Raw genomic sequence first — 288,358 nt, forward strand, 5'->3', positions numbered from 1 at the left:
ACTTTGTGAGTGAGTTTGTGGCTGGGAGTCCCCATGGAGGGGAAAGGGAGGCATTGAATGACTGCACGTGATGCCACTCTGTCCCCAGTATTTCCTAAGGGCTTTTTAAATTAGTGCTCTGCCTATTGCTTCGTCTGGCATGTCCTTTCGTTTTGCTGGTTGTTCCCTCCCCTCCTGTGCTGGAAGAGGAGCACGTGGGGGCTTGTGCAGCCTGCAAGGCGTCTGCATGTAGCCAGCTGGGCTTTGGCCCCAAGCCTCTCTGGGACAAAGGGTCGGCTCCAAGGGCTCCTCAGACACGAGCCATAGGGCTCTTTCCTGCAGCGTGTGTTTTCTCTGCAGGCTGCCTAATAAAAACTGTTTCACAGCAAAGGCAGGCTGGTGGAGGGAAAGCTCTTAGGCGGGTGCTATCCCCGAGAGCACCGGCAGTCTTAGCAAAGCCTATTTATTGGTGCTTCTTTCTTTGAGGAGTAATAACTTCCAGATTTACTCCCTTTTTAACTGAGCATATTTCAAAGTGGGTGTAGAACTATTTAAATAGCTTCTGTGGAGGTGGGATGAGAAATTGCTCTTATTCCGTAGTCTGCAATCAGCACCAAACAAGCACTTTTCTCCACTGCACACACAAACAGGCAAGTATCTGCCAGCAGCCTCAGCACTTTAGATCTGATTTTCTGCCTGCTGGTGTAAGACACAAGGAATTCCACTAACATCAACAGAGTTTCAATAGTGTAGTTTTATTTTATTTTAAATACAGTTAAATCTCTATTTTTTTTACCCCGGGGACTTCTCAGTGACTGTGCTTCAAGAGATGAACCCCAGTGCATGGGTAGTGCAGACCTGCTGCAGCCCTTGCTGCCCAGCATAGCTGGGCCATAGCATGGTTCTGCACAGCCCTGTGACCCACTTCTTCCCAGACAGCCAAGCACATCCTGTTGCACCAGAGAGAGAGGAGCTTCCTTGGAGGAGGTGGAGGCTATGGGTGTTCTTGGGGTGCCCTCTTGGGACATCTGAAGTTGGGGCCTTTGTTTTGCCTGCTCACCTGTGGAAAGAGCCTCAAATCCGAGGGCTGGCAGAATAGACCCAGTGAAGGGTAAAGGTAAAGAATGCAAGGCTCCGAACTCCCTGCTTGGATGGAGCAGGAATGCTGAGAGGAGCAAAGAGTACGAAGGAGTCCCAGGCCTTCAGAGTTGCTAGAGTCAGAGGAGAACCAGCCTCCCTGGTGGCTTCCAGAGAGACCTCCTGCCCTACCAAGTGGAAGTGTAGCCACTCACCCCAAAAGTCCCCAGAAAAAGTTTGGGTCCTTGCTAAATCAGTTCTCTAGCTGGCAGTATGTGTATTTTCATGCATGACTTTTTTTCCTTTTGGTGCAAACATGGGTGGCAATCTGATTAGCTTATGATTCATGATTTGGCTAATGTCCCTACTTCCCCCGGTCCCCACCTGTTCAAATAACTACTACTGTAATGTAGGCTGTTAACTTGAAATAACTTTTCCAACCCCTTTGGTAAATGAGTTCTGGAAGCTGCTTTAAATCTCGTCCAGGAGCAGAAATTGTAATAATTTAACTTAAATGCTTTTAAAACCAAGTCAACCTGGTACAAAACTCTCTATGAGCATTTAGGAAGAAACAAGTTCACTTTGAGCTTTTCTTCATCAATTAATGCTGTCATCAGATATGCTGTTCTGGGAAAGCCTGGTTTCTAGCCCCTGCTGCTCAGCCCTGCCTCTTGCCAAAGACCATCCCCTCACCAGCTTTGCCACACAAAAATACTGCTTTTCACCTAGTCCTAACAGCAGGAGCCAGGTGAGCAAACCCTCCCATTCAAGGAGTCACAGCTGATCTGGAATATTGTGCTGGAGCAGAGTGAGGAGAGGCTGTTCCATGCAGTTTTACTGCCAGACCTCAACAGAGCAGAGGAAAGCCTGCACAAGCAGCCATGGTGGGTTGAGGTTGGTGACTTGAGCCAGTTCTGCTACGGTCACATCAGCGAGCTGGGCACTGCACCTTTGGTCATCTGGTCCTGTGCCCACCACTCACCACTGCAGTTAACCCAGCCCGGGTGGGTTACAGCAGTGGCTCCATGTGCCCTTTGCACCAGTTCAAACAGATCAATCAGGTTCAGAGCAACTTCCCAAAAGCCCTAAATTATGTAAGCAATACAGTGCAATCAAAAAAAAAAAGGAAAAAAGGAAATACTGGTATTGAACTCACTCACCAGAGGACTGATTTCTCGACTGGCACAAAAAGGTTTTGAAGCACATGTGTATTTCAGCCTCCATACTTATAACCCTTGGGAAGACCATTAGGCAAATTCTGACCTCATCCAGTCCTCGTCTTGCCATGAGTTCCTCTGCAGTTCACCTGCCTCGTTCCCTGCACAACCCTCAGCTGCTGGTTTGATACACTGTAGTGTGTTTAGCTCTCGCTTCCTCTGTTGCAATGGATGTCTAATCCGTCTCCTGTAAATTCACCGTTCTCTGGTGGCAGGTCAGCAGGTTGGGGTTTGCATGAGGCATCCCGTGCCATGGGCACGGTGCAGAGCCTCTAGGCCTTCCAAAACCTAGTTGATGACAGCAGGGAGAGGAGCAGTTGTGTGACCATGCTGCTGCAGTCAGCATCCAGATTTTGCACCAGGGGAGGTAGATGCTTTGCCTGTGGGTAAAAGCAGTAGGTTCACCATGAAGTGCCTCTCCATAGGTGGTGTGCTGATTTCACCCCTGGCAAACAGCATTAATATAATACATCAAAGCTGGCTGCACTAATAGCAAACCAAGGGAAAGGATTTGCTATACATGCTAGCTACTTTTCAAATGCAAATGTCTGTTTTAAATCAGATTAAGACAGAAGGAAGCCTAGAGAATGCCAATAATTAATACATGATAAAGGAATAAACATCCAGGGCATCAAAAGATAAAATGCAATCACAAAGATGAAAGTAATCCATCCTCTCCACGCAGCCTGCTCTGCTGCATGGAGTAAGTGGGTGTGAGTCCACATCCCCATTTCCATAGGTAGGTGGTGACTGTAAACCCAAAGCATCTGCTGAGGAAATAAGAAGACTCCTTAAGCTTAGCCAGAGAAGTGGAGAATCCTTGTGCTAGGCTGGGCTGACCTCAGCTCCCCAGGGTCCCCAGGTTCTGTGAGCCATGCTGCTGTGGAGAGGGAACCCTTAGCAGTCACTTCTATTCACTGTCATGACCTCAGTCCCTTCAGGGTGTGCACAACTGGCTTCTGTGGCGTTAAACCAGTGAGATAGGTGGTGTTTGGGATCCCCACTAAGCCTTGAGTGGTCCTCAGAAATATTTTGCCCTGGGTTCCTTTGTCCTTTTTCACACTTGAAAAGCATACCAACCTCTCCTCTCTCCTCTCAGTTCCCCAGACCTCCACATTGATTTACAGTTGGGGTTACAGCAGGACACATCTCCTCAACATTCAGTCTTAAAAGAAGAGAAATAGGAAACTTGAGGGAAAGTGGTAACAGAATCTAACCCCCTTTCATACTTTTTTCAATTCACATGGTGCTGGCATTGGACCCTGGCAGTGCCCTGTGCTTCCCTCTTCAACTGTTATTGGAACAGCAGCACTTACTCTGGCTTTGCTAAGCTCGCACAGGGCACCAGACTGTATCAGGCTTTGCATTTCAATGGTATCAGAGTTAAGCAGGCCCAACTGGCCCACAGTCCATACATTGAGTGAGCTTCACTGAAGGCAGATAGACATCACTGTTAATGTTTGGAAGCTGCTGTTTGGCAGTGAGCTCAGAGATGAGCTGCAACAGAGAAGTCCTGTGGCTGCTGGTTTCAGTGACTGGTCTGTGTACCAGTCCCTGGATTTGGAGAGTACTTATCTCATCAAGTGGTTCTTTATTTTCAGCCCTAGATACTAGAAAAGAAACAGGTGTCTTCCCAGACCTCTTAAGAGTTGTGTTGCTGACATAAATGTTTGCAAAGCCCCCAATACACAGGGCTTAAAAGTCAAATCATGAAACCACAGAATCGTAGAATCATAGAATCAACTGGGTTGGAAAAGACCTCTGAGATCATCAAGTCCAATCCTTGATCCAACACCGCCATGGTTACCAGACCATGCCACATCCAGTATCATCTTAAAAACCTCCAGAGACTGTGAATCCATCACCTCCCTGGGCAGCCCATTCCAATGTCTGATTACTTCCTCTGTAAAAAATTTCTTCCTAATATCCAACCTAAACCTCCCCTGGTAGAGCTTAAGATCGTGCCATCTTGGTTTGGGATGGAAGGGACCTTCAACAAATATCTAGTCCAAGCCCATGCCCAGGGGGGGCGGGTCACCTTGCACTAGATCAGGTTGCTCGAAAGCTCAAAGCCCCATCCAAACTGACCTTAAACATTTCCAGGGATGGAGCATCACAACTTCTCCGGGCAACTACTTCCATTATCTCACCACCCTCACAGTAAAGACTTTCTTCACAATATCTGTATTGGGTTTGTGTCGCAAGACTCTGGGAGCAGGGAGGCTATAGAGGTGGCTTCTCTGAGAAGCTGCTAGAAGCTCTCCCATGTCTGTCAGAGCCAATGCCAGACAACTCCAGGATGGACCTGCCACTAGCCAAGGCCAAGCCCATGAGCCTTTGTGATAACATATTTTTGAAGGGCAACAAAAAGTTATTGCACAGAAGTAACTACAGCCAGAGAAGAGAGGAGTGAGAATACATGAGAGAAACAGCCCTGCAGACACCAGGTCAGTAAAAAGAGGAGGGGAGGAGATGCTCCAGGTGCCGGAGCAGAGATTCTCCTGCAGCTTGTGGTGCAGACCATGTTCAGGCAGGTTGTACCCCTGCAGCCCATGGAGGTCCATGAGGGTGCAGAGATCTACCTACCTCCCTGAGGAGGAAGGAGTGCCAGAAAAAACGTGTGATGAACTGACCATAACTCCCAACTCCCATCTCCCTGCACTGCTGGGGGGAAAGAGGTAGAGAATGGGGAATAAAGTTAAGCCCAAGAAGTGTGGGGGGGAAGTTTTTTAAGAACTGGTTTACTTCTCATTATCCTGCCTGGATTTTGATTGGTAATAAATTCAACTAATTTTCCCCAAGTTGAGTCTGTTTTGCCCATGATAGTACTTGCTGAGTGATCTCTCCCTGTTCTTATTTCACAGAATCACAGAATCACAGAATATACCGAGTTGGAAAGGACCCACAAGGATCATCAAGTCCAACTCCTGGCCCTGCACAGGACCATCCCCAAGAGTCACACCAAGTGCCTGAGAGTATCATCCAAATGCTTCTTGAACTCTGTCAGGCTTGGTGCTGTGACCACTTCCCCGGGGAGCCTGTTCCAGTGCCCAACCACTGCCTGGATGAAGAACCCTTTTATAATATCCAACCTAAACCTCCCCTGACACAACTTCAGGCCCTTCCTTCAGGTCCTGTCACTGGTCACCACAGAGAAGAGATCGGTGTCTACCCCTTTTCTTTCCCTCATGAGGAAGTTGTAACTGCAATGAGGTTTCCCCTCAGTCTCCTCTTCTCCAGGCTGAACAGACCAAGTGCCCTCAGCTGCTCCTCATACAGCTTCCCCTCAAGTCCCTTCACCACCTCATTGTCCTCCTTTAAACACTCTCTAAGAGCTTAATATCTTTCTTATATTGTGATGACCAAAACTTCACACAATACTCAAGGTGAGGCTGCCCCAGTGCAGAGCAGAGCAGGTCAATCCCCTCCCTTGACTGGCTGGCAATGCTTTGCCTGATGCAACCCATGAGCCTTTTATTATATTTTCTCTCCCCTGTCTGAGGGAGGAGGAGAATCATAGGGCAGCTTTGGTGGGCACCCAGCAACCAGCCCGAGTCAAATCACCATATATCTAATCTAAATCTACCAATTTTTCAGTTTAAAATCATTACCCCTTGTTCTGTCACTATAGGCCCTGGTAAAAAGTCTCTGTCTTTCTTATGAAACTCCTTTAGGTACTGGAAGGCTGCTGAAAGGTCTCCCTGGAGCCTTCTCTTCTCCAGGCTGGACAGCCCAACTCTCTCATCCTGTCTTCAAAGGAGAGGTGCACCACCCCTCTGTTCATCTTCATGGCTCTCCTCTGTACTTTCTCCAACAGGTCCATGCCTTTCTGTTACTTGAGATCTCAGAGCTGGATGCAGTGCTCCATGTGAGGTCTTATAAGAGCAGGATAGAAAGGGAGCATCACCTCCTACATCACCTGATGGCCACACTTCTTATGTAGCCCAGGATATGATTTACTTGGCACACTTTCCCAGCTTGTAATCACTGCAAATAATTACATGCTGAAGAATAAGGATATTCTGGGGTCCTCTTTCACATTATGAACTTCATATGGACAAGACCCTCTCGCTGGGCCTTGGAAGCGAGAAAAATAAACTGAAGAAATCATGCGCTTCCCACAAACCTCTTTTATGTTTCTCTTTCTTTCTCATCTTCATTCAGACCCCATGTTGGGCTGAAAGCAGCCCCAGGCACGACCACAGTGTGGACAGATGGACAGTGTGAGCAGCTGGCCCTTCCCACCTGACACAGCAGGGATGGAGGTTACTGCCTCCATCACCCGCTGATAGATCTGTGCTTGCTGCCAGCAGAAGCAAAGGCAGTTCCAGTCATTTTGGGAGAAAAGCCCACTGTAGCCTAGAGTGGCCATGCCATCATGGAACTGGAGAATCATTTAGGTTGGAAAAGACCTCTAAGATCATCAAGTCCCACTGTTAACTGAGCACTGACAAGTTCACCACTAAACCATGTCCCTAAGTGCCACATCTACACGTGTTTCAAATACCACTTTCTTAGGTAGCCTGTTCCAATGCTTGACAGACCTTTCAGTGAAGAAATTTTTCCTAATATCCAATCTAAACCTCCCCTGGCACAACTTGAGGCTATTTCCTCTTGTCCTGTCACTTTTCACTTGGGAGAAGGTGGTTGTAGAGAGCGATACGGTTACCCCCGAGCCTTCTCTTCTCCAGGATGAACAGATCAAGTGACCTGAGCCGCTCCTTATAAGACTTGTGCTCCAGACCCTTCACCAGCTTCTTTGCCCTTCTCTGGACATGCTTCAGCACCTCAATGTCCTTCTTGTAATGAGCGGCCTAAAACTGAACCCAGGATTTGAGGTGCAGCCTCACCAGTGCAGAATACAGGGGGACAATCACTGCCCTGGTCCTGATGGTCACAGTATTTCTGATACAAGTCAAGATGCCATTGGACTTCTTGGCTACCTAGGCTGTCTCATTCTCAGTTGCTATCAAACATCATTCACCGTCCTTTCCCACTGGACAGCTTTCCAGCTACTCTGTCCCAAGCCTGGAGTATTGCATGGGGTTGTTGTGACCCAAGTGCATCACCACACTGCTGCAAGGGCCCATGCTTTCCTGCACTAGGGGTACATCACCATTATTATCTTACCTTAGAGCATCCTCCAGGTACCTCCTGGAGGTCCCTCCAGTGCAAATGGAAATCCTTACAGCACAGGCTGGGCCTTTCACAGCTGTGGAAGAAGCAGGTTCCCAAAGCTGAGGTCTCTCACTGACTGGGCTTTACGCTGAGCTCCATAAATTCAGCAATCATTGCTGGCATAAAAATCAGAGAATCACAGAATGATTGAGGTTGAAAAGGGTCTCTAGAGGGCATCTGGTCCAGGCCTCCCCCTCAAGCAGAGTCATCTATAGACGATAAAGTAAGAGAGATGCAGTCAGTGCCTGTGGTGGTTGGGCTCTTAACCACAGGTAATGACAAAAATTCAGCCAACCCTCACTGGCTGATACTCTTCCATCCAACTAGTGGGATCAATCAGAGGGACTGAACAACAACCAACAAATCCTTGCCCAGCCCTTCCTCACTGCAGAGGACCCTGGCAAGTATGCAGATCCAGATGTGATGCTACCATCTCTGCTCTCCAGGTTGCATGAAGAGGAGATGCCAGGGCCATCAGTAGCGCTGATGTAACAGCACGTTCCTGCCTTTCTCCCAGCAACTTTGTCCTGCAGAGGCCAGTGAAGCAGCCAGCAATGCCTGCAATCATCAGTTATCCTTTGGAAGACAAGCTGGACCAGCAGAGAGGACAGTCCTTTGGATTTCTGAGCAAGGAGAATATAGCCCCTGAACCAGTGGTTATTTAGGCTTGACCATACCCGTGTTGACAATATCAAAGCCTTCCAGCAGATTGCAGACATCAGCATGGACTCTGATCTTTGGCTGCTTCCCAGAGAAAATTATTAATCACTTTGACAAGCACTATCCTAAGCAAGTAAGCAAGTCTAAACAAGTAGTGCTCCAGCGTCGGGATTACAGGTAGTATTAAAGCTGTGAAAGGTCTGAATTTCCATCTTGGCCTCGGGACCCCAATGGTTTGATCTGAATAATGAATGTAATCACAGTGATCAAATATTGTAGAAATGCTTACCAGCCTAGGTCAAAGGGACGTCTGAGATGGAAATTACCCAGGGGTGGTGCTGAGGCAAACGCTGCTTCTAATACCTGCATATACTCACAGTTACAGGAACCAGGAGAGGTGTAGATGATTACCTACACCAAAAGGTGTAGGTGATTACCATGTGCTGGACTGCATTACGTGCAAACCTTTACCTGTGCATGTGTGGGAGAAAATGACCTTTTGAGATCTGCTGCCACTTTTCCCTTGATTTCAACAGGACTAAAATCGCACTTTGACAATTCCACCAAGGACTAAACTGCTGCAAGAAGCAGCCAACCCCACTCCCTGCTGGCCTTGCTGTTGAAGCCTATATGGCTTCACAAGACATTCTAGTCTTAAACACCAGCATTTATCAATTCTAATACTATTAAGAAAGTAGGGCTTTCTTTAGTGGGGAAAGAAACCAGCAGATTCTGGTGAATTTGGGGATCTAACTTCACAAGCAATGAACTTTTCCTCTTTTTCCTGTAATTTTCATGACTGGCGATAACGAGCTGAATTTCACAGCATTTTAAGTTCTGATTGGGCTTTCATCACAGGCAAAGGTGATATTTGCAGGTTGAAGTACAGCCTTTATTTACTTTAGTGACACATCTCCCAGCAGCTTCAACTAGGAAAGAGTTTTGTCCTTGCTGTCTTTCACTGGCAGGAGTTTTGTTCCCACAGTCAAGTCAATAACCTTCCCATTCACCTCTGTCCCCACAGCGTGTTTTGCGGCAGCATCCTTGCTTTGCTTCCCCTCATAAACAACCGTTTGTTTCAAGTTGATTTCTGCTCTAAACAATATTTCTTCTTGCAACTTAATTTTTATTTATTGCCTAAAATTCCAGATTAAATGCCATCTCCTAGCAACTGATATATTTTTGTCCCTAGTCTGCTAATTTTCAGTGTTTGGATATTGCTCTCCATTCATTTTGCTGTCTCAGACAGAAAACACTAGTTTCCAGATACCTAGTGGTATGTTCATTTGTTAAACTTCTAAACAGTTGAGTCAGCTAAACAGTTAACTTTATATCCACCCGTTAGTTGACTTGATAGATGTGCTCCAGAGATAACAAAAGAAGTACACAGTGTCATCTTCCTGTTCAGTGCATCTTTAGAAAAGAGTGACATGGGGCAGGATCTGCCTTGACAGGGGTGCCTCACCTGAGACGTTTTGTGATGGGGCTCCTTTTCCCACTGTGCACACCCTTGACATGTTAAAGAAACACTGAGAAATAAACTTACTACCTCTGCAGATGAACCATGTGTCCTCCCAACAAGCCATGGCAAAAGCCCACATTGGCTCTCAAGAGGAGGACAGGGCTGAGTTATGCCCACGGTGAACCTTATATGGACCTCACAATAAAAATGAGCCATTGTTTTGGCTATTCAGCTCAGATTCTGCAATGCGGCTTTTAAACACGTGTGTTGAGAGACACTTGCCGCTTTTATCTTTGTTGGTAGTATGGCAAGAGTTCAGCATACTTCAGAGAAGGGTTCATGCACCAGTCCAGGTATCTCATTGAAAGTTCTCAAAATTTTTAGGAACTTGTCTATGAACTTGGGTTCAAGAAGCATTAGTAAGTAGGCTTCATCTGTGTTTTATTAACTTTAGTAAATTACAGTCTCTATCTGACCTTCCTCTGATGGTCAACAGAGCGAAATGGCAGCTTTTAGGATGCCCTTCGGCGTAGCAGCTGCCTGTTTTAGACTGGGATGGAGAACCCCCAAGTAGAACCTATAAACCGACATTGCAGGTGTTTACTGCTGGTCACGTGGATCCACTGAAACAACAGGGCAAAATCCATCTTTAGACTCAGTTTCTTCTTGTGTCATTTTTCTATTCACGCAAACTTGACTTTAGCAATTTTTTCCTGTTTGCAATGGTTATAAATGGAATCTATGTGTAATAAAAGGTGCTGTCCACAAGCATAGAAGAACAACTGATAATTCATGACTTTTATTTCTGTAACTTCTCACTTCCAGAATATCTATTTGACAAACTGTGAGTCATATACATTGGCTTGGACGGATATACTTAGCTCTGATTTGTACAGTGAGAAGTAAATAATCAGTGAATTAAATGAAAATATTCTCTGTGAATTACTGCCTCCCCTCTCTCCCTTCCTCCCCCTTCCGTTCCTTCTGCTTTAACTCACCAGTGTTCAAAGCCATGATGCCATTGCCTGACAACCTGAAAACATGACAGCATTTCATTCAGGACCACTAGCAGATACAAAGATTGAAGCTGCCCATGACTTTCTGGAAAAACAACATGGTGTCAGGACTAGTTACAAAGCAATGGGGCATTTAATTTTACATCTCTGCTAAAAAACATACTTCCCGCCCCAGGCTTCAACTCTGCTGGCTCAGAGAGATGGACACTTGCAACATGCTTTAATATCACTTTGTTTTCCTGCAGAAGCCTCTGCAAGGTACTGGTCAAAGCTCTGCTTTTGATAGATGAGCCTCAAAGGGCAGATTTGCATCCTGCTAACTCTAAAATTCATAAAATATCTGTGCGAGGAAGGATGGATGTGTGCCAGTGGGCCCCTGACAGCTGAGTGCAACCATAGGTAGCTGTGATCACCCGATGAGAACATGAATTTTCTTGGATCTTGCTGAGCTGGTTGGGTCTTGCCTGCTACATGTGATGGTCTCATTAACACCTACTGACAGATGTTTTCCTCTCAGTTTGGCCAGAGGTGCCTGCTTGTCAATAAGCAATGCTGAGCAGAGACGTGTGTCAGCTTTTGGCAATTTTATGCAGTTTGGCTCCAGAAGGATTAAACTCTGCTGTAACACAAAGTAAGGCAACCTTGTGCAATTGTGTAGAGCAGTATTAGATTAAAAAAATCTTTGCACTGAGGCTTTGTAAAGTGGATATTTGTCAGTTTTCATAGAGCAGAAACAGCGAAGGCAGTAGATTGCTACTGTGCATCCTTTCTCCTCACTTACCTGTCACCCCAGACGGAGCACCGCTCACACAAAGAAGGCAAGAAGCTCTTCTCTAAAAAGCAAAGTCTGGGATGAGCTTATCCATGGTCTGACTTTTCCTAGTGCACAGCCTGCTCTCCTGCTATGGCACCTCCTGTCCCTTGCCTCAGCTCACCCTTGTTCACAGTTCCATGATGCTCGTCTCCTGCACTCAAGTATATCAAGCTGGATTCTTTTAGAAGGATGAGGAGCATTAAAATACAGGCTTTTTCTAGATGCAAACTGTACCACACTCTCTTAGAATGATACACAGGCATTTAATAATTCACATGAATGATTTCTCCCTGCACAAGAATCCAGGTCAGTCACTGACACACTGTATTGGGTTTGTGTGGCAAGGCACTACAGGGGTGGCTTCTGTGAGAAACTGCCAGAAGCTTTCCCTATGTCTGACAGAGCCAACATGAGCTGGCTCTGAGATGGACCCAGTGCTGGCCAAGGCCAAGCCCAAGAGCCACAGTGGTAGCATTTCTGGGATAACTTATTCAAGAAAGGGAAAAAATCCTGTTCAGTTCAGAATAAGAGCAGTGGAAGAGGACTGACACATAATATGTGTCACCTCTATAGACATTAAGGTCAGTGAGGAAGGAGGGGGAGGAGGTGCTCCAGGCATCAGAGCAGAGATTCCTCTGCAGCCTGTAGTGCAGCCCATGGTGAGGCAGCTGTGCCCCTGCAGCCCACGGAGGTCCACAGGGGAGCAGAGATCCACCTACAACCCCTGGAGGAGCCCTCACTGGAGCAGGTGGATGCCCAAAGAAGGCTGGGGCCGTATGTGAAACCTGTGCTGGAGCAGGCTCCTGTGAGGACCTACAGATCCATGGGAGAGGAGCCTATGCTGGAGAAGGTTTGATGGCAGGACTTGTGACCCCCTAAGGGATCCACACTGGAGGAGTGTGTGAAGAACTGCAGCCCGTGGGAAGCACTCATGTTGGAGAAGTTCATGGAGAACTGTCTCCCATAGGAGGGACGTCACATTGGAACAATGATGAGCCCCCCTCCTGAGGAGGAAGAAGCAGCAGAGACAATGTGTGATGAAATGACCACAACCCCCATTCCTCATCCCCCTTGATGGGTGCAAATGCTCCCAGAATATTTTTATTTAGCAGCACTGATGTAACTTAGGGTCCCTCCCCACAGACTGGTGCTATACCAGATGAGGCTTGTTCAGGAAAAAAAGAAGTGGGTAAAAAAAAGATAGCAAAGTGGGCCGTAAGAGGCAGGAATGAATGTGTAATGAAGAGGCAGAGGAGGAGACAAGGCTGTGGGGAATAGGAGATGCAGTGGTGGAAAGGCAAAAGGGAAAGCCAGCAAGGAGGCATAGGAATGGCAAATGATCTTTATAGCAGCAATTTGAATGGACATGTGCCAGGAAAGATTTAATTTGTCAGGGATAGAAGGAAGGATATTGTGGTAAGATGTGAGATGATGTGAAGTTTAGCCATGTGGATGGAGGGGAAGGCAGTCTTGGCTATGCTATGAAGGAAGAGTCTGGAAGGCTTCAGTGTGGCCTGGAAGTAACTGAGGGATGCCCTGTGGCCTCTGTTATGTACAAGGCCAGATTAGATGTTCTCAGTAGTCCCTCCTGAGTTTAGCATCTATAAATCTGTGAAATAGAAGCTTTAAACCATGATAAAGGGCTGAATCCTTGGAGCATCACATTGAAAGCCCGGAGCATCCTGAGATATTGATTTTAAGACTGGGATTTGGGAGTATAGGAAATCTATTTTTGGGGGGGGGTTATTATTTTTTTAAGGTTTGTTTCATCTACCTGGTTTTGCAGGCAGAGTATATAAAAAAATTCTAATAAAATATTTAAAGCCCTCTAAATATCCCTAAAAGATGCTTTTCCTAACTTGTGTTGCATAAACAAACAGGATACTGCTGGGATGTGATATACAGATGTCATCACTTCGATAGTTTCGTAGATTTCGCAACCAGAAGACACCACCATGGTCGTTTCCTCTGCCCTCCTGCATGATGCAGACCATGGAGTTTCGCCCAGCAATTCCCACACCGATACATGAGCTATATCATGTAGAAAGACATCCACACTTAATTTAAATATCTTTTGGGGTGATGGAGAACCTACCATATTCCATGTCAGCTCCTCCAGTGGTTAATTACAAGGCCATTAAGGAGAAAAATGTGCCTCACTTTCAACTTGATTTTTTTTTAGCTGCAGTCTTCCTGGTTTATATGCCTTTGTCTGCTAGGTTAAGTAATCTCTGATACTGTATTCCTCCCCCATGTATAGATACTTACAGATCAATTCATCTCTTATACTCCTCTTTGATAATATAAATGGACTGTGCTCCTTTGGGTCACTGTAAGATATGCTTTCAATCAGTCTTACAGCTCTTCTCCCAACCATCCTCAGTTTTACAACACAATTTTTAAGTGTTGACAGCTGAACTGGACTGGTTTTGTCTCATTAATGTCATGTATAGAGCTAATATGTTTCCCCTACGATTCAATATTCCCATTTATACATCCTAGGGTCATATTAGCCCCTTTAACAAGAGCATCACACGTGGAACTCGTATTCAATTGTTTATCTATTTTGACCTATTAGGTAAACAGCCAAGAACAGCTTCCTGAATATTCCCTCTATAAAAATTACCATGGGATCATTCTTCATTTGCAATTTCTCTTGGGAGACCAGTCATTTAACTGCCTCCTAATCCATTTTAAAACTGCCATATTGATTTTTACAGTGTTACCATTCGGAACAAAATGAATGGCAGAATGTAACACTCAGCATTGCTCTGATCTTCCTAAGTACCTATTTCCAAGGAGATGAGTGCCCACAGTTTCTGGTTGACTACATTGTAGCCCAGGCAGCTCTGTGCCTTGGCTGGCAGCGAATGATCGTGCAGCCCCCCCAGCTCTTGTTTCTGTTGGAGGTCTGCTGCTGCTTCAAGTCTCTGATGGGGAGCATAGGAAATTGAAGCAAAAGCATCAGCCATGAGCTCCAAAACATCTAGAGAGGGTAAAACCGATTTGCAGCTCATGCTTTCAGAGATGACAGAACTGTTACTCATGTGCTCAGATACCAATGCTTCTTGATGGCTTTCAGGGAATATTTTGAGACAATATCCTACCCTCAGGGGATCCCAAACTGGCCCGTGGAGAAGTATCAGTCTGAAAATCCCATATAAATACCCTGCTGCTAGTGCTTGAAACCACACTGCTTTTAGAATGGTTTTAATTTAACGCAGAGGGGTGTGCGACTGGTGACCCAAGAGAAATGCTGAGGGTGGTCCTTGGTCTGACGTTTGGTTAATATTCCAGACAATCTTGTTTTTCCTGTTGGTTGCCAAGTCCCTCATGGGATTAGCAGAACACCGTCCAAAAGGTCCATATTTTGGGATTAAGAGGCAGCTTGTTATGGGACTAATAACAGGGAGAAATAAGGGAAGCATGAAGAAAGCCTCATTTCCCCTGCCTAATACTGTACAACTCAGGAAAGGGCAGAAGGATATTGCCTCAGGGTAAAACAAGCAGTTGTTGTCTCCAGGTGGAATTAAGCAGTGGGAGCCCTGGTTCCTGTAATTTCTCGTGTTTCTGACAAAATTTTCCCTGCCAAGAACTGCCTAAACCAGTCTGAGTCTTGGACGTGAGGAACACGTACAAAACCAGTTAGCATAACAGTACCCTTCATGCTCTGAGATAAAACTTAAACAGAGGTAAAAATAACCCTGCAATGTCCCCAAAGTACTAAAATTTCTTGCTGTAATGACGACAGGCTTATCTGTCTTTCCTGCATATGGGAGTGTTTTCTTGTGCAAATGCTTGCAGCTGCACTTTTCATGTGGGGCAACTCTTGCAGCTAAATAAAATTGTTAAAATGAGTTAATCAGCTTAGTACAATGGTTCCCCATATTTTCCATAAAACAATTTGCCTCCCACATAGTCTGTGTCTCCGCCCATTTCACAGCACGGAGGAGAGTCAAAGCACCCCTCGGGCTGAGCATCCGGCGCTCAGCACCAACCACGCTCTCCCACTTCGCCTGGAAAGTGGCGGAGCAGAGTCTTCAAGCTGAGACTTATGATGTGACCTAAAGTGCTTCACTTCTCTGCAGTAAAACTCCCCAGCGTAGGAAAAGCAGTTTTCCTAATCTGCCTAGAGCTGTTGGTGGAGGCCAGAGGTGGCCATGTCAGCCTGCCCTCTGTAATGGATGGATGAAGCTCTCTCGGCTTCTGCCAGCTGGCTATAAAATGCTGCCTCTCTTCAACTCATAATTGGGCTCAATATGACTTTTGTTGTTTTAACCCTCATTCCAAGGCTTTCCTCCACCAAGCCCTAATACCCTGCTGGTACCTAGTAAAGACCAGATGAAAGCCTGGATGTCGGAGATGGGCTGACCCTGGCCCTGAAGGGCACCACCCATTTTGTGTTCTTCAGTCTCACTAACTGCTGCTGTTTGTCACTGTACAGCATGGGAATTGGGCTCTCGCTAAGCGTAGTGATTTTGGATGAGAAGGTGGGCCTGGACCCTTCTGTCACCCTGGGCTCTGGCTCTGCATCTGGACTGGCCACAGCAGGGGACATATTCCAGTTTCTCAGCTGATAGCCAGACGTACTGACTTAAATGAGTCTGGATTTACTCATAGCTGCAGAAGAGCAGGTTTTTACCTCGAAGAGCTAGAAAAAGAAGAGCTAAATTCACAGAATATGCCAAGTTGGAAGGGACCCACAAGGATCATCGAGTCCAGCTCCTGGCCCTCTCCCCAAGAGTCACACCAAGTGCCTGAGAGTATCGTCCAAACGCTTCTTGAACTTTGTCAGCCTTGGTTCTGTGACCACTTCCCTGGGGAGCCTGTTCAGTGCCCAGCCACCCTCTGGGTGAAGAACCTTTCTATAATATCCAACCTAAACCTCCCCTGACACAACTTCAGGCCCTTCCTTCAGGTCCTGTCACTGGTCACCACAGAGAAGAGATCAGTGTCTGCCCCTCCTCTTCCCCTCATGAGGAAGTTGTAACTGCAATGAGGTTTCCCCTCAGTCTCCTCTTCTCCAGGCTGAACAGACCAGATGCCCTCAGCTGCTCCTCATACGGCTTCCCCTCAAGGCCCTTCACCTTCTTCACTGCCCTCCTTTGGACATTGTTTAACAGCTTAATATCTTTCTTATATTGTGATTCCCAACACTGCACACAATATTCAAGGTGAGGCTGCACCAGTGCAGAGCAGAGCGGGACAATCCCCTCCCTTGACCTCGATGCTGCTTTGCCTGATGCCCCCCAGGATGCCCCCCTGATGCCCTCCAGGGCCTGGCAGCCAGGGCACTGCTGACTCATATTCAACTTGCCGTTGCTTTCCGGAGCTCTGCTCTCCATCCTCTTGCTCCCTGGTCTGTACCAATGATGAATGACGTGGGTTACACAAAAATTCTGGTATCCACCTTTCCTTTTTTTTCCAAATATGTCTTTTTGGCTTTTTGTTGTTTTGTCTTTCTAAAGAAACCGAACTGCTAGTGATTAATGACTCAAACATTTGACCACCTGCTGTTAGAGCCTGGACTACTGGTGCTAAAGGCTCAATCAGCAACAGTGAGCTTTGCTAACAATGTGCAGAGTGGCCACCCACGTGCTGAGGGCGTGCACACCTGCCACCTCAGGCTACAAGCTGGGTGTTGGAACAAGATAAGGAGAAAGGCAAATCCTGTCCTTACACAAATGACTCAGCTGTGATAACTCCCCTCCAGAGAAGAACCAGTTCAGTTCACACACATGGCCTGAAGATATTCATCTCTGCTGATGGGCCGTAATGGATCCACCTGTGCAGATGTAACAGGCAGCTATAACATCTTAGAAGACATCTTCAGACTCCTGAAACGTGCCATGATCCAATATCACATCATCCAGTGTAGAAATCCCCACCCCAAGGGAGGTACTGGGGGCATTCCCACCAAGCCTAAGCCACACTTGGACTTCACCAACACTTGGACTTCACCAACACTGCTTCATGTGGGTTGTTCTTCCTGTACCCCACGGGACTTTTCTTACCAGGTGGGGCTTCCGCCAACACCTCAATGGATCTGAACTGTGACCACCACTTTGACCAACAAACATGGAAATTGCAACAACCAAGTCTCAAATCCAGTGGGTTTCGTGGGTCCCTCCAGTGGCCGGGGGGTCCGCAGCCCTGCTCTGACTGCCTGTACCAGCACTGCAGCCTCACTCCAGTGCCACACTGGTGTCTGCTGGTATCTAATCCTGCCAGTGCTGACTCTCCAACAGCTCCAGTCAGGTCCTCCAGGCATGGGGGAGGTGAACCATGTGGGAAAGTGGCCATCTTGTCTCTGTCCTGTGGCCACGTGTGTTTTGTCCCAGTGGAAAAGGCCAGCTGCCATCTTGATTGGGTCTGGTAGGCGGGGCTTCTCCTCATCAGTTGGTTTAACCCAGTTTTATCAGTATTGTTATCAGCATTCTTCTTGGTAAAGAGTTATTTTTTTCACTTACATCTGGGTGTATTTGGTCTCCCTCTCTGTATTGGAGAAACCAGGCGCATTCAATCCGAGGGAGGAGACTTCTGTCCGAGGTCTCCGCCCCTCCAAATTGTCTCAAATCGAGACAATGAACATCCAGGGTTGCCCCATCCCAGATGCAGCATCCGGCACTTTCCCTTTTTGAACTTGAAATGTAAAGTGATGATAATTAACTCTTTGCTTCCCGTTCAAGTCTTACCTGCAGGAAATTGAACTAAGAGATTTTGGTAAACAACAGGTCTGTCCTCCTGCCCTCCCACAGAGTCAGGACTGCTGAGTGATGCTGATCAAAGCTGTTCTCCACCTCTTTAAGTAGTTGCTACTGCTTCAGTATCCCTCTTCCTAGAAAGCTTTTTCTGTTGTACAGTGTGCATCCTTCTTGCTGCCATTTCAGTCTCTCATTCCAACACTGATGTGGAGATGAGGTTAATCCCCATGCTACCCTAAAAGAAACCTGTAGCAATCTGTCCTCTGCTTTATCTCCTAAGACCAGTGCCCTGGTGCCATTTATTTTAAAGAAAACTTTTATTTGGCAGCGTGTTTTTCATGTGCAGTAATTCAGTGTATTTCCCATGCGATGCTAATAACAGTAGAAGGCAAGAAATCATGTCAGGTGCAGAAGTGACAAGGCAGTGATGTGAATGAGATGAAGGAGTGCACAAAAGAGGAAGAGACCTCAGACAAACCAACACTGGGATGATACGATACCTCACCCGTGAAAGTGTCACACCGGGCACTGAGACTCTGACAGATCAGTGCCTGGGTGCAGTGAGAGAGGAATGTCAGATAAGCATGATCTGTGGATGGCATCTTCTTGTCTCCCAAATAAGGTGTCTCTTTTGCACCAAAGGGTCTGGTCTGTTCAAATCAATCCGACTTGAAACACAATCTTCTCAGAAGACTTACAGTTCCTCTGTTGAGTTTCAAGGTTTAACAGTGACAGGTAAATGTAGTTCCAGTTTTACAGATAAGGAGGTGGGACATGAAGAGACAATGTGAGGGAACTTGTTCTTTCACATACACCAGATCAACGGTGGGACTGTGAACATCACTTGTGTTTCTAGGGTTGCACTTTATTCACTGAGATCTGTAATGCAAACCCCATACAAGCACACATGGAAACTCCTCCACAGCTTCAGTAACTATTTTCTCTGTCTCCAGGGAGGAATATTGCATCTGATTAAGGTGGCATATTGTTTATAATGGAAATAATCTTAGTGTGCAGCACACAGAGGTGTAATAATAGTATGGTGCCACTGTAACCCCTACGGAGACCCTGATGGTGAAAAGGGTATGTGACATAGCAACTTTTTCTTTTCTTGTATGATGGTTCTAATTTTCTTCAGCCTGAGAGGTAACGTGCACAGGTCTGATCAAAACCAGAGTTTTCCCTGCTAACATATTCTTCTCGCCGACAAAGTTTATGAAGTAGAAAGCTTTTTAAAGATATAAACAGAATTCAGTAAATTGCAGCCCCATCACAATAAAAAACATGATTTATGATTTTTTAAGATGACAATTTATCTTGACTTTGTCAGTTATAGCTCACACTATATAATTTTGTTCTGTTATTTTGTATTAAGTCCAGTATTTTGTGTTTGACCAAAACATGTCACCAGTCTCTGCCTTACAAATGCAAGAGCATTCAGAATTATGTCTGAAAAGAAAAAACCCACATATATGGAGAGCATAATATCATGCTGGAATTGCAGCACTTCAGCATTTTTCCAAAAACTACCTAATCCACTGACTTTTAAATCACTCACATGCCACAAATGCTAAGAATAAATGGGGGCAGGTGGGATGGAAGTGAAATGCCTTGCACCATAAACAGTCTAGTACCTGCTCCTTTGGCAGTTTGGTCCCCTTAGAGGATGCTTCACTGTTGACAAGGGCACTCCCTGAGTGTCACGAAATAAAGGCAGTGAAGGGTTCTTCCTCACCCTGTGCAATGTCTGCTTGCCATTACTAAATGCAGGGTAAATCAGGCAAGATCAGTAGAACTGGTCTGGATGTACACCCAACCCATGCCCAGCAGAGCAGAGCCCTTTGCTTGGTTAACAACTTCTGTAATATCTGTCTTGTGCTGCATTTAGGTAGCACCTGCACCCCATACTACAAACCACTGCATAGACCCAAGAACTGCAGCTGGGGAAGGAGACTTGAAGGTGGGCAAAAAGCTCTGCCCACCTTCAGGTGCTGGAAACTGCCCGAATGAGACTGGTTGGACTGTCAGGTGAGAGTTGTTGCTGGCAAAACCCTCTGTTTTTTTCCCCCTCCTGTTCATGAACTGGACCAATCCCTGACCTTGTTTAAATCAAACAAAGTGCTTTTACTGTATAATAAAAATTCCATGTTTTAATACATCGCCATGCACAAATGAAGTCAAACAATGCAGAGTACAAAATTGTCAAATATACAAAATGATAAAGCAGATACCCAAAGCTTCCAGAGATTCTGCCCAAAGATACCAAAAACTTTGATATTGATTTTAATTTTATTGTTTAAAAGAATTCCTCCCTCCCACCCGGGTTCTATTTTTCGTTGATTGTTGAAAACAGAAGGAATTAAAGACTAAATATAAAAACTGTAAGGTGGAATTAACAGTGATGGCCACTTCATATACTAAAAATTAGACTGCATGATAATTCCTGTTTTCGAAAAAAGCACTGCTGTGCAGGTGAACACCTTGGATGCCTAGGGAAATGCAGAGTACATCGAACAAAAAGGCACACTTTTGTTTCATGCCACCTCATTTGGCTCCATCATTAAAAAGTTCAGCCATAGATGTATTGGGAGTAACAGTGTGTCACTTCTTAAGCATTAGAGTGCTGGCATCTTCCTAGATTATCAACCAAGTTAACATTAAAAGGAGTTCACTGGCTTAGAATATTTCTTTAGTGAAAGTAAACCAGAACTGACTCCAAAGGCAGCAGCACCAGACACAACTTGCTGGCTTCAGGAGACTGTTTTGACCAGACAGCATAACCATGGGCTTGCAGTAAGCCTTCTGCATCCAGCTGTCCTGGATCAGGTTTCCCAGGACCTTGATCCCAGCATCACTTGCTCCCTGCAGCTCATGTCCATCATCAGTGGCCGATGCTGATGCACCAGCACAGCCTGGCATCTGATTCTGTCCATGGGCTGCTCATTTGAGGGCAACCTTTGGAGACAACTCAGGTGTGGCCGCAATTCCAGCTGTCAGTTACCTGCTTTCCTCAAGGTCACGTTCAAACCACCTTAAATTCAACTCTCCAAAACAGAGTACCCCAAATTTAGAGCCCCATTTGCTGGTTTACGATGCACAGAGCCAGGCAGGCACTCCTCACATCTTACTCCCACTTGTGAAAAAGAAATAATAATTGTGGGGTAGGTCCAGATAGCTGCAAAGCTGAAAACAAAGCCCAGCACATCCCAAAGCATGGCCCTGATACTTTCAGATTCTGCAATAACTCTGAGAAATTTAAAAATATGCCTCTTTAGCCTTGACAAGCAGCTCAGAGTCTTCTCGTCAGAGCATGCAGCCTCTGTGGAAATGCTGGTCATTCCCATTGCCAGAGCATTGTCCAGTTCTGCCAGGGAATGTCTCCTGCAATGGCTGCAAGAGAGTAGCGTGGAAAAGGACACCAGGCTGCACTTGCAGGTTAGCCCAGCATGGCCCCATTCCTCCCCTCCATCAGCAGTGTTGGAGTCAGGGCAGAAGGCTGAGACTGGGTCTCATGCTGAGGTGCTTTGCACAGGCTGGAAGCTCCTGTCCCTCTGTGTTTTCTCTACTGTCACTTAATCTCTTTTCTACCTTTCTCAAAAGAAGCACAGAGAAGGAGCCTCTTGAACACAAGGGATGCAGAAGTGCTAAGAGGACTTCCAACATTACTTTACCAAAGTCTGGTTCAGTAAGGAAAACCTCTCTCTAGATGTAAAACCTTGCTCTCAATATTGAAATAAAGTCAATCAACCAGTCAAGTCCCCTAAGCATCTGATGGGACAAATTGTTGGGTTTTTTCCTCCCCTGCACAGCTTCTAATTGCTTACAAGCTGTTTTGCTGCAATACCAATCTCCCTGCTTTAAAAAGAAAACCCCGTGTTTTGCTATTTAATTTAGTGACTTATGATATTTAAATAGATAAATTCAAGGCAAGTTACTTAACAGAAAGAATGTGATTAGAGATGTAACAGAAGCTACAGAGGATTTTTTCTTCTGAAAAACTATTTAGATATATTTGGAATTAGTATCAGAAAGGAGATTTCCATCTCATTCTCAGACTAAGCCTGGTTGTGTTATAATAATGCTGGCAATTCCACTCATGTGCAAGTTCAGCTTCTTCCCTGTCCAGCCGTATCCCAGCCATGCCGGTTACGGAACGCTCCCCTCCAGAGCCGCACAGTGTCTCAGCAGTGTGAGGACACTCATAAGCCATCACACACCGACGCCAGTGACTCTTCAGAATTTATTTGACAGGCAGCAAGCATGTACTGATGTTCTTTAAACAATAAATCTAGCCCAAACTCATTTTCTTAGGATTTCACACTGGATTAGAGCAAGAATCCCCAAAGATCTTTACCTTCTTAGCTATGGCTGTAGCTAGCTCATTCTTGTTTTAGCTTCTTGATGTTGATTCAATACCAATCTGCAGTAAGTATTGCTTTTATAGTTTCTCCTGTTTGTGTGAACTGTTTACTCTTCATACTGCACATCCCTGTTTGTGCTGTTCCCCACTGATTGGTAAAGAACTTGGAAGATGCTCCAGAGTTTCACATTTGCACCTATTGACAGCGGTTTTGTGAAACCGGCATCAGACACTGAGTAGTTCAGTGCTTATTTCTAAAGTACAACATTCAAATCAGTTGATGGTAATGGGGCCCAATCTTGCAAAAACCCACTGTTGGGAGCAGCTGTCATTACTCTGGGTAATCCCACTGATGTCATTTCACTTCCAGGGCTTTATTAACCAGCTCCAATGGGACTCGTCATGAGAGCAGAACAGTTTGCTGTGTTTGAAGCAAGGAACTTGTGTACCATGCTCAGCTGCACAGAGATACAATCGCCCTCTCGATCAGCACTGCAGCTTCTCTGCCAGTTGTTGAAGGCAGGAAAATCTGTTTCTTGCCAGCAAGATCCTACCTCCTTAAGAGGCAAACCCACAGATGTTATTGCTTGCTCAGACTACACATCCACATGGCCCCATCATTTGCATGCAGCATTTTATCCCAGGCTGCTATTAATGAAAGGCAACAGACTTTCTCAGTGTGTCCAAGGATTCTGTTGTCCTTTCTTGTCCAGTTCTTTTCCTTTAATTATGTGCAGCAGAACCTTAAAACTGTGAGGAGACCTACTCATGCTCGTACCAAATGTTAGCAAGCACAGCTCTTCATAAAAGCTGTTTAAATTAAGACCATTTTCTGAAAAAAACCCCAAAAACCTGATATAGGTTGCCCTGCCTTCTTGTAATATTGGAAACTTCAAGGTATTTTTAATTCATAAATTACATCTGATGATCTAGTCTAATCCTTGCATAACATATGCCTAATGACTTCATCCAGTAATTGCCGCACCGAGCCTGGATTTCAGTTTGAGGTAGAGCTTATTGACTTAGAAAAATACTTTGCATACATTTAAAGACTTTATGGGATGGAGAACATGCCAGATAACTAAGTTGTCTCCACGAGTAATTATCCTCCCTGTTGAGTATCTGCACTTAATTTCTAGCCTGAAATCAGTTTCCAACCAGTAGAGCACATCATTCCCTTTTCTTCTAAACAGAAGAGGTACCTGTCCTCAGACAGCACTTCCCTGCCCAGGTAGAAGACTGTGATTGCAGACAGAGATCAAGTCACCTCTTCAAATTGCCTCTGATAAATTAATAGCTTGAGCTTCATTAGTCTGACACTATAATAAGACCTGTTTTCCTGCCCTTGAATGACACTGGGAGCTATTGAAAATAATCTTTCCAAGTTGTCAATACCCTTTTTGAAAGACTGACAGTAACCAAATGAACTGGAATAGCATCACTATTGCCAGGTCCTATATCCCAGCTGGCAAGAACATCTCTGGGGCTGATGTTGAATGGATTACTTACTGCACCTTTGCAGCCACTGTATCATTCCAGATATACTCCCCATGTTTCTCAATTTGGAGGGGGTTTTATCAAGTTTTAATTGCTTTAATGATAATGCTATATCAACTTTTCCGTGACTTTGCCTAAGACTGATAGGAAGCTAATGAGCCTATAGTTTTCTGGATCAAACCTCTCATTCTTTTTGAATTATTGTGGTTTTGGTGTCATTTGAAGTTTCTTTTATGCTTTCTGGTTCTGAAGAGTCCTAGTCAAGTTTTCCTTCACTTTTGGATTCAGCTAATGATTCTACAAATTTAAAATTATGTTTGGATAGTTGCTGCTTAATATTACCCGTAATTACTGATGGAATAGGAGGAATTACATTTTAATGGGTAATTTGACTCCCTCCTTCTACTGCTTTCAAATACAAAACACGACTATTTGTTGGGTTTTCAATGTACTGTGAACAATCACTGTGCTGGGCCTGTCTAACATCAGACTTAGCTTTGCTATGATGGTATTTATTAGTATATGTGTAAAGCCTTTGGTCTAACCAACCCTAACCTATTTGCCACTGACTTCCCATACTTTTTTTTGCTTCCTTCATTAAACATCTACTTTTCTTCCTTGCTGATTTATCCTCATGAGCCTGCCTAATCACCCATACATTATGTTGGTGGCTTTTTATGCACTCCAGATTACTTTCCTGAATTTTAGTATAGGAGGTTGCAGGTAATGCTGGTAATAATTTCCCCTCACCCATCAATTTTAATTATACCAAAGGACTTTCTCTTTTTAAATTAAAATCTTATTGACCACAGCCTATATATACCAGGGTCAATTGCAGCACAGCCCTGCAGTGGGGCTGTTCAAGGAGACTCTGATGGCAGAGACGGCAACTGTTAAAGGGGACCAACGTGAAAGATTCAGGGTTTTACTTTGCTTTACTTTGAATAACACAGGTTTTGTGGCTTTGTGGCTGATGGAGGGAGGTTCATTTTGGCGATGACAAAAAAATCCACCCCAGTCCTGGATCCATGGCTGGCACTGATAGACACATCTGTGGAGACACTGATGGAGTAGCACCAATGTGAGTCCACTGGGGCCTGGCCTGGAGTCTTCTGAAAGTTAAGGGCAAAACCAAAACAGAATTGTATAACTTTTAATGGTTTCATTTCCTCAATAATGTTACATCTGTTGCCAAGCGACAACACTTACCCTTAAAGAACAGACAGGGAGGGATGAACTTACTGGTTGAGCATTATCACACATCTGGGCAAGCAAAATCAAAGAGCTTGTGGAGCTTTTTCAAACTCCCCTCCTTGAAGGCTGCATTTCCCTTAACAGAATAAACAGTGGGTGTTCAGGCACAGAAAGCCACACAGATAAAAAATCCAAGGAACAAAACAGTGCAAAGGATGCCTTCAGCTGCAGCGTGCTTTCTGGAGTGAGCAATTCCTTCAGGTTTCTGGTGGAGGACTTCTCATGGTGAAGCACTTGGAAAGGCTGCACTTCTGTCAGGGATTCATAGCGGGGTCTGATGCTGCAACTTTTCTGGACACAAAAAAAACCAGGCAAGTGTGGCGTCAGGGAGAGGAGGAGGCTGCAGGTCTGCACAGGGGAACAGTGTCCTGATGGCAGCACTGCCTTGTCTCAGAGATAATAACTAGTGATCAATGTAACAGCAGCATTGGCCTTTGTGAATTTATCTATCTCCACAGGGCTGATAATGGCTGCTTGATGAAAATAGCATTAGTCTCCCACTCTTTCGCACCGAACTAATGGCTCTGAACATATTTAAATTGACTTCCTTTGTCGGAATAACTTATTTGCTCCCTTTCATGTTGACTTGGTCTTTGGCACTCTCGACATAAATGATTTATTGACTGGAGATAAAGCATTCTTTCCCCTGAACTGTTCCTATGACCCAGGCAAAAGCGGATATGTCTGCTATTAATAAGGTGTTCAGCATAAAAAATGCAATAGACTTGATTGTCTGCACTCAATAGCTTTTCCGAGAACACAGTACCTGCCCCCATTCATAACAACAAAAATCTCTCCCACGTGTTTATTTATATTAAAAAGTTTTCAGAAGAATACGCTGGGATCCAGATAGTTGTTCAGGAGATGTAGAACAATTCCATAAATATCCCTGAGGAAGCATGGCCTACTTTGGGAGAATAACAGTGATGAAAAAAATCCAAACACAATGAATACTTAAATACAAGCCAAAAAGTACAGTTATTTCCTTATGGCTCTGGCAGACAGTTACACACGTGAGAAGTGTCACGGGGCTCGGGGGAACTATGCTTGCAGTTATCCACATGCATAGGCTGGCTGCAGGATGGAGACCTACACCAGCTTCAAAAAAGATTTGTCCGATAGGCACCTACAGCAGACTTCTCACCGAGTCTGGCTACTCAAGGATCTGGACTTGATTTTCACATTTCTCAGGGCCTATAACACTGCTTTTCTAGGTCACCATAGCTAAAATCCTGGGAAGCTTTTAAAACAAACTGTTTTAACAGGAGAAGTGCACACATCTAAATTCATGCCCATATACTGGAAGATGTTCAAAACTAACATTGATACAAAAAAAGCTTCTAGTGGCTCTCTGCCTAACGCAACTTCTTCTCATACGCCCTTTTAAGATAACACTCTCTGATAAACTCTTCTTTTATCATTCTAATTATTCTGGATTTTTTCACTGGGTAGTAAAATAAGAGAATTCCTACTGTGGAAGTAAAGCATTCTCCTTTTAATATAACATATCAATCAAAGTGTTTTATTTTTTAATTGCTGTACCAACATGAAATTGATGTCAGTTGCCAGAGTGCATTTTTAAAACCTGTAGCAGAAAGAGCTGTAAAATTCGCTGAAGCTTACAGTGGACCTGTGCCATGTGCAAGACAGGCTCTATTGGTATCAGATTCCAACCTGCAACCAAATGAAAAGTTCTAAAAAGTGCAAATGTCGCTGTTGGCAAAGATTCTCATGTGTTAAGGAGAATTTTTACACCAATTAATTTAAAATTGGGGACTAGGATTTTCAGAAAGAGAATGTAGAAGTTTACTGCTTTTTAATTCTTGGGAGCTCTATCTGGAAAGACCCAAACCATTAGAAATCACTATTGACTTCTGAAAATCCTGGTCATCAGTAAAAATAATTTTTTTTTGGACTGAATACTGTAGAAGTATCCAACATGCTGAATCTGAGATGGGTGGAGAGCTGAAACCTAAGCCCGTAACCATCTGAAAAAAATTAAACCCTGAAGATAATTATCTGTTTGTTGTACAGGCACCCTCAGTGGTTGACCTTCCATTCTCTAGCAATGAACTGCACAACAGTTTTTAAGAATTTTAACACAGGAGCTTCCTCCAGAAAGTTGCCTTTGATTTACTCTAGCTGCACACTCTCTCCATCACTGCATCTTCACACCAGTATTGTGTCTCACCCAATTTGGAATAAATGTTAACAGCAACTGTATAGTACCTGCCTATCAGGCTGGAGAGAGTGACAGTCTTTAAATAAAGCTACTTTTGATTTCAAAGAAAGAAGGAACAAATAGATAAGCCCCCTCAGTATGTTGATGACATCAGTTCATTATAAAGAGTATGTCACGAAGGTCCTGATGTGAGGGACAGACATTAATTCAACTGAGTCCCCATTGAAGAAACAGTACCACAGCCAGCTGTGATACAACCAGTGATGAGGCCAGCCATTCAGAGACTGAACAGAAAACAATGTTCAGATAGAATGTAACAGTCTTGAGCCTGCTACAGTATATTGAAAGGCTTATTGGAACCATTTGCTTATTCCCAGTTCCTACCAAAATACTGTTTTGGATAGAAAGTGGAAAACGTTAATGAAGAAGTCTGCCCTCTCCAAAGGGAGTGTCTTGCTCCTCAGAAGTATAATCTTACACTTTACCTTTTTCAGAGAGTTTGGTTTGGACTATGATTCCCCAGCCCTGCCCAAAACATAAATGGTGGCCAGCATAAAGAACCTGAATTCTTCCAGTTTATTCTGGCTTTACTGTAGACCAAACCCAGGGTCACACACATTTCTGAGAAAGGCTCTCTCCCTTGCCTCTCTCTCTCTGAGTAAGAAAACACATTGGCACACTAGAAATGAGAACCTTTGATATGTGGTGGATTAGAGGGAGAGCAGACACAGTGTCCTACAGCTCATTCAACCTACCCTGTTCTTGGCTACCTCTGTGACAGCTGTTCTCTAAGTCTTGATAAAAGAAGTCACATCTCTGCCACGTGCAAATCTATCTACACAATCTAATGTGAATTGGTGAAGGGATGATAGTAGTGGGCTTCAGTTTGGATGCAGTCTCAGCACAAATACTGAAACATATCCTCAGTATTTTAAAAAAAGACCATTATATATATATATATATATATGGACTGTGCTAGTTCTGTGAGGAAAGCACATATGAAGTGCTGATATTGTTTAACAGAATACCATTAGACTGCAAAACTAACACATACAAGACGTTTACATTCCTATCAGGGTGTAATATTGTGAACATATCCACTGAGATTGGAGAATTGCTGTAAGTTTTTCCTAAAACATCATGCCATCTGCATACATAATAAAAGAATCCAGTAGTTGCCATGCTAAAACAGGACTTCTAGTGAAGGGCATAGACAGTCCCCTAAAGGGAACTCAAAAGTTATGCACAGTGATGAAAACCGGAAGAAATTTTCCAGCTAAAGGTCTGTAAATGACCACTTTCAACAAATTAGCACTGGATATTTTGCACCACGTTTTTACTCCACAGCAAACCAGGTCTTCCCAGAATGCATCATCTGAGTCTGCTGATTTTACTTCAAGTTTGTCTTCAATCCTCCATGGTCATTTTCTGGCAGCGCCATTTATCGTGGTTTTTTCATGAAGGAAAGTTCACTTTCATATCAAGTGGCAGGACAGCAGCTTTAGAGGCTGGAAATGTTTATGGAGAGCTCTCTGCTGGGGCTGTAAGAAACAAAAGAGGAATTCAAAACCAGATAGTGAGTATAGAACATTATCATGTATTTCACCAAAAATTAAAAAAGTCAGGTTTGAGCTTAGTAAATGTACTCCTAGAATATATATTGTGACCCTAGTACTTTTTTTTAATCAACTTTACTCACCAAACAAAAAACTCAGTGCTTAATCAATTTTTTAGATAAATATAAAGTGCACACTAGCAACATTTGCATGATTTAACAAATCCTACTTGAATTTTATTGCCTCATGTGAAAGCACTGCTTACTCTTCCTGTAGTCCGAGTCCCAGAGAGCAGGCTCTTCTGTTTGGTTGGATTTGCATTAACTACTGAAGGCTTGATAGCCAAATGGTGGAAAGGCTCTGCCTAATGCCCAAGTAGGATTTAATATTCCCTGACTATTTCTGCTGGCCAGGATGGTGAGAATTGGCCATTGGTATGTACAAGATGTGAAAACAGCTCACCCACATCCTTCCTCCCTTCAGAACCCATAAGATAATGAGGGGGGTTGCATAGAGTTTCTTTTTTCTCTGCTAAAAGCAGTTCAGTACATTCAATGTTGGTGGCTGCTATTCTGTGCTGAAAGCCCTTGCAAAGGTGTAACATGATCACATCATAAAGGAAGAGAATGTGGAGGTTACTTGTAATTTCTCCTCCTCTTCACCCAAACTTTTCTTTGAGGAGTACAGCAAAAGGACAAGAGGCAATGGACATAAGATGCAACAAGAGAGATTCCAGTCAGATGCAAGGAAAAAAATCTTCCTCGTAAGAGTGGTTAAATTTTAGAACAAGTTACCTGACTAGGCTGTGGGACCTCCACCTATGGAGATATTTGCAACTCAACCAGATGAGGCCCTACACAACCTAACGTGGCCCTGCTCTGAGGACAGTTGACTGAAACCATCTCCTGAAGCCTCTCCCAACCTAAATATTTTTATGATTGTACATTTTTTTCTGATGGGGATTTGTGCTCCCCCTTCTGCCTCTCTGAACAGGAGACAAGTGCCCATGCAGGACTGCTCAGGCTGAAGCACATTCAGTTGTTTATTCACTCCGTAGCACGTAAATGCATGTAAACCCATCACAGGCTCAGGCCTCTGGGGCCAAGGAGCCATGCAGAGACAAGTTCACCATGCTATTTCATAGAATCATGGAATCATTTATGTTGGAAAAGACCTTCACAATTATCAAGTCCAACCCTTAACCCAGCACTGCCAAGTCCACCACTAAAATGTTCTGGGACGCAGCTTTGTTTCTTACACAGCCCTCGCCCATCACCAGTTTCATGGACCCCATCTTTGCCCAGGGCAGCGCTGGGATGGGACTCACCAGGGTGGGTTTTGCAACCTTTCCAGCGATATCCTGCTTTTTTTCTTGAAAGTATGTGTCTGTATGTGTGGGAAGAGCTGGTTTTTGGGACAGATTCCAAATTGTGAAGCTAATGGGATACTGATGCTGCCAAGGCAGCATTCACATCAGCTGAAACTCAGGCTGGCAGTGGATTTCTGCTTCTCACTCCTTCAAAATCATGCCTGGTGGGCTCTTCTCTGTGCAGTGTGGGCTGACTGGCTCTGCCAAGCTGTCACTTTGCCCATATTTGCTTCTCCCAGCCCCAAACTCTTGTAGCAATGGACATGAAGGTCTGATCAAGCAGGCAAAGGATGGGATGATAAATCAGTAGGTGTTGCATAAGACTAAAAAAACCCACCCACACCCTGCCATGAACACTTGACCCCTCAGTGTAAATATCCCCTATGAAATAGAGGAGCAATAACAACCAGTCTGCTGAGTTATTTCCCTCCTTATGTGGGCATATTTACCTGATTACAGTGCTATTCTTCATTTCTGTTTTTATAGCTGCTTTGCTTTTAACCTCCAGGTTCTCTACTGCCACCTTCCACATGAGATACCCATGTCAGTAGGTATCTGAGAAAGACTCACATTTGGGACCAAGCAACCGTTTAATTCCACGGAATAAAGCAAAGGTTTTGAGCCTTCAGCTAGTCTAGACAGATAACTGACTGTGTCCTTCACGACAGAAAAGAAAGCAATGGTGACATTAAGCAGGTTTGAAGGTAAAGGGAAAATCTGTGGGGAGGTTTTAAACTTGGAGAGAAGCAAACTGGTACCTCATCTCAAATTTGTTTGATTCCAGGTGAACTACAGGATGTCTCCTATCTGTGTAGCATCAACAGAGATCCGTCTCACAAAGGAGAAACAGGACTTTTTTTGAGCTTATCTGCTGCAAAGAAGGGAAAATTTGAAAAGCTTTCCCAAGCAATGGAAAATACCTTGCCTAGCCACAGAGTTGCAAGACTAAAATAAAATGGGTGAACTGGCTCATTATATCAGGTCAGGCCTCAGGATTGCACTCACGCTGAAATTCTCCAATCATCCACATTGTCTCAGCCATCAGCTTGTACTTGTACTTAAGTTTGAAATGAGTCAGCTGGCCCTTCAGATAGAAACTCGTGAATGAGGAGAAATGGGATGATCCCAACTTGAGCTCTGTCCACACTGCAGAGGGAACACAACCACTTTGAGCGATGCAGGACACGTAGCAGAGGTGTCTGGATACAACTGGCAACACTGAGCAAGGGAATAGTAGCAATTCTGTCAGGCTCTTTATTTAGGGAAAGCAAACTGAGGATTTAGTGGTCATCTATCTTGTTTCTACTCTTCTCACTTTGTCTTTTGAGGACAGCATTTTAGAAGCACTTATTCTTCCTCATTACCTATATAATTTTGGGTGCCCAGCTGGAGACTCCTCTGAGGACTCTGGTCTTCTAACAGTACATATTCAGTTCTTTCTGAAAGTAAGATCTTTATAAAAGGTATCACAAATGAGCAGTTGTCTTTGAAAACCTTGCCTGAGCTCTTGGAACAAAGACTGCCCTTTGCAGGGGGTTTGTACGCTTACCAGCACAACGGAGTACAAATCTAATCTCACATGACATTTTCAAGAAACTGCTGTAGAAAGACAGCAATAATTTCAAAGCCAGAGATGTATTTTAGTGTTTGAGTACCTGTACTGTGTGATTTTTGTCTAACTGAGAAAGGGACATATTTTACATTCATTTTAAACATATGTTAATTCAAGTCAACCTAGAGGTATTACCTATTTGTCACATTTTCATAATTGAGGGATTCCGTAAAGGAAACAAGCATCTATTATCTCTGCTAGGTTTATTCTCCTGAAACTAATTTTATAATATATTTCTAAAGTCAGCATATTTCAAACATGGGATTATAATGAAAAATGCCTACTTCCAAACATCCATCTACCAACTATTCCTTGGAGTCTGTGAAAAACTGCATTCACAGCTACATTTAGTAGTATTTTTCCTGTGTTAGAAAGGCCACAGGTATCTCATTTCATGTGTCTCATGTCACTTAAGACATTATAATATGCTGTACATTATTGCAGACTTGCTGCATCTTGCTATTTCCTAATTAGTGTTCACAGAATCATCAAGGGGTTGGGGTTGGAAGGGACCTTAAAGGTCATTTAGTTTCAAACCCCCTTCTGTGGGCAGGGAATTGGAATATTCCACTAGACCAGGTTACTCAGAGTGCCATCCAGCCAGGCCTTGAACACTTCCAGGGATGTGGCAGCCATAACTTTGGGCAATCTGTTCCAGTGTCTCAGCACCCTTACAGTATAGAACTTCTTCCTAATATGTGACCTAAACCTGCCCTTTACAGCTTAAGGCCATTCCCCTTTGTCCTGTCACTACATGACCCTGTGAAAAGTCCCTCTCCAGCATCACTGTAGGCCCCCTTTGAGGTATTGGAAGGTGTTATAAGGTCTTCCTGGAGCCTTCTCTTTTCCAGATTGAACAGCTTGGCTTCACAGGACAGGTGTTTCAGCCCTGTTTCAGCCAACTTAATGGCCCTCCTTTGGACTCATTCCAACAGGTCCAGGTCTTTCTTGTACTGGGGACTCCAGAGATGGACACAATACTCCAGGTCATGTCTTTGTCCAGCTGTGGGGCCCCCAACCGGTAGATACTGCTACCTTTGAAGAATTTTGTACACTGATAAAAGAAAATGCCTGGCAGCCCATTTGTAGATTTATCCTTTTCTTTATTGTGCATTGAATTATTACCACTGAGGTATGAGAGCATGAGGTGTCTCTCTCAGGCTTATGGAAGTTACTGTAAAAGCAAAATACCTGCTTGGGGAACTGATCCCAATCAGTCACCATGGTGATTAGCAGCAGCTGGGAAGTGCTGCCATGGGGCAGCCTTGTCAAGGCCATGAACCATTCACCCCAGGTCAGATGAGACTGAAACTGTACCAACGTTTGGTTTCACTCTATCACTAAACCTCCCCATTACTGTTCTGGGTGGAGAATAGCACCAGTTCTTTTAACCTGAAGGTAAATGCAGTTATTGCTGCACATCCTTATTACCCAACAAGGTCGCTGATAACCAGAGTCAACAATGCCAGAGATCCAAGGTTACCTCAAACTATTGCAGGCGTGTAGCTGGAGCCAGCACAGAGAAGCCTGCTCCATCCAGCTCCAGCCGCCTCCTCCCATCGGAGCAGCTCCGTCCTGTACAGGCACCAAGTCAGGCCTCAGGGCTGCACAGAGACAGTAAACTGCCTCCCCGCACGTGTCACAGCCCAGCAGCCCGTGTGTTAAGCAGCGACACATTAATCAGTGGACTGAACGCAACACCCAGCAGCCGAGAGAGAATACAGAGCTGTGGATGGTTTTTGATAAGACTGTCAATTTTGTTTTGATTCCCAACCAGTCATGTCTTGGTCTGACTTGCCTGATTTCCCCCTCATTATTAAGAACAGGTAGCTGATACAGTCTTGAAGTTTACTTAATGTTGTTTGTCAAATGCAGTTGTCAATACGGTGGAAAAATACCAAGGGGAAAAGGAAGGAAGTCTCTTCTTACTTTGATTTTTTAATTTGACTGCCAAGCAGGAAACCAAGATTTTGGTTTTGGAGTAGCTTGACAGAAAAGGTGGATCTATGAGCACAAGGCCTAGAGCATCAAACACAGTAATCCTAATCCCAAGCATTCCATACTCATTAATGAAGCCATGCAAAATAATTATAAAAGCTGAAAATACAGAGTCTTTAAAACAAACAGCAGCCGACACATGAACTGCTATTTCTGCAAGGATAAATTCAGGATTTCTTTTTCTTCTTCTGGACAACTTGCTCCCACAAGCAGGTACTCTTAATCCTCCTGGATATAGTTTTAATATCTGTTGATACCATCACCACAAATATGCTCCTGAATAAATATTCCTGTATGAGATCTAGGGGAGAGAGAATGACTTTACATGCAATAAACTCCTCAGTGTTATTTATGTATTGCTACCCTGCTCACTCTGAGCGGTCCCAGGTCCACACAAGGGCTTTGAGGTGGCAGCTGGCATTCAGCTTGTGCACAGCCTGCCTGGGCCTGGCACTGCCTGGCACTGCGGGAAAGCCATGATAAGTCATTGAGGATGTGGGTATGTGGAATCCTGGTTCGCCCACAGATTCACTGTCTGGATCAATGGCACATCTCAGGGAAGGCTTCAGGATGGCCTTCAAAAGACTTCTTAGCCAGGATGCTCAGAGCTTAAAGACAGATGATGAACATTCAACAAGGTCAGGCAAATCCTTTCCTCTGTATTCTGACTCAAGAGATAACTTACTTCCTGCCTATGATGCTGGGCTCTACAGCCTGCATCAGGCAATTCTGAGATGAAACATTTCTGGGAGAATGGATGTCATGGCAGATGCTCTCAGCAGGTAACCTTCTGAAAAGCCAATTAGTCAGAGGTTATCACAGCTGCTCTGTGGAACACAGTTGGTTCACACAGGATGGGTTGAAAATGTTGTTGTCCAAAATGTGTTTCACTAAGCTATTCAATGCCCTCAAATTGTCATATTAGCCAAGAGTCTCTTCACAAGTCACGCACAACCCCAGCTTCCCTACCAAAGCAAATCTCTCAGCAACTTTACTAAGTTAAACAAAATGAAGACACATTGATTCCATGTACAGATGATTGATGCAGAAATTTCAGTTCCTCGCCCCTTCCTTCAAAAATTAGACTTCTTGGTGGACAACTCTCTAAAGGGCTTGAGCTCACACTCTAGCCTTGTTCCAGAAAATGTCTTAAAAGGCTTTTACACCTTCTGAACTTGATTTTACAGTGCAATCTGGAAACCTCAGAATAAAAATCTGTCCCAAGAAATTATGTCCTTTTTATGCCTGTGCCTAACCACCATGTGAAAATTTCCCGAGTTAAGAAGTTTGATTCAAAAATCAGGAAAAATCCTAGGAGACACTCTTTCTTCTTTCAAAGTGGTTAATTCATGTCAACCCAAGACGCTTCATATATCCCACCACCCACCTGCTGATGCAGGCATTCAAAGAAAATAGAAAAACACTTTTGCATTCAACGGATGATAATGACTTCCTTGAACTAACAAGCAGTTAAAATATTTTGAAAAAGTGTGTGTAACTGCTTCCTTAGTGCTTACAGGTTCTTTCAAAGAATTCTCTTGATCTACTGCACACTTACCCTTCACTGTGAACAGTGAACTGGCTGTCCAGCAGCATCCTGCTCAAGAGACTTAAACTGTAGCAAGCAGAAAGATTTTAAAGAATGTAATGCTAAGGAGTCTGATAGTCTCAGCTGGTGCTGTCTGAAACTGAAAATGCATATGAGATTGCTGATTTTATGCCTTATCATGCATGTCTCTCACTGACTGCTTGTAATCAGTTCGTGGTCTCACAAGTCCTTGTGGGCTGCTCTGCAGGAAGTGAAAAAGGTTGTCACAGATGAATGGCATTCCACACGCTGTGGCTCTGTACAGCCATTTGCACTCCATTGTGAGTCTTTGCATATCTATTGCTTTCGTCTCCAGAGACTGGGGTTTAATATGAAGCACCAGGAACTGCACAAACTGAGTGAACTTAAAAAAGACACTGCCTTTAGTGGTATCTTCAGCATGCACATAAGGTACTTAACCACACAGTCCCCAGTGGCTCGCAGTGGTTTGGTGGCTGCTCTGATCATCACCCAGAACTTGTATTTGTATTTCTTCTGCAGATTCTGCAGGGTACTTTCAAGCCAACCCTATTCATAAATGTGCAGCAGCATTTGGGAATTAGTTCTGTGCATTATATCATCCTATTACTTGCTTTAGGATCCTCAGTCAAATATGCAATAAGTTAAGAAACGTACTCAGATGAAACCAAAGACTTCACTAGAAAAATCAAAGTATTAGAACAAAAGGGTTTGGAAACTCTCTGGAGCTACAACTCCCTTGCTGGTTATGCAGAGCTTATGCAGGATTAATAGGTGGAACAAACTATCCACCTTTAGGGAGATATTCATTGTGAGTTTCCTGAAACAAAAATTTCCATTCTGTGAATTGATTAACCAAGCGAAAAGGGAAATTATACCTACTAAAACCACCTAAAAGACTGCACATATGCACACACACACAGTTACCACAAAACAAAGCAAATACACACCATGAAGCCTACAAAACCAGTTCTCACCCCTTAATTTGTTGAACAAGCAACTTTATTTAATATGTTTTTGCAGGAATGAATCAATATGTACCCTTTACCTGTACTATCACATCATGTTATTGTTGTGTTTTCCCCAGGACCCTTACACTGTTCTGAGCACAAACAGACAGAATGCAGAGAAAGGGCATTCTGTCTGTAGCACTTGGTACTTGCTTTATTCTTGCAGTTCAGCATTTGCCCCACCACTTCATCTAATGAACAATGTCCAGCCTCCATCTGGAAAATAATTATGGCTATTCTCATGGACACAGTGTCTAACTATTTCACACAAAAAAAAGGCCTCAATTTCAAAATACATCAGTGAAAAGACACAGCCTTGTTTTACAGTTCCCAGTTAGGCACAAAGAGAGTTACAAGGCTGCACTGGTGCTGTTTGTCCAGCTCCTGTATCCCCAACAAGAGCTTCAAGCTGTCAGAGCCATATGGGGCACCTGAGTTAGGTGAAACCCTATGAAGGAAAGGGGGTTTGAGGAGGCTTCTGGAATACATACTCTAGGTCTGGAAGCTGGAGCTACAAGTGGGGTACAAGCAGGACCAGAAAAATGGCAAAGTGTGGTTTTTTTCATCTGTGCAGACTTTTCAACATGCTTCCAATGATGCCTTCTCCAAATCTGTCCGAAAGTCTGATTTTATCTGGAAATTGTCCCTTACTGGCTGTTGTCTGAAGGAGAAATTTCTGGATCATCAAAGTTACAATCCAGCATGGTCCTCCACAGCCACTGGGTTGTGCAGGAAAAAACCAGTCACCATTTTATCGTCATCAATCTGATTGCAACCAAGTCTTCCCAAGCACCCACAGAAAGGTCTACAGAAAAATTAGCATGGTGTGTACACCACTACTGTTTTAAAAATAAAATCAAATCAAAGGCCCCTGGTATAATTCTCCCAGCTGCAGGACCAAGCTCAGGGAGAGAGCTGCAGTGAGGGCAGGTCCCATCTGAGGCAGGGATCCTCTTCCACCCTGCAACTGATGCTGTGACAAGGGAGGCAGCAGAGAGGGCTCACCACTCTGCACATCAGGCTTCATGACTCTCTCTGGGCAGATGGAAAGTGAACTACAGAGATCAAAACAAGCTATGACATTTGAAGAGTCCCCTAGGTGATTATTAAGACTGTATCTGGATGTATACTCACCAGAGACCCTAAATACCAGTAATGCTGCCTCGTCAGAAGGGCTTGATAAACGAAGGATGGGCAGATTGCAACAAGTAAGTTCTTAAGTCAGGCATGAAGTCCAAGTACTGAAATTAAGTGGGCTGTATTGACCACAGAGCGAAGAAAACAAGTAATTAATGAAAACATGACAGGTACAAAACAAAGAATATCTAGCCAGTGTTCAGAATGAATGAGCTATTCAGTCATTCAGGGTTTTGGGGAGTTCCTGCTCGGCACAGAAACTCTCTGATGGGTTGCAAATTGTGCTTTACTTGATTTGCCCCTTTCCTCTCATTTTAATTTGGAGGCTATCCAAAGCACCTGCATATTCTTCTGTCTCATTTTGCATCACATACATGTTCCTGAAAATATGATTGCACAGAAATGTATACAAATGGTGACAGAGCACACCACGTGCTGAGGAGATGATGCTGTATACGGTTGCTGCCATCCCAAGCAAGATGTTGTGTAATGTTCCCCTTTGTCAAAACTAAGTGATATCAACCATGTCCTGTGGGGAAGTTTACAGAACCTGCTGGAGTGCTCCACATCTCTCTGGCTGCCTGTAAAACCAGTTTTCCTTCCAAAGGAAGCCCATGCCTGGAAGATGGTGCAGTCTCCATCCTCAACCTCATGAGCAGTCAGCAGCAGCCAGGCTGGGCATCCAGCACCCAGGGCTGGGACATGCTCTCAGGTGCTGTAGCAGGGGCATACCCAGTGTAAGTCAAGGATGGAACCAATGTACTTAGTGGCAGAAAATAATTCAATACCAGGTAGAAGTTGACCTTTAAAAGTCAGACAGAAGGGCATCACGTCACTTTAAAGAGAGGAGCTTTGGGCTAAATGTCATATCAAGGAAAAAGACTTTCATTCATCATTCAGATTCTTTGCTTGCAGAACACACCAGTATGGACTGATGGGTGCAAGGAAGTGAAATATGCAGCAGAGCAGCAACTCAGTGGTTAAGGTGAAGGCCTTATCTGTCATATCACAGACTCCTAGACTTCCCTTTGCTGTCTAGTTAAATAAATATGTAATTGTTCTGCACAAAGTAGAACAGCATAAAAAAAAGACACAGAACTTAGCTCCTTCCCACCCAGAAGCTCATCTTTAAGGTTAGAGATGTAAATAAATAAGCTTGTGTGGATTTCTGAGATGATTCTCAGACGATTCTTGAACTTCTGCAGATAACTTGATTAAAGCTAGCTGGGTACTTCCACACATATAATTGCAGACTGTAACCCCAGATAAATGCAAATCACAGAGAGAAGTGGCAAGGGAGAGTCCATCTCTGCCTGTGCTGAGCTATGAGAAGTAACTCCCTGTGCAGAGCATCAGCTCACTTGGCTCTGAAGTTTGTGTGGTGGCTGCAAAGACAAACTCATTTCACCCATCCCAGACAGACAACCAGCCTACACTGTTATCTAGGCTCCTTCAACAAGCAGTAGAGAAAGACAGGGCCCTTAGAAGAGTGACCCACCTACTTACTTGTCACATTGGATAAACGATTCTTTGGCAGCTTTCTTCACTGATTACCAAGAAAGATGAATGATGAGCTCAGAGTAGGTATCCAGCAATTAAATGGCAAACAAGAGGTGACAGGAATTGCAACTTCATGCTTAATTTGGTTGTTACAATTTCCAATTAGCATGTGAAATGTAGGTACCACAATGTTCAGGATTAGCATGTTTAATGCTTACATTTCTACTGATATAAAGAATGATATAGATTCTGGTAAGGGATAAGAGCCCTAAATTCCTTTGAGGCCTTGGATATTGGAATTTGACAAGGAAATTACACACCAAATAATCTTCTTAGAAATTCATACACATAACTGAGATAATGAGATGTTTCCTGCAAACAATCCACAAAGTAATGAAGTTTCGTAGAGGAATTATTTACTTAGCTCTATTGGTATCATTTTGTAGCTGGATAATTTATTGTGTCTATGCTGCCAAATTGTTTCGATTTGCCACTGATTTGCTTTTCATTTCCACTTGCAATATAGGAACAAATGGACATAACAGTCAAGAAATTCACATGGGTAAGTAAAATTTGAATAAACAAAAAATAATGGTTTGTTTATTATTAAACACCCTTGATATTTTATCTATGGTAGTAAATTAAGTTGGTAAGAATTTGTAACCGGAAAAGTTCTACCATTTTATCTCAGGCCAAAGAGTTATCACAATTCATGTGCAGACAAACTTCTGTGCCTCAAAAATAAGGGAAAAATATCTAATGGGATATGGTATTTCTCTTCCAGTGCCTGAAAAGTAAGGATCCCAATTAAATTTTTGCTGGAAGAAAGGAAGAAAAAGGAAAGAAGGAAGGAAGGAAGAAAGAAAGGGAGAGAGAGAGAGAAAGAAAGAAATAAAGAAAGAAAGAAGGAAAGAAAGAAAGAAAAGGAAAGAAAGAAAGAGAGAGAAAGAAAGAAAAAGAAAGAAAGAGAGAAAGAAAAAGAAAGAGAGGAAAAGAAAGAAAAAAAAAAGAAAGAAAGAATTCTGATACTGGAGCATTTTGTCTAGAAAGAAGATGGACAAGATTTTCAAAAACCCCTAAGTGATTTGCACACCAAAGTCTCATTAGAAGTCAACAAGACTTTGATTTCCGAGTTACTTGTGAAAATTTTCTCTGATGATTCCTACAAGTCTTTCAATATTTATCTTAAACAAGTGCTGACACATCATTCAAAAGCAGATCTGGAGTAGCAACAAGTTTTGGTAACCCCTCAAGACATTTTTAAAGCCTCACCCACAAGAGACACAAAACTTCTGGCATGTCCATATGTCTGGAATCTTCAGTCTGCATCGTGCATTTGTCTATTTAGGGTAATTAAGGGCATGCCTCTGTGAACACATTACTGTGAGGGAATGGGTGTCTGGATTTACAGCAGAACAGATGCTCTGCCGGAGCCGTCCGTGTGTGCCCTCACCCCGCCGTAAGCACAGGGCAGTTCGGCGCACGGTCACTGAAGAGGAGCATGCAATGCATGTCCAGCATTCACACTCCATCTTTCAGCTGCCTCACTGTTACCTGGCTCAGGTGGCCAAAGTGTCAGATTTGTTTCATAAGCCCAGCCACCATCACACACTGCCCAAGAACAAAAACAGACAGAACATCTTTCACTAAGCTATTTTTAATCTGTTCACTGTCACCTCCAACCCACCATTCAAGGATTTTGTATTGGTGCTCATCCCCGCTTAGGCTGCACCAGGCTGGGTGCATCATGAAGAAATGGATGCTGGCACTGGTTGACTAAGAGGTTAGCTAAGAGGATCCACGCCCTAGGCTCCTGGAGAGGGAGTATTTAAACATTGTACACATAAAATGCCTAAATGGAAAAAAAGGAAGCTATGTGGCAGAGACTGCAGAACTGAACAGTAGCCCTGACAGAAAAGCAGTGTGAGACATTCAGGAACAGCCACTTGGTTCGCCCTGATAATGAAGGGGTTTTCTCTGGAAAAGTCCCAGATTTCAGGACTGGCCCCGAAGGATATGGGCACCAGGAAGAGCTGTAAATGTGTTAAATATCAACTTCTTAATGACACTATCATTCAGCTTCTACTTTCCATTCTGAGATTACAAAGAGAAATGATCTCACCTCATCAGGGCGTAACTACAACATGCTGCTGCAGCTCAGGCCTCCCTGTTTTTTCTGGCTTTCTCTGGTTAGAGAATCCTATAAGATTACTGTATCTGTGGCCCTAATGGAGAATCCTGGAGATGTCTCTGTGATCACTGGGCACTCCCTACCAACATGAACTTTTGTCTCTAACCTCTTGGCCCAGATTCTAGATGAGAAATTCATTCTAATATCTCAGGAAATTACATCTTCTGATATAGCTGAAAGGTGTTTCTTCATTGCATAGGAATATTGTTCATTGCTATTACACAGACCTGAGCACTCCAGTGAGCACTTCTAAATCCACTGCTACAAATCCACCCCAGATTTTCATCTTGCAAATACTAATGGCTTTATGTAGAAAGTAAAAAAAAAAAGCTTTTAAAAAAAACCTTTTGCTTCTGGTTCAGTCTCAAGAATTTCACCAGTAAATAACCTGGTAAGACTTGTGAATCTGGTATATAAAAAAAGTGATCCAATAGTTCTACTCTTCTCCCCTGGAAAGCAAGTTTTAATTTGTGTTCTAGCCTCTTATGCTAAAGTGCAGAGTTTATGCAATGCTGGAATTGGGAATATGCCTACCTATGAAAACTCCACACGGCATTTTGGGTATCTGCTGGCGGAGTATGCACGTTCAGTGTCCCTTCAGGATGCCTAAGGGGAGTCGCTCTGTTCACTGCCAAACCAGCTTTCTCTTTACACTCTTCAGCAATGGAGAGATTCCCCTTCTGCCTGTGAGCTGAAGACCAAGGCTCTGCTTCCAGCATGCACACAATACTGGGAGCACAATTCTGTGTGATGAATCACACAGTGGTGGAGACGGTTCTCCAATTTTTCCTTCCCCTCTTCCACTGTCCTGCTGCTGGGCCAACTCTGCACAGTACAATGGACCTGTGAATTAAGCCCATGAGAAAAGCCAGATCAAAGCTTTAAACCAATTCCTTTCCCAGATCTGCTTCAGAGCTCCAACACAGCTAGAGTGATCCTGGCAGGGAGCAGCAGGAATGGCCATGGGGAGCAGCAGGAGTCTCTTCAGTCATCTCTGCAACTGAAGTATTCATAACGTGGAGTCCTAGCTTGTGTCTCCCCAAATGCTGACTGTGGTCTCTCAAAGAACATCGATGTTTAACTCGATTTAGAAAGGTAATAAAGAATGAAGCCAGCAGGCTGTGAATGGATAGACTGTGCTGTAGATAACAAGCACAGCTAATTCTGGTTTTAAATAACAATAGGGACAGCAGACCCACTGGCAACAACCAGAGCATTTCTTGAAATTATGCATTCTCTGACTTTTCTTTTGCTACTAGAGGGCCCAACTCTGCAAACTATTTTTAGTACCATTACTTTGTCAGTGCCCAGCCATGAATTGGGGTCCCACTGTGCTATTCAAACACTTAAATAAAGGCTGGTTTCTACCCAAAGACTCTGAAATCCAATTTGCAAAAATCCCATAGGTTTAAATGGCAGAAAGAACTACAGTAGCAGTACTTTGGTTTATTGTCTTTTATTACTTATTTTACTAAATATTATTTACTTAATTTGCAGGAATTGGAGTAGAATGATGAAAAAAATGTTTTCAGGCAAAAGACTGGAAGAACTCTGCAGTACTGCTAGTGAAATAACAAGCCCTTTTAATAAAAGAAATCGTTAGCATTGAACAGCCCAAAATGGCTTCTGCAGAGCCACAGCAGTATTGTATGCAAATATATAATTTAGTTGTTTTTATGCAACCTGGCTATTTTGTAATCAGAGAAGTAGGGATTAAACAAATGAGGCATATGCCATTTGTAAAGAAACTACATGGGAAAAATACGCACTGCAGTTATAGTCCTGATATTTAAATTTAGGTACTCGAAAAACATACTGTCAGCTAACAGCAAATTACTCAGTTTCATTAATGATACTGATTTGAAGTCAAAGTAGAACATACAGAAATTAAAGTCTGTATGTGTATATCTTAAAACAAATTTTAATGAACAGTGATTATCTTGCTTCTATGGGATGCAGTTCATCCAGGCGTGCTCCACAAATCAAGTGTACAATTGCACATTCATCTGCCCACGAACAAAGGAGCTCCCCATGTCTATCACTAGACAGCCATCATCTCTGCTGTGACAACGTGAGGTGCTCGGAAGCATGCACGACGCTTTAGAAACACTTTCGCACAATAAATGCAAAATATAGACAGGTTCAGTGCCTGCAATCAAGACAGGCAACATGCCTACAATAACTCTAGCTAAAATGTCACGAGAAACATACATATATATATGTGTGTGTATATATGTATCTCACACAAAATCTACCAGTCATGACTATATATATAAAATAACCACAAGTGATGATGACTAAATACCTACATTCTGCAAATCCAGCAACTCATCCATACCACCATGCTGAGATATCATTTGCAACGACCTTTAAAGAAGATGACCCCTATTCCCAGAGAGCAGACTGCCTGCAGGACAAGTGTCTAGGATATTAGCTCATGATTGAGTGGCTAATATCTTTACACAACTCCAGTTCAGATGATCTAACGAGAAAAACAGTTTTGAGACCATGTTTTTGCCCCGTTCCAAAATTCTGTTTCCAAAAGCTTTGTAGCAGCCTCTAAGAGGTTTTTGGAAAGCTTGGTAACCTTCCCCACTAAAGCCAAGGTGAAGACACAACCTTACGTGCTTCTCACAGCCAAAAGTACAATTGGATCTCTCCAAATGGTCTTTAAAACCTGTGGTAAGGATCTGGATCAAATCTGAAACCACACTGAGTCTTCTACCAAAGACCAGGGCAGAAGTACCACTGAAGGTGACAGCAGTTAATTGTTTGAAATATCTGTTCCCCATCACACAACATGAGCTACTTACACTATATAACACATGCAACCCAAAGTCTACCTACCACACATGGTATTTTTGGGCTGCTGTACCAGCAAAGGTCTTGCAAATGAAAGTGTGGCCCAGATTAATCAAACTATTTTTAGACACCTACTGCTGTTACCTATTTTATGTCTGCAGACTGTCTACGCAGTGCAGAGCCAGGCCCCTGCCTCTGGACACCAGCCACAAACCTGATTGCTCTCAGGAGATCCTTACTGCTGGCTACAGTGGGAATACCAAGAAACTTGGGAAGTACCTGCAGGTATATGGGACCTCAAAATTCGATTAGTAATGCAGAAGAGCAAGGTTTTCACTGAAAGCACAGTTGTGTTGGAAGGGACCCACAGGTCCAAGTGCCTGACCTGTCCAACCTCAGTTAACACATGAGAAAATGAACTGTGAGCTGTGCTGCATCTACAGAGCTGAGGGGAAAAACAAGCAATGAAACTATTTTAGTTAACCAAGGCTGAATGCATGAATCTGAATACACACAGGGAACAGATTTTTTTTGAGTAAGGCATTTTTACTTACTGATGTGTAATAACGCATTCTAAAAATGTTTTATAGGAGATATTGTGAGAGACACAATTAGTTTGGGAACTGTGCCTTTTGAAGACCATGACAACCACTAGAAAGGTGAAAAACAGTCTCCCTGGATCGTTTCTATGGAGGTTTCTGATAGTAGTTTGGCTGGTGCTCGTTTCTCTGCAGGCAGCAGAATTATTGACTTTGCTGGGAACAGCTAAGGCTCCTTGCTTAAATACCAACTTGTGATAAATCGCTGTTAACTCTAGTGCTGGCTACAAATTGTGTTAAAATTTTATTTTAGACTTTAAAGACCAGACAAAGGATTTAGAAGACTGGAATGGAAGTTGTGCCCTGTTGACTGGTTTCCCTGTTAATTCCATAGAGGTGCCTTGATTGTTGGACCTCCCCTTTCTCTAAATAAAAGTCCATGAAAGTCTGACACCAGCTATCTGCCAGCAGTTAAATGTCCTGCTGTGACTGCACAGCAAATCACCTCAGTCTATTCTGACTGGTGATGATGGAACTCCCTTCACCCAGAAGCACATCCATCCTAAATGGACATTAGCTCCCAAACCTCTTAGTTTTTTGACTTTATAATCTTGCCTCCCCATGCCACAGCACTTGCTTAATGTAAGAAAGGGACAAAACTAATGTACAGAACCGTATTTGTGCATATACATATACTAGAAATGAGGAATTAGCATCTTCTTCTCCAGCACTTCTTGTTTGGGGATCTACAAGCATCCCAAGTAACCCTGCTGCATCAGAGAATTGCCAGTAGCTGGTTTCTAGTGTCATCTGACATCCTTTCCTCATGTTACAGTTTTGGAACTGTCTGCAAACTTAATATGGAATGTGAAATCAAATTATGTAAACAGCCAGTCTCACTCTGGTAGAAACATTAAACTCGATTTAAAGGTAGTATATCTAAATTGGGGAAGATCCCATTTGTACCTTTACATAAAAGGCTTCTTTTTGAGGTTTATTCCCCAAAACAAAGGCCTTTTTAATGCTGATGCTTTGCCCCAATTTGAATCATCGATGGCCCAGATGAAAGGTCCAGAATCAGGACAAAACACCTCTGAAGACAACACCTGGGCCTATGGAAAAAACATTGTACTTGTACAATCACATCTGCCTCTTATTGACATCTATCTATCTAATTATCTATCTATCTATCTATCTGGATATTAGATTTTTATCTTGTCTCTCTGTGTTGGCACTGACTACTGCATACACCCACATTGTCAGCAGCTCCAAACAAAAATATTTTTAACTATTCCAGTTCATCCTTGGCATGTCACCATACATGCCAGATTTACCTCTAGAAGTCTGTATTTAAGTGTTTCTGTTTTGTCTCTCTTTATTCTGAGTAACATGTAGGAAATTTGCTCTTTGATTTCAAGGTCAGACTAAAATGGATTCACAGTGATACTTACCCAGGGATGATTTATTTAAAAACATACTGTCATCTCCATAACTAGCCCATGCAAGCTAAATGCTTTAAAAAAATACTTTGGTTATTACTAGTGCACCTGAAACCTACTGCCAGTTTTTGTAGGTTTTCTGCCATGTTTTTTCTCTTTAAATAGGCCGGTCTCTAAACAAAGCAAAAAGACATCACAGGCACCCACAGAATGGTAGGGAAAAAGGACTTCATTTCTGATTTGCAGAGATGCTCCTCCTTTAGCTTCAGGAGAAAGGAAGTGAAAAAAACAACCCCAGCTATAAAGGAGAACAAACACAGCTGTATACATATGGTAAAAAACAGACTGGTGACAACAGAGTTCCATCACTTAAATTATACCCAAAAACAAGCGAGTGGACAAATTAAGCAGATGTATTCTCTGTGTAGACATTAATGTTGGTATTACACCTCTACAAAATAACTTCCCATTACGTACTCCTTAAGCAACTATAAATTTGGCATCTGCGTCCCAATGGAAGGAATGGAAGGAATGAAGCAGCCAGTGATATGAATTGTAGTTAAAACTCTATTTAAAACAATTATATATTTATGCTAGCTGAAATTCTTTACTGTCCATAATCAGCTTTCAGCTCTAAAATCCAAGTCACCAGGATACATGCATAACTTACTTTACACTGTAAGACTGTGGCTGTAAAAGAATATTAAGGAGGAACCTTTGCCAAAGTAATACTAAATAATTCCCTTCTAGTTAAGATTAAACTTATGGCTAAGAGAGTAGAGGCTTGCTAATTCACATTAAGGATTGGGAGATCCACAGCAAATTTCTGAATTTTGCAACTAAGTGAGAAACACATTTAAAAAGCAAGTGCAATTTATGACAAAATGCACTTTGCTCATTTATTTTGACAACTGTTATTTAAATTATTTATGTCCTTCCATCATGTACTAGTAAATGTACTGTAGCCTGTTTTGTAAAAATAGTCATCGGTGAGATCAGAGTAACACAACATCCGCTATTACCCTTTGCTTGGAGGTGAGTAGAAACCAGCATTTTGTGCCTTGCAGGCACAAACAGGCTTTCAGAAAAGGGCGGTGATGGTGGTTCTTGGGTTTTGTTTTTTTGTTTAAGACAACGCTAAACCTACAGCAGCTACCACTGTTTCAAACGTTTGTATTGAAACACGTTGATAGAAGCAACCTTTAAGCACCTTATTTAAAGGCTTATTAATGTGGTACTAGGATTCCTGCCCTGGAAATTTCCATCAGTGCCCAGGAACAAGGTTCTAAACATGAAATCAGTCAGCAGGAGCTTTGCTTGAACAGGCTGATGAACGTTACTGAGTGCCTACTGCTTTGAATTGATGCATTTCTTTAAAGGAAGAGAAATTTTGCATTCTCCCTGTTTTTATTTCAAGTCTATCTAGAGGAACAAAGGAGGAAGCCACACCTTCCTCTCCTGAGTTGTGGTTTGAATTTACAAACTTGGATCGTGGGCACAAAATCGAGCTAAGCGCAAAGGAGGAAGGAGAAAAGTTAAAGCAGATTTGGCTCTAGTCATTCCTGGAATCAAGTTGTATCAAGACTATGAAACACTCAGGGTGTTGGCTGGAGTTGCATCACAGACAACCTACGCTTATGAACACCATGTACTCAGGAAACAAGGCAGTTGGGCATCCCATGAGGATTAGCGCAGCAGGCTTGCCAGTGCATGTGCTTCCATCCGTTCTAGCAAGGATTGCAACTCTGGAGAAGGAAGAAAAAAACCCAACGAACCCTGGTTTCCCATCTCCCCAGTAAAAGATTAACTATTGTGAAAGATGCTGGACTGACAGCCTGAATTAGGGATGTGAGGGGGTTGTGAGGGGTTTTGGCATCAGTAATTAAGCAAGATACATTACAGGAGATCTTTGGAAAGGAGCTGGAGAACTTCTTGAGACCCCTTTCCCCTGTTACTTACAAAAATCGGGTCAACTAGAGTCTGACCTTACAACTGCATTCACCCCACGTAATTGATACCTTAACTAATAATGCTTATTAGTTACCCTTAGTTACATGAGATACCTGAATTAATGATGGTGCTTTTCAATTAGAAGAGCGGTTATCCTTGGCATTTGGTGCCTCAGCAGACGCTACAAATCCAGGCCCTGCAGTATTATCTTCTCACTTAAACACACTCATGACCAAAGGTACTGAATATCCTTTCTGTGCAAGGTTAAAAAAATGGCCTTGGAAATGCTTATTGTGCAATCAAAGTTATTCTCTCCTGAACCTAATCATTAGCAAATGAGGTTTAACATGTGTTTGGGACTTTAAAATCCGCCCCCAGCCCACAGGTATGTGGCTCTATGTCTCAGTGGCTGCAGGGGAAGAGAGCTGACCTCTCTGCAGGACATAGGGAAATTTTCGGCTTCAGGAAAGCAACAAGTTTTAAAAAGCAGAGTCATTAAACTGTAATTTAGGGAAAGAGGGGGAGAGAAAAGGTGGGAAAAAAGATTTATGGATAATCTCACCAGTCATGTGCATTAGCTGCCTATATGCTGACTCACCCTTAGCTGTTTAAACGTGTCTCCTTGGACTTTTTCCTTTTTTTTTTTTTTTTTTTTTTTTTTTTTTTTTTTTTTTTTTTTTTTTTTTTTTTTTTTTTTTTTTTTTTTTTTTTTTTTTTAGTTTTGATTTTAGGTAGGTTTTTTTAGTGGTATAAACCTTTCTCTACTTAATATGGTAAGATGCAGTCAAAGGCACCCAGGCCTTTGTCTTGTTCATTTTCTTCTCCCACTTTTTTCTGTCTCTCTGGATCTATGGAAACTCAACCAGAGAGTTTCCTCTTGGATGTAACCTGTCTGAAGGGCACCCGCAGGCAGATGAAGCAAGTCATGCTGGATGCATTCCATCCAGCCTGGTTTTTTTGTGTGGAAAGCCACTTTCAGATACACAGCTTTCCAAGCAGGAGAGTTAAATTTAACAGACGGTGGATGGCTGTGGGAAAGCCTGTTGGAAACTAGTTGGATTTCCACATCAAACTGAGATCAGCCTCATGAATGTGCTGCTCAGGCGTGAACCACATTTCTGTGCCATTTACAACAAACCCCTCAACAGTTAATGTTCCCTTGTCTCTTCCTCTGCTCTCTTCAGATGTGCAAATAAGTGCAATTCACTGACTACCTTTTAGATAACATACACTCTGCCGGATGGGGTGAGACAGCCGGGGATCTCTCAGAGCTGTTTGCTTCCCCGGGTGGCACCCCTCCTGTAGGAGCAGCACATGTACAGAGACTGAGTCCTCTCAAAACAGGGTTGAAGGCAAAGCTGTTACTAGTGGGGACTATCAGATTAGTCTTGGGCCATGGACTGATATTTTTCTCCAGATTTAGCTGGAAACTCAAGTTTGTAGCCCTCTCAGAAGCATCTATCCTCTGGAGGCGTGGGTCTTGTATGATGCCTGGAATCCTGCTGACTACAGTCGGTCTTGACTTGGTTATGTCTCACCAGTCCCTTGCAACAAACACCAGCTCCCAGAGGCTGCAGCCACTTTCCAAATCCCTGCTTTGAACAATTGAACAACCACATCAACATTTCTGTTGTGTGTGTGCACGGAGAGGGAATTGCTTTTTTAGCTTCTGGCTGGATCTCATTAAGATCAGGGTGAGATCACACTACAGAGTCTCAGAAACAGCCCAGAGAAAAAACAAAAACGCTGTCAACTACCATTAGTTAACCTGGGATTGTAGTAGTAGTAGTTTTGTGCACATAATAGCAAATTATTAAACACACTTCAATTATAAAAACAAATAAACTCAAAGAAGCAAATCTTAAGGTCTGCAAAACCCAGTCTTAAAATTTTAGGTGCAGTTCCCTAGTTAAATTACAAAGCACTAAACCTAAAATTAACTTGTTCTGGGCAATCTTAAAATAGTAGATTGCTGGATCTAAGCTTTTGGATGTTCTCAGTTAACTGCTCCTGAAGAAATATAAAAGTGGTTTATTACATCTATAATTACGGCAAAACTTTGCCCTGTACTTTTCTCTCCTGGCTGGAGGAGACAAGTTTGGATGCACCATGTGAAACCGAGCAGGGAATATCAAAAGGACAAGAATCTTAGAAGTGTCTGAGCTATCAGAGGTCTTAAGATAAACTCCATAAAGCCTTATCCAGGACAGTGCAAGTTTGTCTCTTCTTCTGCAAGACCACTTATAAGTGCGTACAAACACACACACACATATGTACATATATATATGTACATATGTACATATATGCATTCTTATATGTACACCTATAATATATATATATTATATATTATATATATACAGATAAATAACCCTGCAGAAAAGGTTAAAAATAGAAGCACAGTTACTTTTCAAAGTATTCACTTTTTCCCATATTTCTACGTCACTTTGTCTATCAATAGTTTTGTTTTTGTATAAAATTTGAGACTGATCTTGATGATAGAAACGATAAAATACACTGCCTGAGAACACAGAATATTGACAATATTGTCAGTCTCGGCAGAAGATGAGAGCCAGACTCCCCTCCACAAAACCATAAGGCTGGGTGAAAAATCAATCTGAGAGATTGACCTGCTTTCTGATTTTTCAGTTGTTAGAGTTACATTTCCAAGCTGTTCTCTATAGACCATGAAGGGCCAAAAACTTCTTTTTTATTGCTTAATGAAAGCTGAAAACTCATAATTTCACATGACTTCAGAAGCAGTAGCTCATAGAGAAATAACAAATATTGTCACAGTCATGATAAACCATATGATTGGTCACAGTTTTAAGATTTTGAGGGTTGAAATGCTGCCTTCAGCAGCAAGTCATGCAGACAGACTTCTAAGCAAGTCATGAGATGTAAAAAAAATCTGTAAAATAATTTTTTCATAAGAGAAAAGACATAATATTGCTATTCTATAAAGAACTCCAATACAGCATGGATATTTTATAAACTTTTCTGCAGGGACTGCAGCAATCACAATTTATTTTTAAATTCACCTGCTTTAACCCAGTACATGTAGAAATATTTTCAGGTAGAAGATTTCTCTTGGAGGAAAGTAATGCATCTGATATCCCATGTTCTTCCATGGAATCAGATGTACTTCCTTGTTCTTGATTGCATTTGCTACTGTATTGCAACATTTTATAATTAAGTCAGTAAACTTAACAATATTTAAACTGCTGTTCTGATTAGAGAGCTTAAAATATGTGGAGAGTAGTGGGGTTACTTTCAAAAGCACTTGGCTTAATTTTTCTTCCACTGTAATAAATGACTGTTTCAGAGAAGTAACACAGCAATACCAGGTATTTAGAACTAAAAAAAATTAAACCCCTCCTACGATTCTATTGACCTCTAGAGCTTTTTATACTGTTTTCCAGACTACTGCTTTTCTTGAACTTTTTAAAATTTCCTCTCCTAAACTGAAAATTTGTACAAAATATTTGCAATAAGAGAAGAGAAAGAGCCTTCCCACAACTATGTAATGAAAAATTTACTAAAAATGTCAATACTTTTGAAAGATCAGCAGATGCTTGTATTCACAAAAATGACTTTTAGGTAAATACTAATGACTGGTCGGCTTTGGAAAAGTACCATGTTTCTCTTACAGACTTTTTTAATATTGAAAGCAAATTTTGAAATATTAAAAAGTAAAACAAAAACAAGTGAGACATGTAAAGACTTGTCTCTCAAACTGCTATCTAGAGAACAAATATTATGTTCATTTACCGCTAAGCTTGGATTAAATTGCTAGCAGTGAATCTGAAAGTAGAAAAATAAAACTAGAACTACTGTCCAAAAATTACCTTCTCATCTCAGAGAAAAAGCAAAAGGATTTCACTGCATATCCCCCAGTGTTTGCTCTGTTAAGCAAACTGAATTACAAAGAAATTCTAGAAAACATGAAAAATCTAATTATAAAAATGTTTTTGCTAAAACATATTTTACGATGATACAAAGGCCCTCTGTTTCCTGCAATGCAGCAGCTGCTTTACATTATTTTACACAAAAAACAATGCACTCAAACACCTCTTCTACAGACTGCAATTTTGGTGACAGCAAATGACTGAAAATAACTCAATACAGAAGTTCAGACTCATTCAGTATCCACAGCCTGTGCTAGGTCTGGCCAAAAAGGGCCTGTGATGTCTGAATCATACTGATCTCAACCTAAGAGAATCACAGAATCACAGTGTCACAGAATGGTTTCTGTTGGAAGGGAGCTTAAAGATCATCTCGTTCCCCACCATGGGCAGGGAACCTTCCACTTAGACCATCCAACCTGGCCTTGGACACTTCCAGGGATGGGACATCCACAACTTCTCTGGGCAACCTGTTCCAGTGCCTCACCACCCTCACAGTAAAGAACTTATTCCTAATAGAATCAAAATTATTCCTTGTTTTTCCAGAGAACAGAAATGAAGTTAGCCAAAACGTATGCTAAACCACATACCATTTCAAAACTTAAATACTCATTTGCTTTGCCTAGGGATTGTATAACTCATTTAATCAAAAACTCACCAGATAAGAAGAGCTTGATCTAAATATGAGGTTGCACATTTGCACAAAAATATACTTCTTGTAGTATCAAGATATTTTCCCTTTCCTCATTATCCTTTGGCAAAATGACACCAGGCAGCATTTTACAGACACTGCAGGTCAGGTTATAAACCATTTGCCAAACCCACTTGCAAAACTGCTCCCAGGATTTATTGTTTTCACCAGATGGTGTTAGGGTGGGATTGGTGGTGAGTACCAAACCTGACTATTTCTGTGCTAATTCTTTCTGAAAGACTTGCTGACAGCAACATGTGAAAAGCAGAGCTGTGAAGTTGTGCCTCCTGTGTGTGAACTGGGTTTTTCACAGCGTCAGTCAACTGTCTGGGAAAGATAGCCATCCCCCGTATGCTCCCCGTCTCCTTCCACCAGCCCCTTACAAACAGTTAAAAACAAGTCTTGACACCATCCAACTTTTTTTTTTGAATATACATTATTATGCCAAGTAATCTTGATTCTTTGGGCTTTGTGTTACATTTCAAAATAATACACAGCAACACTGGTCACAGGACAGTCAGCAGTGCATGCACTCTTTCATTTACAGTAGAATTGATACATAAAGATTTATCATGGGTTTTATTTCAAGGAGACCCAACAGAAAACACAACCAGCTTGTCAACACTCCGATGGACTTTGTGTGTAATTTTGAGGGGGTTTGTAAACAGAAGGTGACACAAGACAGAAATCTGATTTTAACTGAAATTACCTGGGACAGGCAAAAATAAACTCTTGACCTATCATGCTATTGTGCTAGACTAACTTTGGACAAAGATGAAGGCATACTGAGACTGTGAGTGATTTTGAGCTATTTCATCATGAGACCTTCCTTAAGTAGCAGGCATTCCTTCATCACACTTTCAGAAGGCATACTACTGAGTGCATTTGGACAAGTCTGAAAAAGGGACTTCTTTTACCCTTGCCAAACAGTTTTCTTGGAGAGCAGATATTCTCAGAAAAACATCTGGCCCTACTACTATTAACATCAATATTTAAATATTTATTAGCATACGATGTCTATGTGTCTTAATATCTTTGACAATAATGATCTTAAATATTGTGCAGATGCTTATTCATAACCCTTTTGACTCCTTTTCTCTTTTTTTATTAGTCTCCTCCTCTACACTGCAATTCAGTTCATCTGTTTTCAAACTTCAGTTAATCTGAAAACATACAAAACAAAACCTGCCTGCACTTGCTTGATACTATTTTGCAGTTAAGGTTAAAAACAATGAGAGGTCTTTCATTGTATGCACAACACCTTCAGTTGGACTGAACATGTCAGACTGCCTTCAAGCACTGGTTATGAATGCCAGGAAAGCTGGAACGTTGAGATTGCAGTTTTTGGGAAAGCTGCAGTACATTTGGGCTTATCTGGGTATGAACACGTATCAGCCAAAATGTGTTCTTTAAGCTTTTTGAAAGAAAAAGCTTGCAGAAAGAGGAGGTGAAAATTAGGTACCCAACCACCCTATTTTTGCATCTAAAAATGACCCAGAATTAACAAGGATGGATCACTCCCACATTCCACCTCATGGATGGCATCCATGCACCAGATTTGCAGCACTTCTAGCTATAGGCTTCTTAATCAGAAACTTCCATCTGACCATGGGAGCCAAATGCTGGCAGTTCAGCAAATGAGTTCCTGGTCTGCCAGTCTAGAGAATTACAAGGTTCAACTGTACCATGGGAAACAAGTGGATCCATTCATTCAACCTAACATTCAATGTACTCTGTCCACCCCTCCTTAGGAAACAAACTTGAGTCTCATGACCTGTTGTTTTAATGTCATTCCCATGAACTCCTGGAAAAGCCCACGGCTTGGACAGATGCACCCCCTGCTGGGTTAGGAACTGGCTGATGGCCGGGCCCAGAGAGTGGTGGTGAACGGTGCTGCATCCAGTTGTTGGCCGGTCAGTGGTGTCCCCCAGGGATCAGTGTTGGGCCCAGTTCTGTTTAATATCTTTATTGATGACCTGGACAAGGGGTTTGAATCTGCCATTTGCAAATTTGCAGATGACTTCAAGTTGGGGGGAGTGTCAATCTGCTGGAAGGCAGGAGGGCTCTGCAGAGGGACTTGGGTAGTCTGGATAGATGGGCCAAATCCAACGGGATGAGGTTCAACAAGACCAAGTGCCTGGTCCTCCACTTTGGCCACAACAACCCCATGCAGCGCTACAAGTTGGGGACAGAGTGGCTGGAGAGCGACCAGGCAGAGAGGAGTACTGATTGACAGCAGGCTGAACATGAGCCAGCAGTGTGCCCAGGTGGCCAAGAAGGCCAATGGCATCCTGGCCTGTATCAGGAATAGTGTGGTCAGCAGGACCAGGGCAATGATTCTTCCCCTTTGCTCAGCACTGGTGAGGCTGCACCTCGAGTACTGTGTCCAACTCTGGGTCCCTCAATTTAGGAAGGACATTGAGGTGCTGGAGCAGGTCCACAGAAGAGCAATGAGGCTGGTGAAGGGTCTCGAGCACAGGTCCTATGAGGAGAGGCTGAGGGAGCTGGAGTTGTCTAGCCTGGAGAAGAGGAGGCTCAGGGGAGACCTCATCACTCTCTACAACTCCCTGAAAGGAGGTTGTAGCCAGGTGGCGACGGTTTCTTCTCCCAGGAACCAGCAATAGGACAAGAGGGCATAGTCTTAAGCTGTGCCAGGGGAGGTTTAGGTTGGACATTAGGAAAAAGTTCTACACAGAAAGAGTGAATGGGCATTGGAATGGGCTGCCCAGGGAGGTGGCAGAGTCACTGTCTCTGGAGGTGTGTTAGAAAAGACTGGATGTGGCACTAAGTGCCATGGTCTAGTTGACAATGTGGTGTTGGGTCATAGGTTGGACTCGGTGATCTCAGAGGTCTTTTCCAACCTAGTTGATTCTGTGATTCTGTGAAATTCAGCAAAGGAAAGCTGCTTCCAGGAAGGAATAACGCCAGGCACCAGGACACAACTCAGCCAAATGTCAGCAAAGCAGCTTTGCAGAAAAGGCCCTGGAGGTCCTGGTGGACACAAGGCTGACCACGAGCCAGCAATGGGTCCTTGCAGCAAAGGTGGCCAGCAGCCTCCTAGGCTGCACTGGGCAGCACTGCCAGCAGGACAAGGGAGGTCATCCTCCCTTTTGCTCAGCACCAGTGGGACATCAAGATCAGGTGTGCTGCATCCAGTGCTGGGCTCCCCGGTACAAGAGAGACCTGGACTTAATGGAGCACTTCCAACAAAAGGCTACGAAAATGATTAAGTGACTGAACCTTTTGTCACACAAGGAGAGTCTGAAACCTGCACCTGTTCAGCTCTGGTGAAGAGGAGGCTTGAGGCAAGCTTGTGCCTGTGTGTAAAACATGTGATGGAAGAAGTAAAGAAGACGAAGCCAGGTTCTTTTAGGTGGTGCCCAGTCAAGAGGCAATGCGCATGAATATGACATAAGGGAAATTCCATTTAAACATAAGAAGAGATTTTTTTACTTTGTTGGTGTTTGAACACTGGAACAGGTTGCCTGAAGTGGTTATGTAGTCTGTATGCCTGGAGATATTCAAAATCTGACTGAGTACAGTCCTGAGCACCCTGCTCTAGAGGACCCTGTTTTGTGCAGGGGGCTTGGACTAAACAATGTCAAGAGGTCCCTTCCCACCTCAGATATTCTCTCCTGTAATTGGTTTTTCCAACAATGCAAGTTAATTTAAGATCTGTAGCTGTACTATACTTGAAAGCCTCTAATTTTATAAGTAAAACACTGTAATACTTTAGGAATAAAGCAGAAGTAAATTTAATGCTAACTCATCAGTACCCCTATCGTGCGCTTACGTTTGCACAGTTTCCTCAAATCCTTATTCTTTATGTATCACCCTTCAACTTCATCATCTAGAGCATGTAGGCATCCAATTCAACACCTTGTCCTCAATCTACAGATCTGAAATTGCTAACCAACGTTCTCAAAAAACTTCAGAAATAAAACTTGCAGACCTTATGAGATCCACAGGAGGCTTAGGACAAGACCTGAGAGAAAAGATGCCCATGAGTCAGTGTGTGAATGTGGAATACAGTGACCAGAACTACAGCCCAGACCCAGCCCCTGCAAAAGCTACACATACAAATTCCTCTCAGCCCTTACCACACAGAGATACTGGCAAATATCACAGTTAAATACTTTTTTTTTTGTATGTGTGTGTGTGTGTGTAGCTCCTCACTCTTCTGCAGCATTATGTCTGTGCGCTGCTCCATGACCACAGAGTTTCAAAACATTCTGCAATTATAAATACCAACGAAATCCCACCTTGACCAGTGCATTTAAACATCTTTTCATCTACATCATAACTGTGCTTTGGCTTAAATTATGAGTGAATGTTCGATAAATGAAAAATTGTTTTTGAGCCTTCACTTACTAATATTCAGGGAAAAGCATTTTTCATTTACAATTGCTTTTTTCTAATTCACTTGCTTTAAACAGCCAGCAAGGCATTTTGCATTTTTAATGTAAACTCTCAAAAATGCAGATCTTTACAACAGCACTGAAAGCAACTTTATAATTAAGTGCATCCCAAACTTAACACATATTTAAAAATTTGCCTTTATGTGAAATCATACTTGAACAGCAAAAGGATTGAATTCCTACTGATTCCAGAATTCAATAATCAGCTGAAAAACTAACTTTAAAAAAATAACCTTAGTCCTAGTATTTGTGGTTAAAATAAAGATTTTTACTCTACAAGTATAATGAATGTGGCTGAACAGCTGCTACAGCCACTGCTGGAGGAAAAGAAGCAATTTAATAAAGAATAAAGTGATAATTATCCAGCATCCTGATTCATTTTAAGATATGGCATCTTCAAACAACAGAACACACATACTACCTTTAATTGATAACTGAAAACATTTCCTTGGGCTAACTAAATATCTAGTTGACTGAATTTTCATTAAAAAAAAAAGTAATATGATCCCCTGGGGAAAATGTTCTTCAATTATAAACAGCCATGTTTCATTATATATTCTCCTCTCATACCTTCTTGAGAAGCCCACACTAAGCTCATGCCATAAATCTCTTCAGAAGCAGACAGTATTTACTATCATTCATACTTTTTCCAGATCAAGAATAAGTAAGAAGGCATTCTCCGCATCTGGGCAGCATTGCATACTATGTATTTCCAGAACTACTGAAGCTCAAATCTACCCTCAACGATTTTCCTCTAAAAATGGCCACATTTTGTACTTCACAGTGAACATAGTTGTTCTGCACTTTCTAAAAAGCTGGTAAAGGGAATGCTTTCAGGAGATAACCTTCCGTTATACCACTGGCTTGGGGAAGAGAAAGTTAGGCCAAAAGGAGAAGGTTATGGCAAATGAAGGGCTGGACTGAGTCCAGAGAAGAACAACAAAGCATCTGGAGCAAAATCTTATGAGGAGCAGCTGAGGGAGCTGAGGGTGTTTAGCCTGAAGTAAAGGGGGCTCAGAGGAGACCTCATTGCTCTCTACAACTACCTGAAAGGAGGCTGTAGCCAGGTGGGGGTCAGCCTCTTCTTCCAAGTAACAAGTGACAGGACAAGAGGAAAACAGTCTCAAGTTGCACCAGGGTAGGTTTAAATTGGATACTAGGAAAAGAGCTGTCAAACATTGGAACAGGCTGCCCAGGGCAGTGGTGGAGTCACCATCCCTGGAGGTATTTAAAAGATGTGTAGATGTGGCACTTAGGGACATGGTTTAGTGGTGAACTTGGCAGTGTTGGGTTAATGGTTGGACTTGACAATATTAAAGGTCTTTTCCAACCTAAACAATTCTATGATTCAATGGTTACCATTATTATTATTCCCCTCTGAGGAGTCCTCTGGAGCATCCTGTGATGCTCTGCTACTTGGGCTTTCTCTGTATGTAAAGCTGGTGTTGGGGTGTACTGAAAAGAGGGAACATGTGATCCTTCCATCACTGTGGAGATGAGAAGTAGCTAGATCCAGGTGTGGAGAGCAGTACTGGATTCCACAGTACGGATGTGCTATAGACACAATCAACATTATCAGTGAGCAGAGGAGTTCGTATCAATGGATCACATAGCAGTAAAGAAAGCAAAATGGTAAATAACAGACAACCCCTGTGTATTTCAAGCTACTTGTGGAGTTTTCAGATGTGCTTTTTGGCATGGACTTGATTTAAAAAAAAATCAGCTGAAATAAACCCAGTAATATTTGCAAATCATATATTCAAAGCATAAAACTATTTAAAATTTATCAGTTCTTCCCATACACTTTAATATTCAGATGCTTTAATCTCTTTTATGAAACCTTCTAGGACATCTCCTTATTTTCAATACCATGAGTATGGATATTTATTGAACATTTCCAGGCCACCATTCAATCCCCGTAGGAAAAGTTTTATCTAGCCAACAGCAGTTCTCTACAGAGCAGAACAGCCAAGAGGTCAATGGCTACCTTCCTTTCTTCAACAACGGAGAGGAACAGACATTTCTGGTGAGCAGCTCATCTCATCCCATCTGGAGGCAGACATTTAAACTAGGCAAGATGTAGGTCACATCATTAGGTCTACAGCTGGGAGAGAAGAGCCCAAACTTACTCTGTCAGATCCAAGCTCAAACATCCTTCCCTATGCCTTGGCCAAATAGCCCCTATTGGGTAAGAGCTTCAGAAACCATCTACTAGGAAATACAGGACACACAGGAAGAACTTAGGATGTCTCAGTCAGGGCTTTTAAGTGTAACACATCACTAACCATTTAACACAAAAACTATAATAAAGCTCAATCTCTTCAGCAAGTTTTTGTCAGAAACGTAGTGGCATTGGTGTAAACCTTACAGTCACTGATGCTTGTAACAGAAAATAAAAGTTATTTTTAAAAAGATCCTGGGACTACCAAATACCCTCCTGTCACCCATTTTGCATCAATCAACTGCACAGACATTGACTGAGGAAAAGAAGTGACAAACTTATGTCTCTGCAACACAAGAGCAGAACCTTTATGATACTTATAATGTCCTTCATTTGACAGAGGCACTGCTGCACTCAGACCTGCTTGTTGAGCCACCTGGGCCCACAGCAGCTCCTGCTCGGAGCACTGCAGGGTATTGCAGCAAGTCTGCTGCTGGCACAGGGGAGCATGGGGCTGCCTGTCCTCACCCTCCCTGCTCTAACAGGATCTACCACAGTCAGATCATGCTGCATATCCCTTCTTCAAAGGTTTTTCTGAGTGTGGGGAAGGAAGCTCTTAGTTCTGGACATTGCCATTAATTTATATGCCATAGGTGACTATTTTATTATTAATCTTCTGCACTTGTGCCCAGCATGTTCGATGGGTGAATTTTAAATAAATTACATTTTGCATACTCACTCCTTTTGTGATTTTATTATGCAAATAATGCTCCTCTTTTCACCTCTGAAACCATCCACATGCCACAATTTCAAAGTCAGACTAATTTATAAATATGCTGAGAAAGGCAGATCTTTTTAAAGGACTCAATACAATAAGAACTGATTTCTGTTACTTTGTAATCTGGAGGGTAAATGGGAGAGCCCATCGTTTTCACACAGTTTTTCTTTTTCAGAAAATAGGAGTTTAATTGTCATTTTTATCTTTGGTTATATTCTGTTCTCTCCAGATTTCTGCAGGTCATCTTAAATCTGGCCTGTTCAACTGGCTGTGGGTATTTTATGATTTTCTGAGACACAGACTGCAACTCTGAAAGCAAACACGACAATAATTTCTTGAGGTGGTTGGGGATGGATCAATTCCCAAGGTAAGGGGGGCCAGGCAGGGGAGCAGGAGAGAACAATGGGAAGGACAACCAGAGGGAGAGCTGGCAGCTTTCTGAACATTTGGATTGCTCTCCGGAGGTTGCCCTGGAAATCAGTGGAGTTTGCAGCAGGATGTATTGAAAAGATATTGAGCACATAATCCTCAGCTCCTTCATAAATGCTGATCCACAGGTGCTGATCAGCTGCTGCAGAGCAGGAGTGGTAGTAACAGATGTCACCAGTACAGAAACATGTTGGCTTTGTTAAACCTTGGGTTTTGCAGAGGCAGACACAGACTGGTCCTGCACGTTCTGCTCGTTTTTGATTCCCAGTGAGGTTTGGGTGCAGAGGGCCTCCCTTCACCACCCATTTTATCTGCTGGTTCAAAGAGCAGAACCAGCTTTCTCAATATTTGGGGCCATTTTGCCTAAACTGCAGGCATTTATTAAATGCTCTCAACATCAGCATACTGATCATTTATCACTCAGAGCACAGGTCAGTCATTCTTGGCTAGAAAATGATGAATATTGCTCAATGTTTTCTTGACCTTAGTCTCAAAGATTAAGTTAGTCAGCTCTCTTGGTGCACTGAACACAGTCTACTCTACTGGAGTTGATCCAGTTCCAACTCTACAAACTCTTGGAGGTCATTTTTCTGTTTTATTGATTTCATGTACTCTTTACATTTGAGCCTCTCTTTTCGGCCCAACTAGGAAAGCCAGTAGTCAACATTTCTGGTTAGAAGTCCTTTCTTAATTATTGTCTTGTTAATATTTTAGCTTATTTTCTCTAATGAGTGCCCTGTCACCTCTGTATTATGCAAGACTTCTTTGGTGCATCCAAACCAAGCGATAACTACCAACCCCAAAGACACCCACTCTAATGATGAATCCAACAGATCAGATAGATAGAGAAATAATTCAAAGGAATCATTAGCAATCTTAGCTTGCACAGAGTAAAGAAACACAATAAAAAAGGGTATTTGATCTGTTCACATTTAACATCAATTAAAGAGATAATGTAAAGTCGACAGATTTCAAATTTTAATTACCTTTAAATTTGCATAGTGGTTTACTAAATGCCTTTTTGTTTAAGTCTGTTTAATATGGTATTTAATTAAACCTCATTCTAGGTCGAAGTAATTTAATTTAAAAAACTTATTGCCTGTAGGTCCTACATAAACAGCATTGAGCACACCTTGTGCTTGGAGCTTGTATGATCACCAACAAAGTTGCTTCCTTGCTCAGGAACAAGCTGATTACCTATAAAGCTCAATTACTAGAAATGGGGAAATAGAGAAATACTTTGCCATGGGTAAATCCCAACACAAAATACAGATGTCCCATAGGAAAATGCTTCTGTACAGAGGGGTGGTTTAGGTGTAAGTGGGATCCTGCACGGAAGCCCGGCACACATCCTTTTCTGAGTGGGAACAGGAGTGAAGGGATACAGTATTTTAAATTATACTTCAAAGGATTTTAGTACTAAACACTGAAAAAATTCCAAACACATACATTCTTCTTCTCCAAGGTGCACCTAATACAAAGCTGGTAGCATTAGGATGTCTTTAGGTACCTGTACCTGGCCCAAAGGATGTCAAATCTGGTGCACAACAATCCACTCATCAGTTTAAAATGTAACAGTTCAAACAGTGCTCCACCAAGGATTTGGGTAATCTTGTACAGACTAAAAACATATTTAAGTCTTGGCAGTATTTCCCTCTTACGCTTACAATATTTTTCATTTCCAAATGGAAATTTATCTAAGCTCATGGCTATCTTGAGAAGTAGGGTCCATCAACTGTGGGTTGTAACCCTTCACAGATTCTCCTGGTCCTGCTTTGGCTCCATTCAAAATGCTGCCATGGAGACTATTTTTTGTTTCCTTGCTTTGATGATAATGGATTCGTATTTGCAACAGTAGACTCCGAAATGTCAGAAGACACTCAAGGACCCTCTGAGCAGAGCCCATCTTTACCCATCATTTCTTATTTGTTACTGAGCTATTGATCCTAACTCTGCCAGGGACACCTGCCTCTACTACCAGTCAGAAAAATCTCCAAAGACAATCAGATTTTCTCCCAAGAGGCTTCCACTTCTGGGCAGAGTTTGTTCAAAACACCCGTGAGGCTACTCCTTACTGTCATATTGAAAAATCTTAGAAGAAAACCAGAAAGACTTTCCTTTAGCATGATGTCTACAAAAAAATTGACAGATTTGTTTGGATTCTCGTTTACTTTAAGAGAGACCTACTGTCTTATTTTTCTCCCGTATCTATTTGTTGCAGTTACCTGCTCCTTTCTGACATAGTCAGCATGCAATCTTCTGCAGTCTTTGCAGTCCATATTCATAAAGCACCAAGTGCAGCGAGGTGCTGGACCACAAGGAGGGCTTCTGAAATGCTGTCTTAATACAAATAAGTGCAAAGAAATAACAACAGCATGTGGAAAGGATTAATTTCCCCCTCTGCTTTCACCAGTAAGAAAAAGAAGGCTCTAATATTCAGATAGAAAATAACCAGTGCATATTGCACACAGAACACATGTACCAGTTAATGTGCAAAGAAGGATTTCACAGGATGCCTCGTGATTGCTTTCACAAGGAATCAGTGTGCAGATCTGCAGAGAAGTTTCATACTTCTTGATGACACTGTAAAAGAGAGTCCAAGCTGAAGCACACTTAGGTACCCTCATGTCTGCATCCTTCAATTCGTTCTTGCATCCTTCAATGCAGTTCTCTTTACTGGGGGTGGAAACACAGGTATCCCAAAAGGCGACTCACTGGATTCATGCTCTTTGGTTCAAGATTGTTTAGAGCACATGTCAAGGATATTTTCATGAGCAGCATGCACTGTCACACAAACCATCTTTCTTCTCTATTTATTCTATACTAAAACTACATAAAATACATTAAAGAAAGGAAAATATGCACCTGATAAGGCAGACTAGGAAGTTTTGAGCATGATTGAGGCTTGATTTTCAGAGATGCAAAGCTACCAGAAGCTCTTTGCAGGTCTTGGCTCTCTCAAAAACCTTAAAGTATTTAATGCTGAACCTTTGATACCTGAGGGTACCTTGTAGAAACCAGGCTACCCCAGGGAACATGTGTACAAAAGCAGTCACTGTTTTTTGTAGACTATGTGGTCATGTGCAGCTGCTTATTTAAGGCAAGCTTTGAACTCTGAAGGAGATGCAGAGATAGAAGACCTTGCAACACTGGCAAATTATGTAAATATCACACACAAGGAAGCACCCTCAGTGATCTTGTTTGTGTTCTCTCTAAATTTCCATCATCATAGATTCTGACTAAACAAACACCGTTCATCTTGTGTAGTTATTTGGAGAGAGAACCCAGTGGGAACTGTACTTCTCTGAACCATGTCCTAGATCTTTTTAGCTTAAAACCTCCACCACCCACATCCCTGGACATTTCTACATTCACCTGCAAAAATTAACCCTTAATTCTGCTGTATGCTTCCAGATCCCAAGGCAATTGGTTACTAGGCAACCACCCCCTATTTTCCTCGGTTTGCTTTTAATTGAAGACTGCGCTAAATAAATAACATCACCAAAGAGAAAAGGTACTCTCTAATGGTGAATAGTCATTACTAAAGTCATAACGAGGGCTTTGGTATGAGGGGGATGGGTACAGGAAAGCACTTCCCTCCCTGAAATGTCCTCTTATCACCAGCAAACAATTGCTAAATATACAAGGAAGGACCTTTTGCCTATTTGTCTTCTAAGTGTGCAAAAAGAGGCCCACATGACGATGAGGTATGTGCTGTCTGGTGACCTGCCCTAGGGTTATCTCATTCCTCCTTCTGCCCACTTGCCCATCTCTCATCCCCACCACCTGACAGAGCCCTCCACAGGTGGAGGGAACCACTGAACTGCCCAGCCTTCTTCTGGGAAGAGATCTACACCTGTTTCTCCACAGACAGAACTTGCAGCTGATCCACCCTGTCTGCCTCAGGAACAGGATACAGAGGACCTTCGGGGAGCAAACCGAATTGACAGAGCTCCTGGTTTATAGGGGTAAGCAACTCTACTACTGGAGTGGTAGAGTTGGATCCAGCAGACCCAAAATGAGGTCAGTCCCACAGCAAGTGTTTTGGTATAGATTTTTGAGGAGGCCAAATCCAGCACACACCATTCCCACACTGGTACCCTACACATGCAGCAGGTTTGCCTGGAAACAGAGCTGGAATTTTTGCAGCAATTCCCAAAAGCTCAAATGCAAAAGGTGCCACTTTTCAAAAAGTACAGGTTCTTCTGCTTTTGGCAATACTGTCTCTCAGAGTAAGGTGGAAACATGGACTAGAAACGCTACAGTTCCATACTCCAAATGGAACATGAACAAGCTTGTGTGCAGGTAGAAGGTGAGAACATACTTGCATGATGCAAAGAATGCTAATGTGAACAATGAATGTTTCAGTACACAAATCCCCTAATGCTTTGGTAGTGATTAGTCTTTATAGTGGCCAACTCAGTATATGAGTTTTCCACACTGCTGCAAGAGTTCCAAGAGAGGAGTTAGGAACTTGCAAGAAGTTGCGGAGGATAAGCTGTAGCAGCCTGTACCAGATGACACTAAAAAGCTACAGAAGCATCTCAACAATGGAGCCATTCTACTAAATATTCCCACTGCTGTGTTAGGTGGAACATTGTGATGGGGATCTTGCTGCTGTCCTAGGCATGTCTATGGCAGTAGGTGCACAGCACTTGAAAACAGATGCTGACTAGACCCACTCCAAGCCTGGACTCACAGATGAATTTATGTAACATTCACAGCAAAGGAAACAAAAAATAGATGTTAGTTTCCTTATTTAATGACTGGACAATGAATGATGTAATTGATTTTTAAGAAGAGTGTTTAACCAGAGAAACAACTGACCTAAGTCTCAGGCAAAGGCGTAGTAGTATCAAACATTTTCATAAAGTGAGAGCTGTGGAGCAAGCTCTCTCCTTCTGTAGAAAGCTCTGCCTGGCTTCTCCACATAACTCTTCACTCCCTGGAAGCCAAATTCTTGTCCAAGCAAATTCAGCCAGGCTGCAGAGCTAGACGGCTCACTTCATCCCAACAAACTGAAAGCATTTAAATAAATGCCTTCATAAGTTTAGAACCTGATTACTTTATATTCACTGGAGGAAGAATACTGCCTCAAATTTGAACTGCCCTCTGGAAGCCTATCTGAATTGGTGGCTTAAAAGGGGTTTCTTGTCTCTCAACTCCAGGCATATAATGTAAGTTTGGTGGGAAAAACCCAGGCTGTACTATGTCACGGCCACACACTTCCAGTACCAAGGAAAGAAACACTTCTCCATTGTGTCTTGTTTGCTACTCTATGCAAAGAGAGATTTTCCTAAGTGATAAGAATGAAACATTTCACTCAAAATCTTAAAGAACACAGAATTAGTTTGTGATACCTGAAATAGCACTACTGATACACTTCCTTTATATCTCATTCTGACTCATGACATATATCTTCAAGATATCCCCTGCCAGACAGCCGATAAGACTTAGTCTAGGGCTCCAAATGACTAATTGGTAAGAATATATCTTAAAGAGAATGCTTTTAATTTTGTGTGTTTGACATCTTTATATACATTTTGTGAGATGATAAATACATTTTCACCAGGTTTCCATTGGTGCCATATGGTGGCTCACAAAAAGCTGAACAAATGAGGTGCAATGAGGCTCATTAAATAAAATAAAAAGGGAAGATCTATTAAAAGGACCTTTAGAACGTACAAGATGATGTTCAGGTGGAGAAGATACCCTCTGCCTTGCCACTCTGGTATTTCTGATAGATAGTCAGAAATGCCTCTGCCCCTGTTAGAGGAACCAGTGGACTTGTGAGGAGAAGCAGCCTCAGGAACATTTCAAATATGAACAGAAGGCAGAACAGAAATACCTTTCCCAAACACAGATGCAAGCCAAATGTCCTTAAAAGTGGAGAAACTGTGGGAGATGCCAGCTGATGGACATGGTAATACTGAATCAGGTAACGGCTTCTGATGGACAGATGACTCATAAGTCAAGGGCACCAGGCCAGAAGTCCAGCTGCAGCAGTAGGGTGAAAGAGCTACAGGCAACAAATGGGAAGAAGGTTCAGATGCTGCCTGTCCTCTCTCTCCTTGAAAGGGAAGGAGGGTCAGAATATGTCTTGATGTAACAGAACCACAGCCCCTGCCCACCCCCCCACACCTCCCCACTGAGTACTGTGGATCAGTATTAATGATTCACAAAGGGATCACCAGTCTCAGGGCAGCACTGAAAGCAGCAGGAACCGTTGCTTGAAGAGGTTCTTCAGGGTTGGTTTGCTCTCCATCAAACATGCAGCCACCTCACTGTCAGATTGCATGCATTTGGAGGACCGGGGAGAGAGAGAATGTCTACAAAACTCCATCAACCTCTGCCTTAACAGCTGTTTCCCAGTTCAGTCTGGCAGCATTATTGGGTGTCCTCTGGAAGCAGCCTCCCAGAACTGCAGCAGTCCCTTAAAATGTAACAAAATCCCTACCATCAGCTTGCAACACATGCAAACAACCAGATAGTGATGTGTACCTTCCATCAGGGTTATCTGAGCATTTATAGGAGCACAAAGGATGCTTTTGTGTGACCCCGGAAGTTAGAACATGGACACAAGCACCTCGGGTCTTGTCTGCACTAGGACCACTCTTGCTTGAGCTATGCTAGAGAAGAGCATCTCAAGCTAATTCTGCACTGAAAATCTATCCAGAGTGTTAGAGAAAGCCCCAGCTGGTACTACTGTGGGACACATCCACTGCTTAATTACTGTTAGAGCTGTGGTTCAGAAAGATGAGGTGCCTTATTACAGCTGCTGTAAGAACTAGCCTTCTTCTCCCCTGCTTTTCATGTGCAAGTGTGTGCTGCTTCTCTAACCTGGCTGGAGGACAAACCCAATGACAGCAACTCACCTGCTTTGGAATCGCTGGATTAAGAGCAGCAGTTTTAACTTTTTTTTTTTTTTTAATGGTAAGAATACTCAAGAAAATGGCCAAAATGGATCAGCAGATCAAAGGGAAGGACTCTGTTGTCACTTATTTCAAGGTAGTCTATCACACTGAACCTAACCCTACCATTATAATTATGATAGTAAAATTTGGTGCCAGCATGGCATTTAGCCTTTCTTCATGTCTTTACATTTCCAGTTCCCTCTAGTTTTAATAGATTTGCCAGTAACGACTATTGCATCTCTGACCTCTGGCCATTTCCTAAAGCCTGTGCCTTCACCTAAACCCATCATACTGCAAAAGTCCTCTGTAGGATTCCTGTTTTAGACATTAATGTCTAAAATAATGTCTTCAATAGAAGCAGCAGATGCACAAGGCAGAAATAAAGACATAGAGAGCAGGAAAGAGGGAGGACAGCACTGATTAAGTTTTTCTGTGTTACAGCTTGTTCTTCCAGAAAGGCTCGCTGTCAGCTGTTCCCTAGCACTCTGCATGTGTCTCTTCTGGCTGGAAAGCACTGCATTGTGTGTTAGATGCAGCACAATTTCTCCTGGCTATTGCTCACTAATTGCAGACCCACTTCAGGGTCATTCAGCCTCTGCTCAACAGGATGCTGCACTTCACCTTTATAAAAAACCCTTCCTGGGACACAGTACACAGCAGACCCTACAATGACAGACATGATATACTAATTAAGTTGCATCAGCTGTATATTTTCTCACATCCCATATAAAAGAATGGTGCACTCCTCTAAAACCTCTAAGGATACAGATAAAGCGTAACTAACCAGTGGGGGAAAAGAAAGGTCCCCATCTACTCTGGCAATATATCCTTAACAGGTCCTTTCACAAGGAAAACACTGTTAGGCTGGGAAATGAAAATAAGGCGTATTGGTTCAGCCTGACCATAAATGGGCAGATAACAAGGGATTAATGTATGAGACATTATCAAAATAGGGGAAAAAGATAATTTTTGTATTATTTTGTACTTATTTACACCTGTTCATATATCCAGAGGGAACCTGTGTAACTCTTTCTTTAAATTTCCCAAGCTGGAGTGACGTTTATAAGATTTCACTGCCTTAACTATATTTACCCTATTTTATGTTACCACAAAGAGGACTTAGAGCTGATAAAATATACTTCCAAAGAGCACATTAGTCTCCTTTTGGAATGATGAGCTGCCATTAAAACTGACAGGTATTTTCGATAATTTCCCATGGGAAACTATCCCCTGACTCCTCTAAAAGCTTTTCAGACCCCACTGCTGCTGCCATTCACAAGGCACAAGCAAAACACCCCGCTCCCGCTGTCCATTTCCAAGCACTCTTCAAAAACAAATGACAAATTCCCCAGCAAATTGCTACTGAATACAATTTGCCTGCCCTCCTTGATTTTGCTTATAAGGAAGAGTGTTTTGTTCATATTACTCTTCCTGCCAAAACCACATTATCACAAGTTAAAGGGGGAAATTACTTTGCGGGAGCCTTTAATTAAAAGAGGGTTGCATTTCATTGCCTTTTTTTCTCTGTGATAGACATTGCTATCCCTCCCCTCTCCTTTCTCCATCTTCCAAAAACCAATCCGGAACAGGTTGGCACGATGGTCTTTTACTGAATCTACATCACCACTGAAATTCACTCCTTTTATACACTGTCAGAATGCAGCATTGCACAATGCAATAAATAACTGTTTTATTCACTGAGGGCTTACCTGGCACTGGCTATCATACTGTTCTTTCTAGTACTGTGCAATAATAACAATTTTTTTACCAGTGTGTTTATTTAGCATTAAGAAATAATTGCAAGGAGCACAGTATCACAGTCTGGCTATTTTTTTTATTTATTTGTCCCATTAATTGTATCTGAATTGTTCAAATTTTAATGTGTTGTTGAGAGTAAAAATTATTAAGAGCATCTTTTTCTATATTGTTAACTTTTTTCTGAACTAGGAAACTAGTTTCTCATGCCTGTCATGAGTCTAAGCGAACTGCTATGTTCATTTTCTCTCAGAAGAGAGATAATGTTGTGTGACCGTGTGTTTTTTGAATGATTAGATTCTTTACCTCTGCTTCACTTCTATCTTCACTTCTATCTAGCTCATTGAAATATCACTCAGAAACCTGTACCAGACATATCAGTGCCATTTGTGATCAGATATCTTTCCAGGATTTGCTGCTTGGCAGACCACTGCAAGATTTTAAGACCTTCTGCAGTAATTTAATTTTTTTCCTTGAAAGAGATTTTTTTCCTCTAAATGTATTCCCTCTTCCTTTTGGGGCTGATACACATCTATGAAGCGTATCTGGCTTTCCTTGCTTAAAAACTCCTGGATCAGCAGAAGTGTGTGCAACTGTAGGTGTTAAGGGTTTCTCTGACAGCATGAGGCATTTGGATGGTACACTCCTAAGCTCATTTCAAAAGAAACTATGGGGGGTTTATTCTCACTGTTATACAGCACAAATTTATCACAAGTGGAATAAAAAGACAGTAAAAAACCCCATAAGCACATCCTTGTCAAGAAACCATTATCTAAATAGCCCCTGAGATGTGTCACAAGCACAAAACCACATTCTTTCCTCAGGAGATGCCTTTCAAAGCCAAGAGGTAAAAAAGGCATGATAAAATATAGAGTTCAGAAAAAGATGACCCAAGGTCTATACACTATAATTCAGCATGCATGAGCTCCAATCCAAAACATGGAAACACTGAGGAAACTTAAGGTAAATCACCCTAAGGAATGAAGTCACTGTGTAGGAGGTTATGTCCCTCAAACCTACAAGTAGATGCTTTCATTCAAGCATAAAGTAGTCATAACTCTCAACGTCATAATTCTCCTTAGAGGATTTTATGAGCTCTATCACAGATGCACTGACTTAAGCATTAGCAGATTTGGCTTATCTTTCCCCTATGTATTTGGGTACATATGGCCCTCCTCGGTGATGACTGATTTGAAAGTTGAGCTCAGATTTAACACGGCAATTTGCTCTGTTGCTATAAATCTCTCTCACCCAAAAATAACTGCAGGAGGGGTGAGGAAAGAAAGGAAGTCCTGAGCACAGCCAGTGCTATAGAAGTATCTCCTGAACTCCACTTTGAGTCAAATAGAAATATTTGAACCCTCTGAAGCTCTAGTATCTCCACATCATCCTTTTCAGGTATTTCTGCAGGCCAGGTTACAGCCAGAGCACTGTGATGTCTTGGTTCTCTTGGTAGGAGAGAATTGCCATTACAGGACAATAGAAGCTAAGTCTATTTAAGAAACATTATAAAAGGCATTTTAAGAATCTGAGCTGTAAAAGCTGTGGTTCTAGTCTAAAGAATGAGTCCATTAAAGAAAGCGTCACTAGATGTTTCCATGTTTATTATGTGCTAGTAACTCTTGGCTGAATGTGTGCAATTTGTGAGTACAAAGACATTTTTCTTCTAACAGCCAATCTTAAAAACTCAAGCTGGGATCTGAGAGGTGGGGTGGGCTTTTCATTCTCATACCTCATTACCAGGAAACATCAATTAATATGTATTTGCTTATGCAGCTGTAACTGATCCTTATTATTCTATTTTTTAATCTTGAAACCCATTTGAATACAAGAGCCAAAAAATGCAAACCAGACTACAGAGTTTACGCAATGATGACCCAGTGCCTATACACTGTAACTCAGCATACCTGAGCACAAATTGAAAACATCTGACAAAAAGTCACAAATGTTGCAACACTAATAACCCAGATAAATGGTGACGGTACCACTGTTTAGAGTCAGACTCTCCCCAGACGACTGCATGGGTTGTTACTGTCCTCTGAACTCCTGCCAGTATCTTTTCAGGAACGAGTGCACGAGGCTCAATGTATTATCCTAGACAAAGTCACAAAAAGCCACATAGGAGGGTTATTGCCTCCCTATATTATCATGTAGTATCTCTGTCATCGCTTCCCTGGTGGCAAGCATACAGTATTGTGAATTTATGTTTAACCTATGGCTTAAGCACTAGAAGGGCAGGAGTTTATCAAAAAGGCTTTGAGCAACAACTTGTGCTCCACCCACATGTGCTACAAGCCACCAGCCCAGCTTAGATGAATCCAACCTGGAGCTCCTGCCTCTCCCTGGGATCAAGAAGGCAAGCAATTTAAGTCAGTAGCCATTCTGTAATGAAATGAGATTTTTAGAAGACTATCCTAAATTACAATTAGTTCATAATAATTAGCAATGAACAACAACAACAAAAATAGCATTCATTCACTTAAAATTATTTTTAATGTTCTAATGACTGGTACATAATTATACCAGAGAAGGGCTATTTAAAAGAGGGAAAAAAAGAAGATAGCTTCAAAAGAAGAGAATTCATTTGCTGTTTATTTGCTTCAGGGTTCTAATTACTCTGGAAACCAGCAACCCTCCTGATAGGATTACTGACACGAACGCAACTGCAGCTGCAAGGAACGCTGAGCACATCAGTTTTTTAGCACCATTAAAACAGTCCTCTATAAATACCAGATGCATCTATCTATCTATTTCTCTCCCTTCTCAGCACTTACTAGCGGAGCGGTCGCAGAGCATATCACAAAAATGAAATGTGTAGCTGTGGCAGAACTGGCGCAGTAGAGCAAGTAATTTGTATCACGCTGTATAAGAGTTTAAGTTTTATTATTAAGTATATGTCACAGATATACTAGCACCAGTTCATCTTCTTTCCCCTTATAGTTCAGATTTATACACTTATTAATAAAATCCAGACGGTCATTTCAACACCCTCATTTAGCAAAATAAGCCAGTCAAATCTGGTCAGAGTCGCATGGACTCCATGTAGCAACGGAGAAAGTCCTGGCAACTTTAATTGTTGCTGTCTAGAGAAGATTTATGATGCTATCCATCCTGGCCCTAGCTAATAAATCACATCTTCCTCTGGTTTTCAGCAGATATGTTGGATGAAAAAGGCTGGGAGGTCTCTTTAGTGTCTCCTGAAAGTGGCACAGAGGTAGAAACCACCAGGCTTAGCATTGCTTTTGCTTCTACCCATATGGACTCTCAAAGAATTGGTTTTGCTGATGGGGTTTTGAAAACGATCAAGAGGAGGATTTTCTCAGGAATGGAAGTTGGAGGAACCTCTAGCTGCCATTCTGTTCTGGTCCCAGCACCTAAAACATCTGGCTTGGTGCCTCTAATCCTCATCTTCCAAGGAGCAAGCCTCAGGTGACACTTCCTACCATTTGTCTTGGTTAGTAGGCAAGCTCTCAGGACAGCCACTGCCTTCTACCGCAAATATGCAGCCATTCTCAGTGGGAGTGGCAGGTTCAACAGCAATGAAAAACAATAGCTAAAAGAGAAGGAAAATATCTTCAAATATCAAGTTTTTGCATTCTGTCCTCTTCACTTTTCTAGCCAGCTAATATGAAGAATCAATGCCACAGAGCAGTTAGGCATTTCTTAGGTCCAGTGGGAGCAGCATCAAGGAGAAAAAAGTATAAATGTTCTATAAAATAATACATTTATCAAAACACTCAAGAGACAGAGAAATGCCAAACCAGCAGTTTCCTTAAGAGATCGTCCTGTAATGGTCTTTGGGCAGCAAAATCAGAGGATAAATTAAAATTCTTACTTGATACTCTTAATAAACGTATTATTGAAAGAAACGCAAGAGAGGTTGGGAGCCTACACTTACAATATCACAGAAGAGTACCACAGAATATTCTGAGTTGGAAGGGACCCATAAGGATCATCAAGTCCAAGTCTTAAGTGAATGAACCATGTGGGGATCAAATCCACAACCGTAGTGTGTTATTAGCACCAAGCTCTAACCAACCAAGCTAATCTGAAGCCTGGGAAGACAAATCAGATGGAGCACAAGAAGAACACCAGTGAAAAAAACCCAGCATTCCAATGTTTAGTATCTTCATAAGAGATCTGGATGATGGGATAAAATGTACAATTTTCTAATGATACCAAACTGAGTGGGCACGTGGACAGTTTGGAAGGGAGAGCCAGCCTGCAGGAGGACTGCATAGGCTGGAATAGTGGGCTAACAAGAACCTTATGAAATTAAACAAGGACAGGTCTAAGGTCTTGCACCTGGAAAAATAGAATCCAGGAGTGCAGCATAGGCTGGGATCTACCTGGCTGGGGAGCAGCTCTGTGGAAAGGGACCTGGTGGTCCTAGTGGACAAGCTCAATATGAGTGAACAGTGTGCTACTGGGCAAAGAAAGCCCACAGAATGATGACCTGCATGAACGTGTGCATCCCCAGCGGAGATAAAGAAGTCATACCCTGCCCTACTCAGTGCTTTTCAGGACACCTGGAATACTGCATTCACTTTCAGTCACAGCTATACAAAAAAGGTGTGGACAGGCTGGACAGGGTCCAGAGAGGGGCCACAAAAAAGGAAAGGCTGAGAGAACTGAGTTTGTTCAGTCTTGAGACAAGAAAGCTCAGGTCAAACCTTATCATCATGTTCCAGTATTTAAACGGCGGCTACAAAGGCAATGTACCTTTGAAAGGTGGCTACCTTTTTACAAGGAGTCACAGGGGAAAGGGGAGAGGTAAGGGATACATATTACTCCTGCGGAAATTCTGACTGGACACAAAAGGAAAATATTTCACAATGAGAACAATCAGCCATTGGAATAATCTCCCCAGGGAAGCAGTGAATTCCCCAACATTGGACACATTTAAGATTCAGCCGGACAGGGTGCTGGGTCATTTTGTGTAGACCATGCTTTTGCCAAGAAAGGTTGGTCCAGATGATCCTTGGGGTCTCTTCCAACTTGTTATTCTACGATTCTGTGTTTCTTCCTGTCATTATAAGCCATCTCTGTAATTCATACAAATATATGGCTTTCTAATTCATGTGAAAACATATTTATCTATTAATAATGAAAACATCCCCCTACTCCTCATGTAAAGTGCATTCCCAATGCAAAATAAACAGAAAGTCTGTGCACTAGAGTGTAATGTACAGTATAGTGATCCAAGTTTAAATGAGCTGGCTCAAGAAAAGGAGCTACAGCAGTAGAGCACAAAGCTTTTCTTCCTATAGGTAGACTCCTCTGAGCTCCCTGGCTGGGTTATGTTTCTCCATGACATGCTGCAGAAGGCAGTACAGACATACCCAAAGACAAAACAAACAGAGCAGATGCAGAGACACATGGAAACAGTGAGCCACCGGTCGGCAAGACAGTAAGCAGTCAGCACGCTTCAGTAGCTCAAACGCTGGCAAGCTTTCAGCCAGCAAGGTACAGTCATCAGGTGGGATATGAAGGAGACCATGGGGTGACTTTGTGATAGGGAGCTCTTCCCAAGGAAGAGCATAGGTGATACCATCATTTAGACACAGGTGGAATTGCAGTGATGGGGGGGGGAAAGTCCATGTGGTGGGGGAAAAGTCCATAAAGCTGCCAGGGAGAGAGGGAGCTTAAGAAGGGCTGGAACAAAGGAGAAGAAGCTTAGGTTTAATATGTACACGAGAATCAGGCCTGAAAACGATTCCCAATCTCTCTGGGTGGCAGTTTCCCAAAGATTGCAGAAGTTCACTTTGCTTGTGTTGATAGGCATCACAGAAGCAGGTTTATAAAGACTAATACTGGCCTCTAAATATTTGAAATCTTCACTTATTTGAGTTATATGTGTAACAGGATGAAAAGACTGTGTCATATCTGTTAACAACCTCATTAATGAAAACCCTAATTGCTGGCTAACGCTTAAAACAGCAAATAGTACGTATTTCTTGAGCAGTCAGTCACATTAAGCATCAAGTTACTTCTCCCTCACACTTCCGAGATGATGTTCAGCTTTCAAAGGGAAAAGAGGGAAAAAGAATGCTACCTGCAGTCTCGTAATAGTGTCAGTTGTGAAAAAGACTCAGCTTCATGATTTCCAAAGTTGCTATTTTTGTACATGCTTGGAAAAAGCACAGTTTAACAAAACTTCACAATCACCAATCCTCACAAAATGTTCAGCTTGTGTTTGCCAGCTCTTCACCAAGCCAATTCATTTTTTAAAAGCAGCTTAGCAGAGACAACCACTTAGATTTAGATTTGAATTCTTCTGTATGGCATTCATCAGTAGAAATGAAATACTTTGGAGATAAAAACAATTGTATTGTTTCATTAGCCTGAAATATTTCAGATGGGGTCAGCAATAAAAGTAGATAGCTTTTAGATATGAGCACGGCAGAAAAACTATGTTTCACAGTGAGAGTTCAGAATGACTCTGGCAAATAACCTGCTCTTCTAACAGAAAAAGTGAGAGTAAGGTCAGGTCAGCACATGGACTGACTTGTTTGGCTGATGAAGGTCTCGCTGTTCTTTGAGCTCTGTGTGTTGTGCATCCTAATACACAGAGTTTCAAAGCTTCCTGGTGGTTGCTTTACCTCATGGGGAAAAGCAAACACAGTGGAAAATGTTCCATAAACTCCAAAGACAGAGCCAACCTTATGATCTACACACATTATTTTCCCCGAAGGCAAGTCAAAATAGGATGCCTTTCACGCATAGATGTCTCAGTGTTCTTCCTCCTTCAAACTCCTGATGAGATATCACTCCAGATCGGAAACATTTATGAATGCACCTTTCTCCAGGCCATCATAAGATTTAAGAAAGGTTGTGGAAGTCAGTGTGAGCCCCAAACCAGATTTTAATCAGTACTCGACTGACCTAATGCATTCATTTCGTTATAGAAAAGCTAAAAATTACTTTCATTAGAAAAACAAGCACTGGAGAACCAAAGCACTAGTATTTCAGGAGGCAACGTGTAAAGCAAGCAAGAAAACTCCAGACAAAATACTTTTAAATTCCATTTCATCTTGGGAAGTTACTACTCAGACTTCACTAGAATACAACACCACAACCTAGTAAAGATTTTTAGCTTGACCAGCAGAGTACCCTGTGGCAGTCTATAAAGCCAACTTGTTGGTATTAACATACAAGACACAACTTAGAACTTAAGTTCTAAGAGACAACTTTGAACTGAAAAAAAGAACTAAAACAAAATAAACAATGTACTGAACTTCAACTGCCTTTCAGATTAAAATTTTATTGGTGTATATTGCTGAGACTTAATTTTTAAACTTCTGAGGTACATCAGAAGTTATTTTGGGACCTTAACTTAAACTATGAGGCACAAGCTGTCATTCTGAGGTATCATCAGAAAGATTACAATGAAATGGGAAAGCAAAGAGTCATTCCCTCTAGGCCAGCTGAAGCAGGAATGGCACATCCTCATCTCTCCAAGTCCACCACAACCCCTAAACTGTACAATAGCACACTTCAATTATTCCTCTGCTTTTAGTGTGCTAAAAATAAGACTGACATCATAAACCAATTTTAACTAATATTATAAAGCTAAGTGCATGCCAATGTCAGTAAATGAAATGTAAAATTAATTGTGCTGCAAGAGAGGAAGGCCTTGTGAAAGAATTCACTATGGTAGTAAACGGTGAGCACTTTGCATGCCCTCAAGCTGCACTGAAGTCATTACTACTCAGATGTCACGAAGGTAGTTTCACAAAGTCTTTTTCAACACGATGTTCATAATTTATTTTCAGACAGACACAAAAACCAGCTAGCCAGACCCAAGACTCACTGATGTTAGCTTTTCATGATTCCAAAGGGCAGTATTTGGCCTCAGACTGGTGGACGGGAGGCTCTCTGTAACTGAAGTTTTGATGGAACACAAGATTGTCTCCTCTAGAGCGACAAACACATTTTCGGAAACAAGTACAAATGTCACGTTCTCTAAATGGGCGATCATTAACCTAGAGAGCTAAAACAAACATGAAAGTAAACAGGGAAACTTTTAAAAGCTGGTACTCAACATCTCAGGTTTCTACATATCCTCAAATCACTGCTGCTTACTTTCCTGGACGAACAAGACTTGACTGCTCTTAGCAATATACTCGCAGTGCAACTATGGATGGATGAACCTCTATATGCTACCTTCATGCCTTAATTACAGCACTGCCAGAGAGAGTAAGTCTCCTTTGGTGGTGATTATGTTCAGAAATATGAGGCAGGCAGGTAAGGGTTGCAGGACATCACAGTCAGGGAGGAAAAAGGCAACTGGTAATTTGTGAAAACAAAAGAAAACAAAGATGTTGAAATAATTCATAGGAGAGAACACATCCTTTTAGACATCTTCCTCTTTAAAAGCCTCTTTTCTTCTCACAACTACAGTTAATGAAGCAATAGGGAGGACTGAACTTGATACCAAACAGTTTTAGGACCAGGAGCTGAAAGTATGGGGATAACTTGTTCCATGCTTCCTCAGGGCGTGCAAAATGCAGGTCTGAGTGAGTCACTGGACAGGCAGGGGAGTTCAGGGACACAAATGGCCAATTTAACAAGTATGCTAATGTTCACTGAAGGGAATGATAATTAGAAGAGCAAGCTGTGTCTTAGGAATGAGATGAAGAGACAGTGAGGAGATTCAGTTTTTTGGAAGGAAATGTGTTGAGCTGGGAAGTTATCTGTGCTCTCTACCACTGAGATCCTGGCTCTGCTACAGAAATATTGACTGTACTTTTGTGGAAGATTGTTTAAGAACAATCTAGATATCACACAAATACATTTTTGTACATAAAACATGGTCTTTGAAGTCTCTGCATCTTGGTCATATTCTGTAGAAGGGAATATTGCCTACTACACAGGGATTAACACCCACAAGTGTAAGTAAAATGCTGTGACAAGGTGGTGCTGCAGAATGAAGCAGCATTAACAGCCTTGTTTCCAACATTGCTCTTGATCAAAAGAGATTACCCTAAATACATATAACTATAGCGGTTCTATAATTAATAAGCGTAAGAATAATAATTTCCAGAAAATCTGTGGCTCCTCAAACACTTAGACAGGGAGTAACTTTGCTCCGTAAGGTCACACTCTTTGGTATTTATATGCCAAGGTCTTTGCATATGTATTCACATTTGAAGAACTGGTTCCCAACACCATACCGCAAAACTCCACCTCCATACATAATTTAACATGGCCATGTGAAACTTAGTTTAATATGCAAAGCAAAGAACACATGAAGTGATAAACATTTAATGTGAGTGGAGTTGAAGGTGACACACTACCATAAAACGAAAACATATAAAGCAGTATTTGTTCTTCCTGTCATCCTCTGCTAGACAACTTGATAACAAAATGACATACATGTATTTCCAGACTTAATCTGGATGCACGACAAAACCTAAAATTTAAACTAGCAGGCCCCAAGGATTTGAATCCAAGAATAGGCTATGCCAAGAGAAAACAGTGAAATCTGATGAAATCTTTTCAAAAGAATGATCCCTCAAATGTGTCATGCCAAGATTATAAATGTAACCAAATATCCACAGAACCTACAGGCAAAATTTAAAATAGAAACCAGCCTTTGAATACAAGAATGACCTGAGCCAAAGATGAGCATATTTTTCTTTAAAAACAATTTTTGCTAGTTGTTTATTTTCAATGTATTAGTCATTAATGTGACACTGACCAGTAGCTTCTTCTTGCTTACACCCAATTTAAAATAAATAATAATTAAAAAGTCTTGCACCTACCGGAAAACCAACTTTCTTTCCCTACCAATTTTGACCTTTTCTGTTTGGGAGACATTGATTTTTTTTTTTACCGCCTGTGTTTCTAATGGAGCTTGAAATTAACACGGCTTTTTTGTTTACCTCCTAATTTGTGCACCACCATCATCAGTGCTGTCAGCACAGCTCTGGGAATAGGGCTTGTTTACTGCTTCTGCATAACCAGCAAGTGGAAGCATAGGAGCAGAAAATAGGTTTGGTTTAGAGTTTTCCCTCTATTTATTCTTTTTGTCCAGGTCCTTTTATAGGTTATATACTAATGACTTGAGCGATAGCGTGGCCCGTTTTGTCAATATTCCTTAAATGGAACATAGAAAGACTTGAGCTAGGTCAGGGATATGTTGAATTCCTCTGGTACATGTATCATAAGAAGCCGGTATTATTGTTGTGTCAGTCCAAAGCATCTGTCAGCCTTCTGCACAGTGGGAGCTTCAGCGAGACCTCGCACCACCTGTCTAATGTGGAATACCAGCTAGAGAAGTCCCACAGAAACTCATTCTCTGAGTCATGGCTTTGGCACAATATCCCAATCTCTGCATTAAGACAGCTTCCAATATCGGAATCCCTCCAGTGGTACAGGAACAATGTCACCGAATCAAACACTCAGGATCAGTACACAGGCTTGTACTCTTGAAGATCTGCAGCCTTACCATCCCTGTAAGAATGAACTTATTTCTCTTGGTCACCACCAAAGTGCGTGGTCAGGAGCTGATGAGATACAAATTAATTTGAGTAAGTTACCATGTCATTATCATGTCCTTCAGCAACTACAAGGTTGCTACATGATATGTCCATTTAGTATTATGATAGGTCATTGTATAATTGACATTTGTGATATGCTATCAAACCATTAATATTGCCAACTAAAAATAACTCTATCCATTTTCCAGATAGCACTACAAATTCTATGCACTGATGTTGTTTTAGTGCAAAGGGATGGACTACATGATCTGTGAAACTTAGATATGTTTTCCATATGTTTTTCCCTAAGAAACTTTGTGGTCCAAGGTGAGAGGGAACAATTCTGTTCCCAAATATCCCCATGCCACACTGCCACTGACTCTCGTATGAGTGCTGGCATAATCTGTACATGCAAGAAAACTATTTGCTCACAAAAATATTCTAAACAGTTTTAGAATAGCTGTTCTAAAAAGTCCACCTCTTTAAGTATTATACCCATAAAAGCGTACAAGTCTGGCGATCTTCCTCAAAACAATCTCAGTAACATGAGTTTCTTGTTCCTATCAGAAACGTATCCCTCTTCCTCAAATTCAGTACCATTTCCTGCTATGCTCCCCAGTTTCCCCCTGCATACAATATACCACTTCATGATTCTGAGAATTTAGTGCTGCATCGATTCAATGCCTTTGATGATGTGCATGCAACGTATCTAGCCACTGGGCATTCATTAATAAAAATCCTGCTTCATTTCTTGTGAAGGATGAAGAGCTGGGTTTTAAATACAGTAATGTGGTATGTTGTACCTTACCTACTCTGTCAACTGTGCTTCTATGTCAAAATAATAACTTTTAGTTAACTCAAACATACAGTTTATTTCAGTTGGTTTTTTTTCTGTATTCTCTCCCAGATGACAGCCTTGTTGATTTCTGCTTGTATCTTCATGCCTAAAGCCTTTTTCCCCTACAGAAGGTCATTAAGTTTCAGAGGGGCTTTTTTTCTGCATGAAGTTACCAAAATTAGTTTGTATCTCAGCACCGCCCTGTTAGCATCGCAGAGACTAAACAATTCTGCTTCCTCTGGAGACAGGAACTCAGAAAGGTCATCTCTTGACCCAACCAGGCTGTGCATATGCACTCTGTATCCCCTAGGTTGCCTATGGGCTGAGTATAAATCATTATCAAGTAGCAGAAAGACAAAAGTGAACCTGAATTTTAAAACACATCTTCTGGGGCAGGAGAGGGGAGGGGCAGGAGATGGAGAGCAAACAGCAACCCAAACCAGAAAATAACGAAAAACCCACAAAAAACCCCAAGGCCTGGAGACTTACTTATTCTTCAGTGAAAAAAAACCTGTAAGGTATGAGAGAAAAAAGAACCCCAAACAATGTAATTCCTAGCCTCCTAAACTGACCCTAAGAGGAAGCATCATATCTAAAGAGGAGGAGAGGTTGACTTACTTTGGAAAGTGAGTTACTTGGCCATTCATTTGCCCTTGTGGCAGGTTTGTGATGGGGAGACTTGCCTGTTAATGGGCACGTTTCCTAAGCCATCCAATCTGATTTTAATAATCTGTTTACTTCTGGCCTGAGCTACACGGAAGCAAATGACAACAGAGACCACCAAGAGTCTTCTGAGCAACTCAGACTCAGTGGATTTTCTCAAAAATAGTTTAAATAAAAGATACTTGGACTACACCACAAGAACACTGGGACAATTTGGGACCTAACAGTGTCTCAGAAGAGAAATTTGCCTGGAGATTAGGAAAGGGTTCTCTCCTCTTCCTCTGTAATCATGTAGTGGGAACCATTAATAGTAAACATTTGCCATTTCTTTGCAAATGAAATAAACAGGCTTCTCCTAACAACGGTGGTTAACACAGATGCCTGGAGTGATGGGATGTGGTGCTTTTCATTGTAATTGCTATAGCACTGTGCATCTGCTGAACCAGCTCATTTGGGCCACTGCCGAAAGGCTGAATGTTGGTCTGAATGGACCATGGTCTGACTGGGAAAACCAACCTCAAATGTAGTTTATCCCTGAAGTTCAAAAGCAGTTCTCTAAGCAGATCCCTGGTCTTATGCTCACAGGACTCAGACACAGTTTGAAGTATGCTGGAAGGATTTCCACAAGTGTTTAGTCAAGGTTTACTAAACTAAGTTGGTTTGCACCAGCATGCAAATATTTACCAGGGCACAAAATCAGAGGATCTTAAAGACATAATCCTAAAATGATGAAAATTATTTATGTTTGTATTCTTACCCACTGCTATTACAGTAATTGTCTTAAAATAGATTCATGGATTTTTCTGATTTCATTTCAATTTTTGTTGAAGACTGATGTATCATAATGTTAATGTTACATAATTATATATTCTGTAAATTAAAGCAGCATGGCATACTGGTCGGGAAAAGCACATTTCACACTTCGTTACTTCTGCTGCAACTCAACCAATGTTAAGTTCTGAATCTTCTGTTTCCAGCAGTCAGGGTTTCTTTGGTTGTTACTTTTTTCAGGTGCTTCTGCTCCCCGGTTATTTGTCATTTATCCACAAGCTGTACTGTCCTCCTGACGGACATGTGGATGGCGACGGTGGAAGTGTGGTGGTTTCCTCTAGTGACAAACAGAGCTAACAATGGAAGTGAATGGTAGGTTTGGGAAATGCATATGGATATCACAATGAGCACTGGAGGGGGACAGAACTGGTGGCAGTACAGCTTGCGGATTCTTAGCACATTTCCATACTGACTTGGAGTTTTGATACCAGTAGTGAGAACAGAAGAGCATATATCTGATTTATTTTGATTGGTACTGCAGAAGGAAGTCACAGCATGTTACAGACTTTTCATTTGACTCACAAAATCCAGACGTGCTGAGTTCAAATTGGTAATATTGTCAGAGTGGCTGAAGTATTAAACTGTAAACATAAAAGAGAGTTCAAAGAATTGTTGATCACCTTTAAAAGACATAAATATTTGAATTTATTCACATAGTTTTAAGAATTTATGAATGATGGAACCAGTCAGCTGTATAACACCAGCTCTATCCATATCACAAATGGGAGCGCTGGTAAGTTGCAATGCTTATTTAGTAGCTTAAAGCTGCACATGTGGATTTTTCAGGCAGCAGCAGGAGTGCCATATCTCCCACTGATCACATATCTTATTGTATGCCACAGCAGAAGAAGCACCCTCACAGATGTGAAATCTTCCCCCATCCAGACCACAAACAGACAGCTCAGAGCCTTTGGTTTCAGTCTGGCTTCTAACCAGCAAGTGGATTGTATGCAACAAAATATGCTGCTTTCAAACTCTGTGCAATGTGCACAGACGGCGTCAGTGGCCGAGCACAAAGTCTTTCTCTGTGAAGTTCTGTGCATCAGCCTCTTTACCTTTTAACTCCTTCTGAAGTAGGCCTCTTACTGAAGCTGCAGGTTACACTATGCTAACAACAAACTGATTCCACGGGGATGCAGTTATACACCATTTCACAATGCTTCCCATACTTTAAAGGATACAAACTCCTTTTATTGTCATAAACAAAAAGCTGCCATCACTGCAATGGCATAGCTGCTTCTATTTAAGCAACTTCTATCATCTCCTTGTGCTTTCAAGCACTCTGAAATACCAAGACTCACAATACCACCAAATTTTACATATCAAGGCAAATAAGGGTTAAGTTTCTGGTCTGGTATCACCAGAAGCTCAGAGCAGAAATAGAGTCAACGTGTCCTGAACGGCAGTCCTGCACTGTAACCCCAAGCACATCCTTCCATAAAGGTACTTTATTTCATGATGCACATTTTTCTTTCCAACTTGGCAGTTTGACTTCTTTTTAAGACTTTTAATTATAGTTCAAATTATGTTCAATTTATTTTTCCATGGCTGCTTTTTTCCTGTCTAGCACTCTTCTGTTTTTTCCTCTCTCCAGAAACACCAAATGTTTTAAAACCTCTTTTGTTGATAGCAAGCAGGAAAGGAGGAGAATTTTTTGAGAATGTCTCTCTCCATGGAGGAAACAAAACAGATGTTGTGCCCTCCTCAGGGAGAAGGATCCTATCACACAGCAGGTGTGAGCAAAGGCTGCTTTGCGTGTGGAGAGAAAGAGCCGCATTAAAGGATCTTGCTGGAAAAGCAAAACTGATAGCAAAAGCATTTGTTCTTTTGAGTCAGAAAGAGAAGTTCATTCGCCTAAAGAAAAGAAGGGATATGGAGAAAGCAGTAGGGAAAATAACACCCTGCTTTGCATTGGCAGGAGGAGCAAGGGCTACTGCCAACTTTCCCAATATTAATCTACCATTTCCCTTAAAGCAACAGTTCTACACAACAAAGAATGGCATGAAAATGTCTACTTTGGTTTTATAAAAGCTTTAATGCTTCAGCCTCAAACCAAGAATAGCCTACAGACCCCACCTCCCAAAACATCCATAGCAAAATGTGGGTTCCTTTTAAACCTCATTATTTTTGAAGGGGGTCAACACTGGCCTTTTTAAGAATTTAGGCTGACATTATTGGGTAACTTTTACAACCTGAAAGATCTCCTAAACCCTTCACTGTGACCTCAAAAAATAATTTTAAAAATTCCCTAGCATAATAAGAAACAATTACTGAAAATATAATTTCACCTTTTGAAACACTTCCTTTGTATATATGTGAACACCAGTTAAGAAATAATAATGTTTGTGTTAACACCAGTAAATCTCAGACAACTCAGAGTCCCTACAGAAGCACAGCCCATTGCATATGGCAATAATTACACAGAAACTGGCACAGTTAGTTCCATCCTCTTGATATTGGCCTCACTTAGGATGAAACAGTGATGATCAGTCTCTATCACACAGGGGGAAAAGGTCAGAGCAGCTTTCTCCATCTCCATGAAGACCGGTCTACTAATGTAAAGAAAAAAATATTTCCTTTTGAGTTTTAATTTTTATTCTCTCACAGATCAAAGAGTATCTTCCCCTGCATGAATTAAGTCATGTTTGCATAAATGTCAGCTCACTTTTAAGGACACTCCTGCATTACAGGCAGCCAGTTTTATCTGCAGAGCTCAATTTAAAAAAAAAGGAGACATCAAATGAGCTGGTCCCAATGCTGCTTCCAAGATTAAATTTAAGAAGGGACAGGTGTTCATAGGCATTATTTATACTGAAATGCAGGCCCAGATGCATCCCTAGAACCTCCAAAATTCTTCTGTCACCTCCCCTGGCATCTTTTTTCTTTTATGTGGGAATGATGCCACAGCAAATAAGACCCTGTTTGCTTACGAATGAAAGAGCTAGGGTATTTAGGTACCCTTTCACTTGTTTAGTTCATCTGTTCAATTTTGATGGATGCATTTTTGACAAGTCCTCAGTAAGCAAAACTGGCTGGTTTACACAGGGGGCTAAGGGTGCTGGAGGACAGGCAAGGCTGCTGCATACTTGCATATATAAATAGGCAACAGCCAAATGCTGCTCAAACTTGCTGAGAAGGGTTAGCACATTGTGTCATGAACACCACAGTTGTATAAATATCACCACTGAGTGCAGCAGGAAATCAACAGAGAGCGGCACCAGAGGTGCAGGAGGAGAACACAGAGCCAAAGCTACAGCAGCAGATCTGTTCAGAAACCCCCAAACCCATGTTCCCAGGACCTGTATGCCTTGGAGCTCACACCACAGCATAGCAATTCATCAGATCATATATGGTGCACAGACTTCTGTTCTTTGCATTAATTATGGCAGAGACCAGGGCACTGTCACTTCTGCACAGCCTTTTTTACTGCAGGTAACAGTGTCAAAGCATTGTGAAAAAACCCCCTCTTCCTCTGAAAAAAAAAAAAAAATACATCTTTTTTGGGTTGGAGTTGCTTTTGCATGACAAGTGAGTCAGCCAATGTTTGGAGGTGGAATTGCCTGGAATAACTACCAGCAGGAGTCCAGTTCAGTTTTACATAGGAACACTATTCTAAAGCAAAGGACAGCTAAAACCCAATTGTTTTCTTTTTGTGGTATCATGTTCTAACTGCAAATAGCCATTGTGGCCTCAGTGCTACCTTTCTGACCTAGCAGCGAAGGGACAAGGGACAGGTCTGTGCACTGTGCCAGTACTACTGCCCGAGAGTGGCAGTGGTTCACACTCTTTGTGTCAGTGGCAGGCCACAGACTCTCAGCAAAGCAGGTGACTTCATCAGATCTTATAGAGCCATGCTTTGTAAGAACTGAAAGAAGATCCCAAGTCCAAACTGTCTTTACTTTTTTTACTCTCTTTGAAGTGGAAACGTGTTCTGCTGCATACATGAACCTCTGGAAATACTGAGAAGCCAGGCTAGGTTTGTCTCCATTACTCAAATACACTCTGTATTTTCTATTCTTGAGAAATAAACAGATTAATAAGTTTGGTCCATCAAACAATAAATAATTTGTGTGCACAAATAGATTTGATTGACAACAGCCCAGTGATGCACGCTACCAATGCAGCAACCTGCCTGCTGCAAAAGCAATGTGTTCTCCAGCTCTCAGAAAGCAAAGGGATACAGCTGCTGAAGGATGATGTGAAATTAAAGAGGGAATGAAACGTGTGATCTTATTTAATCACACCTGGTGCTTCAATTTTTCAGTAACAGCACCCTGCTAGACTGTGTCAAATCAGTTCTACAAAGAAAAAAATTATAGTTGGAAAAATGAATTAACTCTTTCATCCCTGCTGTTAATATGTTATTCTAGTCAGAAACGTCTTTAGCAGTGGCTGTTAAAGATCCTTTTTTCTCAGATGAAAGGTGCTCAGCATCTGACTAAATGGAGCTCAGTGGATGACAGGGCTCCTGTGCCAGCAGGTGAGTGTGTGCCCTCCACATTGAGAGAAGTACAGGTCTTAGGTGTGTGAATAAGCTATTATTATACAAAACAAATCTTCCTGGTCAGAATCAACTTGAAGGATTGAAGTGTCACACTGGGACCAGTCGTTTCTATTTGTTTCCTTAGGTGGGTGGCACATATGTGCAGAGAGACAGTCAGAGGAAGCAGGACAGCTGGGAACAGCAGAATGCAAAAGGGCAGAAAGCAGCTCTTCCCTTGCTTTGGATGCTCTGCTCAGCACAGATGTCCTGTAAGAAGAAAATTTATCCCAGCAATTCCCTGGTTTCTGTTTTCTTTTGGGCTTTTCTTTTTTGAAGATTTTTGTTTGTTTGTTTTAAGTCTTATTTTGCAGTTTGGGTTAATATTAAATATCAAACATAATTTCATTCTGCGGGCATTGCACAGTGTGATTACTGTGTCTCATTGGCTAGTCAGACACTGTTCCTCAGTGTGCCCTATGTACTAATAAATCACTTGTGGTAATAGACAGTAAGGTGCTCTATCTAATGTAAAAAATAGCAATTGTGGTCAAATGTTCCATTCTTTGGGGAAAAGGAAAAAAAATAATCCTTCTACATTATTTCATTCAGCAGCAGAAAACAAAAAGCCAAGGTATAATTAGCTTAACATAAACATCTTTATATTAAATTCATCGAGAAGAAAATCAAACATGAAAAATAACTATCGGGCCTACATTCTGGTCTCCTCATTGAATTAATGTCACCAGTATGACACTGGACAAAGTAAGATATACAAGGCTATTGTCTGGATGAGCTGTGTGTTTGGAGAGTAGTTCATTATTTGAGGGCAGAAATTTCTACATGCAAGTGTTACTTGTTTAAGAAATTGGTATTTATTTGGACAATACTGTCTCATGAGACATCTAATTTTTACAGTATGGATTCAGCCAATTTACTGAAATACTAAGGCATTAAAGTAAATACCTCAGAACAATTTTAAGAACATTGCAGTCTCTTCATCATTACTTGTATAACTCATACTCAGAGAGATTATCACACCAAGGAGCATTTTTTTAATAAATAAAAAAGACCTTCACAAATAGAAGATGCTAACACTGCAACACAAGGGTTTAAATTAAACCAGGGATGTTTAAAATGCTGAATATAATCACGGTTCAAATTAACAAAGAGAAAACCTTGGTTTAAATCAGTTTTATTCTCATTTTACATTTTTAATAAGTGTTTTCCTTTAGTGGACAGAATCAAAGACAGAACTGAAATGAACTTAAAAAAATCATCTAGTCTACCCCTTCACTTGAGGCAAAGGCAAATATCCACACAGCTGACTCCTACCTATTCCTTGCACATACAAACCCGCTCTACTCCAGTTCCCCCAAACACTCCATTGCAATAGGCTTACAATATGTTTCTAATACCCAAACTAAACCTCCTTAGATGCAAACGGAACTAATTACTCTCCCTCTTACCTTTGGGTAGGTGAAGAGGGCATGCTTACACACCACTGTGATTCTGTATCACAAATCCTTTAATATACTCCAAAGATTGTCTCTCTTTCTATCTTTATCCTTGCATCCTGGATCTAACTCTTTCAATATTTCCTCACTGGTCTTTTCTAAATCTCTGCTCACTCCTACAGCTCTTTTTCTGGCATTCTCCAGTTTGCCTATACTGTTTCATGGTGTGAAGCCAGCTCTGGACACTATCCCAGCAGAGTGACAGCCAACAAAAACGAGTGAAGGATATCCTATGGCTTACACGCAAGACTTACACTTACATTAAAGTCTGGTGTCTTCCCCATTTTCTCCACCAGCCATATCCCAGTGTGACTCATATTCAGCTTGTGATATCCCAATACCACATGCTCTCTCACTGTTACTTACTCAGATATCCCTAGTCTGCATACATACATTTGTTTTCCCTTCCTGGGGAAAACACTTCACTGCAGGCCTTACTCACGTTTGCTGAATTTCCATCTTACTCATTTTAACCATTTCTCCATTTTTTCACTTGGGACTAAACCTGCCTTCCACTATATCCAAGGCCTATTGGAGCTTTTAGTCCCTCACACGCTGCATTGTCTAGTCCATTGTTCAAGACACTAATGAAAACCATGGGCAGTACTGACTTGGGGCAGAATCTAACAGCACTGCACTTCAGGCTCCCTCCCCACCTGCCAAGCAAACAATTACTGTTTCTTGAACACAGTACTTCAACGAGTCCTTCACCTGCCTTACAGTAATCTCACCTAAATGATTTTTTAACCTGTTTACTTTTAAGAAGGCTACATGGCTTTCAAAACACTGCAAAAAGCTGTACTAAAGACATACCTATTACTTTTATCTCCTACACCTCTTGTTCCACTCAAAAAGGAAATTAGAGAGGTTTGACACATTTTTTTTTCTTAATAAATCCACACTGGCTGTTTTTCTATCAGCTTATTATCCTCTAGGTGTTTACGAATTGATTAACAATTTTCAGGAGCATTTCATCATGTATCAAAGTTAAGATGACAGGCTTTCTCATTTTCATGTTTAAATTTGCCCTTCCTCATCCTTCACAAGTTCTGAAAGATAAAAGCTAAAGTTCAGGGCTGGTCTCATCTGACTGCCAGGCACCTGGGGGCAATTTCATGAGACCCCAGTGATTTGACTGTCTCTAGCTCCCCTCCATTACTTCATCTCTGTCCCCCATTCCAGCTTGTTCTTTCCCCTCTATTTAAGTTAACTTAAACTGTTCCAGGAACCCCCATCACAACTAACCTGTTTGGGAAAAATGAATCCAAGAAAGGCTGGTGTTCATCCTCCTCATTGTGATCAACTTTCTCTTCCTTGTCCACAAAGTAACACACTCTAATTTCCTATATCTCTCCCCTATTTCTGTAGTACTGAAAAAACTGAATTTTAATACCCCTTGTAGTTGCCACTCATTAAACTAGGTGTTTGTGCTACTTTTTAAATTTGTTCATTCCCAATGCATTATCCTCTTGTCATTAGTAATAGCATTCCTGATTTTCAAGTAATTGCAGAGGGCTGAAGTACTTGTGATATTTTATGTTTTCCTCCTTCAGTGGGATGGTCTGCTGCTGTGTCTGTAGTATCTTGTCTTCCAAAAGCCTGTCAGCTCCCTTGGACTTTTTTTCCCTCCTTTCCTAGCTCTTACCTATCAATTCCAAAGTTCAAAGAAACCAGCTCTTTTCAAGTCATTTGACATTATTCAGCTGCTTTCACTCATTCCTTCCTTTCCTTCAGATCAGAAACCCTTTTGTGATCATTTTCACTCACAGTCTTGTCTTCAAATTTTCAACCACTTTCCTCTGATGACTCAGAATAAAGCATAAAGTAAATTTCTTCACTAATTTCCTTTGCTCTCAGAAACAAAAGTAACCCTCTTTCGATTTTAACTCTTATCTGACAGCCTAGACAAGATTCACTTGACCAAGGATAGGCATCTATTCACCTTGTCACCCCAGAGGTCAGGCTCTCCCAGAGTGAGATTCAACCTATACCATAGTAAATGCCCAAAGCAAATCACATCAAACATCTCTGACGGTTCATATTTTTCCTAGAGTGAACCACAATGGGAAGCTCTGACAATCAGCTCACACACTGGCACCTGTGAATCACAGAACTATGCCAGATGGAAAGGACCTCTGGAGGCCTCTAGTCCAACTTCCTGCTCAGAGCAGGAGTAGTGTTAGAGCAAGTTGCCCTGGGTTGTGTCCAGTTGAGTCTGGAATATCTACAAGGAAGGAAATCCACATCTTCTCTGGGCCCGTTCCACCACCCTTTCCCCCCTCCTTATATTTAGTTAGAATTTTCTGCATTACAAATTGTGGCCATTGCCTCTTGTTCTGATCTCATGCACATCTGGGAAGAATCTGGTTCTGTCTTTTCTGCGCTCTCCCAACAGGCAGCTACAAATAGACAGCAGCAACACCCCCTTAACCTTGTCTTCAAACCCAGCCCTCACCCCCTCTTCTGCATCATGTGCTCCAGCTCCTGACCTCCTTGGTGACCTATCCACGGAGCCACTACATTTTGTCATTCTTTCCTGTGCTGAGCACAAAACTGCACAGACTGCTCAAGATGTCATTGTGCTACTGCCAACAGGAAGGGAATGATGGGTTCCCTTGACCTGCTGGCTACACTCCTGCTTGTACAGCTCAGGATGTTCCTGTCCTCCTTTGTAGTGGGGGCATACTGCTTGTTCATATTTAATTGTTGTTTATCAAGGTAGTTTTCAGCAAAGCACTACCCAGCCAGCCAGCCCCCAGCATATACTGGTGCAGGGAGTTATTCCATTACAGATGTAGGATTCTGTGTTTGTTGAACTTTCCAAGACTCTGTCAGCCCACTTCTCCAGTCTGTCCAGATCCCTCTGAGTGACAATGCTGCCCTCCAGCACACTGAGCCCTGTCTCCAATTTGATATCATCCCACAAATTTGCGGAGGGTGCACTCTGCCTCGTCATCACAGTCACCAACAAAGGCATTTGGCCACTGTTGTCCCCTTCATCAATCCCTTAGGGATGCCACTAAGTTCTCCATCCACTTCTTGTCTCCATATGTGTTCCATAAATCAGCAATTTGGCTACAGGGACACTGTGGAAGACCACATCAAAAGTGTTTTTAAAGTCAAAGTATACAACATGCACTGCTTATCCCTTTCCCACACAACCAGTTCTCTCATCACAGAATGCAATCAGGGTATTTTGCCATTAGTAAATTCGTTAGCTTCTCTTAGTAGCTAATGTTAGCTACTAAGGTATCCATGTTAGCTACCTCCTTGTTTATTGTGTGCCTGGACCTCTAAACCAGAAAAGATTAATTGCTCCTATGTGTCATCCATACAATGGCCGTCTGTTAATAGTTCTTGATAGTTAAAACACTCCTTACCCCTTGGACCCTTCCTATCAATACTTCTGTTAGTTATTCGAAAAATACAAAAACTTAAGCTCGTGGGCAGTAGATTCCATGTTAGTAAATTTGTCAGCTTGTTGACATAAATTTAAAGACAGCATATATAAATACATATGGCATTTCTGACAGTTAACACAACACACACTTATTTACATGATTTGCACTTTTATACACAACTCTTGATTGATTTCCATTCCTTACATTCTCATTATATTTGGGCATGAGTACGATAGCTTACGCTAGGTAATTTTTTTTTATTATTTGGGATTTCTGTTAAGTTCTAGTTATAAAACAGAACTTGGTATAAAAGTGAAATGCAATGAAAATGCTGAAGAACAGTATTTTACAAATAAGCTATAAAATCAAGGCAAAAAAGAAGCTTCTCATTTTATTTTTAAGTAATCAGTCTCATTAAGCAAGGAAGCATTCCATCAGTGAACCGAATGTCAGTTCTGGTTGCAATACTTCTCAAGAGCATAGAACTGGTAGATCTCATCCTCTGTCACACAGATTTTGTTTATAAATTCAAAGAGGAAAACAAGCTTTTCAGCTTTTTTTTTTCCTCCCAAGTAGTTTCTTATGTTTTAATGCACTAGTCACTGAATTGAAATAGCTGAACGAACATGAAAAAGATATTATCTCTGCACCTGCAGAAGTAAAAAAAATTTAGCGCTTCAACAACAGGTGTTTAACCAGTGGCTTTCACCAATTCTGTTGTCCAACTTCCGCTGCATTTCAGCAGCAGTCACTGCTATACATAGAAAAATATGAATTTAGGTAATTACAAAAACCTGTAAGATCCAACTTTAGTCTGCTGTTTGGGTTCAAATAAATCCAATGTACTTTTCTTTAAAAAAGTAAATATGTAGCACAGCTTTAATTTAAAATGACATTAAATATTTCATACTCACTTTGCACTGCACAGTTTGCAACTGTTGGAAATATTGCAATATATTAATCAATTTTTAGCTTTTTGATTTTTTTGAAGAGGAAGAAAAAAATTAACCCATGACAAAGACCTTGCTGTGAAAAAAGACACAGAAGCACTTGCTGCCTCATCCCCCATAGAGCCCAAGTGTGCGCTGGGGGAAGAAACAGGAATGGGGTAGATGTGAATAAAATTATCTTTTGATATTCAGAATAATGTTGAAATAATTTTCAAGCAAACATGTTGCTGGCTTCAAAAAGCTTTTATTTCATGCTTTTGCAATTGTAAAATATCAAGCTATTCAAGCTGTATGTAAAATAATTTGTACGGTTCTGGCCTCTTTGTATTGTTTGACATTTTTTGCTATCTCAGGCACAGCTCTGAACCAAAAAACTGAACATGCCAAACAATGCTTTTAAAGCTCAAAAATTGGTGTGCACTTGTAATACTTTACTTGTCTCAATCTTCCCTTAATTATAAATGAAAATTCTTCCTAAATTATGCCCAGGCTAGGTTGGACAATAAAGAGAACAGTTCTAAATAGAAACCAGAGATGCTAAAATCCATAATGCTGGGCATGGATGAATTTTATTTTCTGTTTGGCACATCTGTCAAGTACCGAGATCTGATGTGCTGATAAAACAAGACAGCTTATGGCAATAAACTTGTCAGATCCATCTGTTCTTCAGGACATCAAGAAGAAAAGGAATTGCTCCCTGTGGTATTCTGTACGCTTGAGACCATTCCAGAGAGGTTTCCCTCTGCTGCTGACAGCAATTCAGCTCTACCACCCTAAGCCAGTGGGTTTCCAGCCTTGTTCCATGTCTTCTACCTGGGCACGTTGTGTACCTGTGGCTTCCTCTCCCTACTCTCCACAGTCTGAGAATTGGTTGATGGGACAGGGATGTAACTATATTGGAAAGGCTTTGGCAAAGTCAGGAAACAAAACTCAGAAAAAAGAGTGAAGTCCATACTCAGTCCCTCCAACCCAGGGTCCTGGGTCCCACAGTGGCTCTCAGCAGCTGCAGGCACCTCACTCTGCTCTGCATCTCAGATCTGGTTCACACACATTATGTCCTCCACTTTCTTAGAGCTACAACATCCCTTCTCATACTATTTTCGTGCTACATCAGGAAACTTCCACTGTGAATATGCCTTTATACCTCTCAAAACACAAGTCAGTGGGCAAAGCATCTGAAGGTGACCCTGAGCAGACAACAGCTGCAGACAACAACAGTACGTGTCACCATTTGTCCCCCAAAGTGCAGCTGCGGCCAACACTGAACTGCAACACTGGCAGCTACCAAAGAGCCTCCCACTGCATGGCTCCAACACAGACCACACCAGCTGGAGCAGAACAAGCACAGAAACAGTTGACAGGACTGAGGTGTTCGTGACAGACATCATCTTCCAGCAGGGTTTTAACAAAAACCACATTTGAGCCACCTGCAGCCACATTCAAGGAGTTTGGCAGTCATTCAGGGGATGTGCTACTTTCTCACAGGAAGGTAGAATTAAAGGCTTTCTTACAGGATATATACAACCCTCTGATAATGGGCCGACTATAATTATCTTTAAGTCAGGTAACACCCATCCTTTTCTGCTTTTGACTGGCAGGAGGAAAGAGGGAAGGAGGTCTCCAGGCTAAATCAACACAGGAGGCCTAGATAACATGCAGAAAGTTCAGCTGCTTTCTTGAGGGAGCAGCCCTCAGTTTTGGCCATAGGAAGGTAAGAAAAAAATATACAAAAGCTTGTTTATACTGTATACTAGTCAAATATACATATTATCCAACCCACCTGAAAAGCAAATATCCAGTAAGTCAGAGCTCACTAGAAAAGATCCTGCTTTGCTCAGTCCTTCCAGATTAGTCCCAATTTTGAGAGGTTTTTACATCTTGTTTCAACTTCCCCCAAAATATTTAAAGCTAACACTGAGTTGCTGGTGTTGAACCCAGGCTGTAACGGTTCCCCTGAGAATCACCTGCTGTAGCTGGAAACCATCCTAACTCTCACAAAGCAGGATAGCCAAACATTTCCTCTAATACACTGGACTCCATGTGCAGGACACACAGGAGTAGGGCATAAATGTTATGAGATGGGATGAAAAGGGCCCATGGAGTTGGGGGGTGCCCTTTCCAGAAACTGTAGTCTCTGCCATGCATTGCCAGATGGAGCTGGTCTGGAGATCACAGGTGTGCACGTGTGGATGTGGCATTCAGATGGGCAGGTGAATTTGTATAAACATCTTTACCCTTCAACTTATCATGCAGTACGTATGTAAAGAGCCAGCAAAGGGGGATCACAGAATGGATAGGGGCTCTGGTGAAGCCCTGAAGAAATAGGAGAAAACCATAGAAGTCTTGCAATGCATGAGAGAGGACAACACTGGATCAGACCCATACTGACTCATTCTGCTAAGCAGCAGAGGCAAGGGATTACGTATATCACCCATTGTAGTTCAAGAAGGCATGTACATTATCAGTTACTTAAACAAGGCTGACAAAAATTGTGAAGGAAAAAAACAAGCAATCAGAGCTGAAGGTCTGATTACTGAGCCCCAGAAATATCCTTTTGGAAAGTTGGCCTTATTTGCTGCAAATCAGTTTCAGCAGCCAATTTAAAGCTATCACACCAGCATGCTGTTATATGTAAGTTAATAAGCATTTACTACTGATGGTTTCTGCAGCGGCTGTTTAATTTTTAATCATATCCCTAATTTACTGTTTACATTTTTAGCCAATTAGACACACACAACATGTGTGTGTGTGTGAGACAGGGAGAACATGGAAACCTGTGTTTATTTAAGAAGCACAATGCCTTACCTCCTCTAAATGAGGAGATACATGTGTCTCCTGCCTGAATTTTTTTCATGTAGCCCTCTTATTTTTCAGGAGAATGCCATCTCAGGCTGTTGTGTTATGTTGCATCATTCTGCTGCCAGAAATGGGCACCACCGACCTCTCTGTGCAATGCTATATCTGGAGTTTGCAATTGAATGTCATTAAAATAGCCAGTGCTAAGAAATGGACAGTTTTACTGGCACTTTCCTGAACAGAAATCACAGCATCAGTCTTCATCTGTAGATCAGGCATTTAGGTAACATCCCTGGGCCACCCTACTCCTCCTCATCCACATTTCAACCTTCCATTAGATTCCTATAGTCATAACACTACATGCACTGAAGGGATGCTTATTTTTAAGCACTGAAAATTTTTCATGGTGATCAACAGTAACAATTACAGAAGGAGAGTAAATAAACCAAAGGATAGCGCTTCAGAGAGAATTGGGTGGTGATGGAAAGATAGTGATTAGAACATCTCAGAGCCCAAGAGATGAGCTAATCACAAATAAAATAATATTACATTCCTATTACTACCTGACATGCTGTTTGGTGTAATGCCAGTGTTTAAAAAAAGAAACAAAAAAAGAGAGCCAGAAATGCACTCAGCAGAGGCATAATGTGGTGGATATGGATCCTGGCAGAGCTCTCAGGAGGTGATCTGACACCCAGCACAACCCCTGTTCCTGTGCCTTCCACATTCAGACTGCCTCGGGTCACAGGCGCAGCTGTACAGCAAATCAGGACAGGCAGTAACAGGACTGCACGCTCCTCAGACAGGGACTGCTCTCACTCCCAGCAGGCAGAGGCTGAAGGGAAAAGGCAGGACTCTTTGTTTCCCCCATGTAGCATCTACTTCAAGGAGACATGATGACAGGTACCTGAGGACCTCCACAGCAAAGACTTAAATGGAGGTACCTGAGCAGGACTCACAGCCTTCTCCTGCTGTGTTCATGGCTTGACACCTGGATACTCACATCCCACTGCACATGCATTCCTTGCATCCTTGAGAGCTATGCTGAGAAACCCAGACTGCCATTTACTCTATTTTGTTCTCAGGAAGAAAAAAAAAAGATGCAATTCTATCTCTCTGAAAATATAACACCTCCAATTTCACTTTGTTTTCTCTACAGCACAAGAAAGGTAAAGATAGGAAATCAATACATTCATAGGAAAAAAACCCCATCTAAAATTCCCATAAAAGGAAGAAACTACAGGGCTATGGCTACAGATGTCCTAGCAGGGGCAAAACAAATAGGATTATTGTGCTGAGGTAAAAGACAAATAGACAGAAATAAGCTGTTTTTAGAGTAAATGCTACAGATTACAGTACACCTTTTCAGAAGCCACTGCACTCTGTAGCGAGAGCACTGGGCAGTTACACACGGCCTTCACGCAGGAACTGTTCCTAAAAACACCCAGCCCCAGGAATCGCTGCCGAGTACACACAGCCCTGCACTCCAGGAACTGGGCTCCTGTGTTTAAAACAAAAGCTGTCGGCATCAGTCAGGCAGCTCAAAAAGGCAGCTTCAGCTCTTGTTTTCTTCTTTGCCCCTGGGAGCAGGAACTTGCAGCAAGGAAGGAGGAGACTGTAATAAAAAGGAGACAGGAAGGTCTCCAGTAGGCTCTGAGTCCTAAAGATAGCAAGGAAACTAGCACGAAGGGAAGGAGGAAACCACCCTCCCACATAAGAGGAAACCCCAAAATAAAACCTTTTGGCAGATGGTAAAAGGCTTTAAGTATTCAATAAAACAAATGAGCTGCATGAGAATGCAAAAGAGCTTTAAGGGAGACACAGAAAGACCAAACAAAAGGCCTAAGAAGCTTGTTTTTTTCAGTCACTCTTCTGTGTTATTATTTCATTTTTGGGTAGGGTTTTTTTCTACCAGCTTTTCTATTTAATTGAAACTATGCAATTCATGGTTTTCAATAGACTTACAACTTCACTGCTCATACTAATTAATTATATGAAAGGGAAGAAGTTTTCATTAAGTTTTCTGAATTACAAGGTAAAGTTCAGTTACAGTGAGCATTTCATCTGGGGCTCTCAGCCTGGTCCTGGCCTTCCTGTCTAAGACTGGATCCAGCTCCACAGAGGCAACAAAATCCACTATCATAAAAAAATAATAAAAATAGTTTAATATTTGTATCAGGCTCAACCACATCCAGATGAAAGAAGAACTCAGAGGACTAAGATCTGTCTAACTGCAGTTATTAAAGCACTCCTGTCTGAGAAAAATCGCTGAAGTGCAGGTAAGTTATAAACCTATCCCAAGACAATATATAAAATGTGTTCTTGTCTGCTTTAGACTAAAGGATCATTTAAATTACAAGTAAGAAAACAACCCCAAAATCCTTAACCCAGAACTTGCAACTCTTTAAAGCACCTAAATGTTGCTTTAATTCTATTACCAGTGAGCAGTAGTTAGGCTCAGTTAAAAAAATGTTAATATGAAAGATGATGTTATCAATTGCAGAAAAAAAGGTGCAATTTAACAGCAGAGAATAACCAGATATTGCTAACAGGTACAGATAAAGACAATAAAATTACTATACTAAGGCAGTGAAAGTTTGGTGTCAATTAACCTCACTTGTTATATGCTTCGTGTTGGAAAGCAAAACAGAGGAAAAGCTACTGCCTACTTTTCCTCTATTAAATTTGGGTATCCCAAATTAGATAACAAGTCCTCCAGCTGACAGAGGCAGGAAGTTCCAGAGGGCAGTATATTGCACCTATCATTAACACCTGTTCTAGAAGGGCACAGATTATCTCTGGGGGTGGCTGCTGCTTATTTGTTGATTATTTGAGCATAATGATGAGCAACTCAATGCAAGCAATGAGTTCAACTAGACACCAAAGTTTTAGCTGGATAATATATGATGTGACAAAGACTCTTCAAACTGCTCAAGCTAAAAGACAGTATAATTGTTTTTATCTTTGATTATGCCATTTGAGTATAGAGCATGACTAAAAAGAGTAAGATAAAAGCAGCTTTTGGGTTTCATTTCCAGCAGTGATTAAGAAATTAGGATTGCAAATAACACAGGCAGTGCACATCATCAAAAGAGATTTTGAGATCAAACAAAAAATAGGTTTTATACAATTAAGAAAAAAGTTGTAAAGATAACAAAATATAAAAATTGTATTTTTGATATAACAAAATGCAAGGGACTGTATTTTTCAATTTTAAGGAGACGTATGGTGGGTTAGAGAACAGAACACTTATGTTTCTCTATTTGTGGTTTTAATTAAGTTACTAAAATTTGGACTTGATCCAAAGGTCAGCAAAGTCATTGGTACCCTTCATTGATTTGAATGGGCTTTATAGTCTCATGCTGCACAGGAAAAATGGGGTTGATCCTGTTCTCATTCTTACTGGTTTCACATCTCACTGCAACCAATGGAGCATTACTCCTTCATCTGCACTTACAGAACCAAGAGCAAATTTGAGGTCTCCAATTTTCAGAAGGAGATAATTGGGATATAACCAGTTTCTAGCTGCCAGTAGACATAAATTTAGATTCTTCTTACTAGAGTAGCTACTCTTGCTATTTGTTCACTGTGTTAGAATTGATACAGAATGTGTGCATGAAGAATAAGGATCAGCTTTAAGTCAACTAAAGGTTTTCTCAAAGACTTTATCCAAATTAATTATAAGCAGCAGAAACTTAAGGAAGACACTACCTTTAGGTGCTCCTAATTTCTAGAGACACCCTAAATAAAAGGATTTCTTTCTTCTAGTCCCAGAATCTGTTTGCATTCCTTACCTAAATAGCCTGTGTTCTGATCATCTCAATCATAAGAAAACGCTGAAGAAATTAGTAAAGCATATATTCTCATACCAGAATTATCATGTGATCAGCAAAGACATATAGAAGTAAAGTAAAATTCCCACAGTGACATTCTCATTACTAGAGAAAATCAAAAAGATGTCAGGAACAGCAGTAACAGTATAATAAAGGAAAACATGAGTTGCTGACAAAGCAACAGTCACCCATTTTAGTGCTTATCACAGCAGTTGATATTTAAGAAGGGAGAAATAAAATTTATCAACAAATCTAGTATGCAAATATCAGTAAAAAATAATAAAGCGCGTGGAAAGAGCTTATTAGTATTAGAAGAAAATAAAACACAATATTCATTGTGGTATGTGAGAAAAACCTGCACACCTAAATGAAACATTTCTAGAAAAAGACAAAAAATGGTCATAGATGACTTATTGTACGAAGTTACGTCCCAGCAAAAAGACATTCATTATCTTGATGGGCTGTAAGGACTGGTTGCCTTTCTATGACCCTCAAATAAGGATGCTCCAGGTTTAAGCAAAGATGTACAAAAGTCAACAATATTATTGGTCAGTGTCACAGTCAACAGCTGTAACAATGGATGGCAGCCACACTGCTGGACAGTAAAGCAGCTCCTGAGTCTAGCAAAAAATCTGTTCACAAACTACCCAGGTGACAACTGATTTGTCAGTGGAGCTTTAGAGGTAGAACTATCCTTCCCTTCCTCTTTCCTGTCCCTTTCATCTGAAATAGTTTGTTTGCTTCAAGGTCTTTCAAGTTTGCACTGAGAATTATAACTGCCGTGACTCTGGGAGTGATCAGTGTAGGGAATTTTCAAAGGTTTTTCTTCATCCTTAATTGCCTGACACTTTTAAAAGCCTAAGATGATGCTGATTGCTCCTTCCGACATTCTTTAAATAGTCTTTAAATATGGCTGGACCATCTTGGCACCTTATGACAGAAAATTACAAGGAACTGCTGAAAAGTGTTTCACATAGCTACACTCTCTGGAACATGGTAAAGAAATTCCTCATCAGACAATTGTAGTCTAATCAGCCCTTTAAAACATTCAGGCTAAAGGGAAATCAACAAAAGAAAACTAGGAGATAATAATCTCTTGGCCCAACTTTAACAACAATCTTCAGTTCCTCAGGACTTCTTAAAGGAATGAAAGTCAAAAGAAATAAGAGTAAGAAAGAACGCTTTCCTCTTTATTCCTCAAGAAGACTGGAATGACCTAACACTTTAAAAAATGAAGGAAATGTGATTACCATTCCCTCTCCATCTCTACATCTGAAATATGCTGAAATGCAAAGAAAACAAAACCCATACAGCTTAGAGGATTTTGGAGAGTAAATTTTAAGAACAGAAGCTTTGCATTACTGAAAAAGGTAAAATCAGTTAGTAAAAACCTCATCTTCTTGCTGTCAAGACCTTTTTTTCTTTCATGTCTTTCTCTCAAAATCCAGCTCCTGAAAGTCCTACACAACAGCACTCTTTCAATGCAGCAAAATGAGAACTCGAGAGTCCGCTGGCTGACACTACCAGCAGTAAGCCTCTCAACTGGTCTCGCTGAAGAATGAAAGAATATGACAAAATTACTTCTTTCAAGGCCCACGTGTTGGAGTTGCTTCAACTCCATCTCATTTCATCAAATGCCACCTGATGGCAGCTGGTTGTGCCAGACAAATAGACTGGGAAGATGTGAATCCTATTTCTAGTGGAGAGGACTCAGAACTCTAAGACCATGTCAATGTATGTGCCTTCAGACTGCGCTCAAGCTTGAAGGGGAACCTCGACATGCTTTTTTGTTCACATAAAAAAGTCTCTAACTTGCTTATCCCTACAGTTCCTGAGGATAATAGCTCCAGCCCTCTTTTGTAGTTGAATGAGTATGCCAAGTCAGAGTCCTGACATATTGTAGCAGGCTGTCTGGATGTTAAATTCCTGAGTCTGGCTATTTTCTAATCAGGTTGTCTTCAAGTGGAAGTCATTGTATAAGCCAAATGTATGTAAACCAACTATTCTAATAATGTGGTTAAGCTTAACTGAGTATAAGCTGTAAGATGTGGATGAAAACTGTGGTTGAGGAGCTTCAGAACTTTGATATTGCCAAGCACATACTCCCTAAACCTCAACTCATCACTATAACGGAGAAAAATAGTCAAAAACAGACTCAATGCCATTATAGATGATACCTTTGGAAAAACACTGAAGTTCTTACAGAGCAACTCACTGCAGGTTTTCTCAATGTATCTTTTCTTTGTACAGGTAACTTCTAATAATTCAGGTGACTAGGAGGCATTTTTACTGATGCAAGTATTTTTCAATTTTAGGATGATACAATACAACCATAGTTGAACTGCAAGCTGAGAGATACATTTTTTTTAAAAACAATTCCCTGACACATTTCCATTCACATTCATGTTGCAAATTAAAGCTGCTGTATTTATGCTGTCATCTGCTGGAATTAACACTTAAAAAATTTATAGATGCTTCATGAGTACCTAGGCTGTATAGAGGTAAGTCACGTATTTCTTTGAAAACTGTTCAGAATTTTGTTAGAATTCAGAACTTGAACACCAAGGACCACAAGATCATTGTTAATACACTTCAATTTATTATTTTATAGGGAATCAATTTCAATTAAAATCCATTGAAATAGTGACTGAAAAAATTCTATAATATTGATCTTATGGGGGAACCAGCATAGTTAAAATTATTAATCATACTTGAGCATGTCATAAAACACTGGGCTAGTACCCATGTTTTATGATCAAGTCAAATAAAGGCTTTAAAACAACCCACCCTTTCCTTTGTGGAAGATGCCAGAGATCTGCATACTGCTTAGTAATAAAGAAGCAGTTCATAACACTGCTGACTGCCTACGTATAACTAAGTAAATGAAGGTGCTCTATCATATGAAGCATAAATGCCATTAAGAGTAAACTTTTATTTGAATAGAACCACATTCATTTTTAAAATTATAGTAAAGAAAGGCTTTTAAAGAATGTGAATGAAAAGAAGAGAAGCTTTTAAATAAAACAGGTTCTTTTTATACGCATAGAAAAGCAACTTTACAAAGGCATAAAAAAGAGAGGGTTTTTTCCTGCCTCCCTTGAATCTTTCCAGTAATTAGAAATTTTTATTGCAATGGCCATAAACTCCAGTAACAACAGGAAGAAAAATGCTTTTGAACTCTTTGGCAACGTTCACCTTTAAGGATTCAAAACAGCAAAACTTCATTTTATGTTTTCAAAAAGGCTTTAAGTGACTTTCATGTTTGTTAAAAGTGCCAATATAGTGAAACACTTTACAAACAGGACACATTCACGCAGGCACCAGCAATACCAGTTTCACAAATCACAAAGATGGTGTCACCAAAACTCATCTGAGCGGAGGGCAATTTGTCCAACTTTCAGACCAATTTTTTTTAGCGTGGGAGTTTACATCTAGGCTTAGCAAGTGGGAATTTATCTCACCCACCTTTAGTCATCTACCGTGCAGACAAATACATCTGCCAACCACCTCAAGCATCTGTAATAATCAATGAAGAACAACAGGTATAATTCATCTGATGCCTCTGAGGTGTGACTGGTGGATCTGAAATTCAGAGGATGTCTAGCTACTACAGTGTGCACATGATAGTAGGATTCCTTAGAGTGTCTGTGGAAGGCAGAAGATATCCAGCTGAAGGCATGCCAAGTTAGGCTTTGGCAGTTTTGGCACCACTGAGGCTGCCAGTGACTAAATTTTAGTTTGTAAAAAACTTCTTGTGAACAACTTGTTTCACACAAGCATGAGACAGATTCCCAATGGACACTAAAAGAATTAGGCAGGGCAATAGTCTTCCAAATGCAGCAATTCTGAGTGCTAGGGAGCTCTAGTGAATGGAACCACAGAGGGACCAGGGTTCTGGGCTCTGCCTAAACAGCATCTGCTACTATTAGAGGCTCAGTACTGGGACAGGGGGATACTGGATCCAACTGAGCACTTCTTATCTTCTTATTTCCAATGTTATCCACTCAGTTTGACAATAAAAGAGTTAGTTGATGAAGACGGTCAGGTTTGAAACAGAAGCCCAGCAGTGAACATTTTTATGTACTTTCTAAGGGGTCAGGAGTATAGTTAGGGCTCTGATTTCCTCAGTTCTTTTATAAAGCAACTGTCAAGGGCATGTAGTAACAAAACAAGGGGGAATGGCTTTAGACTGAAGGAGAGTAGGTTTAGATTGAACATAAGGAAGAAATTCTTTATTGTGAGGGTGGTGAAGCACAGGAAGAGGTTGTCCAGAGAGGCTACGGATGCCCCATCCCTGGAAATGTTCAAAGCCAGGCTGGACGGGGCTTTGAGCAACCTGGTCTAGTGGAAGATGTCCCTATGTCACAGAGGGGTTGGAACTAGAATAAACTAATTTTATTCTATGTCCAATTTCTGGAAAAATCTTATTAGAAATGAGAAATGCGTTACATTGTAAATGGCACCATCTTACAATATGTAGACTTGATTTATTTAAACTCTGTGTGAAAGACTGTACCTATTCCTGGAATCCTTTTCACCAGCCCGTTCTTTTCAGCTGGGTAAAAACAAGTGATTTCCACTGGCACTGATCACAAACAGCTGTTGTTAAATAACAGACTTTGACTGCTAAAAACTTTCCTATTTAGTCTCTCATGACTGGCTGTAGCATAAGCAGCAATATTTTACTTGTTTTTCTTAAACTTTGAGAAAAATTGTTTTTTCTCTTTCCAATTTACACACGAGTGGGGAAATACATACATATATATGTGTGTGTTTATATATATGTAATATATATTCACTAAACATGTAAGACAGCTTTGGGTATGCATTAGGTCAGAAGGACTAAACTTCCCAGACCAAATTTTCCAGTAGACTGACTTCTGAGAAATTTGAAAAGCAGGAATGAAAAAAAAAAATCAACATTAATAAAATAAGAAAACCAGACACCTGCAATCATGTTCTTGTAATCATACAAAACAGTTAATACAACATTCCCAGTAGACTGAATTGCAATATTATTTATAGAAACACATAAAAATGCAAGCACATCATAATGTTATACAGCTAAATTCCTGCCAGAAGTTCATCAATACAAATTTCATAGTTGCTACATGTTCCCTTATTCACATTGCAAACTAATATACTACACATACTGAAGGATGATTCTGTGCTAAACCTATCCAGAGTGCATTACAATGTATTGTCCAGTGTATTGGAACTTATTTTACCTGTCAGCTGAATCACTCAGTTATTCAATATGAATATGTATTAGCATCACAGCAATAGCTAAAAGGTAACTAACAGTACCATAGTAATTCAATGGTCTGCCAGGGACCATTGATTGCACTGTAAAGTATATTCTTCAGGTTAGAAACCAGCCACATGAAATTCAAATAACTGATGCCATAGATGGAATTTGATATTTATCGCCACTGATGCATGTATTTAGACATTTTATCTGCGCTCAGATACACACTCCACATACAATATCGTGTTTCAGCTAAAACAAATGAAAACCATACAGAACCCCTAAGTGCATACTTGTAACCTGAAAAAAAATTATTTTCAGAAGTCTTAACAGTGCCTAAAGTCTGAAAAGCCTCTCAGGAACAACCACAGCTTCTGACTCCAGAGCCTGCATCCTCTGTTAAGTGTTAAAACTGTCCTCAACTGGAAGCGGGACAAATACAACGAAGACTGCTCTTTTGTAGGCTAATAGATGGTGACAAAGTTGTTTTACATTCTTGGAAAGTGGTGTTAAGTACAAATGTAATGGTTCCTACAGTCGTACAGGAAAAAAGGACATACAAATAAACCCATATTGAGAAGCAGGTTAAGATTTCTTTACCTATAATCAGACAATTTTCCATGCTGAGTCCTGGAACACAGTTTTCATGCTATGATAAGGGATAAACTACTACTACTGGGTAATTTCTGACAGTGTTTCCATGATACACTCTGTGTTCAACTCACAAGGTCTCTCAGACATTTTGGAGCATAACAGGAGCACAGAGTAAAGGAAATCAGCTGGGAATTAAACTTGCTGGAGCTTTTCCAAAATATCAAGTTTTTTTTTCAGTGCCTTGGATAGATGCCATATATGCAACCTATGCACGAAACATTTGCATAGTAATTTGTGCTCTAAGAAGAAAGGCCCTTCCTGACTAGCTGGAAGCTCCAGGGTTAGGGAAAAGAAAATGGTGAGGTCAACACAATGAAAACAAAAGAATGTGTCTCTGGTAAGAGGAAAGTCAAGATTTCAAATGCTGCAGGCCTCGGAATACAACAGAGACATGAAACTAAGATTCCTCAAGTGTAACACACTTCTTCCCAGCTGCCTGGAAAGGCAAACACACTACCTACCTGGAGCACTCACAGGGGCAACATCTGCTGTTTTTTATAGACAAGAAAGAACATTTTTGATGGAAGGAACTCATGTTCTTCAGGTGGCAAAACCTTGGGTCTGGAATGTACGCAAGGAAGAAAATAGTACATCCTGGAAGTGTAACAGGATGACTCTCTATCGCAAACCTCAGTTGCACTGACTTCTTTACAGGAATGACAAAGAAATAGGCTGATCTCAAACAACACTTCTTCAAGGGACATGGAGGACAGTAAGCAACAACAGTTCAGATGCCACAGGATCCATAAAGCCTACACAGCACAAGGACAGCAACCTGCAATTGTCTTCTCTTAGCTCCAGTTGACCTTTCAGTTTTGCACTTTGCAAGGTCCTATGTTCTCAAAATTTCTGACCACTCAAGTCCCTTTTCAAGCAGGTGTGTAACTCCAAATCATTCATGCTGTGTACTGGAGCCACCACAGCAGGGAAGGTCTTGATATGTGGGAATTCAGAAGATGGGAGTGAGTCTAGTACATTAAAGCTTTGATTATAGAAAATGACAACAAATCTCACATGCAGTGATGCAAGCTAGAATGGTAGTGCTCAGGTTCCTCCCAACTTTACATTCAGAAGGAAAAAGTGGATAAGGTGAACAGGAAGTAACATTACATTTCTGACAGACTGGGAGAGTTCAGTGCCAAATAGCTTAAATTTTCATGAAGCCTGCCTTTAGTATTAACAGACTGACAATGCTGTCAAAATCCTTGTAAAACACTTTGGCTAGGGAGGGTTTCATGGTTCTGACTTACTCACCACACGCATCCTGAAGACAATGTTTCTGTTAAAAAGTTCCTCTAAAACCGAGGATGATTCATCACTAGAATAAATGGCTCTTACTTGTTCTTTGCTCAGAGTCATAGAATCATAGAATGGTTTGGGCTGGAAGGAACCTTAAAGATCATCTAGATCCAACACTCCTGACCTAGGCAAGAACATCTTCCACTAGACCAGGTTGCTCAAAGCCCCATCCAACCTGGCCTTGAACACTTCCAGGGATGGGGCAGCCACAGCTCTCTGGACAACCTGTACCAGTGCCTCACCACCCTCACAGTAAAGAATTTCTTCCTTGTGTCCTACCTAAACCCACCCTCTTTCCTTTTGAAGCCATTAGCCCTTGCCTTATCACCATGTGTCCCTAAAAAGTCCCTCTCCAGCTCCTTGTAGGTCCCCTTTGGGTACTAGAAGGTTGCTATAAGGTCTTCCCAGAGCCTTCTCTTCTCCAGGCTGAACAAGCCCAACTCTCTCAGCCTGTCTTCACAGAAGATGTGCTCCACCCCTCTGATCATCTTCATGGCCCTCATCTGTACTCACTCCAACAGGTTCATATCTGACTTCCTCTTTGTTGGGATGCATTGCTCTTGAGCTTAGAGGAAGATGAGATGCAACTTTGATGGTCCCTGAGTTCCCTTCCTGGAAGAATACACTGCTAGGGTTACCTTGATAGGTTTTGAATGAAATGTATGGTATGTTGGAAATAAGAAGAAAGGGAGGGAGGAAGGCAGGAAGGCAGGAAGGAAGGATCTTATTGTGACTACTATTGGGCACATATGTATTTCAGCAGCTCAGCATCAGTGCAGAATGAGCAGAAAACTTACTGAGGAAATAATTTCAACAGGTATCAACTGCTGAGATGATTTTCAATGGAGTACAAAGCTTTGTTCAAACACGTTTTGCTAGCAGGAGAAATAATGGCCTGGCAATATATTCATGTAGCACTTTGTCCTACATAAAACTCACAGAGGAGCTTAGGGGCCCAACATCCTCTTAAATGGAGACATCATATAGTCCAAATCCAAAAATGCTTCTTCAGCTCAGCCCTTTGAGCAGATTGCTGTCTGTGGATACTTTGCTCAGAATCACATAGCACTGTTCTATCACTTTGAGGACAGTCTCTTCTATGTTAGCCCAAAGCAGGACTTGCATTGAGAAATCTCAAAATAACTTCTTCCTTCCCTGTGTAGTTATGTAAGGCTTTTTTTAAAAAAAAAGATCTTTCAACTCAGGCTTACAGTGATAACAGTATAATAATGGTGTTTCCAACAGTGTGCAGCTCTCCCCAAGAAACACTGGAAGATATTTTGTCAAATTAGTTCCTCAACATCACTAAGTCTGAGAAAAAAAGCATAGATCAGTAGTTAGGCCTGTGCCCTTCTATCCTAGTGGAGGCTGGATAGTGTTTCTGCCAATGATAGCCTCAATCAAGCAGTTCTTGCTCCAAAGAAAAGTCTTCCTAAAACTGAAGACAAGACTTCAAACACACAATCACGTAGTATCCTGGCTTTAAGATCCCCAGAACAGACTGGATGGTGTCTTGAATGAAGAAGAATGAAACAGTTTTAAGTCATTTTCTGCAATAGGAATAGAAAAGAATGGTACTGTGGTTTTAAAATGAGTTTAACTTTCTCTGCAGACAACAGAATACAAAACCACTTAAAATATCTGGTAAGTATTATATAATGCTTTTTAGAAACTTTCCCTGCTTGCTCCAGTTTCAACTGGGGTATGAACTAAAGTCAGTGGAAGTCTTTTTGCTGACATCAATGGGCTCTGAATTAGGACCTCATTGCTTGCAACCCAGCTTGTGTGCTATATTAATTCAGAAATGGGTTTTAACAGCTTCTTTCACCTCACAATCTCTTGAGCTGTGCACTGAGAGACAGAGGGCTTTTTTTCCCCCTCTTTTTGGAGGACTTTTTAGAGGACAGTAAAGCACAATGCAGCAATAGCTACAGTGTGACCTGCACTTTGCAAATGGAATTTCCAGAAGGCAGAAACTGCTTTTCAGAGAAAAAATGTTCTCCAAGTGTTCCCCAAAACAAAAACCCACTTATAGAAACCTATTCCAGTAACAACCTGGATTAGGAAAATATAAATCATAATAAGAATATGAGTGGACACAGTCTGAAGAAACCGGGAAAAGGGACAGAACCAGTTTTGGAGAACAACTGACATACAAACAGCTTTACAGACTGCACTGCAGTTGAGAAATAACATCCTAACCTTAGTACTTTTAAGCAAGCATTTTCAACAGACACATGCTCCAACTTGGTGTAAATGAAGCAACAAGGGGCAGGAATACTGCTGTCATCCTGTCACTTCACTGTCCCCCCAGTATAGAATCATACAATTAACACAGCTTTGCTGCAGAGAGGAATGTTCTTATAAACTGTTGTTCTGCCCCATAACTTCAGCTCTATTTAAGATGAAAATAAACACAATTTTGGTTCTTCTAGTTTTTTAAAAGAAAGAGATTTAAAACACTCTGCTTACTCTATCTTTATACACCTGAAACGTGCCTGCTCTCATACCACGCTTGGTGGACCAATAGTACATGAAGATTGCTGGCTTCTGACTTTCAGACAAGAGGTTTTACAGTCCATGAGGTCCATTCACAGATTTGTTTATTAAAATTGTATTTCTGTTGTTTTGTACTGTTTTCCTCCCCTCAAGGACAGGTTGCTCATGCTCCCTCACAGCTATTCCCAGCTGAGCTCTGAAACACAGGGCAACAACAAGCTCTTGTGGTTGGTGGTCACACCAGCAGCCACCTAGCCCTAAAAGCTATAACTCTGAATGCAGTGTGTTTTGCCTCTCTTAACTGACCCACTCTGTTACCAGCTGTGGGTACTTGCTCATATGGTTAAGCTATAACAAACTACAAAGAGAAGAATAAATTCTTTTGACAGAAATTCTCAGTTCAAGCAATTTCACCAAGGATATATTGGAGTGACACTGAAGTACAGCACAATGGCTAGCACCACAGTGGGGGAAGACAGCTAGAGCTGCAGACCACCAGCTTTTTGTTAAGCTTGTACTGCCTTTCATAAAGCATATGATGGCTTGCCTTTATGGGATCAAACTTAATAACAATATTCCTTCTACATGGAAGAGAGACACTACATTAAACACACATCCATGCATCTATCCCTAGCCCATCCTTCATAGTCCAGCATCCTTTTACCAAAGTCCAAACTTGTATCCTCAACTGCATGAGCAAGGAATAGATCTTACATGATGCTGCCACAAAGTCCTTGAAATGGCAGTCACCACTGTCTGACTTGATCATAAGTCATACACCAGTTGATGTGTCCATAGGAGAACCAGAGAGGAACGATAAAGGAGAAGCCAGGAAACATGTAGTTCTCAATGCCAAATACAGGTTTATCTGGACTGCAGCAATCAACTGATCCAAATTTATAGCTAATGGGTCTTCATTGTCCCATATCAGTCAAATCCCAACTTTCATAAGCAGGCTGATAACAATGCCGGTGGGTGACCAGAACTTCACAGTCCATCAAACCCTCCAGATGCAGAGGAAGAGAGAATTTGGCCAGCTCTGAAGAGGAGGAATAATGGACAAAAGGAAAAAGAATAGTTCTAAACATCTGGGGAGGACATTTACGCTTCAGCAGGTGTACTGCCTTTGAAATGACATAAGATGAGGTAAGCTCATATTTACAGCTCGTGGCAAGATGAAGGAGCCCTAGAACTCCTCATCACAATCCACAAGACACCAAGCCTGAAGAAACAATTCAGTTGAGACATCAGCTCTTTCAGATAAAATGCAGCTTACTCAACTAATCAGAGAGTTTTTTCCCCAAACACAGTGAGCAAGGCTTAATTAAGAACATAATGTCATGTGTGAAGGACATTTTGTTAAAAATACACTGCATGTTCTCTATTTTTTTCATATGATGTGACATATAATGGGCACTGAACCAAAACACCACAGAAGTATGTGGTTTATGCTATCTCACTGGAGTACCAAATAACATTTAACATTGAGAAAGTATTGCAGACATATAGTAGAGGATCTCTAAATGTTCCTTTACAGTATTGCTACAATAATTGCTTTTCTTCCATGTTACCACAGCCATTTAGAAGCCTTTATAGAGAGCTAGTCATCATAAAACATCTTAACCTCATTTGGAAAATATGTACAACCATTTTGTTACTTCTCCTTCCCTGTCTTCTAATCAAGACTTCATATTGAGCCCAGTTTTCCATTTTCTTAGCAGCATACATTACAAGCAACTCTATTCAAGTCAATAAAATTACTCCTTCCTGAAGAAGGAATCAGTCCTCTGCAAAAAAACAGAGTCTAACAGGTAATTTTCTGCTGCAACTCTTACCATAAAACAGGTTACAGAAATTACTTTTTATCTAACACTGAAAGTAAACAATTGATGCAAAATGTGCAATGTTTTTAAAGACAGTACGTTCACTACCCGTGCCCTTTATATGTAATTACTTTCATCTGAGTAAGCAGACAGTTAAGTAAGACTACCATCAAGCCTATTGATCATGCAAAACAGGCAGCTGAACATCTCTATTTGTTTGTGCGTTATTTTACCTTTTGTTCCCCCCTCGGAAAGCATGTGGAATCCATGAGACATTTTCACGCACCATTGCTTGCAGGAGAACGTCAAGTCACCTTTTATGCCCTCAGGCAAATGTCTCCTACCTGATCTCAGTAACTGTCTGTACCAAAATTGTTTTCCATACCTTGTGTAAGCAGCTGGAGGTTTCGGACTTCTTCTCTCACCTTCAGCTGAAGGACTTGCTGCAGAATGTGCTGTCGCAGGCTTTCCTGGGCAATACCCATTCGTTCAAGCTTTTTGTCAGTAAGTCTCAGCAAAGCACGGCCTGGGTGCAAAAGATACAATGAAAAAATCACCCAAGGATTTCCATTAATGCAATAGTCTCACTCTGACGGTATAATTCGCTACAGAAAAGATTCTCAGCCCTGAAGGACCTCAGACTGAGAAGACAGTGTTTCATCAGTTAGGTACTTCCTTACTGTTAGAGATCTGTGCACTACTCCTGCCCTTTCTTTTGATTTTCTGTATTGTTCTGGTGGTTTTTTGAGAGATATAGGCATTTAAAATAGGTATCTTATGCCATTTGGGACAACCAATTGCTGTTCTTCAGTGTCAGTTGGTTTCCCACAGGCAGGATATCCCCTATAAGTCTACAATTGACACAGGTGCCTAAGAAGACCCTCATCTCTATTCAATCATCTGTATTACTGTCAAGAAATCAGCAACAGTAGACTTCACAAATTAAATCAATTTCAGATATACCGAGGATGAATATCGTTGCAATTCAGATATATCTATAGTGTAACAGCACCATTCTCCAATATGATTCTGTACTTTACGGTTCAGCTTTCCAAATCCCTCTCAACAGTAAACTATCACAGCAAAACAGAAGAAAAAAAAAAGCCAGAGATTTCTATCAATGATATCTAAATAATTCCTGAAAAATATTTTGTCCAACTATAAAAAGACATTTACTCCACTCTAAGGAGCCTATGGTCTTTGCAGGCTATCACTCCCAGTTTGTGACTTATCTTTACTATTAGGTTAATGTTGAACCAGAGTCCAAGGCAGATTGTAGATGCTAAAAAATCAATCAATCTACATTCCCCAGATTCTGCTAGTGGAACTCTGACTCCATCTTTTGGGCATCACTGCTATAAATAAACAGGAGGAAGGCTGTACAGTGGCTGAGCCAACACTAAGGAAGTATTTGGATCAGGCAGAGAAACAAAGCATCGACCAGTGCTTTACCCAAGGAAGAAAACCAAAACTTACTTTCTTTGGTCTTCATCACTGCACCACTTCACCAAGAGAGGAGTCTCTTAGTAGCCTTCCACTGACTCTTGATTCCCAGTATATATATTTGTTATCTAAAGGTGCCCTGGCCAATACCAACAAATCAAACTGGAGGTGCATTGATACTACCTTGAAAATGACATGTTGTTTGGTACACTTTTTTAAACAAATTCAACTTTTTACCTCTTCTAGTTCTTTTTAATTGTTAAAAATTCCTTCTTTGATTTCTCAGGCTTTATTCTGAAACCAGAAGAAGACAGCAAAGAGTAGGTTATTCCCTCTGCAACACAATGGTCTCTGTGCTACCACTACTGTGGCTTTTGGATGAATGGTACAATTTAGCTCATCAGAAAGTATTACTCAACACAGCAAGATAAGGCCCTTATTCAATCTCCTTCCTTACAAAACAGCAATGAGTACAGAATTTTTATAATTATTTTAATTAAAAAATTTAAGATAAATGCCAAGAGTTTAAAGGGGTGCATAATTTTTGCCCCAAACCAAGCAGTTAGGGGTATGCCCTTCACTAACTGCTAGATTTCACTCACAAGCAGTTCTCTGAAGTGGTTAGCAAAATCTTGATATGATGATGCAATGTAAAATACTGGGATATTACTATTAATAAAGCAAGATGTTACTGATCAGATAAAAATGACAGTGTTCATAGATCTTCTCCTCTTCTGTGTCTCTCAAGCACTGCATACTACAGAGGATGACCTTTTGATTAGGAAAACTTTTTTTGAAATCATAAACAAGAAGAATTCTAAGGGTTAATGTAATAACAAAATATGGAAATTAGTCTCTTACAGATCAATGCCAGCTGTCCAATTCCCCTGGTGATAAAGGCAGCAATAATTACTTCAATTTTTATTTGTCTTATCTCACTAAAACATTTTAAAGCACTTTATAAAGATGTACAACAGTTCAGGAGTATCGTCTGTAATGTCAATCTAGCAACTGAAAGCAAATAAAAAAAACAAATCATCAATTTAAATAGCGGCAACACACATCATCTTAGGGCAGAGTCAGCAACAGTAATATGAAAGGACAGACAGAGGCCATGCATCTTATCCAGTGCCCTCCACCTGTTTTTGGCCATGGACAGTCATTACTCTTTCCTTCCTCTGGGCAACTCTTTATTTCATATTCAAATCGGTTTTCTACCCTAGTCATTGCCTTTGGAAGTTGAGTGTGCACAAAAAAGAAACATCTATTTTCAACTCTTGGCATGCCAGTTCCTCTGCAGCTTAAGCTCAAAGCACAATGCCATTGGAAAAAATTGTCTTTGACTCATATTATCTGCAGCAGCTTGCACAAGTTGCCTTAAATTAACTCTTTCTTGCACAAAATCCAAAATGACATGTTGAGGCGGTGATGAGGCAAGAAAGCAAACATTCAAATGTGGCATTTCAAGAATGCAATAAGTGATCCGAAGTGTGAAAATTCAATCCTCCCCATACTTTCTTTCCCCTCAGCCCTTAGAACAACAACATCCAAGCCAGAACCGGAATAATTTTTCATTCTGATAGTAAATCATGTTCTTTGAAAAGATATTGCTAATGCCTAGATCAGTCACTAAAGCCAATTAGTTACCAAGGCCAAGATCCTGATAATCAGTTAATGATTTTGGATGCATTACTGTCTTGCTTCCTGTACTGTACATATCTGAAAGAGTAATGATTTGGTGTTAAGAACTCTGCGTTATTGAACATTGAAACCAATTATCCAGAGAATTTGTAGAATCTCTGTCTTTGGAAGCACTCAAAGCCTGTCTGACAAGGTCCTGAGCTGTACCTGCCCCTGCTTTGAGTAGGGGTTTGGATTAGATGATTGCTAGACATGCCATCCAACATCATCTGTCCTGTGAAATAACCTGCATGAAGGATCTCAATCTAAAGATCTATTTTCTTTGAAAAAGCTAAGATTAACAAAGGAAATTAATAAAAATACACAAAAGATGGTCATTTTGTCAAGCATCGTGGTTAAAACAGAGAGACAACTATACAGTAAAAATTCAGAATAGATTTTTAATTTTCAGAGAGTGCTGGATAGAATATATTGTCAAGAGCAGAACCTGTGACAAAAGTAACATTTTCTAAAATTGTACACTGGTCTTTGCTCAGACACAAGTAGAAGGAACTTGACTACCATCGCAGGAAAATTTCCCAACACTACAAAACTGGCACTACCTCTTAGATGTAGCAGCTACCTGCCCAATAGAGAACAGGACACTTTTTTCAAAAGCACCTTGGCCAATAGAACCATAAAGATTGCAGTGACAAACATCTAGGCCTTGGCTCTAGCTAGTTGCAAGGCTGGCAATCAAATGTTTTACACAAAACCCCACAATTCCCTCAGTGTCTGTACACATTTTTAGCACATAAACCCCAGCCCTCTCATACTCAGGGCAGATCAGCTGTGGAATGTTTGGAGACACCCTGAGGGCAGATACAAAATATCAAACACTTTCCAGCTTAATAATGGATTGATGGCCTAATTTTTTCTAATATGACTTAGCTGCTGCAGATCTCATTTGATCAAGCTGGGACTAGATGAAAATTTGAATGGAGGGAGAAACATTGCATGCCACAGAAGATTAGCATGAATATAAGCATTGGTCCAATGAGGCTGGCACTGGCCCTAGAGCAAAGAACATGGCACAGTCTGCTGTACCTAATCAGAAATGCTCGTACCTCCCTGCACTGGTATAGCCTATTGCTCTTCACCCAGCTGCCAGTTCACAGACACACAGAGGGACACCTCGCAAGAAGCCTTGAAAGAATACTTGTGATGCAGGAGAATGGACAGGTAAGAAAGGACTTATTAAGCATGTAGAAAGAACCAAAGGAGTACAGGCAAATGAGAGCAGATAGCTAGTAAGAGCCTGATCTCACACAAAATACTGAAAAAAACTATGAGTAATTTAAAGCTGATGAAAATAATAAACCACTAGTGGGAACAAATGATGTGTGTGAAGTATGGCCAGTAAAGGTGATCTTGTCTCCTGAGTACAATATGATAGGTACACCTAATTAACAAGACAAGATGTTCAGTTTACTTACCATGGGGCACAGAACCTAGGAAATGAAATTTCCTGGAGATTCCAAGGACACTAAAAAAGGCCCCAGTGCCAGACCAACAGCCTATGTTCAGAGTGTCAGTAGTGTCAGTAGGAGATGCATTCTGGGAGAGCTATTGGGAGGGCTACTTTCTGAAGTTATTCCCTTTGTACCACAACAACATCCAGAACTATTATACTAGGGTTAGTAGAGAGCACATAATTTTAACACCTACTTATTGTCCTGATGTCCCTAAATTTCTTTTTTTGATCTTCCTGATACTGTCTGCTTCTGTAGCTTCCTGGGGTACAAATTCAAGAAGCTCACTCTCCATTTTTGTCTGTCTTATATTGATTTCCTACTAAATGCTCCCAGTGTTTGCAGGTCTTGCATTGCAGGATTTGGTTAACAGGTCAACATTCAGCTGTTGATTCTATGGTCTGTAAACTTCATATGCCTTTTGGTCATATTTCTGATGGATTCAGCTGACAGACCTAGAAAACCTGAAAAGCAGGAACATAAGATTCCCTAAACCTCTAAATTATGCAAGATGAAAACTTTTTCATCTTTTATACTTTAATGTCACAAATGCCATTTTATTCTTAGTTAATGGATTAACAGTGTGCTTCTCTGATTTTTCAAACATGTTGCTTTTTTGTTTACTTGAAATAGTCTGGTCACAGCTTTCCTCTTGCTTATATAGGCTGAATGTTGGCTTCTTTTGACTTCAGTGCTTAAAAACAAGCCTTGCTGGACATATCAAGCAAGAAATTTCCATGACAGAGACACAGACATTACTATCACTGTTCAGGTGCTGGTGAGACACAAGGATAAAACTCTCATCACATAATCAGGAAAGAATGCAAACAAGAATGGGCAAGAGAGAGGCTATGACTTCATAGTAAGGAATGGTAAAATTATGAGAGGAGGTGAGAAAAACAATAGTCACCTACAGAACATTAATGGCCTCACGATGGCAGTGGAGGGAGATGAACACTGGGAAAAGAGAAGAACTAATAAACTTGGGAACTGACTTGAAGAGTGAACAAATGGATATAAATATAATTGAGGATCCTGGGTTCAGCAACATCTTGTAACAGCAGCAGCATAAACCAGAAATCAATCAAATTTTCAGAGCAAACTTGATATGACTTCATGATGCTTTTCTTGATAACCAATCGGATCTTCTACAGTTCTATATTTTCTGCTCTCTACATGAGAATTTAAGAGCACGTCTCTCCTTCTCATGCCTGTCTCATCCCTAGTCAACTAGACAAATCAGCCGCTTTGTCATCAATGTCTTGTGGCAAATCCACAGCTTTTCCTGCAAAAGCAGTTAGATCTGGTTTGTCTTACTAATGATTTTAGTCGTAAGACTAATGCAGACTCTGAATAAACTGCAGCTTGCATTACCACCCTCTTTGCCCCACTTCAGCTATCCAGTATGTCACTAATCAGGGAAGATTTACTTGCTTTAAAAGTAAAAATGGATTCATTTTTCATTAGACTTACTATAGCAGCAAATACATTATTGATCCAGTGCCAGCATAATGGCAGCCGCCAGCCTGCGCAAAGGAGATTTAGCCCCCAAAATTGCTATTGGTAGCTGCCTGGTACTTCTGATATGATGAGCAACTCTCAACTGGCAATCAGCTTAAATAGAGAGGAGACACAAGGGATACTGGTACAGAAACAAAGCAGAAGGAAAAATAGTTTCTAATGATAGGGACCAGGAGGAACAAACGAGATTATTTAACCTTGATGAATATCAGAGAACTGAGGAAGTTCTCCAGCATCAGATCCAGCATTCTTGTGCTTTCTCATCCCGTTTAAAAAAGTAGCAAACCAGCATGAAGCTGTAGGATTTACTTTCTGCTAAGACACATGAATGGGAAAAGCACATGACTCCAGTATGTCTCCAATGGAAGCATAGGAAAGCATAGGAAGGCATATCATGTATCAAGTTAGCTTTGGAGACACTTTTATTTGTTAGCATCATCAAAGATGATTCTATGGCTTTTTCTCATTCATTATTTGCTGGATCTGGATAAGACCAGCTCTATAATAAAGTTTCTCAAAGAAAATACTGTCATACTGGTCAATAAATGTTTGATCAAACTCTGAAAAGCAGCTATGTAAACAAAGGCACTTTCTGAAAATTATCTGCATCCTTTGTCTCAGCATCATGTCTGTTTATAGTTCTGACAAGAGGAAGCAATGACTATTGTTACTGATGCCAATAAGTCTACAATAAAATGGGTTTATTTCAAAAAACTCCTCTCAGGTCACAGTTCTCTTGCACAATTCTGTCCTTCCTCCACACTTCAGAACCATTAGCATTAACAGGATACAAAAGAAAAGTAATTCAACATAATCTTTAACTTAGCTGCATTATCAAATACATAATTAGCAACAACTAAGACATGACTTTGTTTCTAAATTTGTCTGTTTCCGATGAACGGTTTAAGATGTCAGTGTTGCCCCTGTGAAGCTATTTAACTCAGATTATTTAGTTTGGTACAACTTCCTCTCACCTTAGTGCTGCCTTTCCCACTTCCCTCCATATTCCATCAAATATCATTGTCATTTTCTAGTCTCAGTTTTGACACAGTTCTTTGAGCTATACACCACCTGTTCAGTGATGGTCTCTGAAATTGTACCAGGTTAGGAGATATCTTTTTCACATTCAGGTTTTCCTTGACTCTTCCCAAGGATGTCTCCTGGCTAGCTACCCCCAGCTGTTTCTCCACAGCCATCACTGCCTTGGGGGCTCCTATGCCCTGCTACACAGGCTCAAGCATGTCTGGCTCAGCTCAGACACAGCAATCTTTGGATTTATGCTATTGAACAAAACCAACAAACCTACAGTAATGGGGAAGTCATGCACAAATGCTGAAAGACAGTGAGTTAACAGAGCATGGATCTTGAATACTCATTTTAGGAACAACATTTCAAAAGTACCCTTATCCTCTCCCTGGTAAACACTTACTTCTGGCCTAGCAGCTCGAAAGAGTCCAAGTACCTTGAAAATTAATGCTGAAGGTAAAAATCCCTCTCCAGAAGTGAGAGTCTCCTGACTTCCAACCCCTCCCATAAATAAAGCAAACAATTCCTAGTTCTTGTCTCACCCATACATTTTCAAGGAAGTATTTAATTGTATACTTTAATTGTGTGGGAGTACCACATATCCTTATATCATGGAATCATAGAATCACTTAGATTGGAAGAAATCTCTAAGGATCATCAAGTCCAACCATTAATCCAGCACTGGCAAGTCCACCACTAAACTATGTCTCTAAGTGCCACATCTACACATCTTATAAACATCTCCAGGGATGGTGACTCCACCGCTTCCTTGGACAGCCTGTTCTACTGCTTAACAACCCTTTCTGTGAAGACATTTTTCCTAATATCCAATCTAAATCTTTCCTGGTGGGGTTGTTGTGACCCAAATGCGGGACCTGGTACTTTGCTTTGTTCAACCTCATACGTTTGGGCTTGGTCCAGATTCCTCTGTAGAACCTTCCTGCCCTCCAGAGGATCAACACTCCTACCTAACTCTTACCCAGCTTGGTGTTGTCTGCAAACATACCGAGAGCACACTCCACTCTTTTGTCTAGATCATCAATAAAGATTAAACAGAACTGTTACAGATAAATAACAGTCTTAGCTATCAAATTTTGAAATAAGTACTCTAGTGTCTAATGATTTACAGATACATTCCAAAATAACTTTATTCTGAGACAAAATTAGAATACAAATCTCAATACAGAGAAGAGAAGGGGTTAATGAGAGACTGTGCATCACGATTACTGGAAGTGGTTCAGTTAGTAATTTACTGTACTGATGGGAACTATATTGATTCCTTACAAGTCTTGAGTAAAAGACTGTTAGACAGTCCTGTTTTCAGATGAACATATTCAGGACCTGATGATTGTAATAGGAGGAAATAGTAATAACTTGAATTCCCCTCTGAAATATAAATTCAGGCACAAATCATATTACACCACTTTTCAAGTGTACTGTAAAATGTGAGACAACCATTTTTAGTGCTCTCAGGAAGGACTGGATAGGACCCACAAAGTAAATTAAGAACAAATGTAAACCTTTAGCAGGCAGTCTATAAATCCACATTGTTTGTTGTATATACATTTGCCAATCTACTTCCTGGACACACAAAATTATATATTACCTACAGCTATATATAACTATATACGGACATATAATAATGAGCTTCTATTATATTGCACATTGTACTTTTTAATAAAAAAATCCAGGACTATTGTTTGTTGGTATCTGTGTGCCAGATTTATGGTCCCCCTATTCAAATAAACAACCCCAAGGTCTTTTTTGTTTGTGAAGGAGTAAGTGAATCTGTCAACACCTTTGATTTTGTCCACCACCAGCAGGACACACAATTCTTCTATTCCTAGTTAATCTAATGTTGCTCAGTGTGCAACCCATTATATCCCATTTCTTTGTTAATTAAAAAAATCACATTAGAACACACCTGCAAAACTCCTGTTAATTAATTCAGGAGTAAACATACATTCATAGATTATAATATACAGCTTCTACACAGAAAAGGAAAGGGAGACAATTTGGAAAGCATTAGAATTGACTAAGTCTTTACAGCAAATTCAAACGAGCCTTTCCCGTAACTCCCAATGGCAGACCTCACAAAAATTAGATTTCTTCCAGAAAAAAAGGATCATTTACTACCACAAGAAAAATAAACATACACACATGCACACAAAACAAACCCCACATTCATTCTTGAGTGCCCAACCCAACTGGAAGTGGGAAATCCCTGAAATCACACAGAAGACTATCTATCTTACCTACTGATATTGCTAAAGACTATTTTACCTACTGATATTTCCAAAGCAAAAGAGGTTCTGGACTTCTGCCTAGAATGGAGCTGGTGTGTGTATCCAGAGAAGGGGGCAAGCTCTGTGAAGTACACATGTGAACTCAAAAAAGCTGCCATTTAATTAAGTGAGGAAGAACATCTGCTCCTATCTCAGAAAAATGTACCCACTAAGCTCTGAACTGCACTGGTATGAAACACTCACGTGGCTGAAGACCAGGGTCTGTGAGCCTGCCTCCCCCATCCATGGGACAGAAACTGTTAGTCAATATTGTTGCTTGCTCTAATTTGTTACTCATCAATCCAAGCAATAAGCCAAAGGTGCTAGGCCACTAAATACATAACAAGGACATGATTCTTCAGTATGAAATATACTGAAGGATGCAGAAAAACAATCCATTTATATGTAAATCTTTCATTGTTTTCATGTGTAGAGTCTGGCCGAGACGGAGTTCATTTTCCCCACAGCAGCCCCCATAGGGCTGTGCTGTACCTAGAGAACACACCACTGATTTGGCTACTGCTGAGCAGTGCTCTCACGGCATCCAGACTGTCTCTCCAACATTTTCCCCCACAGCACTAGGTTTGGGGTGGGTAAAATCTTGGGAGGGGACACAACCATGACAGCTGACCCAAACTGATCAAAGGCATATTCCATACCATATGACATCTGCTCGGATATAAAAGCTAAGAAAAAGGAAGAGGAAGGGAGGGCATTCATTATTTTAAAATGTTTGCCTTCCAGAGCAACTGCTATATGTGCTGGAGCCCTGCTTCCCAGGAAGTAGAGAAAAATCTTTTTGGTTTTTCCTTTGCTTGAGCGTGACCTTTTACTTTAGTAAACTGCCTACATCTCAACATACAAGTTTTTTCCATCTTCTTTTCTTCCATCTTCTTGTCTTGCTGAAGGGAGGAGTAACAGAGCAGCTCGGTGGGCACCTGGTGTCCATTCAAGGTCAACCCACCACAGTCACACCTCAGAAAGTGATCTCAGGGGCCACCTCACTCATTCTGTGATGCTGGGAAAGCCATCCCTTCTTCCTCCTGATTACCCTAACTGCCATAAAGCATTTAGGCAAAACCTCTACACAAAGAAGAACTATTTGAAAAATGCTTAATTAATTTTCTGGGTTTCTTTTAATGCCAAACTCATGGGAAGTAAGAAGGACCAACATAACATGACCAGACAGCTTACTGTACTGCATTGCAAAAGGTCTGTGGGCCATCAGAGGTTGCAGCAGACCAGAATCTGAAAACTTAAATTTTCTAATAGGATTTTCCAATCACTGCTTTGTTTAAAAGAAAAAGAGCAAAAGTAAATTTTTATTAAATATTAAAATAAGCTTTCATATCCCAGTGCTGAGGCCTCATGGCTGGGCTTCGCGAACGAAGATTTGGGAAGGTTCTATCCACATTTGTTACAGGCACGCTGGTGGCTTATGAGGCCAATACGTGACAGACATGTCCGATTGCAAAAGGCACAGCAGAAAGACTCCTTAGGTGGTGTATTCTGCAATACACGGTTCTTTCTGCGTTGCCTTTTCTCCTCAAGGGTGATCCTGTGTGCGTTCTCAAAGGAGACAGCTGCGTTATAGATGGTGTGTCTCCAGGCCTCCCGATTTGAGGCCAGAGTAGACCAGTTATGGTGATCAATATGGCCAAGGCTGAGATTTGTTTCAGGGAGTCCTTGTATCTTTTCTTCGGGGCTCCTCTCTTGCAGCAGCCAGTGGCACATACAGTATTAAAATGCTTCCCAGTTCTGTATCCCTAGCTCTCCACTGCTCCACATTGTTATCTGCAAGCAGCTTTCAGTGGTGCTTTCTTCCACACCCCTAGCAGCTTCATCCTTCAATTTTTTAATAAAAAACGAAATTGAGAAAGGTTTCGTGTTAATATTCATGATGTTAATAATTCATATTAATAAAAATGGAAAATTAAAAGCAGCATGCTCATAGGTTAAGTACCGTAGACTGCTTCAACTCTCCTAACCTGAAGGATGAACCAGCCACATCTCTCCTGATGCATTTTTTGCTCTAGCATTTCTTTTTGTGGGCTTTAATTAGAAGCCTAGCACCTGTCAAGCTGCACACAATACCCCTGATGGGCCCTGAACTTACAATTTATGCTACCCATTTTATAACCTAGGGGAAGATAATTTTCCTGTTGTAAAAGCTACCTCTACTCAATTATATGCACAGTCTTACAGATACAGGCACTAATCTGTTGCTGCATTGCTGGCTCAGAAGCACAACACACTTTGCAGAGTTCCTTTGCATTTCTTCCAGCCTTTATTACTGTAGCTGTGAGGAGAATCAGGACATAATGATTTTATTCTGCTGGCCTATTCCTCCTATTTAATACTTACACTTGACCTGTAGAACACTGTGAGACAACAGTCATTTTGGATAAGAAAAAAACCAGATACCTAAGCAATGACTTACTGTACTTAGTTTGTAAGCAACTCATCCCTATAACAGAATCCACACCTTTAGAAATTCTGCCTTCTGTACCCATTTGACTCAACAATAATAATATTATTAATATTAATAATAATGATACAACAGTAACATGCAGGAGCCTTATCAGAGGCTGCCGCCCGGCACTGCAGTGAAAACGGAACATGCAGCCCAGCCCCCCGCTCTGCCTTTGGGTCTCATTCTCCCAAGCAAAAATAAAAGCTCATTTTCCACTACAAGGTGCAGGAAAATGTTGTGTGGCCTTCTTTACAAAAATAACTGCTATAGCTAGGAGCAAGGGAGCTCTCCCAAAAAGAGGGAGACAGCTCACCTTCAAACTACCAGGGGAACATGCTGAAGCCCAGTTCGTCCTTCAGGCCAGGGGGCCCCAATACTCCTGAGGTAAGGCTGCACTGACCTTGCTGCAATGCACTTGGGAACGTGTATGCAAGGTGCAAGAGCTCAAACCTCCGTCAACTTCCAGCCTCTTTCCAAGACCAGACACAGAGAACACACTCCAGTCCTCAGGGGAGTGTCCCACTGGCAGCAGTGGTGCTACACAGCCCTCCCTTTCCTGCATGCCAGGGAAAGCACCAACTTCCCCAGCAGGTGGATATTTTGGAGGCAGGATTTGACAGCCCTCAGCCCAAAGGGGAAGCCAGACTTATTTTCCCTTATGCTTTTCTGCTCAGATCGGGATAATTTTGGGCACGCGTAAGGAAGGAACTGCAGGCACTGAGGTAAATTCATGGCTAAAATAAAAAGGGAAATAGGATGTTCAGGTGCCTAAAGGTTTTTTCAGAAACCACACAAGGGCCTGTTCTGGGTGATAATTTAGAAGTTCACTTTTCAATAGAGACCATCACACCTAGGTCCTGAGATAGGTATAATGGGATCTGTGTGTGTCACTCACTCTGGCTGTTCAGCAGCAGATTCCTAAAAAAAGAGCTTGGGAGTAAAGCAAGGCTATAATAACACTCTCATACTCCTAAAGCTTGTAGTTTAGGGACTAATTAACAAAAACAGAGTTGGCTAATTTGAGCTACAGCTGAGCCTAAGGTCAGTGGATGGTTTCCAGTGAGTGTAGCAATAGAGAGCTGCTTGTGAGAGGAACCTCATCAACATTTTAAAATGGAAGAATAATTTTGCCATTTCCAATGTGATTTGATCTAGTAGGAAGGAGCAAAACAAGAAACAAGTGCTGCAAGGTAAACCCAAACTAATTAAAATCAGAAATCAGTTAAACCACAGAATCACAGAATATTCTGAGTTGGAAGGGACCCAGAAGGATCATTGAGTCCAACTCCTGGCCTGCACAGGACTCTCCCCAAGAGTCACACCATGTGCCTGAGAGTATCGTTCAAACACTTCTTGAACTCTGTCAGGCTTGGTGCTGTGACCACTCCCCTGGGGAGCCTGTTCCAGTGACCAACCACCCTCTGGGTGAAGAATCTTCTTCTAAAATCCAACCTTCTTCTAAAATCCAACTCCCCTGACACAACTTCAGGTCATTCCCTTGGTCCTCTCACTGGTCACCATAGAGAAGAGATCAGTGCCTGCCCCTCCTCTTCCCCTCATGAGGAAGTTGTAACTACAATGAGGTCTCCCCTCAGTCTCCTCCAGGTTGAACAGACCAAGTAACCTCAGACGCTACAGCTTCCCCTCAAGGCCTTTCACCATCTTTGCTGCCCTCACTCCCCAGGCTGTAAATAATCAAGGCTAATTCACAGTCAGAGCCATATAGCAGTGAAATGCGTGATTCCCAGGTCCTTGTGGTCTTGAAATGAAGTTTTTGGAAGAGAGTGTTCAGAAGAGCTCAGGTTATTGGGGTCTGCAAAAGAGGGAGGCAGCAGGACTTGGGGGGGTGAGATCTAGCATTCCGAAAGGCCTTGGAAAAAAAGTATGGGAAAGAGTAAAAGGAAGAAAAAGAAAAAGAAATGTATATAAACCAAACAAGTACCAGTAAACTCCCAAACCACAGGAAATAGTTTTGGGGTTTTTTTTTCTTTATTTTGTGTTGTCTTTCTGATAGCTTCAGTGGGTTTTCTTTCTACTATAAATTAAATTTTTCCTTTCAGAGAGAACAGCAAACATTAAAGCACTGTATTACATATGAATTTTCAGTTACACCTTGTTTTTAAAAAAGAGTATACGGAGAGGACACATTGAACACATGGCATGATCCACCTTTAAGTCTTTGTGTTAAAGAGGCACTGAATTGAACAAACACTAATCAACCAATAAAACCTGATTAGAGAAAAAACAACAGCCGTAGCTAGTGAATGTATTATAAACCTTATGGATAATTTGCATATAATAATTTATACAGAGGAAGAAGACTGGAAACTATCATCACAGAAATTTTTTACAGTAATACTGAAGATGAGTTCTCTAAGCAGACCCAAAGAGCAGATGACACGCTGCTTAAGCAGGGTGTTTTTACTTACAGAATATGCATTAGGTACCAGTGACACACTGGTTAAGTCTAGCGTGAGACACTTCCCCGATGCAAAGACGGACTATTCTGACAGGTGCTTTCACTCGTATCAGAGCTCAGACACAAATACACAAAATAATTTCTTCCACTGGTTTACATACACACACAAAAGAACACAGAAAAGAAAAACAGCAATCAACAAGGGAAAGTGCTGTATTCTGCACCTGGGATGGGGCAACCCCAGATGTTCATACAGACTGGGGAATGAGATGCTGGAAGGTAGTGCCATAGAAAGGGACCTGGGGGTCCTGATCAATGGCAAGTTGAATATGAGTCAGCAGTGCCCTGGCAACCAGGAGGGCCAACCGTGTCCTGGGGGGCATCAGGCAAAGCATCACCAGCCGGTCGAGGGAGGGGATTGTCCCCTTCTGCTCTGCACTGGGGAGGCCTCACCTTGAATATTGTGGCAGTTTTGGGCACTGCAATACAAGAAAGATACTAAGCTGTTAAACAGTGTCCAAAGGAGGGTAGCAAAGATGGCGAAGGGCCTTGAGAGGAAGGCATTATGAGGAGCAGCTGAGGTCACTTGGTCTGTTCAGCCTGGAGAAGAGGAGGCTGAGGGGAGACCTCATTGTAGTTACAACTTCCTCATGAGGGGAAGAGGAGGGGCAGGCACTGATCTCTTCTCTATGGTGACCAGTGAGAGGACCAAGGGAATGGCCTGAAGTTGTGTCAGGGGAGGTTTAGGTTCACCCAGAGGGTGGTTGGTCACTGGAACAGGTTCCCCAGGGGAGTGGTCACAGCACCAAGCCTGACAGAGTTCAAGAAGTGTTTGGACGATACTCTCAGGCACATGGTGTGACTCTTGGGGAGAGTCCTGTGCAGGGCCAGGAGTTGGACTCAATGATCCTTGTGGGTCGCTTACAATTCAGCATATTCTGTGATCCTGTGATCAGTAGAAACTGGCAAAAACTTTCCTAAACCACAAGAGTCTAGAGAATGTTTTCTAACACTGAGCCACAAATTTAATCCTCAGTCAAGCACTAAATTGTTTATCTTCATCTCCATTCATTAGCTTGCACTCAGTCTTCAGTACAAAAGCAAAATCATTTTAGGGTTAGTTTCAAATGTAATTTTGGTTATGGACAAAACACAATTTCTTGCTTCTGCTTAATAAATAAACATTTAGGCTTAACACTCTTTCCAGTGTTGTAGATGCATGTCTTGTGAAACTCCAGCAAGCAACAGTATTCACATAGCAAGATCTGAATAGCAGCAATACAACCCCAAAAAGCAACAACAGATACTAAGAAATTATTTACTTAATCTTCCAATGTATAATTAAAATTCTAACCCAAATATCCAGACCTGTAAATACTCTTCACTTAATTCACTTCTATTTCTTCTGTAATGTTCTCCTTTGAGTTCTCTTTTTGATACACATTGTGCTTGGTTTTCTTCACCAGTGTTTTTCTGTTTTCTTCCCATTGGAACAAGTTGTTTTCTGCAGTTTTCTCAGACTGCAAAGCTTCTCTGGTTAAGCCATATGTTGTGCACCATGTAAGCACTGACAGTATGAAATCCTGTCCACACCCCAGAATTAAATCAGCTGGATGGTAAGCAGGATCACAGCTGTCTATAGATTGAAGTATCAATTACAAACACTTTGGCACAGATGCATAAAAGCTGATCTAAATCAAGTTATTTCTACCCTGCTCCCAAGCAATTTTCTAGTGACCCTTGAAGATGGACATGTCAAAATTCTTTCTGCAACATACAGCAGGACATGGGCACTCCCAAACATGGCCTCAAGACCTTGTATGTGCTCTCAGCAGCCATGTACTACTTAGATGATAAGGATGAGATCACATAAAATCCACTCATTGTGGTGTAAGAAACATTTTTGATGTTCAGTGAGCAAGAAAAACACCTGGGGTTCTGGTGAATATCAAGCTGAACATAAGCCAGCAATGTGCCCTTTCAGAAAAGAAGGCCAGCAGTCTCCTGGGCTGCAGTAGGGCAGAGCACGTCGAGGGAGATGACCCTTTCCCTCTACTTGACCCTGGTGAGGCCACATCTGGAATACTGTATCCAGTTCTGGAATCCCTAGCACAAGAGAGACCCGGACATACTGGAGCAAGGCCAGCAAAGGACCATGAAGTTGATTAATGGATTGGAGCATCTGTAAGATAAGGAAAGGCAGAGAGAGTAGAGATTGCTCACCCAGGAGAAGAGAAGGCTCAGGGGGAGCTTTCCAACATGTGTAAATACCTGACAGGAGGAGTAAAGAGACAATGGCCATAAACTGGAACAGGAAATTCCATTTAAATGTAAAGAACCTTTTCTATTATGAATGCGCTTGAACACTAGAACAAATGTTCAGAAAAGTTGTAGAGTGTCCATTCTCAGAGATACTCACAACTGACACGGCACAGCCCTAGACAACCTGTTCTAGCTGACTCTGCTCTGAGCAGGGATTTGGACAAGATGACCTCCAGAGGTGAGTTCCAACCTCACTGTCTGTGATTCTACTCCATGAAGATACAGAGCAGCAAATCAGGCTGCCTGATTCAATTGAGTTAGCAAGGCCACAATTAGTAGCTACTGAATACAAGAGTCTTACATAATTTGTATATCAATACATTCGATTAAAATGTGCAAACCAAGGAGTCAGGTGAAAAAATTCCTACCTACATGGAACCTCCCTCAAAATTGTTCAGATACAGGCGTACACCACCTGCAGAATCCCTCAGTAGCAGCATCCAGACATTGGATTTCTCTAAAGGAAATGCTATAAATGCACTGTTAGAAAGGCAGAAGGATGGGGACTAGTACGCATGTAAAACATGGAGGATTTTTCAGTCCTTTGAAGCTCATCTGATGTCACACGCTCTGAAAAGAGGGCCGTGGTTGGTTCTAAGAATGTCCATTCTCCACTGCCATCCACTCCATCAAATTAACCGGTGCCACTAAGGTCCAGGCACTGGAACTCCATTGTTTGTTCTATCAAATCACCCCAATGTTTCCTGGGATGATACTGGCCTGGGCCACTTAATACTTTCCCAGAAACTCCCAGGTATAGTTCAGGATGAGCAGAGACTCAGAGGTGTTCCCCACAGATGGTACAAACACAGCCATCCTGTTCTTAAGAGTCCTCAGCTGTATGGGCACAAGTTGTCATTCCTTAGCATTTAGCCTCAGTGCTAAACGATGTTTGAAGAAACATCACTGACATCAACACAGCAATATTACAGAGCCACAAGTTCTCTTGGCAAAACCCAAACAGCTCTACTAACATAGTACATCTGTTGCATAAGAGACTGTTTCATCTTAGTAAGGAAGACTTCCAGGATTCATTCTCTCTTCCTGAAAAGTAGAAGCATAAGCTGGTTTCTCAGAAATCAGAGATTCAGAGGTGAGACAAAATTACTTCCTCCCTCCTGAAGTCTATGTGTTTATTGGCACAAGCCAGAGCAGCTGGAAAGGATTTCCTCTGCTGTTTCTTACTTGTTCTAAACTTTTGAATGACTTGGTTCTCTCAACAGTGGAAATGAGGAAAAGCAATGGGAAAGAGTTGTTTGGTTAAGTTTTTAATAACTATGGCAATTTGATTTAGATTTAATTTTCACTTTTAGGCATTTTACAGATTCTGCTGGCTTTAGGCCTGTCTCAGCTCTTACTTTATGAGAAGGTTGTTCCAACATTTCCAAATATCGGAAATGAGAAGGAGAGAGAGAAGAGGTATAAATGAATTGGATACTGCGTTTGAGGAAAGCAACACATTTCTCCAAGGAACGCTCTTTCTGTGAAGTCCTGCAAGAGACAATGTGTGAAAAAGAGCCCAAAAAGCAGCAATGTTAAGTCCAATTTTGGATTACTTCTGAGGGGCAACAAGCTGCATATCACATTGCACAAGTCAGAAGAGCTGTCAAGGATTTTTACACATATATTCTGCCTGATTCACAGGGACCATTAATTATAGTTGTAGGGTATGCCTGTGTCAGTTTACTTGCAATTCTGGGGAACACCTTTAATGTGTTCTGCAATCCTGACCTCTAAGCCAATACTGCTTCTGAAGCACTGTAAGGCCACATGGAAAAACTGCTGTTGGTGTCCTCCCACCTGCAAGTACAATTAGACCACTAGCACAGACTCCACAGGAACAGCTTTAAAGCAAGGGCAATAAAAGATCTGAGAGAGAAAGGAAGACTGACAAAAATCTGTTACTTCTAAAGCCAGTTACCAGGCTTTGGTCTTTACCCAAGCACAGTAATTAATGGAATATCATTCCAGGCTTGGGATAAACACCACGTGATAAAAGTAAATCATCTCCCTACAACTCTGCAGACTGAACACCTTCTGTGAAGTAACTTCCCCAGCATGGAAAGCACCTGCTCACTGCTAGCCACGAAGGTCCCGCTATTACAGAGTGGCTGGGTACCAGCAGAGCTGCTCCAGGACTGCTGTAACGGACAAGAAAACCACTCTGCTGTCACCAAAGTGGTCAATATGAAGACAGCTCCTAATGGTTTGTTCTGTCAGGATTCCTGAATGTTACAAAGCTGTTAATAAGAAACATTGCCACTTCCCACTCTAAGTTTTGAGACTCACCACAGATATTTTCATCAAGCTTTAAAGCATCACACTGATCACTGCAAAAGGTTTACCTGAAGAGGTGATGAAAGAGGTTAGAAAGAAACAGTGCCAGGAGTTTAGAAAGGTCGTGACTTACACCCATACACATGCTGACAACAAGAACATCTGCATCTACAGAGAGTGGAGCATCTCCTGAGATGAGTCCTGACTCACAGCTTTTTGGAATTGCCAGCCATTCAATGCACTCCCCAAGTTTGCAAAACCTCTCACTGAACCTTACCTAGAAAAGAGAATCAATTCAAGTCTGCCTTAGGAAGTCCCAAAATGACTGGGAGAAACGGCTTTTAGAGAGCAGAAGAACAAATCAGCATGCAGCTAACCAGGCTCTTAACACAGAAATGTTTCTTGTTATGACTGAGTTCTGCAATGTAATCAAGAGTTTTCTGAAAGCAAGAGACCTGCACTTTAATATGCAGTATCAGATAATCTCAGTTACATGAAACAGCCACTATGAAATGAAGTGATTTTAAAAAGAGAGAGAGAGACTCTTATTTCAAATCCAAGAGGGGTTAATGGAAAATCAATGTCCTTAAATAAGAAATTTTACTTGTGTGATAAAGTAAAATATTGCTCCATATACACTGTCATGGTTTAACCCCAGCTGGCAGCTCAGTATCACACAGCCAGGGGACAGGGAGGAGAATCAGGAAAGGAAAAAGCTCATGGGTTGAGACAAGAACAGTTTAGTAACTGGAACAAAGTAAAATATAATAATAGTAATAATAGTAAAATATACTACTACTACTACTGATGATAACACTCGTAATGGGAAAAAACAAAACCCAGGAAAAACAAGTGATGCACAGCACAGTTGCTCACCAACCGCTGACCGATGCCCTGCCTGCCCTCCTGCAGCAATCGAACCCTCCTGGCCAACTCCCCCCATTTATACACTGGGTATGATGTTCTGTGGTATGGAATATCCCTTTAGCCAGTTCAGCTCAGTTCTCCTGGCTATGCTTCTTCCCAGCTTCTTGTGTAGTTTCTCAGGGGCAGAGCACGAAACACTGAAGAGTCCTTGACTCGGGGTAAGCACAGCTTAGGAACAACCAAAACATCCATGTGTTAACTTTATCCTCACACTGAATCCAAATCACAGCCCTGTACCAGGTACCTAAAAAGAAAATGAACTTTATCCCAGCCAAAACCAGGACAACACTTACCTACTTGAGTGTGAACTCATGCAACGTGTTACTCATAACTGAGGAATTCATGCTCTCATTCATATTTTACAGCTTCAATTTTAATCAGATGCTACTTATAAAGTTACTTTCACATAGTTCTTGTTCTGTATTTGGTATAGGGCCTGCTTGGATGTTATGACAGTTGTGCTTCAAAACAGAAGGACAGGAGTAAAGCCATCAAATGACAAATGCAATGACATTTCAGGATATTATTTATTATTTTTAATTATAAAAACTCAACACATTAAAGAATTTTTATTGCAGAGTCCTAATGGTGTCCAAAGTTAGAACAGCATTTGCTTAAGGGGGCTAAATTGGTTTCCTAGTAATTATATTTCTATTTTCTCATACTGATACTACAATGAAAATAAAGCACACGAGTGCTTTGTCTCTGATGCCTTTCTTAAAACTCTTTTAGTCAGGTGATATTGTTATTTTTTATCCTTTATTATTTTTGGATTGTGGTAAAAACCCACACAGTGGAAAGACAAATAAGTATAACTTTTCTGAGCTTTCCTATCACCCCAAAAGAGGAATAAAGAGTTTTCATCACCTCTAACTGCTACATTCAGTCCAGTGGTGGTGTGGCAGGAAGGCAGTAAGTACATAATTTCTCCTTCCATTAAGTTCTATTTCTACATGGTCCTAAATACTTACAGGAATTGGAAACATGATCAGTTGAGGTACAGATCTATGGTCCAGGTTCCTCTTGCTCTAACTTGGACTAACTGAAGACTTCTATGACTCCACCTCATCATCATCATGGCTAGGCTTCGCGAACGAAGATTTGGGAAGGGCTCTACCCACGTTTGTTGCAGGCGCGCTGGTGGCTAAAAAGGCCAATACGAGATAGGCATGTCCTTGAGACATGCCCTGCCCAGCACAGCTGTGTTCTCAGCAACATGGCCTCAATACTTGTGACTGCTGCTTGTTCAAGAACAGATGTATTGGTCACATAATCTGACCAGTGGATGTTTAGGATTGTACGGAGACAGCGTTGATGGAAGCGTTCTAGGAGACGCAGGTGGTGGCGGAAGAGGACCCATGATTCAGATCTGTATAAAAGAGTAGACAGCACTATGGCTCTGTAAACACTGATCTTTGTACTTTTCTTCAGGTGTTTATTTCGCCAAACTCTTTTATGAAGCTTTCCGAAAGCACTGTATGCCTTTGCTAACCTGTTGTCTATCTCCCCATCAATCTTACCACCCGAGGAGATGAGGCTACCTAGGTAATTAAACTGCTGGACTGATTTGAGCTCTGACTGGCCAATGGTGATATAGGGATGATGGAAGACTTCCTGAGGTGCAGGTTGATGGAGAACTTCTGTCTTCTTTAAACTGACTTCCAGCCCAAAGAGCTCAGCAGCGTCTGCAAAGCAGGATGTTAAACGCTACAGAGCTGCTTCTGTGTGGGCAACAAGGGCGGCATCATCAGCATAAAGCAGCTCCCAGACAAGATGGTTTAAGGTCTTGGTGTGGGCCTTCAGTTGCCTTAGGTTGAAAAGGCTTCCATCAGTATGATATCGAATGTAGATACCGTCCTGATCATCGAGGTCTGCCGTGGCCCTTTGAAGCATCATGCTGAAAAAGACTGTGAATAGGGTAGGAGCGAGAACGCAGCCTTGTTTCACGCCATTCTTTATTAGAAGGGGCTCAGAAAGTGTGTTGCCATATCTGACTTGGCCGTGCTGATCCTCATGGAGTGAGATGATCATTTTAAGGAACTTGGGGGGACAACCTAAACATTCCAAAATCTGCCACAGACCTTTTCTGCTCACAGTATCGAAAGCCTTGGTGAGGTCGACAAAGGTTACATAGAGACCTTTGTTCTGTTCCTTGTTCTCTTGCAGTTGTCTGAGAACAAAATGACTCCACCTAGTTCAGTGGGTTACAGCACATGAATTTGGATATGAGTTATACTATTCATGCCACCACCACAATGTTTGAAAGCAATATGGTTCAACTAACAAGAGATGTAGAAGATTTTTAAGTTACAGCATCACACCTCTCATCACATTGTTGAGAGCCAATAGTCAATACAATATAGTTCCACCACAGCTATTCCATTTTACAAAGGAACTTGAGAGAGCCCTGGCTGCTCCCTTACTTGGAACCTGCTTGACTCCTGCATTTATAGCTCTGTTAAACTACTGCCTGACAGACAGCAAAGATAAAGCTCCCTTCTCCAGGGGTCAATTACACTGAGCATTTCCAGTACATGACCACAGTACAGTTGCCTGACACATGACTGCAGAATAATCAGGACAAAGATATGTGATCTCCCCTGAATTGCACAGGATAGTCACATCCACACACCAACATTTAAAACAGATGAAATCCTGCCTGGATGCTTCTGGAGAGAACACATCAGTCTGTAAAGAGATACTGCTTTACTGGCTGTAGGAGTTATACAGAACTACCAACAAAACTTAGTTTCCTTGCAAGAATTGCAAGAGGCATCCATGCCTACTTTGTTGAGGGCAAATCCAACCCACTTCTAAGTTAACCCATTTCCAATGTGGTTTGACAATCAGATGGCATACAAAGTGTATGGACACGGGGCATTTTAGAGCAAAACAATTTGAAGTTGAGTCAAACTAATTTGTTGCCCGTGTTGGGTCACTGCAGTTGCAATCAGTTTCAGGGCTTCTCAATAACCTCCTGCAGAGGACAATTACATGACTTGTCACTGTGGTTTACATAAAATAAAAAAAGTTCAATATTCCAGCTACGATTTTGGTCCAAGGTCAAATTTGGCAACTTCATTTTTCTGCAAGCAAGAAAGCCATTAATTACTGAAAAACAGCAAGCTGCATATTTTTTTTTAAATGACATATCAGTCTCAAATTAGCAAGTCCTCAAATTCTTTGGAAAATCTGTTTAATTATTTTGATAAATTTTTGAGAGATAGTATCAAAAGATACTGCTTCCCACAGCTACCAATTATAACTGCAGATTTGTACAGGGGAATGTTTCAGACTACAATTGTTTATACTATTCTTTTACTGTGGGTAATTCATTGAAGTGCAGAATGGATCCAGCACATCAAAGCTTTTGCCATACAGCACTGCACTTTACAGTGCTTTTTTCTCCCAGATGGATGATCATACTGATGTAACAGTTCCCAGCAATTCTTGCAAGTCAGCAATAGACTGCACAAGATTTAGTGGATGCTGTTTAGCTAGAGCTTGCTTACTTAAAGAGTATGCAAATACTTGTTTACTACTGAAGGATTCACTCAGATGGAATGTAGAAAAACATATTCTACTTTGGCTTAAATTTTCAACATTACTATGACTAAAAAGAGATAAAGTTTCCACTTTTTTCTGTAAGATTTATTCTGACATCTGGCATTCCAGAAAAAGCAATAAATGCTCAGATACTGTAATTGTTATTTTGCTGACAACTAACTAGCTCTCTAATAAAGGGGAAAAACAAACAAACAAAGAGTCAGCCCTGAAGCACACCTGGTGAAAATAAACAGTCTGTCAGGGAAATGAAAGTCAGGCATCATTCATCAAATCCAACAAAATAAAAAGGCTCTGTGAGTTCTTCAGAAGTGGTGTCTCTGAAGGTCAGAACTGTATTGCAACAGTAGGGATCTGTAAGTAAATACTGCAAGTTCTTCAAAGCTAACTTCCATCAGTGTTGACAGAAATATCTCAATCTGTGGTTGTTCAGTCTGTAGAAGAGAAGGCTCCAGGGAGACCTTATTGCAGCCGTTCAGTACTTAAAGGGGGCCTATAAGAAAGATGAGATCAAACTTTTTAATAAGGCCTGGTTTTTAACCTAAAACAGTGTAGATTCAGACTAGATATAATAATTTTAAGATGAGGGTGGTGAAATAGTGAAACAGGCTGCCCAGTGAGGTTGTAGATGCCCCATTCCTGGAAACATTTAAGATTAGGCTGGACAGGGCTCTGAGCAACCTAATCTAGTTGAAGATGTCCCTTCCCATGGTGAGGGGGTTGGACTAAATGACCTTTAAAGGTCCCTTCCAAACCAAACTGTTCTATGAATCAAGCATCACAAATTTGGATCATGCATGAAAACACAGACTCACATGAGCATATATGTGCTTATTTAGGTGGCATTTTCTGGACATAAAAGTATTTGTATACTTGGTTTTGAGTAAGAATCCATGAAAATCATTACAACATGTGGAAATTGCATACACAACATATTATGCATAAAAAAATAAAACCTACTGATAATTATTTTGTATAGAAGGAATGATAGTGTATTACTATCAAAATGAATTTTGAAAAATTCATTTTTGAATAAAGCAATATGAGAAGAAAATTAAAGCTTCCATAAAAGTATATCCTTGATTCGTTGAATAGCACCAGCCCCTCTAAACAGGCATTCCCTGTACAGACAGAAATGTGCAATGCAGCCAATAGAGAGACTCGTAAAAATGAGATATTGCATATATTCCTAACAAAGGAGACCAAATACATGTTTTGGTACACACATACGGCACAGGTGTTGATGACTATGATTATAGCCACTTGACATCTTTCATAATCATCAAGTGCTGCTGAACCACAACCACCGAGGCTGAAAATTTCCATGTCAGTTATTTCGCATCAGACTGATTTTTTAGGCTTTATTGTTTCTGCCAAAATTTCAATAGTTTTCAATAAAAAGTCAGGGTATATACTTGCATTTCAGTTACAGGAATTAAATAACTGTTGGGAAGAAGAAAAATACCCCACAGTTTCCAGATGGAAAGCACAACTTCATAGTAAGCCTTTGGGCCAGTGTGTTGTCTGCAACCACTCAACAGACCCACTCAAAGAGTCATTTCAAGAGACTGTGCATGTTCCAACCCCAGCCTATGGGACAGAGTAGTGCCAGGCAGTGCTTTCAGGGAGCTGGATACAATTAGAAAACTGTCCTTCTAAAGGTTTCCACTACTGGAAAAGAAGACCGTTCAACAGAAGGACAAAAAATCTGGAGACAGAAATAAAAAGAGACTAAGATTATAACAAGGAAATGCTGGAAGGTCCCAGTTAGGTATGACCAAAACAGAGCCTGAATTTGCAGTGCTTTGAATGGACATTAATCAGTACCTGAAACAGAAGACACTCAAGACTTCCTCTACTGTCAGCCAGTTGCTGTGAAATTCACTGGTAAAATGAAGCTCATTGTCCTCCAGGGACTGGTCCCTGTAGAAGATCAGAAACCATCACATACATCTGTAATTGCCATAAGCAGTCAGGGACAGCTCCACTGAATTCAGCTCTGATGATGAGCAATGCAGTTCAGCACTGTGAGTTAAAGTTGCAGTCTGCAGGTGTATATGCATTGAAGAATGTATTCCTCCACTGCAATATCATGGACAATTCCCTCATAAGGCTCCACCCTGCTCACGGAAATTAAGATTCAGACTATCCAGTTTCTCTGTGAACCATTCATGCAGTAGTTCAAGATTTAGCCTTATAAAAAAAAAAAAATCTTGTACAGTTTTATGGCCGATGTATTCTTCTGACCTGAGTAGGTAACTGTTTCTACTTTTGTTAAAGAGAATTCATGGACTTAAGTAAAATCTTCTGAAAGCTTACAGTCAATGAACTACTTTTCTGAATGGACATCAGATAACACCTGAACTTCGCAATCCAAATCACTCAGTGGTTTTGCAAAATCTCAAACCCTGAGATTACCTAGTCTATTTAAACCCAAAGAAGCTGTAAACCCCCCAAAAAAGAAGCAATGGTATTTGCACAAGTAGAATATACTCTCGCCTAGAAATGGGACAAACAGTGTGAACCCTGCTTTCTGTCAGACTGATTTGATGTCTGCACTTTGCAGCTGTAAGTCCAATCTCAGCAACACAGTTAGATCAGCAAACCTTCTGGCACTACTGTATGTAGCATATGGAGGCCAAAGACAGTTCCATAGATGAAGTTCTTCTATTGATCTGATCCAGGCTACATCAGTTGATGTATATAACATATACTTGAAGAGTTATGCTTTTGGAAGAAATGGTTACATTCATCATCATTTTTAGGACAGCGCAAGAGTCACTTCTGAAGTGGCAAATGTAAGGAAGTTCCCAGGCAACAGCTGTAGAAGTCAGTCTCCTACCAGGCTGCAGGTTCTGGTACCTATCCCAGCAAAAGAGCATCACCTGCAGCTTCAGCAGCAAATTTTTATCTGATCTAGAAACAATGTGTACATAGACATGGAAAACAGATGGTATTAACAGGCTATGTGGGGAATCCTGTACAAAAATGATGCCTAAGAAGAGAATTAAAAGAATGGCAGGTATGTGAGCACATATGAGCATCCCACTGGGCTGGTGAGAAACGTGTAATAGATTGTTTACAAACATTGTCTTTGCATATCACATTTGGTACATTTGCAAAATTCAGGCCAAGGGGGAATTCAGAGAGAAGACAGAGGAGGGCTTTAAATCTCAGAGTCAGATTTTCCATACTACGTGTATCTAGCCTAGCATGCTCTCTGGTCAAACACGGGAAAATATAATAGTTTCAAACCCTAGGAGACCTGTTGGGAAAACACACATTACATATATAAATTACTAACTGGTTTTACCACATAGTTTCCTAAGTACAAGTTCTTACTCCAAATGGAATGTTTACAACAGGGGTACATCTAGTAGCATGCAGGACTACTCACATCCAGCTTGAAGTGGCAATGCCTGTATATCACAAGTACTACCCTAGACCCAGACTGACATATTGATTGAACAAGTGGGAAAAAACACATTTAGAGCACCAGAAGAAAAACTGGCAGATCATCTTACCTGTAGTTTTGCTAATTAGTTTCTCCTGCTACGTGGGGTGCCTAATTCAAGGCTTGTGAGCTTCCGAGGGGTGTTTGCTTCTCAAGCAGCAATAAAGTAAAGCCACAAATACAAAGCCAAATTCCCACAATGAGGTTGCAGAGTGCACCAGAATCTAGAGACTGCAGACATTGCTGCTAAAGGACCAGTGTGACCATGCAGCCTGGGTACTGCGTGCACACATGCTTTCCCTGTATTTTTCCATCCACCTTTCTCACCTTTTGAAAACTCGATTTGTCAAAGTCTACCCTTTTTCCTAGTAAGTGCTTCCACTGCTGAATGACCTGCAAAGCCAGGATTCATTTTCTGATTACTGAATCACTCAAGCTTCCAATTTCAGCTTTTGAACACACGCTGTTGTCCTGCTAAGTCCCTATATCCAGTTATCAAGTCACCTATCAACCTTCCTTTCAGCAGCTTCATCTCCTGTAACATGACAACAGAAGGCTCACCCTCCAGGCTTTGGAAAAGCCTGTGCTCTGCCTTCCATCTACTTCTACACTGTTCTTAGAATTAAAACATCACAACCGGACGCGGTTTCCTTGTAGACTTAAGCAGCCTGACCTGTGTATGTTACAACAACCCCTGCTATTCAATACAACTTTAATAACAAGAGATTACATTAGTCCCATTAGCTTTTCATTTAGACTACATGTAACGTGGCTACCTACACTAACTCCCAACTCATCTTCTTCCTTGACAGCCTGCTTTCCAAGGGAGAAGAGGCCATATCTGCAGGATGAAGGGGTTTTTTATATACTGCACTACATTTGGCTGCAATTAAACAAATTTTTTCAGAATCATTTAGTTAGATTACTTATATCACACCTGTACCATTAACCCATCTTGCTGATTGTGCGTTACCACGTCAACTGCTACACTTAGGCAACCAACACAGGAAGGTTGAAAGATGCTGCACAATCAGCTAAACCAGGGGACACCAATAAAGGCCCTTTTCATTAGTGCCTCCCTACTGTGTATGGGCATCTGTCAATGAACCAGCATGATTCCAGCACACAGTATAAGGAACTAGAAGGCACATGTTTAATTAAGATGTCATGTGATCCTAAGCTGTACGCTTGCCTCGCAAAAAAAGGTACTGTATTCCACACAGTAGCTGTTAAATACTCAATTTGTACCCTTGCCAATGGGAAAAAAAAAAGAAAGAAAGAAAGAAAGAAAAAAGTACCAGGTTAGTCTGACAGGCTGAGCATCAAGATAACCGATATTACCTATATAATGCAATTCTTTGTTGACAGAAACCGAAATTAACTGTTCCATTCTTTTGGCAGAATTGGCAAGAGGCTAACAGGTCTGTAGCTCCTTGTGTTGAGAGCAACAAAAAAATCACTAACAATCATTTATTAACAGAAAGAAGCTATCTCCATGAGATAGACTTGGAATGAGTCAGTATGATATGGGTCTGAATACGGCTTAATGTGGCATAAAAAAGGACTGTACACATCTGTGAATGGCAAATTCAGCAGTAGATTAGCCTAGGATAATGGCTACAGGTGACATTCATCAAAATCAAGCTGTCTTTTGTTTGCTTTTGATAAGCCAGTATATGACAAGCTTTATCTATATGCATATAGCATCCATAAACCAATGGACACAAGCAATTTTGCATGGCAATTCAGCCAGTGCTTGACAGCGGATTGGATTGCAGTACTTCGTAGGGTTGATATGCTCATAACAGATTGTCACATTCCTGGCATTTCTCCAGACAGTGTTTAGACTGTTTATAAACAGCAACAAAATATTAGAACATGTAACAAACATTTCCTTATAGGCCATTTGGGATTATTCCACATTTGGCACTGTTTTTTGAATAACCTTATTAATCTATCTTCAGGTTCTAAGCTGTTATATTTAGATCAAAAACACGTACTGCAAGATAAAATCCACATAACCTATACAAAATAAACATTAAAAAGTGTACATTCAAAATTACAGTCTAAGAAAACCTTGACTAAATAGAACAACTGTGCCAACAATCAGAACCAAATTGGACATAGTCCTGGACAATCTGTTCCAGCTGACCCTGCTTGAGCAGGGAGGTTGGACTAGATGGCTTCAAAAGGACCTTTCCAACCAAAATAACTCCAGGATCTGATGATTTTTGACATGCAAACAGGTAAATCATTTCAATTCTGCAATTCACTGCACCCAACAGAACCTGCAGAGAAAGTGGCTTGGTTGTATGCACATAAACTCGTTTGAGGGATCGAACACTTCCCTCTAATCGCAGCACAACATCACCAGGCCCTGTGCAACGTAGGTGCCATGTCAGTACAGCTGACAGGACTGGGATTACATTGACAGCTTGTTTCAAACACATGGTACACTGACAAAAGATACACATTTCCTCAAGGGTATCATTGTTTGGCATTTCACAAAACAGAACAAAACTTCGAATTCCCCATGGGGAAGATTTGGGATTTTTAGTCAGTTATCAAGAAGCAACATTTTTGTGTGTGGAAATTGGAGGCTTCTACCAACTCAACAGGCTGGAATTCCTCGTGCTTCAAGCAGAAGTAACTGGGGAGCAGGGTGAGGTCTGTGCAGCCTGATGGGTTGCAGGCTCTTGAGGTTCTAAAAACTTCTGTGGGACAGCTCATGTTCTGACATTACTTCTGGATTCCTCTGTTGGTTTTTTTATTTGGTTTTGTTTGGGCTAGGTTTTTTTTCAACCTTTTCTGCAAGGCTAAAAGACTAAAATAAAGACTAAAGAAAGACCAGAATCCACAGCACATCGCAGCCACTGAAGAACAGAGCACCTGATTTTCAGCAGAAACACAGCCAACAAATATAAGCATTCACATATTGGATTATGTTCGATAGTAGCTGTAGTTAATAACAAGGCATCAGAACAGGAATCCCCCGGTTTTACCCAAGGCCAGCCACTTACTGTTGATTGCTGAACAACAAGAGTTTGCCTCTAGTAAGCACTCTGGGGCTCAGATACATACCTTAATGAAATCTCAGGGGAGGAAAGACGGTATTTTGTCGTGTTTTTCCTTAAGGAGTCATGTCTTTTGTGCACCTTATTAAAAAAGTTCATGGATTAATCCACATGTCCATGTTTCAGACCAAAATTGCTTATTAAGATCCTAGTTTTTTGTGTCTCTAGGCTCACATTTCTAAGTCTAGGGTTTCCACATGCACAGATAATAAAATCAATTAAAAGATACAGGTTTCTCACAGTTGATTCCTGTTTGAGCAGCAAGCATTCATCTGGATGCACACAGAAGGACAGGGAGCCTTCTCCTGCATCAGTTCAGTGTTGATCACCAGTAGGATCTGAGGAATCAGATAAACACTTCACAGGGTGCACAGATCCTTGCTGTGTGAAGGGTTGAAAGTCAATTTCTGAATGCAGTAAGAGCTTGAACAGAATCCAGCCTTTTTTTCTTTTTTTTTTTTTTTTTTTTTTTCTCCAAGAGCTCCATCCACTAAATTCACAGGAAAAAGCTGGAGCTGGGTCCTCGCATCTTTGCTGAAAGAGCCAGGTATTTTCCTCCACTGTGCATTCTACAATAACAAGGACAAAGCTCTATGCCAAGTGCACTGCACCGGACCCTGTCAGGCTTTCAACCTGTTCAATTAACTATATCAAATCAAACGATTTCCACTGGAGCACAGGGAGGCACTTCTTTTTTAGTGAAGGTTATTCCCCTGGCAAACCTCGAGCAGCGGAGGGCAGCTGCTTTAGCACTTGAGCAGTAAAAAAAAAAAAAAAAAAAAAAAGAAAAAAAAAAGGCAGCTTTGGATTTTATTTTTATTGTAATATGGGGGAGACAGAGAAGGGATAAATCCTTTCTCCCCCAGCCTCTTTGCTCTCTGCAAGAGGCTCAGCTGTCTGGGCTGGTATTTCCACAAACAGAATAATTTTCAAAGAGGGACATGACAAACGACGCCCTGACAGACTCATTAGCAGAGAGGGGAAGCTGGGGGTGAGGCCGCAGGTCTGCGCCCTCCGGAGCGCTGTGGTCGCCGATGGCAGGGGAGGGCACAAACGCCGGGACCCCGCCGGGATCGAACCCTCGCACCGCCGGGCGCATCCCAGTGCCGGCAGGGCGGTAGCCGGTGCGCCGGCGCCCCCTTGAGGCAGCGCCCGGTACTGCAACCGCGGGGCTCTGCGTCCTGTGCAAAGGAAGAGGGGAAACCCGCAGCTTTCCCAAGGGCATCCACAGGCCTTTCCAAACACCAGCTCGGAGCCACTGAAGTGTTGAGGTACTGTAGGAAAGTCCTGGAGGCTGCAGGCGGCTGTTTGCCCAGCCGCAGCGGGGGAATTTGGGAGGGGTCAGCTGAAGGGGCCGAGCTCATCTAAAGGTCCTGGCTGAGGGTCTGGGGAGTGGAATGAGAACACAGCTGAGAACACAGGGCTGCGACAGATAGGGTTAATCCATTTGTCAGAGACTTGGTGCAAGAGCAGAGTTGTTGTCTACATATCTATTAAAAAACAGAGACCATAAAGAAGCTGGAATCACAGCATAACTGATGGAGGGCGTCTGGCTTGGGAAGAGTCACAGGGTATCAGGCAACGGCGACACACAGGGGTGAGAGAAGGACACGACGTATTGCAGACTGACCAGATGAGAGAGATTAAATACACACTTAGAATCACAGAATCATTAAGGTTGAAAAAAAGCCTCCAAGATCATCGAGTCCAATCTTTGACCAAACACCACCACGTCATCTAAGCCATAGCACTAAGAGCCATGTCCAGTTGTTTATTGAACGTTTCCAGGGATGGTGACTCCACTGCCTCCCTGGGCAGCTCATTCCAATGCCTGACCACCCTTTCAGTGAAGAAATTCTTCCTGATGTCCAAAACAGAAGTCAAACTCTCACCCATGGCTTCATTCAGGTTCAGATTCCAGGGGGGCTTCCTTCTGCATTTCACCGTGAGGTTAGCTGTGTTATTAGACTGAGGAACACTGCCAAATAATTATAAGATTACACTAAGAGTAAATCCCCATATCATGAATAGCACACGCTGGCAAGTAATAAGCTGAAATAAAAAGAATCAGCTCTAGCTGCTCACTGATATCACAAACACACACCCACTACGCAGTAAATTAATTCACTTTTTTGAAGTGAAGAACTGTAAGGTCCTCCAACAACTCCTCCACTTAATCACTCTAGTTTTCCTCATCTAAGTTTTCCTTACCTACAACTGAGCCATAAAATTGACTTCATAGCTGCAGAGCAAAGGTGACAAATACTCCTTTCCCATCAATAGCACAAGTAACCCGAAAGGAGACCCTGCAATATCTCCTATTTTTTTTCCTGGTTCCCACCAGAGTGGGATCCAGAACTTCTGAAGTGCTGCAGGAAAGCCTGACTTGATGGGAAATGAGAGCTCAGCAGTACTAACCATCAGTTTAACCAAGCTGGAAAAGTAAGTTCCAGACTCCAGAGATACAGCAGAAATTTTAAAACAGCAACCCAGAATGCAACCTAATGAGACTTCAGTCAGGGCACAACACTTGGAACCAACACAATTCATGAGAAGCCCTAAATATTCAATGGCCAGTTCTAAACTAAGGACCTCGTCCTTTGAGTGGAAGGATTTCAGACCATTATCCACTATACTGAAGTCATGGCTAGGCTTCGTGAATGAAGATTTGGGATACTGAAGTAGTTTAGCAGTATTAATCAAGTGGGGAAATAAAAAAAAAAAGGAAATAAAGAAGGGCCATCAGGGTTAACAACACTGCATTCTGTGGCTTCAGGCTTCTTCTTGAAGGTCTTCAAAGTAACAACAAGGTGCTTCACCTTGTCTAGCTTCTGGATAAAGGGATCCCATAACCTAGTGATTGATCAAGGAACATGGCAAAGTAATACTGTAAACACTAACAGTTAGTGATGGATCCAAAAATGCATAGAAAAAGAACATTCTAAGAAATAAAATGAGAGGGTAGAACTTCGATATTGGGTAAAATGTTAGAATTTTAATAATAAAGTAATCAAACCCCCTATAAAGCAGTTAAAGAAAAAATAGTTGATAAAAAGCATGCTTTGTCAAGACCATGCGAAGGGTCACAAAAGAAAAGGTAGACAAAGAAAAAGGTGAACATAAAAGGGGTGTTTTCATAAAATCTTCTCTTGGCTATACTAAGTCCATTAAATTCATCTGTTTGGAGGCATCCTTTGCCTCTCCACTGATTACTTCAGCAGTTTACTCTCTTGGTTTTAGAAATTTCACTTAAGCTGGATGCCTGAATCACCTCAGATAGATGGGTAAGTACCCAAAGATTAAATCAGGAGCTCATAAGGTTTTTGGCTCTGTCAGTGGACCACAATCAGTGTTCAGTTCTTCTTGCACATACACTGTGCAGCCTTAACAGCAAACTAGGAAATATCACAAAGCTTTACAATATGGACTTTGCTAAGACATTTGATACAGTTTTCCCTATTTTACCCTAATTCACATTTTTAGATCCCTTCTGAGTAAGAAACAGAAACTGATTTTGAAACTGGCTGCCATGGTGAGAGGTTCTGGCGGTGCATTTTACACAATATTGATGTGAATCAGAGTTCTGTAGAGACTAGAGTGGATCAGGTTTATGAAAACTGTACAACAAAGATCTTTCCAAGTGGAATGGTAAAACATGATATGATCTCTAGTTAGGAAAAAATTACTAAAATAAATAGAACAAGATTAAATTAAAAATGAAAAAAACCTCGCGTTAGAGGGAAGGAATAATCCAATTATCATTGCATGTATAATTATGCAACATTATTTCCCCAACAACTGGCAGCACATGAGCAGTAAGTACTGAGGAGCAAGTAAACACTGCTTCAAATGCAGTGCAGTATACCTCTTTCTTCTGTCCCCTTAATACTCATACTGTAAGAGTACAGAAGAACTCATCTAAGCTAAGTTGACAGGGAATTTCAAATTTGAAGCTAAAGGACAGGAATTATATTTTTCAGTTCAAAGATGATTTGAATTCTGTGCTCTACATCAGGCAGGAGTAACAGCTATAGCAAACCTGGCTACCATGGCTCTTACTGAATTCTTATATAGTAACAGACGAAGGAAAAAGAGGCAGCTAGAGTGCAATTCACTTTTGAGTATGCTGTAGAGCTATTTTTTACTGAGACCATGAGAGATCTTCCCAGGTAGTTAACAGTGGAGAGAGCCTCCCAAGGAAAAGCAACCAGACCCAAAAAATACACAGCAAGACAGAAAATGGTGTAAAAGATTCATCAGCTACTTGCACAGCAGATCTCACAGCTGATAATGAAGCGGGAGAGTGGAAGCTTCATTCTGAATTTAGTAGATATAGAATTTAGTATGTCATTGGCAAGCAAGGCCAAAAATGCCTCAATCGTCCGTTCTCAATTTCCCTTTCCTATCAAACAGAACAGATGATATTATCACTTCTTCCACACGGGATTTTATGTAACAAATAATAGTATCAAACACTCCCCGCTGGTTTGTGCACAGAGAAGAAAATAGCTCCATTTCATTACTAATTGAAAAACTCCACAGATTAGTTTTCACAGAAAAGACAATTGATCAGAAAATAATCAACTATGTTAATACTTAAATTACAACTCCCACAAAGTGTTTGAGTGCCTCATTGTCCCCTTCTCAACTACAGATGAGTCTTCCTGGTCGAACTGGATCTCTCATGAGCCATTATAGTCTTGTGTCCTGTTGTGGAATTTCGCTACATATTACATGAGCTACAATCTGATCACAAAGCAAAACCCAGAAACCATTGCTGACACATAAGAGAAGATTACTTTCATACAAAATTTTCTGTATCAGTAGGAGGCTGAATAATGAAAAGAAGATTTCCGCTTTTCCAACTTCTTTCAATTCTCCACTATATAAACACAGGGTTACATTAATATATTTCTGATATTATTTTCCATGCAAAAAGAACAGTTGCTACATATTATGCAAACAGGAGCCTTATCCCAGCACCTATCACTCTTTGATATGTTCTACATGTTAAAAATTTGAGAGCAGTCAAGTGTGAAACAAGGAAAACTCTTTAGTCCCTTACATTTTCCAACATGAGCATCACAGTTCCACAAAGAATGCTGCAAATAGGTCTGACCTTATCCAGGCAGCAGAATAAAAGCTCTCTCCAGGGTGAAGCAGTGATTTTATTTTATTTTTTAAACTGCAGATGGATGTAGTCAGGATTGATCTGACAGCCCACCAACCAACATTGCTATTAAGACCTCACAGAAGGAGCATGGAAAAGTGGCATAAATAAGGACTGAGGGTAAGGTTGGCTTAAGCTTTGCACCACAGAGAAGGGAAGGGCTTCACAGAGATGGCTGGAGATGGAAGTTGCTTCTGCTATCCACTATTAGACGAACACTGCTTGGCAGAAGGCATCTATTGTGCTGAAGAGCACTGTCACATGCAAAACAAGGAAAATAATGAATACTTTATTGGAAATTACCTCAATTTGGACACAATGAAGGTGCTTTCTGAGATATATGACAGTGTTGAAGAATGTTCAAAACTTGCTACAGGTTTGGGACCAATCAAAGAAAAACGTGGTAAGCAAAAGTTTAACAATGCTTTAAAGGAGGCTTAAGTACTTCCTACAACACCCTGACCTGACCCAGGACCTTCTTTGCTTGGTACCAGTCCTACACTTGACCATAAAGACTGCTCTACCAATAACAGCCTAGAGGGTAGGTTGTGACCTGTTTATAAGGGACAATAAAACGATGTTCAATAAAATAATCTAAGAAAAGGTGCCAGTTTGTATAGTCTTCTACTGTAACTACAGTAGGATTTGTGAGAAGACTCTTGTGGGACAGGTGTTAGGTAACAGAACACCTACAGAGGCCACTTTATAGAACACCACATTTTGCTTCTTGCATCAGTCCTCACATTAGGTGCATTATATCACTGGCACAAGAGATATTTTGGATCAATGTGATATGCATTAATAATGGAAGGAAGAAAGATAACAATAGTGGAATCACTTGCCAAGGGAAGGATCAGGAAGTGACCAGAACTTGTTCCAAATGAAATAGACTGTTAACGAGAAGTCTCAGCTGCCTCAAGAGACACCTTTTATATACATATCACAGTGCATTTGACAACACTGGAATCTTTATCTCTGTTGTATTGAGAGCAAAACATATGGCAAAGGTTGAACGCAATCAAGAGGTCACAACACAGTGAATAAACCCATCTGGTTTTGGTCACCCTTCCTGTCCCAGAGCTAGGAGTGACATCTAGGCCTCCTGTGCTCCACTGCACACCTTTTATCCCCAAGTCACTGCACTGGTTGCACCACAAAACTCATCTGAGTTCCAAGAAACAAAGAGCAGAATTAAATTATATATGTTCTGAAAATTTTATTAAAAGAACCCCCAAACTTTCTCTGTATGGAGTGAGTAACTTTTAGACCCCAAGAATTCAGTGTGCTTCCAAAGAATGCCAGAGTAACCTGAAACAGAGCCATGATGTCTTAAACCACAAGACCATCCCTTCACCAACATGCTAAATAACTTGAGCATTTTATCTGATATGATAAACTCTAACATCTACAAAGATATTACTTAAGTGAAAAAATTAATCAATTGAGATTTTAAAAGCATGATTTTATATAAATTTCATAAAAATATGTCAATAAAACTGATTTAATGCAAGCATCTTTAGAGGTCATAGAATTAGCCAGATTTTAAGACTATTTGCAGCAGGTTTTCAGTAGCAGTTCATATTTCACTTTCTGAGCTGCTGTTTGGTATTTAATGGTTATTCAGAAGTTCTGGGCCCTTCTAAAACTAAAATGAGGTTTTCTTGAGTCCTGTTCCTTTCCTCCTTAAAAGTTTAATTTAAAAAGGTTTGAGTCCTTTCAAGTACCTCCTATCAAATTCTTTCAATTGGACCAAGGTACCTCTTGGGTATTACTCTGACAGAATGAGGTTTGTTTAATGATCATAGCATTAAAACCTCATGCTCTGAAGACATGCAGTAGCACATTGGGGAACATGGTGTAGAAATAAAAGGTGAAGCAGGGTTTCCTTCCTTCCTCCCTCCTTTTCTCCTTCCCTCCCTTTCTTTCCTTTCTTCCCTTCCCTTTCCTCCCTTCCAATACACATCCATAAGCCGTTCCTTGGACATCATCTTTATTACTTTGTCAATGGACCATTTGCCCCAAAATGGTTATTCTTTGGTCATTCTATACCCAGTCTTGTTTCTGTTAATTGTGAGACATTGCAAAAATCTTCATTTGTTCCAATGGTACAGAATAAGACCATTAAAGAACAACTCATCTCTCTAGAACTCCCCAGTCATTTAAAAGTATTGCTGCCCAGCAAATTCAAAGCCACGAATGCAAACAAAGTGAGCTCATTTTTTTGGGTTTATCCCCTTAACTCATCAGTATAAAATCAGTGTGAAACTTGGCAAATCAGTGCAACTTTTTATTTCTCCTCCTACTGGTGTAAACTCCAACACCAGCTGTAGAGCTTCCAGTGACATGGCCCTACCATGACATTGCCTTCTTGGTTGTACAGGCCACTGTCATCTTCGTTCCTCCCTTTTCACAGTCTTATTTTTCCCAGCACTGCTAATTCCTATCAAATGCCCTTAGATCTCACTCAGTATTACTCCTTCAAATTATTTTGGTTCTTTCTCTGGGTCCAACACCATGAAGAGTACTTCTGACCTGTTGCTGAATAAGTCAACCAAATGTTCTACTCCCTGAATCCAAGCATGTTATATGCTTGGATACATAAGAAATCTGCCCATTTCTTATTAGATCTTTCCATATTTAATTATGCCTAACTGGCTGCAAAATGCATTTCACTGGTTCTGAGGTACTTAGTAAGTACTCAGCAAATCACAGGACCATGGAAGAATTTAGATGGGAAGGGACCACAGAAGAATTTAGATGGGAAAGGATCCCAGCAGATTTCTGGCCCAACCACCTTCTTAAAACAAGGTCAGCTACGAGATCAGATCAGGTTTCTCAAGGTTTTATCTAGCTAGGGCTTGAAACCTTCCCAGGACAGAAACTGAGCAACCTGTTCCAGTGCTCAACTGTTCTCATGGGGAAAAAGTTTCTCTGATGTTCAAGCTCAGCCTCTTGTTTCAGCTCAAGTCTGGTGTCTCTCACACATCACTGTGAAGGGTCAGGTTCCATGTTTTTGACAACCTTCTCCTACACACTGGGGGCTGCTGCCAGTCCCCCCATCCCACCCTGGCAAGCTGCCTCTTCCCCAGACTGAACAAGCCCAGTTCCCTCATAGAATCATAGAATCGACCAGGTTGGAAGGGACCTCCGAGATCATCAAGTCCAACCCTTGATCCAACACCACCGTGGTTACTAGACCATGGCACTGAGTGCCACATCCAGTCTCATCTTAAAAACCTCCAGGGACGGAGAATCCACCACTTCCCTGGGCAGCCCATTCCGATGTCTGATTTCTCTCTCTGTAAAGAACTTCTTCCTAATATCTAACCTAAACCTCCCCTGGCAGAGCTTAAGACCATGCCCTCTTGTCTTACTGATAGTTGCCTCAATGGTCACAGGGCAAGTGCTCCAGCCCTGAGCATCTTGTTGGCCCTCACCTTAACTTGCACTGGAGATCCAAGGACTGTAATCTAAAAAGTGCAGAGTAAAAGGGAATAATGACTGTGCTGGATCAGGTTACTACGTTCCTGTTAATAGTGCCTATGATTCTGTCAGCGTTCTTTGCTGCCGAGGCACAACACTGGTTCATTCCATCTTCCTCACTATCAAGACCACGGGTCCTTTTCACCAAAGCCGCTTCCCCACCGCTCAGCCCCAGGCTGAGGGGGGTGCAAGAGGCTCAGCCTTCCCAGCTGCAGAACTTTGCGATTGTCTTTGTTGAATTTCATAAGGTTCTTCCAGCCTGTGTCTGGTCCCTATGCCTAAACATCTATGGATGGTCCCTACTCTTGAGTCTATAGACTGTTCCCTCCAACTTGCTGTCATCTGCAAATCTGATGAGAGTACACTCTGTCCCATGACATCCTCAAGATCACTGTTAATATGAACATTTTTTTTCTTACTAGGTAAGTTTCGAGATGAAGCATTTTTTTTCTTACATATGTGAAGCTGCTCTTTGTCAGAAATAAAAGGTACAAAATCTCTGCAAAGAAAAGGTCATTTTGGGTTGCATTTTTGTCCCCAACTCAATAAACTGTAATCAGCAACTAATAGTCTCAAGTAAAAGCCACATTTTTCAACACCTATGGTTAACAATTGTTAGATATGTTTGCCCAAGATTATTTTCCTGGCTTATGACCATGTGTTAGATTTTATCTTCAAATAAAGTTTAAATCTCCTTTTCATAAGAACTTTCTTCAAGTTCTTTACCATCCTAGTTTCCATCCTATTTTTCCATATCAAAATAGCTTGTAAAGTCATATTAATTCCTGAGAAATTTTCAAAAATCACATTATTTTTCTGTAGCCATATCTGGGAACAGTTACACTATCTCGGCTTCATCTTCATATTAGTTTCCATGCTCCTTTCTGAGCTACAAATCCACTGTTCTATACCTTTATTAGAGTTCAAATAATCAGAGTCATGGGGACCAACAGCACTGGAAAGATCGTCCTGAGTTAATGATTTCACTCATAATACTATCACAATATACTTTTATAAAATCTATACAAATATCTATCATGTTTCTTATTTGGTAGTTGCTGAATTGAAGTAATTTTCTTTCCTGCAGATTTACTTTCTAAGACTCATACAGATATTTTCCTTTTTCCTCTTTTGTCTAAAGTAAGAAAGATTGATCTCAATTCTTTTTCACAGAAGTCTATGAAGTTCAAAGTTTTGCACATCTGCAAGGAAACTACAAGGTTTCCATCTATGTTTAAGTTGAAATGAAAACAACTTCTTCCTTAATTCTAGAAACAGATAACATGATAGTAAAACTATTAGAAAATATTTTAAAATAGCTTAAATTTCTTCTGGTAGTGCTCTGGATGCAGTCAGCTCTGTACACATGGGTGGAGACACAGACTACATTTCTACAGACTGCATTCAGCAGATGGTGACTGAGAGGAAATAGGCACAATGGTTATGTAGTAAATCTCAACACTTACCAAACCAGTACAAACCAGCTCTCACATGTAAGTGTGTATAGGTACTCATGGCTACATAGTAAACAAATACTGGCAGTTCAGTTTGCCATGTTTGCAATCATTCATATGTTATCAGAAAGAAAATAGCAACAGGAATCAAGGTAAAATTTGAAACACCACAAGTACACATATACAAACAGATACTGACTGAAACACACAATGTTAACAATGCATTAGTGTTAAGACTGAAATTTTATGTAAAACTCAATTCTCTGCTTAACATTAAATGTCTGAATTCCAATTCCCAGTTCGGCATACTACCACTTCAGAGAACAAATTAGTGTACCACATTAAATTTTTTACAGATTAATTACTGCCTGGTATATGAGTAAAAGTCCTATTTAACTCCCAAGTTATATTTGCTAAACTTATGTCTGTTCAAAGTGGTCAGCTAAAAGACAACTACAGCAAACTGAGTAGGAGCTGACAAGTCAAGCAGATCAACAAAATCAATATTAACTTCTAAAGAAAATAGGAAAATAAAATACAACTATGCTTTTAATATATTCTTTTAAGAAAAGACACCAAGTTTTGAAGGTTTGGAGGTCCTGCATGTATTTGGGGGCAAACCATGATAGAACAAACAAATATTTTTTAGACTAGACAAGGAAAGTTTGTGCAACTGGGAAGCACTCTATCCAGAGAAGGAAAGGCTGTGAAAAAGAATGGTTGGTTGTACTCGAGCCACATTTGGGACAGGAATCAGTTTTGTTTGCTGGAAATAATAGTTTAGATTGATACTAGGAAATACCAACTTTAAAGGTCATAAAATATTGGAATAGAGAGATGCAAAAATCTCCTCCATTGCAAATTTTCCAGAACAAAGTTAGACAAACATCTGCCAGAAATGAACTTGCTGTATTGATCCTACTTCAGGCCTAGGGAGGGGCGCAGCTGGGCTCGCTTCCCATCCTACGTGTTAAGGACTCTAAGGTTAATTTTTATTTCTTTTTAAAGGGAGGGGGAGACACAAAAGAGAGTATGAAATCAAGGTGAAACACCTCAGTGGAGAAGAAAATTTACATAAATTACATTTTTCCCCATAGGATGTTTCTTAATGTTTGGGTTTGGAGGTTTTTTATTTATTTGGAATGAACAGGGTGGGGCCTTTACCTGCATACAAACTGACTTCTTTCCTTGTTATATTGACCCTGAGTAATGTGAAACTTATGTTTTAGAGAGATGGGGAAATCACCACATCCTAAGAAAGCTGGAATATTCCCCCTACTCTAAACCTTGCAACTCTCTAGTCATCCAATCAACAAAAAGCCCTCAGTGCACAGTCACAGTCTATTAACAGCAAAGTAAAACAATTTGCCACATTTTAAGTAAGTAAAATATTTCTGATAGTGCATACTTTACCAGTTATGTCATGCTGTTTGAATGACTCACTGTAGATTTGATACTGATTAGGGCAATGTTTCTTCAGCCATTTGCAGACATCCTGCTGGGTCCATAATGCCACAGGCTTGGTCAGCTTCACAGTCCCGGACTAGAAATACAGAATGAAGAGTAGAAATTAGGTTTAGTCTGCACACAAGTTTCAGAAATATTTATCTGTGACATCCATATACAATATTAAAATAATAAATACAAGACAGCAGCTGCTCTGACTGGCAGATATCCAATAATCACCAGTACGTTACACAAGACCCAGTTATTCAAATACATCACGCAGGAATCATACACAGCGAGAGGTCCTTAAAGATTATTTTGCATTGCATACATGTTCCTTGCATCACAGAAACATACTGCACCTTGTCTTACTTGAACTACAGTTTAAAGAGTGACCAAGTGACAACAGTCTAAGGGCAATAGATACACACTTTGAAGCCTTCAAACTCACAAGAGGGATGTCCATTTGTGTCCCAACTTGGATATAACCATGGAAGACCAGAAATATCCTCAGGCCACGCATGGTCCTCAGCTACAATTAGGAAAGACCCTGCAACAAAGGCCTTTAATGCAAACAAGCCTAAAGACTGGTTCTGCCTGGGAAAAGGCCAATGGAGATAGAGCTGGGGATATTGGTTCATAGTGAGCATTTCAGCTGACATAGTTTGAGTGATGTTTACAAGCCGCTATAGTTTTTCTGCTTCCTCTTTACCTTTCACTCCTACTATCACCTTTATATGAAACAAATAGGACTCCTGCTTAAAACAGTTGCTCCTTTATAATAAATAATAATTTTAAAAAGAACTCTGTTCAATCCTTTCCTGAAAATTCAGTTTTATAATAGATGAAGAGTTTATATATAAACATTCATAAATTGATTACATTATTATATGTACAAAGTCACATTTCATTTAATCAAACAATTCACCTTTGCACATACACTTTTTTTAACCCTACAAGAATGCTGAGTTCTAAGCAATCTGAACTGCAGGGACTTAAAACCTCTTGTTAAAGCAGGCAAAACAACAAAAAAAGAAAATATATTCTAAGTGATTTAATCTTTTTTTTTTGCAACACAGCCTGCCTAGGAGACTAAGAAAATCTTAAACAGATGGGTGGTTATTACCAACAATAAATGTTTAAAACTGGACATTGCTGATGTAAGTGGGTGTGAACATCAATGTATTCATTTACTTCATTATTTTGTCAAGGAACCGACTCCAGGGAATAAAATCAAAGTGTTTCTGTTTCCATCCTATGCATGCAGAATACTGTCCTCCAGCTCCCTAGTGGTGCAGAAGGTTCAAGAGAAGTTTTACTATGCAAATTTGAGGTGAAGAGGAATGTCACCCCAACCCATCTTCTCTATTAGGACTCATGGCAGATTCCTCCAATATTGCCAGCCAGGGTTTATCCCCGCATTTACACAGATGTGCTCTGTCAGACAGACCTTTTCAAAGTTGCTTTGAAATTTTTCATTACTGGAAGCCCTAAGGACCAAAGCAGTTTTAAGCCAGTGCTTTGTATGTCCTATCAAGTCCATAAAGTACGTCATGCAAAGTTTAGGGCCAGGGAATATGGCAGGCCTAAAAATCCAGCAGGAAAATGTGTCTTGAATTTCTCCTGTCCAATTGTCCGTATCTCTTTTATATTGCCTATGTAGAAGTTAGATAAACAGCAGGAAAATTATGGTTGAATATATAACACAATGCACATCCCCTAGCTCAGTTTTTTTTTGATTTGAAGAAATAAACTCATCAGAAACACTAACAGGCATCATCCACATTTAGAGGTATCACAGTAATGCAAAAAACCACTCCAAATAAGCATTCTCATCTTGTGCTGCCACCCACTAACATACAGCAGGCAGAAGCTTGACAGACCTGGCATCCACAGAAAAAGAACCTTCCAGAGGTGTTGAGGGTGTACTATAACTAGGACAGCCCTTGCTCTACCTCTGCCCTTTCTGAGAAGCTCATCAGTCTTCCACACATACAGGAACCCCCATAGGTCTGGAGAAGGGCCAACCTCTGTAGGGAGAGTAAGTGCCCTGTAACTCCTCCAAGCACCTCACGCAACTTGGAAGATCAAAGGCCCCTCTTTGAACTTCTCTGCCCTGCTTGTTAGTGCCATTTGAGCCAGAGAAGAAACTGAATTTCAATGAAGAACCCAATCTTATGGTATCAGTTAGCTGATTTTTATTGCATGCATATATAAATGCGTGTCCTTCACAAATACATCAAACGAATAAACAAGTAAAAATAGCCATATAACGCTAACGGTCTCTCTGATTTCATAGAAATCCCTGAACAACAGGGTCAAGACTTAAATGTCTATCTTTATATGAGTTACTGCTTAAAGATATTTCTTGAGCATTGGAATTTCTGAAGACTAGAGAAAAGTCTGTCAGCCCTTGAAAAATAAATTGTTAACGGGCTTTTCTTGTACATCATAAAAATACTTAAATGACAAATATTTGTATACAAATATGTATAACTAGCTATAGATTTGCAAGCTATTTATTCCGAGTTGAAAGTACACAAGCAGTGCCAATGTTTGTTTTAACTGAGAGGCTGCTCTTTTCAGTTCAGCAACTATTGTCCTCTTAAAAGGTATAAGCACCATCATGTTAAATAGCTGAAGAACAAGTTTATCAACAATTACAGTACAAATTTAACACACCCCTCTATGGCCATGGAACTGAAATATGGTTTCAAATGTAGCTTTTATGCTGTGCAATATACACTGCACTGCAGACATACATGTTGACTTCTTACCAGCCAGCGTTCAGAATTATGATAGAAACATGTTGCACTTAAGCTTATAAATGCAGTCCAAAGAGTACATTTTTACATTGACACCATCAAATATTAGGTTTAATTTTCTAATTCATAAGGACTTAATGAGCTAGAGAAATACATGTGTTTAAAAGCAATGGTTCCAAAAACAAAATCCCAGTAAACCAAGGAAAATTACCCTTACCATAAACATACCTACTAAATGAGTCCTCTGCCATTAACTATATGTAAACTACCTAGACAGGTGGAAAACACACTATGTTTTTCTTTATTTCTGTTTTTCAGCTCAGTCAAACAATAGGCCTAAACTGATTAAAACAAAATTATACATCAAAAATTATCTTTAGACTGGCCTTCCCTTCCATTTTCCTGGCATAAACACATCATAAGACCACCTTTGCTGGCAACCCTTTAATAGTTTTAATCCTGCCAAACACTATGCCAACTCATGTGCAAGATACAGATCTAATGAGAATAAGTCTTCTCATCTTTTCTTGTGTATTTGAAGGAAACCCTGTTTCTTCAGGATTTTGTTGCAAACTCTTCAAAACTGCTGACCCCAGTTTTTACTATGTGTATCTGAAAGTATAAAAATGACACCCAAGAAGAACAAAAAACTACTATATTTACTTCTATGACAAAATTTCACGCTCTCCTTGTTCCATGGTGCAGAGAAGACAGTATTTAAAAGCATCAACCCAAAAATAAATAAATAAATAAATCGAAACTACAGCCTGTGCATTACAAGAGAGTGTATTTCAGTGTTTAGAAGAGCATTAGCAACCAAGCCCTGCTATTCCTAAGCAATGACGCTCAAGTTATCTCTTTAGCCTTTCAGGTGCAGTTTACGAAGCCTGCCAGTTTTGAAGGTCAATTTATTCACCAGAATTTCTTTGTTTTTATTTATCATATTTTACTCCAGAAAGAAAGAAAGCCTTCTGTATTTCTGAGTGACAAAGGGTTCAACCTCATTATTAAAACTATTTTACATACCATGAGACAAGTTATTTAAAAGAGCTTCTCTAACTGTAACATTTTGTGTATTTACAAGCGTGGTCAGACTACAAAATCCAGGGATTGTGGAGATTAGGGTCCTCAGTCAAACAGGGCTGCAGGTCTGCTAGAAGAAGGCTGCCTCATACTATTTGTAACATTCAGTTTGCCAGCATACTGATTCTGACATATAAGCAAAGTCAATGAATATTTGCATTCAAATTTACCCAAAGTCAGACCTTCCAGTTTCTGTATGAAACAGACGGATAAAAGAGGCACTGCTGAAAGCATTAAGGCAGATTCTGCTCCCACATACATCTTGGGACACTCTGCTCTGGAGTTTCCAGTTTAACTAGAAAAAGACAAAGCAGAACCAATTTTGTTACAGCGGTGTTGGTCAAAGGACTGTCATGATTTAACCCCAGCTGGCAAGTAAATACCACACAGCTGCTCATTCACTCCCTCCCCCAGTGGGATGGGGAGGAGAATTAGGAAAAAAAGTTAAACTCCTGATAAGAGATAAGAACAGTTTAATAAGTGAAACACAGTAAATATAATAAAGCTAATGATAATAGTATCAATAAAAATAATAATAGTAATAAAAAGGAAGAGGAGAAAGAGAGAGAAATAAACCCCCAGTACAACAAGTGATGCCCAAAACAATTGCTCACCACCTGCTCACCAATGCTCATCCCATCCCTGATCAGCCCCTTCCAGCCAACACCCACCCTAGTTTTTGTACTGAACATGACATCCTACAGTATGGAATATTCCTTTGGCCAGTTTGGGTCAGCTCTCCTGCCTATGCTCCCTCCAAGCTTCTGGTGCAGCTCCTCAGAGACAGAGCATGAGACACTTAAAAGTCCTTGACTTGGGGTAAGCACAGCTTCACAACAACCAAAATACCAGTTTGTGACCAACATTATTTTCGTATTAAATCCAAATCACAGCACTGTACCAGCTACTAAGAAGAAAACTAAGTCTATTCCAGTGAAAATCAGGACAGGACACAAACAAGGTAAGGTTGCAAGGAAAAGCACCATCATATATTAGACCAACAGCATGGGTTCTGCCTGCAGCCAGAAATCTTCGTACAGAGTAGATGTGGGTACAACTGATTAATTTTGGACCATTATGTTAAATCAGTCAGGCACTTCAAGGGAAAAGGGGGCTGAGAGCTGCAAGGGGAGGTAGGAGAAGAACAAAGGAAGGAAGCAGTAAGGTTGTTGCCACCTAGCAGGGACAGAGAGAGCAAGATGAGTGGCTGTCACCCTGAGAATAATAGAGTCAGCTGGGGCAGGAAACATTAAAATGTGTCAGAAAACCATTTATCTGTGTGTGACCAGAGAGACTGGAAGGAATAAAATGAGACTGTTTCACGCATGAAGTTGAGAAGGAAATATTCGTTAAATCAGAACATAATGTCTTCTGCAAGCAAAGTATAAAGGGCCAATGATATATTTAAAAACTAGAAAAATAAAATTTTATGTGTACCCAATACAGATACATAAAGCAGGGAACTTAAACTACACAGTTCCAAGAGCCATCTAAATTATTATTAAATTTTTCAGGCTGCTCTGTAAGCAAGACTAACAGCATCATCTTCATCGTTTTATGCCAAGAAGCAGCTGGAACAGGAATTTCAAAATTTCAAAGAATTTCGAAAACACGATTTTTTTAAAACATGCTTGGGTTATATTTCTAAAGCTGAGAAAATAAGAATATTTTTCATATATTCCAAATTACTTCTCCAACATTAAAGTGACTATACAGAACTCAGAATCAATGGCTAACATAAATGCTGGCTTTGAGTTCTGGAAAGAAGAGAAGAACCAGGCTTGTGAATGTGTTATCTTAAAATATTGAAAAACCTGGAAAGGACATATTTTGGTTTAGAAATACACTTTCTCAGGTAGTCAAATACTTTATACTTACAGATTTTTGCAGTAAAGACAAATGAAAATTACAGTAATAAGCAGACGCCATAAAAAACCTGAAACCTCTGTTGTACTGGGTTCCATCTGTGATGCTGAGAATTGTAATACTAAGAAGAGATGAAAGTGACAAACCAAAGGAAACGTGTTTATTAAAAAAAAAACAACTAAGGGAAATACTGTAGGATTTTATGTTGATAAAATAACTCTTTTATGTTGATAAGAGATTAAACGTTTAAAACTTTAATTGGATCAGAAATTCAAACAGTCCATTCTAATTTATTACTTAAGTCACTGTGAAGAACAAAAATTCAGCATGGCAAATATAATTTAAAAAAATCATTGCAATTTAGTTTAAAGCACACTTTAAAGACCAACTTTCCCCCAACTTTGATTTAGTCCAGACATAAACCCTAATGCCACCCAGAAAGGACTAAAAGAGAGACACTACGGCAGTTATCATGCAAATCATACATCTATGACTCATCAGCACTCAATGTCTGCTTTAAATGAAACCTATAGAGACATGGGAGACCTAACAAAACTCCCAAATTGTGCTGGTGTGGTCAGCTAGCACCCTGCATTCCCTGAGCTGCAAGCTTGTGTCTCACATTTGCAGTCCAAACTTACTTGTTCCACATGGCAAGATGCAAAAAGCAATTTGTTGACATAACCTGTTACCTCCTGAGCATAGCAAAGAGCATGAGCAAGACTTGGAGGCTCTGCAGCTCCCAGGGCACTCACATCTATCAATGCAGCCTGACACTCAGAGCGTTGCCACCAGAGCTGGTGCTGGAAGCAGCACAGAGCCCACAATCCCAGTCCTTCCCTCGTCTCTCCCACACGTACCGTCCCATATGTGGTTTGGTCCGCTGGCACATTGTGCTGCCTCATATCAGGGTCCACACACAGGATCCCACAGAAGACAAGATCAGTTACAAGTACACACAAGAGGGTATTATTTCCCACCACTGGTCAGCAGAAGGATCGGAGCTATAACGCCTTCTGGTTTACCTAAATCCACATTCTAAGAATATATTGGGGTTTTAAGAGAAGCAACTCAGTGCAGCCAGCTTGCTGTCTCTTGCAGGAGCACAAATGAAAAAGTACCCAAGGATCTGGGAGAACCACATCCTCAATGACTCCAAGTTTATTCAAACACCCTTGAAGTCCCAGGAGAGAAACTGGATCTGCAGAGATATCACTGCCCCCCTCAATTCAGTCACTGCACAGATGGGGACAGACTTCTGACATTGTGGGGGAGAGAAGAGAGAAGGAGATGAGGACACCTGAGCAGCACCAGCTCAGGGCTCCAAGCACTAGTTGAACAGGATCAGGAAAGGGAAAGACTGGAGACTGGCAAGGAAGTCATGGAAGGTACAAAAGAAGTGGAAAAGGTCCTGTAAAGTAGATTTTCTACTCCTATCCTTCCACTTCCTGGAGGAAAGGCAGAGGAACAAATGCTGCTTCTACAAGAGCCTCCCTCCTATGGTAGCAGGAGCACTCCACAGCCTCCCATCTCTCACTAACAGTTTCCTCCTTTTCACACTGCCAAGGCCCCAGTCAGTCAGTGGCTGCTCTTTGTTGCCTCCAATGCACTGCTATAAATGGCTGACCCTGCCAAGACAATGCTCTGACAGTGTTTAAAGACAGTTCTGCATAGGCAGAAACTTCTACCCCAGGGTCTCAAATCAGTGTAGCACCACCACTTGCTTAAAGACTGATGAAAAAGAGGGAGGTTTTACCTGGCTTTCAAGCAACTCCGGGATTGACCCAATCCAGTACCTTCTGTACTAGCGCCACAAAGAGGTGTACTACAAACAGGCTGCAAGGGGGAGGTGGGGGGATAGGAGAAACAAATTATGAAATATAACGAGGCTGTCACAAGTATAACCATCAAGAGGAAAGGATAAAGTTGTCCAAAAAGATATCACTGAGCATTGTCCTAATCAGGATAAAGACAGTATCAAAACACTAATAAGGTGACATGTTACCCATGAGAGTACTCTCTTTCAATGAGATATCCCACTCTGAAAGCAAGAATTGTGACTGGCAGAGGCCGATGTTGATATAAATGGCAGTGGCACTATGAGCAAACTGTGAAGAACTGAAGTGTCAGAATGAGAAAGGAGAAGACAGAGCATTCCTCAGCATTGTCAAGAATCCTGCCTGACATCATTCTAATTGCTATCAAAAATCATGAAAACCACAGCTGGAATAGACAGGCCAACAATAAAATCACAAATAGGGCCAGGAGCACCATCAATTTTAGGTTTTGACAGCCAAATCCAAATCAAAGAGTGTAATCTTTTAAAATTCACTTCATCTAAAAAAACTGCATTTTTAATCTTGCCAAACTAAAGATCCATTTCACTCACTGCAAAAGACTCCTTCCAGTCCGAAAATTAAATATGTGCTTTTGGATATTTGCCAAGAAAATGCAGAAAGGGAGAGTTGCTCTGTCGGGGTGAGGGTTCCTACTTCGCCAGATATGCCAGTTGTTTGATACTTCATTGATGTAGCTCTGATTCCCCTTCTCTACCTGAGACAATTCACACCTGTCCAAGTCTGGCTCACTATCTTATATCACAGACTACAGTTGTCACAAGTAAACACAAATCCTCCTGGTTTTCGAAACAGAAGCTTACTCTGTATCCTGTATAGATCTGGAGAATAATTTCAGTTCACACAGCAGGTGCCCTGTGCAGCTATGAAGAGAAAAAGTTCCTTCTTGAACTTCTCTAGCCTGCTTCTTACTGCTACTCAGGCAAAGAAGAAATAGAATGAATTTTAATTAACAGTGCTGGATTAATAGCAACTTACAACAAGTAATTAACTACACTTTACTACTAGCACATGTTTGCTGCACTTAACCATCCATCTCAGCAAAAATAAAAATCCAAGACATTCACCTTCGACATGGTACACATAACTTGCAGGTTAGCTCATCTTTTATCCTGTCTCAAGGACTAAGTACTACACCCAGTATGAAGAAGATTTATGGCATAAGTCTTCATCACAGAATACTCTGTTCAGACTGGTAGCAGCCACAAGAGAGTGCCCCATCTTGGAGAAAGCTATAAGTTCAAATCCATTCAGGTACATACAGGAAAGCAAACAGGAATATGTAATAACTAAAACAGTGACGAAATGTAGCTCCCTGTTTCCCAGTAGTTTCTCCTGAACTCAGAAATTCTGTCAGAGCAACTGAAATTGCAATTTGAGAGTTCAGTATTTGTAAAAAATATTTTCTCCACATCTAGATTAAAATAAAAATTAAAAAAATAACCCAAAACCTACCTGCAGTATAAAATCAACAATTACAAATGAGTCTCCATTCCCATTTTTGCTTTTTTTTTTTTTTAAACCAATCCTGGCACCTCTGCAAGTTATGTCTTAGGCAGCTACATCTACAGTTGAACTAAATTGAGACTGTTTATCAGGAATTCCATTAATATAAATACAAAGCAGGTATATAAGTAGGTGCACTGATTTTCTTGGAATTTCTCACGTACTTATTTAAAAAAAGTCATGTAGAAGAATCTATTACCTAAAATACAGCCTGTAGCAGTAACAGAATCCAATAGCCAAACTAGATTGGAAAAATGCAACCGAGGTTGCAGAGAGTAGTACCATTTCTAGAGATTTTAGGTAACGTTAGAAGCAACACAAATGTTTCTAAACATTCAGGATATTCTAATAAAAAGACTGTTCAAATACAGGCTAAGCCTGACCTCAGAAAGATGTACCTATGAGTGTCAGTAGGGGTTATGTGATTTTTCTGTGACATGCTTTTTAAAGAAATACACATCTATGGCACACTATGGCTTTTGCCGAGGCAGTGTGCCTTTCTCTTGCCATTAATGATACTGGTAGATTTTTTTTTTTATTCTTGGTATTTACTGATGGAGTTACCCTGACATAGTAAATCTGTCCAGCACAGACCACAGCTCAATCCTTCCATTTTTAATTACAGTATTCTGCTGAGAAGATACTCAACATGTCACAACCTCGGGTTTGAGTACTCCCTGCGTATTTTTTAATAGCTGCTGTATGTCAAGAGGTGAAAGGTACAGTCCATTTTTTCATCTTAAAGACACAGACAGTGAAGCACTTCTATATGATAAGAGCTATAAAAGAAGCTGTTACTCGAGCATTAGCAAGTAGTGAGGTTAATTCCACCATTAGATCAACAACAGTACATTTGTACAAGAACATCTAACATCCTGAGAGGATCTTAATCCCTATTAAATAATGACAGGTTGCTTTCTTACAAGGTTTACTCCTTCCAAGTGAATCACATTTTTGGCACCTTTGTTTCCAGCAGATGTGCCAATTAAGAGGCTTGTAGTGTAAGAAGTAGTATAACCTTTCCATGCCAACTTTCAGTCTTTATGGATAGGCTCATTCATATGCAGAAGGCAGGTGCAGCAGCCAAAGCATTTTATACCTTAACAGCAATCAAATTTTTCTAGATATCTTTGCCAGTTGACTCTTAACTATGTTCTCTTGAGCCAAGTACATTTTGAGAATAACTTCATAGGCCAGACGTGTACATGAGTATGAGTAAGAAAAGGTCTCTGAGGCTCAGCTGACAGGTCAGCCCCTTGCTTCCCAAGAAGACATTGCTTCCACTTTCAGCAAAAGCAGGAGAAAAAAGGTAAATGTTAACAGAAGAGGCAGATTAGCCTAACCATCAGATTCATGCAATAGCACTGCAATGCCTGTATGCAGAAAGTCATAATGTATTTCTCAAATAAATATCTAGACAGCAGATCCATTACTTTTCAAAACAAACAGGGCACTTTTGACGTCAATGTAATTTCTTGCTAATTACTTTTGAGAAACTAGTCTTTTCCCCTAATAAAGGAATTCCTTTATTCAGTTATCATCCTTATGAAGTCCTATATTCATAAAAAGAACTTAAGCACTACAATGTCCATTTATCCCCTTTCTTAGAGAAAGCAAAAAGGCCTCAAACTGAGATCCACAAAGGCCAGCCCCTCCTGCCTAGGAAGCAGCCCAAGCTAGCCAACAAGAAGATACAGAAAAAAACCACAGAGCACAAGTTCCATATTCATATCAAGGCCAGCCCAGGCCAGCAGGAGACATCTCTTCTCACTCATAGGAAGCATCTCTTCTTGTAGTACAGCAAATAAACTTGAAAGCAAAAAAAGGGTCAGAAGCTTGTCCTATAAAAGGAAACAGAAGGAGGTAACAGCAGCACTGTCTCTGCTCAAAAACCTGGATTTGGAGCTATAAAGCACACACAGATGGGACTTGATTCAAGGGTAGGGGCAAGAGGGATGAGGGGGGGGGAAATCTACCTCCTAGATCAGGCCATTCATGACCTGATCATAGGACCTGATCCCATTCATAGGACCTTCCCAGGAATGTCCAGCAGGCACCACAGGGAGGCTAAGCAGGGCAAGAATGCCAGTGAAGATTTGCATCTTCAGTTCCAAGTATCACTAAAAAATACACCCCAATTACAGCCCAGAATGTCCCAGCAACATCTTCCTATGAGATGTGAGAATGCAGAAATGTGGCATTCAGGCTTTCAATAAAAATATTACGCCCACCTGGCCTAAATACAAGGAACTTGGGTCATAAGATGAATGTGAGAGAAGGGCTGAGAGAAGGTAAAGTAAGCATAGTGAGGAACGATATTTATCTGCTGTAATGTGTTGAGTGCATACAATATATATCCTTTCTGGAGAGAGATCTGTGAAGGGATAACTAAATCAATGTGCTGGGAAGATAAACTGGCCCTGAATAAGAACTAGAAATATTTTAATTAGATTTCTGAAAGGAACTCGGTTCCCTTCTCTTTCCTGGACCATTTGCTTGCAGTTGAAGATTACATGAAAAATTCACGCTAATCCTTCAGTTTCTGTTTGCAAAGACCAGTAGTGTCAGGCAGTGAACAGCAGGCAGTTCTCAAGATTCACTCCAGGGGCAAATTCATCTCACAAGCCAAAATTTAACTCTTGGTTAAGTAGTTGATGTTCCATAAGACCACAACATAAAACCACACATAACTTTAAGCATCTCAAATTCCCTGTTAGGTCTGCCATCCTGTTCTGCTGCCCAGATCAGGGCTTTTGGCTCAAGAGCAGCCTTTGGCACGTGATATTTTTACACAATTAACACATTTAACTTCTTTTCCTTCAGAGCTGGCATATTTTCTGAATAATAAAAAATGCAGAGAGGTCCAGTAATACTCCAATCACATTAATAAGGAAATCATTTTTATGCAGCTTTTTATATCCATCCAACTACTGATGAATAAATGACTCCAGGTAAAACTCACAATTGCATTGATTCATTTAAGCCTTTCTAAGAAGCATTACATTTAGAAATAAGCTCATTCCTATCTATCCAGAAACAGCAGGTAAAACTACAAAGTTAATATGCAAAAGAAAATTTAAAAATCACAAATGACTTGACAAATCTGCTTTGCAGTTTTATTTTAGACCACGTTATTGCAGTGCTTTAGAGGTCAATTGCCAAATTGAATTAGTCTGCTATATATTCTCCAATCCACAAAGTCTGTTCAAGGTTTTTATGCTGGAAGCTTCTGAATTTGTACAAAGTCAAAACAGTACACATACACAAGAAAAAGAAGTTGTTGAAAAAAATCCAGGATGGAAGATGTTTTCAAAGGAATCTACTCAACACTTTTTTCTTTCCTTTTTTTTTTTTTTGGCAGTCCCTCAAAAGCCTCTGTTTTCTAATCTCCCAGACATCAGAATTCAGCGAAATGAACTGTTAAAGAATGTTACCAGACCTTTTACATGAAAACACGGCCAAACACAGGCAGCATGAGTAATTATCTGATATAAAGAGCACCATCTACTGACAGGCAGCACTTTGACAGCCCCAGACAGTTTTGCAAGGTACTGTATGGGCCTTCCAGATAACCTAGCTTTTAAGGAATTCAGCTTTCTCTTAGAGATGGGTAATACTTTTCACATTCTCTTTCTCACTTGCCCTGTCTCAGCTATGCCATTTAAGCTGCTCTCCTGCTCATGGCTCACCAGACAGCCCAATTGCTCCAAGATGCAGTAGCACAGTTCCAGCAGTCAGCCCCTCCACCTTCCCATTTCTCTCTCACTTCACTTTGTGACTGAAGCTTCCCACATGGAGCTGCTCACCTCTTGTACAAATCTACTGTACCACCACCTTACAATTAGAAATTAACATGTTACTATCAGCTGTTTATGAGGATATTTCTAAAACCTCCTTAGTCAACAAGGATTTTTCACTGAAGTCAAACACTTTTGAACTGTCCCTAGATGAGAAACAATAACCTCCTTCAAGGCTTACTTCATATGATGAAATATCTTTGTGTTCTCATGGAGGAGATTACATGAAGGTGGAGGTTTCTTCCTCACTTTTACCCTGTTGCTGTTTTATTTCTTTGAACACAGTACTATAACCTTTTATTATTTTACTACACAAAATTATTAGCAGGTGCATATAAGAAAAGGCTGTTTCCTGACAGACAACAAAATATTATCAATATCCACAAATTCTCTTGGTTAGTACTATTAGAAATAACCTTTGCAGATGCTATATAACATCTTAATCACTTCTGAACCCAGGCATCACACACAATAGAGATGCACTGAACTACTCTGGCACATCGTTTGAAAGTACTTGCTAGCGCTATCACAATTTCTTACTGTGCAACGTTTGTGTTGCAATACAGTAAGAGCAAAATTTTTTTTTATATATATACATGCTTCAAGAGGATAAAAACAGTAAATCAGAATAACTTTTCTAACAAATTGTCCAAAATTCACTGGTCTTACAGGCTTTCACTAACAATCATAAAAATCACACACGATAATTAGTCTCAAAAGTGAAGGCAGAGAAGAAATATTCATGTATTCATGTATGCTTTGTGTTGCTTCACTGATTCAAACATCAGTAACACACCTAAGCTCATCACTTACATTTTTACATTTCCTGGTGATTCCAAAGGTCACTGAAATTCAATTTACTGTTCTTACACAATAATCCTTGTCAATCTATTTAGACCAGGATTAAAAGAAAAACAAATGATAGGAGCTTTGCTAAGGGAGAAGTTTCAGTCAATCTGTTTATACATGTGGCAGATTAATACCCACTAATAAAATTTTGAGAGGAACTTTAACTTGGGTAGGAAAGTTTCAAGTTCTGTCTTGTTTCATAGTCCTACTTGCTCATGTCAGCACAGTAGTTTTATTCTTCTGGTGTATTTGCATGTAGCAGCAACAATTTCCTGTTTTTACCTCCTTCTCAGAAAATTCTAAGATTTATAAATACAGTGGGATATTCAGACTGGTCCTAGAAATTATTCTTCCTTTGGACTATATTTCATCCTCTGCAGTCAAATTCCCTTTTGCTGCACATACTCTGCTCCCTTGTCCGATCTCCATCATTGACCTACTATCCCTGCAGGCAGCCTACGCTTTCCTTGGCTTTTTCTTTTGATACTTTGAGCTCAATCATATATTGAAGGCTATGAGATGGATAATTTCACTGCTCCCCATTATATTGTTCAGATGATTGTACCACTGGATGCAAAGGGCTGCTACATTTCTCTGAACAAAAATTGTTCGTAACATTTCACTGTAAGATCATCCAATTCTCCTCTCTTATGCATTAGGACAAACCAAAGCATTTGGTAAAGCTTGGTTATTTACGTTACTACTCTTAGATTGATATCCCCTGTTCTTCCTCCTAATCTGATTTAGTCTCCCTCCAGCTCTATTCAGACTGCACTTCCACAGAGTTTTGTCTCAGCACAAAAGCAGCAAAGCAATACTCTCCTTAACTACTGCCAGCATGGCAAAGTGTTTAAAATAAGCCAAATTAACAAGGAAACACTGCCAAAGGGGACAGTTCTCACTAGTTGCTCTTGACCAACTAGTACAGAGTACTCTATTGCTAATGAAAGCCAGAGTGAAATAATTCAGGTGGATGATAAATTGATCAAGTCAGAGCTGAGCTGTCAACTCAATCCAGTGAGAGCAGGTAGGGGCTGGGGACTGAAATGTGCTACTGCATTAACTGCGGTGCTCCATCATCAGCTCAGTTCAGCTAGGACACAGTTCCAATTCCACTGCATCCTGTCTTCCCTCCAGCCTTGTAGAAGTCTTTGTAAGATCCTGATGGGAATCTTAGGTTTGTAAGACAAAAAAAAAAAAAAAAAAAAAAAAAAAAAAGTGAGGAGGATGGTGACACAACAGATGAAAATCAACAAATCCAGAAAAAAACTCCTAACCATGGCAGAGGGATATGGGAGAAAGATGATTATAAACATGAAGAAAAGAGTTACGTAAGAATTTCATCAACAATGACCCAGTTATATTTGTCATCCCTTTGCCATAGACAGAGAAGATACCTTAATTTTCAAGTTCAATTTCATCTGCTCAGTTTATTTTGTGTTTTTAGAATCACATTTTGCATAAAATATTTTAGAACACAATAATAGCATGCACTCTTGGTGTGGGTTTTTTCCCTCCAAATGTCAGCCCTGCTCATTGTACAGTATTCTATTTGGAACCAAAAGTTAAGACAACTTCCTTCTCAATTATACTTCTTTTTGGCTTATATCAGCATTTTTGTGTCCTTTGGAACCTGGAAACGAGGGCAGGAAAGAATAGGTCAACGGGGAAAAAAAACCAAAACAAACAAAAAATCCAACTAAAAACAAACAGAAGAGGTAGCATCTTATACTGTTTTCCTCCCAGCAAAAGGCAGAAGGCACAGTACGTACAATGGACACACACAACTAATTGAATTTCACCTGAATTTGACAGTTTAATTCAACATGCTGAACCCTGACCTGATCTGAGCATTTCATTTGGCACTGTTCTTTATTTTTTTCTCCCCTTCAAAAATTCTTTAAAAATTAGCTCATTTCAATAATTTAGTATTTCAACAATTATTTCAACAGATAGTAAGGGAACATGAAATGACAGTTATGGAAAACAAAGTTGATAATTATTCAGGCAAAAAACTTTTCCAAAATAATCTGTTAGTATGGACAATTAACTACAGTTTGCAAGCCACAAAGTAGCCTTCCCTACAGAGAAAGAAAACCATGCTGACAGTTTAATAAGCATGAACCTTAACAAGCACTTCAGATTCTTCTTCTGCAGTCAACAATAAAGGTTTCAGGAAAGCTTAGTACATGGAATAACAATCTCAGTTTTCCTCATCAACTTCACATATTACCACCTAATGCTGAAATGTTGACAATTAAGCTATTTGGTTTTTGAAACAAACCTGAAAAAAAGCAAGAATTCCGACTTACTAAAAGATAAGTAAGTATGAGATAGCCTTATATCTGGATGAGAACACATGATTGTGATAATTTTTATCTTCAGAAACAGTTTTTCTAATTAGTCAATAAAAAAATTGGTTATTTAAAAATACACCTTCAAACCTATACACAAGCTTTATTTAGACAAAAGACTGTATTTTCAGCATAGGTGTGCTGAAGTTCAGTCACATTTACCCTTTAATAATGAAAACACATTCACAAAATCTTTTGCAATCTAAAGCATACTGCTAAGATTGAAAGCAATCAGCCTTGAATGAAAGATGAATTAATAGCAGTTCTAAAACCATTAGGTACAGACTCTATCGTCACGCTTTTGTTTAAGGCAAGGAAAAAAAGGCAAAAAAAAGTAGAGGGTGTCTAGGTCAGCAAAGTCATCAGTAGTTGATGGATGCACTTATAGACATTAGAGAAAAAAGGAAAATTGGCAGAACATAATACCCACTTATGAGATTCTCTATGTTAAGAACCGAAAAAAGGCCTCAAGATATGCAGTAACTCTACCTTGTTCAGTGCTAAAGGTTTTCTATTTTTAGATATGCATGTCAAGGACACATTTAACCCTAGAAGTGCAGCTTGATGCATCATCACAATATTAATTCCTAGACATTGGTAGAATTAGAAATATTCTTTCCATCAAGTACATCTTCTGACAACAGCCCCTACCAGTAATAACTACGATCTCTGGGTATGAAACTCAAAGGTTAGGGAGATGAAAGAATTGATGCTCCAGACCATGTTAGTGATTGCTAGCAGTTGTGTGAGCAGGAAATGCAATGTTCATGTTGGCAATAATGTCCAATATAACAGCTTTCTGTAACCCAAAATGGTGGCCTTGCTCCCCCTCCCCAGCAGCTCGGGCTGCACACTCCACCTGCTTCTAGTGTTGCAGCTCTTGAGGTTGCAAGAAGGGTCACACCTGTGAGCTGTTGAGGGACATAAGATGGGCATGGCTGCCTCAAATCCATGTTGAGCTTCTTCCACTGCACACTCACAGTCAGACTGATGGGAAGCCCTAAGCAGATTCTGCTTGTTATTCAATCTGAAGCAGGTAGAGGTGGTGGGCTTTAGTAGCACTGCAGCATAGGGACCAGGACGAGCATCTCCTATTTCGGGCAACACTTTACAAAGACTGAATATTACATCAGTCTTAACTGGTCAGTTACCTCTGACTCTAGAGAACTCTTTGCTCTCCGTAAGGGTGTAGATGAGGAGAAAAGATAGAGGCTCTAGGGAAGACTGAACTGGTGGGCAGAAGACGGCTATGTGTTGGTCTGCAGGGTCTCACAGGGAAGGCATAATGAAGATGGCAGTTGGAATACTCAGAGAATAGAAAACATCACAAGTTTCCACAAACAGAAGAAGAGCTAGTTCAAAAGCTTAAAATAAGTAAACAGCCTAAAACCAGAAAGTAATCTATTTTCTTGTCTTAAACTGTTGATTTGTTGACAGAATTGGATTCACATTCCATAATCTCTTAAAGGGAATTTACTTGTGAGGTTTCATGCCACTATCACCAGCAGTATTTGTCTTTTCCAAGTGTTCAGTGCCAGTAGCTTGGGGTGCAGCTGCAGTGAGAGCTGCAGGTTGAGCTCTGGGCAGTGGGAGCCAGAGGCAAGAGGCTGAGAACTGGAACCGACCCTTTGCACAACAAAGGGCACAGGGACCTGTGGAACCCTCCAGGTGATCAGATACTCAGAGACACAGCAGGATCTGAGGACTCAACTGTCTCACGCTTAGACTGTGAGGGTATAAAAGCCCAGGCATTCCTTTGTTCAGGATCCCTCCTTGTAGGCACCAGCTCAAGCTGTTAGTCTGTTACTGCACTATAATTATTTTAAAGATCCAAACATCTGAGACTCTGTTATGGGAAACCCGGGGTCGAGCCCGTAAGAAAACCTTGTCTGACTGTGTGAGTGTGGTGAGTGTAGCTGCGAAAGGGCCTCAGTCTCAGCTCAGGTGGTGCAAGTGTGACTGACAGAGTGGGTCTGGGATGGTCAGACAGGAAAGTTTCCTTAACACAAGTGCTGAAGGCCTCAGCTGCGCATTAACACCTCCCAAATTCAAAGAAACGTGCTGTTGTACTGCTTCCCCACTCCCGCTGCCCTCTCATTGCAAACTTGCAACACTTCTTTCAGTTTAAGAGTCCGTCACACTTGGACATCATTCTTTGTTTTGAACTAACTCTGCAAATGCCCAGAGCGATTAATGACAATATAAAAGCATCTCATCAACATAACTAGAAGCATAAAAATACTAAAAGTAGGACACAAGCACTAAAAGCCATCCCCAGGCTGAATCACTATATCAGAGTTTCACTTAATGGCATCACAGCCAAGGAAACCCCATGTTACTTACAAATGAGTTGGTCAAAAAAACTGAAGAGGAAAAGGGAAGAATTGTCTCTCATTACACAGAACATTCACCTTACCTTCTGCTTGCCCTGCGGATGATACACAGCATCATATAAAATATCTGCTTTAACATTTGGGAGTTGTTTCCCTGCTCCCTGCAGTGGCACATCAGCTACACAGTAATCTACAGCTGACTGTAGAACAGAGATAAAACCCAAACACTTCTGACTGAAGTCCACACTCAGAAACAGCTAAAAAGAACTGGTATTTGCATAGCATGAAATAAAAGAATACAGAAAAGTCTCCTTGATTTCAGAGGTCATTATTGTCGGTGTTTCTGCAGTGCCTAGAGGCCCCTCAGAGCCAAACCCCAGTTCACTTCAGTCTCCATCCACCAAATGCTTCCAATCAAAATCAGAGGCATGACACAGATATTAGTGCAGGCTCTTACGACTACCCATGGAAAACAGCTGGAGAATCTGTCCCATGGAGAGGAACGGGAACAGGCAGCATTTGTCATTCTTGGACACTGTGACCAGGACAATCAATTTTACATACATACACATGCAAAAGACAAAATTTTTTCAGCAAATTTATTCCAAATCTCAGATTTCTATTGAAAGAACAGTTTTAACTGGTCCTAATTATCTATTTGCTTGCCAGAATATCATCTTGAACATAGCCAAATATATGGGAGTAGTCTATCCTAATTGTTCAAAGTATGATTTTTGAGGTAAATGCAGCTTCTGAAATACAGTCTCCTAATGCAAGGTCTCACCTCTATCAGACATGGATAACCATTTCAACATCAAATGCAGAGGTTAGCTAGTAGGGTAGAGGAAAGAACCGAGTTCCAGATCCAAATACCAAAATTCAAGTGTCAAAGCAGTCCCTAAAGTGCAGACAGGTTCAACTGAGCGGTGGTTACTTCAGGTGGAGTCTGATCCCTCTCTATGCTCCTCTGAGCACACTGACTAGATCTCCACCAAATATAAGAGGAGTTTACACACCTAGCTACTTGTAATTTAAGTAACAAACAACTCTACCCATAGCAACTCAGGGAAAGACACACTCCACTCTGCCCCGGCCACCCTTTTTCAGACTTCTAATGAAATCCTTTCCCTCCTTAGCAGTGATAATACAAGAAACTCCTTTCAGACATTATCAAGGCTACTACAGTCCCATACCCCTTTTATGACTGTGACACTTCTCACTCCCAGTGCTCCACAATTATATTATTTTTCAAAGTGGAAAGGAAAAAAAGTTCCTACTTCTAAAGAAAGGGGCAGAGGTCATTCTGCCCCTCTACTCCACTCTTGTGAGACCCCTTCCTTGGGTACTGCATCCAGCTCTAGGGTCCCCAGCACAGGAAGCACATGGACCTGTTGGAGCGAGTCCAGAGGAGGGCTGATGATTAGCAGGATGGAGCACCTCTCCTACAAGGGAAGGCTGAGAGAATTGGAATTGTTCAGCCTGGAAAAGAGAAGGCTCTGGGTGACTTAATTGTAGCCTGTCAATACCCGAAGGAAGCCTACAAGGAAGATGGAGAGGAACTTTTTCAAGGACATGTAGTGACAGGACAAGGGGGAATGGCTTACAAACTGAAAGAGAGTAGCTTTAGATTAGATATTAGGAAGAAGTTCTCTGTGAGGGTGGTAAGGCACTGGCACAGGTGGCCAAGAGAATTTGTGGATGCCCCATCCCTGGAAGTGTTCAAGGCCAGGTTGGATGGAGCTCTGAGCAACCTGGTCTAATGGAAAGTGTCCCTGCTCACAGCATGTGGGTTGGAACTAGATGATCTTTAAAGGTCCCTTACAACCCAAATCATTCTATGATTCTATGATGTCTACAGCAACTGCTCATCAGTTTGGCAGAAGTGGCAACCACATGTGGCAGATTAATGCAATTATTGTTATAATTCAGGTGAGATGCACTATTTGCAGACCTGCAGTACCAGCAGTGGAGCATTAAACTGCTTTCCCATTTTAAAGGCTAAATTGGTTCTATAGAACATTTCATAATCCCTCTAATCAGAATGCTATTATTTTCTTGACCAGGCAATTCTATACTTTTCCTTTCTCAACAAGGTAGCTGTGTTGGGGATATAATACTGCTTTATTTTTGAAGCAATCTCTATGAAGCCCTTAAAGTAGCTTCAAAGTGGAAGCAGAGAGTTTGGATGGCTTTGTTGAGCAGCTTCACAATGAGGTAAGCAGCAGAACTGGCACTGTAAGTACATTATGCATCCACACGTTGTATGGAATTGCTTTTTCCTCTAAAAGTTGCTCCATCTTTTTATCTATATTTCTTTTTCCCTGAAGAGAAGTTCTTTTAAATGAGGTGTCTATGTCTATATGTGTGTATAGTATTGACATCCCACTTATTTCTAGAGTACTACCACGGCTTTTTACTGCTTATGTTTGCTAATATGTACTGCAATTGCTGCTTCTTTTCACACTAGTGTAATGGGAAAGAACACAAATTTCACATTGATAGCTTTCACAGGACGACAGGAGCCAGATCAGACTATGCTTCCCTCCTTATGCTCTCTCAGCTGCCTCTTTGTAACCATCTGCTCAGGCCAGCCCTATACAAGGACTGCAGTCCCTCCCTGCAGCAGAAGCCACTGCACTGCTGTGCATTTGTGCAGCCCCGAGCACACTGCAGAGTCACAGACTGCACCTCTTCCCACAGGCCAACACCGTGACATGTTCCACATGCAAAGCACTGTGTGCAGCAGCTACTGAAAATGTTCTCATCCTTCATTTTTTTCTGAAAGTCATAGTCCAACTGCAAAAAGCCTAAGAGAAATTTCTCTTCCTATTACCACCTGATGGACTGAAGTGATAGGTAGAACGCGCATAGATAGAGCACCTGTACAACAGGTCAATCAATACTGTCTTTGTGAGTAGATTTCACCTGTTCTACTTATACGCATCTAAAAAGCTAAGTATTCCACTGAACTAATTGACTTCTTATGGGGAGAAAAGCAACAGGAAAATAATCCTACTTGGTGATGGGGGGCAAAGGAGAAGCACACGAATAATGGTCCTTTGCAGCTGCCTTTCTTTCCCCTCACTGTCCTGGACAGAGCACTACAAACCAAGTCGGGTGAGATCTCCCACTTCCGTGTGGCTGCTGTCAGGGCAGATATTTTTCAGAACCCCCAGACACACAGTCAAGGTGAACAGGATGAACAGGAGAAGCCAGATCTTTTATGCTGAATGTAGAAACCTCGCTGCAAGAATGTGGGCTTTCATATTACACTATTTATAACATAATGGATGATACAGCAATGGTGAAAAACATGCTACAGCAAGAACACACTTGGATTCCGAATCAGACATTTGTCCTCCTGTGATAAGCTGGTTTACAGGACCCCAACAGAGAGAGATGTTTCTTGTTTTTCTGGCTCATGAGAATGTGGATTCTGAACTAAGCAGCTATATTTTGCACTACAGGGAGGGTTACTCCAGCACTTCTTTCACACCAGTGAAATCCCTGAGTGATAAACAAAACATCAGTCTCGGCTGCTTGAAATGTGCAGAGTCACCCAGCACTCCTGTTTCACAGCTCAGGATAAGAGGTTTATTCGCTGCACGGTTCTGAAACTTCAGGCTTCAGCCAGAGGTCACAACTGTGAATGACAGGCTGAGAGAGGAAGAGATACATACGCATCAAACGTTTCAACACCATATTTAGATACCTGAAACAACACAGCATGGATACTTCTAACTATGCAACACATGAAAGAGTCTATTGAAAATGAAGATAGAAGCAAGCACACTAATTATTGTGCATTACTAATAATCGCAGAATGAGGCATTAGAAAGGCACATTGCCCTGAAGTGTAATTATTTCAGCTATGTGATAGTAACATTTAACAAATATTTTTAAATCCACTTCAGACAGTACGCTCAGATTCTGTACCCATTTTTGCTTGAATTAAAGAAGACCCAATGCAATAAGTGGTGTTTTGTCACTGTGGGGAGAGGAAAAAAATTGGGAAAAAAAATAAATCACACACACCATATCTATTGACTTTCATTGTGGTGAGCTGATGTGGACATTGGTAATCTGTTAACTACTGCTCCAAAAAAAAATCAACTCAGAAAAGCAAACTTTCTGTCAGTAAACTAACATTTCACCATCTAAGGTGAGCATCTCCACTGGGAAACATGCAGAGGTCTGCAATTCAAAAACCCTCCCACCCTGTCACACCATTTTACAGCAAAATCTGGAGGAGTGGAACAGCCCAGCTGGGCTTTTGCTGAACCTTCACTTCAGTAGGTAAAATGTTTGTCAACTTCAGTCAGTCCAATCTCTGTTCTTGTTCCCACATCCTATGGCCACCAGAGGAAGAGGATAGTAGGAAGACAACACAAAATAGTAAAACACCTTTGCCCCAGTTCAGTGGACATTGGTATTTCTCAACAAACCACAAAAAAAAAAAGGAAAAAAAGAAAAAGGGGGGAGTGTAGAATGATTTGGATTGGAAGGGACCCTAAAAACCATCTAGTTCCAAGCCCCCTGCCATGGGGAGGGACACTCCCACTGGACCAGGTTGCTCAAAGCCTCATCCAGTCTGGCATAACACTGTCTTTCTCATCCAACCCATTTTATAAGCTTGACCAATAAGGATAAACATTGTGAAACAGAAGCCACTGATTAAAAAACTTAGAGAACTCTTCTAGAAAATTACTTTTTCTAGTCTCTTGTCAGAGAACAGCACCAGGACATTTTTTTCTTTAAATAACTGACAAAACTTTTATATTTCTAAGAATTCTGTAACACCCTTATTATTTGAAAGCCTCACTCTTTTGTGCTTGGACTTTTCATCACACACTTAACACACATACCCCAAATACTTTCCAATCAGAGCACAGTTCCACTCCCGAGGAAGCCATAGGAGCTGTTTCCACCCCAGTCAGTGCTGAACTGGGACCAGTAAGATCATCCTCTGGTTAATGAGTTCATCAGCCCCTTAGTGTTGTTCAGTGTCAGTTTGAAAAAAAGTATTTTTTTTAAGAAAGCAAAAGCAACCAAAGGAATTAATGAGCTACACTGCAACAAAAAGTATAGTCTACTTGTGTCTATATAGCACATAACAACAGAAGACAAGATAAAAGCTTCTCACTTCTTTTACCAGCTTTTTTTTTTTTACTTTTCATAGTTTTCATGAACATTTTAAAGGACTGTTAATTTGTCCCGAGTTGGATAAAAACCCTGCAATAAAACATAAAAAGTCTAACTGCAGTGGTTGCCATTAGAAAGCCTTTATTACTTGCTACTACTGCTACCACATAATGACACAAAGTGTGTCACCAGATATGCACACCCTACTTAGAACTCAAAACTCCCCGAATAAATAATCTTCTAACAAGTGACAGACCAGGTTTGGGTCTCACACTCACAATGAACAGGGCTTTGTGAGTGCAACATGTGGGAGGCCTTGATAAAAGTTAATACTTCCATAAGAGATCATTTTCTGAACCTTGTTAGAAAAGTCGCCTTCTGTTAAAGCCATACTCAGAGAAGTACAGGACTCCAAAAGTATAACAAAACTTCTTGTTTGTTTGTTTTTAACAGAACTCTACTCTGTAACTATGATATTAAAACCAAACAAAGCAGATGTAAGAGCCAGAAGTAGAATTTTAATGAAAAAAAGATAAGAATTCCACAAAACACACATAACAGAGGTTAGATGCAGGTGGTGCTAAAGAAATAACTTATATTTTAAAATATATTAGAATATATTTCTATATTAGAAATCATTCTTGCCTTGTACAATGAATTTTTCCACTCTGTAAAAGTAACCACTCAACTGCCTGTTTTATATACCATAAATGCTGAAAAATCAATTACTGACAAAGAAAATGTGTATATTGATATATAGAAATAAAAACTGAAGTATTTTTACACTTCATCTATTTTCCTAATTTGTATTATATCCCGTACATTATCAGAGTCTGACTGGATTATGCACATCACTTTAGATAATAATAACCTTGGCCTTTTCTGGACTTGCTTATATTTGTAACAAGGTGGTTCCTTAGAGAACCAGCTGAGGGAGGCTAAGATCACTGTTCCATTTTCCATTAAAATTCTACCTCAGTCAGCCTATAAAACTTAGATTCCATACTCATCAGAAACTTATAAATGAGTGATCCTTCACTCACACTACAGCTTCTGTTGTCTGCATCCCAAATACAGAAACAAATACTTTTACTCCCATATTTACATTACAGTAGATGCATAAAAAGAAAATTTAAATCTATCTGTAACCCATGAGTTACTACTGTTCTGTAATTCTATAGCTGAGGACAGAAAAAGTAGGACACATTTCATTATAAAGGAGATTTTGTTTGTTTCTTTGGACAGCAAAACCATTCATTGTTGGAAGTGCTGGAAGTGGTCTCCATGAAGACAAATTAGAGAGCTGAAAGCAGAGAAGAGAATCTAGAAGGTATCTTAAATTATATTCAATATATTGCATCGCTTTGTGCAATGTAAGTCTCACTACTGTGGATATGAGATATGTGTTAATATTATTTGGATACCTAGGATTGCAAAGAAATCTTTTTAAAAACATCTGAGCAATGAGGAATTATAAAACAAATGGCTCTGTCCACAATGTTTTATTTACAATACTTTCCTCTATTCCTGCTCATCTTTCCACTGTACAGATATGATTGCACGGATAAAGTTTCATAATGACAGCTTAATTCAACTCTTAAAGCCACACAAGTTAAAATCCAACTCTTTATTTACATTTTAGAGGATAAAGCAATAAAATTTTTAAATTTAAGGCAGTGCTAGCCAGAAAAGACAGGCCACCTCAGGCTATAACATATGAATTCAGATGAAAAACGTCACTAAATTAATACGACACATAAAAGACAAAGTTACTAACAAGGCAGCAATACATTCAGAAAAATAGTCCATTCCACTAGCTTGATACTAGTATGCCAAGCTTATTCCATCAAGCAAAAATTCAGTTGGTTTGTTTGTTTTTAAATGTGAAGCATGCCCAATTTTCTCAATAAAGCTACTGCAATCAAATGTGGGAAACCAATAGTGGATTTCACTACCTTGAGATCACTATGCTTCCCCTCTTCCCCAGCTGTCTCCACACCAAGGACAACCTGTTTTCTATTCATCAGTCCAACGATTACAGCTCAGACAGTGGAAAACATGCTCCATAACATTAAATCACTGATATATTTCATCCTGATTTTTCATTAGGATAAGTCTTTTGCAAGCAAAGACAAGTTTGATATGACTGTGTTCCACGTCAACTACACATGAGCCCATTTCCAGTTACATCATTTAGCTTCTTCACTCCCAAGCTTGTAAGATCTGCTCCAAGTTTAACACACCTCCTCAGCTTTCAATACAGGGCAGCTTTTCATCTGCTAATGTTGAAACATGAGCAGGGTTAGCTTGTCTTTCTCTGTGAAAAGCTGGGTAAATAAATTATTAGCTGAGCTTTGTCTCAAAGCCCATCCAAAATTTGGTGGTCTTGTTACCAAATGGATAACTCAAAGCACATGAGCACAAACCTGTTCTCCAAGGATTCAAGAGAAATCAGCAACATGCTTCATAATGGCCACCAAATACACTCCAAAAGTAGCAGTGATTTTAATTATTGCCAAACTGTAGTGGATCTAGTTGGATGAATTAAGTCAGAATGAATGAGTGTAAATTGTATTAATTTAAAACTAGATATTTTAGATAAAAATCAGAATGGAGAATTCATACCAAGCCTTTATTGTCAAGGCTACTGCTCAAAACATTTTATTTTAAAAGTGAAATATGTCCCAACCATATGTGTATTACTTGTTAGATTTACTGTACTGTTGGCCTTAGGAAATACTTCTACTTGTTCAGTCATTGAAATAATTTCTATTGCCTTTTTTGAACGTTAAAAAAAAGACACTCGTTTTATTTGCTCTATTAACTCTCAAAGTGTCAGATTCAGTAAAAACTCGATTTTCCACTGTGCAGAAATCACCCTCAAACCAAAAGGTTTTAAGCTTTTAAAGATCAAAAGGCTGATAAAGCTTTTAAAGAATCTCTCACAATTATTTTTATCACGTTCTCCTACTTTTCGTTCTAGTTAAAAACGTATCTAATATGACAAATTTTTGTCCTATACCCAAAGTATCTGGAGCACACACATTCACCTGCACTTTGTAGTCATGTCTGCTGCACTCAAACAAAAAGCAGCAGCTTATGAATAAGAACAGATGCTACATTTGTTTTTAGGAATTCACCTCTCAACTATGTTTGTTCACCATCATATCAGACACGGGAGAGCTGGCCTAGTATTTTACCTAAAATAAGTTAACAGTTTATTAAAATCAGTCACCCCTATAAAAATTCTCATATATCCACAGAACCTTTCTCTTCCTTTACCTGCCCTAGGAAAAAGTAAATAAGTAAACAACAACAACAAAAAAAACCACTCAAGAAAAACATATCTGTTGCCATGCTGATTGTTACCCAAGTCATTTGGAAAAAAAAGTCTCCATAGTGCCTGAAAAAGAGCGATTCCAGTATTTTAATTATCTTCATTTAGAGAAAAATAAAATAGTTCAATGTCCAAGATGTGTGTGTGCTAGAACTCCATGGCAATACTTTGCTTCTGTAACACCCACTTCCTCAGACTGTTACTTTTGCACCTTTTTATGTCTTTAACAGAATTATAAATGCTTTTTAAGCAGCAGCCAGGACTTCAAGAAGCCTGGATTCTTTAAGACTCCCCAAAATAAATAAGAATCCAGTCCTACCTACCTTAGATATTTCTGGCTCCACTTGTCTCTTGGGTGTCTCTTTTGACTCAGGTCCTTTTGGAGCACTAGTGTTCTTAACTGAGGGCGATTCGACTCCTTCACCTTCGAGTTGCAGATTAATACCTTCTGTGGGGACAGGATGGTCAATACCATTTGGATTCAGATTGCAATGGATAGCTGGAAAATAAAACACAAGAAAGAGAAACACTGCTTAGGAAAGAAGTACCCAATGTTTCAAACATTTAGCACAAACTGCTGAGAAGTGCCATGTGGTAACCAGAGCTATGTCAGACCATAGCAAATGAACCATCTGTACCTTGACGTGGATTCAGGGTGAGATATGTGAGAAAGAAAATGAGAGAAATGCAGCACTGTATAAGACTATTTAGTTCAGGCTACTGTGTTGAATTGTGCTCCACCAGACTCACTGCACCATCCAAGACTCTCAACTTAACAGCTTCTACCAGGTATTCATCATTCGACCATACCTTTTTTTCCTTTCTAGGCAAGTAAGTTAAAGTTTTTCTATTACATTTTCAATTCCTACAACATTTTATGTCTTAAAGAATGTGGGATAAGTAAGCTGTATGCAGCAAGTCAGCAAGTCATTCTCTGCACAGAGTAATGACTTATCCAGCTGATTATCTCTCCTTCAGCCCTTTGTACTACTGCAAGTTACCACCTACATCATCCTAACAAGCAAGAGGAATGTACTCTCTACGAGTATATAATGAGATGTGGACTAATGACAGCGGAATAAGAGAAGCATCCAGAGAAAAAAATAAAACAAATGCAAACTATACTACAGAAATGCCCATTTAGAACTACAGCAGTAGTTTGTTTTCTGCCCAAATTTTTACAGTTTCGGCACTCACATAGACAGTAACCTTAACAACCTTCTTGGCATGCATGGCAATTTTAAAATGTGTGGATCCTGAGGCAACTTCCCCTTCATGGGACTAGCCCACCTTTGCATTTATATTCTTGTGTAACTGTGCTACTTTTAGTGCTACTTGCAATTAATGGTCCTAAGTTCTCATGTGCAAAAGAACTTTGCTCAGATACTGTGATGTAATGTTTGACAGACCTGAATAGAAACCTAAACCACAATGTAAAGCTAAAATAAAAGCTGCCCTTTTACCCTTGCTTGACTTAGAAGGAAAGGGTGGGGAGCCGGGGAAGGAATCAGAACTGCCAGTTTCTACCAGCTACAGATCAGCCTGCAAAGCCTCTCAGGGGAAACTCGCTCAAGCTCCCAGAGAAGGCAAAGGGTTCTTTAACCACAATACCTTCTGAAAATTCATTCACCTTATACCCTAGAGTCTTAATTGAAAACTTTGAGCCTAAGTTACAGCAATTCCTTGGTACAGAATTAAAGCAAAGGCCAAAAAGTTGGCCTCTTCTCCTTGGGATTTTTAAAAACATCCAAATATTTGTAAAAGACAAGTGATCTCTGCAAGCACTACAGTACCTACATCTGCAAGTCAGGACAGACTATAGGAACTTAAAAATCAGAAATGATTCTGTGCTTTATATTTATATCAGTGTGTCTTAAGACACCAAAAAAATTCTCTTTCCTAGATCATATCCACCTACTATTATCTAACTCCTCTAGAACATATTTACCTACGTAAAAGAAAGAAACAATTACTAACAATTACTTTGCTTATCCTCCAGACCACAGAAAAGATTGATGTGATCCACCAAGACAGATTTTTTTCACAGTCCAACGAGGATGGAAACTGTTCTTTTAGTAGCCAAACTAATTCACTCCTTCACAAAAAGTGAGAGATATTCAAACCAACCTGTAAAAGTACTCCCTGTACACCCTGCTCCAGCAAGGGCTGGAAATTAGCAGAAGACACTTGGTATGTATGGAATGTGGTCCATAAAAATCCCTCCAACTGTCTTCTCCAAGGATCTTGCCTAGTTGAAGATTCCTGCACACACCTTTGAAATGCTAACAGACCCCAGCAACACCCAGAAACAGGCAGTTATTGGCTGTCAGCTCCGTTTCAGTGCTCACCAAAGAGAAATGACAAAGCACAGCAGGACTTTAACCCTGCCTGGAAGAACGCTGCCAGCAGCAAGCTTCCTGTGAATTGCAACTCCTCCCTTCCCAGTGCCCCCAAACAATAGCGATTAGGGAGGAGGGTGATAGGGAATGAACAAGGAAATCCTTCTGAGTTACAGCACTCATTTACCATGCATTACAGGAAGCTATAAATGATAGAGGTTTCTGATAACATGTTAACATGACTAACCTTATTTCCTTCTACATATGACCAGGTGATCTGCTTAATGGATGAGGGAAAGGCTGTGGATGTTGTCTACTTGGAACTTTAGTAAAACTTTTGATACTGTCTCCCACAGCATTCTCCTGGAGAAACTGGCTTCTTATGGCTCAGATGGGTGTTCTGTTCACTGGGTATAAAGCTGGTTGGATGGCCAGGCCCAGGCAGTGGTGGTGAATGGAGTACATTCAGTTGATGGCCAGTCACTAGTGGGGTTCCCCAAGGCTCAGTATTGGGGCCACGTCTTTCTAGTATCTATCAGTGAACTGGATGAGGGGATCGAGGGCATCCTTAAAAAGTTTGCAGATGACACCAAGTTTGGCAGGAGTGTTGATCTGCTGGAGGTTAGCACGGCTCTACAGAAGGATGTGGACAGGCCGAATCAATGGGCTGAGCCCAGCTGTATGAGGTTCAATACGGTGAAGTGCCAGGTCCTGCAGTTGGGTGACAACAACCCCAGGCAGCACTAAAGGCCAGGGGAACAGTGGCTGGGAAGCTGCCCAGCAGAAAAGGACCTGCGGGTGCTGGTTTACAGCAGCTGAACATGAGCCATCAGTGTGCCCAGGTGGCCAAGAAGTCCAATGGCATTCTGGCCTGTATCAGAAATAGAGTGGCCAGCAGGACCTGGGCAGTGATTGTTCCCCTGTGCTCAGCACTGGTGAAGCCACACCTTGAATCCTGTGTCCAGTTTTGGGCCCCTCACTACAAGAAAGACATTGAGGGCTTGGAATGTGTCCAGAGAAGGGCAACAAAGCAGCAAAGGAGCAGCTGAGGAACTGGAGTTCTGTAGCCTGGAGAAAAGGAGGCTCAGGAGGACCTTATCGCTCTCTACAAATACCTGAAAGGAGGCTGTAGCCAGGTGGGGATCGGTCTCTTCTCTCAAGTAATAAGCAATAGGACAAGAGGAAATGGCTTCAGGTTGGGAGGTTTAGGTTGGATTTTAGGAAAAATTTCTTCATGGAAAAGGTTGTCAAGCATTGGAATAGGCTGCCCAGGGAAGTGGTGGAGTCACCATCCCTGTAAGTATTTAAGAGACATGTAGAGGTGGTACTTGGGGACTTGGTTTAGTGGTGGACTTGCCAGTGCTGGGTTAAGGGTTGGACTTGATCTCAAAGCTCATTTCCATCTTAAATGATTCTATAATTCTGTAACATCACCTGAATGGATTAAAAATTAAATAAATCACTTGGCAAGATGCTGTCCATCATTCTTTCAAGAGTAATGAATGTTAGTGCTGTTTCAGCAATGCTTTTTATTGGACTCCTTCAGGATACAAAAGAGAAAAAATGGAAGAGGCTGCTAGCAATTAAATACATGGCCATTACCTTTTAATTGAAAACAGGTGACTGGTTAAAAGAAACACGGGCTGCCTTAGGAGACCTTTGCAGAGTTGTGAATACTGGAGAGAGAGAGAACTTTTTTTAATTTCCTAGGGGTATTTATTTCCTAAAGAGAATAAGTATCTCAGTCACTTGGCAAAGCTAATCTCTCTTTGTCATGACACATGTTCAGGTGGCCAGCTCTACTGTTGTCTTCTAGTCCTGCCTCCAATCCTCAGCTACACAAGGGATAGGAAGCAAAGAATATTTCCTTGCATGGGTCTGTTATTTCCTGTTACCACACAGAAATATACAGATCCATCTCTGTGGCAGACAGAGGTGGAGCTCTTGCCTCCTTTTAAACGTCAATGCAAACCAAAATTGCTCCCTTTCAAGATCTGTTAAAAGTAGGGAAAGAGGTCGATGTTCTCTTCTTAAATCAGCACCTTATATAATTTTAGCTAGATAAGGTTAGCTGTAAACTCAGGATCGACTATCAAACCTAATAGGGTATGGGGGGCTAACAGCACCCAGGGTTAACGCTCTGTGGAACTGAGTTTAAACAGCTCTCAGAAAATAATCACAAATCACTAACTTTACCACAGCGCAAGTGCTCTGACCCTCTTAGCTGACACTTCTTAAATCTCTTTCAGAACTTAATGACATTTGTCTGGAAAAGATTCTACGTACAGACAAAGCAGTTTCTTGCTACAATATTGTCCAGACCCTTACCTGTCATTACTCTGGTATTGGTAACACCAGCTCATCCCACCCTCTGTATTCAGACCATTTCCTCACACCACTGCTTTGACAATATTTCTACTGCCTCAGCACTTCTTCCTTCTGCCAAACGACATCCATCTCATCAGTCCCAGACTTTAAAAGTCCATCAAGACAACAAACACCCTCCAAATCAGCTGAAAGTATCAGCCTAATACCACTAGATATCAGCAGTATAATTAGGTTTTGAAACAGAACCTCTTCCAATATTCTTTCATACAATCTCAATATTCATATATCATCCATATGTCCCAGTAATACAACTCTTCATCCAGTTTCAGATCATTTATATTCTCCCTTCCCTTCTGAAAACCCCACCTCACAGTTGATTAATGCCATGTCTTTCTTCATGCTCCCCCAACAATTGTCATTTAACTTGGGTTGAAAGCTTTCTGTGGTGGGAACTTGTTTCCATTTGGAGAGGGAGGGTGGATGTTCTGTAGAACTCTGATGCACAGCAACAAGCACATGATGAATGGTGCTGGCAGACACAACAATACAGATCCACAGATTACATTTATGAAACAAACTATTATTTAAAACAAAGGTACTTAAGTGTTCTTGTACTCCTAACTCAATGGTAGAGCTGAATCTTCTGGAAAATATCCACTTTTCCAGAACTTAAAGAAAAGACTGCTGAGATCTGCCAAGTTATGAGAGTCAACAGCTCTTCAAGAAAACTAGTGAGTGGAGCACCCAAATTGTAAGAATGACCCCACATCTGTCCTAAAAAAATAGGGAAGGAACAAAATTAATGCAATACACGGTGTATTTTTTTCCACATGGTGGAACACAACCCTAAGTCCTTTCCATGCATAAAGAGCAAGAGAATTTGTTGCCCTGCAGGAGCTGCCCGGTACATGTGAGCCGAGCTCCGTGCCCACATAGATCCCTTACAACACGTGCAGGCAATCTGAAAGGAGAGCATGCAGGGCAACGTGAATGCTCTGCTCCCCTCCCTACCTTCCCTCCCATACGTGCCTGCCTCTCAGCTGGCAAGCAGCCAAGAGACAGCTTGTCTGAGCACGCTTGATGGTACACAGAAGTCACCAAGAGCCATAGTAAGTTACTGGCATCTGGGGGCAAGCCTTGTCTTTTCCTAGAGGGTACTCTGTGAATCCTGACTGGAAAAAAGCCTGAAGGCACGGTTTAAAACACAGCCTTGATACATCCAAAGTTTTGCATGGGCAGATGGAAAGTCTTTGTCTCTCCATCTGTAGGCTCAAGGCTTAGCAGATAAATCTATGATCAATTGCTACCTCTGTGCACTCCACTGCCTACCATGTCAAACATTTCATAACTACTTGTTTCAGTGGGAATACTGCTGGCTGCTTAAAATTTTAAACAGATCAATTAAGGCTACATTAAAGCATATTTGGCAAGTACTTGAGTTACATGAAATAACAATTGTTCTATTCGAAAGAGTGATCGAGTAAAAATAGCATCATCTTACTCATGTGCCCTGTTCTCTGTGCATCATAGTCATATGCTTGCTTTTGCTATTTGGAGACAAAAAGCAGGCACAGGAGATACCCATCCAATCTCTAACAATCCTTAGAAAACTTACATGTGTCAAATACTGGCAACCTTGCAAGCTTCATTGTGTTCATTTCGCAGACTTAGCTGCACAATACTAAGAGGTAAGTCCATACAGTGCATCTGCTACTCCCACCATAAAATGCCACATTGGTGAAAAGGACAAACAAAAGTTCATCCCTATAGTTTGAGCATTAACAAACTCAGGTTGGACATAGCAGGGACCTTATAAACAGGGTCCAAATATCTTTTCAGTCATCTCAGTAGTCACAAAGGTCATGAAGATTTACAAGGTATTTCCAGGGAAAAAGATCTTTGGACAGCAGCTCTGGACTTGTTCCTTCCATCTCTGCCCATTTATTTGTCAAAAGCAAAGCAAATCTCCAACCACATCAAATTTTGCAGTCAGCACCTTCAATCAGATTTCTACACATTTCCAGATGCTGCATTTCAATACCAAGTAGTCAAAAAGCATCCCTGAGGTTTTTGCTTGCAAATTCACAACGTGCTTTAACTGGGTTGATCAGAGAGGAGACATTTACATTGAGAACACTGAGGTCTCATTCAGATTGAGATGACTCCTTACACGGACCAAATGAGCAAGAAGGATCTGCACAGCCAGGCCCTTCCTGTATTTCCCAAAGCTTGTACTTCATTAGTAACTCTGAATATGCCTAGAAAACATGGGATTATTTCAAAGATTATATCTGATCTGAGCAGATATATAGTACAATACTAAAAACCAAGATTAAAACCAGCTAATAAAGATGGCTTTAATTTGTACTATAAAATTTAGAATTTTTTTGACTACTTTGTCTGGCAGAAAGTTTTTTCCCCACTCATCAGTTTCCGTAACTCCTATGGATGGTCCATTTGTCTCACCAATCAGGTTCCAGTTTTGAATTACTTCTCCATACAGTCTTATCTCTACCTAATGTAAACTGGCATAGTTCCCCCAATACATCACTTTGGACCAGCTGAAACTGCAGTCAAAGTTTCACATGAATACAATCTGCTGCTTATGTTGCCACCTAGTAAATACTGCTGGCAACCTGCTGAGCAAGCAGCTTCAAGATTTTGCCCACTCTGTTTCTCAAACCTGCCTATCTAATGGCCACCAAATCAGCAGCATTCACACAGAGCAAAGAAGCCCAGCAAATCAGGATGTCTTCTACTACAGTACAGGTAACATGAATTTATCAGAAACCTCCTCTAGGCTGAAATTCCAAAGTACTTAAATGAAGTAATATTGGTGTCTAGCTATCTGCTTCTGTTGGTCAGGATCAAAAATCAGCATTAAGCAATTCTAAACAGGCTGTGCCAAAAGGCAAGCCAGTGCTGAGCTGTGGAGTGCATTATAAACTGCTGCTACTGATGAGCTGTGCCTGGAGCTTTGAGCCCAAAGCTCAGACAGACACAAGCAGCAAGGCTTAGCAGACAGACACACACACTGCTGTACCTGCAGATCCCTTCAGAGAGTTTCTTGTCTTTCTAGCCTCTCAATCATAACTACTAATCATCTACCAGATTAATCAATTTAACAAACAATAAGCTTCTTTCTTACAAGATATGAATTTTACAATCAAGACTTGGTTCAAGCAGTGGGACCTGCCCAACAGCTGGGAGGTATCTTGAAGGGCAAGATACAGCTCAGCAGAAAAGAAGTGGACATTGAACCAGGTTAAGATGGGCAGGGAAGGCAGAGCAAAGGGGAGACAGGTATAGGAAGAGGACAGAGGCAGAGGGGGATAAAGTGTTCACAGGAGGAGTGTTCATTTTAGTTTGTAACTGTAAGTTGTGGGGCTTTTGCCTTTTTTACCCTTTAGAATTATCATCAGCAAGAAAATTTAAAGTTAACTGCATTCCTGATGCAATTATCCCAGAACATCTCTAGCTAGACAACTGGGTAGTCATCAACCAATTACTACTACAAGCCACTCGCTCTCTCCAGAAACAATGAAAAAGTACCCAAAACTAAAGCCAAAGAATAACACAGAAAAAGTGTGTTTTCTGAGAAAATCTACTACACTTCACATACATCTCCCAAATACACTTCAGCTATAAAATGGTATAAAGTTTTGTACAGCATCAGGAGTATATCAAGAATGAGTAACTTAGCAGTTTCATATCTAGAATCAAACTAAACTAATAATTTGGATGAAGGCCACACAAATTTTGAGTGTAGAGAAAGAGGAACTCCTTAGTTCTCTATAGAACAGAAACACTAAGCCCAGAATAAAAAATCCTCTTCTTGTATGAGTTGAGTTGACTTCTAAGACCCTCATCCCACCAGGATACGTGTGGACTTAGGTTTCTTCAGCTAAAAAATTTCCTTGTACATTTTTTACAATTTTCCTAAGGGAAGCTACTTATTTTATGTATGGCCATATCCACTTGCTATCTCTTATCTCACAGACTTTAGTAAATGCTGTAAACATAAAAGACAGTTTCTGTTACACCTGCTCTTCAGGAGACAGACTGCATGTCATCACTATGACAGATAGACCTTGAAGCTTCAGCAATGCAAAGTTCAGCCTTTGCAACAGCCACGGGATTTCATGATAAAAAGCAGGCACAGTGATTGGACAGTCAAATTATTTCTGAAGCATTTTCTCATTCCATTTTAATAAAGGTACAGTGGGTACAAGCAGCTCTTGAATTCCCACAAGCAATAGAGGCTCACTGAAAAATGAACCAAGTCAGTGAATAAATAAGGCCAGACTACCACAAATCCTGTACAGGTATAGATGAAGAGGAGAACATTGGCACACAAGGGGAACTTGTGAGCTATGCAACTAGATTAGAGCAAAATGAATCTTAGTGAATAAAGTAATAAAGGTCACTAAGTTACATGCATCGCATGTACACTAGAACATAATTTGAGCAATGGATTAAAGTACAAAATAGTTGGTAATTTGTTTTGCAAACTAATTGCATCCTCTGTTAATAAGAAGGCTTGTGTGAGCATCTAGAGAGCTTCTCTTGAAAAGTGAAGAATTCTGGATTTCAAGACCATGAGATGCACAGACTTGCAATTAAAGAGGGTGCTACAAGAGATAAGAAGTAGAAGTATGAAAAACAAAGTAATGAATTGGTAGATAGAGAGGAAAAGACCTAAAATAATTATCTCTCACAAGGAAAAGTATTCACCATACATTACAACTGCCAGTCACCAGCCAACTTAAGCAAACTCCAGACTAGGTATCACTGTTGCCTTCAAGATTTCACAGAGAATATGGAGAGATAGAAAAGAGAATGAACACACTTGGGTATGCAACAAGTCTTCATTAGTTCCACTAGTCCTGGAAGAAACTTGTCTTGCAATGACTGCTTAGGAAATTAGCTAGTCATGCTTCACCACAAATTATATTTCTGAGAATACTTCTCAAGTCCTAACAGCACTATTATTCAATTCTATAACCAGCCAGCATTACATCAAAAACCTTTTTTAAACACTAGTGAGCCTATCCAGCACATAAAGAACAGCTCAGACACACACAGGTTAAGTCTTTATTATGTCACCAGAGGTGCACTGACTCACACATGTATCACAGATCTCTGCCTTCACCCTGCTTAGGAAAGCTGGTATCTGCTGAACACATGGCACAGAAATGGCTGCAATTCAGACAAGGACCCAGGCTTTATTCCCTGTCACATGAATGATGCACAGTCATCAAAATGAAAAGGAAAATATTCATTCTCACTAGCATAACTAGCATGCAGTCTGGCAGTTGACTTGTTTCCAGTCCTGGCTTTCTCTCAACTGCTTAAAAGTTACCTCCTTTATCATTGTTCGAGCTGCCCTTGCCTTGCACATTTAACTGAAGTCTGGAAATGCCTTCTTTCCTTCCCCCAGTAAAATTCTTCACCTCCTACTGCTTACTCATACCACTGTATCCTACTCCCTCTAGTACCCCAGATGATTTGTGTAGCAACAAACCCTTAGCCAAGAACACGCAGAGGACAATCCAAGAGAAAGGTTCTATTGACACACATTACAATTCTCTTTATGTTTATGAAACAGCATTACTAAAAGTCTCTTTCTTGCTTTTACTAGTTTATTTGGAAAGAAGCAAATCAACTCAACTAAAAACCCCTCTGGCGGAAGAAAATAAAACTTAAAAAAAAAAAAAAGCCACAAAGACAAGGCAGAGGAGAGCAAATGAGAGGGGAAATGAAGGGAAGTAATGACCTGAATGTTCAGCAAGCAAAGTTCCACATGGATAGGGCTGCACTACGGGCAGGCTAAAATCCACCCCAAATGTCTTCCTCACACCCTTTTCCTGGTCAGTCACACAGTCCCTGCAAGCATATTAGATCCTGTAATTGAACGTGGTATTCACTTCAGCTCAAGTTCAGCTCCCTGCACACCTGCTTGCTTCATCCAGGAGCAGCACATACTAGAGTGAATTCTTGTTGTTTCAAGTAATGAACCTGCTCTTTAAGGCCAAGTTTAGGTCATGCTGCACAGAGAACATACAGCTACTGACAGCAAGTCCCTTACCCTCTTTGCAGTCCTTTTGCCACAGGGCACTTCTGGAGAGAGAAAAAGGTGAAGGAACATACAACGAACCCAAGACAGAAGCCACTAAGGGTAGATCTGTAGATCTAATCTGCTTCAGGCTTTCCTGGAGGTCTTTCTCAGACCATTTTTCATCTAATTTATGCATGTCAGTACCAGTGTTACCAACCCTAGCTGCTGTGGGGAATCAGTATTTTCCAGGATGGCATTTCTACAGCTGCAGCCTAATGCAGGGCCCCTCCTTCCCCCCAGTCCCATTGACCTGACATAGCAGACAGTTCCTCTTACAGTATCAGTTCTCATACACTGGGAAAAAGAGATCTACATATCTTATGCATTACGACCCTGCCTGGTAACATTTTTATAGCTCAGTGCCTAATTTCCCATCTCCTCTCTGTTTCTGGGTTGTCCTGGCCAAATTTTCCTCTCAGTTACTCAATGCAAATCAAGCTGTTGTGGCGAGTGGAATTGTTCTGGACAAACAACAGGTGAGCTAGACTTTTGTAATAAAAGTCATTAGGCTGGGTCAGACTAAAAGTCTTGGTCTTTATGCCACTGCTTAAGAAAATGGTGTAAGAGCAGGGCATATATGAACTGATCCTGCCTCGGCAGGTTAGAAATAACCCCAGGTTGAAAGTGCACCTGGGGAACTCTGTGTTATATGAAAAACTATTTCCTTTTTTTATTTAAAGCACAAAACCTTACAGCTTAATTGCTCTGCCTTGTGACCCAGTTCCTTTTTCCACCTCCTCCAAACCATTCATCCAAACCGTTCCTCAAGGCCTAAGGATTCTCTTCATGATCATCTCTCTTCCAAGCTAAAGAATCAGAATCTTTGTAACCTGCCCATCTCTTTCCAAGTTAAAGAATGACAAACATTGTAACCTGCCTTCAGAGAACGCATCTGTCTCTGACCAGCCAACTGCCCTTTTCTGTATTCTTTCCCTCTTTTGGGGTGTGGCAAGCAAAAATTGTAGGCAGCATTCAAAATACAAGAGCAGTATGCTGTGATAGAAACAGAGATCTTCCTTGCCTTGTTTTGAGCTCTCCTTGTACTTCCTGAAGTCTTATTTGCTATTTTAACCAGCACCTACCAGCCAGGTTGCAGAAGACTTCAAAATACTCAATTTTCTAGCCCCTTTCTCCACCTTTGCTTTTGGCACATTTCAGAACTACTCCCTCCACATTTTTTGCATGTTTTGAGCAGACAAGTGAGGGCTGAGTCCTGCAAGGGTAAATACCTGCATCCCTTCAAAGGCAACAGCTTTCATGAGAAATAACCCAAAATAGGATTGTTCAGTTCCAAACTCTGAATATCTCTTGTTCACAGAAAGGGGCGTCCTTGCATCAGAGATGACACAGTCTGGACAAAAAGAGAGACACCAAAAAGACGAAACTGGGCACAAGTAGTTCTAACTGTCTCAGCAGAGAAAGTTGGCTCCAGAACCAGACACAGTATCCCTACCAGACTCAGAAACTCAATACTCAGTGCACTGAAAAGTAGCCTTCTAACAGCTCTACTACCTCTGCAAACTAGCAGTACCACTTTCACAGACCAATGGGCAAAACAAAAACTTACAGTGCTCCACAGATACATCGGTCTGCACTCACTTGCAAGCCTACACAGAGGATGTTTTGGACAGAAATGTCCCCAGGGTTATCAACTCAACAACCAGCACCAGCCTGCAACTCCCACACCACCCAGCTACCATGCTTTACTTTGAGCTTGTCACTGCTGCTATCCTGCCATAACTCTCGTGACATAGCAGTACTGGGAAGCACTAGAGACTGGCTCCAAGGACCTTGCCCTGGCCTCATACACTGAGCTATAAACAGAGGAACAAAGCTACACAACCTCCTTGGATGTTGCCAGCCATGCTTGGACATCACAGAAGAACAAAAGAACTCCAAAACGTCTTGAGAACAGTTCTATTTTATAATTTTCATTTAAACAGTGAACATGAGATCTTACAACGTTGCTACAGGTTTTGTCAGTACTTTCCAGAAGTACTTTAGGAAATGCATCCAATGTCTAACTTTTGTCATTTGCTCACTTACATTCCCATCTTGGTGGAAAAGCACATGAACTTTCAAAGCATCATTCCTTTGCCTATATATTACCACCACCTGACAAGTTTTATCCTTATGATGGGATTCAGTTGTACTGAAATAGTAAATTTATATTAATCAATGTCCTCCTTGTGCTTCTAAGTCTTCCATGTATTTTAAAGAATAAGGTCAAACACTCAAGGAACTCTACCTGAATTGATTGATCTGAAAGTACTTCTGAGTTTCCAGGAACACTCTTATCCTACAACGAAATTTCATCCAAGGGAAACACAGTGTGACACCAAGTCTATACCATACCTTGATTCCTGCCTAATACAGGTTCATTTCTGAAGGCAGAGAGGGGGAAATGATCAAATAACTGCAATCATATCTTTACTCAGTCTGAATACACCCAAAGAGACTCCACTGCAGTGACGTTCTTTGTTGCCACAGCTTCATTTTGAGATCTCCAATTCCCACTATGGAATGCATCTTCTGAACTTCAGCTCACAGTCTCCCTACATGATGCATGAGAAGCATGGTGTACCTGTTCAAAATGAGAACTTGGCAACACAAAACAGACTCCTGGACTTAAACAGCTACATTACTCCTCTGGAGAGGGATCATGAACTGTGACTTTTTCAAGTGCAGCAACATAGATTGGAAAGCTCTAAGCAGTGGTTCAAAGCAGAGAAGCACACACTGCCACTAGGCTGTATGCACACTGCAGGGGTGGAAGAGAGGTTGTGCTGTTGCTGACCAAGAAATAAGGGTGTAGATGTCACAGCCCAACAAGAAGGCTGCCACATGAATGTGGATAGGAGAAGACCTATCTTCCAGTCTGGTATCCCATAATTGCTGATGCATTTTTGCAATAAATGGTCACAAAATAACATACAAGACCAAAGGCTAACATCCAAATCTTATGCCTCGCTGTCCTGTGTGCACCTCCAGCACTGGTCTTAATCATCTCCTCTGCTATGACCCAATGGGACTGTTTCAGCTGGAAAGGTGAAATGAGATATGTCTCTCAGTCCAGCTTCCAATTGGCAGATCTTTCCAAGCCACATGTTGGAGTCCCTCTAGCTAAGAAGTGGTTAGAAATTACTGAAGAAAACAAAAACACTGATGGAAGCGTGTGCTATTTTTGAGTCAGAGGGTTTGTTACTTCTTTGCTCCATAGGCAAGTTAAGTGTGCTGAAACACCATCTATTAGATCACGTTCCCTGGAAACTTGGAGACATCTAGTCTGAGATTGAAGTGGGTGTAGGACTAAGACAAAGCTGAATAAATGAATACCTGTCAAAAGAGTTGCACTTTTGGGCACACCCTGGAACAGCATGATAGGTACCTACATTGAAAGCTGCTTCAAAGCTGTCCTTCGGGCGATCCTGAACTCACTTTAACATTCCGGGCAGAGTTGGCATAGCATATCTATGAGCTCACCATATCTCCAGTCTCTGAGGAAACACATGGCACCATTCAATATCCATGGAGTTGCTAGGCACTGAAGGCATTCCACCCAGGTGCATCAGGTTGCTGAAATTCAGAGGATCACTTTGATGGTTGGTTACAAGCTGCAAGTAACTTCTGTCCTGCAGCAATTAACCTTGATACCACCCCCAGAATGCCCTAACCTCCTTCAAGTCTTAATCCCCTTGAGAATTACTAAGGGGTAAGACCAGCCATTGTCATTTTATGTCAGCAAGGCTCCACTTCTTAGTAAAAAATATTACCCTGTAGGAAGATCCACAGTCTGAATAGCATGAGCCCACTACAGAAGAGCCATAGGAGAGTGGAAGTTTATATAAACTTTCAGGGGGAGACCTGCAACAAACGTATGTGTGCACTTTCCAAAGCCTGTATATAGCAAGAAAGGTGTTAGACCAAACTTCATTAAACACTACCAAAGAACTCTATGATATAATCAGCATTTTTTTTGCTCAGGAATCTCAAAGACACCAAGGTCAGAGCTGCAGGGGATCCAACAGAACTGTGTGGGATCACCTGCATGCATACATCATCTAGTGGGAGCTGTCAGTCTCTCACTTCCCTATGCAATAAACACTGTGGGGAAAAGAAATAATTTCTCTCTCTTCCTCTTTACCTCTGCTGCACAAGAGTAAAATGAAAAAAAAAAATTTGAGAACAGTGTTGCAGAGATCAAAAGCCTTTTTCTACTGGCTCTGACCTAGTTCTTTCATTCTTACTAGAGGGAAAAAACCCACTTAAAGGAACATTGTCAAAACTGTTAGCTCTAAAAATAGACTTACCTTGGCAGTGCTCCCATCTAGATGGGCTCATATTAAGGAGTACAAACTCACTTTCCCCATACGCACACCAATCCTTTCATCAATCTGGAAGCACTGGCACTATGCAGCCCAAAGGACCTCCCAGTCCACACAATCTTCTGGAGCACTCAATACATATTATATATAACTGGCAAGGAATTGTAATACCCTCTAAATTCCTATTTCGTATTTGCTAGTCCATCTCCGTCAGCTAACCCAGTAAAAAATTTTGGATATTTTCCTTAAGTAAACTGATGAAGATTTGTTTCCATAACTAGACCCCAGCACTCCATACTAAGACAGGATAAAAATAATTTGAGTAAGATTTCAACAATTTATTAGATAAAATGAACAAATTTTTCAAAGATTTTCCACAAAGCATAAGCTACAAAACATTTTCACCTTAGCCACATAGAGCATTTGTGAAAGGAGAAACAAAAGAAACTCTCTGGGTTTGTGGCTGAAGTGACAAACAGGCAGTTTCCATAGAACAATAGCCGTGGTGGAGCTGGTGGGGCAGCGGATGTTGGCTTCAGCCAGGAACTCCCATGCTCCAGAATCCACGGCTCCCTTGTGCCCCAGGGACCTTTCCACTCCCTGCCAGTTGCATCACAAAGCCAGCCACTTGCAAGTTTGCACAAGGAGCCAGTTGGCCCAACCATTCAACACTCCATTAAAAATTCCGAAAACCCTGGAAGCCCATCCTAGCCAAGCTCCCAGCTGAGTACTACAGAAACTGGGAGGACAGACAGCCTCAGCTTAAACCAGGTTTTCAGGGCTTTCCTTATTTGCAAATGTCCAGAGCTGATGTACAGGTTATGCTCTTGAGATCCCAAGCTGCAAACCAGGAAAATATTTTTTCCAATTAAAACAAACAAATTAACAGAAGAATAAAAAACCCAACTGTCTGTGCTTCCTGAGTTCAAGACATTTTGAGTTCAGCAAACTGCCATTTTTCTACAAAACTATTTATTTAGAAGAAGACCTAATGGCAACTTTACTTCTGACTGAAGTAGGATCTGTACACTGTGGTGATGAGAGCCATGAGGAACAAGTAACCTCTCAGCTTCCCAAATACAAGCCGTAATGCCACATGTTCCCTGCCAAAAGTCACAGTTCAGGAACAGAACACAGCTCACTCCCAGGGCTCCAATACAGCAGAAGATGCATTAAGATAAAAGCAGGCTTTTAAGCACAGTCACACAAAGAAACATAGTTCCAACAGAAAACGATGGATAATAAAAGGCCTGAAATGGGCATGCACTATGTTGATACAAAGTAGTCACAGCCACATGGCAGCTTGTGCTGAAATAGTCATATTCCTGGGTAAGTGTAAGGGCAACAGAATTATGCAAAGGCCAGATAGTTCAGAGAGAAAAAAAACAAAATGGGAGGAATGCAGAACATACAGACAAGAAAGCCTGTTCTGAGACACCACAGCAGGATGCATCCTGAGGGAAGGAAATGGGATGAAGGAGTTAAAGAAAAAAATCCCATCTCAGGAGAAGGGAAAAAGCACTGCTTCCCAAAGCTTTAGCAGAGCTTTTCTTCATTAATATTTACAAAGCTTTTAGAGATTCTCAGATGGAGGGCACTGCAGATATGACAGGAATTATTACAGACCTGAAAAGATCTAGCAAACAGACTGAGAAGGACTTCAAGTAAATAAAGGAGGATGACATTAGTGAGCACACTGAAATAGGGGTTGCTGCTGGCATATGAACCATCTGGTGCATGGCAGTCCATTTCATTTACTTACTTACCCACTACTGGGCACGCATGCCCAGTTCTTGTCACTATGCTTTTGCCACCAAAGAAGTAATGCTTTTACTCAGGACCACTCACTACCTTCCTCCTTTGTATCATTCCAGTCTTCAACTGCCATTCAGTAAAGCAGCCTGTGCATAAGAAATCTGTTTGCCTCATGGAGAAGCTCAGTATGAACAACTTGAGAGGTACACAGATACGTTTTGAGATATAATGGTCTTGTTCACCTTTATTTGAATTTGCATAGGAAGCTGGTTTTCAGGGATGTTAAGCTCCACACTGTGTTCAGGAAGCCCAAGTTTTTGCTGGACTATCATTTGCACTGTTCACTTGGGTACCCAGCAAAAGACAGCTTCAGCACGATTTTCAGCAATAAAGCAAGTGCTTCTGATGGAACTGTAATCTCATCATAACTGAGAAAACAAAGCTCATGGTAGTCTCAAGATGAACACCCCAAAAATACTGACACAACCCAAATTAAGCACAGGAGAAGAGGTGATATGGCTAGTTTACGCACTGTGGATTTCTTAAACTTTCCCAAGGGCACCAAATAAAGCAAGAGGAGGCACAAAACCCAGGATTGTCAATACCTTGCTCTAAAGCACTAGAAAACTGAGTGAATTTTGGAAGTGGACAGCAGCAAAGCAGATCTACTTTTTCCCATACACCTAGATACCTCTCTCCTCCAACTTCCTAAAAGCCCCATGGAAAGGGAACACAGAGCTGGGCTGCAGGAGCCCAGCATCAGCTGGAAGACCTCCCCAAACCATCCACCTTTCCACGTCTTGGTAGGCATCCTCTCAGTTATCGGGTACTTTCCCAGGAGCCGGGCAGACCTCGCGAACACCTCACAGCTCCCGCCTGCCCAGGAGCTGAACACCTCGGCCCTCGGGCACAGCTCTGCGCCCACGCGGGAGCGATCGGGGACTGCGGGAGCTTCGTGGGCACCGCGGCCTCGGGGCACTTCGAGGACCGGGGCGGCAGCGAGCGACGGCGGCGCCCGCGGGAACCGGCCGGCGGCGGGGCGGGGGAAGGCGCCCGGGGCTGAGCGCGGCCGCCGGGGCCGCTCCGGAGGGAGGCGGCGCAGGTCGGCCGCCCGTGCCGGGAGAGGCGGCACCTCCGGGCCCGCCGGGAAGTTGCCGAGCGAAGCCTCCGGGCGGCCCCCGCCGCCTCCCCCGCCGCAGGCGGGGGCGGCAGCCGCGGCCCGGCCCCGCGGCACCTGGCCCGGGGCAGGCGCGGCGCTGGGGGCGGCCAGGCCGAGGGGCGCGGGGGGCGCCCCGCTGGCGAGGCCAGGGCGGCAGAGCGGCCCCGCCGGCGGGCACTGCCCTCCCTCCCGTCCCGGCCGAGCCGAGCCGAGCCGAGCCGAGCCGAGCCGGGCCGGGCCGGGCCGGGCCGGGGCGGCCCCGCCGCGGCGCAGGTGAGTGCCCGGGGGAGGAGACAGGGGAGGGACCCCGGGGGCGGTGGGCAGGGGACGCGGAGTCCTTACCTTCCACCGCCATCCTCCCGGCCTCGCATAGTGCGCCGACCGCCGACCCGGCCCCGGCGGCGCTGCCCCGGCCGCCCCCCCGCCCGCGCGGGCTCCGCTCATCTGCAGCCGCGACGATCAACCTGCAGCGCTCGCTGACAGCGGGCGGGGCCGCGCCGCGGATCCCTGGGAAACGTAGTCCCGGGAAACGGGCGCCCGGTCAGGCACCGGTGTTCCCCGGGGCGGCTCCGCCTGTCCCCGCCGGGCAGGGAGGGCAGCACGGGGCGGTGGTGAGGGGCGGGAGGGTCGGGGACCCCCAGGAGGTGTGTGTGGGAGAGGGGCTGCGCAGCACCCTGTCCCGCGAAACTTCATTGCACAACTCCGGGGTGTTTCTCTACAGGCTCTCAGCCCCCTCAGACATCCAGCCTGACGGTTCCAGAGACTGAGGTGACAGCCCGTTCTGTCCCCGTCCCATCCCACCGCACTCCCTCGCTGGCCAGAGGAGTTTGTCCGCAGAGAAAGGGAAAGGCACACACAGAGCACTGGGAACCACCAGTCAGCACCTCTGAGGGAGGCCCTCAAGTCTTTTCCATTCTCCATCTTCATCCCCTCCCGCTCTGACAGGTTGTCCAACAAATACAGAACAACGACGGAGATTAGGGACACAGATTAGGGTGCCTTTACTTCAGGTGGTCACAAATCTTGCATCAAACAGCCTGGCACCCTTGAGATCTGTCCTGAAACATTGGTTGTCTGAAAAACAGCTGCGGGCTTGTACCCTTTTCAGTTTCATCTTGAGATATCAAAAAGGTTTCGAAGGTTTTTTTGCTTCAAAAGTAGCCATTTTTTGATTTTAAATGTATTGGTAAATATTAATCTTCCCTGAAAGAATCTATGAGTTACTTTACTTAGCTAAGTTATGTCATTACTAAAATCATGATGACAACAGCAAGGGGACTGAGTATATGTGGGCAAATACAGGTAGGCTGTGAAAACATTGTCACGTTATTTTTGTTTATTAGCAGTGGCTATTGCAGCTAATAAGTGTTATTCTTGCAAAACAAACCTCCACGAGTTCAAATTAGGGTGCAAGAACATACAATGTGCAAGGGAATATGGTACAAAAACCTCAGGAATTTTGACATTCTTGAAATATCTGAAGTAATTAAAAATTGGGTCTTCATTATTTATTTTATGAAGGAAAACCAGAGCCTATAGGGAATGGCCTTAAAGCCTCAGACTTTTCTCAAGCCTTCTATTAACCAAGTTTGCCCTGAAGACCTGACTCATTCTTCGTTCTCATAAGAACTTGAACTATTAGCCTTTGTGTTGTACACGAGTCAAGATACAAGCTTCCTGGAGCAGCAGCCTTGTCATTCACGTCTGCAAAGCAGGCATACTCACAGTGCATTATAAGTAATAGCAGTTGAGAGGATATGCTGGTACTCCCAAGTGCAACACAGTTTCACACTGATCCCATATGCTGGTAGAAATGGGCTGATTTTCACATCCTCTCTGTCAAGAAAATAGAATGTTCCTAGATTTCACAGTTTTCAAATATATGTAATACACACATGCAGCCTTCACTACATAATAACTTCTGTAATTTTGGTGACATTTGTATCAAACTTATGTATTCAAATATTAATCATTTATTTGACTGTGACAATATTTGGAGGTATGTTAGAGTAAATACCTGGCTAATGCATATGTGAAGCACTGCTTTCTTGGTTAGAATGAATTGGAAGCCATAGAGGGAATAAATCAAAGCTCAGAGTTCAAGTGACATGGACATGGAGAGCTGGAGTCATATCCCCATTAGTATGCTGAATTTCTGACTGGTAACTGCATTTCAGTTTCAACTGCTGTGGGCCCTGAGGACATCCCCAGTGAGTATGATTTTACTGAACTCTTTAAACAGCCCTGTAGTTTTTAATTACAACTTGGTGCCTGTTGAAGAACAGCAAAATTATGGCTGTGACTAGATAGCAAATGGGGCATGACAGATGTTAAAAGATATAGTGTTTGATATTAAGTGTTACATGATAGCTAGTGAAACCTAATATTTAACATATCTAAAACCATCAGAAACGTACCAAATCTGGTCAAAACTAGACAAATTGTAATTTACTGTACATTGCTCATTAGAGAAAAGAGGCTGTGAATTGATTCAATTAATCTATGGTAAAGTGCAGTCTGTTTTGAGAAGAGCTTTCAAAACATCAGTGAGAGTGAGCTAACTTTCTTAAAACACCCTACTAAATTATAGAGTAGAAAAAGACCAGCTTTCTCTGCTCAGAAAGAGCTCTCTCTTGCTTTCTCTGCCTTGTTTTCTTGCTTCCCTTTTTACCTTGCTTCTCTCCAGACAGATTCTTCTAAACTTTCTCTTAAAAGCATAGCAAACTCCCTTTAAGCAGACTTGGTTTGTCACAGCCAAAGTTAATTTGCTGTGTACTTTGCCCTAGGCCACCAGATGAAATAGGCAATACTGACCAGAGGCTCCTTAGCCGTTCCAATTATTTCTGAATAGGACTTCTCCCAGCTAACATCAGAGGAAAGTATATCCATCAACAGCATTGCTGAACAAGAGTTCTGAAGTCTAAACAAGACGTTAGACTTGTATACTTCGCTACACTCTCATCCATCATCATTTTTCTCTTTTTATTCCCCTTTCATCTTACAGAAATACAGTAACAGTAATTAAGCTTTAAGCAACCCCTTGTCCTCCTAAGTCCTTTCTGTAAAACAGTGAAATTCTCACTCATCATCTGATGGTCTTGTTAGCAAAGTACTTCTGCCATATCATGTGACCCAAGATTTTAAAACATTATTAATTATTTTGGATGCCCAAACACATGTACAGAGGCAGCTTTCAGGGACAGTTGAAGAAACATCTGAAAATCATAGACCTCAAGTCAGGTACCTCAAGTCAGTCTCTAGCAGTGAGCAGTAGCACAGCTGTGACTGAACGTTTTTGGCTGTGATTTACTTAGCTGAGTGGGCCTAAACTGTGACGGTGGGATTAAAACCGTTCAGTTTGTCATCCAACTCAAGCGTGACAGAAACAGCCCTATCACAGGACCATACCACCTGCCTAATAACTCAGTATCTGGACTCTTAAGTTGCCTTGCATATTCCTGGGTAAGAATATGTGAAAATGGGTGTATATTTCAAAGGTAACTGATGATATGTACATTTAGATTGGGAAAAGATGTGAAAAGAGCATGCGTAGGACTGTACAGATTTGATACTGATGGGGAAGGTGAAGTGGGGCTTTCCACTTCAGTACCTCTGCCAGGACCGAGGGCTGGAAGAGGAAAAGGGAAGGGCTGTATGGTGATTCAGGCACACTCAGTACACACCCTAGGCCACGAGCTGCTATTGTTTGGTAATGAAAGACAAGGAAGTTTCAGTAGAAACACTACAGTGTAGAAGATAGGTGGAAATACAGACGTGGAAGTGGTAAGAAGAGAATTCCTCTCCAGTTCCCCTCCCTTAGTCAGAGTCAGCCACACGGCTGGAAAAACAGCCTGAGGAATACTGGGTGTCAGATTTGGAGTGAGAGGAGGAGGGGGTGGAGTTTCTCAGCATTCTCTTTTTTCTCTAGGAAGTGGCATTTCCTAAGAAACCTGCTGAGTCTCATGCAAATACCTGAAAGGCACAGGGAGAAAATGCTGCATGCATTGCTGCTTTTTTTTTTTTTTAATAAAAAGGAGCACATTAACTCAACTAAGCATATACTGACAAAAGGGGAGAAACACAGTTTCGGTATAAGTCCCATGCTCTGATCCCTGAAAATAGAATCTTATGCTAGTGTGATCCAGCCTTACCACCACAAAATGAACCTAGGTATGGTATGTGTTAAACTGTAAACACTAGTATTCAGAAGCAGTTTTCTGGGGTCCGAGAATGACTTCAGATGAGCTATTAGGCAGGAAGGCTGCAGTCTGCTCAAAAATAGATAAACGTGTTTAAAATATATGTAATGTGTTTTTAAAGTGTCACTAAGGCACTGAAATTGAGGTTTAAATGGTGTAGTATCTAATTACATAATTAATTTTTTCTATAATATTGCTGAAATATACTTCAAGTATTGCTTCTCTCACATACTTACATTTCCCTATTGTCAAAAATATATTGCATGATAATTCATAATACTACAGAAAGTGCATTTGGGGGTCTGTAGAAGACTCAGAAATAATCACAAGATGTATGCAAGGTGTATTTTATCATTACTGTGGTAATTTCTGGTGTTTAATTTTTTCGGGGGGGGTATTTGATTTATTTTTTAAAGAAAAAAATAGATTCTTAAATAACCTGCTCTTAATTTCAAGGAACAAATGGAATTTGAGTCTTGAAATACTCTGAAGATTCATAGAATTTATTATGCTTTATTTCATGTGATAGAAAACCAGGGAAGGGAAGTGAATGGATTAACATGATCCATACATGTCAGAGGCAGACAGCAGTATATACAAATGTCACTCCTGTTATAAGCGTGAGGTTAATTCCACTATCCAGTAACACCTATGTCTTATGCACAGAGAACATTATTGACTTTTACCATCTTTGAATGATTTGATGAGTTATTTCATTCATTGCTTTTTGGTAAACTATAGAGAATTTTTATGCAAATGTCGAAACATGCCACACATTTTCCTCCCAAAGAAAGTTTGTGGCAACTTGCCCAGCAGTACAGTCCAAATCAGCAGTGCGGCTGCAGGCAGAGACCACAGCTGTGGCTGCCTCGGATTACAGCTTTTTGAGTCAAACTTTTCCAGTTGTATATGGAGGGACGTTGGGAGAAACCAGGCATAGACTGAAAAAAGAGAGCTTCAGGCTGCGTATAAGGAAAACCATTTTCATCCAGTGGATAGTCATGGATCGGAACTCAGAGAAGTTTTGCAGCCACCATCCTTGGTGATTTCCAAGCTCCCACTGGATGTAGCCCTAAGCAACCTGCTCTGATCTTGCACCTCACCCTGCTTGGAGCAGGAGGTTGGGCTGCAGACCTCCTGAGGTCCCTTCCACCCTAAATCATCTTGTGGTCTTATGAACACTTTTAGCTACCCTGGACCAGTACTACTATCTAAAGCAGTGGATTACCTTCCTGCTGACTACCACTATCATTAATCTCAAACAGCCTTCCTTTCTACTGAAACAGTTACACCCAGCAGTTACCTACTCTCATTCACCAGTAACTGTACCCAAACAGTGTGGTAGCACGAGGAATTGGGCAGTATGAGGTGGGAACAAGCAAGTGAGGGTAGTGTCACTGATACAGAATCTGGCTGTTTCAGCAGTAGCCTCATCTGAGTTATTCTGTACTGGAGATCTGAAAGCAGTGAATGAGATTTGTGATTTGAGGCACATTGAGTGCCCTCCTTGCTCATGATTACAGGGTGTGAATCACTGAGCATAACCACTCCTCACAGAAAATGAAAGAACCATACCTAATAGAGAATGTGTATGTAAACAGAACTAAAGAAGCAGTCTACTATAGCAGGTCCACATTACCGGTTGGCAAATAGTTCAATAAGTTGTTTAAACAATCCTGACTCCTGCTGCTGTTTGCTGAACTGCAACTTGATACGGGCTGGAACAATTCAGTGCTTTCGGCAACCTGCAAACACTGAATGACAGAGCCAGTGGGGCTGGAAGGCAGCTCTAGGGATCATCTGGTCTAACACCCTGCTCAGAGTAGGTTGCTAGTCTAACCTCTGCAACTACAGCAGGTTGCTCAGGGTCATGTCTGTCAGATTTGAATGTTGCCAAGGGTGGAGACTCCATAGTCTTTCTGGGAAACTTGTTCCAGTGTTTGATCGCTCCTCAGTTTCTTTTTCTATCTAAATGGAATTTTCTGTGTTTCAGTTTGTGGCCATTGCCTTGTTTCTTTTCTGTCTCCATCTTCCCCTCACTATCGAGTATGTATACACGCTGATGAGATGCTTTCAAAGCCTATACTTCTACAAGCTGAACAGACCCGTCTCTCTCAGCCTCTTCTTGAATAAGAGATACTCTGATACATTAATCATCTTCATGGCCCTTAGATGGACACACTTCAGCATGTCCAGGTTTCTCTAAATGGCAGCAGAACCATCCAATATATCAACCACTCCTCCCAGTTTTAGATTATCAACACACTTGGCAAAGGTGCACACTGTTCCATCATCCCAGTTCATTAATGAAGATGACTGAAGATCATTGGCCCCAGTATCAACCCCAGGAGTGGACCACTAATGTCTGGCTTCCAAATGGACTTTGTGCTGCTGATCACAACCCTTTGAGCCCAGCATATCAGCCAGTTTTAATCCACCTCACCAACTACTAATCTAGTCTGTACTTTATCAGTTTTCTAAGACAGTGTTATCGGACACAGAGTTCAAAGCCAGTCATTTCATCATAGGAGGGTGTTTTGCTAGTCAGGCTTTATTTCCCCTGTGTAAATTCATTTTTGACCATGGATTCCACTCCAATGGCATTCCTATCCCAGGATTACTTGCTCCATCACCTTCACAGGGATCGAGGGGAGGCCAACTGACCACTGCAGTTCTCCAGATTTTCCTTGCCCATCTTGAAGGAAGGAGTTACATTTGCTATGTTATGGTCATCAGGAATCTTCCCAAGCTGTCATGAGCTTTCAAAGATAGTTGAAAGTCATCTTGCAGTGGCATTGGCCAACTCCCTCAGCACTTGTTGGGTGCAACCCATCAAGGTCTGTGGTTTTATATATATCCAGTTTGTGTAAATATTCCTTAACCTAATCCTTATCTAGCCAAGGGTTTGTCTTCCTTGCTCCAGACTTTCTCACTGCTCTCAGGGGCCTAGGATTCCTGAAGGCTGGTCTTACCAGTAAAGAGGAAGTGAAGCAGGCATTGACTACCTTGGCTTTTTCTATGTCGTTTGTCACTAGGGCTCGTACTCCATTCAGCAGTGGGCTGAATATTTTTCCCCAGTCTTACTGTTAATGTAGATGAAGAGCTCTTCTTGTTACTCTTCATGTCTGTCACCAGATACATCCCCAGGTGGAGTTTGGCATTCCTAACATCATCTCTGCATGCTTGGAAAGTATCTCCTCCTGATTATAACAATTTTCTTCTCTGTTGTTTTAAGGATCCTGGACCAGGTCTGCTGTGGAATGCATTCAATTCTGCTTATGTAAGGTCTTTATTTTGGTAATTCTATGCTGGTTTTTACTTGTTGAGCATTCAAACCACTCCTGCTACACATTAGACATTGACTAGTGTGTGCACTGATGATTGTATTGTGAAGCCTTAATGTGCTCAGATTTGGGTAACATGCAGCAATTCCTGATGGGCAGCTGCAAACTTCTACACTTATGCAAAATAATTTTAAATTCATATTTGTAGCTTTTGTTATGAGTGTAAATAAGTTCTGAGGAACAGAAGGTAGTATTATCGTAGCTCTTCTGGGTCTCCCTTGCAAGAAATACATGAACCTGTGCAGTGTGGGATATGTGCATCTGTACAGAGCCTGCCTAGAACATGCTCTGTGTGTGCCAAATAAGGCTACCACATCCTGAGCATCCCGAGCATAACGCACTTAAAACCAGAATATACAATTTGTAAAATCACAGTATCCCTTCCACACTTGGGCAAAATTATTGGGCAAATGGAAAAGGGACATATCTGGATAATTCCTGATGTAGCCATGAGGAATCTGAAAAACAGAGCTTGGGATCTGACCTTTAACAACAGTGATGTTTGCCACCTTGATGCCAGTAGGAAGAAGCTATAAGTAATAATCAATACTGTGTCAGCTTCGATGTAATAACATACCTAGTGTGATCCTCTGAATGTCAGAGCTGTCATGGTTTAGCCTGAAACCAGCACAGAGCTAAAAAAAAAAAATTCATGTCTCCTTTAAAGTTCTTTTATGTGCTGGACTTGGATGGAAACAGTTGTGTTACTGCGGAAAATAGTAACTTGATAATGATCAGAGTTGAAAATGTCTTAGCAGGATGACCTTTACCTGCTTATAAATGACTTAGAACAGTGTTGAAAAATTGAAGTGGTTAGCAGTGATTTGTGAGCATTTATTAAGGCAAATCAGATAATTGCATTTAACATCACAGATGGCTTGTGTTTTCTAAAGTGCTTTTACTTCAGTGCAATAAGATGACTCAGAAGCTCAGTGGGATATTATGACCCTGATTTTTCACTGCCTCACACCTCATAGAGTGAAATTCCCAGTGCAGAGGAGGTGTAGGTCCACTTCTGAAGGATTTTACGCTTTCACTGTGCAAAAATCAACTGCCAGGAGCAATGCAAAGCATCACAGCCCAATCTTTCACTCACTCCTTTCTTATCTGACTTTTCCTTGTCAGTGTTATATTTTGAGATCTTTTGTGCAGCATTACTTTACCTTTTCCCTTTGTACTGTACATGCTATTACTACCCAGAGGGACGAGGGAATTCATAATGATCCAACAGAACATTAAATTGTCCCTGGCATCTTGGAAAGAACACCTATTCCACATTCCTAAAGGTCTTCCAATTATTTCTGAACAGACTATTTTGTTTTGCTTTTTAATAGAAAGGAATTCCCCGTGTATTCCAAGCACAAGAATTCAGAGCATTGTTCCATGTGGGCAAACATAACATCTACTATTCCTTGGCAGAGGGGCAGTAGCATAGGTCTGCTTCCTCTTGGCAGGGAGCAGGAAGGGTAGGATTCATCTCACTGAACTTTATTTATCAAAGCATCAAGCACTCAATAAACTGCCTTTCCTAGAAGTTACCAAAGTGAGGAAAAGCAGCATTTGTTGAAGCTGGTTGTCTTCCTCTCTTCTGGTGGCAGCAGTAGCTCAGGTGACCAATGAGCTTAAACGTGTAACTCATAGGGGACTAGGTTCACAGAGAGAAATCTTACTTTCACTGACTACTCACTTTATTTTCATTTGTCCTTGAACAGAAATGGTCACAAATAGCAAATGGGCATATACTTCTCTGGAGCCCAGCCTTAAAACTAGGGTTATTTCCTAGGAAGCTTTTTTGCCATGATTGGAATAAAGGAGAGCTTAAGAGACAGTGAAAACTACTGCTCTTTGCAACAGCATCACAAAACTATAGTATTTCTGCAGTGAGGCACCATTGCATGCCAAGAAACATCACTCCAGAAACAGCATTACACAGAGAATCTGAAATTGTCTCTGCTGAAATGATGACAAGGAATGAATAGTTTCTCTCGCTGACATTTTCAGCACCTTACAGTGATCTCCAGTACAGGCTAACAATGGAGCCTGCAGCTAGTATGGACCTCTACCATATAAGCTGTGGACTAGAAACACTGACCAGAGGCAAGGTTTTGAATAACAAACAAACCACAGAGTATAAGCATGCACAGGTTTTGTCTACGCATATGCATAGCTCAGGCTGCTGGTGCAGTGGGGATACATCAGCTGGAATGACAACAAGTAATTAACGGTCTGTCCAGCCACTCTGCTAATCTAATCACTCAGCACCGCTAATCAAATCACTCCAGTAGCTGGAGTGGTGTTTCCTGAATGCCAGCTCTCCCTAAAGCTAAGCTAACCACAGGTGAAGTCATTCGGGTGTATTTAGTTAAACTAATGATTGCAAATGAAGATGAGCTTTGGGAGTGCCAAGTCCTCAATTCCTGCTTTCTTGCACCCACAAAGCATCATCTCAGGAAAGTGAATGGAGTTGTTTTAAATTAGGTTGGGATAGAAGGAAGAGGAGGATTCAAATGTATTATCTAACTATCTGAGGGCCCTGTTCTGACACCTTGCCACGGAGAAACTCTGGAGCATGGAGTAAGCCCAGAAATGCAAGTGATGTTTGTGACTCTGATGTGTAGATGTCCCAGCATCAATTCAGCTGTCTAAACACAAATGTCTGGTGCCCTTTGAGATTCTTTCAGTGACATCTCTGACGGTCCTTGCGGTGGACTTTTCCATCACAGTTGTCTTCCTACTGAGCAGCAGGAGGTGTGTGACTATCCTCTAGGGCCCTGGGGTGGAGGCCACACCCAGCAGTCATGTACTTACCGTTTGTTGTCCCAGCTGCACGGAAATGCTTGCCAGGAATAACAGAGAACTGGGAACAGCTCAGCCCTTTCTTCCTCAACCTCATGTGGAAGGTGCTGCGGGCCTTCAGCCCGCACTCCACCTGGAGAACACTGCAGAGGAGCTGAAGGCCACGCACATCTCCAGAGTGCATTTGGTGTGGAGCAGTGCATTCCACGAGGTCATGCACCAGCAAGATCCGTTGGAGGTCACAGTGCACAGGGGCACAGTTCTGACCTGTGCTCAACCCTGGTGAACATGCTCTGAGCACAGGTATGCAGACCAGGAACAAACTACAGTCATGGGGATGCTCTTGGTTCAACTCATGCATTTGAGGGAATTGTAGCCTGACCTGGAGTTAGTGCTGTGACTTCTGAGGGCAGTAAGCAACCATGCTCTGAGCCTAATGGCTTTCACTGCACTATTTGTCCAAGATAACAGGCAAAAGCCACCTTTAACTTTATGTCTTACAGGTGTCTTACAGGTGAGAAATCTGTGTTTTCTCCTAAGATTGCTACTGCAAGTTATTTTTAAGAAAGTAAATTGTAATGACTTCGTTATTTTTAACACACAGGAAGAAAGCAAAGCACAATCTTTTAGTTATGCTTTTATTTTTCCACTTTATTGCCTTTTTTTTCTGGTTTGAACACATCTGTTTTGCAAGCCTATAGCAGCAGAAATCTGAGTTATGTGACAGAGCTACAGATTTCACATATGACTTTTTCACCCTTTTCCCAAATAAGAGTGAAAAGATTTTGTAAAACAAAACAGTCCTGTAAGGGGTTTAATGTTTCTTTTTCCTCTCTACTGCTCCAAAAGATCTTTTCAAAGAGTTTGCTTTTAATTGAGCCTGGAAACCTTCCACTTTTAATGAGAACTTACCGACACCTAATTGCCATCTGCCTCCTTCAGTTTCTCTTATAAGACTGCTTCATTTTTCCTTTGTGCTCTGAACTACTCTGTAACTGCTGCAGTTTGTACTCCAAGTGAATTCTTAAGTCTTCATGATATGAGTTTAAGTATTTTATTCAGTATTTCACCTCTGCCTATTCCAGAACTACCCTAAAAAGCTTTTAGAGCTAAATACTCATTAGCTGCAGAATGTAGATGCCAGATTTCTGCAACAACATGGGTGATGCTTGCCAGTGTACCTGTTTTACAAGTGTCCTTTCTTATCTGATAACACTGTATCAGACAGGCAAAGCACTACACAGCAATATGGTGTGACAGAAGTACCCCAAATCGCACCATCGAGGAAATACATAGTATCTTCCACAAAATTAAATGTACCCTTTCGTTGCACAAGCCCTTGCCTTTAATAAGGCCTCCAAAAGAGCTATCAATACTGCTTTGTGGTGACCTTCTGCCCCGTGGTGAGTTCACCCCGTGTCAGAAGCAAGGAATCTTTCACTGACTGAAGGCTGAATAGGTCTTTCAAAAATGTTTGGCAAACCTCATGCTAACATGCCTTTACTGTTATGCCATAAAAGGCTTTATAGAAAGTCTCTAGTGAAGACTCTCCTGCTTTCTGACAGTTAGTTTCTTTCAAAATTCCACTGACATTTTCAAGTTTTCTGGTTTTCCTGAAAGTAAGCTTCCAGTTGTGCCCCTGCATCGTGCTTTTCTTCCTTAAGAAGAAGTTCAAATCCCAAGACGGTGAATTGTAATCCTTGGTCAGATGTTGGTTCTCTGAGATTTTCTTCCTGGCTGAAAACAGCAGAAAGAAAAGTCAGCTATAGCAGTACGTACAACTTGTGACAATCATGCTACTTCTGGTCATTTCCTACCAGGAGCAGAGCAGAGCAGCAGTTTTAAGTGGTGCATCAGCTCGTGGGCCCATCATGCCAACTGTGCTTTGAAGCTTCTAAGGCAGGACGGAAGGGAGATATATTGGTCACTGTTGTCTTCTGAGGAACTCTGTGAGTAATTAAATATTTCATATTAATTCAAACTAGACCATCCAATACACACTCCGCTGTCAGGTTTTTCTTCTGAAAATGAGTTGAGATTTAGCATGAGCCAACTGTACGTATTTTGTGTATCAATTTAACAGAATAACAAAATAGTGAGTAACTTACACTGCACAACTGCATTTGGGGCAAATCCATTTGCAATCTCAAATTAAGGTGTTTAGTGTTGTTAGACCATCTTGTTGCCAGAAAACCACTTAACTTCTGTGGAATCAGATGTAATAAAGACTCTCTTTCAAATAATTGCACTAACAATGCCAGTACTGTCAACAATTACCTGTCATTGTCCAGACACCCAGTGAAGATAAAGATGGGTGAAACATCCATCCTGTATTCAGTTTCTGATGGGCTTTTTATGTCAGTGAAGATCTGAATTTATGCCTGTAAATTCAAGTTATCTCACTGACCATTAGGCATTTTATATCTCTGCTCATTTGAATCCCTCTGTTGTTCACAGAAGAAAATAATCTGTATGCTGTTTGCATCTATGGCTTGAGGGGTAGTTTCTCTATTTTTATGTACACAAGTCTTTCAAAAGCAATATCCTCTCTCTTGGTTTTATTAAGTGTTCTTGCCTCAAATATAGTGCCCTTATATTATCCCAAAGGGCTTAAGTAAGCAGAGTTCTGACTTCATAGTCTGAGGCATCAGGAATCAGAGCTGCAGTAGCACAAAATGAAATATGGTAGGTGTTGTGCTACTTATGATCCAGGATTTCAATGTTTCTGTGGGTTTCTGCAGGGTCTGCCCAGGGCGGGCTTTAAATTCTCTGGTGTGGTGCTGGTCTACACCTCAAGAAGCCATAAGGACAAAGTTTCTTTCACAAAATGCAAGAAATAAGCCTATGAAAAACAGTATTCCTGTCATTTTTCTGACAGTTGTAAACTTTGATATCCGGAAACTATTTGTTTGTGATGTCAAAATTAGATTCTTGTCCCGCTGGGAAAATTACATTCCTAAGAAAAGATGACTCTCTCCATTGAAAGTGTCATCTGGCGAAGTTCAGCTTGTGTCCTGCTGAGTTGGTGTAAGATAAGATGATTGGTGCCTCTACTGCTTGTTCTTCTGTATTCCTTATGAGTAAAGTAATAAAATAAAATAAAATAAAATAAAATAAAATAAAATAAAATAAAATAAAATAAATTAGCATCCAAGCAATACTGGATTTTTGGCAAATTAATGAAAAAACATGGACACCATTTCTGAGAAGCATTCAAATAATTGCCCCAAAAGGCTGTGCAATTAGTTAAATTTAAAATCTTGTCTGTGAACAAAGAGGAAACGCACCTTTTATATAAATTTGGGAATTTATGTTTTGACAATAGAATCATTAATAGAGTCATCCAAGAATCACTATCAATCTAGATTTAAGTACTGCAGAAAAAGAAAGAAGGACTACTGAAAAATTAATATTTTACACAGAAAGGAAGTGTCAATAGTAATAATAATAATGATGATGATGATAAAAATTTAATACTGTTTAAATTGTAATATACACATTTTCCAGTTCCTACTCCTTTTCCTGGGATTATGCTCACCCTTCACTGCCTCTCAGACCTCTAGGTTCTCTCTGGTGCTTGTGGGCGTGGTACGGTGAAGTATCAGCATCTAGAGTCCTTCATTAACAATTTTATATCTTGATGTTACTCATTCAATCTGAAATATATTTTTGTCCCATAGAGTTTCACAAATACCCCTCCTAGCCCTAATAGCTCTACAGACCTGAACCCTCCTGGTCCCAGAGGCCTCATCTGGTGTTTTGTGACTTTGTTGTCATTTCAGATCATATTTTGTCACTCACAGGATTCAATTTCTCCTAAAACATGACACAATTTTCTGTGATTGACCATATTATGCTGTTAATGATTGTTGAAGTGACTTCTGTCATGTGGGATCAGATTATGCTAAATTTTACTTCTGTGCACAAGTCCTTCAGCAGGATTTCCTTCATCTGTGACTTTCATAATAAATGACTGGGCTCTGCACTGCATTAACATCTCATAGTAATGAAACACAGTTCCTAATATGTATTTGTGTATTTACTGTGCTAGTCCTGGACTTGTGTGCTTTTCTGGTAGAGAGTTCAGCAGGTACACAAATCATACCCATAGTCACATCTACACACAAACAACTACTCTCAGAAATTTCATCTTCTGGTAACAAACTACACAGGAGCTGGGCAAGTCTTAAACATTGCAAGTAAACAGTTTTATGTTACAGGAAGAAAATAATCTGCGTCCAGTGTTAATTAAATAGACTTCTTGTCTGCCTGATGACACAACAGAAACACTGGCATGGTGGTGTGTCTTCATTGCATTTGATGTGGCTTCTGTTCAAGTGCCAAACATTACCCGTGTACCCAAACAAAAGTCAGTACTGGGTTTTTTTGCAGTGTTCCCATCAAACGTTCTTCACAAGAATGTGAACTCATATAAAGAGGATTTTCTGAGATGCCAGCAGCACTCTGGTTCCTGCTGTGCCTCTGCCCTTCCCATAGCTTGGGGGTTGTGTCCGCAGTATTGAGATTTTCTCTTGGTCATACTGTAAGCCATGTTTGTACTGCTCCTACAGTTCAAACAGTGTGAGCTGTGCATCAGCTTGGTCTGGATGGCAAGGACTATACCCTTCTTTAATTCAGGTCTTTTTCAAGGAGTATAAGTTCTCTGAAGCAAGGTTTAGATGTTCTTCTACAAGCAGATCTTTCAGTGTTTCACCTGCTACATTTGCAAGCTCACCTGTGACCACCACTTGCCAAAAAGTAGCAATGCATAAAGCAGCAGGTTCTCTAACACTACCAGTGTTGTGTCACATTTATCATGAACAAAAGGACTTGAAGCCTTTTTCCTGCATTCTGGTTTAATGCGTAAAACAGAATGGGCATTTTCCTTTGATGAAAGGTTAATGTTATGTATTATAAGCATCTATTTTTCAAATGTTTGTGAATTCAAGGATTTCTCAGACTTCAGAGAAATAGGGCATATTGATTTAAAATTTGCACTGATGTTCTTTTTGCTGAATCATTGGGCATCTTGACTAAAGGTAAATTCAGGTTTTACAGTGCTTCTTTTTAGTGCATAAAAGTACTGATGTAACATGGTCACAGCAATTACATGACAGAAAGAGTCTTACAATAAGCACACAGAGACAGAGCAGTCCTTTGCTCCCTGCCCCGGGGTGCCTGATCAATGTCCTCCCCAGCAGGGTAACACCAACTACATCTTTTTTTGCTAGATGAGTGTTTTTGCTAGATGAGTGTTTTCCACCACATGGAACTGGGGCTGCTGGGCTATCCTCTCTTTGTAGATTATGTGATTTATGTATCTGATGGCAGCCAGTAGAAGGCTATAGTAAAACATGAAGTCACATAGGCTTTGATCCTCCTGCGAAAGGGTACTTGGCTCTCTACAAGAATCTGGATGAGCCTAGACAACTTTTGCTTCCATCCTTTGATCTGAAGGATGCTGCTTGTTAGAGAAGGCAGCTTACCCTAATCACAGAAGGGCTCTCACTTGCTATTCTTTCACATTCACACTCTTCCTCCAGAAAGGAGGAGAGGATGGAAATACTGGGAGTGTAGAACCACAAAGCGCTTACTGGGCTGCAGTATCTGTGGGAGTTATTTGCCACTAGGGGTGATGGAGCATCTTTTCATCTTCCTCCCTGGATAATGAGGGAGAAGTGGAAAGGGGAATTTCATTGAGCAATTATACAGGTGGGTGCAGACAGTGCTTACTCATTCCTTAGCAGAGAAATGACAAAGGTCAAGATATGCAGAATTTCAGAGCAGGTGTGGTTGACTGGACAAGATGGGTTGAGGAACAGGAAAATAGAAAACTCTTGTTTGACCTCTGCCAACTCTTTTTTCTAATGCCTATATTTACATTTACTGCTGGATTGTTGCCAGTCCCTCACTGAGTTGTCACTGAGGAGCTCTATGACATCACTCTGCATCAATATATTTTTAGTATGTTTGGCTATAATTCACTTTCTCAGCTATACATCAAAAATCTAAGCCTGTTGACCTTATCTAGAAATAACAGAGTTGTCTTTTTTTGTTTTGTTTTTCAGAGACAACCATCTGTCTATCGCAAGTTTATTCAGAGCTCCCACAGGAAATGTATTTTTAACTATTTCAATTATAGTTGTATCAATTGTTTTGCAATTGTTACCTTGTAGCTCTTCCCTGCTGTATCAACATCTCCTTTTCTAGTCCCTTTTTAGAGAGATGGTGATCTTGTTCATCTGTGATCCAGATGAAGAATTTTCAATGTATTGTTTGCTGAGGAGCAAAACTAAGAGTTTGGGAAGCTATATTTTCAAGTGGTGCTTCTACCTACTGCTGTCTAAATATCCTTTTCAAGTAAAAGATATAAACACAATTCTTCCCCAGCAAACTCTCTCCTTTGTTGTAACTCAGTGAAAAGCATTTGTTTTATATTCATGGTTGCTATGAATCTATATAATCAATTCTCATTTTCTTTGAATATTTAAGTTAGGAAAATAAAATGTAAATGAATTAAAGATAAGTCAGATAAAATGACCTGTTGCTGCTGGCCCTGATTCCACATAATAAATTATTCTCAGTTAGGTAAGTAATCTGAGGATTTTATTTCGTGGACATCACTTTTTGTGTCTATATTCCTTTGTGTCCAACACAGTGTTTTCCACAAATGCTTAATAACTTCCTTTAATATCATATAATTGCACTCCAAAGTCACATGAGATTGTCTTCCGTCTCAACCTCAGCAAATACTACGTTTTCCAACCAAGACCATATAAACATGAACACCGAAAGTCATCTGACACAATCTAGCATCTAATTTCCATTTGTCTTTCACTCAAGGCAAGGCATACATTCAAGATAACACAGTTTTCAGGAAGGTTAATACCTCTTTCTGGAACTCTGAATAAAAATTACATTGGGAATACTCCATGGCAACATTTGTAATGAGAAGTGAATTTTTGGAGTAGAAATAATTTTAATTACATTTGGTTTTCTCTAGAGACTCAGATTGTCCTGTCTTTGAAATAATCTAATATATTTTGCACCATAGGGCTCTGAATATATTTTACTATGTTACTAAGACCATTATTTAGTTTAATACTGCAGTAACTATGAGCTGGATTTGCCCATTTCCTGCAGAAGCTAATAAGATATAGAACCAGGAAAATATTGCAAAGTTACCTTCATAGAGTTCTGTAAATCTCCCCCTTTAGGCTTTTGGATTTACATGAATATAGGATTGGCAGAGCATATGACCTTCTGCTGATAAAAAGAATGTAAGATTCAGAAAAACTCTATGCTCCTGAATTCTCCAGCAAAAATCTGCATGGACTCTTAGGGAAACAGAAGTTCACTTCCTTCTGCTGTGGGTAGAAGATGACCTATTCTATAGAATAGATGTTTGTAAAACCCAAGCATTCATTTACTGGAATAAATATTTAGAAGTATAAAATATTACAGGAGGGCAAAGATACTGAATTTTGTCCAGCTGGTTGGTCCTGAAATACTGCCAACACATATTAGCAATTTCTAAGATAAGTAGAGCTGAGACATCTGTCCTCTCAATTGTCCACCTCAATAATAATGCCATGAGCATTGTGACCAGTTTTATTAACCTTTCTAACATTGTTTCTCTCGCTAATCAGATCAGCAAGTATCTACATGGATATAGCCTACAGTAGTAATTAAAGCTGTGAAACTACTTGGCATTCAGCTAACCTAACTGATACCATCTCACTGCACCCATCTGGCATATGGCTGTGGGGTTCATGCTAAGAACATTGATGATTGCAGGTTTGGGGACAAAGAACAACTGGATTCTATCCACAAAAAAAGAACGGAAGGTGCTTAGTGTGGCAAGCTGTCCTGGTTCCAGCTGGGACAGAGTTCGTTTTTTCATAGTATCTGGTACGGTGCTGTGTTTTGGCTTCAATATGAGGATAATGTTGATAATACACTCATGGTTGCTGCTAAATAATGCTTACCCTGAGTTAAGGACTTTTCAGAGTCATGTGAGGAGCTGCACCAGAATCTGAGAGGGAGCATAGTTGGGACAACTGACCCAAACTGGTCAAAGGGATAATCCATATTGCAGAATGTCATGTCCAGTATAGAAACAGGGGAAGTTACCTGAAAGAAGCCAATCACAGCTTGGGAACAGGCTGGGCATCAAGCACGGGGACTGGTGGACAATAATAATGCATATAATTTATCTTTCTTGGGTTACGATTATTAGTAGTAATAGTATCATTACAACAACAACAACAACAACAATTATTATTATTATTATTATTACTATTATTATTACATTTTCCTTTGTTTCAATTGTAATCAGTGGCACAGGGCCTAGTGGGAATCCTCTCACTAGTGGTATCCAGCAAAGCTCGATACTAGGCACAATTTAATCTACCTTAGTTAACTTAGTTAACTTGGATGAAAGGACAGATACCCCCTCAGCAAGTTTGCTGATGACACAAGGCTGTGAGGAGCGGCTGATACCCCAGAGTTCTGTGCAGCCCTTCAGAAAGACCTCGACAAATTGGAGAGATGGGCAAAGAACTGTCTGAAGTTCAACAAAGGCAAATGCACGGTCATGCACCTGGGGAAGAATAATCCCATGCAACAATACAAGCTGGGGACCAACCAGTAGCTCTGCACAGAAGGACCTGAGGTCCTGGAAAGTGGCTCTGTGGAGAAGGACCTGGGGGTGGACAACAAGCTCTCTGTGAGTCAGCAGTGTGACTTTTGGCCAAGTAGGCCAGCAGTAAACTGGGATGCATCAGGAAAAGCGCTGCCAACAGGTCAAGGGAGGTGATCCTGCCCCTCTAATCAGCCCTAGTAAGGTCACATCTGCAGTGCTGTGTCCAGTTCTGGACTCCTCAATACTGAAGAGACATGGAGCTCCTGGAGTGGGTCCGGCAGAGGGCCACAAAGATCACAGGATCACAGAATCACAGAATATGCTGAATTGGAAGGGATCCACAAGGATCATCGAGTCCAAGCCTTAGCCCTGAACAGGACCATCCCCAAGAGTCACATCATGTGCCCGGGAGTATCATCCAAATGCTTCTTGAACTCTGTCAGGCTTGGTGCTGTGACCACTTCCCTGGGGAGCCTGTTCCAGTGCCCAACCACCCTCTGGGGGAAGAACCTCTTTCTAATATCCAACCTAAACCTCCCCTGACACAACTTCAGGTTGTGGGTCCTGTCGCTGCTCAGATGATTAAGGAACTGGAACATCTCTCTTATGAGGAAAGGCTGAGGGAACTGGGTCAGTTCAGCCTTGAGAAGAGACAACTGAGAAGGGAGCCTTATTAATGTATCTAAGTATCTGAGGGGAGGGTGTCAGGGGGATGGAGCCAGGCTCTTCTTGATGGTGCCAAGCAATAAGATAGGAGGCAATGGGCAGAAACTGATACACGGGAAGTTCCACATGAATATGAGGAAGAGCTTCTTTACTGTGCAGGTGACCGTGCTTGGGAACAGATTGCCCAGAGAGGTTGTGGAGTCTCTCTCACTGGAGATATTCAAGAACCATCTGAGTGCAATTCTGTGCAATGTGCTCTAGAATGACCCTGCTTGAGCAGGGAGGTTGCAGCAGATGACTCACTGTGGTCCCTTCTGACATTACCCATTCTGTAATATAGAATCATAGAATTGTTTAGGTTAGAAAAGACCTTTAAGATCACGAAGTCCAACTGTTGCAACACCATGATTAGCATATAGATTAGGAGGAAGATCGTTTGGTGGACTGCTGCTTGGAAATATGCTGGATATTGGTCGACTGGTGGTGAACAATTGTTTTTAATTTGCATAATTAGTTTTTCTTGAGTTTTATTTCTCTCTCATTTTGTAATTTTCATTATATTATTATTATCATTATTATTGTATTTCAATTAATTTCAACCCACAAGTTTTCTCACTGCTGCTCTTCTGGTTCTCTCCCCCATCCCACCATGGTGAGTGTAAGTGAGTGACTGTGTGGTGCTTAGCTGCCTGCTGAGATTAAACCATGACAGGAATCTTCAAGAGGATGGATTTCCCTAAAGGTTGCCTTGGTTTGTAAGATCATTAATGTTCTGAGCTTAGGATGTGTGTCAAATGTCTTTTGTACAATGTCTTCAGAAGCCATAATTGTCAAATGGCTCTTGAACATGGTTATATGAAATGAAGGTTAAATGAAATTACAGGAACACAAATTATTTCTAGGATGGCAGCCAACCCACCCACCTGTTCCCCTTAATATTGCCTGAACATCTGTCTGGTTGCAGAAGTGTGGGACAAAGAAACAAATAATAATGAAGACCCACATGGGTCACTCAGTTCTGTTTCGTCCTGTTGGGAAACTATGCAACAGATGTTGATTTGTAAAATTTCTAATCTACATCAAGCTATATCCTAAAGTATAAGAATGCATTCCAGCATCTTATAACAAACTTCAAGTCTGTATTAGATGAACAAAGAAGTCCATTATACTGGGCCATAGGAAAAATGGAAGAATTCAAAAACCTCATCAGTGTCCCTGGAAGGAAAATATTAAATAAAACTCTTAAGTTATGCTAGGAAGTGGTTTACTACCTTGTGTTGCAGAGTAGATGAAAGAAATAGCAATATCTCAATTTCCCCAGACTACCACTGTGACCCCAAATCTGATAGCTGTTTTGCCATTGAGGATTGGGACAAGATATACCAATCAATCATCTAAGAATTTAATGACAATAGAAGCACCACTATCTTCCATTTGCATTCTCTTAGGTTGTTCAACAGTCAGAGTTTCATGAAAACATGAAATAATCTCCTTTCTATTCACTCTACCTCAGAAGCTGAATTATATTTATCAAGGGTATCAACATTTTCCTTTCCTTTTACTTACTAAGAATGATCCTCATAAATAAATCTAAATAAGATACATAGAATAACATGTATGTCATTGCAAATATGGTGCAAACAAACAGCAACCTCTCCTTTGTAGTTTCTTAAAGATACCAAAATACCAAGTACCAAAGACTAACATATGTCACAGCCTTCGTTTTCCAATGAGGCATTTTAGGTTGCCAAACAACAGTTCCATTAATTTACCAGATTCTGTCTTAAAATAAGTTCAGACTCTGAATCTCATAATTTTTTTTTGGAAAACTCTTTCTGAATTTAATTCTTGGGATGTTTGAAAGTCGTCTTCTAAATTTCTAGGCTAATAAATACTCATGATTGGTTCATAGCATTTGATTTTAGGCCAGCAATTTTAATTCACCTGAACAGTTCTTCTCTCTTTTTAACAATTTCCTCTGAATATAAGGAGCTGCCAATCCTCTCCAAATTTTCATTTGCCTAGGCTAAATAAACCCTAATATTTTCATTTTTCCTTATAGAATGGACATTCCATTTTCCAAAGCCTTTTATGGTCTTATTTCAATTTAGTTTAATTTTGGCTTGTTTTTCTTGGACATAGGTGAGAACAGAACATTATATTCCAAAGCATTTCAGTGTCTTGTGCAAAAAGGTTTTCTTGTGGTGACTCTCTACTTTCTTGCTGTTCATGTTCTCAACTTTGTGTCATCTGTAAATTTCATTAGCAAATAATTTGATTCTGCCTCCTTAGCCACTAATATATGATGAGCATTGGTCCCAATACTCGTTGTTGAGGTGGTAACCTCTGGTATCCTAATAATTCTTTCTCAAATATGATTTAGGGCAATTTTTTTTCCTGAAACAGCTCTCTATCCACTTCACATTAATCCTTGATATCTTCAAGTTAAATACTGATTTCCTGTAAAATGTTGTAAGAAATGCTTAACTTAAATCTATCTAGACTATATCTGCTGCATTACCTCTGTGTAGTAAATTACTGATTTTATATTAAAAGAAAAAAAATTAGTCGACTTATCTTTAACAAAACTGTGCTGCAAATTAGTCTACTTTGTATTGCCTAACTATTCTTACTTATTCATTCCTCCAAAATCTGTTCTAAAATTTTGCAGAATCAAAGTCACATTAAAAGGCCTGGTGTTGCTCCGAATCATGTTTTCCTCCTTCTCTGAAGATAGGTACTGCATTTGCAACCTTTCAGTCAACATTTACAGTTTCACAAAGTCCCTTCTATCAGACTCAAGGCAAGGCATACACTGGCATTTCACATTCCAGTTCTTTTAGTGGTCTGGGCTAGGACTTTTCTACATCCTGGATTTTATTACATCATATGGTCTAAGTTATTTTTTCTCACTATGGAAATTGGAAGCCCTAATTCTCTAATTTAATTATGGATTTGCATTTCTTCATATTGCAATTTAACATAAAGAACTCAATCTATCCTTTGTTATTTTTACAGACACTTTTTCTGCAAGAGCTCCACACCCACTGAAGTAGAGTCCAAATCACCACCACTTCCTGTTGATTCCTTGTCTGTTTAGTAAAGAAATTGCTATTCTACCCTGTTCTGACCTTTACTGCTAGCAGTTTCCAATCAAAAGATGTTTGGAAATTCAAAAATTATATAATTATATATAATTTACACTCTTAGTTATTTCGCTTATTGTTTCATAAAGAATATAATTGATATTGATGCCTAAAGCTGCATTTTCATAAGAAATTCCTTATCCTATATTTGTAGTGCTTCCTTTACCATGAAGATTTTCCGAAAGGCATTCTGACTTAACCATAGCCTTTCACTGTTATCTTTTTACAGTCAAAATGTCACTAATTTGAGAGAACTTTCCTAGCCCTGCATCTGCTATAAGCCTGTTTTAGTTTGTTGTACGTAGTCAGTGTTTGGTTTAATTTTGTAACACATATGACAAAAGGGCACTGATAGCTTACTAAGTCCTCATTTTCTAGGCTTTAACATAAATGTTTTTCATTTGGCACAAAATGCTATCATCTACTGTGGCAATCTATGATTTTTATTATAAAACATCATATATTTTCTATTAGAATTTTCCTACAGGTTTTATAAAACGTTATTCCTTATTCATTCTTACACAGATTTTTTTACCATTTCAGGATATGTAACTTTCTCTAGCAACAAATGGTTTCAGATGGAGTAGCCATTTTACTTCCAGTCATATAGCTCTGAGCAAATCAAAGGATCAACTTTGCAGGTTTTGTGATATAGATACCAACCTATTAAAAAATGGCCCAAACCCTTCTCAGATGTTGGCAACGAGTCCTTACATGGGAAGGACGTTTAGCCGTATTCTCGTCTAGCACAAATTTAGGTGTATAATGAAGATTTGAAAGGAAAACTTTATTTCAAGCACCCAACAAAGTGAGTTGATTTTCAGAAGGGCTTCACTCTCAGCAGCTCATTAAAGGGTGCAGCAGGGAGGGTCTTTACCCATGAACTGTGCCTTTGCCAATCTTCATTTCTAATGTTCAGTAATTTTCATTGTTGGCTTAAAGTGCATTTAATAAAACCCCAGATATAGAAATGGTGATTCATCCTCTCCTTATAAGCAACGTCAGTGCATTTCAATTCATGATATACAGAAGACACATATTTAATATTGATAGCTCTCTGGTCTCTCCACATTTTGATCTCCTGCTGTCCTAATCATGCTTGTCATTGAATATTTCCATCTAAGAGTGGGAAACATGATTTCAGGTACAACTCAACTTTCTGACAGCAGTTCATCCAGATTTTTTGCCTTCTACATCTCTTTCCCTGAGTGCTAAAGTGTGCATCATGTCCAGTCATCCAGATGGAAAACACCTTGCAGCTTCTGGCTTCTCAACCACATACCTGGCATGTCTCCATCAAAGACACAGTGAAGGACAATACTGACTTTTAGAAGCATGAAAATTGCACAAAATTTGGAACTTCTGATCACAGGATTAGCACTATCATCCTGAGCAGTTCATGTTCCTGAAGATGCCTCCTGGTGTGAATGTCTGCAACATTCCCAGATTCCTGCAACTGTCAGGATTGGTTGTTCAGTCAGCTAAAGCAACTTTTGCATTTAATTAGAGCTCACCAGATAAAGATTTTTCTCCAAATGAAAATACTGATGTTACAGAAAGAAAAGGAAAAAAAAGGATAATGCAAATGTCTTTAGCCAAGAATCAATTTTCAACTCCAAATACTTTAAGAAGAGAAAAAAAAAAAGAGTATGGATATGAAAACACAGTGACCCTGGGATATAGATTCTAGATATCTTCTTTCTGCTGCTTCCCTGTGAGCCAGACTCCTTGGCTGAACCTTGCCCCTTCGGCACTGGTCTCTAACCTGCCGGCCCCATAGTGCCTAAGAGGACACTGGCAGGCTGAAATGCTCAGTCTGAGGTGGCCCAGAGTGACTCCAAGCTGTTCAGCCTGTCCCCAGGGACGACTTCAAATACAGCTGGAGTGCTGGGCCACAAAGCAAAACCTTTTCAGTCCTTGGAGACTAGGATGCAGGAGGGTGTGTGTATGTGTGAGTTAGATTATTCTATTGTTTGCTCACTATTTGTCATCTGAGTATTAGAAATACTTGAGATTAATTTGACTATGATTAGAGCAAGATTGAAATTAGTTCTCGTTAAACAACACTGCTGGATGTCCACAAGAACTCTGTATTGTCTATCTTTCCTACATAAATAATAATAACTACTTTCTCTGGCTATGAATATTACATGTCAAAATTAATCTTAAATTCCCTTTACTTATTTTTTCAGTATTTTTGCTGCTCCTTTAAAATAATACTGAAATGCCTTTCAGCATGCTAAGTGTCTACCACCTTTTGCAGGCAGAGTTAATGTCTCCTTGGAGTTTTGCATTAATCCCACAGTATTAATGGGAGTTTCAATCCTTTCATTTGTAAAATTTTCTTTTTCTGCATAACTACGTGCACTGTCTGCATTGCAAATCATTATGCATTTTTTGCTGTAAGAAATGATCTTCTGCTAGAGTTTTTCTAGTGGCTGCTTTGTTCGAAAACATTTCCTGAACTTTCTCCTCTTATTCTTCCTACATACCATCCTCAATCAGAAATATCTCCGGAAGGTGGAAGGATATTAGCCAAATGGAAAATCCATCTTATCATTGCCTATAATAGCTCCATGACCAAGAGATTCCACAACAGGATTGATTTTTGGGGCATGGGCTGTCATGAAGAGCCCATGTCACACAAGCATCTCTGCAGTTGCACATTGCTCTTGTTGGCAGCACTGATAGGACACTGACCGTGGCTATGCAACGTGCACAACCCTAAAAGTAGGTGGAGCTTCATCCTAGCCTTCTGGTTTGTCATCATATATCCAACTACAGGATCAGGAAACTATATTAGCATCTAAGTATGATTTTAGGAGGCCTTAAAATTTTAAGGCCTTAATTTTACATGTCTTAAAAAACAATAATGAAGCACTCTCTTCACTAGCAGTGGCATAGCCAGAATCAAGAACCCATTAATGCTATTCCAAATTGAGCTACACTAACAAAAAAAGTGTTAAGATAGAAAGTAAAGTCAAAAAGAAACAACAAAAAAAATTATTTTCCCTTGAGAGAGTAAACAAGAGACAATATCTTGAGTCCATTTTAGTGTGACATAGGCACTGAGCAGGTGACAAGTCACAGAATCAGAGTACAGCTGTCTTAGGCATCCTGAGAGAAGAGTGGAGTATGCACACAGATCCTCCCATGACCTGTCTTAGTGTGTGATTGGAGCTCAGTGACAATTTTTGACAGGCAGGAATGGAGTGGAAGGTCTTAATGGCTTATCAGAACCATTAAGGAAATGGAATAGGTGGAACCAGTGCCTCAGAGCAAAATGATACATCACTGTATGACTCCTGAGATTGCCACTGCTGCTTGTTTATTAAAGATGCAGCACTTCTGTTAATGAGGATCTTGTGTGTTTCTACATCTGGTATCCCTAAATAATCACTTAGGCCACCCAAGGGCAAATTATCTTCTTTGAGAGGGGAAGATGCAGTGAAGGACAAAAAAGTCCAATCATTTTGGCTGTCTTCTTCTTTAAGTGTAATAGAAAAGAAAACAATATAAATGGAAGGCAATTTTGGTTTAATTAAGAAAAATGAAAATAATTGTGTATTCTATTTCCACTTGTGACACCTTCTTGGTGTGTACCTTAAAGTACAATTAAATTGTGGCTAGGCAATTTCAGAAGTGAAATTCTTGGTGCCTCTGCTGAAGAGAAGAGAACCATCTATAATAACGATCATCTGAGATTATTTAATCTACAATCTTTGCATTCTGTGCTTGTTCCTTTTTTTTTTTTGCTTGAATTTTTACATATTTATGCCATTTTTAATCCTCACTTAACATTCATATAGTTCTTTTCTTTTTTCCTTCATTTTGCCTTGTTTTCTATAGACTCTTTTCCTACTTTGCCTATTTTACCTCTCTTTTTGCCTGTCTCACATGCATCTGTGAAAGACCACTGGGGTAACCTTGTGAATAATCAGATCTGACCTGATTTTCATAGAAATATTTGGATGCATTGTTAGATGATGCTGGATAATGATCACACTCCTTTTGCCCAGTCTTTGGAAGAGATCAGGCAATGCAAAGGATTTGACCTTGACCTGACTACCTGAATGGCAGTGATTACACATAGATATTGCTTTTTCTAAGAGTCATGGGAAATAGAAGTGCCAGACTATGTTCTCCCTCACTGTTCAGTAGCTGTCTGGGGATAATTTATTCTTGAGATGACAGAATGCAGTTAACAACTTGTATCCTGTATACCTAATGAGACAATTATTTCAGGAGAGTCTGAGCTATTCAGCAAAACTGACACAGAGCAAACAGAAAGACTGTGCTGGAAAGAATGACCATGTTTGTTTAACCCAACAGGCTCCTGGATAGACTGTCGTTTGCCTGCATGTAACTTCCTATGGTGGAAAACGAGGTCTCACGAATTTGTCTTGAAAAATGATTCAAGCCAGTTTTCCCAAGGCTGTCTACAAAATATTTGGACTTTCAGAAGATGTTGCTCTTCTCTGAATATTAACTATGAAAGTAATGGTGAGTAAAATGAGAATGGGTGAGGGGAGAGGGATAGGTCTTTCCAACCGGCACCACTGTGGCAGAGTGCTGTCTCCTAAAGGAGGGAGACAGCAAAGAGTCAAAACTGAAGTTGTAAGCAGAAATGGCTTCCAAAGCACTGTAATATAGTGCATATATTTAAAGCACTATTTTTAGTTCACAAATATTTGTTGACAGGAGTGACAAATACAATGCGTGTATGAGGCTGAGGAGCAGGAATGAAACATTCTGTCTCCACTTGAAATACTCTCCTTGTAATCCAAACAAACACACACATCTGCAAATTCCTCACAAGTCAGCCATCTGATGCTCCGAAGATGACTCACATTGTGCTTGACTGGAACACTGGCTAAGATAGGCCTGTGTGGACTTGGTGTTTCGTGCCATGGGATGTTTAATAGCTGGGAGTAGCGATGTTGCAATGTAGTAATTTTAAGTGAGAACTTTCTTCTTTCCAAGCAACTGAAAAAGATCTGCCAGCAGGGTTATTTAAAAAAATAGCATAAATATGGTTCAAGAAGACCTGCAGATCTGGATATGATGTTTACTGCATCAGCTGATCTTCTCAAGGTCTCTTCAGAAACGCTGTGGGTCAGTTCCTGTGTGGCAGCCCTTCCTCAGGAAATGCTCTTGGATGAGGTTAGCACAGGTTTTGACCATAAAACACAAGTACCATGTAAATAATATCAAATAATATGTATTAGTCTTTAGATCTACAGCTTCCAAGATGTGTCCAGCTGACATTTTTGCATGTAAGTTGGACTGGAGAAGGAGGCACAATATATGATACCATGAGTTGCTATTGGTTGCAGAACCCAATGCATGTGGAAATGTACTGCTCAAAAACGTATCAGTAAAAACCAAGAAGGGGCTCATAGTTCTATATCTTTGCCCTTTTTTATTATAATTTGATATACTTACTGAGTTTCAAAGGATAATAGTAGTCTGTAATTACTCTTTAAAATTACACCTATTTTTAGTAGGTTTGAATTATTGAGAACATCAGAACGATTTGAGGACACATTGTTCAGTGAGCAGGCATGTCAGCGCTGTGCATTTGGATATGAGTGGGGTGGGAGGTGCTTTTGCCACCACTCTCTGTGAAATGCAGAGCTGAACCAGGGCAGGCGGGCACAGTCATATCAACAGAGCAGGAACCAACATAAGTCACTGAGACTTCAGAAGGGCCATGAAATCCTGATCATCATGAGTCTGGTCCTCTAATAGTTCTGTATGGATGGCTAGCAGACATAAAGTTCTAACTTCAAGTCCAAGTGCTGAAGAGTGTTGAAACTGCATTTCACTTGAAAAATATTTAAATCAATGCTAATTTTGACTTAATCAAAATTAGGATTTTACCATGTTTTTTATCAGAATGACACTAGGTAGACCAGGACATAGTCATTACTTTCTCAAATATGTTCTTTGATTTCTTTAGTGGTGCTACGTTCTTTAAAGAAAGGGAGGAGGGAAGATGGTTGTCCTTGGTACTTTCTGCTGGAAATGAACTCAAACCTAGATTGAAGTTTGGAGCTGGTGTTCTACTTGTTTCTTCTTTTTCTTCAGAAGCATACAAAAGTGTAGAAAAAAGTTTTTTCCTTTGCTTTTCTGATGTTTAATTTTGTGTCTATAGTGACAAGTGTTTTGTAAATATCTTAGAGACATGCTCTGTGCTCTGAGAAGTTCAGAGGGACTTGAGCAGGCTTGAGAGGTGGGCCTGTATGAACCTCATGAAGTTCAACAAGTCCAAGTACAAGGTCCGGTACCTCAGTCAGGGCAATCCCAAGTACACGTACAGGCTGGGTGGAAGAGGGATTGAGAGCAGCCCTGAAGAGAAGGACTTGTGTGTTTGTTGGTGAATGAGAAGCTCAACATGATCTGGCAATTTGCATTTGCAACCTGGAAAGCCAGCTGTGTCCAGGGCTCCATCTAAAGCAGTGTGGGCAGCAGGTCAAAGGAGGTGATTTTGCCCCTCTACTCAGCTCTGCTGAGACCACACCTGGAGTACTCATCCAACTCCAGGGCCTCCAACACAAGAGGACATGGACCTGTTAGAATAAGTCCAGAGGAGGGCCACAAAGATTATCAAAGGGCTGGAGCACCTCTCCTGTGAGGGAAGGTTGATAGGATTGGGGCTGTTCAGTCTGGAGAAGAGAAGGCTCCAGGTGACCTTAGAGCATCTTCCAGTACCAGAAGGGACCTACAAGAAAGCTGGAGACAGATGTTTTACTAGGACATGTAGTGATAGAACAAGGGAGAATGGCTTTAAACCGAAAGAGGATAGATTGAGATTGGACATAAGGAAGAAATTCTTTACTATGAGGGTGGTGAGACACTGGAACAAGTTGTCTGGAAAAGTGGTGGATGCTCCATCCCCAGATGTGTTCAAGGCCAGGTTGGATGGGGCTCTGACTAACCTGGTCTAGTGGAAGGTGTCCCTGCCCTTGTCAGGGGTGTTGGAACTAGATGATCTTTAAGGTTCCTTCCAACCCAAACCATTCTGTGACTCTGTTTCATTAATCATTTCAATATGCAGAAGATTCAGAAAGGAGTCCTGTCCTTTTTGTCCATTCTGCATAGACGAAATATATCTCAGAAACTGAGTCCAAGGTTGTAAAGAACATAACATGTCAATCTCAATTGCATTTTTCTATGTCATACTTGACTGCATTTGAAAGTCCTAATCAAGGACTATTAAAGAAAACAAGATCTAGCTAAGCAAAATGGAGGTTCCAAATATACTCTTGTCTGCATGTTGGAAAAAAATTAATCAAAAACAAACAAAGAAACATGCTAGCAAAGAAAAGAGAAACCCAATCTCATTTCCCTAAATGGAATCTTATTATATCTATATTTGGAAACTGGAATAAAAATATTATCGACCACTTCTGTTTCTGCAACAAGGTTGCACAAAATATGGGGACAAAAAGCGGATCCGCTCCAGTTGCCTAATTGGACAGAATGCCGAATGCCAGTCTGACCTAAATGGAACTGAAGGATTTTCAGCAACCTTTCATCCTTTTCTATTTTCTAAGGTTAATATTCCTTCCTTTGTGATTCTTTCACTAGGCTGCAGCTGGGAGAACAAGAGGTACAGCTGAACTGGGAGCATCTTTCCATGCCTAGCTGATAAGGAGGTGTTTTGCTTGAGGCTAGAGCTAAATGACCTGTTCATAATCACTGTTTTTCAATTAATTTAATCTTTTCTCTTGCACATCAGTTTGTCATGAAGAGACCAGACTGTACAAATACCTCTCTCATCTAATGTTGTATGATGAATGCTTCAAGAGAAAATAAAGTAACTGCCTTTGTATTGCTTGAAAACTGTCACTTCAAGGCTATTTGCCACACATTGTGGCATCACTGCAGTGAATAGAACGAAGCAGATGGGCTTGTCAGGACCACTCTGAAGTTGTTGCCTGGAGAGGACAGAGGAACAGGTAGCGTCTACTTTGGAAGTCAGCTTTTGAGTTTCAGTCACTACGGCTAAATTGGTTCACATGTTCTGTACAACTCCAAACTAGAGATGAACAATGCAGAAAACCTATTGTATTTTTCATGTATATGGTAGCATGCAACTTTTACTAGAGCACAACTTAGAGCAGGGCTGCGTATTACCTCTCATTTTGCCCTGAGATGGCCATTCTTCTCCCTTTTCCTAACAAACCACCAAAGTAGAGATGTTAAAATTGTAACCTGGAGAGATAAAATGCTCTAGATCATGTTCCAGCCTACCAGTACAATCAAGTCTGAAAGAGAGATCTCAGGATCCTCAACCACCACGCAAGAGAGTCATATGACACATGAAACGCTGATGGAGGGGGCTGCACCTTTCACAAATAATTCAGTGTCACTTAGCAGAAGGCTTGATTTGTGTGAAATGGAGGGGTTTACACCAGTTAAGCAGGTGTTATAACAAATAGCATAAGGAAAGCAAAATGCCTGAAAACACGATGCAGCCAATTTTGACTTGCTGTGCTGCTCCACGGATTTCCTCCATTGCCTGCTCAGTTCTGCAGATGAGGGTTTAGCTGCTTCCTCCCAGTGGCCACTCAGATTAAAAGCCTGAGCTCCGGGACATATGGCTGCTCCAGTCACAGTGGATCTCTCGGCTTGTTTCCAACACGCTATAACTTCAATTTACCAGAATGGCACTTGTAGATGTCCAGTTAAAATGTCCCATTTTATCAGGGAAAATGCTTTCCAATGGTACTGTTTGCCATTGAATAGAATTCAAAAATCACTTTGTCTGTTATGACTTTTATTTTCATAAAGCATGCAAACATGTAATACTTAACGTGATGTCCTAATTAATGCAAATATGCCAAAACCCTTTATTTTCCAGAGAAAATTATATTACACTGTTACATTTCCCCATTTCATGGCTGCATATTTTATATGCCGTAACCATGGTTACTGTGTCATTAAAGTCTATTCAGAGGGACTTGGGCATAGCATCGAGCTATTGCAGAGAATGATTGCTTTTGTAAATTTAAAAGAAGCTCTGCAGCTAATTAGTGTGAGTTTGTGTAAATTGGACTAATGGAGAACACAAAATTTGGAACAAATTATTGGAGAGTCTGAAGGAAATGGAGAACATTTTTATTTGATTTAGGAACTTGCCTTCTGTATCATAAGCCTCTTAAACTTCTAATTGTGTGAAGCTGAAGCCACACACTGGCATACCACTGATACAGGGACACAGACAGCCCTGACTGAACAGGGAGGTGGATGGTTTTAAATGGGAAGTGCTGGCGATGTGCAGAAAGCTGGGGAAAGGTAGAGGCATGCCTGAGCTGTTCTGATTTTGCATCATTTGGAAATTTTAGAAGGAAATTCAGCTGCTTGGGAATTTTTCAAGCTATCTCTTTCCTGCCTATTAAGTATACGTTTCCTCCATGTGGTACGCTATGTATTTGGAGAGTGGGGCTCCCTCCTATCTTCTTTACTGCCCAACACTGTAGTCACAGATGCAAAGTAGGATCTTGCCATCACAAGTTTCGCCAGTCTATCTTCAAATACTTATATCCTCATCAGAAAACAACGTGTCTGTGGCCATGTAGATGCCTAGCAGCCTTTGCTGAAGAGGCTGAACCTAACAGCTGAATATCCTCCTACTTTGGATGTTACTAATCACTTTTCCAGCATGCCTCCAACTTTTCAATAATTGCATCATTTGTAGAATCCTTATATGTTAGTAAGAATTTGCCATTCATCCTATTCACCTCTGTTCTGGGCAAATACTGGTGTGTGTTTTGTTTCACTACCCTTTGGAATATTTGGAACATGGGCCACTGCTGCAGCAGGCTTGAGTGACTGCACAGAAGTGAGGGTATGTGGGGTGATTGCTTCCAGCAGCAGAGCAGTTAATGACCTGTCCTTGTCCTGTCTCTGCCCCGTACTGCCACATACCTTCCATCTGCCAACAGCCAGGGGCAGCAAATTTTCTGAGTTTCATCTCTTAAAATATTTTGCAGATATTAATAACTAAACTTACTGCTCCTCATGGATTCAGAAAACCTAGTACTGTCCTATCCAAGCCGATGTTTGCTTTTTATTGTGTTGCTTGTGTAACACTGGGATACAGCAGGCCTTTTTTCTTCTCACGGGTCTCAGAGAATAAGCAGAAAATCAACAGCACTTTCTCCAGATGACAGTAAGCACAAACTATGTAATGCCCTGTAAAAACCTTCTGTCCTGATCACTCATCTTCCCCACACTTTGAATTCTAACACAGGAGCTGTGGAAGGAACCACATTGTTCCCAGCAGCTTCAGGGAACACACTTCCCCAGATGAGTGGGTAAAAAACGCAATATAAATCTTGAACGGTCACCAACAATCCCTGTCTCTTCACCATTATTCAATTTTATCCCTAAAAGCAGCTCTGCACAGCATGGCTATCAGTACCCAGCATGACAGCCTTGGCCAGAGAAGATGCAAAATCTGGGTTTCCCATTGACCACTGCCAGTTCAGCCAGTCAGGTGCAAGCAACTGTCAGACAAACAGCTGCTAAAGCAGGGGTGAAAAACATTCTGCCAGTGCTAAAAACCACTGAGTCTCGCATATTCTTTTTTATAACAATTAATTAGGCTATTTTGATTTCAGGACTGTTAGTTGAATAAATAAGACCAGTAACATGGCGCAGGACTGCGTGTGTGAGTCCATTCTCCCTGACTTGATCACCAATAGAGTTGCAATTTTGAGGTTCGGGCTCTCTGCCAACCTTTTCTCCGCTAAGTGGTCCTTCTGGGGTTTTTTTTCTGCATCTGTTCACTTATCAAATTTGTCTGCAGGATACCTGAACCCTTACCTAGGATAATACCCTGTCAGGAGGTAGGTAATGGCATGGTGTAGTATAACATTGTTATGTAGCAATGCTGTGATGAAATATCGAGATGGCATGTCAGGAACATTGTATTTATCTTTCTGTGGTATTTTTGCATCATTTTGGAAAAGGACAAGTATGCCTGTGATGATGTGGTGTTATCGGAGAACATTTCAAAACCTATTTTGCACTCAGAGAGTTAACACTGGGAGAGACAAGCACTTCAACATCACCAGCAGCAGGTGATCCTGCACATCCTCATTTGCAATTGTTCAGCAAAACCACCTCCAACCCTGTTTAGAAAGTGTGGGCATCGCCAGTATGCTCGGGCTGAGCTCTGTTTTCCTCTCTTGTATTGCTCCCTGGCAGAGTATTAACTGCTCACTAGTAATTCAGTGTTGAAACATACTCCACCTCAGTTAAAAGCCTCAGAAGCATACACAAGACACACATTTGTGTGGGGAAACAGAGAAAAACTGCCCTCATAGCAAATGCCGTAAGCACATAATCCTCCATGTGACAGGGGCTTGCAGCAAGCACAGTGCAACAGAACTCCAGAGCACTCCACTTGCTACCTCAGTCTGCTGCTTTTTTCATGCCTTCTGTTAAATCCACATTGCATTTCCCATTAAGTAAGTAAATGCTCATTTCAGAGAAGCCCTGGTTGTTTTTTTTATAACATTTCCAAAAATAAAGCATAACCAGAGGGTTCCTGTTATGTAACATAAATATTTTATTATCTTCCACATTACTGACTTGCAGGAAAAAACCCATATTTTTTGCCTCTTTCATTAGATAACCTTGAAAAATATGATGGCATACAGCACAAGTTGTCCTTCTGCATAACCATGCAATATTGCATTATGTATACCTAACCCTTTGCTAAGTCAATGCTTGAAAAAACAGGAAAAATAAAAGTCTACATCTTACACCAACTCCTATTGCTTTTTATCCAAAAGTAATTGTGCCTGGCAATGTATTCTTTCTGCGTCACAGGCATTATTTTTTTTTCATATTTCTACAACACAAAATTGTAATTTCTGCTAGATTCATCATTCTGTATCAGGGAGCTGTAAAAATTAAATTACAAATTCTGCAGGTCTTGGTCTACCCAGGCTAAGTGCTGTGCCATGGAGAGCTCTGCTGGGGTTTGCCAGGTTGCTGCACAGATGTAGCTGCTCACGTGTTGGAGCATATGCAGAGAGCCACAGCGTCCCAGTCACTGAGCCAACTAACAGAGGGGTATCTCCATGCTTTTGTTAGTTTGATGATTCTCACTTCTGGACTGTGCTGGTTTTGGTGGGGACAGAATTAATTTTCTTCATAGTAGCTGGTATGGGGCTATGTTTTGGATTTGTGATGAAAACAGTGTTGATAATTCAAGGAAGGTTTTGTTATTGCTGATCAGTGCTTACACATCATAAGGCCTTTTCTGCTTCTCATCCCACCCCATCGATGAGGAGACTGGGGATGTACAAGAGATTGGGAGGGGACACAGCCAGGATGGTGGATCCCAGCTGACCATACCATATGGTATCAGGCTCAGTATATAAAGCTGGGGGAAGAAGGAAGAAGGAGAAGATGTTCGGTGTGGTGTTTGTCTTCCCAAGTCACTATTACACATGATGGAGACCTGCTTCCCTGGAGCTATCTGAACACCTGCCTGTCCATGGCAAGTGGTGGATCAGTTCCTTGTGTTGCTTTGCTTTTCCGTGATTTTGCTTTACCAATTAAACTGTCTTTATCTCAACCCACAAGCTTTCTCACTTTCACCCCTCGGGAGGGCTGAGGGGAGGAGAAGGAGGAGGAACACAGGAACACACAGTGCCTTAGCATGGATTCAAACCCTTATTCATGCAGGGCAGACAGATTTGGGGCTGATGAGGGCATACACATCACAACACAGGCTACCAGCAGCCGTCGGCTTTTCTGCTTTTCCTTCCCACTATATGAAAGTTTTGGGAAGCAGCCACCAAGCAGTGTTTTGCCGCTTGTTCTTATCATCAGACTAGAGAAATGACCTGTGCATTAGTGGCCAAACTGCCATCGTTACAAACACACCAGACTTAATCAATACAAGCAAAGGTAACAAGCAGGACACCCTTACTTTGCTGCGAGAGACACATTTTCCAAGAATCAGGAACAGATAAAGCTACTGGATAGCCAGCCTCTCCCAGAATCATCTTCCTCAAATATTCTCTGCATGTACTTTGGGCAACTGCTCGATTTCTACAGCATTTCCAAATGTGCGGGAATTCTTCCCTGAGTGTGTTGTCCTCTACCTCTGCATTAAGCAGTCGCACAAAGTGCTCACACAACAGACTGGACATGTCCGTCAAGAGCCACTGCACATCCAGAAATCCTCAGTACAAGCACACCATCAGCATTCAGCACATGTGCTGCCAGGTTGACCTTCTCCAAAGGGCTCATGTGCTTTTTAGTCTTATGCAAAAGGCTCAGGATGTCTCAAACATCAAGGACTAGACAGAGGAAAATCTAACTTGGTTATGCAGCAGTCCAGCCTGGGGCTTGCTGCAGAAAGAGCCAGAGGGAAGGGGGTTATCACCACGGAGTGCCACATCAAAAAAAAGGTACCAAGTTGTCTAAGAAAACGTGCTTAGTATTAAACACTTCATTTACCTAAAAGGGAATCACCCAACACAGTCCTCATTGTACAAGCACTACTTGAGGTCATGTCAACCTGGCATAATGAAGCTCTCCAGTTAGTAGATATCAGGACTATTTAAGGTTTGTGATAACACTTCCAATTGACTTCATTTTTATTTGAATTACATGCCAGGGATACCAGTAATATTTTGGTATTCTTGCCAAAGAAAAGCCTTTAATATTTACAGACTCTGAGCATGCCAGCTGGCTGATGCTAAGAGTTTGAGTTCCCTTCAAAACAAAATTATTGGAGCCATTTACGTAAGTCTCATTAACAGTTTACTTTAGCTTTCATTTCCAAGACATCAACATTAGCATCTATGATTTATTTTGTAGTCTTCTGTGGGGAAAAGGAAAGCCCTCACCTCTGTATCCATATTAACATTTATATGAATCAGACAGTAATCACTTGGGTCTAAGAGCCGCGTGCCATGTTTTAAACAAGATGTGGTTGAGCTCCCAGGCACAAAGCCAGTAGATTGGGCCATCCAGGAAATGCAAACGAAAGGCCATCAACCCCAAGCCAATAGTCTAAAAAGTTTTGGTCCATGGAATAGGCAATGCCATGAAACATTTTCATTGGTAAAGTTTATCTGTTGATGTTAGAACGCTACTTCTTTTCACGGAAGGATTAAATGACACAGCATAGCTTCTATTCTCATGCTCCTTTTTTTTTGGCAGATTTTAGCCCAAAATCTTGCTCCTTCTTTAGGCTTTTCACAAACCCAAGGATTTAGCCTCGACTCTGTTCCTGGGCTTCCTCATCTGTGATGTGTCATTTTGAGCTTTTTATCCTCCTAGTCCTCAGTTTGCTTCAGACAATTCTACTTCAAGACCACCAACACACATATTCATATTTTGAGTATCCCTCAGTTTTGAATGGTGGCATGAGCTTGCACAGATTCTGCTGATGCTGGTTAAGAAAATCTGTCCATCATTTAAGTCAGCTCTAAGAAAGAAAGCTGCTTGTTTTCTTTACCCTCAGTACTGTCACGTTCAAACACAATTGTCACGAATTACAATGAAAGAATTATTTCATTTATTTGTTTGCAAATTACCATGTATGGCACTGCTTTCAGAAGGGAGTCGTGGGCAGGCAGGTGTAAGGTGGTTGTTCCTTGTGCTTGGCAGTTGCCCAGAAAAGAAGCCAACCCTTCCTATGCTTCCACATGGAAGGATGAATATAGCCCAGTAGGAGGAGTCTCCAAGTCACACAGGGGTTTTGGTGTATGTCTTTCTCTGGGTCTTTGTGGTGCTCCAGATGACTAATTTCTGCTGTAATCCTGCAGCAGGATTATATGTTTTACTTGGTAAACACAGTGCCATGAGGTCCAGCCAACTCCACAGGAGTTTGGCCAAGTGCTCCCTCTCAGTCAGGACCCTGTTCATGCTCTAAGCTGAGCTGGAGTGACAACACTGTCATTACCCACCACTCAGCTGCAGCTGGTCATAAGGAGGCTTTAACCCCTTTGCAGCAGGAAGTGAAGGGTGTGTAAGAGGTGTTGGTTGAGCTCACACTTGGGGCGATAGTGCTGCTTTCAGCAGAGCACAAACTGACCCCACCACCAAGAGTGATACAGTATTGGCAGGTTGCACCTTTCCTGGGCATTGTGAGTAGGCCAGTGCTGGTTACAGTAGCCCAGAAGCAGCACTAAGTCACCTACACTTGACCCTTTCCAGGGTACAACATGACCAGATTACATTAGCACTACAAACTGCTCTGGAGCAGCCTCTGCTCCTTGGGCTACTCTGAGGGTGAGTTTGATCTGGTAGACCTTCAGTCCCCAGAATGTGGAGAAATCCCTCAATCACCACAGTTGGGAGATACTCATATTTTCAGCGATGGGAAGGGCGTTGGTGGACAAAGTATTACAAACAGAAGGAAACAGTTACACCAGTCTGTGTCCACAGTTGGCAAACAAGTCTTATGAGAGCCATGTGATTGACATCTCAGAATCCACGGCCTACACAATCCCACCGATGACAACCTCTAATGGGCAGAGGACAGTTTCAGATCTGCTACCAAAAGCATATTATTCAGTCTCCCTAATGCTTGCAGGCAATTTTGAGTTACAACTCTTTCCTAGACAGCCACACCATAATGGAGTTCTAGATAACTCTTTCCTTCCTTATCTTCCTCAAGAAAAGAAGTGAGTCTGAAGATCTCTTACATTCCCTCATGGAGACCCCTGAGTGCTGTTGTAATTCTGATGACAATTTCAGAACTTTCCTCTACAAAGATTACTCCTTACTGTATATATCTTGCTGAAATTTCAGTGCACTCCGTATCTTAGTAGCAATGCTGAAACATATCAACTTTTCAAATAAAAAGGCATATGTTCAGGGCATTACTTTATATTTCTTTATTCTGGTTTGCACTGTCAAACCCTAAAAATAAAAAAGTTGATTGAATCTTGACTAAATAAGTGAAGAAAAATAGCCATGTTCCTTCCTCTAGAATCAAAAAATCTTTTGAATATATGTCTAGAATAATTTGTAAAGACCCTAAGTAGAGTTTCTTTACCACATACTATTGCTGAGGTCTTGGGGAAATAGCTGGAAATTGTATTAAAGGAAGTAGAGAAAAGGTGGAGGAGGAAGCTATGTGTGAAAACATTCTTTCCCTGATCCATATCTGAATGTTCCCACTCAACAAGCTCTCAAGTCTGCACTTGAACTGTGCATCAAAAGAAGCAGCCAGTGTGTATTCTCTTGTCAAGCTCATTTCAAACTGATGCATAACAGCTGTGTACTAGTCAAGGTCATTCAAAGGTGTTTACTTTGACTGCAAACTAAATTTGTCTCTCTTCACTCAAATATAAAGTCAGTAATATTTGTAAACCACACATTGTAAGGCAAAGGTCTGACTTGAAGTTGATGCTCAGATTGGAGCCTGGAACATGAAACAGCTGCATATCAGTGGTATTTTCTGGAGATGCTGACCATGACTTTATGATGAAGACCAATTCATAGACAAGGCCTTGAGAAAGGTCTCTGGAGCAAGCTAATGATATCTCCTAGGGCAATACTAGAGCCTCTTTAAGGGCTGCCCTACCTGCCCTTGGTAGCACTCAGTGCCTGGCCTGATGCCTTCAGCAGCCTCTTCTGGCCTGGCTTCATGTCAGTGCCTATCAGCAGACACAGAAATGGCCTCCTTCTAGAAGAGAGAGCCCTGACTCAGCCAGCTGCAACGAAGACAAATGAGATCTGAAGCATCCTGAAAAAAGTCTTGAGTATAGACTTTCTCAAGCTGGATCTGAGGGTGCCCTCAGCTTTGGCAGCCACTGAGAGCAGCCAGCTTCAGGTACAGCAGGTCCCAGACAGAGTACCTCATATTCTTAGGAGGTGCAGACTTACTCCATGCTTCTGACACCGTTTGCAAAACTGTCTCATAATCCAAGGCAACTATTAGGTGGCCAAAGACATTTAACATGTCCCTACAGGCTGGAAGGAATCTGGAGTATTAAGAGACTGTGTGCAGACACTGGCACAGGCAGCTGGTGGGCCAGCCCAGCTTCTGCCAGTACCAGTGCATCTTAAGCAACTAGTCAGGGGTAAACACAGCACTGCTGTTTTTTCTGAACCTGTCTTGGTCTTGTGTATTTGTATTATTTTCTTTTCTTCTTGTGTGCCACATAATATGATTTTTATTTTGTCCAATACTCTGGAATTTTTAGCATGCATTTACTCTGTTACCAGGACAGTCTGCATGGCTCCTTTGGCAGGCAAATATTTTTCCAAATTGCTTGAACTTTCATCTGCTCTTTCTGTAATTATAGTGATAATGAATTAACAACAGAATGGTATTCCCTGTGTAAATAGTGATGGTCATCTTCAAATCATCTCATATGTTCCACTTTATGACATTTTTATGTTTTACAACATGAAAACAAAAGAGCACCAAACTTACCTTAATGCTGCTAATGGAAGACAAAAATGAGTTCTTTGTAGATAACTACTAGGTTCTTGACATTTCTGACTAAATACAGTATAGGACTCCATTTCCACTGTGGTACTGCAGCTGCAAGCGTTTGCCTGTGTCTAATCAAGCAAGAGGTTAACCTTGAATACCAAACACAAAATCTATAAACTAAAAGCTAGAACTAACTTGATTCCCTGAAGGTCACAGATTTAAATAGAATGGAGCAAATCCATTTGAAAATGAATCATTCTGCATTATTGCACATGTATAACCTTACGTCTTTAATACAGGATTTGCAAACTGCTTATTAACCCTTTCCAAAAATTGTTTTAGGTAGTAAAATCTTTGAGTCAAATCTGACTGTTCTTGTTCAGGGTTTAACCAAGCCAAGACAGCACCCTGGGGCAAGGATGTCATTGGACCTGTGCAGCCAGGAAGAAGAGAAGCGAGAGTCTTTCCTCCTCCCTTGTATGAGCACAGAGGTTAATGTAATCCAATTCCTTGTGCTCCAGTAAATGGCAAAGAGGAGGCATTAAAAAGCCAGCTCTGCAGCACGGGAAGGTGAAAGCAGATTCTCCTTGACCAAAGGGGCCCAGATCATTGCATAGATGGAGTGTCATGCTCACTGGGTTTGCTCCATGCCTATGGGAAGAGCTCACCTCCCCTTCCCACTCTGCCTACAATGGTACTCACAGCCACAGCCCATCATCCCGTGTATAACAGGGGAAATTCTGACTGAGAAAACACTGCCAAGTCAGGGCTTCTGAGATTCACAGGATATATTTAGCCACACTGTCATTTCTTTTTCCAGAACCTCATTTACAGACCAAATATTTACTGTTCCTCTTCACAAAAAAGTGAGGACATTTGAGATCCTGCACTCTGGTTTGCAAGGACTTATTGTGTTACCAGCATATACGCTTTAATCATAGTGCAGTTAACACTCAGCCACAGATAACACATTATAGGGTCCAGGTTCATCTCTAGACAATGACATCTGCATCTAAATTTAGGTGTCTGAGCTCCCATTTCAGTCAATGGAGCTCTGGGTGCCTGAACATAAGGGTCCAGGGGTGTTCAGTGGAGCACCTGAGATATCTGCATCGAGCTGGTGTATGTGACCCAAAACCTGCACATCCTGAAGAGGCAGACATGTTTTCTCTGGACTTCAGAGATGGCACTGGACACTGCAGCAAGCCCCCACACCCTGCCCCCCATGTCTCTCATGGGCAGTGCCAGAGGCTTCAGAGGAAAGCACAGTCTTTGGTAAGCAGCTGCTTCAATCCTCCATCTCTGCCGTGCTGAAACAGAGAGGGGCATTTCTCTCTTAACCCTCTTAGCAAACAGCTTAGCACCCTCAAATATAATGTTTTGTGGCCCATTGAATTTCCTCCTTGGAACTGTAACTGCTGGCCTTGCTTTTAGTCTCCTATGGAGCGTCTCATCTTTCAATGACGCTTCATGTGCTACTTGTCACTATTCCATCTCCCACGCAGCTCCTCAGTGAGCCTTGTGCTAAAAACACAATCCCTGGGATTCATTATAATGCTATTATCATAGGGGAAATATGAAACTGGAGTTCAAGTAAATCAGAGGAGTGATAGGATCCTGGACATTGGGGAGGAGTTCTATCCATGTGAGAAGTCAATGGATCAACAGTTACATATGAGACCAGGTCATAGATTGACTGGTTCAGCATGTTCTGCTGTTTGTAGTCTTCATTACCAGTGCCCCTACTTGGGAGCATAACTGCACAGAGCTAAAGGAGGTATTCACTGGAATTTCCCATTTTAAATTTGGTTTCTTTTTTTTTTTTTCCTGAATATGCTGTGTTTTGGTCAGCTATTTTGGTTTTCAGAAGAAGATACTTTTAACAGAAGCATAATTTTGTGTATTGTGACTGTTCCCTCCTCCCTTTGTTGGAGTTCATCTTTGTACAGTTCTTTCTGTATATAAAATTTTGCAGATAATTGCTTTAATTTTTGTTCCCATAGAAAGAAACCATGTTTTATGACAATCTGGAGCAGAACCTTGCCCGAATTTCTTATGGGTGACAGTGGAAGAAGCTAAAGAACAATTTGTCTCTGTGTGTGTGTCAATTAACACTTCAGAGACCTGAATACTCTGTCTCTGTCTCTGTGCTAGCCCCCTTATGCCCCTTGCACTGTTTATCCCATCCCCTACCATCGGTTACCCATCTAGTTTGGCCTTTTTTAGATTAAAATGGCAATCTTTCCAACAAAACAGGCTATACAAAAATTGGAGACAATTTTCTGGTCATGTTTGAGATAGTGTTTTTCTCTTAAAGTCATGATAATTTTGACGAGCCTCCTTTTGGTGAAATCCTTCCAAGAATTACATGGGGAACTAGGTGCGCACTGGTGGTTTGCTGGCATGGTCATTGTCTCAGGGAGTTTATTCTTGGCAGAGGGAGGGACCATCAGGAAACCCACTGGTGAACATTTACAGCATAACCTGCCAAGGGGAAAATTTGTCTTATTAATTAGGAGATGTCTATACCTACAGCAGGGAGGTTGTGGTGTATTACCTGAATTTTTTTCCACCCCATTTGATTTAGTATTTTCCTAATAAAATGTGATCTTTCTTTTGATGCTGCTAAGCTCTTGACCTCAATATTTTGTAAAAATGAGTGTCACAACTTAATTATACATTGTGAAAAACAAGACATTATTTTTTAATCTTTTTCTTTTCATTAAGAGTGTTCCTTGCTGGCCGCACTGTGCATGAACATTAGAAAATAATCTCTTAAGCAACCATTTGTCAAAAGTTATGCCAACGCTTGTTACTCAGTATCCTCCAGATTTTATCTCTGTGTTCATTAGAAAGTGTTCAGACATAAAGATGATGTACCACCTCCCCATGTAGCATCACTTTGCACTGGCTAAGATTTTTGAAATTGTATCTTCAGCCAACTATGACTGGAAGTGTTAATTGCTCAGACCCTGACTTCCTCAAATCTAGTCAGATTTATTCTTCCTCTAACCTTTCCAGAACTATTGTAACATTTATTCAGATATTTTAAAAGATATTAGAGAAAAGACAGGAGGATAAACCAAACCCAAAGAATAAAATTGACAAATTGGGTTGTCAGTGACATTTTCTATCCTTCACCATCTGAGTTCTCTGTGGTTTGTGGCATAAACAAATTTTAATTGAATGACAGATTGTTATTTCAGTACTGAAAATCCTCTCACAGTTTAAGGGAGAAAATGCTCGGATAATTCTTATTAAAATCAGTCTACAAATCATGAAGAACAGAGGCCTTTTTTGATTGCATCTTTGGAATAGCCATCTGGACTTCCTCTGGAGATTCGCACTTGAGCCTGGTCTCTATTTTTTACAGTCACTTTGCAGAAGCATACCCTGTCCAGAAAATCCAAGACCTCAGGTGTGGCTGAACTAATGAATTACATGAAGTGATGTGCTTTGAGGGGTCTCTTAGGCACTCTGTTAAAATTCTACCACCAGCCCAAAGGCAGGAGGGATAATATTCCTCCTCTACTGGGGTCCACCAGATTCCTGCTAAATCAGTGCTGCCAAGGCTGACTTATCCTTCATACTCCTAAAAGTCTTCTGAAGGAGAAATTGTTTTCCTCTGTAATTGCTTGCTCTACTTAGACTGGAGCCGTAGCTTACCATGGGAACATATAATTTATTTATTTTGTGATAAGTCTGTTATTGACCTGTATTGACAGCTCAGTGCTTGCAGAGCACAAATGTGAAGAAGTTGTTTACTGATATCAATCACATTATAGCATCAGAAGCAGTCTCCCATCCCAGAGATTTCACATTTGCAATAAAAAGATATTAAGTATTTTGGCAAGGGGATAATTAGACAGAAAGTGGCCTCTTTTTTCAGTGCAGAACTGCTCCTGAGGACAATATACATGAAGGAAAAAATTCCCATTTAGTCTAGAAGGCCTGGACTAGGTGCCTGTAGACTCTCTGAAAGACAGCAAGTACATTCATGGAAATGGCATACCATGGGGTGATGCGTTCCGTGTCTTCCTCATCACAGCAGTTGTGTGCACATTTTAGTCCATCACAAATGCATACCACTGGAATTAGGTTAGTCTCAGTGCAGAGGGTTAAACTAGTTTAAGTTTTACACATTTGCTGCAGGCTGAAAATTCTTGTGCTGACAGTAGTTGTGTATATGATACATTATTTTGGCAACAGTGACTTTGTGTGAGCCCTGAAAGACAATCAGAAACCTCTAATGTCTTCCTAAGCTGGGAATTCTCAAGGTGATTAAAAAGTGTACATCCAAAAGAACAAGTATCCCCACTGTAGGAATTATCTTGTAATTTTGGAAGTTGGAAGGTTAAACCTGTATTATTTTTTTACTTTAGATTTTCATGCCAGAATATCAAAGTCAGTTTGAAGTCGATTATTCTCTCACTATAGTTTTTCCATCTTTTTCTCCTCTGTATTTTCAGAAGATATTTTAGTTCTCCAATATTTCCCTTTTTGCTGTTGTCAGCTCTCTCTTTAAGACTCTTCTGTCCTGTAAGTTCCGACAGACTGAATTCCAGCTTCAGTTACCCATTGCTAGCTAGACTGCTTCCACTGCACGGTGATGATCTAGAAGGAGGCATGTGCATACAAGGGATGAAGCTTTCTGATGGCACAAAGGTGTCTGCAGGATTAATCAATATGAATGAGGAAATAACTAAGCCCAGAAGGCCCTGAATGGAGCACCAGCCAAGGAAAGAGTAGGAGTGAAAGCAGGAAATTGAGCAAGAGAAAAAAAATGTTGGGTTAAAACCTGGGGTAAGTAAACGATGGAAAGATCAGGGGATTTGGATGCAAACTGACAAGGAAATCCCCATTCTTTGGGAGGAATTCAGAAACCCAAGGGCGTCTGTTGGGCACTTGGGCCGGGAAGAGCCCAGAATAGGATTGACAGCATTGAACAGAGGAGGAAGGAGGTGGATAGACCACAAACTAGACAACAGGAACAACAATGAGAACACCATGTCCTTTGCTGTGCTTCTTCTGTGGAATTAAACACCTCCCTTCTGCTCTGGGACAGAGTTCTGGCACCCATGGCCGGAGCTGCTGCCTGCACGTCGACAGCTGTGGGGCCTGGGCATGGATGCTGGAACATGCTGTTGGTTAACAAAACAATTTTATCCAAGCCAGCCTGAAACCCAATATTTCATTTTCATTTTTGCTCAGAAGAAAAACAATTCCATTTTTTTCAGGAAGTTGGTATTTTTACCATAAAATGCTTCTATTTTGCCAAGAAAATATTTGTTACTAGATTATTCCAGCTGGAAGTTACCACTCTGCTATGACCCAAATTATTATAACAAACTTCTATCTGCCAGGGTATAAATGTGTTAGGTCAAAGCTGAAAACAAATACAGATTTCAAATCAGTATTTTTCTTGAGAATCAAATCCGGTAATACAGTCCTTTTCTGCAGTGTTTGACAATGCACGATTTTCAGGTGGAAGATAAAAGTGAGTCATAACTCTGCTCTTGCTCGTACAGATACCTACTTTTGAGAATCTAGGTCAACCTAGATGAGGAGGGACAACAAAGTACAACGTGTATTACTATAACCTGGCTGGCTTTGCATTCCTTGAGTGTCCAGGTGTGTTATCTGTTGAGACACACCACAATTTTCCCAGGTTATATAACTGTACTACCGGGTTCTTTCCTGTGTTAAATCCAGGAAAGGTAAATCCACCTGAATTTAAGTGTATCCAAACTGGGATCAGCAGGTTTTGTATGCTTGACTGGAGAAAAGTAATGTCTGAGGCCAATACAGGTGAGAGCCTGGATTCAGTGGGCAGTGTCATGGATGTCAGGTGTGTTTCAAGACATTTATATCCCAATTTTCATAACACTAAAGAACAGTTGTTCTAGGTGCATGAGTCTTTACATTAAAATGCTGTAAATAATCTGCAGGTCTCAGTAACTTTTCAAGTCTGTAGGTTATAATATTGTGCTGTAAGCCTTGGGGGGCTCTGTGCACATTGTAGTTCACCCTGTTTTCCTGGGCCTTAGTTGCTGCTGGTTTTAATCAATACCCCCCCCGTGCTGGACTGTCACACTCTATAAACACTGATTTAAAGCTGTGTCATACCAAATAAAATACAAATAACTTGTTCGAGATCATATTTAAACAAACAAAGGAAATCAGCTATAGTTGGTTATTTTTGACAGGTAATTATATCACTGCTTTTTTCCCCCTTTGCTATGGACATTAAAAGGAATTCTATTTTTAAAGAATTTCCTCCAAACTGCTGCACTCATTATTGATTTTCTTTCTACAGTTGTTTAAACATCAATATCTAACCAACCACTTAATGAAAACGCAGTTTACTAGAAGGTATTTTTATCTTGATATTCTTAAGTAATTTATTTTATATCTCAGTTGTATGAAAGGTAAAGAGCTCAGGAAGGAAAAGAAAAGGCAACTATCTGTGTTCTCAAATGTCTAACCTTTAAGTTCACAATTAGCCAAGATGTCTTTTTACCTCTCTCTTTCACTTTCGCTTCTCTATTGATATGAACAACACAGACTCAGAGGTACTGTAAGACATTTTGAAATGAACAAATAATGAGTGTTTGTTCAAGAGGAGTCCAAAATTCATTCTGCAACAGATAAATGTTAACAAAGATATTTCAGAAATGGTTGGCTCCTGCCTTTCCACTGGCTTCAAACTAACCTTTTACATAAATGTTTTCCTGTGTGTTCTTCTATACAGCAAAGGCATTATTCCTGAAGAGCTTTTTCCTCAGTACCCTGCAGTTACATATTGACATTTAGACTTACAAGTCCTAATTAGCACAACTGATTTTCCTCTGGGAGTTAATATAAATGATAGCAGAAAGAAAAAGTGCTCCTGCATCTCAGCGTTGCAGTCACTCTATCACAGAGCTATCTTAGTAAATCCTTTAATTATGGACAAGCTGTCAGGTTGCTTAATGCTTCCAAGTAGTCAAAAAATGCAGAGCATTCAGCATCAGGGTGGCTCCTTCCTCCCCGATCCCCCCCTCCCCCCGGTAGTTACCACCCAAAGCTGCCCCAGCTCTGTCAGCTCCAGGCATGGTCTGCAATAGCTTGTGGTCTTTTTTATCAAAAGGTATTGAAAGATGCTATACATCCAATTTAGACTAAACTCTTTGGGCCAATGTGTGTGCTATGTATACACAGAAAGTCCTGGGCACCAGGATTAAGACAATTAGAAAGGTTCATTGAACACTACTATTTATAGCCATGCACAATAAACTTGGTAGACTACCTCACAGAAAATGGAAGAAAAGGGAAGAGAAGGAAGAGACAGGTAAATTATTTCTTGAGGAAAAGTGCAACCAGGATGTAAAGCAGAAACATCCTTATCCACACAAGACAATATTAAAATGTGCTGAGCAATGAAGAAGTTTGAAAAAGTTGATGGCACCAATGTTGAGAAACAAGATGACACAGTTTCCGAGATTAGTGGCAGATTTTTTTACTTTTCTGAGTAGAGTAGGGTTTTATCTTCAAGACTGTAGCTGTAGGGAGTCTCCTTGTACCTAGCTAGGAGGTCAGAGTGCACTCAACAGAACCAAGCACTGCACTGCTGTCCCTACCATCACTTATGCCCAAAGCCTTGGGCTGACCGTAGCAAATTGGACAAAACTGCCAAGCAGCTGGACAAATGTAACAAAACATTCTATTCAACAAAAAAATAATTGATCTGGTTCTCTCCAAGGACAAAGTCTAGGTTAATTCGCCCTGCTTATCATTTGGATAATGCCTTCCAAATAAGATTTCAGAAGGACGTGTTTTGAAAGAGAAGAATAACCTTTTGGCTTCAATCTTTTTACATCTATTTAGAAAGTTTCCCACTTTCATATTCCTAAGGGTGCAGAACCACTGAAGGTAGGGATATGAGTGATAGGACTCAGAGTGTAGGCAGGAAACAGTTGTTTCAACCACATTACTGAAGTTGGAAATGGGCAAACGAAACGAGTTGTAATACTGTTTATACTCTACCAACCCCAGCCCCTTATTTTGTTAACTGTAGAAATAATGGTTACTTACATATATATATATATATGTATATATATATATAAAAGAAAAAGCAGAGGAAAACAGAAAAAGGCAAGCTTTTACATGTCAGCTTTAATTTCTATTACTGGGAAGGAATGTCCCACCAAGGTGAGCACCAGCGTGTATCCATTGCCTTAAGCTCTCAGTTTCACCTCTGCTGTCTTGTTTTATTTACAAATGATTTGCAACACACTTTTATCTCAAAGTATGGCAGATGCATCCAGGGACTCTGGTGAAGAGTGAGATCATTACAAATGGTCTGAAACCACCATTCATACATTTTCCAAAATGTACTTGGAGGGAACATTAATAAAAAGAGAAGATTGCAAGTGCAGGTTTGGCTACTTGTCTTGTGTATAGAGACGGATCTGTAGGCTAAGGTCTAAGAAGTTAAGAAGCAGTTAAGTGGTATTAAGAAAGCATTTAATCATTGGTAAGAGTCTTTAAAATCTCACTGGGATACTTTAGCACTCATCTGCTTCTTTTTTTTTTTTTTTCAGCTTTAATTTAATCTGAAATCAACCTAGTTAGAAGAGTGCAATTCCCAGGGGTGTGCACCATTATTCCAATAAAGTGAATCTCCTGTGCTGGCATAAGGTAGTTTTATATACCCCTCTTGGAAACAGGTAAATTTTCCAGAAATATTATATATAAATAACTGGAGAAAACTGGCATGAAAAGCGAGAGCAACCTCTGTGGATAGCATAGATCTAAAGAGAAAGATCTCTGACCACAACACAGAGATTGCCTCTGCTGAGATAACAGAAATTATAGGCAGACCTGACAAAAAAAAAGTCCAAAGAGACAGATGTATGTAGCTAACTTCTCTTGGAATACAGGTGTGGATGTAATTAAAATCTTCTTTTTTAACTATTTTCAATTACAGTTTCTCTATCTATTTAATAAATTTCATGCTATTTGGTTATTTCACATTAGTGGTTCCAGAGAAAATATAATCCTGGAGAGGCGCTAAAGGAAGAACTTCTAAAACCACATCCCTAACTCAGGACTCAGATAAATAGATGACTTCTGACAAATTAAGGAATTGCTAAATGTATTCCTAGTGGTTTAAAAGCACACTTGCAAAGTGATGTGTCTGTCTTCTACCGAGATTTAAGCTGAAATGCTTTATCTCATGTTTGCTATGGGCTAAGGGCATGCATACAGTGCACACAGCTAGTTATCAAAACTCATTATGCTGTAAAATGTTAGACCACTGCTGTGCCTCAGCCCTCAGCCTCTGACAACGAGGACAGAAAATATGCTCATGTCTATCTGAAATGTACAATATTGACTTCACGTATTACCATCACAAAGCTCATAAAGTAGCTGCCATTGGGAATTACCATCAAATGGGGTCTGCCTTGTGGTAAAAAGTAATGTTTATAGGGCAAAAAAAAGATCATTTCTTAAACCATGCCTTTTCAAATCAATTGACTTTTATTAAAATCAATGAAAGTAGTGTGTCAAAAAGAAGAAACGTAGGCAATGGTTGCAGAAAAAACAGCAAGAGTGCTGGAAAGCAGAAGAGAGAAGTGTAAACCTTGAGTGTGAATCCTCAATAAAAGAGCAAATATGGTCAGAGATGTGTCTATGTTTGTCAACACAGGAGCCATGGGTCTTGGGATTTTCCTCTCTCCGTGGTCTTCCTGATTGGACTGAAACTTGTACAAATCAACACTTCAAACTTCAGGGTAGATGTTGAAAAATTCAAGAAGATACTGGAAAGAATAAAAATTGCCAAAACCTTAGAGATATTACTTAAAGTGACAACTGTAATGGGCTCAGCCAGTTTAGCTAATAAACCAAAACCAAAACCAAAACCAACCAACCAACCAAACAAAATAACCCCAAAAAACCAAAACCGGAACAACTGAGAAAATATAGGACTGAGTTTCTACCAACTAGTATAACTAGAGGGAGGAGAGAGGAAAAGGCAGAACTGCAGACAAAGCCAGACAAATGCAAATCAGAATTTATAATTAAAATTTAACTGAGGGGGCAGTTAGTCCTTGGAATAAATTGCCAAGGGAAGTTATGGATTCTTCACTGCTTGAGCCTTCTCAAAGGGCATTTTTTCTCAGTGAACTTGGCCTGAAGACAATGCAAAGTCCATCAGAAAATTATCTGAATCTTTTTCCCCTGAAACTTTATGAATGTGTGGTGGAGAGGAGCTGAAAGTGTGAGCCAAAGACAAGCATTTGCAGCAAAGCAGGTCACATCAGGCCACTGGCAAGGGAATGGTAGTATTATTTCTCCAACACTTTTCCAATCTGAACAAACAGCTGAGATCACTTCATTTTGCTTCATCCCCTCCAATGATCCACTCTCACCTTGGCCAGCCACTCGGGTCCCAGATGCTGATTGCTGTAGGAGGGAATATTTATGTCCCACAGACACAGGTTTGGTGAGCTGTGGATCCCGCAGGATGCATGCTCTCAGCCAAAGTCAAGGGGTTGCTGAAGGACTGTTTCGGAAGATGAGCCCTCTCACTCCTTCTGGAAAGGAGGCTTAGGCTTTTGGAAGAACTCATTTTCCTGCCAAAGATGATAAACTCAACAGAGAGCAAGGGATGCTTTCTGCAGTGTCCACTACAGATGTCTTGGTCAAGTCTAAATTACTAGAGCTAAAGATGCTGCAGGTTTGCAGGCAAAGCTCGGGAATCAACTTGAAGCCACCTGCAAGAGATATCAAGAGCCGAGAACTGAGTAGCACAAACCCCTGGCACACAGGTGGGTGTGATGCCTGAGGGCACTGGCAGAGGGATCAGGTTGGCCCAAAGCGGGGAAGGCTCATATCCCCCCTATCTCAACACCACCTTCTCTCAGCACTTCTCAGGGACTGGAGTTGGAGTGCTGGAGATGGCTGTGCCGCCATCATGCTCAGGGTGAGATCTCCACCACCATTGCCCCATTGGACAATGTGCCGTTCCACAGGGAGCAGGGAGAGAGGTCCCCCCGAGACCGCACTGGTCATGGGCAGCTGCCTCACGGGTGGGTGGGGGTAAATCTGCTGCCCATCCACGCTGGGGGACACTTGGGGCAATGGCACGCCGTGGTGAGTACATGTTGTAGGGCAATGGCAGGCAGTGGCAGGCCCATATTACAGGGCAGTGGCAGGCAGTGGTGGGCACGTATTATGAGATGGTGACGGGCAGTGACAGGCACGTGTTTCATGGGTCAGTGGCAGGAGGGGTCAGGCACATGTTACAGGGCAGTGGCAGGAGGTGGCAGGAGGTGTCGGGCGCTGTCACGCACATGTCACAGGGGCGGGAGCGGAGCGGGACCTCCGCGCTGCGCTCCCCGCCCAGCAGATGGCACTCGCGCCGCGCGCTCCTGCGCTCCCGCAGGATCCCGCCCCGGCGCCGCTCTCGTCCCGCAGGATCCCGCCGCGGTCCCCTCGGTCCCGACCCACAGGATCCCACCGCGGTCCCCTCGGTCCCGTCCCCAGGATCCCGCCGCGGTTCCATCCCCAGGATCTCGTCGTGGTCCCATCCCCAGGATCCCGCCGCGTCCCTGTCCCACGGCTCTGCCAGCTCGCCGCCGGGAGTGCCGGGCCTGCTCCCTGGGGGTCGAGAGCCGTGACCGCTTGCAGCGGGTCCCGACCCCCGGACCGGCCGGGCTGCGCACCCAGAGCGCCCGGGCCCCGCGACAACACCACTGAGCAGCATCTCTGAGGGTGGGGGAGAGTTTCGGGCTTCGATGTCAAGCTGGTAAGGCCACTTCTATCCCACTCCCACAGACCCCCACTTTAGTTAGAGAGGTAGATGGGCTTTATTTTACCTCCAGTCAATCTCTCTTGGGGGACAAAGAGATAGGTTCTTCAGAAAAACAATCATCCTTCCAATGCACACAAGAGCAAAGAGAATGGTTCCCACACAAGAAGATGTAAGGAAAAGGAAATGATGGTCATACAGTTCCTTGTACTCACAGGAATGGACACACATGACAATTCCAATAATTAAGGTGACTCCTTTGGTGCCATCCTTGACTCTGGATTGCTTTCCTGTCCACTGCCCCTCTTTAAAGAGCTTAAAGGCTCTTTCTCAGTGCTGGATGTCATCTGCCTGGAGGTCCACAGCATGACTGATTACTTTCACTTAAATTCCTCCATACTTTTTCCTATCCTGACCCATGTCTCTCTAAGTATCTGCAAAACTACCTCATTGTCCTCTGATCAAGCCTCACTTTCTTTAAAAGCTCTTATTTTTCCAAACAACTACGAAAAGTGGAACAATACGTAGATAGATGGTACCTTGGGATCATTTGTCAGTCACACTGAATAGCGTTTTCTTATTGTTTCCTTGCACTCCCCGTGTGTCTGATTCTGTCTGTGTTCTGTTGTCTAAAATTTGAGTTATAGGCTCTTTGGGATAACAATATTGCAGACATATCCCTGTTCCGTGTTTGCAAGCATTTAACACAGTGGAGACATGGTCCCTGAGCAGCATTTTTAGGGGCTAGAGTAATAAAAATGGTTGTTATTGATGCTATGCTACCCAATACTATAAATTTGTTTGATGCTTCTAATTATAAATTCCTATTCTGGTTATTTATAACTTTGCAAATTTTTATGCTGGGTGTCCGCCTCTGCTTAGATTTTTTTTGGAAAGTTTCAGCAAAAATGGTTATGCTATTTCCCAGAAAAAAGATTATGAAAAAAAGACATTGTTTTGCCAATGTTAATGAATTGGTTGTAAGAATTCTTTTTTGGAAATGCTAGCTACTCCATGCTTTGACTTGAAGGCTGGGAGGCTGGAGGCATCCTGGTGCCAGACACATAAGCATTTGCCCATATTTGGCTGGGTTTTAAACCCTATTCATTAGTAATACAGTAGAGTTTGGCAGATAAATTCCTAAAAATTACCGTCTGTCCTGAGCATGTGCTACCTTTTGCAGGCCAACTGCATTATCTCCACAGAGTTACTTACGCCTTCTGCATTCTTACCAACCCGGGATTTGCTTGCAGATGCTTTTAAAAGCAGCAGCAAGATGGCTCATGACTGGTGCCTTCTGTGCCCACATTCTGCCAGGTCAACAGAGAGTAAGAAACAATCTCACCTGAGTCCAGGCAAGAAAAGACCAAGATCTCAGATATATGTCCAGAGAAGACCAAGAGCCTAAACTGGAAAAGCATGGGAGCTCTGGTGGGTTTTGTCAAAAATAAAATAAAAGGGGAAATTGGTCGGACAAGGTGACCATAATATAAAATCAGTAAGAAAGAACAGGAGCTATATGAAAAACTGTAAGACTGGCAAGATCAGAACAGGACAAAGGCAGGGATGAAGAAAGTCCTGCTGTCCAGGTGAAAAGCCACAAGGAAGGATGAGTGCAAGGACATAGGTCACTTTTGGCCACTGTTGGGATGAAGGGGCAGTTACAAAAGAGAGCAGATGAGATGAGAAGCCAGTCTGGATGAAGAGAGACTGAGGGAGAGATGACTGAGCAGCCTAAGGAGAGAATTAGGAATGGCAGTTAGTGAGAATTGGTCGGAAGAAAGGAAAGATTGAAACAAAGACCCCAAGTGGGAAGGAAGGTGGGAAGTGGACTCACTAGATACAGAACTGATTTGGAGAGGCTGGGTGTGGAGCCAGGGTCAAGTACATGGAAGAAAAGAAGCACAATGAAATTGGCAGAAAAGGTAGAAATAGGGGAGACTATGGATGGGGAGAGAATGTTTTGTGTTATGCTGAATAATGTTTGAGTATGGGATTTCCTATGTAGAGAGACAGGAAAGAGAAGCTTTGCCATAAGAAAGGATTAGAGGGAATAAAGCAAAAAAAGGTCATCAGTGTGTCAAAGGAGAAAAGAAAAATAAGAAAGGAAAGCCTTATAAATTGGCACACATGATCTGCGACCATGAAGACTTGAAATTATACCCTGTTGCTGAAACTTGCTCTGTCTCCATCTGAAAAGTATCTGTGAAGTTCATTTTCAGACTGTGTCTTATGCTCCCTTAGAAAGCTGACCCACCCAGAAGGTGACAGTCTGGTCTCGCTTTCTCTGGACAGAAATTCCGACCCTGTCAGTGACCCTCCATGCTGTCAATACAATTCCACATAGAGGAATGGTGGAGAGGATTTTGTTGGCTTTTCAAAGAACCTAAAAAATTGCAAACAACACTCCCCTCTGCCTTCACTTAAAGAAAGCTAGCTTCAAGATAAGTTATCAGATGGCAAGAAACAACAAAATTACAGCTACTGACTGTAATCTTAGTTTAATGTGCTTCTGTACAGCTGCATGCAAAATGGCTCTATTTGGAATTCACTTTCTTGCTTTCATTTCCCACACTCTCAACCAGATACAGATGTATATGTAGAACTCATAAGAATCTTTGGATTGTAGATAATTAAAAAGTGAATCAGCATAGAATATGCTGAGTTGGAAGGGACCCACAGGGATCATTGATCCAGCTCCTGGCCCTGCACAAAACACCCCAATAATCACACCATGTGCCAGTGAGCACTGTCCAAATGCTTCTTGAACTCTCTCAGCCTTGGTGCTGTGACCACTTCCATGGTGAGCTTGTTCCAGTGACCAACCACCCTCTGGGTGAAAAACTTTTTCCTGATATCCAGCCTAAACCTCCCCTGACACAACTTCAGGCTATTCCCTTGGTCCTGTCACTGGTCACCATAGAGAAGAGATCAGTGCCTGCTCCTCTTCTTCCCCTCACAAGGAATTTGTAACTACAATGAGGTTTCCCCTCAGTCTCCTCTTCTCCAACTGAACAGACCAAGTGCCCTCAGCTGCTCCTCAAGGCTTCCCCTCAAGGCCCTTCACCACCTTCATTGTCCTCCTTTGGACACTCTGTAAGAGTTTAATATCTTTCTTACATTGTGGCGCCCAAAACTGCCACAATATTCAAGGTGAGGCTGCCCCAGTGCAGAGCAGAATGGGACAATCCCCTCCCTTGACCAGCTGGTGATGCCGCACTGTTTGCACCCCTAGGTAGAGTAGTTTTACTGAGTACTAGTTTATACTGTCCATTTTAGTGTGTGGGATTGTACCTGTGTTTGGAAGCTCATATAGAAGTGATGTGACTATCTGTAAACACAAGGAAATCTTAGGAAATTACCTGTGATAAGAGTTTGAAGTTCCACTCTTTCTTTTGGAGGAGGAAATAACTGGGACCTATGTAATTTGCTTTCCATAATTTTAATTTATATCCCCTTGCTTCTGGCTTAGCTTTTATATGAAGACACTGGAAAGATTATGGAGGAACACTGACTTTGGTGCATCCAGTTCACTGATGACTTCCATCTCCTACATCACATTTCTGACATGGATGGTCAATGATAGACCGTTTTGATGAGCTTAAGCCCTGACTGAGTTCTCACTATTCATGCTAGACAGGATGAATTGGGTAAGGAAGGCAACCAGAAGAGTTGGCAGAATTTATCTCAGCATTCTTCCATGAGAAAGCATAACTGATGCTTGTAGGATGGTGAAACACAGCATTCAGCATATTCCAGCTGTGTACCTGGACTCTCCAGGAGCAGCTCTGGCCAGGACCAATTTTTATGCTCATGTAAAGGCAAATATGACCTTTTCTGCCAGATGCAAACCTGCAACAATCATCAACATTTTGGCCACCTAAAAGGAGGTTGCTGTAACATTCATCTGATGTGGAATCATAAATAAACTGAAGGCTATGAAGACTGTTGAGACTTGTTGAAAAGAGCTATATATTAAAGGCTTACGAACTAACTGCTGAACCAGAGTGTACATCCACCCTTAACTGTGTTTCTGTGTACTCTGCATTTTTCTTGATTTTTCTTTGTACGTCTTCCATTTACAAACTTTTCTTATGACTTTCCCAAGCCAAGGCACTCTACAGATTTCTTTCTGAGGGAGCAGGACATGCAAATGGGTCTGTTTCCTTCTTAAATTGATGGACATAGATTTTTTTTTTTATGTTCTGAGATGTTTCATTCATGTCTCACAGACACCTTAATTCACTGCTTTTTGTGGACTCCAGTTCCCAAAAGAGATATTTTTGAATAGGAGAAACAAGGATGTAGCTCAGGCCTTGCTATTAACAAAGATACCATGTTCTTAATTTCCGTGTATGAAGAAATGCATCTGGCTTCTTACTGGATGTGAAAGCAAAATACACAGGCTCATCTTGCTCTAATTGACCTTCCTGAAAGATCTGAGGATTCCTGTTCTAAAAGAAGCAGGAATGATTTGTGTAGTAGGAAGATAAGCTTTCCGAGCAACTGTGTGATAGAAGGAAAATTTAAGAAGCCTATAACTAATATGTAGGGAAGTGGTGGAGATGTGGGCTAAGTGCTTCAAGTGCTGTATGGAAACATGTACTGAAAACTCAGTTAGCTCATCAAAAACTGAGCCTGGTTTTGTTTTGCCATATGGGGACCAGGTTAGATGGCAATCAGAGCTTCAGGAAACCTCCCCAGTTTCTCTTCTTGAAGTGCTCACAAGTGCTCCACAACCTGGATGCAGGGGATGCCACGATCACATGGTCTCCAGGTCACAGGAGGAGTAACAGCAGCAACCTGGAGCCAGAAATGTGCTGCACAGTAGGCTCAAAGACTCTGGAAGTAGCAGCACTGCCACCACCTCACTGCTCCCTACCCGCCCCCCACATGCTGCTTGATGGGAGTAAGAGACTGGAAAAAAACCTATTACTGGTTCAAAACAACTAAGGAGTCTGTGGGAAAGAGAGTAGATCAAGTTTTGCGAAGGTGGGACAGTGCTCTGCTCCACACCACACCCCTGAGAGCCTCTGGGACAGCCCTGGAGTGGTGCCAGTTACTGGCATACCAGCAGCAGTGACCCACCCCCCACTCCTGGAGCCCTTAACCCAGCTCCAGAATGAGACTAGAAGCCTCACCTGGGGGAGAGTGGTCACAGGAGGCCAGAGCAGATAAAAATCATGGCACAAAGCCTCCACGTGTCACACTCCTGTTGTCTTTGGATTTTACAGCAGCCAGACCACGCTGGATCAAAGGGCAGTAGCTACATCTCTCTTTTCTCTCTCTCTTTTTCTATCTTTCTCTCTCTTTTCTTCTTTTTCTCTTAATTTCCGCTTCTTGAAATCTGGGTAACTTAAAGATGGATGGGTTGGAGTCAATGCTTCGTGAAATGCTTTATTGCAATTGAATGTTACCCTTAAAATTTGCCAAGTTCCCTTACTTTCTAAAGTTTGCCACTAAAAGTGTGTTGTTTAACCTCCTGAAAAACCTTGTTGCATCTTTCCCTTGCTCTCGCTCACTGTACAAAACCCTAAAGCCTCTTTAACAAACTCGCTGGGCAAGATTTGGGGCCTTAAAATGGGTTATGGGACATTTGACCAGCAGTGGTTGGTGACACATGGAAGAGGCTGCAGCTCCTTATCTCATATCTCTGTCTGCTACATCTCCAGCAGCGAGACTGGCTTTGTGTCTTAAGTTAGAGTCAATTTTCTAATACAACCTAGTGACAAACTCATTACTTTGGTCCCAGAGCAAAAACCTTTCAGGAGAACTTAGGTAAAAGAACTAATTCCATTCAAAGTGCTTTGCAACATATAATAGAAGAAAAATAAAAAATTTGATATTTTTGATGCTGTAACAAGAAGTTACAAACAGAATGGTGATAGGAGATGTAGCTGAAGGTCCTTTCCTTTTTGACCTGCTTGAGAGGTGGTGATTGCTTGAATCCCAGCCACCCTAAGTCATATGGCAGCAACCTCATTCTCACCAGCATTTTTTTTGTCATTCCACCAGAAGATGATGATTGACTGTTCTCTTCACATGTGGACTTTGTAACAATGATCTGCCTTTTTCCTCAGAAAGCTGAATTACTGGCCTGAGATTTTTCTGTGAATTCCTTAGGGCCACACCGAAAGACCCATATACTTATCTGAAAGAGCGTGGGATGTCCTAGTGGTTGCAACACAGGGCAGAGAAGGGTCCTTAAGAGTGCAAATGGGTATGGTGGAACCAGCACCAGCAGCATCTGGACAGTTTTGGACATTCAAAAATGAAGATTAAAATAAAGATTAAAAGGTGGTTTAGCTGATGAAAAATTGCTTGTCGGTCATCAAAAAATCTTTTCCCTTGTATCTGAGAGACAAACAATGTCATCACACCACAGGAAATCAGAGGATTTAAAATGCAAGAGTAAAAAGAAGACACAATTGATAGAAGGCTCATGTTTACATGGTGCAAGACAATATTATTGCATCATGGATACTGAGATAACTCTCTGTTCGTGAAAAATGCAGGAGGCCAGGGGGGTTATATTTTTTTTATGGGAGGGTACAGACCTATTTGTTATGCAACTTAGACCTAGGAAGTGGTGTGGGGTTGGTTTTGGCTTCTTTGACATGGTTTTGGATAAGATTTTGGTATGTGGGCTTAAACAGAGCTCAGATTGCAAACTTGAAGAATTCATCATTTTTAGTGGCTTGCAAAAGTGGTCCAAAACCGAAATCCTGTGGGATAACTGATGTTTGAAGAAATGCCGCAATTAAAAATGAAATAGGGAACATGAAGTAGCTATTGGAAAATGTGGTTCATTTTATAATATGATTGAATAATAGAACAAACACTTATGAACCCGCAACTAAGCCTGAAAGTGTGGGACCAGGTTTTAGATAGAAATAATATGCAGCCAACTATTTCAGAAATAAGTGAAGTGCTGTAATTGGTGAGGTTCTGAAATGTGTGTGCTGCCAGTTTTTAAATGCACTAGACAAACTAGAATTTGTATTTGTTTTGACTCAGTCCCCTGAAATAAATTTGGATCAGATATTTAAAATCCAATTATGCTATCTGCCATATTTCAAATGCTAAAATAAACCCCCCCAAAGGAAATAAGGTCTCCTTACTGCTTTCAAGTGGGTATTAGTGCTGGGAACAACTGAGGAACACTATCATCTTGGTATCCTCTTGGTTAACACGATGGTTTCACTACACATTTGACTCCCACTAAAGCAATGGTATATTGGAAAAAAAACATAGGAACTTCTTTCTCCCCAGTAAAAATATACATGATGCTCATTAAAACCCAAGCAGGTTGCCAGCGCACCCACATGCTTTATGGTTTGTGTTGTGTTTTCTGAGTGAAAACTTCTCAAGCATTTGAAATTGAAAAAGCAAATTCCAATATGTTTTTTTTCTTTTTTTGCTAGTGGAACTCAAGAAAAAACAAAGGACTGGAACAAATTTTCCACAGTAAGCCTATTGTCCCCTACCTTCAAGTAGTAAATTCATCATTGCATTACTCTTCTTTGGAACCAATGGTTCTCACTTTGATGTACAATGGTTTGTACTTTGATATTACTGGAAATAGAAAAACACAGAAAACAAAAAGCAGGTGTTTCATCTCTTTCCTCTTTTTCATTTAGCATTATTCTCTGAGGAATTCAGTGATGGTCCTCAGGAGCTTTTGACCATAAGTGTGAAAAGAACAATAGGGAATGTGGTCTAACACCAGCCGAATAGACACTGAAGTGCAACTCCCGAAGGACCATTGCACCTATTGCACTCTACTGGCTTGGCAGGGAGACCTGGAAGAACTCTGGGGTCTGAGGCAATAAGAGATTCTGTTTATCCTTCCCAGTGTACTTGTGAGTATTTTACTGTCATCTGAGCATTCATCTCATATGAAAATTTCTCATGAAAATCTCATATGAAAAATCATTTTCCTTGCGATGAAAAAAAACAAACAATGGACAATTCAGTGTATGAATTCTAGAGCTTTCACCCAGACTAAGAGGAGCTCTTGATATTTTACTGCATTGGATTGACTGCTTCAGCTTTCCCTGATTTCTGTACCATGAGTGGAAGAAAGGATTTCAAAAAAATAAATTGTTATTTTCCTTTAGCTTGGGCTCAGCAAGAGTAGCAGCAATTTGTCAGTTCTCACAATGATCTCTGTAATAGCATTGTTGAAAGTCTGGAAAAATGTGGGATATCTCTGGGTTTAAACAATTTTATAAAATTTGGACCTCTCTGTCCTCGGTTTGGCTGCTGTTTGTTTTCCCCACTTAGCTTTGTGGCAATCTTTTTGTGGGTTGAGCTCCAGGCTGAAAGCACCCTGCTTGCTTGAGGTCCTACCCCACCCTCTGCATAAATAATGATCTCACCGCAAGGTCTCCTATGATTTATTTGGCAGGGATGAAATTCTCCCACCTTCTTTTGACTAGCAGTCTGAAATGTTTTCTTTCATGTATCCTCTTGCACTGACAAATTCATCCCTAGGTCCTGCATCCTACCTGCTCCAGTCTGGCCTATGTCCATTAGGCATAGTCTGTGTCTGGGCTGTAAAACTTCCTTCCTTTCCTGGCATTTCTAATAAGGCACTTCCTCAGCTCCAAGAAACCACTTACTGTGTCCCAGGTTTGGACAGACCCATGGTGCCAACTTCCCTTTGCCTGCCAATCTTGCTGCTGCAACTCTTTCTGCTTTCCTCTTTCTTTTTGCCCCAATGACCCATGGGGCTTTTAAGTCCTGTACTATTCAGCTGGGGTCTTAAATGTTAATCAAGAGACCACTGTTACTGTTATTTCAGACCTAAAACATCATTGTACTTTTTATTTGCTCTATTCTGGATACTATGGACTGTAGTGAAGAGAGCAAACACCTTTCCTAGTATATTTCTAAAGGTCAAAATAAATAGTGAAAACAAGATTGGAAATGTTGTCACTGTTTTCCAGACTTTCCGCTCTGGAATGATGAATTTTTTCTTGTGTTTGTTCCATAAGAAATCTTGGCAGAGATTTTCTGCAGCTTTCTCCCACTACCCTGCAATCAAATGCTTGAGCATTTGTCACCTAAGATCTATGCCACTCACAGTGCTGTCCCAGCTTCTGCAACACTGCTTTCAAGTCACCTCCATTCCTATACCAGCAGTCTTTCTCCTACAGAAATTATTCTGCAAACTCAGTGTTAGTCCCCTGAAACGCGACTTCAGAAGTGCATTTATTTGAACTTTTTGTACATGCATAAGGACCAACCTTATGACATGTTTTGTTATGTTTTTAGTTATGAATAGGCATGCAACAGAAACACAGCACCAGTGCTGGCAGCCTGTAATCCCAGATAGCCTCTTTTATGTTACCACTTCCTTCAAGATTTTTGTCATTGTTGGACACGAGCACAAGGAGCACATTGTCTCATCATTTGACCTTCCACATCTCCTCTGACAGTAATTTTCATCTGTCCCACATCTAAACATGTGGGTTGGCATCCAGCTAATTTTATGCAAAATTTGAAAATTCCTCAGAGTAATTTCATTTCCTTTGGAGCTGAGCCGATAAAGCCTCACGTTCATCCTGACTGCTCAGATAATTTTTCTGCCATTTTTAGGGTGGGCAGAGGAAGGAAGGAAAGAAGGAAGGAAGAAAGGAAGGAAGGGGTTTGATCAAACTGTACAATAGCATAATGTAAGCAATATATCTTTAGGATATGAATCTGTTTCTGAAAATTTGTACTGAGCAACAGTCAGACCCAGCTAGGTGGCTACACTCACAGGTTTCAAAGGGATGTTTAACGTCTCATGGGTTAAAATCTTTTACGAAAAGTGAAGGAGTTTTCTACAGTGAATGCCAGTCTTATCTGTCTAGATGGTGTTGAGTGAACATGCCCAATTTTAAAGGAAGGGTGTAAATGGTCATGGATTGAAGAATCTCACAGTTTTAGTGAAGCCTGCTACACAGGCTTCATGCATATGTATTCATATGTATTTCATATTTTCCTATTTTTTAAACTTACTTTACTTCAAATACCTAGAAGCAGCAATTCCCATGTTCCCAAACTTATTTAATATTGATACTATTTTTACCCAGATAAAAATGAAGGCTCTTTCTGATCATTAAGAGCAATAAAAAAATATCGGCACACATATAAAGTCCCAAGAGCTTTCAAGTAACATTAAATCATGCATTTAATAAACCTGTGATTTCTCCCAGTTGACTTCATTATCTGAGGACTGCCTTACCTGTACAACTAACCAGAAGCATTATTAAAATACCAGAGTTTCTGCACTTCTGACTTACCTTTTTCTGGAGTTCATAGGATGTGCCAAAAATGTGAATTTCCACAGCTCTGTCGCATCATCGCCTGGGCACTTTACTGCATCCATTTCACGTAAGGGCACTGACACAGACAAAATGGAAGTGACTTGTAACAGTGATATATTTTGGTGATATGACTACAGCTACTTTATTCCCCTGCCAGTAAAATAATTGATCATATTCTTTACCTTAAAGTCATTGCTGATATTAAACGGACTATTTTTATATTTGCACTTGAATAGCTACATGAGTTGTTAGCAAGATCAGGCGTCCACACTATAAATCCCTTAGGAGAAGGTCGTACAGTGTTCTTGCCTTGCACTCACTTGGCATGGCAGAAGCCATAAGTGGGCTCCAGCCAAAGGTTCCTGACTTCCCATTTTTGGCTGTGTGTGAGACCTCACCCTTTCCACAGAGACCATGAATACTACAGCAGTGAGGAGCGAGGGATCTATCAGTAATGCTGTGTGTCATAAACACAGCCAGTGCTCCCGGCAGGGCTCATGGCCCTCGTTCTAGGGATCGAAGCAAAATATTTCTTCATCACTTCTGAATTTTAGAGCAAACACAGAACAAGCCCATGGTCTCTCCAAACCTCAGACAATTTACTTTGGCTACCAATACACCCACAGAAAGAGTTTTGCGATTTATATATTTATCCTTTCCTTACTTAGTATTGATTCTAAATAAAGAAGAAACCATGCTTGACGGGAAACCTATGAGTAAGGACATATGAATTAAAGAGTTTGTTTTATCTACCCACTTTCCTTCTACTGCTGCCAAAGAAAGTTTTCTTCTTTGTAGCGAAAGTAATGGTGCTCTGCATATAATCACTATGATATAGATTAAGTAGAAGCTTCTTTTTCACATATTGAGTACTGAGACACTGTTAAATTATTATTCCTGCTCCATTATTCATATTACATTAATCTTATCAAATCTATCCAAAAAGGAACATGTACTGACAAGCATTCATAAAAAGCACCTTTCTTATTTGCCTATCACAATAACCTACCGTTTTATACATTTAATTTATTTAGTTCAAGTTTGACAGATCTAATGTCTACAGCAGAAATGAAAAGGAGATACTTCTGTGACAGCAAGTGTCATGGAGAAAATTAATCTGAATTGACAACAGTGATACGTTTCTATAGTTACAATAATTTTATTTTACATCATATGCTTCTATCAGTGGTAAAGTGCAGCCATTTTTCCTCAATGGATAAGTTTAAAATAATATTTTTGTTATGTCTGTGGAGAACTATAATAACCTTGAACCAGCACTGCAGATGCAGGTTGCACTATATAATTAGGTACCCTAGATAAACATTACTGTAGAAGTTAGAACTGAATGAACTTTTAAGGAATGGAAAGAAAGGGAATTATGATCCAGTGGTAAGAATACCCTTCAGGCAATGATCATGTAATGGTGCTTTCCTGAGGATAGTTTTACCCATTTGTTATAGTAAATAAGCAAATATGCTTGGAAAAACTTAGGTCCTCTTTTTTTTTTTTTTTTTTGATGCATGCTTATTCCTTGTTTTCAAATTTCAATGCAATGCATATTGCTGCATGATGGGATGACAAAGCAGTTCAGCCCCTAAGCACTTGCATGCACCAATGCCACTATTGTCCTTCACAGAAATGGCCATCACTTATATGTTGGACCTGATGATATGGTTAATAGGAATAAAAATAAAAAAATCCCACGGAGAAAACAAAACACCAGAGGAAGATGCTAGCCAGATGCAGAACCAGTGATACTTTTCATAACTGCCATAATTCTTTTCCATCCAGTAGTATGAAAAATGGGTGGCTGCTTCTCTGCCATTGTGGCTTTGGAGTCCAGGCAATAAACTCATCTAGGCAACAGAAGCGAATATGACATGATGTTGCTCCATGCAACTAAAAAGGGCACACTGGTGTTGAGGCCAAACTCTGTCCTGAAATTAATTGTGCAAATTTCCAGATGTTTTGGAGGAGGCCTAGTGGTTAAACAATGCTCTGTGAGATCTACGATACCGGAATGTCCTTCCATGTGTCTGGCCCAAATAAAGAGGCAACCTTTTACTCCCTGGTGTGATTCTATAATGTTGAAACTCAGTTTAAGAACTAACTGATGATTTCCTCCTACGCCAAAATAAAGGTGCCTTAATGACAGCTCTGAACTGGCTTGTCATGGTGATAATAAAGGCTTCACTTGTAGTAATGGAGGGCATCTACTCCTCACCAGTGCTCACAGTCTGCATACCATTTCCTTTACTCATGCCTTCATTTTGGTTCTGGGAAAATGGCCCATGCCTAAATTGAACATGAAGGAAATGGGCGCCTGCAACCAAAATAAGGCTGTAAAAGGAGAGAAACTCAAAAGTTAAAAAAAAAAAGGAAAGTGGGCAGGGAGAAGGACAATGCTTAGACAGCACCAGAGGTATTCTTACTAAACTTGAGCAGCACATATGAGAGGATTTGTGAGGCATATATTAAACTTTCAGTTTAACTTGTATGAACTGTCATAGGAGAGCTGGTCCGTGGCACAAATCCAGGAATGGCAAATGCTCAGTTCAATTTTGGTGGATGTTTAAGGATGGATATCTAAGTTAGTCGACACTAGTGTTATAATATGTACTAGTTCAACCATGACATGGAATGGCCTATAAACTTCCTTGGGTTCCCAAACTAATTAAATAAAAATTGTGTGTTTACAGTTGAGTGTCATTTCAAGATCTTTTCCCAGAAGAGCAGTGCGGCTAGGGGCACAGCACACAGCTGGGAGCAATCACCTGCCTTTCACAAAAACTTGAATAACTTACCCAGCAATAGATACACGCAAAAGTACTTCAGCTATAGAAATGACGACAGGCATCACCAAAGCTAAATTGTTGCTTTCACTTTGATGTACAATAAGTAGCTTGGATGATCTAACAACTCCCAGGTACTCCACAATGCCAACTTTCTTATTTTCTTTTTTTACCTTTTTTTTTTTCCTTGTCAGATTACTTGGAAATGGATCCCTGAACCCTGATGTATATGGTCCTTGCTTGATGATATATAAAGGCTTTCTGAAATCATCTCTATTTTTTCTCTTGGAGCAGTAATTGCCATCCATCAGGGCCCAAATTTGCCTTAAATCCTATCACACTACTGCCAGGAGAAACAGCAAAAAAAAATTCATAGGTTTCCAGAGTCTTGCTGCAGTGACAAGATCCTTTAATGTTCATTCCACCCTTAACCCTGTGCCTCTCTGAGTCATGATTCCCTTCAAAGGAGGTGATAAAAAGAAAAGTCTAGAAATTGCCTTTAGATCAAAAAATAACCTGAGAATCTTTATTTCTCTTGTGGGAAATCCCTCATTTTCAAGACAGGCTCATCTGTCAAAATAAACTATGATAAGGTTTAAATACTCTTCCTTAGTAATTATGTTTCACTTTGCAGTTTTGTAATTAGTTGTTACCTCTAATATGCAGTGGCTGCAAAACTACATGCTCATAACTCACAGTTGAGGTCTTGAGATGGGGTGTTTCTTTGCATGGAGAGGAATCAGAAGTGCTCCTGTCTTTCTAAATCGTATGTTTGGAGAGTGGGGAACAGCAATTTGTCCGTGGCTGAAGTAGTACAGCCTGAAGGTAAGTTGCAGAGAAGGTGATCCGTAAAACGCAATTTACATTAGTGTTCAAAAAAGGCCCTTCATAATTTTTTAATAGATACCCCAAATATCCCCAATACAAATGGTTGGAGTATAAGTAACCATAGGGAAAGAAGCAAAGGCTTGGCAAAGGCTTGGGAATGGTTACACAGTGGGAGTCTGTTCCTTAGCTCAGAAAACGAATGAATTGCGGTGTAAAGCCAGGGATTGCTACTGGGACCAGGGGTATCTCAGGCACTGATGACCTGCAGGAGGAAGCAGGCAGCCAGCTAATTAAAGTCTGCCAATGACTAAATTGTTTTCAATAATAGAAACTATGGAGGCTTGTGAATGCTAGACGGATTTATACACATTGAACATTTCCCACATGATTAATTTGCGCAAATACATTGCTGTCAATGTGCTTTAAACAGAAACACCTTCTCCTGTACATATACAACCCAGAAACTGGCAGAAATTTTTATGGAAAAGCTCAAGGATGTTGTGACATCCTCCTTAATCATCTGCAGAGAAGACCTGTGTCTTTACAGCTAAAGATCAAAACCCGAGACAAATGCCTGTGTGCCTGAAAGACTGGACCACACCTGGGTCTCTTGCACAAGAGTATGTCCTCAGCCACAGAGCTGGAAGGAAATGCTTGATGTGTCAGAGGGATACCCTGTGCGAGTAGTTGCTGTCATGCCCTGCACCAGCTGGGCTTACCCACGGCATCCCCACAACGACCCAAAAGTGTAATCCTTGTGGCAAACGGAGAAACCTGAAGAGCCACAGTGTTTGCCTGCAACTCCACTGCGCAAGCTGTGACACCACAGAAAGGTCAAGCAAACTGGGTGTCCATTTGGCTGCCTGCCTACTCACTCAGGTAGAGACCCATCACCTCAACCTCAGACTTCAATACCACATTTAGCTGGTGTCAACGGGAAACAGCCTCTGACGGTGAGGTGGCGTTGCAGAAGGAGGCTATATATAGGTGTGTACTCAGAAATGGTGTGTACTTTTGGAAGGCGAGTTCAAGGAACCAGGACAAAAGTTTCCACCAAGCTAGGAGGAAATGGGGAAGCCTTCAAACTGGTCTGAGTCAGGCCTTCAGGGAAGCCTTGAGGATGCAGCCCGTCTGGACGCTCACCTCAGTTTTCTCACTCCCTTGTTGTCAGAAGAAGGTTTTCCTCTGCAAGAGGTGGCCTTGGAGCAGACGGCTCTGCCTGGGCTCTGGCAGGGCCCCTGGGGCAGCAGGGTGCCCAGGGCAGCCGCAGGGCTCTGCTGCCCACAGTGTCCTCCAACGCATCCCGCTCCCAGTGCCCCTCCTTTCCCCGTAGCCCTTTGATTACCAACACTTTTGGTATGACCACCCATCTCCTTTTCACCACTCAGGGATCTATTTCACAGGAGTTTCCATTTCACAGATTTCCAGTTTGTATTGTGTCGCCCGCCTCTGGAGTTTCACTCAACTGGTAGTGCAGGGCACTTATTAAAGAAATCTTTGCTAACTCCTTCCCTGCCCTTCTCATGAAAAATAGCAGGATGTGAAATATAAAACTCTGTTTAGACTTCATAAGTACATGGTTTAAGCATCAGTAAAGCATTGAGAACATCTGAAATAGCTGAAGAAGCTAAAGAAAACAGAGAGGACTTATTTTCCGTCATAGGTACCAATACATTTTCATTTACTTCTTTCTATTAACTGGGTTTCCTTGACTGTGTCCGCAGCCATCTCAATTATAATTATGTAGCAGTTAACCTGTTCCCCGTGCCTAACACAACCCATAATTAGTTGTCTCGTGTCCACAGTTTATGACTCAACTCCATGTGGTTTTTCTATATCAAAGGCTTGGTTACCAGATTTTTTTTTCCTCTACCACAGTACTTGTGCCTGCACTGGGAGAGGGCAGCAAAACCTGAGCACATCTGTTTTGTTTGAGGACAAAACCACGAGAAAACCAGACAGTTTTATGAAGATCTTCCTTGGATGCTTTCCAAATACTACACAATCTTGTAGGAGAAACTATTTTCTTGAGGAATGACCCTTATATTTATATATTCAAGTCGTCACTTGGACATAGGAGTAAAACCTTCTCAAATCAAATACTATCTTTGTGCTTTATCTGGAGATAAGGGAGACAGAAATACACATCTTGGGATGGGGATGAGCTATTCTTCTTCACTGACAGGCAAGATTTTTCTATAATGAATTAATAAACCTCTACATTAATTATGTTTCATTATCTCTTACGGCTCCTCATGTGGACAGATAAGATCATTCCACATGAGAAAACAGATTACTTTGATAAATAGATAACTTTGCTTAATGAGAATGAATATTTTAATAAATGTTTATGCAAGTTTTCCGTTTTGATTAATTTGCAGTGGGCAGAAGAGATATGTAAAAAACAAACAGGTCCTTTAGACTGGTATAAGAAAAGAGCCAACCACTACTGGAGAATAATTATGAACAATTAAAGGAGCTGACCTAAATGTTCGCTCCATGGTCTGTGTATCAAGACAAGCTTTCTGACCACCCTGGATGCTCAGCTCAGCTGCTGCATCAGAGAAGTGGTTGCAGCACAGGAGCAGTGTCATAGGCACTGAATTATGTTCTCTCCACCAGACTGGAACAGATACTGCTGGGAAAGTTTCACTTTGTTTATCTTTGCAGGAGGGATGTATTTGCCCTTGTTAAATCACAGCTGGAGACATTATCTCGAAGCTGTGATGTAGCCATTGTTGAGTGGTACTCATTAACAAGTCCTGTGGTTAAAGGAACAGAGCAGTTATAAAGCTCCAATATCAGATAAGAAAGAAAAGTGCTCTGGGAAGGACTTTTTTTTTTTTTTTTTTTTTTTTTTTTTTTTCAAATGAGTTGCCAGTTTATCTGAGATTTGTTTCTTGAAGTCTCCCATTTGACCCTCAGGGCTGTGTGTTTTTGTTCAAGGAGACGATAAGCAAAGTCTGGTGTATGCCTTCGATGCTTTTGCAGAATGGGCAGTCTGTCTTTCCCTGATTTTCCATTTCTTGAGTACAGTTTTACTGGCAACAGAGCAATGAATACAAAGTCTCCTGTATAATTTTCCTGGCAGCAAGGAATAAACGATGTACTAATGCTTTGGCTCTTGAAGGATTATTAATTAACACATATGAATAACTGGATTGTAGTTCAGTAGAAGAGGAAAATACCACGGCAGATGATTCAGTTAATGTGACCCAAATTATTTTGCCCCAAAGTACTTATAGAAAGTTGAACCCTGGTGAACTCAATGTGAGTTTAACCAGATCTTAGTAGGACTAGAGAGATCTAAGTCTTCCAGCTTCTAGCTACACTTCAGTAGGACCCACTCAGAAGCAATGGTCCAGAGGGGACGAGTTGTTCAAGTGCAAAATCTACTGCACATTTCAGATCCCTTTGCAATGAGGGAGGGACTGAGATAGCATGCTGACCAGACTTGCATCAAAGTTTATAGTAACCGGAAGGACAGACGCTTAGAGTTGGACCTATGGCCATGTTCTGACAGAAAAGTACAGGGAAACACCTGAGAGCTGCATTTAACAGAATGAGCAGCAGAAAAACCAGCAGTGATTCTCATTTCTTTTGAAGAAGCTACTGCTATTTTTTCAGTTGGTTTTAATATCTGTTTTAATAATACCACACAGTTGCTTTTATATTTAAATCTGAAGTGAGTGATTGCTGATGCTCTAGCTTTTCCCATCTTGGCAAAGATGGGGATGGATGTTAACTGGGGATGGATGTTAACTGTCATAGTCTCCGGATAGCAATGCAAGGCATCCCTGTATACATAAGAGCAAGTGTACCTTCCCAGAGCTAAAATTAGAAAGGGGACTTCATGTAGGAATTTAGCAACTATTGCTTTTAAAGAAGTACCTAGTGCTGCCTGTTTCCTGGTTAGCAAAACCTAAAGCAGGACTTTCCATTAAAGTAATGAAAGCAGGAATTCAGATGTCATTATCATGGTTTTAGATCAGCCTCTAATATCTGCTATATTGATTCCTACTGGCTAAAAGAATGTTATTTATATCAAGGGGAAAACCTATGGCAAATCAGACATGACTTCTAGAACTTCGTTCCAAGAGAATGTTTTTTTTAAGGTTTTCTATTCGTTAGATCATCAGATATTTTACAAACAAACCCAAACCAAACAAAAACCAGGGCCTGTAATTTTTCAATTGGAAACGGCTAAGAAATCAAACCAGCCAAGAAATGGTAAGAAAACATTTCAGACCTAAATGCAATCAGAAGACATCAATTACTGGTAGTTCATGGATTTTTAAAGTAGAGGAACAAGAACAAGACTGATAAACTACAAATTAAAAAGACACATTAACATGAGAGATGATGGGTTGTAGAACTTAGGCTCTAGCAGGTATTTTTTTGCTAAATTTGCTGTGAGCTTGGGGGATGTATTTGTTGTGTTTTGAGTCTTTTGCAGGCAGCATTTGACCACAGATTTGGACTTTATTCCTCTGCAGTCCTGGAAATAAAAGACAAGGTACAACTTGAGTTCATGAGTATGCACTGTATACCTAACCTTAGTCCCCTTGGATGGAGAACTTCCTCGCATCCGCGTTAGACAGAAGAATTTTGTTTTGAAAGCCTTCTGAGGCATCTCCTTTACTTCATGGACAACTTAGGCTCTTGTGAATTGTTTTTTTAGGTGCTAAAGTTATAACACAATTTCAAGGGTTCCTGGTTGTGCAGGATGGATCCTACCTAGTGTTTTCACACTTACAAAGAGAGCTGCTAAGTCTTTGAATGTTTGTCTGTGAGTTGGGTTAACCACAGCAGCAAAATGACAAGCAGTAACACCCAGGGTATTTTTTTTTTTTAATTCAAAGCACTGAAGTGAAATTTGAATATTCAAAGAAAAGCTTGAAAAAAAGAGCAGGCTGGTTTATTTGATCATTGAACTCTTCATTTTATAGGTGGCTGCTGCAATAAGCAACCTCTCCCTGTAATTGTGGTAGTGCACAGTCACTGCTCTCTCAAGTTGGTTGTCCCATTTGAGATGGGAGTCAAAGTATGCTGCCTGTTTTAGCATTTAATCCCAACAGTTTAGAACAACCACAGTTTTATAAGCATGTAATTCATCTCGGTTCCCTATGAAAGTTTTAACATTTTTCATGGTGATCCCAGTTTTCAAAGATGAACTTTTCAGGCTACCAGATGCTTATATGAACACCCTTTTGTAGATCTCTCCATATTTTCCACCTCCCAGATTAGATACTTTCAGCTGTGCTGCATATTGTAGAGGTCAGTAGTATCCCACTTCTCACTTAGCCTGCTATTTAGAGGTCTATGTTGGCAAGTCAGGCTTTCAGCAGTGATAGAACTTTATTATAATAATAATGCATTTTAATTTATGGGCATCCATGCCTGAAGCATCTTAACAAAAGCAAATAAAATCTAAATGGCATTAAACAAAGGCAAAAGGCCTATAAAAAGAGAACTTGGAAGCCAAGAGCTTAAAATCCCTGCAAAACAAAGTAGGAAAGGAAATGAGAAAGTCAGAAGCCTTGCCTACAACTGTTTTCTGGCATATGCAAGAGACAGAGTGTGCCCGAGGTGAAGGAGGAGACCATCTCTTTTGACCTTCCAACAGACAATGACCAACACCAACAGCTTGAATTACTGAGAAGGACACAGAGATGCTGGAAGTGACTTTCTCTTACCTCGGAACAAGGAACTTCATTGGAAAAACCGTGGTATTCTTGAAATTATGTTGTCTCTCCACTTCTCTGGAAAGGTTCACTGCAAACGTTGTCTTCCCCTCTGTGTTTCATTTCATTTGTTTGAAGACAAAGAAACCAGTTTGTCACATGACTGTGGTGGTCCTACAGGATTTGAGCTTAAATTGGCTGATTTTGAGAATAGCTAACTATACTGTGTGTGCACACACATATCTAACTATAATACACATATATAACTAACTATACTGTATATACACTAACTACATCAGAACCTAAAGGATTAGTAGGTTTAAGAACAACACAGAAGGCATGTTAACATAGATTTTTTTTGTCTCTTCAGTAGAGATTTTTTATTGATCTTATTGTTTCTGTGTCTCAAGTGTCTCATCTGTGAAGTGAGGATACTTACCTGGTATGATGAAAAATACCATAGGCATGGCAAATCTCCTCTTGTTTGCTTACCCCTGCCTGCAGCAAATCCTAGTCTCGGCTTGGATCTCTGCCTTGTGGCACACTAATAACTGCTGGTCTGCCAGGGCCCCTTCCAGCACCTTTTCTTCATCGATTCACATTTGAACAAAGCCCTTAACTGGAAGCTTTGTCCCTGCTTTGGAGGAGCTAATACCAATAAAAAAAAAAAAAAAGTCCACTGAAACAACTTTAAAAAATGATGCTTTTGGTTTTTCAGCCTGTAATTACAGCATCAGTTCCCTTTTATGCGTCTAAATTACAGAGAAGCAAGCTGCCCTGTTTTCTGATGTTTTATTTTTTTAAATTACTCAGTGGCTTTGTGGGGAAAGAGTAACTGAATATTTTTGGTGGTGTTATATAGGCGACGCCTTCCCCATTAGCCCTTGTGATTCTTCCTCACTCCCTAAGGTTCACTTCAGGGGGAATGGAAATTAATTTGCTTCAAGAGAAGTGATAATAGTGAATGTCTTGGTTTAGCCTTTTCATGGTTTAGCCAGCTTGAAACAAACTCTTAAAAATGTGCACACCATTTTTAACAGCGGCTTTGCATTAACCAGGATTAAACAGGCTCTGTTCTTGCTTCAAAACATAATTTTCCGGGTAGTCTTGCAGTGTGAGGGCCTTGGCGAGAGGAATGAAATGGCACCAGCCAGCCACAAATGTCACCCCATCTACCCCGACCGGCTCATCCCAGCTTGGCACCCACACGCCCCTGCACACGGGCCTTGGTCCAGCTGCGTCACTCATGCCGACGCCGCCGACTTTGCTGGATCCAGCTGTAGCCTGAAGAAACATGTTGAGAGGTTTTTAGAGGCTACAGGGACTATTGATCCATCTTTCAACAAAGGTCGGCTAAGTTTCAACTTTCCCTGGAGCTCTTGCCTTCTGCTATTATTTTTCCTCCCTCTCAGATTTTAAAGAGTCTGTATTTCAGGTTCTTCTCTTTACACTAAGGATGTGGATTTCAGATGATTGCCACAACAGACTGTCTCACAGTTTGCACCAGCACTCATCCTTCCAAACCATTGCACGATGAAAGGAGGGATGGGTGGCAGAAGTTGGGTTGGCAATGAGGCGGTGAAAAAATATTTGCAGTGCCTTTGTGTTTAAATAGTTATTCACTGCATCCAAAAAATGTCTCAGCTGAGAATCTGCACACTGCTGGTAGAGTACACAGCAGGTTCCCTGAGCATCCACCCCACCAGTTCACCAGACTGTGTAGAATAGTATAGAATAAAATAGAGTAGATTAGAATGCAATACAATACAATAGTGCATCTGGAAGGGACCTACAATGACCATCTAGTCCAACTGCCTGACCAGTTCAGCACTGACCAAGTGAAAGCCTGTTGTTAAGGGCATTGTCCAAATGCCTCTTTAACACTGACAGGATTGGGGCATTGACCACCTGTCTAGGAAGCCTCTTTCAGTATTTAACCACTTCTTGGTTAAGAAATGTTTTCTAATGTCAGGTCTAAACCTCCCCTGGTGCACCTTTGAACTATTTCCAAATGTCCCATCACTGGATAGTAGGGAAAAAAGATCATCACCTCCCTCTCGACTTCCCTTTCTCAGGAAGTCACTCCTCTCATAATTTATACTTGTGCCTGGCATTACTCCATCCTAAGTGCAGGGTCTAGTATTTGGACTTGTTAACTTTTATCCCATTAACTATAGCCCAAAGCTCCAGTCTATCTAGACCCCTCTGCAAGGCATCTTGTCCCTCGAGAGAGTCAACAGCACTTCCCAGTTTGGTACCATCAGCAGCATTTCTAATGATGCATAGAACTGAGCATTAAACACAAAGCCACTCAAACATGTCCTCGTGCTGTCTGCCCATCTTATCGAACCCCTGTTCTCTGACATGCCTTTCCTAACTTTTAAAGCCAGTTCTTTACAGACTACAGTAATGAACAGGTCCTATATGACGTTGCTGAAATGCAGCCATGGGACCATAGCTATGAAATTATGCCTATTCACGATTTTTTGCCAGCATGGGAAATGAGCAGCAGAGACTTGTCAAGTTAAGAGTTGTCTCAATTTAGTGCTTGTTTCAAAGAAAACATGAAGCGTTTCAGGGACTCTAATTTCTAAGGCATTTCCACAATAACTTTTGGATTAATATTTATTTATGGATCTGTAACTGGTTTAATTCATTTCTGCTGTTTTTTACCCAGGTTGTTCTGTTGTACCTGGAAGATGATTCAGCCAGACCACTGACTTTAATAAAGTCTAGGATTGTCTTTGGACCCCAGACTGGCCAGATGGCAAAAAATGAAAACTTTCCACCACTTTCAGATTTTAATTTTCCTGGGCTATAATAGATATTTGAATTTAGAAAAATTACTAACTCGCTGATTTATAGTTAGGTTCCCTTATTATTTTTATAATATTTTTATTTTAAATTTACTTTACTGTACTCAGTTTACACAATAAATGTAGATATAGAGGCACATACTCTAAGTCCGGCTTCCTCCCAGAACTAACTTAATATTGGTTTGTTTCAGCCTCATAGAAACAATGCTGGATGAAAATTAATTCAATGGTTGTTACATACAGGTCAGGAAAATCTTACAGGCTGTGGAATCTGGGATTATTAGAATTGTATTATGAATGATATTGCACTGTGTTGAATCATATATAATTTGTAATGTGATTTTGATTGCCTTTGTGTGACTAGATATGTGGTTGGGCTAGTTTCATATATTTTGTTGTTGCAGAGTGGAGCAATAAAAACTGAAAGAAGCAATCATTCTCTATGGTATCTGTAATAAAATTTGATTTTTCCTTTGAGAACCTCAGGGAAAAATCACTATTCTATGTCCATCTGTCTTCCTACAGCGAAAAACAAATCCAAAACACCTCTAGGTCATTATGGTCCACTGTTTCAACACAAGGATTAAATTTTGCCCCAAATAGCAATTGTTCAGTTCCTTGCAGAAAACAATAAAAAAGGGAGAGTTTTCACAACTGTAGGTAGGTGCAAGATTTGAATCTTGGTTTTCAGAGTTTGCAGAGGTGAGCTCTCCCATGCAGTGACCAGAGCTTCCACGGCCACCACTCTGCAGAAAGGGGTGATTTTGGCTGCCCAGCCCAAATGTCTTTTCAAGCTGTGCCTGTGCCCATCCCTATCACACGTTCACACACCCAGGCACATCCCTGAGATGGCCATGGTGGGACAAAGACCTACTTGCACCCTGGGGAGCACAGACAAGCAAGGCCAAGCATCAACCCTGTCCTGTGGTGGCTGAACCAAGAGTGGTGCTTTTGGGGCTATTTTGGCTAAATTGACAAATGAATGTTGAAAAGGCTGTTTGCTTGGGTGGTGCTTGGCTGCTCATCCCCATGCTGGTCTTAGGGGAGGCTGCAGGGATGGGCAGGGTCTGAGTGGCATGCAGAGGGCAGCCCTCTCTCTGGTGCAGTGGAAGGTACAGTGGGAGAGAGGAGGCAGCTGGGATATAAGAAATGTCATGGAAAGATAGAAGTTGGGGGGAAACTTGTGTTAGTTTACGTGATTCACCACTATTACCACAAACTCAGATTAGCTTATTCGGATTGCTGGATCTGGGAACTTGTTTGTCAGCTAATGTGTGGGGAGGGAGATGTGAAAGAGGTGAGAGGGGTGAGGTGTGGGGGGTTCACGTGGGCTTGGGGTCCAACTCTGCAAGTATGTACCTGGGTTACAGACCAGAGAGAAAGAGCAATGGTGTGTGGGTAGGATGGGGTGAATGGAGGTGCGTAGGGGAAGGCAAAGGGCCTTCCCTGGTCTGGTCAAGGCACCGGCAACACGGAGCACCCTCAGGCTGTGTAGGAAATCCATAGCACTTGGACACCAGTACATGGTTGTTCCCAGAGCTTGTGGTGATCCAGCAAAGGAGAAACCAGGGCTAGCTGGCACCTGCCCAGCTGAGACTCGGGCATGGCTTGGAGGCCACCACAGCCAGAGACCACATCTGTGGTGTGCTCCGACACCTGCCTAAAGTGGAGCCTGGGGGCTGTGGCTGGGACACCAGCAGTGGTAACAGCAGGAGGGCTGAGCACAGCCCAGAAAGGCGGGGTATGGACTTTGATGTTTGGGTGTGTGCTCTTCATTGTTCTGGACATTTTCATTACTTCTGCTTTTCCTGTAGTCTTTTGCTGCTGAATTTGTGTCAAAGGGATGTGGGAGCGAAGGGGAAATGTGGCAGCTACTGGCAGAGAAAAATGTCTCCAAAGTGCAACCAGGTTTCTTGGGTCTGATGTGGAGCCACCTCTGTTTCTACTGTTGACTTGAAATATATGTTATCTGGCAAGGAATAAGCACCTTTAGTGACCTATTTTGAACTCACAGAAGGCTCTCTACTGTCCTTTCATGGTGCTCTGAACAGTGAATCCCTCCTCTGTTGAACAGGTGCCATCTCCTTCTACCCTCACAAATATTTTAACTGTTCAACTTTGTAAGACATGAATAGTTTTGATGCAGGGACTCTACACGAGCCTTCTTCCCTCCTGTGCATGGTGTCTCTACAAGGCAGTGACACTTTCATGAGCATTAGTAGAGCTGTGGGTTCTTGTCATTTTCCCCAGCTGAGTTAGGGACCAGATGATACAAGTATGGTGGGAAACAGGGCAGATATTATGAACTTCCTTCACATCTCTATAACTTTAACCTTGCTCAGTCAGATCCAGGCATTGCAGATAAAGGCAGCAGCCAGGTATCACCTTCAGTCTAGCATTTTAGACTGAATTACCACCTGGATTATGGGATTCTTCAGGACCAACCCACGTAGCCATAGGTATAATTGGGCAGCAATTGCTTGACAAAGGAGAGTGTGAATGACTGGTCATAGTTTAGACACCATTTCCACAGAAGATAAAAATTTTTGGGATCTGATGAGAAACTGAGTGGGATGTGGAAAGGCAAGAAACAGTATTTGTGGGACGGCGTTTGTCTAATGGGAATTTACACAATCCCGTGGGAATGGGGTGAAAGCCAAGTGCCACAGTTACCAGAGGATGGGAATATGCAAAACATTGGTAGAAAATGTTTTTATCACCACTCTATTTTCCTGAATTTATTCTGGGTTCATTTTTCCCCTCAGTACCATTCCTTTTATTTATAGGCAGGTTTTGAGCTTGTGAGAGGGGAAATATAGCCTTTTACAGTGTCTGGGGAAAATATCTAATTTTCCCAGGTGTCTGGGTGGAGTTTTAGGATATTTGTTAATTTTAACGGAAACCCCTTGGTATTTGCACTTGTCCATTGTTATTGCCAATGGACTGAATGCATGAAAGTCATGAGAAACATTCATTCCCTTCAGCTTTTCATGTAGAGAGAGGAAGTGTGGAACTGGGAGCCATGCTACAGTGCCAGCTGGAACGTGGAACACCATGAAGATAAATTCCCTTTCTGGAGTATTTTACTCCATCAGTTGCATGCAGAGTTACTGTACAACACCCATGTGCCTGGATATTCCTCAGTTAATGGGCAAGGTGAGTAACTCAGTACTTTGATGTCAGACTCATGTTAGCTTCAGTAAGCTTAAAAGTCTGCCTTATCCTCTTCCACCATTGTTAAGTCCAGGTGTACTGCAATGCATGGTGTAGAAGATTATTTATTTCAGGGGTTTTAACTTACAAAGGAGGGCTTCCTGACAAAAGGATGAGACAGGTCACATGCATTATTAACATAACACCTCCTCCTCCTTTAGAGTCTGATCCCAATGATTTCAGTAGCACTGTTAGTGACCTACAGGAAAAACATAACTAAGCCCATTTGTATTTCAGGACATACAATGAAAGAGGGCATTTAGCCATGTTTTAGGGTGCAGCTTTGAAGAATATAATTCAGTCTTGCAATATGATACTCAGTAATAGTAGTAAGAAAACCAGCATTAATCTCCATTAGGTTTCTGAAATAGAGTTTGGATCAGAGTCTTGTTGCTGATGGGAGCCACAGAGTGGGAGAAATGTGGTCTGGTGCCAGAATCATCTTTTGAGTCCAGTGTGATCCAAGTGTTCCCAGAAAGATGCATTTTCTGTATCTTTTCAAAGAGAAGATTTGGGCATGATATGAGATCAAGGGATAAAGATATACTTTGTTCCTGACAGAAGGGAGATTTATCTTGCAGGATGGCTCAAACCATGACTTTTTCATCAGACCTTCATGCAGTACTAGTTGGCATAGTCTGTATAGGCTGTGTTCACCACTTTTGACTAAAGAGAACAAAGAAGAAATATGCAGATATCTTGATTTTTCCATGTGTACAGGAGCTGTGGTCATAGAGCTGTCACCACCTCAGAATATGGTTTCATATGTTTCCTTCTTGCTGTGGCAGTTCTGTTCTTTCAAAGAAACAGACAAAGTGGATTAGATAAACTAAAGTGGCAAAGGGAGAATGAGACATGAGTGAAAGCAGGAAATTGCAAAAGCCTCCAAGTCATTGTTTTGAACCTTCTCGGAAAACAAATCTTGATGTCTACCTTTAGCTTAATGGTTGTTTGCAGGATCCACTTGCTTCTCCAAGCATTCAGGTATGGATATTTTAAGGAGATAATGCACTGGAAAATATGATGTAGTCAACAGATTGTGTAGCCCTCCATGTCAAAGGAAAATTTTGTGATCGTGAGTAGATGGATTATCATTTGCACGTGAAGCAGATTTATTAGACTTCTGTTTTGCTGTTGGGATGAATTACTCTGCAACAGGCTTGTGTCTGTTTTGCAGGCATGTGGTGCTTTGACAACAGTAATCAGTACCTTACTGGGAGCTGAGTCCAATAGTAAAAACGTGAAAGACAGCATCATGGCCTCTTGATGGTTTGGTTGTTGGAAGAGCTGACTGAATTCTCTTTTGGAAGGAGATGAGAACCGTGCAGACACAACCAATTCAGACTGAGACAGGCACAATAAAGTAAGCCATGCTACATTTCTTAAGGGCATCTCAATAAAAACTAAATTGACATCACCATTAATTGAGGTCTGTGCTTTTAAGTTCAATTAAGTCTAAAACCATTCTTTGTGAAACACAGTCTAAGGACTTCCTAACTAAAATGATGTTAGTAACATCAAGGCTGACATAAAAGCTTTGTTATCACAAATACATCTCTTAGCTCTCAGCATGTGCTTTTTCTGAAGTCTTGCCTTCTCAGGCAGGAATAATTTCAACTGTAATCTGTTTTATTGCTCACTTGGGTTCTGTTCTTGCATAGAAAAAACATACAATCCCAAAATGGTAGTGCATGGTGGGCACCATCAAGGAGCGTTGGGGAAGGTTATACAAGTAGCATAGAGATGTGTTAATACTGTCATGTTGCACAGCTGAGACATTATTTTCCATGCCAGTCATGCCCACAGAGGTCAGTTAATCCAAATTATAAGGGGTGTTGACATTTTTTCGATGTTTTTTAATGAAATGGATTACCATAATTCAACACCCTGGAGCTCAGGAAACACACATGAAATGGAGCAGACCTGAGTTTGTATTCAGCCCATGGACTTGAAGCTTGTTCTTCCCCACTAAGTGCCTTCACACCACATTATTTTCTTTCTTTGGTTAGTGCTTTCTCAGTCTCTCCTTTTGGAGGTATTTTGTTTTATCACTAGTGGTACCTTTATTGGAGCCAAGAACTTGACTTCAGATCTCTCACACTAGTGTGTGCCTTGACAAACAGGCTGTCGTGGAGACTGAGCAGCCTGTTTTCACTGAAAACTTCAGGTAGACACAGCAAAATTCCTCACAAGGAAGCTGGTGTATGTGCTCTCACTGAAACAGGCTGGTTTTGGCAAATACACACTTTCTAACAACATGAAAAAATTCCATGCCTGTCCTGTACTTGCAGAGATGCTGGTTAAGTGTAGTCTGCCTGAGTGGACAGTCCAGTAGTGCTCAGCATCTCAAGAAAACGAGAAGAAAAAAACCCCAACCCAACCCCCTAAAAAACAACATAAAAGTGAAACACAGACCCAGTACTTATAACATGCAGAGCCAAAAGAATTGTGGTCAAGCAGCAAGACAAGGTGACAAGTCACACTTCTGTCTGAACGTTCTGCTCATTTCTGATGAACAAAGTCACATACAGTGTTGGTCTATTCCCATCTTTATTTGTCTGAAGTCCCTTTGCAACTGTTTGGTAACCAGATCCTTAGATGCTTCAGCACCAGGCAGGCAGCAGGGCTTTCTTCCCTCCCTTTTTGTTTTCCTAATTTTCAAAATTCTGACCCCATTTTCTTTGCTCTGCTTCCTTTTCTCCCTCACGAGAGGCTACCTGCTGCTCAGGTTGGGGGACATGTGTGCACTGACACCTAGAAACAAATTTTATGTCGAAAGAACATAGAAAAAGAGTTTCAATAGACAGTCATAGTCCTTCTCTTCCATACTCAGCTCTCTCCAGTCCATTTTCCTCTTCTCTTGCCTGACTTCACTGCTCTAATCTGCAAGTGATCTTCATGGGCTGTGCAAAGCACTACAGCAAAGAGCAAATAATCACAGGACTGTTTAATTTGGAAACAAATAAGAACGGACAGTCAGGTAAAGGACACCTTATTTGCTTTCTTGCAAGAACAAGGAGATGCTTAATCATTTTTAAAGCACTGTAGCGTAAATCTTACCAAAGGGAAATGATCTTGTAGAAGCACTAATGCACAACCATGGGATTTAAGTAATGCCAAGGTCAATAGAAATAATGAGGGGAATTCAATGTTTGTATAAGTAATAAGACTGTAAAATTATGTCTGATGGGAATTGGTGTTTTTTTAAAAGAAATGTTAAACCAACATGGTTTTAAAAACCATCTGGGGCTGTTATTAAATACAATTCACAAAGAGAGCTGGTGAGAAATGGAGGACAGACCAGTACACAGAGGGGAAGGGGGCAAGTGACACAATTCTCTTCTAGTATCTAAACCCTCAGGCAGAATAGTACAGAGTTCCAGACTCCTGGTCTGCCTGTGCCAACCAAAATGCTGGCATGAGCAACATGGTCATTCAGCACTGTCTCACAGCCATTGTGGAGTGCCTCAGTCCAGTCAAGGTCACACTTGCCAGAGCTGGTTAAGTGAAAAAAATCTCTACCACCAGATTGGAGAGCTTGAGATTTGGAGTCAGGCAAATATATTTTTCACATCTTAATAAATAGAAATTTCAACAGAAGCTCCACAGCATTGCTTTCTGTAACATCTTATAGAGCTGTTTCACTTGAATTCTGAAACCATCTTAATTCTTGCATTTCATTTGTTCTCCGTGTAAACAGATTGGCAAGACTTAGCAGCCTAATGAGGTTGAATCCCTTCATCTTAAATCTCTGGAAGCTTCTACTGTCTGGAAAAAAAGGCTTTTGTGAGAAATCGTTTAATTCTTAATTCATTTTTATCATTACTTTATCTTAATCAGAAAAAGGAAACATGAAAGAAATTTAAAGGCATTTACTTAAGCTTGTTCCATATAAGTAAATGAGGGATTTTCTTGTAAATTATGCTCACCAAAACTGAAAATTCGAGGATCATTTAATAGCAAAATCAATATAAACAATAGCGCTGTTCTGAATATACCAAAGTGCATATTTCTGAATGTTGAGCTGAACACATTAGATCTACATTAAAATTGCAGCATTTGAACTGAAGAATTATGGACTGCAAAATTTAGCAATTACTCCAACCAAGCTGAAATGTCACATTAGTAAAGAAATGAAGAGCTTAAAATAAAGCCAGGCTGTATTTATCTGTCTGCTTTAAAGTAGATTTTGCTTTGTGTTAACAACAGAGACAGTGCTGTCAGAATAACAATCCTTGTGAGTACTGGGTGTGTAACAGGAAGGAATTTATTTTTTTTTTTGTCCAATGGAGAAAATAGAAAGATTTGCCCACCCTGATGCTAAAAATACAGAATAATTATCAGCTGAGGCAAGTACGCTTCTGACCTAAGCATACATGCACAACATGTATTTTCAAGTCTGCTTTGTTAGAATAAACAGATGATTTTTTCCTCAAGTACGGATGTTAAAAGCAGGTGCAACTGCTTTTCCTGGGGAAGGAAAAAGCAGTCCCAGAGAGGCAGAAGAAAATGGAATCCAGATGCCTTTGATGCTGGTTAACCAAGCAGGACAATGACTGAAACGTGTGCCACAAGCTCTCTGTAGATGACCCCAGGTGATATGGACCTTGGTGGCACAGCCCTACATCATGAATGGCCTCTGCTCCTTCTGGCCAAGGTCCAACAGGTTTCACAGCAAGAAGATACAGTATGGTATTGAATCACAGAATCACAGGGTGATTGAGGAAGGAAGAAACCTCTGGAAGTCACCTGGTCTAATCCCCCCGCTCTAAAAAGGCCACCTAGATCTGGTTGTCCTGGACTGTGTCGAGAAATGTTTTAAATATTTCTAGGGATAGAGATTCCTTAACCTCCCCGAGTTCCACGGTTCAGTTACCCTCATGGTAAAAAAAGTTGTTTGGGTTTTTTTCTTCATATTTATAGGGGAACATGAAAAAAATCCCTGAAGTTCATAAGGGGTCTCCTGTGTTTTAGTTTGTGCCTAGTGCCCATTGGGACAGTCTGTCTGGTATTTTGCTATTGTGAATCCTTTGAGCAACCTCAGCTATTAATGGAATGTGACTTCTGATTTTTGACACACTGTAGGGCAATAAACAGCTTTTCTGATTTCCTGAGTGGATGCTAAACCTTCAGAAAACCAGGAATCATACAATAAATGAGCAGGTATAAAGTCAATGCATATTCAACTTGCATAATTTTGGTGAAAGAAGGTGAAATTTCCTGGTTTCTCCCTTCTGTTTGGATTCTGGATCAGTTTGTCAATATATTTCACTTCTACTTTCTTCCAGGTTTTTCTTCTTAGGTGCAGTAGTGGTCTTCACCTCCTAGCATCCAGGTCATCAGTAGCCCCCTTTGGAACAGCTCTTTCTTGACCTAGAGGGTATCTAACAAACATGAGATGTGCCTTGTGAAAACTAGAACACCGCATGCTACTCCAAACCGCTTCTTTAATTATACTGCTTCCTATTTTATCCTAATTACTCCTTCACCACTGCCTACTCTTCTTTTTGCAGTCCTAGTCTCCCCCACTGACCTCAGACTTCTTTTTCTCCTCAGCCATTTTGTAATGGGAGAGTTGGGCTGATTCCAATGGGATGAGGTTCAACAAGGCCAAGTGCCGGGTCCTCCACTTTGGCCACAACAACCCCATGCAGAGCTACAGACTGGGCACAGAGTGGCTGGAGAGCAGCCAGGCAGAAAGGGACCTGGGAGTTTGGATTGATAGGAAGCTGAACACGAGCCAACAGTGTGCTCAGGTGGCCAAGAAGGCCAACGGCATCCTGGCCTGGATCAGGAACAGTGTGGCCAGCAGGACCAGGGAAGTGATTCTTCCCCTGTACTCAGTGCTGGTGAGGCCACACCTGGAGTACTGTGTCCAGTTCTGGGCCTCTCAGTTCAGGAAGGATATTGAGGTGCTGGAGCAGGTCCAGAGAAGAGCAACAAGGCTGGTGAAGGGGCTTGAACACAAGTCCTATGAGGAGAGGCTGAGGGAGCTGAGGGAGCCTGGAGAAGAGGAGATTCAGGGGAGACCTCATCACTTTCTACAGCTACCTGAAAGGAGGTTGGAGCCAAGTAGAGGTTGGTCTCCTCTCCCAGGCAACTATCAGCAAGACAAGAGGGCATGGTCTTAAGCTGTGCCAGGGGAGGTTTAGGTTAGATATTAGGAAGAAATTCTTTACAGAGAGGGTAATCAGGCATTGGAATGAGCTACCCAGGGAAGTGGTGGATTCTCTGTCCCTGGAGGTTTTTAAGATGAGACTGGATGTGGCACTCAGTGCCATGGTCTAGTAACCACGGCGGTAGTGGATCAAGGGTTGGACTTGATGATCTTGGAGGTCCCTTCCAACCTGGCTGATTCTATGATTCTGTGATTCTATGATTATTTGGCCATAGGACTGCTGTTCAACACAGACAGTTGAGCAGCAGGAAGAACTGCCTGCAGAAGACACATCTCAGACTGCTTCTTCCTGTCTGTGAAGACAGTGAGGCTTTAGACTGGATATACACATTTTGTTCTTTCCCCTTCACTGAGAAGTGCACAGGTGTGGGAAAACAGGAGGGAGAGGGTTTGGTGTACTTGGTCATAGACACTGGGGCAGAGCTGAAAGCCTGGACCATAATCATAGTTGTGCCAAAATCAAAGGGTGTCTCTGATCCAGGACAGAGGTCTGGGCTCAAATCTCTTCAGTGTGTTGACTCGTCTGAAGTATTTCATCACTACATCATTCTTCACCACCTATTCCAGAGCAACAGGAAGAAGGACAAGTTACACTCCCCAAGTATAAAGACCTTTTTTGATTCAGGGCCATGTGAATGCACATAGGCTGCTAAAGCAGGAACATCAGCAGTTAATAAAAAATGAAGGGTCTTTCTTCCAGAATGGGCAAATAACTGATTTCCTTCCTGCATGCTCTTTCCAGAATTTTCACAGAAGTCACAGTTATTAATTTGTGTCATAAAAAAGAGCTACACTTCTGAGAAAGAGACAGTCATACACAATGGCAAATAAAAACCACTTTCACTGTTTCTGACCACTGATCAGGTAATTTTTTGTCTGAAAAAAAGTAAGGGGTAACCCAGGGGAAAAATAATCCATGTAAGCATGTCTGTATTTGAGCTGTTTTGAAGGTAATCAACACCCAGTTGTTGCTCTCACTTGGTAAGAAAAGCTCCTTTAATACCTTCTGCCAACTCTTAAAAGTTTGGCTTCTTTTCTGAAGAGCTGCAGAGTGCAGGCAAAATCCTTCTTACTTTGCACCTTTGGGCCCTATTTGTTTTGGATATGAGGGTTAGTGGGTTTGATTCACTAATCTGACTTTATTAAGAGGCTATACACAGCAATCCCACAAAGAACAGCCTGCAAGAATGCGCCAGGACAGAAAGTGAGACAGAGGACCTATATAAGTTGAATGTACCATAATGTAACAAAATCAGGGCTTTTTTTTTTTTTTTTTTTTTTTTTTTTTTAAAAAAAAAGGTGGGGGATCTAAGCCAAGGGGAAAACAACTTCACTTTATTCCTCACAATCAATTCTCTCAGGCAGAAGGTGGAGGCAACTGACAGAAAAGAGCAGCTACATCAGGAACATAGAGATATTTTCATTCCTTGTTTTCTCTAGTCCTTCATCACAGTGGGCAGTTTTAGGCCAGTGATTTTAGTCCTTTTTACACAAGCAACTAAGCAGTTCTGCCTCTGTCCCACAATTGTTTGTGACAGTGCCTACTAAAGGAAACCTTTTCTGCATCCATTTAATCTCAGAAAACATATATTTACACTGTGTAAGATAACTCTTTACTTCTCCCCACCACCGTCTTCTAAGCAATCAGATCTAACTATTTTCTGTATAACCATAAACATATGATTTAATTATTTCTGAAGGTTTAAATATGTTTTTCCCCAATTTTACAAGCATATACAGCTAGAACCATTCTACTTACTGCAGTCAAGTGGGTTTGACATCCATGTTAGCTCAGCTCAGCTCTTTTATGCTCAGAAAATAAAAACAGGATTATGAAAAGAATAGGGTTTTTTTACTCTTTTATTTTAATTTAAAATCCTTTAAGTTAAATGTATTACATTTGCCTTTGTTTGATTTGGGAGGGAGGAGACAGAATTGCCTGCTTGACTTCAAATAAGTGAGTCTTTTCAGAAGGAAACCCATTCGGAAGTTTAACCTCTTTGCTTTGAATTCAAGGGTGCTTTCAAATTTTCCCCATATGAATTATCTAAACCCTTTGACTTTCACAGGTGGGGTTCTTTCAGCCCTTCGTGGCAGAGTAAGGGGAAGTTTCACCTGGGGTGAAATGCTTAAACCCCTCTGAGCTCTGCCTGCCCATGGCTGCAGTGGGCTTTGTGAGCGAGGTGGCTCTGTGGCCGTGACAGAGGAACAGATCATTGTGCCAGACAGGTGCTGTTAGTGACCGTCCAAGCCAAAACTTGCTCTTGCCATATTCAAACAAACCTCAGTGCCAAAACTTTCTGAGCACCAAGGCATTGAACTGAGAAGAAAAAATGTGTTCACTGCACTTGTCAGAGACAATATGAAATACTTTGCTTCTGCACTTGTAGCATATTGATATCTAATCAAGCTTTTAAAAAGAAACCAAACTATTTACTCGGGGTAACACTGGTGAAGTGACCTCTGGACTTAAACTGAGATTAATTTTTTTCTCTGTTCTTGCCATCAGCAAGCAGCAAGCAGGCACTAACCAGTTCCTTGAGCTTCCTGCTGCTTCCAGAAGCAAGTAAGCCATGGTAACAAGAGTTCCCAGATGCCGCTCCTTAGTGGTAATACCTGTTTCGTCCTCTAGCTGGAAATGCGTCTACAGAAATTAGATAGCTCATTTGTTCTCTTTTGTATTGTCTGTGGCCCCTTTCCACCGGTGGAGCTGTAGCAGCAAGAAGATAGAGGATGAGCTAGGGTAGGTTGAAGAGTCCGGTTATTCACTTACTCTTTCAGTAAATAAAATAAAGCTCCAAATCAAGATGCTCAGCTGTGCAACACCAGTCTGAGAAAGACTAGAATCAGTCATCCACTGAAAGACTCAATTTCTGTTCACAGAGAATTTCACAATAAAAGAGGAACTGAAACAAGGTTCACAGAAAATTTATGGAGGGACCAGACTGAAACCAGACACATTACCATAACCCAGAAAGTCTTTGGGCAATGGGGTGTCTGTCTCTGCCGGTTCAAAATTCCCCTCCAGCATAACCAGCAAATGCTTGCTTGGGAGGTAGAAGTGAAAAGCCAGTGGATGTGAAATCTGAGCTTCCACAAGAATTTCTCTGGTTGGTGCTCAGCGTTGCAATGGGGGGATTAATATGTCTGGGAGGCAGGATGTCGAGTGCTGGGCTGACTCCCAGCGGCTGCGGCTATCGCCCGGGTAATCCCACATGGTATAGCTGAGCTAAAACTAACTTGTATCCATTTCTCCTCAGCCCATCTTCACAGAAGCAAGAAGATTTTCTTACTCTGAGTAAACACCAAAATGGCATTTTTTCCTTATAATTCTTTGTCTGAAAAGTGTAGCTGAAAATATTTCCTTTTGCAGCAATGACTATCTATGCTGGCAATGGTTGTGCTGGCAGTCGTGGAGACTGGCTCTATTTTACTTGCTTTTGGCAATTTAATTTTTCAGTAGCACTTTTCTTTACAGCATTTACAAATGCCACAGAAACAAGTAAGTCTTGGACCAGCAAAGAATACCACACATAAACCTTAAATCATAATTAAAAAGAAGTGTAAAAAGTAAGACATCTTTTCATGCCTGACATGGGGCTGTGCTTTTGGTAGTATGCTGTGTGCTTGAACTAATGATAAATTGCATGTAAATAAAACCATACCATAAATCAGATGTCCTCCCACAAAAGGCAGTTCTAAAATGTCCATTTAAAAAGTGTTTTCTTATCCTTGTCAGGTTTTACTCAGAGAAAGGAGGACTATATGTCGTTCAAAGTCTGGTGGAGAGAAAGGAGAGGAAGACTCTTCATGGTTTGGGATAAGAACAGAGCTAGATATTCCAGAATTTAAAATTCAGTATCGAATTTATATTCCTTAGACACAACACAGTGAATCTGAATGAAACAAATTCATGCAGATCAGCTAAAACCATGTGTGACAAATGAGTCTAACCTCACTTTTCTTACAGTATGACTTCGATCATAAGGAAACATTTTGTCTTTTCCTCCCTCTTGCTTTCTCATTTCTATGGCTTTCTTCTTCCTGCCTGAATAATGTAATTGTCCTGCTTCTTTGTATCAGACCTCAGTATTGAGCCATCAATATCAGTGAGTCAGCATCCTTTCCCACAAGATTCAGTACTTGGGATTTTTCAAGGAAACAGTGCCAGCTTGTTATGTCTCAGTGGGAATTTTTTTGGAAAACACCTTACATTTGGAATATAAAAAAACCCCACCGCTGAACATTATGTAGATGAGGGCCAAGAACCCATTATCTTTCCAAAGGATACCTTACCAAGAAGGTAGTAAACCGCCCAGGAGGTGGGGAAATTACTCCAAACCTCCCTCCAGTATTGGCAAGAAGTTCTCTCCAGGCGTAGCAGAATTAAACGTTAACTTACTCTGGCAAACGAGTGAATATCTTCAGGGCTGAATTTGAAACCCAGCGTTCTCCTACAGAGAAAGAACAGAGGGGACTATTAAAGAACTGTAGATTTTCTAATTCATGTTATTGTAATTATTTCAATTTACTGTTTAATTAACCACCTCTGGAAGTATACATTTATTTCTACAGTTAAACTTTCCATGGGAATGGTATCTCTGGGGCATGAGAGCAAACCCAGGAAAGTGCTGATTAAATACTTCCTGTGCTGGATGGGCTTTTAGGTATTTTAGCCTTAAGCAAGACTAACCAGACAACAGAACTGATGCTTTTTTTGTATGTGTCAGATTTATTGTTGCTCCAGCAAAACTGGAACATATGTCTTATAATACCTGCACTGTCGGAGCAATGATGATTCTTCACAGGACTGTATTTTCCTAGCCTAAGGGTTTTCCTAGTCATTATCCTTCATATAACCCAGGCTTTTTGTTTGTCAGAGTCCTTTTATTCTGTTTTCTGTGGGTGTTTGAGTTTGTCCTATACCCTTCAGTATTACACTGCGGGATGTTGCAATAACTGCCCTCTTGCCATCGTGTCGGAGGGAGCAGGGAAATTAGTGTGGGAATAGGTGCAATTTCTGCACTTCCAAAGCAGCTTGTAAATACAACATAGCACAGAGAAATAACATGGTGCTCTGCCATCTTGGTCACTGCTGAGGGAGACTTTGCAGTGATACAATATTTTTTGTAGGGTGAGTTATTTAGGGTGGGGTGGTTCTGTGGTTAATGCTGCTCCTTGCAGCCTCAGTGTGTGCCTTGCACGTTTGCTGCACAGTGACAAGAGGATAATGACATGACTGGATGGGAGAGGAGTAAAACACAGTGTAAGAACTGAGCCATTTATTCTGCCAGAGCAGAGGAAGGAATTGCATCAACAAACTGTGAACAGCATGAAAGCAGAAAGAGCTGTAATAGGGCTACTGTGTGATGAGAATTGTTTTAGGGGAATGAGAACAATGGGACATGAACAGTTAGACCTGTGTGTCTCACCCAACACTGTTCTTTTTGAAATTCATTTCTTTGTGCATGTAGAAACACCCCACAATTAGTTTAACTGAAGAGAACACTAAATTAGCAGTAGCTAACTCGGAGTTTGAATTCACAGTGCTGTACAGAGGGGTTTTGATATTTCCTCCGTTGTGGGTCCCGACCATTGCTTTCTGTTTGAGCAATCATTTTTTTCTATGCCTGTTTAATACAAATGCAACCCCTGCCTGCCCATTTCTCTATGACTGTTTAATATGTACTCAGCTGCTGGTGTGGCCCCATTCCAGGCTGGAGGCTGGAGGCTGGAGGCTGGAGGCTGGTGTGTTCTGCCTCTGTCTCCAGGCTGTCAAGGCCCCTTCCCAGAAGTGGCTGATAGGATCCTCTGAGGCTGGGGAGGCAGAAGTTCGCTCCTGCTGCCTCCTCCCTGCCTGTGTGTGCTGTTGGACAAGGAGAGGTGGGAACCAGCAGCTCCAGGTGTGGCAGAAAAGTGAAGGAACTGTCTACATCTAAAAGAACCAGTTGGTTGGATTGCACTGCAAGGGAGAGCCAAGCGGCAAGGCTGTGTTTCACTAAACCAGTGTTGTGACGGGGAGGGAGGGACCCAGTTTCAGCACACAGGCCTTTGCAGTAACTTCCTTTTAGGAGATGAACATCCTTGTGCTGAGTTTAAAGTGTCCAGGTCCATGAAGGCTATAGAGAAAGCCTGGGAGCACCACTTCTGCATCTGGGAGTTGAACTGCTTTGGTGCTGCCATCACTTGCCTGTGAGCATCCTCTGTCAACACAAAATCACTCAAATACTGCTATGGGGTCTTCATAAATAACTGCCAGAGAAATCTATTCTTTTCTGAGTACTTGGTTTTTGTGATTGTTTCAAGAAAGAAAGTCTGGTTTTGAGGCATCACGTACAAAATTTTCCTGCATCATTCCTCTTTTGTCTTGAGGTTTCAACATGTCAGTTTTCTTAGACTTTCAAAAACACATCTCAACAGCAGCAACTACCCATTCCTTGTATCCCTGTGCTGGCTCCCAACCCACGCGGTGTCAAACCAAGCTGCTTCTCTCTAGCTCCCAGAGACAGGAATAGCCCAGTTTCCCAATGGCTGCACCAGCCTGCCATCTACTCTCTGTTTTGTTGTAATTCAAAAAACACACTTCAAGCATTGACACATCTCCCAGATGTGGACAACCTTCCCAAAAATGTGGGCCTAGGTACATCTCTTACTGGCACTGAGTTTCCATTGCATTATGTGGGATTAATCACCCTTTAGGATGTACCATTTCACTCATCTAAAGTGCCATAGGCAGAGCTGAAGTACAACACAAATAGCAAACCACTGGTACTGTCAATAGACAAAGGTCTTGCTTTGTGTGCTGACAAAGTTCTGTACATCCAGAATGATATATGTCCTACTTGCCAGAATGTTTATTTATTTATTTAAAAGAGGATGAAGACTTTCTGTCTTAGATAAAGAAATGAAGAAGAAAAATATTCCTCAGAAAGTTCTGTTTTCACCATTATTGAACCACACCCTGTCCTTTTCATATAAGAAATATTGCCAAAGCCACAATCTTTCATCATGTGGTTCCTTTTAAATAACCTCCTAGGTACTAAAGGTCAGAATGATTTAAGAAAAATAGCCTGGTAGTATGAAAGAACTTTTTTTAAATGCAAAAATACAGAGGAATCCTACGCAAACTTGCCATAAATAAAAAGGGTGAGGGTGAGGATGAGGATGAGTGGAATAAACTACATTCACATTGTGTTCATCTGCTTTACTTTGTCTCAAGTTTTGTTCAGTTCAAAAGTCTAATATAAAAATAGAATTATTCAATTTATTGCAATTCTGAATCCATTCCTATAGCCTTTCCCCATAGATTTGTCCTTCAACTCCATTGGGAATAGTCACACAATGACCACAGTTAGCTTTGTACATATTTTTATTCCTCTTCACTACCGAGCTTATTGCCAATATTGGTTCTTCCATCTAATTAAGGTAAAGGAAGAAAAATGTAAACCTCTTTTTTTTCCCAGCTATTTTTCTCCAATTTTTCTTCTCCAAATTATTTCAACAAAGAAATATTTTGGAATGTGGGCATTTCCTATATTTGATGTTTATCCAAAACTGAATAGTTTCTGCTAGTCTGCAGAAATTGCTGGTATTTTTTTCTATAAATATTTGCTTATTTCTAAGCAGCAGTTTTGAATTACTTCAAGAACAAAAATTTGGGCATTTTGAAGGT

The 288,358-nt window shown here is 41.2% G+C and overlaps 1 protein-coding gene and 2 long non-coding RNA genes across 7 annotated transcripts; 2 read left to right on the forward strand and 1 right to left on the reverse strand.

Moving 5' to 3' along the window:
• Positions 1-20,229: 20,229 nt before the first annotated feature.
• Positions 20,230-197,312, reverse strand: SAMD12 (sterile alpha motif domain containing 12). 3 transcript variants are annotated; one of them, XM_027731175.2, is made up of 5 exons: positions 197,179-197,312; positions 179,136-179,311; positions 151,892-152,021; positions 110,820-110,960; positions 20,230-28,941 (listed from the first exon to the last, which is right to left on the reverse strand). In XM_027731175.2, exons 1-5 carry the CDS (start codon positions 197,189-197,191, stop codon positions 28,919-28,921), a joined length of 483 nt encoding a protein of 160 aa, XP_027586976.1. In that variant the 5' UTR covers positions 197,192-197,312; the 3' UTR covers positions 20,230-28,918. The 3 variants fall into 3 exon arrangements, with proteins under 3 accessions (XP_027586976.1, XP_039237799.1, XP_039237798.1); XM_039381865.1 differs by having other exon boundaries at positions 151,922-152,021; positions 197,179-197,258; XM_039381864.1 differs by lacking the exons at positions 20,230-28,941; positions 197,179-197,312 and adding exons at positions 109,526-109,650; positions 185,476-185,512.
• A 9,673-nt stretch (positions 197,313-206,985) lies between these two features.
• On the forward strand, positions 206,986-228,452 carry LOC120323359. 2 transcript variants are annotated; one of them, XR_005563722.1, is made up of 4 exons: positions 206,986-207,478; positions 208,996-209,124; positions 223,964-224,134; positions 227,225-228,452. It is a non-coding gene; the product is annotated as an uncharacterized LOC120323359 (long non-coding RNA). The 2 variants fall into 2 exon arrangements; XR_005563721.1 differs by having other exon boundaries at positions 206,986-209,124.
• A 20,117-nt stretch (positions 228,453-248,569) lies between these two features.
• LOC120323360 lies at positions 248,570-256,464 on the forward strand. Of its 2 annotated transcripts, none has more exons than XR_005563725.1 (2): positions 248,570-248,856; positions 252,332-256,464. It is a non-coding gene; the product is annotated as an uncharacterized LOC120323360 (long non-coding RNA). The 2 variants fall into 2 exon arrangements; XR_005563726.1 differs by lacking the exon at positions 248,570-248,856 and adding an exon at positions 250,096-250,290.
• The last annotated feature ends 31,894 nt before the right edge of the window (positions 256,465-288,358 follow it).

Source organism: Pipra filicauda, unplaced genomic scaffold, assembly GCF_003945595.2.
Source record: "Pipra filicauda isolate LSUMZ 115617 unplaced genomic scaffold, ASM394559v2 scaffold243_size1161148_pilon, whole genome shotgun sequence".
Taxonomy (NCBI): Eukaryota; Metazoa; Chordata; class Aves; order Passeriformes; family Pipridae; genus Pipra; species Pipra filicauda.

What these genes read in the sequence shown, in the direction of transcription:
- SAMD12 (XM_039381864.1), bottom strand. Translation starts at nt 185,512, where the DNA reads ATGCAGCATCTGGAAATGTGTAGAAATCTGATTGAAG. An exon ending in GTGTAGAAATCTGATTGAAG is followed by an intron (nt 179,312 to 185,475) that starts GTGCTGACTGCA and finishes TTTATTTTCCAG; the next exon opens with CTATCCATTGCAATCTGAAT. An exon ending in TGGAGCCAGAAATATCTAAG is followed by an intron (nt 152,022 to 179,135) that starts GTAGGTAGGACT and finishes CTGTATTTCTAG; the next exon opens with TCCGGGACTGTGAAGCTGAC.